Below are 224121 nucleotides of genomic sequence, written 5' to 3'. Positions count from 1 at the left end.
CTGACTGTCTCTCCCCGTTTCCAGCTTCAGAAAAATACAAAAAAAAAAAAAAAAAAAAAAAAGGAGGATTGACCTATATAAAACATTCTCAGATAGGGATGAGGTAATACACCTTGGGGGCTTCAAAGGGTCATTGCAGGATGATAAGAGCAGGTGTTTAGTAAATAAAAGTTTTCCCTGTCATACAGGTGAGTCAAGAAGGTGATCAGTGAGAATCTCTTATTAAGGGCAATCCCTCTAATTCAAGTTCTTCTAGGTAGTTAAAGAGAGAAGCAGAGGTTTCTCTTGAGTCTGAAGCAAAAATTGCCTTTAGCCTCAAAGCATATCTTGGGGTGACTAGTTTTGAATCCCCACAATACCTTTCCTTACTCTATAAAAAAGCAGACATCTGCCTATTTCCCTACGTTTGTCTCACTAACTGGGTTTAAAAGGACATTGCGCTAAATAGAATATTTCATTCTATTGGATAAAATTTTAGGAAAATATAAGATTTTGCATTCTGGGGTATAATAATGACACGTACTATATGCGAGGCACTGTACTAAGTACTTCATAAATCTAACTCATCTAATCATCACAACTACCCAATAAAGTAGGTGCTGTTATTCCCACTTCACAAATGAGAAAAAAATTTAAGATTTTATTTACTAATTTTAAATTAAAAGAAAAATTTTTTTTTGTATTTTTCCAAACTTAGAAGCAGGGAGGCAGTCAGACAGACTCCCACATGTGCTCGACCAGGATCCACCTGGCATGCCCACCAGGGGGTGATGATCTGCCCATCTGAGGCGTTGCCCTGTTGCAACCAGAGCCATTCTAGCACCTGAGGTGGAGGCCATGGAGCCATCCTCAGCGCCTGGGCCAACTTTGCTCCAATGGAGCCTTGGCTGTGGGAGGGGAAGAGAGAGATAGAGAGGAAGGAGAGGGGGAAGGGTGGATAAGCAGATAGACACTTCTCTTGTGTGCTCGGATCAGGAATCAAACCTGGGACTTCCACACACTGGGCCGATGCTCTACTGCTGAGCCAACCGGCCAGGGCCCATTTATTGATTTTAAAAAGAGGAGAGAGAGAGAGAAGGGCAAGAGGGAGGGAGGAGCGGGAAGCATCAACTCACAGTTGCTTCTGGTATGTGCCTTGACTGGGCAAGCCCTGGAGATCAAATTGGTGACCTCAGCATTCCAGGTCAGACACCTTAACCACTGCACCATTGTGATAGGTGCCATGGAATTACAAAAATTGTTAACATTAGTATTTTAAGAGGAAAAGTCAGTCCTCCCCTTACTTCCCCTTTCTGAAGAGAAAAAAAAAACCCTAAAGAGAGAGATTAAAGGGGCAAAAATTAGTAACTAATCACAGTTTAACTATAGTCCTGGAATGACTGAGGCCACTACTTGCTATACAGAACAAAGAAGGTAAAACTTATCTGAAAACTTCCTCTTCCCTTTCCTTAAAAGCCTTTAGAAGACAATGTTTACTTATCTTAATTGAAAATTCTTTTTTTTTTTTTTTTTTCATTTTTCTGAAGCTGGAAACGGGGAGAGACAGTCAGACAGACTCCCGCATGCGCCCGACCGGGATCCACCCGGCACGCCCACCAGGGGCGACGCTCTGCCCACCAGGGGGCGATGCTCTGCCCATCCTGGGCGTCGCCATGTTGCGACCAGAGCCACTCTAGCGCCTGGGGCAGAGGCCACAGAGCCATCCCCAGCGCCCGGGCCATCTTTGCTCCAATGGAGCCTTGGCTGCAGGAGGAGAAGAGAGAGACAGAGAGGGAAAGCGCAGCGGAGGGGTGGAGAAGCAAATGGGCGCTTCTCCTGTGTGCCCTGGCCGGGAATCGAACCCGGGTCCTCCGCACGCTAGGCCGACGCTCTACCGCTGTTAAAAATTCTTACATTGATTCTAACTCTTCCTTCCCTCCTAGAGTCCTGAGAGTGATGTTTACCTCTAGACAAAGAGATCATGAGCCCACTCCCCTTGCTTGAAAAACCTGTATTCTGTAACATTTTATATGCTTTCTAATAATCATCCTTCTGAAATTCTTTATATGTATAAAACTTGTAAATTAGGCAAGCAGGGACTAATTTATTAGGTTTCCTAATAAGCTAGCCCCAACACTTTTAGCAAAGGTAATTTCGTTTAGCTTCTCTCCTTATCCTAAGCTAAACATTTCATTGTGGCGACAGGGCTGGGTGGTAGACCCTAGAAAATTTGGAAATGTCTTTGCCGGGTATGTAAAACATTTATCCCTGTTGTGTTATCTTGTGGTCTTGATATGTAGGAATGCTTTTTCCATTTAATAGATCCTATAGATAAATATTGTAAGCTTGTTAGTAATTGACTATTGTACCATGCTCCCCCTCCTTACCCACCCCAACCAGTACTTGATTTTGTATTAAAGAAGGCTTAGAACTGTATGAGAGCCTATATGATTTGGGACCATGCCCCAAGTAGCTAGCCGGCTAATTAATAAACTCCCAAAATTTCTTCTGTATCCTGCCTTGGTGTCTCTATGTAACCCACAGATTAAAGTATTGTATAATACTTTACAACATCACCACAGGTCAGGCAAATGAGAAAATTAAAGCACAGATAGGTTAAGTAATTTACCAAAGGTCACACAGCTAGTAGAACTCAGTGTGATTTTGTAAGATCACTAAACTATATTGCCTCAAGAAAACTAAGAGAGGTCAAGAAGGGACTCTTTAGATGCTCCTGCAAAATGCACTCTATAGTCCTTAAAGAAAGCTCAGAGTGATTAATTTCTTTTAATCAAACAACTCCTAGTACATTTGACTCCATCTTCATAATACATTTGCTAATATAATCAGGAAAGCAGCCAAGTACTAATAAAATGTGTTTTCTATTTATTAAACAATACTATAAAATTCTAATGAAAACCCCTATTGTAATTCAGACTTGAGGTTTTTTTGTTGGTATTCAGAAACTGGTCCAGCTGTTTCTCCAGCTGCCTGGTAATTTGACAGGAACAAAATCAGTGAATCAGTTCAAATTCTAAATTTTGAAAAGGACAATGCATTTCTTTTTTGTCTTCCTAAGACACCTACATTTAAATAACAATGCAAATCAACCAGGCACTGTGTGAGAAAATTTACATAATTGGTGTTGGGGTTTAATACAGAAGCAAAAGTGGGTTAGAAATTGATGAGACTGATAGAGCTGATTATTCTATCCATCTTAGCATCTTTTCAAGCCCTTTTATAATGGAGACATTAAATTACTGTGCATATCTCCTTTCAGTCTAGCTATATTATTAAGGCTTAATTAGGTTAAAGAAATAAAATGCAACCATAAGGTTTTGCATGTTTGAACTTTGCCTTTTTGTTTAGAACATGTATGGCAAAACATGCACCCATTGCTGCAAAGATTTCATGCCATTCAGCATTTCTCTGTGACCCATTTGCTCACAAAATCTTCTGCATCTGTTGTACTAAACAGCCAGTTTATTCACCGGAAGGCTAATGTAGATAATTCAAACAAAATTTTAAGAAGGAGAACATTTGTGGTAAATGTTGCCTATATTCTTCATAGATTTTAGCTATTCTATTGTAGCAGGAAATGGCCACAAATGGGGGATAATAGATGATTGGACAACTTGATAGAGGAAGAAGACTTTATTAGTAGTCAGCGGAGCACATGGAGTTAGTAGCACTAAAACACGAGCTCAACAAAGTTAGTTTTCCTGAGTCTAATACACCTTTACAGCTTTAGTTTTCATGTGACAAGTGCCTGATTTCTTTGACTTCTTTGTCTGCATACCTATATGACTTTTGTGTCTCCCGGTGGGGAGGGGGTAAGAGAGGAGGTTTGGACCGTCTGTCCTTGACTATTCACATATCCCATTCTTCTTGCTGGCGCTGCAAGTTTATTTCAGGGAACTGATAAAAGGGGCTGCAGTTGTGATTTGTTACTTTTCAAACTTTCTCAGTCAGCCCTTCCTCCCTCAGTCCAAAACTCTGAGGTCACTGGTTTGTGCATAAGATCACAGACATTGCAGGCCCCCCTCTCCTGCATTTTTCCGGTTTCTCCCCTCTCACTGTGTGTTGAAAAAACACTTTTTTGTGTGTGTGTGTATTTTTGTGAAGTTGGAAACGGGGAGGCAGTCAGACAGACTCCTGCATGTGCCCAACCGGGATCCACTGGGCACGCCCACCAGGGGGCGATGCTCTGTCCATCTGGGGTATTGCTCTGTTGCAACGAGAGCCATTCTAGTGCCTGAGGCAGAGGCCATAGAGCCATCCTCAGTTCTCCGGGCCAACTTTGGCTGCGGGAGGGGAAGAGAGAAACAGAGAGGAAGGAGAGGGGGAGGGGTGAAGAAGCAGATGGGTGCTTCTCCTGTGTGCCCTGGCCAGGAATTGAACCCGGGACTCCTCCACACCAGGCCAACGCTCTACCACTGAGCCAACTGGCCAGGGCCGAGAAAAACACTTTTAATCAAAGATAATTGTTTGCAAGGATAAGAAACCTACCCAGACTAACTACTTCAAGCACAAGGGAGTGATGTTTATTGAAAAGATAGAGGACTATCTTTAGGAACCAAAGCTGGCAAGACAGTCAGGTCTTGGCATGGCATTCATATGCCAAGGGACTTGACACGGAACATGAAAGTTAGAAACTAAAAGTATTCTCTTGACCTATTCTAGACTAAATAATATCTTCTTTTTCTCTGAAGACTAGCTTTCTATGCTTCAGTATCCCCTTGGTAGAAAATGACAGTTCAGCCTGACTGTGGTGGCACAGTAGATGGAGCGTCAACCTGGAATATTGAGGTGGTTGATTTGAAACCTCAGGCTCACCTCATCAAGGCACAATATGAGAAGCAACTACTACAAGTTGATGCTTCTTGCTCCCTCTTTTCTTTCTCTCTCTATCTTCTCTCTAAAATCAATAAATACTACACACACACACACACACACACACACACACACACACACACATATATATATATAATGACAGTCTAACCCCAGCTCTGTATCACCTATAGCTCCAGTGCCCAAGACAAACTAACCAAAGACTCTGCATCCATATTCCAAATATACAGGAGAGGGAATGTAATTAGTTCAGCTTAGGTTTCGGTGTCTTCCTCTCATCCAATCAGCTGTGGCTAGGGGAGCAGCATCATATGAACACTGGGTTGTTCCCTCATTTCGTAAATGGAACCAGAAGGCATTCGAAAGGATTCGCTATAACATATTGTTACCATTCTTTAGAATTAGATGATGAACTACAGATGTGTTAGTATTTAAACCTACTTAGATCCACATTTTATCTATCGCTGCATCTCAAATCTACCCTTGTCTCTACTGATAGCTTTAAACACTTGATTTTTCTCATTTCTGTATCTGCCAAAATCAACAACAAAGTGTTGACAAGCTAGGTGTAAGTAAGCATTTGTCAATTTGTACAATTTGATGCTGACTCTCCTTTTCAAAGAGGACTTCCTAGAAATTTCATTTTTATACTTCAAGAAATTTCACAAGTAATGTCTGAAAATATCTCTGCTCTTGCCCCTCAATCTAGGTGCTCAGTGTGGCCCAATATAATATCAGGAAAACCAATCTACACCTTTTAGTTAGAACCTCCAAATAAATTGACCAAAGTCAATGCCATTTACTGTGAAAATGTATAAAAGGAAAATATAAAGTGATAACCTTGTTAATTAACAAATTATAATTTTGACTTTTCAGCTGGAAATGTGGTCACTTCATTAGAATACAGCCATATCATTGTCAATTCCAAGTGACATTTCAGGAAAAAATACATGATGATCCATCTAATGTCTGAATTCAGTCATGATCATCTGACGGCACTGTCCTTTAGCCCAGACCAAGACACCTTCCCATTCTAATAAGAAAGTGTTTAATGTTCTTAGTTTGTTTGTTTTTTAATTTAATTTGTAACTTTAACAGTCTATGTGAAAGTCTCCCTCTGGCAACTAGAGCTTCCCTAGATATGAAGGATAAAGAAGATACTATATATATACATTGAAGAGCTTTGTAAACTCACTCAGTAAGAACTTAAAATTTTAGGAGCTGAAGATAAGAAATGATTTCCAACTTGCATCTGTGCAGAAAATGCTAACTATGGGTACTAGTTCAGGAATAACTACAACCATTTTTTCCCTTCTCATGTTTTCCAAATGAGTATAAAAGACCCTCTGCATTCAAATGATGTGTCACAAAATGGAAAAAAAAAACCCGCAGAAATTAGACATTGCTGCTTCCTCCTAATAAATCCAGCTTTTTATTATCTGGTGTGAGGCCAAATAGCCCATCTAAAATAGAAGTGAGTTTGTATAGCACCTCTCCCTGGGGGAAGCAATGAAGCCTTTTGTCTTTGAGAATGACTGGTTCAATGGTTCTGAAACCTGTCTGCGAATTAAAATTTCCTCAGAGTTTAAAAAAAAAAAAAGTGTGAATTTTACCAATTAAATTAGAATCTCAGAAACCAGATTTAAATATCAGTGCTTTTAAAAAGCTCTTTGGAAGATTTAAAGGGGCCACCAGAATTAAGAACCCCTGAATTAGACTTTATGAAGACAAGCTGACCATTACTTTTTGCCTTATAGCCATTGGTTCTCAATCTTTTTTTCATTATTACCTCCTAATGAGCCTTTTTAGACATTTTTCTAGTCCTCAAGAAAAATTAATGCCACAGAATAAATATGACTGTATCTATGACTTTCTTCCTATTCTGCTTGTTTATTTGTTTTGTTTTGTTTTTAGATTCAATTGTTCATAAATATGTATTTATTTCCATTTTATTGTTCATATTTTTTTTATTTATTTTTTATTTTTTACAGAGACAGAGAGTGAGTCAGAGAGAGGGATAGACAAGGACAGACAGGAACGGAGAGAGATGAGAAGCATCAATCATTAGTTTTTCATTGCGCATTGCAACACCTTAGTTGTTCATTGATTGCTCTCTCATACGTGCCTTGACCGCGGGCCTTCAGCAGACCGAGTAACCCCTTGCTGGAGCCAGCAACCTTGGGTTCAAGCTGGTGGGCTTTTTGCTCAAACCAGATGAGCCCGCGCTCAAGCTGGCGACCTTGGGGTCTCGAACCTGGGTCCTCTGCATCACAGTCCGATGCTCTATCCACTGCGCCACTGCCTGGTCAGGCTGTTCATATTTTTTATCTTATTTTTAAATATTATTTTTCTTCTTCTTAAAGAAGACTTTTTAACATTTCAACAAACTAATACTAGTTTGATGGTGATAAACTCCTTTAGTTTTTTCTTGTCTAGGAAGCTCTTTATCTATCCTTCAATTATAAATGATAGCTTTGCTGGGTAGAGTAATCTTGGTTATAGGTCCTTGCTTTTCCTCACTTTGAATATTTCTTACCAATAGCTTCTGGCATGCAAAGTTCCTGTTGAGAAATCAACTGATAGTCTTTTTTTTTTCCTTTTTAGATAGTCTCTTTTTTTTTTCCTTTTTAACAATGATAGTCTTATGGGAGGTCCTGTGTGGGTAACTAACTGCTTTTCTGTTGCTGTTTTAAGATTCTCTCTTTGTCTTCAACCTTCTGTATTTGAATTACAATTCATCTTAGTGTGAGCCTCTTTGGATTCATCTTGTCTGGGACTCTCTGCATTTCCTGGACTTATTCTATTTCCTTTACCAGATGAGAAAATATTCCCTGGAAGAGAAGTGGAGACAGGCAATCTACTAGGTGCAGAGTTCAAACCACTGGTTATAAAGATGCTCAATGAACTTAGGGAGAGAGTAAATGGATTTAAGGGAGAACTTCAATAAAGAAATAGGAAACATAAATATGGAACTAGAAACCATAAAACAGGCCCTGGCTGGTTGGCTTAGTGATAAAGCATTGGCCAGCATGTGAAAGTCCTGGGTTTGATTCCCAGTCAGGGCACACAAGAGAAGCGACTGTCTACTTCTACACCCCTCTCCCTTCTTTTTCTTTCTAACTCTTTCTCTCTCTTCCCCTCCCTCAGCCATGGCTCATATGAGCAAGTTGGCCCTGGGTGCTGAGGATGGCTCTAGGACCTCACCTCAGGTGGTAAAAATAGCTCAGTTGCTGAGCAATGGAGCAGCAGCCCTAGGTGGGGGTTGCCGGATGGATCCCCATTGAGACACATGCGGGAGTCTCTCTCTCTCCCTCCCTGCCTCTTACTTAATAAGACAGGGGGAAAAAGAAACCATATAAAAGAACCAGTCAGAAATGAAGACTATGTTAATTGAAATGAAGAATACATAAAGGGAATCAACAGTGGAGTAGATAAAGCAGAGGATCAAATCAGCCATTTGGAATATAAGATGCAAAAGGCATCTAATCAAAGTAGTAAAAAAAAAAATCCATAAATATGAAGATAGTATAAAGAGCCTTTGGGAGAACTTTAGGTGTGCCAACATTTGCATCATGGTGGTGCCAGAAGGAGAAGACAGCAAGAAATTGAAAAACCTATTTGAAGAAACAATGACAGAAAAATTCCTTTATCTGGTGAAGGAAATAGACATTCAAGTCCAGAAAGTGCAGAAAGTCTCAAACAAGATGAACCCAAAGAGGCCCACACTAAGACACATCATAATTCAAATGCAGAAGATTAAAGACAAAGAGAGAATCTTAAAAGCAGCAAAAGAAAAGCAGTTACTGGCCCGACCTGTGGTGGCACAGTGAATGAACCATCAACCTGGAAAGCTGAGGTCACAGGTTTCGAAACCCTGGGTTTGCCCAGTTAAGGCACATATGGGAGTTGAAGCTTCCTGATCCCAACTTCTCTCTCTCTCTCTCTCTCTCTCTCTCTCTTTCCCTCTCCTCTCTGAAATGAATAAAGTCTTTTTTAAAAAAGACATATGGAATGAATGCGTATGTTTGTGTTCCAATAAAACTTAAAAAGAAAAAGAAAGAAAAGCAGTTACCTACACAGGAGCTCCCATAAGACTGTCAGCTGATTTCTCAACAGAAACCTTGAATGCCAGAAGCTACTGGCAAGAAATATTCATAGTGATGAAAAGCAAGGATCTGCAACCAAGATTACTCTACTCAACAAAGCTATCATTTAGAATCAAAGGACAGATAAAGAGTTTCCGAGACAAGAAAAAGCTAAAGGAGTTCATCACCACCAAACCAGTATTACATGAAATGCTAAAGAACCTTCTTTAAGAAAAATAAGAAAAAAAAAAGATAAAAAATATGAGCAATAAAATGGCAATAAATATGTCTATGAACAATTGAATCTAAAAAATCTAATAAATGAAGAAGCAGAACAGAAACAGACTCATAGATACAAAGAACATTTTAATGATTGCCAGATGGAAGAAGGGTTTGGGGGTTAGGTAAAAAAGTTGAAGGGCTTAAGAAGTACAATTGGTAGTAACAAAATAGTCATGGGGATGTAAAGTACAGCATAGAGAATATAGTCAATAATATTCTAATAACTATGTATAGTGACAGATGGCTACAATATTTATTGGGATGACAAGTTAGTTACGTATATAATGTCTAACCACTGGGATGTATAACTGAAAATAACATAATATTGTATGTCGACTGTAATTGAAAACTTAAAAAATGATTTTAAAATAGTTTCAAAATAACCAGTACTGAAGGATGGAAATTTAAAGTAAAATAATGTTTTTTTAATTAAAGTAAAATAAATAAATAAATAAATAAATAAATAACATGGTTTGTGTTTTAAGATGATAAGTTTTGGGTTTGTTATTTAAAAATATATAATGGGAATATCCAATATTTTTAACATATTAGAGAAAGAGAGAGAAATGAAAGGAGAAATTATTAAAGAGAAAATTAAAGAAAATTTCCTTTATCAGAAGGATATGAGTTTTTAGACCCAAAGGGCCTATGTGCCCACTATAATGGATGAAAATAGTGGCACAAAACATATTGGCAAATTTATGACTACTACAGATGATGAGAGGCTCTAAAAAATTAGGAAAAATAATCAGTTTGTTTTCAGATGACCAAGAATCAGAATGGCATCTGCTTTTGTCAAACTATCACTAGAAACCACAAGAATAGTGAACAATGTCTTCAAAATTTTGAAGGAAAATAATTTCCAATCTAAAACTCTATGTCCAGCCAAATTATCCATTAAATATGAGAGTAGATTAAAGATATTTTCAAACATGCTAGGTCTCAAAAATTTTTTTTCACCTTCATGGACCCAATCACTACTGGAGGGAACCAGCACAGAAGAGAGGAAGAGCTAATGATTTTATGGTGGTGATCCCATGATGTTAGCTGTGTCTAGAGAGCAACTAATCCAGATTTTTGATGGGCAAGTACTATGGAGGAGAATAATCCAGGAAGATGAATAAAATTCTTAAAACATATGCTGTGTTTGCATATATAATATTAAGACAAGACTTAAAATTTAGGAGAGTTGGGATTAGAATAATTCTAAACACAGTATAAAACATTGAGGCTAAATCATGGAAAGAAAAGAGGTAGGAAAATACAGAGAAAAGCTAAGAGGCACACCTGTAAATGGAGTCTGTAAAGGGATGAAGTGGAGGATGCAAAAGAAACATTTCAAGAGGTAATTACTGAGAATTTCCTCAAACTGTTGAAAGACATCAAGTCTCCTATTCAGGAAGCACTATACACTCCAAGCAGTGTACAAATGAGATGCAGTGTAATAAAAATACTAAAATAAAAAAAAATAGAGGCCCTGGCCGGTTGGCTCAGTGGTAGAGCATCGGCCTGGCGTGCAGGAGTCCTGGGTTCGATTCCTGGCCAGGGCACACAGGAGAAGCGCCCATCTGATTCTCCACCCCTCCCCTTCTCCTTCCTCTCTTTCTCTCTCTTCTCCTCCTGCAGCCAAGGCTCCACTGGAGCAAAGTTGGCCCGGGCGCTGGGGATGGCACCATGGCCTCTGCCTCAGGCGCTAGAATGGCCCTGGTTGCAACAGAGCAACGCCCCAGATGGGCAGAGCATCACCCCCCGGTGGGCATGCCGGGTGGATCCCGGTCGGGCGCATGCAGGAGTCTGTCTGACTGCTTCCCCGTTTCCAACTTCAGAAAAATACAAAAAAAAATAATAATAATTTTGCAAGTAGTTGTAGCCAGATGACATTGGAGTGAGATCATGAAGATGCTTTAAAAAAATAACTGGTAAGATAACATTCTATAATATATCCAGTAAAAAAATTCCTTAAAAGTGAAGGTGAAATAAAGACAAATCCAGATAAAATAAATTGAATTTGTAATCAGCAGACATACACTAAAATAAATGCTACAGAGAGCTTTTCAGGTGGGAGGAAAATGATCCCTGATGGAAACCTGGAAACACACGTGGGAATAAAGAGCACCGGCAATAAAGGTGTGTGTGACATTAAATGTTTACTGGCTGTGAGAAACACAATGTCATGTGGAGCTTGAGTTATATATCAAATGAGAATTCATGACAGTAATCCCAATGTCAGAGAAGGAACAAGTGGAGTTTATATTTTTTAGGCTCATAGCATTGTCTATGAAGTTACAAAAGTACTAATATGTATTAGACATTATAAGTCAAGAATGTGTATTATAAACTTAAGAAAATCTGCCTAAACTGTGGTGGCGCAGTGGATAAAGCGTTGACCTGGAAATGCTGAGGTCGCTGGTTCGAAACCCTGGGCTTGCCTGGTCAAGGCACATATGGGAGTTGATGCTTCCAGCTCCTCCCCTCTTCTCCCTCTCCTCTCTCTCCCTTTCTGTCTCTCTCTCTAAAAATGAATAAATAAAATAAAAATAAAATTTAAGAAACTTAAGAAAATCACAAGGGGCCCTGGCCGGTTGGCTCAGTGGTAGAGCGTCAGCCTGGCGTGCAGAAGTCCCGGGTTCGATTCCCGGCCAGGGTACACAGGAGAAGCACCCATCTGCTTCTCCACCCCTCCCCCTCTCCTTCCTCTCTGTCTCTCTCTTCCCCTCCCACAGCCGAGGCTCCATTGGAGCAAAGATGGCCCGGGCGCTGGGGATGGCTCCTTGGCCTCTGCCCCAGGTGCTAGAGTGGCTCTGGTCGTGACAGAGCGACGCCCCAGAAGGGCAGAGCATTGCCCTCTGGTGGGCAGAGCGTCACCCCTGGTGGGCTTGCTGGGTGGATCCCGGTCGGGCGCATGGGGGAGTCTGTCTGTCTCTCCCGTTTCCAGCTTCAGAAAAAAAAAAAAGAAAGAAAATCACAAGGAAGAGTAGAAGAATGTTGAATTAATAATAACCTTTTTGATTCAATGGAAGGCAAGAAATGAGAGAAAAGAAACAGAACAAATGAGACAAGACAAATTATTAGAAAGCAGAAGTAAATGTAGATTTATCAATTCCTATATTATATGTAAATGGTGTAGATATTAAAATTTAACAACAAAGATTATAAGACTTTTTTTTTGCCCATTCTCCCACTTTTATTCAACAAAGTTCTTTTTTTAATAAATTTTTATTAATGTTAATGGGGTGACATTAATAAATCAGGGTACATATATTCAAGAAAACATGTCCAGGTTATCTTGTCATTCTATTATGTTGCATACCCATCGCCCAGAGTCAGATTGTCCTCCGTCACCCTCTATCTAGTTTTCTTTGTGTCCCTCCCCCTCCCCGTTCCCCTCTCCCTCCTACCCTCCCGCGTCCTCCCTCTCCCCACCCCTGGTAACCACCACACTCTTGTCCATGTCTCTTAGTCTCGTTTTTATGTCCCACCAATGTATGAAATCATGTAGTTCTTGTTTTTTTCTGATTTACTTATTTCACTCTGTATAATGTTATCAAGATCCCACCATTTTGTTGTAAATGATCCAATGTCATCATTTCTTATGGCCGAGTAGTATTCCATAGTGTATATGTGCCACATCTTCTTTATCCAGTCTTCTATTGAAGGGCTTTTTGGTTGTTTCCATGTCTTGGCCACTGTGAACAGTGCTGCAATGAACATGGGGCTACATGTGTCTTCACGTATCAATGTTTCTGAGGTTTTGGGGTATATACCCAGTAGAGGGATTGCTGGGTCATAAGGTAGTTCTATTTTCAGTTTTTTGAGGAACCACCATACTTTCTTCCATAATGGTTGTACTACTTTACAGTCCCACCAACACTGAATGAGAGTTCCTTTTTCTCCACAGCCTCTCCAACACTTGCTATTACCTGTCTTGTTGATAATAGCTAATCTAACAGGTGTGAGGTGGTATCTCATTGTAGTTCTGATTTGCATTTCTCTAATAACTAATGAAGATGAGCATCTTTTCATATATCTGTTGGCCATTTGTATTTCTTCCTGGGAGAAGTGTCTGTTCATGTCCTCTTCCCATTTTTTTATTGGATTGTTTGTTTGTTTGTTGTTGAGTTTTATGAGTTCTTTGTAAATTTTAGATATTAGGCCCTTATCTGAGCTGTTGTTTGAAAATATCATTTCCCATTTAGTTGGCTGTCTGTTTATTTTGATGTCAGTTTCTCTTGCTGAGCAAAAACTTTTTAGTCTGATGTATAAGACTTCCTTAAAAATAAATTCCAACGATATTCCACTTACAAGAGATATACCTATAATATGAAGACATAAAAATTCAAAAGAAAAAGATAATCTATGCATATCCTATTCAAATCAAACCTGATGTTGTTCTAATACCAGACAAAATAGACAATGTAGAGAAGAAAAATTTTAGAGAGGCAATTTTTAATTGTTAAGCTGTCATTTCAACAGAGAGAAAAAAAAATCTAAATTTATACATACATATAAATAACATCTTTAAAACATATAAAGCAAAAACTGGCAAATGAGTGTGCCCCCCTCACAGCTGAAAGGAATGTCATTTCCACCAATACTTAACAAATGATATTTACAGGGAAGTTTCCTATAAAGTGAGGCGGGCCTTTTCTTTCAGTTACAGCCTTTTCTTCCTGATACAGAATCTTCAGGGAGGAATAGTTTGCTCAAGATTAATTGGGTTGTAGACACACAGACCCAAGGAGGTCACCTGGAGAACAATGCCCAATTGTTTGAAATGCCTTCCTGACACTTCCTTGTAGTGTCTTGGGGTTTACATGTGATGAATCAATTAATTTACTTCAGTTCAAGTAATATTTATGAACTATTCTGGAAACAAACACTGTACTCAACCTCGTAGGGGATGAAGAGAACTAAGATATAAGTTACCATTGTCTCTTGCCTGTATTATTACAAAACCAAACACACAAAACAAATCCTCCTCCTGCTACACACACAGAAAAACTAGCCTTCCCACATCACACCAACTCTTGCGTTTCCTATCTATTCTTCATATTGCAGTCAATGTGCACTTTTAAAATCATAGTTCTGATCTCCTCCTTACCTTTATTGAAACCTCCAATGACTTTCTACTGCCCCCAGGATAAAATCATAAGTTCTTAGTAGACTTAGAAGTTCCTGCCTACTTCAATAGCCTCACATCATGCCACGTGCTTCCCCACTCATTAAATCCCCACAACTGTGACTTTTTCCAGAACTTAGAACACATTGTTCTTTTTGGTTTTAGATTTCTTTTTTTTTTTTTTTTTTTTTTTCTGAAGCTGGAAACAGGGAGAGACAGTCAGACAGACTCCCGCATGCGCCCGACTGGGATCCACGCGGCACGCCCACCAGGGGCGACGCTCTGCCCACCAGGGGGCGATGCTCTGCCCATCCTGGGCGTCGCCATGTTGCGACCAGAGCCACTCTAGCGCCTGAGGCAGAGGCCACAGAGCCATCCCCAGCGCCCGGGCCATCTTTGCTCCAATGGAGCCTTCGCTGCGGGAGGGGAAGAGAGAGACAGAGAGGAAAGCGCGGTGGAGGGGTGGAGAAGCAAATGGGCGCTTCTCCTGTGTGCCCTGGCCGGGAATCGAACCCGGGTCCTCCGCACGCTAGGCCGACGCTCTACCACTGAGCCAACCGGCCAGGGCTGATTTCTTAAATACTCTTTTTCAACTCCCTTCCCACTTTCACCTTGCTACTTACTATTGATTAGAATTCAGTTTAAACATTTCTTCTTCCAGAAAGCATTCTCTAATTCCCCATATTAAATTATGTCCCCTATTATATGCTCCTGTTAAAATCTGTATTTCTTCATCATTATATTCAAAATACTTGTAATTATTTGTTAATGTCTAGCTTCCCTGGTAGACTAGAACCACTAAATGCCTTTGTGAAGGCATTTAAGACAGTGGCTAACTCCATTTATTACTGAGTGAATAAAATTAGTAAAACTAATGAAAAGTCATTGCCATTAGAAGCTCATAGTCCAGTAGAGCAAACACACACATACACACATCACTCTTCATTTTAATACAAGATAAACAAGTGTAATAGTGACACAATGTGCAATAAAAGTAATAGGAAAATAAAGGAAGGAGATATTAACTCTCGATTAGATATAAAAAAGCGCTACTTGAGCTAGGTCATGAAGAATGTAAAGAATTCCAGTGGGAAGAATAACGGGAAAGGATTCAACAAGAATGGAGTAACAGCCTGACCAGGCAGTGGCATAGTGGATAGAGTGTCGGACTGGGATGCAGAGGACCCAGGTTCGAGACCCTGAGGTCGCCAGCTTGAGTGCGGGGCTCATCTGATTTGAGGAAAAGCCCACCAGCTTGAACCCAAGATCGCTGGCTCCAGCAAGGGGTTACTCGGTCTGCTGAAGGCCCGCGGTCAAGGCACGTATGAGAGAGCAATCAATGAACAACTAAGGTGTTGCAATGCGCAATGAAAAACTAATGATTGATGCTTCTCATCTCTCTCCGTTCCTGTCTATCCCTCTCTCTGACTCTCTGTCTCTGTAAAAAATAAATAAATAAAAATTAAAAAAAAAAAAAAAAAAAAAGAATGGAGTAACATAGCCTGACCAGGCGGTGGCGCAGTGGATAGAGCGTCGAACTGGGATGCCGAGGACCCAGGTTCAAGACCCTGAGGTCGCCAGCTTGAGCACAGGCTCATCTGGTTTGAGCAAAACCTCACCAGCTTGGACCCAAGGTCGCTGGCTCAAGCAAGGGGTTACTCGGTCTGCTGAAGGCCCACGGTCAAGGCACATATGAGAAAGCAATCAATGAACAACTAAGGTCTCGCAATGAAAAACTGATGATTGATGCTTCTCATCTCTCTCCATTCCTTTCTGTCTGTCCCTGTCTATCCCTCTCTCTGACTCTCTCTCTATCCCTGAATAAAAAAAAATGGAGTAACATAAACAAAGCAACTGAGAGAAGAGACTATAGGTAATTTGGGCAAAGGCAAATCACTCCAGTGTGACTGAGGTATATAGACTGTTGGAAAGCGTGTAGTGCAAGACAAAGCTGGAAAGGTAGGTTGGCATTATTAAAGTGAATATAAGGCTGAGGAATTTGTAGGAAGTAAGATCAGATCTGGCTTTAAAAAGAATATTCTGCATTGTATAGAATTAAATAAAAGAGGAGAGAGAGGAAGACAGATCATTTAGGGACTGTAGAGGAAGCAATCTGTTTATAAATACCAGTCTCTCCACACCCTAACTATGTCTATAAACATTTAAAACACACATGTGGCAAAGAAATATCAGTTTTGCTGTATGCAAGCTGTTGGGCAGATAAAATATATTATGCTCACTTTGTTAAAGATGGCGCTGCCCACATGGAAGCCCATTGCCCAGGTGATATTATTCTGTGTTGGGGGCAGGCTGTGGACAGGCAGGATCCTTGTAGCCTGGGGCTTGGTTTTAAGACTAAGCCTTTTCCACCCTTTTTGATGTAGGGTGGTACAATCCCATCTTGCCTCAGATAAGTGACTTTGTATTACAGACTTCCTATTTTGTATATTAAATTAAAGGTTTTGATTTCTGCACTATAAAGTGGGGCAGACCGAGAGCTTGCTCTCTCAGTTCCCAGGATTAGCATTAGAGAGGAGAGCAAAGAAAGGCCATGTGAAGGGGGCCAGGAGAAGCAGCCAAGATGGTGGAGTGCTGAGTGAAAAGCCAGTTAGTGCAGAGAGAAGGAAGGAGATGGAGAACAGAGGTGAATAAGTCTGGTGAGCTAGAAACCTTTGATTCTAGAAAACTTGGATAAGTCAGTAGCTTTGTGAGCACTGAATGAGTGGGTTTTGAAGCCCAGTCTGTGTTTTACTTGCCTGCTGGGTGCAAGCTAGGATTAAAGATGATGGCCCACCAGTTTTTAGCTCCATTGTTTCATTACCATCTGTCTAAATCCGATGAGAACCTGCCTGGGCCAGGTGGCTGTGATGGTGACTGTGTAGGCTGGCTTTACACAAGCATTTTCAGAACAATGCAAAATGTGGTATATTCTATGGATACTTCAGATGCTGATTCCAGAAGAAAAATCCATTCAGCTAAATTTATGCTGATTGCTGCAAGTTTCACTTTAAGTATTTTTTGCTTGTTTGTTGGTTGTTTTTTAGCAAGATAGAGAGACAGACAGACAGGAAGGGAGAGCAATGAGAAGCATCAATTGTAGTTGTGGCACCCTAATTGTTCATAGATTGCTTTCTTATATGTGCCTTGACTAGTCAGGGGTGCAGGGGCTGGACTCCATCTGAGCCAGTGATCTCTTGTTCAAACCAGGGACGTTGCACTCAAGACAGTGACCTGGGGGGTTTGAATCTGGGACCTCAGCATCCCAGGTCAACACTCTATCCACTGTACCACCATGGGTCAGCTAGTGTTCAATCATTTTTTTTTCAAAAACTTTTTTTTTAATTTTTTTTTTTTTTTTTTACAGAGACAGAGAGTGAGTCAGAGAGAGGGATAGACAGGGACAGGCAGACAGGAACAAAGAGAGATGAGAAGCATCAATCTTTAGTTTTTCATTGCAACACCTTAGTTGTTCATTGATTGCTTTCTCATATGTGCCTTGACCATGGGCCTTCAGCAGACCGAGTAACCCCTTGCTGGAGCCAGCGACCTTGGGTCCAAGCTGATGGGCTTTTGCTCAAACCAGATGAGCCTGCGCTCAAGCTGGCGACCTCGGGGTCTCGAACCTGGGTCCTCTGCATCGCAGTCAGACACTCTATTCACTGTGTCACTGCCTGGTCAGGCATGTTCAATCATTTTTAAAGTAATATAACAAGTGGACCTGAAGATGGCAGTGGAGTAGGCAGATGCACAGACTTCCAGCTCACACCACGAAACTGGATTACAAATTAATTTAGAAACAATCAGCATGTAAAACCAACTCTGGACTACAAGAACAGCTCTCAAAAACCAAGGAGCAAAGAAAAAGCCACACTGAGCCTGGTAGGGAGTGCCGAGGAGTGGTGGGTCTCCCCTGCTTATAGGAACGAAAAGGGGGTGAAGCTGAGAGCCCAGAAGGGCTCTCATTCCAAGGAAAAGAGTAGAAAATATTGCTCACAGCCACTTGCCTGGGGACCTGGGAATGAGGTGTGTTGAAAGGGCTGGCTTATCTTCCAAAAAGAAAGGGGGAGGGGAGAGAGAGACAGACAGTGATGGGCAGAGGAATGCATGGGAGGACCTGAGAAGCTGACTCATCCAGTGCTGGAAGCAGCTATAGCTGGGGAGGTGTTGACCCTTCCACATAACACAAGACTAAAGTGGTTCCAGGTCACCCATCTCAAGATATCTCTCCAGCTCCAATCTACACAACAAAAAACAACTGAAAACAAGAAGTGGGGAAGAGGGGCAGTAACTCAGGTCTCCATGGAGATCTGAGATACACCTCCCCACCCCCAGAGAGAGTAACTGGCAGATCAAGCCTTCAGAGTCTCAGGTTACACTCACCTGCATTCCTAGATACAATTTCAAATAAGCCCCCTGCTGAGATCAGTAAACAAAACTACCACCGAGATAAGATAACTGAGAAGAAAACAAACAAATCAAAACTTCAAAGTGGCTCTACTAGAAAAGCCAAACCCAACAGTGGATTACAAACAACAGCTGATGCCAACCCAAGAAGACCTAGAAAAAACACAACTGAAAATTGGAGGCAGACAACACCAAGCCTAGACTCAACCAGCCCTACAAACAACACACCCAAACACACAGACATAATGAGAAGACAGAGAAGTGTAATCCAAATGAAACCACATGAGAAACCTCCAGAAAAGGAACTGAGTGATATGGAAATACCAAAAGTACAAGATGCAGAGTTTAAAATAATGATTGTTAGGATGCTTAGGGTTCTTAGAACAACAATGGATGGTCATTATGAACACCTAAATAAAGAGATAGCAAGTATAAATAAGGACATTGAAATATTAAAAAAGAATCAGTCGGAGGTGACAAATACAATATCAGAAATGAAGACCACAATGGAAGGAATTAAAAGCAGGATGGATGAAGCTGAAGATCAAATCAGCGAGTTGGAGGACATGATAAACCAAGGCATGGAAGCAAAGCAGAAAAAAAGAGAGACTCAAAAAGTCTGAGGAAACTCTAAGAGAACTCTATGACAACATGAAGAGAAATAACATCTGCATCATAGGAGTTCCTGAAGAAGAAGAGAAAGAACAAGGGATAGAAACTTTATTCAATCAAATCATAGCAAAAACTTCCCTAAATTGATGCAAAGAAGGGTCTCACAAGTTCAAGAAGTACAGAGAACTCCATTAAAGAGAAACCCAAAGAAACCTACACCAAGACACATCATAATTAAAATACCAAAGCTAAGAGATAAAGAGAAAATATTAAAAGCTGCTAGAGAAAAAAAGGCTATTACCTACAAAGAAGCCTCCATAAGAATGACATCCAACTTCTCAACAGAAACACTTGAGGCCAGAAGGGAATGGCAAGGAATATTCAAAGTAATGCAGAACAAGAGCATACGACCAAGACTACTTTATCCAGCAGGCTATCGTTTAAAATTGAAAGAGAAACAAAAAGCTTCTCAGAGGAAAAAAAACTCAAGAAATTTATTACAACCAAACCAATGCTGCAGGAAATGTTAAAGGGCATGTTGTAAACAGATAAAGTGGGAAAAGAATATAGCAAAAGAGGAATACAGCTTTAAAGAATAAAATGGCAATAAACAACTACATATCAATAATAACCTTAAATATAAATGGATTAAATGATTCAATCAAAAGACATAGGGTAGTTGCTTGTAAGAAAACAGGACCTGTATATATGCTGTCTATAAGAGATGCACCTTAAAACAAAAGATGCACATAGACTGAAGGTAAAAAAATGGAAAAAAAATTCATGCAAATGGAAATGAAAAAAAAGCTGGGGTAGCAATACTTATATCAGACAAAATGGACTTTAAAACCAAGGCTATACTAAGAGATAAAGAAGGTCACTACATAATGATAAAGGGAGCAATCCAACAGGAAGATATAACCATCATAAATATCTACGCACTTAATATAGAAGCACCTAAATATATAAAGCAGACTTTGATGGATATAAAGGGTGAGATCAACAGCAATACTATAATAGAAGGAGATTTTAATATCCCACTAACATCACTAGATAGATCCTGAAGAAAGAAAATTAACAAAGAACCAACAGACTTAAAGGACACACTAGATCAACTCGATTTAATAGATATCTTTAGAACCTTTCACCCTAAGGCAGCAGAATATACATTCTTTTCAAGTGCTCATGGTACATTCTCTAGGATAGACCACATGTTAGGACATAAAAGCAGTCTCAACAAATTTAAGAAGATTGAAATCATATCAAGCATTTTCTCTGATCACAATGGCATAAAACTAGAAATCAACCACAACAGAAAAACTGAAAAATACTCAAACACATGGAAACTAAATAGCATGTTATTAAATAATGAATGTGTTAACAATAAAATCAAAGAAGAAATAAAATAATTTCTTGAAACGAATGATAATGAGCATACAACAACTCAAAATTTATGGGACACGGCAAAAGCAATACTGAGAGGAAAGTTCATAGCACTACAGGCATTCTTTAAGAAGCTTGAAAAAGCTCAAATAAACAACCTAACCCTTCATCTAAAAGAACTAGAAAAAGAACAGCAAGTAAGGCCCAGAGGTAGTAGAAGGAAGGAAATAATAAAGATCAGAGTGAAAATAAATGACATAGAGGCTAAAGAAACAATACAGAGGATCAATGAAACCAGGAGCTGGTTCTTTGAAAGGGTAAACAAGATCAATGAACCTTTAATGAGACTCATCAAGAAAAGAAGAAAGAGGACTCAAATAAAATTTAAAATGAGAGTGGAGAAATAACAACCAACACAACAGAAATACAAAATATTGTAAGAAAATACTATGAAGAACTGTATGCCAAAAAATTAAACAACCTTGGTGAAATGGACAAATACCTTGAAACATACAATCTTCCAAAAATCAATCTGGAAGAATCAGAAAACCTAAGCAGACCGATTACAACAAAAGAGATCGAAACAGTTATCAAAAAGCTCCCAAAAACCAAAACCCCTAGGCCTGATGGCTTCACTGGTGAATTCTACCAAATATTCAAAGAAGAACTAACTCCTAACTCAAGCTATTTCAAAAAATTCAAGAGGAAGGAACATTTCCAAGTTCCTTTTATGAGGCTAGCATAATTCTGATTCTAAAACCAGGCAAAGACAACACAAAGGAAAAAAAATTATAGGCCAATATCCCTGATGAATTTAGATGCTAAAATCCTCAACAAAATATTAGCAAACCAGCCCTGGCCGGTTGGCTCAGTGGTAGAGCGTCGGCCTGGCGTGCAGAAGTCCCGGGTTCGATTCCCGGCCAGGGCACACAGGAGAAGCGCCCATCTGCTTCTCCACCCCTCCTCCTCTCCGTCCTCTCTGTCTCTCTCTTCCCCTCCCACAGCGAGGCTCCATTGGAGCAAGGATGGCCCGGGTGCTGGGAATGGCTCCTTGGCCTCTGCCCCAGGCGCTAGAGTGGCTCTGGTCTCAACAGAGCGACCCCCCGGAGGGGCAGAGCATGGCCCCCTGGTGGGCAGAGCGTCGCCCCCTGGTAGGCGTGCTGGGTGGATCCCGGTCGGGCGCATGCGGGAGTCTGTCTGACTGTCTCTCTCCGTTTCCAGCTTCAGAAAAATACAAAAAAAAAAAAAAAAAATTAGCAAACCGGATCCAGCAATACATGAAAAAAATCATACACCATGATCAAGTGGGATGTATTCTGGGAAGGCAAGGATGGTACAACATTCATAAATTAATTAATGTGATTCACCACATAAACAGAAGGAAGGAGAAAAATCATCTGATAATTTCAATAGATACAGAAAAAGCGTATGATAAAATCCAGCACCCATTTATGATCAAAGCTCTCAGCAAAGTGGAAATACAGGGATCATACCTCAACATGATAAAGGCCATCTATGACAAACCCACAGTCAACATCATAATTAATGGACAAATATTAAAAGCAATTCCCCTAAAATCAGGAACAGGGCAGGAGTGCCCCCTTTCACCACTCTTATTCAACATAGTACTGGAAGTCCTAGCTACTGCAATCAGACAAGAAGAAGAAATAAAAGGCATCCAAATTGGAAAAGAAGAAGTAAAACTATCATTATTTGCAGATGATATGATACTGTATATAGAAAACCCTAAAGTCCCTGTCAAAAAGATACTGGACCTAATAAACAAATTTAGCAAGGTGGCGGAATATAAAATTAATACACAGAAATCAGAGGCATTTTTATGCACGAACAATGAACTGTCAGAAAGAGCAATTAAAGAAACAATACCCTTCACTATTGCAACCAAAAAAATAAAGTACCTAGGAGTAAATTTAATCAAGGAAGTTAATGACTTGTACTCAGAAAATTATAAAACATTGATAAAAGAAATCAAGGAAGACACACTCAGGAGGAAGTATATACCTTGCTCATGGTTAGGAAGAATAAACATCATTAAAATGTCTATATTACTCAAAGCAATTTATAAATTCAATGTAATACCAATTAAAATAACAATGACATACTTCAAAGATATAGAACAAATATTCCAAAAATTTATATGGAACCAAAAACAAACACGAATAGCCTCAGCAATCTTGAAAAAGAAGAATAAAGTGGGAGGTATCACACTTCCTGATAGCAAGTTATACTAAAAGGCCATTGTACTCAAAACAGCTTGGTACTCGCATAAGAACAGTCATATAGATCAATGGGACAGAACAGAGAACTCAGAAATAAACTCACATCTTTATGGACAATTGATAATTGACAAAGGAGGTAAGAGCATACAGTGGAGTAAAGACAGTCTCTTTAACAAATGGTGTTGGGAAAACTGGACAGCTACCTGCAAAAAAATGAAACTAGACCACCAACTTACACCATGCACAAAAATAAACTAAAAATGAATGAAGGACTTAAATGTAAATTGTGAAACCATAAGCATCTTAGAAGAAAACATAGGCAGTAAGCTCTCAGACATCTCTCGCAGCAATATATTTGCCGATTTGTCTCCACAGGCAAATGAAATAAAAGACAGGATAAACAAATGAGACTATATCAAACTAAAAAGCTTTTGCACAGCTAAAGACAATATGAACAGAATAAAGAGACAAACTACACAATGAGAGAACATATTCGACAATACATCTGATAAGCGGTTAATAACCAAAATTTATAAAGAAATTGTAAAACTCAATGCCAGGAAGACAAACAATCCAATAAAAAAATGGGCACAAGAAATGAATAGACACTTCTCCAAAGAGGATATACAGATGGCCAATAGGCATATGAAAAAATGCTCATCATCACTAATCATTAGAGAAATGCAAATTAAAACCACAAGGAGATACCACCTCACACCAGTCAGAATGGCTCTCATTAACAAAACAACACACGATAGGTGCTGGCTAGGATGTGGAGAAAGGGGAACCCTTCTGCACTGCTGTTGGGAATGCAGACTGGTGCAGCCAATGTGGAAAACAGTATGGAAATTCCTCAAAAAATTAGAAATGGAACTACCCTTTGACCCAACCATCCCACTTATAGGAATATATCCCAAGGACACCATTTCACCGACTGAAAAAAAGATATGTACCCCCATGTTTATGGCAGCATTGTTCACAATAGTGAAGATCTGGAAACAGCCCAAGTGTCTGTCAGTGGACAAGTGGATTAAAAAACAGTGGTACATATATACAATGAAATACTATGGGGCTATGAAAAAGAAGGAAATAATACCTTTTGCAACAATTATTGAGGGACCTGGAAACTGTTATGTTGAATGAAATAAGCCAGGCAGAGAAAGAAAAATATCATATGACCTCATTCATTTGAGGAATCCAAGGAATAATGAGAACTGAGGAACGGAATTGAGACAAAGGAGGAATCAAAGGGACCAGAGGAAAAGAGGACAGAGGGAAAGGGGATGATAGGATGGGATAAACCTGAAGGGAAGGGGGAGGGGCTGTTAGAAGGGGGGCAAGGGAAATGTTGATGGGAATATGGGGGAGAGGGATGCATTCGGGGTGACCCTAGAATCTATGTAAACACAATTAATTAAATTTTAAAAATAAATATAAAAAAATAAAGTAATGCAAGAAGTGAATGAAAATAATGCCATTAAGTAGAAATGATGTTACCATATAGTGAATTGTGGAATGTTAATACCATACTGTATTTTCCACCTAGAAAGTTCAGTTAGAGCTTTAAAGAAGAGGTGCTTGGAAAATGTTCCAATTAAACATTTCATGATAATGGTTTCCCAATAGAAAATTTATATCTTCAAGATGCAGAGTTGGAAAGACCCCAAATCTTAATTTTCAACAAAATAGGAAGGCATAATTCAGTTTTATGTATGGTTTAGAAAAGGATTTTAGAATTATATTAGGAGTATCTTGCATGGAGAAGGCACTTCAGTGACAGATTATTGGATTTAATTACATTGTCTTATAAATCAAATGGTAGGAGTTCAAGAGACAAGTATATGTTTTGTAAAAAGACTGGCATGTTGAACTGGAAGGTTTTCCTATGCAAATACCTTTGGTTACTTAATATCTTCAACCATATACAGTTAGTGCCCCAGAACCCCCACGATTACTACGTGAATGGCACTTATCACGTAGATGATTAATAGCAAATAAAGGGAAAGGGTGTTGGAAGAGGACACTTGTCCCTTTCATTCCAGTTCAAATAATTATTTAATAAAAATGAATTATGAGCCTGACCAGGCGGTGGCGCAGTGGATAGAGCGTAGGACTGGGATGCGGAGGACCCAGGTTCAAGACCCCAAGGTCGCCAGCTTGAGCGCGGGCTCATCTGGTTTGAGCAAAGCTCACCAACTTGGACCCAAGGTTGCTGGCTCGAGCAAGGGGTTACTTGGTCTGCTGAAGTTCCCACGGTCAAGACACATATGAGAAATCAATCAATTAACAACTAAGGTGTCGCAACAAAAAAACTAACGATTGATTCTTCTCATCTCTCTCCATTCCTGTCTGTCCCTATCTATCCCTCTCTGACTCTCTCTCTGTCTCTGTAAAAAAAAAAAGAAAAGTGAATTTAGAGATAAGCCTTGGTGCTTAATCATATCCCCAAAGTGATTTCTGGACTGTGGGAATGGCAAAGTCTATCAGATGCTCTGTAGCTATAATCTTATACACCCTCTTACATGCACAGGAGGAAAACATGTACTTCTGTGTGGTTTGTTATGTATGCTTGAAGTAGAGCAGGGGTCCCCAAACTACGGCCCGCGGGCCACATGCGGCCCCCTGAGGCCATTTATCCGGCCCCGCTGCACTTCCGGAAGGGGCACCTCTTTCATTGGTGGTCAATGAAAGGAGCACATTGACCATCTCATTAGCCAAAAGCAGGCCCATAGTTCCCATTGAAATACTGGTCAGTTTCTTGATTTAAATTTACTTGTTTTTTATTTTAAATATTGTATTTGTTCCTGTTTTGTTTTTTTACTTTAAAATAAGATATATGCAGTGTGCATAGGGATTTGTTCATATTGTTTTTTATAGTCCAGCCCTCCAACGGTCTGAGGGACAGTGAACTGGCCCCCTGTGTAAAAAGTTTGGGGACCCCTGAAGTAGAGTGTCTGACTCCTTTTAGTGTTCTAGAAACTTTCCCAATTTTAAGTCCTGTGTCCCAGTCTCAGAAAAACCAAGACAGTTAATCAGCATACTTTGAAAATTTTGTTTAAAAAAATAATTAAAATCTTATTTAGACCTACCCAGGTTTTTAGTGTACTTTTTAATTTCCTACCTTTTCCCAATTGCTCTGTTGATATCCTATAATGTTTCTCCCTTGTACCTCTGCTGACTTGTTTCACTTCAGCTTGTTGTGGATTTATAAGCCAAGGTTTGGGGTTTATAGCTTAATATCTGTTATATTTGTTAACCTTTAAACAGGTAGATGTCCTCCATAAGTTTTATTTGAATTTTCAGAAAAAATTATATAGGTGCACTAAAAGACCTTTTTTTTAGCCTTGAGCCTTTGTTAATGAGAGATCCTAGAATGAAAATGAAAACTAACAAAATTATGCTTTACAAATCTGAAAATACAAAGACATGACAGGTTTTGAAAGCATAAAGATAACTGCTTTTTGGAATTCCCCCTAAGTTTTTATTTTAAGTGATTCAACGTAAAATTTCTCCTGTATCCCAAGGTGGGGCATGTGGGAAATATATAATATTAGGTTATATGCAAGAAATGACATTAACTAACTTAAGCAACAAAAAAATATTTTCTTTTCAATTCTGTTTTAATAACACTCATTTTGACAAGAAGAAAGTCTCATTTTTATGCTAATATGTCTTAATTCCTCTGTAACATCCCTAATCTTCCTTTATAATAAAGAGTGAGTCAACTCTTGAGCTCAAAGTTCAAAAGTATCTAGCTGAAATTTGAAGGAAAGGTTTTGGTTTTTGTGATATTTATTTTTATGGCTACTTTCTACTTATGATAACAGAAATGGTTATTATTTTTATTTCAAGAGTGATATAAAGGCATTTTTCTTTTTTACATAAATGTATGTAAATAAAAATAATCAATTTAAAGGAAAAATATTTGGCAAAAAATCATGAAGGTGCCTGACCAGGCGGTGGTGCAGTGGATAGAGTGTTGGACTGGGATGTGGAGGACCCAGGTTCGAGACTCCGAGGTCATCAGCTTGAATGCGGGCTCATCTGGTTTGGGCAAGGCTCGCGAGCTTGGACCCAGGATCACTGCCTCAGGCGGAGGGTCGCTCGGTCTGCTGGAGCCCCCAGTCAAGGCATATTTGAGAAAGCAATCAATGGGCAGTTAGAGTGCCACAACGAAGAATTGATGCTTCTCATCTCTCTTCCTTCCTGTCTGTCCCTCTCTCTATCTCTGTCACAAAATAAATAAATAAAATTAGGCCCTGGCCAGTTGGCTCAGTGGTGGAGCATCGGCCTGGCGTGCAGGGGTCCTGGGTTCGATTCCCAGCCAGGGCACACAGGAGAAGCGCCCATCTGCTTCTCCGCCCCTCCCCCTCTCCTTCCTCTCTGTCTCTCTCTTCCCCTCCTGCAGCGAGGCTCCATTGGAGCGAGGATGGCCTGGGCGCTGGGGATGGCTCCTTGGCCTCTGCCCCAGGCGCTGGAGTGGCTCTGGTCGCAGCGGAGTGACGCCCCGGAGGGGCAGAGCGTCGCCCCCTGGTGGGCGTGCCGGGTCGATCCCGGTCGGGCGCATGCAGGAGTCTGTCTCTCCCTGTTTCCAGCTTCAGAAAAATACAAAAAAAATAAAATTAATAAAATTAAAATGCTTTTCAAAAAAAAATCATGAAGGTGAGCAGGGGATTACTAAAGCATAGGAACCGTCATCCAAGTAACTTTCCATATACTCAAGGAGGGACAGAAGATAATAGGATGACATTTATATCTCCTTCTGCTACCTAGCAGAACCTGAATGAAACAGTGTAGTACACTCAGTGGTGGGATTCAAATACCGTATTTTCCCATGTATAAGATGCACTATTTTTCAAAAAATTTGAGGTCTAAAAACTGAGTGCGTCTTATACAGTGACTAGTTTTTTTACTTGCATTTCCCATTTTTTTGCACTTGTGTTTGCACTCATTGTTGAAGACAGTGATTTGTCTTCAGACACAGATGAGGACAAGCTAATGGATAGGAGTCTTGACAGTGGTGAGTAGTTGTATGAATTTAATGGTGAATAAAACTTGAGTTCAATAACTTTACATAATACATTTTTTTCCCCAAATTTTGGGCCTCAAAATTAAGGTGTATCTTATACATGGGAGAGTCTTATACATGGGAAAATACGGTAATTTAACAACCAGTTCTCTGCCCTAATGACCGTTTTAAGTATAAAAAAGATATACCGAAAGATAGTTTATTATTTCATGCATTTAATACTTAAATAAAAACAATAAAAGAGGTACACAGAACTAGATTATGTTATAAGAAAGAGTTTTAAAATATTAATGAAAAGGTATTAAATAATACCTGACAAAAAAATCAATAAAACCTATTTAAGATATTTCCATATTCTTTCTTTCTTTCTTTCTTTCTTTCTTTCTTTCTTTCTTTCTTTCTTTTTCTTTCTGTCTGTCTTTATTTTTAATTCAGTGAGAAGAAGGGAGGCAGAGAGATAAACTCCCGCATGTGCCCCAACTGGGATCCACTGGGCAAGCCCACTACAGCATGATGCTCTGCCCATCTGGGGCTGTTGCTCCATTGTTCAGCAACCAAACTCTTCTTAGGCCTGAGGCAGAAGCCATGGAGCCATCCTCAGTGCCTGGGGCCAACTCGCTCCAACTGAGACATGGCTGCAGGAGGGTAAGAGAGAGAAATAGGGAGAAGTGAGAGAGGGAAAAGTGGAGAAGCAGACGGCACTTTTCCTGTGTGCCTTGAATGAAAATTAAACCTGGGACATCCACATGCCGGGTCGATGCTCTACCACTGAGCCAACCAGCCAGGTCTCCATATTGCTTCTTGATTGGTGTCCTCACTTGCAATTTTTTTCACCTATGGAAAGAATAAACATTACTATGGGCACTTAGAATACAATATTGCACAGAAGAACATTAAAAAGAGTAAGGAATGTAAATATGTGATTTCCACACTGGGCTGCTACCCAGGTGCCCACCTTAGACTGAACCCTGATTACAAGTGCCATTTTAACAACTGGTTCACTGAACTCAACAAAAAATTAGGTATCGGTTCTGCTGAACTGGTGCAAACTAGCTGAATCCACCATTGAGTACACTATGTCAAATCAGAGAAGTTCAGATTTTTAACAGGACTTAGAAGGAAAATATTGATACTTCAGAGTCTAGCCTGACTAGACAGTGGTGCGGTCAGTAGAGCATTGGCCTGGGAGGCTGAGGACCCAGGTTCGAAACTCTGAGGTCTCTGGTTTGAGCGTGGGATCACAGACATGACCCTATGATCGTTGGCCTGAGCTCAAAGGTTGCTGGCTTGAGCAAGGGGTCACTGACTCGGCTGGAACCTCCTCAGTCAAGGCACATATGAGAAAGCAATCACACTGAACTACTAAGGTGCCGCAACAAATAATTGATGCTCTCATCTCTCTCCCTTCCTGTCTGTTTCTGTCTGTCTGTCTCTCTCAAAGAAAAAAAAAAGGAAAATACTTCAGAGTCTTTGTCCTTTTCTCATGTCACAATGCCCTTCTTAGAATCCAGCAACAACCACCAACTAGTCCTGCAGTTGGACCTAAAAGATTCCTCTAAATTCTAAGATCTTGCCCTGGCCAGACAGCTCAGTTGGTTAGAGCATCATCCCAAATCACAGAGGTTGCTGGTTTAATCCCTGGTTGGACACATATAGGAAAAGAATGATGTTCCTCTCTCTCTCTCTCTCTCTCTCTCTCTCTCTCTCTCTCTCTCTTTCTCTCCCCCCCCTTCTTCTCTCACTAAAATCAATAAATAAAAATTAAAAATAAATTCTAAAGTCTTGGCATGTTCAGAACCTAAACTTATTATGTAGGAGAGCCGCCATGAGCTCACCTTGATATTAGTGTTACAAGTTAAAATGAATATCCTTGAGTTTACTTGTTGAGCTGTCATTTAGAAACAGGAACTTCAAATGGTGTTTGATTTCTGTAAAAGTTTCTTGATGGGACTCTGTTTTCTTTTTAAAATATGGGTAAATTTTGAAATGAAAAAAGAAAAAGATACAGGTGTTCCATGATTGAGATTATGATTAAAGCAGGCTTTGGCATGATGTCAGGAGTTGATATGAAGGAAAATCTGTAAGACTAGTGGTACCAGCCTGGGTGGAGAATAGAGTTTTTGAGGGTTACAGATGGAAAAAAGTACTAGGGGCTCAGCGGTAGAGCGTCAGCCTAGCGTGCGGAGGACCCGGGTTCGATTCCCGGCCAGGGCACACAGGAGAAGCGCCCATTTGCTTCTCCACCCCTCCGCCGCGCTTTCCTCTCTGTCTCTCTCTTCCCCTCCCGCAGCCAAGGCTCCATTGGAGCAGAGATGGCCCGGGCGCTGGGAATGGCTCTGTGGCCTCTGCCTCAGGCGCTAGAGTGGCTCTGGTCGCAATATGGCGACGCCCAGGATGGGCAGAGCATCGCCCCCTGGGGGGCAGAGCACCGCCCCTGGTGGGCGTGCCGGGTGGATCCCGGTCGGGCGCATGCGGGAGTCTGTCTGACTGTCTCTCCCTGTTTCCAGCTTCAGAAAAATGAAAAAAAAAAAAAAAAAAAAAAAAAAAAAAAGAAAAAAGTACTAGGAAAAATAGAGTGAGAATAAATTGTGGAAGATCTTGAAAACTAACGTCAGAGGATTAGCTGATTCCACAAGCAGTAGAGAAACCAGCTTGTAGAGTTGTTGTAAGGATTAAATGAGGTAATGTTTGTGAATTTTAATAATATTTGTCTAACAATTAGGCAAGATAGATTAAAATAAAAAGAAAATTGGGGAGCGAGGCAGAAAGCTATCTCAATATTCTAGACATGAGTCAGTGAGGGTCTGGACTAAGGTAGTGTGATTGGAGATAAAAAAAAGAAGCAAATCTGAAACATTTAAAAATAAAGATCTAGTAATTTATATTTTGATTTATCCATCATATACTGAGCAAGTGCTATGTGCTAAGCACTGAACCAGTCACATGCAGAATTGATAGAACTCAATGAGATTTTGTACATGAGAAATTCATGAGATGTACAAAAGAATTCTGAACCAAGAGATCAGAAATAAAGATGATGTCTTAACAGAAAGAGTTAAGGGGATTGAGAAGAGAAGCAGATTTTGAAGAGAAAGATAATCAGCTCCAACCTGCATGTTTGAAATTTAAGAAGAATAGGATTTTTTAAATTATCATTTATTTGCCAAGCACTAGCTAGATGTTAAAACTACAACGAGGTCTAAGACAAGGTGCCTATCTTCAAAGATTTAAGTATAAGTACTTAAATCGGGGAGAAAATAAACATTAACATAATGGTAAATGATAATACACAGTGCCATATGCTCACTGTTAAATAAGTGGTACAGGTAACAAATATTACAGAATTTCAGAAAAAAGAGGTAACACTGTGGGTGGAACTCACTGAGGAAGCTTTATGGAAGATGTACTATTTGTGCAAAATACAAATCAGTTAGGAACAACAATACAATAACTATTATTTGTTAACTGTTTATCTTATGCTCATGCATCTCATTCACATATATTAACTCTCATTTAATCCTCACTCACATCTATGATATAAATACAGGTGAAGAGATGGAGGTTTGGAGAGGTGAAGCCTAGTACACAAGGTCTTATGGTGGGTAAGAAGCAGAACTGAAATATTAACCCTTGTTTGACTCAAAAGACCACACTCTTAATCACTTCTCTACAGGGAAGAGAAAGAGGTTGTAGGCATTGCAAGTAAGGAATGAATTCAAAGGATATGTAAGTGGGGATATACTCAGGGAAGATTAAAAAATTGATCTGGGCCTTGGCCAGTTAGTTCAGTGGGTTAAGAGCATCGTTCAGAAACAACAAGATTGCGGGTTCCATCCCCAGTCAGGGCACACATGGGAAGTAACCAATGAATGCACACTGAGTGGAACAACAGATGAATCCTTCCCTTACACTTTCTTTCTCCCCCCTCTCCCTCCCTTCTTCTCTCTGTGAAACAATAAATTTTAAAAAAAGAAATTAAGCCCTGGCCAGGTTGCTCGGTCAGTTGGAGCATCATCCCAGAGTGTGGATGTTGCTGGTGTTGCTGGTTTAATTCCCCCGTTAGGGCACATACTGGAGCATCTTGATGTTCCTGTCTCTCTCCCTGCTTCTCTCAAAAAAAAAAAAAAAAGAAAGAAATTAAAAAATTGATCTAGAGCATAAAAATGATAGTCAATACATAGTAGTTACCATGTAACAGGCACTATCCTAAGCATATTATATGAATTTATTTAACATTCAATAATCTAATGAAGTTATATTATTATCCTCATTTTACAGATAAGGAAATTAGGTGACATTGTTAGTAAGTGGCAGAGTCAGGATTTGAACACAGCCATTTTAACACCAGAATCCATGCTTCTAACTTACATACTATCATGCCTTTTGAATTAAGCGCAGGTTAAAGGTTAAGTCTTAGAATTCGGGAAGAGTAGGTATAGAGGAATAAGACAGCATAAAAATGAGCTAAAGAATGAATATAAATCCAAGGATACAACTTTAGGGGCACACACAATTGGAGACAGATAGGGGAAGTAATGCTAGCAAAGGAAATGGAGTGGTGGACCAACAAAAGGAACTAAAGAAAGATTCACCTATCTGAGAATGTGGTCAGCAGAATAAATGCTTCTGCAAAGAGAATATGAACTAAATAAAATTGACACCCCCCCCCAAAAAAAAAAGAGTACTGGTTATCTTATAGAAAGCAGTCTCAGGGATGAAGTAAAAATTCAAGCAGTTACTAAGTGAACAGAAGAACTGGAAGTAGGGACCCCGAGTATGGTCTACACACTGTAGGAAACTGATGAGGTAAAGAGAAAAAGGTCATGAATTAACAGTGTCAGCAAGGCCAGTTTTCTCTCCTGCCCTATGGACTTAACCATTGAAGATACACCAATCTTTCCAACTTTAGGTTGGAAGAGCAGGTCCAGAGAAGTCCTTCCTTTAATACTAATTCAAGTAAGTGATGAACAAGACCTCACTCTGACTTCTTGTGATCTCTTTAAGGGCAAGTCCCTTCTGTACTATTCAATCTAGTCCTTCTATACATACTGTTTCAAGTTGTAGCTTATTATTAGGTATAGCTATAAGTAGGCTGTTTCTTGCTTCTGACTTATCCATTTGGTTGTCTCTTTATGTTCTCCAAGGTCCAACTCAAATGCCACTGCTTTTTAGAGGCCTTTTCTGATTCCAGTCTGAGTGAGAGCCTCTGATCTACAGCCTCACAGAACCCAGTCCCCGCCTGACCTGTGGTGGTGCAGTGGATAAAGCGTCGACCTGGAATGCTGAGGTCACCGGTTCAAAACCCTGGGCTTGCCTGGTCAAGGCACATATGGGAGTTGATGCTTCCTGCTCCTCCCCCTGTTCTCTATCTATCCCTCTCTCTCTCTCTCCCCTCTCTCTCTAATAAAAATGAATAAATAAAATCTAAAAAAAAAAAAAGAACCCAGTCCCCACCCTATCATATCACCTGCTGTACTCTACTATAACTATTAGCATTTGTTATTGGTTTTCTCACATAGACAACTAGTTCTTAACAAGTAAAGAGTGAGGTTTTTAGTGTTGGCTTCTTAATGCCAAACACAATGCCTAAGATAAAGTAGGCACCTAAAAATGTTTATTGAACAAGGGAGTGAATAAATGAAAGTAGGATTCAAAGGCATCAGTGGTACTTTATTTGTCCATTTGGTCCATCAGTCATTCTATAAGAACAAGATGAGTACTAGGCTTCCAAAAGTCACTTGACTTTAAAATGACACATCATACCAAGTTCCTTACCCAGAAGCTACAGTGTTCTTAGTCTCCAGAAACAGAAAATAGGGATTTTTTTAAACCTTGTGACTCCCTTTCATCATGTTTCTAAAACAAAATGTAAGTGGAAGTAAACATTCCTTTTATTTTTTAAGATTTTTATTTATTCATTTAAAGAGGGGAGAGTGAAAGAGAGAGAAAGAAAATGGGGGGAGCAGGAAGCATCAATTCCCATATGTGCCTTCACCAGGCAAGCCCAGGGTTTCTAAATGGCGACTTCAGAGTTCCAGGTGGACATTTATCCACTGCGCCACCACAGGTCAGGCCAACATTCTTATTCTTTTTACAGATAAGGAAACTGAGGCCAAATGCAATGGAATAATTGTAAGAAGCTTATCTCTTATACTTAGGGTCTCAGAGTCTTAAGAATTGAATGGTTTCTCAGTCTGTGCTGAGTTTCTAGATAAAACTGTTGCCCTCCATCGATATCCTCGTACGGATAATCTCACACATCCCGTAAGTGGCGCCCGCTCCCACTCCCACAACCCGATTCTCTGTCCTGGGAAAACCTGTCCCTAGAAAACCAAATATGCAATTCCTTGCAAAAAGTGTCACTCAGACACTATCACAAATCTTCCAGTTAACCAGGTTCTTCCCCATTGGGCCCACTCTCATCCTGCAAATCAGGATTTAAACACCAAAGGCTAGGTTTCTATCTTGTGGAAGCTTGCGACAAAGGGTAAAGGGATTGTCGGTCATGATGAACAAACAGTTTGGTTAGTTTGTGTTTATTTGATCTATTTTATTTAATCCATGTGAGATGAACTAAAAGATCTGTTCACCTGGCATCTATCACCTGAGGCTTAAGCATCCAAATATACTAAATAGATGATTCACCATAAAACATCAGCTCTGTCCTTTTGTGAACCCAACAGCAGTCAGGTTTTCAGGCAAGCGGGTTGTGTGCTCTCTGCTGATTTAAGTTTTTAAGGCAGTTGAGTGTCTGGCTCCACTTAGTGCTGAAATGTCATAGTGCAGCCTGGTTACAGTTCCAAGCCATAAAAATCAAGGAAAGGGTAAACTATAGACCTCTTTTCTGTTTAAGACACAGATGTGGCAAGCATATTCCTTTGAGAAACAAAAGTTCAAATCTTTCAGTGTTTGTGCTGAAAATCATAAAAACTGGGGGCAAAAAATATGAGGCCAGAGTGGGAGTCAAAAGAAAGAGGAAGCGCTAGCTGGTGACACAGTGAACAGAGTGTCATCCCTGAGTGTCAAGGTCACTGGTTCAATCCTGGCATTGCTGGCTTGATCCCAAGGTTGCTAACACAGCTCATTCCTGGGGTTGCTGGCTCAACCCCAAGGGCACTGGTTCAGTACAAATATGAGAAGCAATCAATGGGTACACAAATAGGTGGAACAAGTTGATGCCTCTCTCTCTCTCTTTCTCTCATTCCCACCCTCTTCCTCTCTCTCAAATAAGTAGAGGGGGAAAAAGGAGAGAGAAAGAGGAAAATTTCAGGCTGTGTGATAAATCAGTAGGGTTCCTGGTTTGTATTCTTTGCCTTCTAGATAATATTGCAGATCTTTTAAAAAATAAACTATCATAATGCCATTGTAAAGACTTCATGAAGGAAATAAAAAGGCTCAGAGTAAGACTATAATGAGCAGCTGAAGGTTTTTAGCAATATCACTATACTAGCCCAAATTTTAAATGAACTATACACAAAAATTGGTGGTATATTATTGAGTTATGTTAGATTTGCTAAACCACAGAAGGAGTTCTGTGTGCTTCTAATAAACATTTGTTAGAGGATTAATGATGCACTATATTAAATTTCTTTCAACTATTGCACGTAAACACATATTTGGTCTCCAGTGTCATTCTTTGTCTATCAAGAATTGGGTCAAGTCAAACATTGAAGTTTGAGGCAGACAATGAGACTTTGGACAAAAAAAAGGGGAGGTGGTGATAGGGAAACAGGCCATTAAAAAAGAGAAAACAAAGCACCTTCCTACTGATCTTGGTTTTTAGTTCACTCAGTCCTTCCTTGGCTCCTACATAAATTTCTCTGTAGTTACATTGTATATATTCACTTAAGCCTTAGATTTCAGTTTGACTTGAGGAAGTCATGCCAACATGATTTTCTTCTTTAACTTCAGGTTCCAGAAACCTGTTAGGGTAGGTTTCATTCTGCTCAAGGACAGGTGCTAAGCCTGTTACTTCCCGGATGGTGCCTGCAGCAGATATTCTTTATATGTAATGAGTGTTCCATTAATCTCACTGACAAATGAACAAACAACCAGGCTGCACAATTTGAATTGCTTTCACATGATGGTTTACATTTGTTTGGGAAATATATAACGTGGCTTTGTAGTACAAATAATGTGATCCTGACATAGTTTTGTTTTGATAGGGACAAAGCCTTGGGAGTCATATTTATTACCAGTATAATACTTGGGTTTTTCCAATGAATAAGAGTTATAGAAATGAGATTGCATCTGAGTAAATACATTAATTTGTTTCCAGGCTCAGTTTTTTGGCTAGAACAATTTCAATTGTTCATTGTTTTCCTTTTAATGGGCTTCTCTGTGTAACCAGAAAAACATTTTCTTAATAACCGCTACCAAATAATTCGAACAAATGGGATACAGTGCCCTTGCACTATGTGACAGAGATAACTTTATAACCTTTATATAAAACTTTATAAACAAGACACTTTTTCAAATCTTATAATATTTAACTCATCTATTCTTTATGGCTACACAAAGTGAATATTATTATTATTATTATCACCATTTTATAGATGTGTAAACAGACTTAGAGTGGCAGTTAACTTGCCTAAGACCATAAAGAAAGGAAGGGGTAGAGAGGCAATCCCTGTATGCCTTGGTCTCCCCCTTTTTTCTTTCCTGCTGTATTTTCCATGACTTGACCTTTCAATTGTTCATTGTTCAGTGTAATTTGGGATGATTATAATAAGTAGATGATAAAAATAAGGAAAGAAAAAAATTAAAATGTCAACTGAGGAAGAAAATAATAAGCATTTAACTAAAAGATATCTTCCTAGATGACAGTGTCTATTTTGTTTACAAAAAAAATTATATGCACTACTTGACCTGCGGTGACATGGTGGATAGAGTGCCAACCTAGAATGCTGAGGTGCCCAGTTTGAAACCTCCAGCTTGCTTGGCCCAGGCACATATGAGAAGCAACTACTGCAAGTTGATGCTTCCTGCTCCTCCCTCTTTTTCTCTGTCCTTCTTCTCTTTAAAATTAATAAATAAAATATTTTTAAAAATTATATGCACACTGCCAGAAAGTAAGGAAGTGCCCCCCCAAAAGGAAAAGAGACAACACGAACTTGTCAAGAAGATACAGAAACTAACTTGTTAGAGGCTCCAATGGTCAAAGCTGGAATAATCTGATTAACAAAATAAATAATGATAGCATTATATTTTAACCCCCAAAATATAGTAAATATCCCTGAGTTCATACTGATATAAATAAATGCTATGCTAGAGCATTGTCCAGCAGCACAGAGGTTGCTGGTTTGATCCCCAGTCAGGGCACATGCATGAACAGATTGATGTTCCTGTCTCTTTCTCTCTCTCTCCCTTCCTCTCTCTCTAAAAAAAATAAAATAAACATTAAAAAATAAAATAAATGCTTGAATAAATTAATAAGTGGGGAGAAGATACAATCATTCCTTACAGAAGCATTCTAATTAATGATGTAGAAAAAATGAAAAAAATAGAAAATCACCATTAGAACACCCCAGTATTGCTTAAGCAGGTGGTGGCGCAGTGGATAGAGCATCAGTCTGGGATGTTGAAGACCCAATTTGAAACCCTACAGTCGCCTGCTTGACTGCGAGCGCAGGCTCACCAGCTTGAGTGCAGGGTCACTGGCTTGAGGCCAAAGGTTGCTGGCTTGAAGCCCAGGGTCACTGGCTTGAGCAGGGGGTCACTCTCTCTGCTGTAGCCCCCCAGTCAAGGCACATATGAGAAAGCATCAATGAGCAACTAAGGTACAGCAACTATGAGCTGATGCTTCTCATCTCTCTCCCTTCCTGTATGTCTGTCTCTCTCTCTGATTCTTTCTCTGTTTTTGTCAAAGAAAAAAATCTGCTTTTCAAAAAAACAAATACTATTAGACCATAAGCACTTTGAGAGCAAAGACCATACTTTTTTTTTTTCAAAGACCATATCTTATTCATCTCTGTGTTCCTCATGTCTGGCACATATTAAGTACTTAACAAATGCCTTTTGAACTGAACTATGTGATACTGATGTATACAGGGTGGGGCAAAAGTAGGTTTACAGTTGTGAGTACACGAACACAAAGTTTATTCATGTGTTACTATTTATTAATTATTGTAGTATTTTCATATGAAATACTTTTGGCCCTCCTGTATTATATATTACACTCACACACACATGTGTATGTAGAGTTGGAGGGGAACCAAAAGATTACAACCATAATGATGTATTCCTGAAAGTGAGGGCAAAATACAAAACTAAAATATTTCATTAATTGAGCGTGTTATGTAAACCCATCAGTCTTTTTCTTTTTGATAAGCTTTTGGGCTATTTAACAAAACACCTTTGCCTTTGCCACCTGGTGACAGAATGACAGTAATGGCAGTGGTTGCGAGACTCTCTGCTTTTCTCCTGTGAGACACCTTCCACAAAGTATTCTGAGTTCCCCCATGTAACCACAAAAGAGCCTCTCTTGACTCCTGTGAGCAGACAGCAGCCATGGAGTCACTGACAAAGGAAATCATGCAGTGGGAAAAAAAATGGACTGCCTTTCTGCACTCCCATTTCATCTCCAACCTAGCATGAATGAGATAATAGGGACTAAAAGAGGGAAATGAATACAAGGGCAGAGTATTTTGCCCAATTTTGCAGAGTGATAGAAAAGGACAGATGGGAACTGTTTTTATCTTTTCTTTTTTCCAAATACTTTTCTTTCTGTGTGTCTGAATATGGATGTGTGTAAAAGAAAAAGAGAGAGAAAAACATCAAGGATTGGGGAGACTGGAATCGTTGGTGAATGTGTTTAAGAGGCCATATACAGACAGAGTTATGCACAGACACTTATAGATAGGTGTAGATAGAATTGGAGACAAAACTCTTTGCCTGCCAATTTTTCTAAATAAATACATTCACATTTTCATAGCATTAATAAAGTGAAAAGTAACTACATACTGAAGCTGAATGCAGCTGTCTACACTAAGTTTGAGAATATTTTAAGACAATATTAAACTAATAATATATATTAGAAAGGCCAAGTTCTCAAAGATGCTTAAATAAGAAACCAATTAGCATGAATAGAGGAGGAGCACGTGGTTTAGATGTCGATATTAGATTCATGGTTATTTACTGTAATTTTATAATTTCCATATATGATAAATGTGTTTTGTAAATTAAAATATATGTTCTTGGAGTATGTTAAAAAGATAATAAGAAAAAGTTTTAAATTGGTTTATAGGCAACTACAGTGTTTAAAGTTAAAAAAGCAATGCATGAGCTATAGTTAAGATACATGGCTTATGATGCTAAGAGCTGATTGATATGCGATGTCTGTAGCATTGTTATGATAGCTTTGACATATTCCTGAGCTGAACTAAGGAATATTTATCATGATGCCAATACACCTGTGCAGTGCAGAATTTTAACAGTAACTTTAGTAATAAAGATAGTTTTGTTATTGTGAACTAAAAAATAATAGATTGTTTATCAAGACAAACACAAACCTGAACCCTTCTGATGGCCCAATAAAGAGCTGCATAGATAAACTCCAACCTAAGTCTCACTTCATAGTCCATGTTTTTTCTACTACACCATGTTTTTTCAAAATGCTGTTGCCAATAAAATTCTAACTAAATATCATCCCAGAGAAATTTAACTGAAAGTTAGGCTTCGGAGAGAAAATGAAAGTGCTACTTGACACACTAATTCTAAGAGTTAAATGGAAATGCAAATTAACAAAAATAGCCAAAACTCTTTTGAGGAACTGGAAAAGTGAATTTGTTTTCCTGGATATAAAGGCATAATATAAAGCCATAGGAATTATGATGGTGGTGTTGGTATAAGGATAGACAAATAGAATGAAGTAGAGAATTCATGCATTGATCAACATTTCATTCTTTTCTTTTTTCCTTGAGAGATAGGCAGGAAGAGAGAGAGAGACAAAAGCATCGAACTGCTCCTGTATGTGCCCTGACCAGGGAATTGAACTGGCAACATTTGCACTCCAAACGACACACCAACCAACCAAGCTATCCCATCAGAGCTTAATTTTTATTAATTTTTAGAGATACCGAGAGAGGCAAGAAGAGAGAGGGGAGGTGGAAGGGAAGCATTCATTTGTTTTTCCACTCAGTCATGCATTCTTTGGTTGCTTCTCATGTGTGCCCTGACTAGGGATCAAATGCATAACCTTGAGGTTTCAGGAACAGTTCATTCTTAACAAAAGGTACTGCAAAGCAGTGTAGACAGAACAGAACTTTTTTTTTTTTCATTTTTCCGAAGCTGGAAATGGGGAGGCAGTCAAACAGACTCCCGCATGCGCCTGACCAGGATCCACCCATCATGCCCACCAGGGGGCGATGCTCCGCCCCTCTGGGGCGTCACTCTGTTGCACCCAGAGCCAGTCTAGCGCCTGAGGCAGAGGCCAAAGAGCCATCCCCAGAGCCTGGGCCATCTTTGCTCCAATGGAGCCTCGCTGCGGGAGGGGAAGAGAGAGACAGAGAGGAAGGAGAGGGGGAGGGGTGGAGAAGCAAATGGGCGCCTCTCCTGTGTGCCCTGGCCGGGAATCGAACCCAGGACTTCTGCACGCCAGGCTGACGCTCTACCGCTAAGCCAACCAGCCAGGGCCAGAACTTTTTTTTTACTTCTATTTTTAGATTTTATTCATTTTTAGAGAGAGAAGATAGAGAGAGAGAAAGAAGGGGGAGGAGCAGGAAGCATCAATTTCCATATGTGCCTTGACCAAGCAAGCCCAGGGTTTCGAACCAGCAACCTCAGCATTCCAGGTCAACACTTTATCCACTGCACCACCACAGGTCAGGGAGAACTGTCTTTTTAAAAATTAATTAATTAGCCTGACCAGGTGGTGGCGCAGTGGATAGAGCGTTGGACTGGGATGCGGAAGGACCCAGGTTCGAGACCCCGAGGTCGCCAGCTTGAGCACGGGCTCATCTGGCTTGAGCAAAGAGCTCACCAGCTTGGACCCAAGGTCCCTGGCTCCAGCAGGGGGTTACTTGGTCTGCTGAAGGCCCACGGTCAAGGCACATGTGAGAAAGCAATCAATGAACAACTAAGAAGTTGCAACTCGCAAAGAGAAACTGATGATTGATGCTTCTCATCTCTCTCTGTTCCTGTCTGTCTGTCCCTGTCTATCCCTGCCTCTGTAAAAAAAAAACAAAAAACAAACAAACAAAAAAAAAAAAACAAAAAAAAAACAAAAAAAATTAATTAATTAATTAATTTTAGATGAGAGAAGGAGAGATAGTGAGGCAGACTCCCACATCTTCTCCCTCTGGAATCCACCCAGCAACCACATGATGGGCCAGTGCTCGATTACCAAGCTATTTTTAGTGCCTGAGGCTGATGCGTTCTAACAGAACTATCCTCAGCAACCAGGGTCATGCTGGACCAATCAAGCGACTGGCTGTGGGAAAGTAAGAGGGAAGGAAGGGGAAGGAGAGTGGGGGAGAAGCAGATAGTTGCTTCTTCTGTGTGTCCTGACTGGGAATTGAACCTGGGATGTCCATATGCCCAGCTGACACTCTATCCACTGAACCACCAGCCACGGCAACAGAACTGTCTTTTCAATAAATGGTATTGGGATAACTGAACAAGAACTTTTGGGAGAGAAAAAAACTTAACATTTATACGTACCATAATCAGATCAATTTGTAGAGGATTGTAGATCTGAATTTGAAAGGCAAAATATAAAGTCTCAATAGAATAATACAGAATATCTTCATAATTTTGCTAAAGGAAAGCATTCTAAGATAGAACACACAAATTAAAAAGTTGGTAAATTTGACTCTATTAAAGTTAAGAACTTCTATTCAACAAAAACATCAAGAGAATGAAAATACAAGCCACAAAAAGGAAAAGAAATTTGCAACATATATAAACAACAAGGGCTTGTATCCAGAGTATATTTTTAAAAACTACTAGAAATCTAGTAGTTCCTAGAAAACTACTAGAAAAAGATAAACACTGTAACTAAAAAGTAGGCAAGAGACTTGAACAGACATTTCACAAAAGAGCAGATCAAATAGCCAATAGGCATATGAAAATTGACCAACCTCATTAGCAATCGGGAATGCAACTTAAAACTACAGTTGGATAACATTACATATTCACTAGAATAGCTAAAATTAAATAAATTGACAGTATCAACTGTTGGCAAAGATGTAAAGTACTGGGAACTTTTATATACTGTTGGTGCGAATGCTAAACAACAATTTCACTTTCTCTAGTAAGGTTAAAGAAATGCATATCCTATGACCAAGCAATTCAACACTCAGGTACCCAGTAGAAATGTGTGCACATAATCACCAAAATGACATGTACATAAATCTCCATGGAAGTACTATTTGTAAGCTCTCCAAATTGGAAATAACCCAGATATAGCATAGATAGTGGAATAAATATGTAATATGATATAGTCATACAATGGAATGATAGATAGCAATGAAAATGAACATTTCACACATACATACAATATCATAGATGAATTTCACAAACACAATGTGTTGACTAGAATAAGCTAGATATAGCCCTGGCTGGTTGGCTTAGTCAGTTAAGAGTGTCATCCCAAAACAACAGGCTTGCGGATTGCAACCAAAAAATGCACTACAGAGTGGAACAACAAATATTTCCCTTCCCCTTCCCTTCTCAATAAAATTTAATCCCTGGCTGCATAGCTCAGTTGGTTGGAGCATCATCCCCAGAGGTTACCAGTTCAATTCCTTGGTCAGGGAACCTACAGGAGCAGTTTGATCATCTCTCTCTCCTCCCTTGCCTCTCTCTCTCTCTCTCTCTCTCTCTCGGAAGAAGAAGAAGAAGAAGAAGAAGAAGGAGAAGAAGAAGGAGAAGGAGAAGGAGAAGGAGAAGGAGAAGGAGAAGGAGAAGGAGAAGGAGAAGAAGGAGAAGAAGAAGAAGAAGAAGAAGAAGAAGAAGAAGAAGAAGAAGAAGAAGAAGAAGAAGAAGAAGAAGAAGAAGAAGAAGAAACAGCTAAATATGAAAGAACATAATGTATTATTTCATTTGTAAAAGTTTGGAAAAAAGGAGCAAGACTAAACTATAGTGTTTAAGAGTATGGCCTGACCTGTGGTGATGCAATGGATAAAGCATCGACCTGAAACACTGAGGTCACTGGTTCAAAACTCTGGCTTCCCTGGTCAAGGCATTATGTGGGAGTTGATGCTTCCTGCTCCTCTCCCCTCCTCTCTCTCTTTTTTTTTCTCTCTCTCCTCTCTAAAATGAACAAATTTTAAAAAATTGTTTTTAAAAAAAATAGTACCTGCTTAAGAAAGTCAAGAAAATGGTTACTTTCGGGAGAACAAAGAAAACAGTGCTTAAGAGAGGATTGCAGGTAATGTTCCTTTTCTTGAACAAGTAGGCAAGTAATGGTTACATGGCTGTTGGCTTTGTGATAATTCACTGAGCTGTACATTTCTGTATTATGTACTTTGCTAATGGAGTTATATTACACAACAGAAAAAGGTTTTTAAAAAAGGGAGGCTCTGGCTGTATGGGTTAGTGGTAGAGCGTCAGCCCAGTGTGTGGATGTCCCGGGTTTGACTCCTGTTCAGGGCACACAAGAGAAGCAACCATCTGCTTCTTCACCCCTCCCCCTTTTCTCTCTCCCCCTCCTCTCCCTCTGTCTCTTTCTTCTCCCACTCCACTCCCACAGCTATGGCTCAATTGATTCCAGTGAGTTGGCCCCCTCCACTGAGGATGGCTCCCTGGCCTCTACCTCAGGCACTAAAAATAGCTCGGTTGGCCTTACCTGTGGTGGCGCAGTGGATAAAGCATCGACCTAGAAATGCTGAGGTTGCCGGTTTGAAACCCTGGGCTTGCCTGGTCAAGGCACATATGGGAGTTGATGCTTCCTGCTCCTCCCCCCTTCTCTCTCTCTCTCTCCTTTCTAAAATGAATAAAAAATAAAAAATAAAAAAATAAAAACAAAAAAAAGGTTTAAGTCAAAAATCAAGTACTGTCAATATTACCCTTGAAAACATTTAAAAAAAATAGCTCGGTTGCTGGGAAACAGAGCAATGCCTTTGATGGGCAGAGCATCCCCCATAGGAGGCTTGCCAGGTGGATGCTGGTCAGGGCACAAGTGGGAGTCTGTCTCTCTGCCTCCCCTGCTTTCATATAGATAAAAAATAATTAATTAATTAAAAGAAGAGAGAAGAGCAAAAATTTTTTATTCCCCATTCAATTCCACAGAAGGGAAAAAGTATTGAGTGCTTATGTGTTAGGCTTGGTGGTCCTTTTCTGAAGCCATGGTAGAATGGGGTTCAAAGATGAATGCACTGATTCCTGTCTTCAAGATGCTTACAATCTTATGGGGATGCGAGATATATAAAGAATTACAAGGTAGAATCAAATAAGTTTTAAGTGAAGATATTGTTCTGCTATTTACATTACTGGGTTTCCACAAAATGTTGGCATTTAAAATTTGTATTATGAAAATGATTGTCTCAGTAGAAAAAATTGAGGAATACCAAAAAAATAATAGTTATTTTTCTTCAGTAATTTTAGCAATAAAGATGTTTTTGTTATTGTAGCCCAAAAAGAGCAGATTGGTTGGTCAACCAAACAAAATAAAGACTGAACCCTTCTCATGACTGACCCTTTAACGTCATTCACACTCTGGAGTTTTTCCATTTTTGTTCCTATGTTTGGCCCTAAAGTTTTCCAAGCACTTATGTTCTAGAAAGATAATTTTTTAAATTTTATTAAAATATATTATTCTTGACTTTTGCATAAGTCATGGCCTTTATTTTTTTTTCTAGTTCTATGCAACATTATCATTAACCCAGCGCTTCTTACACACACTATTATCACTTTCATTTCCTACTGACACTAAAGTAAAATATAATGCAAACAAATTCCAGCCCAGTACACAAACAAGATGCCAACTTTGCTGCCAGCCATTCATTCAGCCTTATGTTCCTACTGCAACAAGAGGTAGCAGTTCTGAATCACAGTCATGTTTTAGAACTGGTAGTCAGTCTAAGCACTGCAATTCATGTTCCCTATGTAGTTAATTATATCCAGTTTGCAATATGGAAACCCATTGTAGGTGAAATGCCTATATATGTAAATTGCTATAGAAACATAGAGAAGGAAATATCTAATTCCTTCTCAGAGAAAAATTGAAAGTCAGGGAAGGTTTCACATTTGATCTGAGTTTTGAGTAAAGAAAAGAGTGTCTGTCGGTGTAGAAGAGGGGGAGGCACCTCCATGTCAAGGCACAGTGCAAACAAAGGCAGAAAATATTTCCATGAAAGTCCAGAAACCAAAAATTAAACTGCCATGATTGAAACAGGGTTTGTCTGTATTTTTAGCACCCTGGCCTGGGAGGTCAGAACATCATCCCAACATGAAAAGATTGTATGTTTGATCCCTGGTCAGGGTACATACAAGAATCAACCAATGAATGCATAAGTGGTACAATAAATCAAGGCTTCTCTCTCTCCCCTTTCCTCTCTCTAAAAATTAATTTTAAAAAATTTTAAAAACTGGCTTTATTTTGAGCGGCAAGATGGCAATGGAGTAGGCAGATGTACCAACTTCCACCTCCCAGAACCAAAGTGGATTACAACTTAATTTTGAGAACCTTCATCTGGAAAAACCAACTTTGGATTAAACTAAGAGAACTTTTTAACCAAGGAACACTGAAGAAGCCACACTGAGACTGGTAGGAAAAGAAAAAACGCAGATAGGGCTGCCTAGCTTCCTGGAGTGAACAGCATCCAGGAAGAGACTTGCGTGGCGGGAAGTGAGTTTAGCAGAGAGAGGAGTGTCCTGAGTCCCAGGAACAAAGCCCCAGACTGCAGCCCCAGAGCCTAGAAGAAGTGGGATGGACAGTGTTTAGCTGCGAAACGAGGCAGGATACTGTTTGTGAGAAAGAGACTGATTTCTCAGACCCAGGATTCTTCTTAAAGGGACCATGCAGAAAACCTCTTTCACAACCACTAACCCGGGACTCTGGGAGACTGGGAGAGTTGAGAGGACCAGAGTAGCAGGAAGAGCGTGTAATCTAGGAGGCACAGGGAGAAACACTTTGAGGGACAGCCACTCTAACCCTCGGTCTGAGTCACTCCCCAAATCTAAAGTGAATATTTCCCCTGGAACCAGCAATACCAGCAAAGGGAAGCAGGACACCAGCCAAACAGGCTCTCTCATGACAGAGCAGAGTCGCTTAGAAGGAGGGAGCCTTCAGGAATATAATATTGAGTGCTGAGGTCTGAGCAGCAGCGCCTCCACCCCACTGCTGAGAGTTTGCCGGAGGGGGAAGGTGGCAGGATGCGGAAGCATAGTCCCATAAGCAGGGGCGGAAGCCGGCCAGCCAAGACTGAGGCCTGGAGTGAGCTCAGTCTCACCCAGCAAGAGCAGAAGGGGCACATGAAAGCAGTCCAACCCTGCGGCTGCTGGTCGGGTGAGCAAGAGTGGTCCTGCCTGCAATCCCACTCACAGGGGAAAGGTGAAAGCCAGGAAACTGAAGAGTCCCGTGGCTGAGTGGGGATGCACAGCCCCACTCGGCTGTGGGACAAGGGCTTGTGGTCAGTGCATGAATGTGGCTCCACCCACAGGGGCAGGGTGAAAGCCAGGTAACAGGTGAAGACCTGTGGCTAAGTGCAACCTGAACTGCGGTGCTGAGGCTTGTACCCCAGCGCAGGGCACAACCCCACCCATAGGTGCAGGACAAAGGCAGAGGCTGGCCGAGGCTTGTAGACCGGGCACGTGAACACAGCCCATCCAGTGGAGGAGAGGTGGAAACCACAGCGACTGCCACAGCAGGTTGGCACTGGCAATACCCATACTCGAATGCCCAAGGCAGCTGCAGAAGGGGTGGTGGGCATGCAGACACACCACACCTAAGGAAAACAGAGGCCACACCCATTGGACTCCAGTGGCCACACACTTCTTATACACAGAATGGGAAGGCAGAGAAATGCAACCCAATTGAATCAAGAGAAATACCCAGGAAAGGACTTAAACGAGTCCAATATAACCAAATTACCAGATGCAGAGTTTAAAATAATGATTGTTAGGATGCTCAAAGATCTTAGAACAACAATAGATGGACATAATGAAGACCCAAATGAAGAGATAACAAGTATAAAAAAGAACATTGAAATAATAAAAAATAATTAGTCAGAAATGACAAATAAAATATTAGAAATGAAGACCACAATGGAAGGAATTAAAAGCAGGATGGATGAAACTGAGGATTGAATCTGTGAGTTAGAGGACAAGATAAATAAAGGCATGAAAGCAGAGGAGCAAAAAGAAAAAAGACTCAAAAAGTGTAAGGAAACTCTAAGAGAGCTCTGTGACAACATAAAGAGAAATAACATCCACATCATAGGGGTTCCTGAAGAAGAAGAGAAAAAACAAGGGATAGAGACTTTGTTCAATGAAATCAAAGATAAAAACTTTCCTAAACTGATGCAGGAAAAAGTCAAACAAGTTCTAGAAGCACAGAGAATTCCATTAAAGAGAAACCCAAAAAAATCAACACCAAGACACATCATAATTAAAATACCAAAGCTAAGCGATAAAGAGAAAATATTAAAAGCTGCTAGAAAAAAAAAAGGCTATCACCCACAAAGGAGCCCCCATAAGGATGACTTTCGACTTCTCAACAGAAACCCGTGAAGCCAGAAGGAAATGGCAAGAAATATTCAAAGTAATACAGAACAAGAGCCTACAACCACGACTACTTTATCCAGAAAGGCTATCATTTAAAATTGAAGTAGAAAACAAAAGCTTCCCAGAGGGAAAAAAAAACTCACGGAAGTCATTACAACAAAACCAATGCTGCAAGAAATTTTAGGGGGCCTGTTGTAAACAGATCAAAGGGGGAAAAGAATATAGCAAAAGAGGAATACAGTTTTAAAGAATAAAATGGCAATAAACAACTACATATCAATAATAACCTTAAATGTAAATGGATTAAATGATCCAATCAAAAGACATAGGGTAGCTGCTTGGATAAGAAAACAGGACCCATTCATATGCTGTCTATAAGAGACACACCTTAAAACAAAAGATGCCCTGGCCGGTTGGCTCAGTGGTAGAGCGTCGGCCTAGCGTGCGGAGGACCCGGGTTCGATTCCCGGCCAGGGCACACAGGAGAAGCGCCCATTTGCTTCTCCACCCCTCCGCCGCGCTTTCCTCTCTGTCTCTCTCTTCCCCTCCCGCAGCCGAGGCTCCATTGGAGCAAAGATGGCCCGGGCGCTGGGGATGGCTCTGTGGCCTCTGCCCCAGGCGCTGGAGTGGCTCTGGTCGCAACATGGTGACGCCCAGGATGGGCAGAGCATCGCCCCCTGGTGGGCAGAGCCTCGCCCCTGGTGGGCGTGCCGGGTGGATCCCGGTCGGGCGCATGCGGGAGTCTGTCTGACTGTCTCTCCCCGTTTCCAGCTTCAGAAAAATGAAAGAAAAAAAAATAAAAAAAAACCAAAAAAAAAAACAAAAGATGCACATAGACTGAAGATAAAAGGATGGAAAAAAATATTTGATGCAAATGGAAATGAAAAAAAAGCTGGGGTAGCAATACTTATATCAGACAAAATGGACTTTAAAACCAAGGCTATAGTAAGAGATAAAGAAGGTCACCACATAATGATAAAGGGAGCAACTAAACAGGAAGATATAACCATTATACATATCTACACACCTAATATAGGAGCACCTAAATATATAAAGCAGACTTTGATAGATATAAAGGGTGAGATCAACAGCAATACTATAATAGAAGGAGATTTCAATACCCCACTAACATCACTAGATAGATCCTCAAGAAAGAAAAACAACAAAGAACCAGCAGACTTAAAGGACACACTAGATTAACTGGATTTAATAGATATCTTCAGAACCTTGCACCCTACAACAGTAGAATATACATTCTTTTCAAGTGCTTATGGCACATTCTCTAGAATAGACCACATGTTAGGACACAAAAGTGGTCTCAACAAATTTAAGAAGATTGAAATCATATCAAGCACTTTCTCTGATCACAATGGCATGAAACTAGAAATCAAGCACAACAGAAAAGCTCAAAAATTCTCAAACACGTAGAAACTAAATAGCAGGTTGTTAAATAATGAATGGATTAAGAATGAGATCAAAGAAAAAATAAAAAAATTGCTAGCAATGAACGATAATGAGCATACAACAACTCAAAATTTATGGGACAGAGCAAAAGCAGTACTGAGAGGGAAGTTCATAGAACTACAGGCACACTTTAAGAAGCTAGAAAAAGCTCAAATAGACAACTTAACCCTGCATCTAAAAGAACTAGAAAAAGAACAGCAAGTAAAGCCCAGAGGTAGTAGAAGGAAGAAAATAATAAAGATCAGAGCAAAAATAAAGAAAAAATACAGAGGATCAGTAAAACTAAGAGCTGGTTCTTTAAAAAGGTAAACAAGATCAATGAACCTTTAGCCAGACTCACCAAGAAAAAAAGAGAGAAGACTCAAATAAATAAAATTAGAAATGAGAGTAGAGAAATAACAACCAACACAACAAAAATACAAAGGATTGTAAGAAAATACTATGAAGAACTGTATGCCAAAAAATTAGACGACCTAGATGAAATGGACAAATTTCTTGAAACATATAATCTTTTTTTGTGTGTGTATGTGTGTGTGTATGTGTGTTTTTCTGAAGCTGGAAACGGGGAGAGACAGTCAGTCAGACTCCCGCATGCGCCCGACCAGGACCACCCAGCACACCCACCAGGGGCGATGCTCTGCCCACCAGGGGGTGATGCTCTGCCCCTCCAGGGCATCGCTCTGTTGCGACCAGAGTCACTCTAGCGCCTGGGGCAGAGGCCAAGGAGCCATCCCCAGCACCCGGGCCATCTTTGCTCCAATGGAGCCTCGGCTGCGGGAGGGGAAGAGAGAGACAGAGAAGGAGAGGGGGAGGGGTGGAGAAGCAGATGGGTGCTTCTCCTGTGTGCCCTGGCCGGGAATCGAACCCAGGACTTCTGCACACCAGGCCAATGCTCTACCTCTGAGCCAACCGGCCAGGGCCAAAACATATAATCTTTTAAAAATCAATCTGGAAGAATCAGAAAACCTAAACAGACCGATTACAACAAATGCAATTGAAACAGTTATCAAGAAACTCCCAACAAACAAAAGCCCAGGGCCAGATGACTTCACAAGTGAATTCTACCAAATATTCAAAGAAGAACTAACTCCTATCCTTTTCAAGCTATTTCAAAAAAATACAAGAAGAAGGAAGACTTTCAAGCTTCCTTTTATGAGGCGAGCATTATTCTGATACCAAAACCAGGCAAAGACAACACAAAGAAAGAAAATTATAGGCCAATATCCCTGTTCAATTTAGATGCAAAAATCCTCAACAAAATATTAGCAAACCAGATCCAGCAATATTTGAAAAAAATCATACACCATGATCAAGTGGGATTCATTCAGGGGAAGCAAGGCTGGTACAATATTCACAAATCAATTAATGTGATTCATCACATAAACAAAAGGAAGGAGAAAAACCACATGATAATTTCAATAGATGCAGAAAAAGCATTTGATAAAATCCAGCACCCATTCATGATCAAAACTCTCAGCAAAGTGGGAATACAGGGAACATAACTCAACATGATAAAGGCCATCTATGACAAACCCACATACTCAATGGGCAAAAATTAAAAGCAATCCCCTTAAGATCAGGAAGAAGGCAGGGGTGCCCCCTTTCACCACTCTTATTCAACATAGTTCTGGAAGTCCTAGCCACAGCAATCAGACAAGAAAAAGAAATAAAAAGCATCCAAATTGGAAAAGAAGAAGTAAAACTATCATTATTTGCAGATATATGATATTGTATATAGAAAACCCTAAAGTCTCAGTCAAAAAACTACTGGATCTGATAAATGAATTTAGCAAGGTGGCAGAATAATTAATACTCAGAAACCAGAGGCATTTTTATACACGAACAATGAACTGCCAGAAAGAGCAATTAAAGAAACAATCCCCTTCACTATTGCAACCAAAAAAATTAAGTACCTAGGAATAAATTTAACCAAGAAAATTAAAGACTTGTACTTGGAAAATTATAAAGCATTGATAAAAGAAATAAGAAAGATACAAACAAGGGGAAGAATATACCGTGCTCATGGTTAGGAAGAATAAACATCATTAAAATGTCTATATTACCCAAAGCAATTTATAAATTTAATGCAATACCAATTAAAATAACAATGACATACTTCAAAGATATAGAACAAATATTCCAAAAATTTATATGGAACCAAAAAAGAACATGAATACCATCACAATCTGAAAAGAAAGAATAAAGTGGAAGGCATCGCACTTCCTGACATCAAGTTATACTACAAGGCCATTGTACTCAAAACAGCTTGGTACTGGCATAAGAACAGGCATATAGATCAAAGGAACAGAACAGAGAACCCAGAAATAAATCCACACCTTATGGACAACTGATATATGACAAAAGAGGTATGAGCATACAATGGAGTAAAGACAGCCTCTTCAACAAATGGTGTTGGAAAAATTGGACAGCTACCTGCAAAAAAATGAAATTAGACCACCAACTTACACCATTCACAAAAATAAACTCAAAATGGATAAAAGACTTAAATGTAAGCCGTGAAACCATAAGTATCTTAGAAGAAAACATAGGCAGTAAGCTCTCTGACATCTCTCACAGCAATATATTTGCTGATTTATCTCCACAGGCAAGTGAAATAAAAGATAGGATAAATAAATGAGACTATATCAAACTAAAAAGCTTTTGCACAGCTAAAGACAATAAAAACAGAATAAAAAGACAAACTACACAATGGGAGAACATATTCGACAATACATCTGATAAGCGGTTAATAACCAAAATCTATAAAGAACTTGTAAAACTCAACACCAGGAAGATAAACAATCCAATCAAAAAAATGGGTAAAACTAATGAATAGACACTTCTCCAAAGAGGGCATACAGATGGCCAATAGGCATATGAAAAAATGTTCAACATCACTAATCATTAGAGAAATGCAAATTAAAACCACAAGGAGATATCACCTCACACCAGTCAGAATGGCGCTCCTCAACAAAACAACACAGAATAAGTGCTGGCAAGGATGAGGAGAAGAGGGAACCCTCCTGCATTGCTGGTGGAAATGCAGTCTGCTGCAGCCACTGTGGAAAACAGTATGGAGATTCCTCAAAAAATTAAAAATTGAGCTGCCTTTTGACCCAGTTCTCCCACTTTTAAGAATATACCCCTGGGCCTGACCTGTGGTGGCGCAGTGGATAAAGCGTCGACCTGGAAATGCTGAGGTTGCCGGTTCGAAACCCTGGGCTTGCCTGGTCAAGGCACATATGGGAGTTGATGCTTCCAGCTCCTCCCCCCCTTCTCTCTCCTCTCTCTGTCTCTCCTCTCCCTCTCCTCTCTAAAATGAATAAACAAATAAATAAATAAAAATTATAAAAAAAAAAAAAATATATATATATATACCCCAAGAACACCATAGCACTGTTTCAAAAGGAGAAATGCACGCTCATGTTTATGGCAGCATTGTTTACAATAACGAAGATCTGGTAACAGCCCAAGTGTCCATCAGTGTATGAGTGGATTAAAAAGCTTTGGTACATACATACAATGGAATACTATGGGGCCATGAAAAAGAAGGAAATCTTACCTTTTGCAACAACATGAATAGACCTGGAAACTATTATGTTAAGTGAAATAAGCCAGGCAGAAAAAGAAAAATATCACATGACCTCACTCATTTGAGAAATCCAATGAACAGTGTGAACTGAGGAACAGAATTGAGACAGAGGAGAGATCAAAGGGACCAGAGGAAAAGAGGACAGAGGGAGAGGGAATGATAGGATAAGATAAACCTGAAGGGAAGGGGGAGGATGCTTTTGGGAGGGGGGCAAAGGAGATGTTGAGGGGAATACTGGGGAGGGGGGATGCATTCAGGGCAACACTAGAATCTATGTAAACACAATAAATTTAAATCAATAAAAAAGAAAAATAGAACTGCAATCTTATTAATGGTAACAAGTTAATTAGAAAATCTCCACAGCAGTATCCTCTGTTAAGGAATAATTATGATTCCTACACAAGATCATGCCCTGCTCTAGAGTACTGTTTGGTGTAACGGGTCGTATTACCCTTCAGAAGAGTTTGGATAATGTCCTATCAAGACCACACTTAAGCCTGACCAGGCAGTGGCATAGTGAATAGAGCACTGGACTGGGATGCCGAGGACCCAGGTTTGAGACCCCGAGGTTGCCAGCTTGAGCTTGGGCTCATCTGGTTTGAGCAAAAGCTCACCAGCTTGGACCCAAGGTCACTGGCCTGAGCAAGGGGTTACTCGGTCTGCTGAAGGCCCGCGGTCAAGGCACATATGAAAAAGCAATCAATGAACAACTAAGGTGTCACAATGCACAACAAAAAACTAATGATCGATGCTTCTCATCTCTTCGTTCCTGTCTGTCTGTCCCTGTCTATCCCTCTCTCTGACTCTCTCTGTCTCTGAAAAAAAAAAAAGACCACACTTTAAAATGTTGATCTCACATAGTGTGTTGTATCACAGAGTTATGCCAGCATCTATTAACTAGGTCAAATCAAATTATTCTTTTTTTTAATTTTACAAATAAATTTTTATTAATTTTAATGGGGCAACATCAATAAATCAGGGTACATATATTCAAAGAAAACATGTCCAGGTTATCTTGTCATTCAATTATGTTGCATACCCATCACCCAAAGTCAGATTGTCCTCTGTCACCTTCTATCTAGTTTTCTTTGTGCCCCTCCCCCTCCCCCTCCCTTTCTCCCTCCTTCCCTCCCCCTGCCCCCTGTAACCACCACACTCTTGTCCATGTCTCTTAGTCTCGTTTTTATGTCCTACCAATGTATGGAATCCTGCAGTTCTTTTTTTTTTCTGATTTACTTATTTTACTCCATATAATGTTGTCAAGATCTCACCATTTTGTTGTAAATGATTCGATGTCATCACTTCTTATGGCTGAATAGTATACCATGGTGTATATGTGCCACATATTCTTTATCCAGTCTTCTATTTTTTTAAATTTCTTTTTACAGTGATTAAAGCCTTTAAGCAAACTCTTGGTCAATACAGCAAGAATCCATAAAAGAGTAGTGTCCTTAACATGTTCACCAAGTCCAAGTTGGCACCATCACCATGCCAAATCCCTGAAAAATGCAACCCAACCCCAGTTCAGTCCGTTAGGAGCTGTCACAAGGAGCAGGAGTCCAGGAAAAGTCCACATCCAGGAAAAGTCCACATGGCACTGGAGTTGTCACAATTCTATACTTTGCAGCTCACGACCAAGTCCCAATGACCGCTGCTTCTAGCTGGTAATGATTCAGGTAGACTGGAAAAGTCATCTGCAGCATGTGTGGAGATGGAGCTTCTGTTCTCCTCTGCCTGGAGAGATGAGACCAGGTTGCTTTTCCGTGGAGCTCTGCGACTGTGGCGTGGTAAAGAGAACCTTGGGATACACTAAGCTGGGTGGCAAAGGTACATTCATAATAGAAGCTGGCAAAAGGGGAAAAGAGAGCTCTAAATTAGGAGTAGGTCTCAGCCTGAAATATGTGTGGGGCATTGAGGTAGGAGGAATAGAGGAAACACTATATATTAAACAAAGCAGCAGAAAATAGGACTATCACAACAGAGATCTATGAGGGAAGAATAAAAAACCTGACTATTCAGGCAAGACATAGTTAAGTGGCTCTTGTGCAAATAAGATCAGTTTCCCTGCTTCTTGGAAGAAATACCCTAGGCTCGTTTACAGTGTCATAGATGGGGCCAACAGCCCTGGGCACCTTCAGCCTTCAGTGGCAAACCCCAGTATTCTGGGCAAGGTTAGGTCATAGGTGGCTGGAGCAGGGCTGGAAGAGACTGAACCCTCCCTTAAAGGAGCAAGGGGGAAGCCTACCTTCCAGTGTTCCTGTTTCCTCACAACAGAGGCATGTAAGTCTGGCAGGCTTTAGCTCAGCTCAATGACCTTCCTTTCCACTATTGAAGCAGGACCCAGATGGCACCCTATGAGATCCATTTGGGGCATTGGAGCCTTTAAGGGCATATCCTAAAAGCTGGTAGTTCACCTGATCTCTATTGGGCTTTTTCTGCCTCTTGGTATCTTAAAAGCCATGCTCAGAAGATCTCGCTGAGGGGTTTGAGGATCCCCTTCCGTCTATATACATTTTTTCCATATATCTGGAGCTATTTGGAAAAAGACAAAACAGTGTTATTAGCTGGATCAAATAAAAGAACATAGTAGTTTGCAGGAGAAAAAGATTTGGCATCTCCTGTTCATCAGCATTCAAAAGAAATTTAAAATTTTTTAAGTAAAAAGCATAATATGGTAGACCTATAGGAGTTCCAGGATATGACTCCCCCTTTTTAAATTTTTTTAAATTGACCTTAAAATATTTGCTGGGTACACTTTAATAATACCTTGACTTTAAAGATTGTAAGAAATACACATAATTCGAAAGGTTTGACAAAATACAGTAAATGCTTTTGCTCCATATGCAGGAGAATTGTCAGTTTAACCAGTTTAGGAAATCCAATAATAGAATAATGCATACAGACAATGAGCTATAACATGCTTAGCAGCCTCTCCTGTTCTGACAGAGGTTACTATAAATCCAGAATATGTATCCACTGTAACGTGGGCATAGGACTGTTTGCCAAATGAAGGTATATGAGTGATATCCATTTGCCAAAGTTGTCCTGGTAGGGGTCCTTGAGGGTTAACTCCAAATGAAGGGACAGATTGTAGTATAGGACTCCTTGGACAGGATTCACCAATCTGCTGTGCTGCTTCCCAAGAAAGTTGAAACTGTTTACACAGGGCTGCAGCGTTCTGGTGATGAATAGTATGAGACTGAATTGCTCGATCTGTCATGGTTGCTCCAAATAATTTTCTTTTGGGTAGCTTGATCAACAAGGGCATTCCCTTGTGCTAAAGCTCCAGGGAGCATGGAGTGAGCTCGAGTATGTCCTATAAAACATGGAGCTCTATGTTGACATACAAGGCTTCGAAAAAGGAGGAACTGCTGAAATAGTTCATCAGCATTTGTCCCTAACCATAAGTAAATATTTGCTGTCTGTATATAGATTAAAGGGGGAATATGGCAAATGCTGAAAAGCCATGATAATGGCATATAATTCTAGTCTTTGAGCTAGTTTTAAGTTGACATTTTTAGTATAAACTTGTCCATTGATTTTCAAGAGCGATTTGCCATTTAGTGGAAGTGTCCCAGAGCCATTGTTGTTGATTCTTTGAAAAAAGGAACAACAATAAATTTGAGGTTTAAGGGTCGCCTATGCCCCTTGATAATCCAGGAGGCAACAAGATCAAAATGTGGAAGTGTATTCCATGGGCTATTAGATGGTTCTATGTGCCCAAGCTGTAGCTGCTCTTGTACCAATTGAGCAGCTGCCCTAAGTTTCTCCTGAGAAAGAGGCCATTGGTCTACCCATACAGGATTATCTGATTTCCAAGTAATTGGGTCTGCACAATGCATTATTGAGGTAGCAGCAGCTACCAAGGCCCCTATGCTAAATTTTGATATCCTAATCCACACTTTCTGGCATTGGGTGCCACTTCTATGGGGGTGAAAATTCGTCGCTGTTCTTTCCCTAGTCCCTTGGTGGGCAAGAATCCCCGATCAAGCATCTGAGTACTGACTAAACCATTAGGACTGACAAGCAACGCTCCCATATTTTTAAATACATCTCTATTCCACAAATTAACTGGCCATCCAGGGAGCACGTAAGGCTTAAAAAATCCAGAATGACCTTCTTAATCTTCCCAATGTAGAAAACTAGAACTTTGTTGAGGGGATTTACTCTGCCCTATACCTTGTAATTCTGTGGCTGCTGCATGAGTGGGTCAGGAAGGAGGCCAATGTAGCTTAGCAATAACAGATACATCAGCTCCAGTATCTAAAAGTCCTTTAAATTTATGCTCATGTATTGTTAGTTCCATTTCAGGGTGTTCCTGACCTATTTTTTTAAATCCAATTGGTAAAATCAGAGGAGCCAAATCACCAATTTTCTTGGGGCCCCTTTTGCAAGATGTGGCCTGAGAAGCAGAATTAGCATCCTTATACTATTCTTCTAACTGCCTGAATTAGCCATGAGACAAATTCTTTTTTTATTAGTATTAATTTTAATAGGGTGACATTGATAAAATTGTCTTCCATCACCTTCTAACTGGTTTTCTTCGTGCCCCTCCCCTCTTCCAACCCCCTTCCCCTCCTCCCCCCCCCCACCCTGTAACCTCAACACTGTTGTCCATGTCTCTGAGTCCAATTTTTATGTCCCACTTATGTATGGAATCATATAGTTCTTAGTTTTTTCTGATTTACTTATTTCGCTCAGTATAATGTTATCAAGGTCCATCCATGTTGTTGTAAAAGATCCGATGTCATCATTTCTTATGGCTGAGTAGTGTTCCATAGTATATATGTACCAAAGCTTTTTAACCCACTCGTCCTCTGATGGACAATTGGGCTGTTACCAGATCTTTGCTATGGTGAACAATGCTGCCATAAACATGGGGGTGCATTTCTTCTTTTCAAACAGTGCTATGGTGTTCTTGGGGTATATTCCTAACAGTGGTATAGCTGGGTCAAAAGGCAGTTCGATTTTTAATTTCTTGAGGAATCTCCATACTGTTTTCCACAGTGGCTGCACCAGTCTGCATTCCCACCAGCAGTGCAGGAGGGTTCCCTTTTCTCCACATCCTTGCCAGCACTTATTCTGTGTTGTTTTATTGAGAAGCGCTATTCTGATTGCTGTGAGGTGATATCTCATTGTGGTTTTAATTTGCATTTCTCTAATAATTAGTGATGTTGAGCATTTTTTCATATGCCTATTGGCCATCTGTATGTCCTCTTTGAAGAAGTGTCTATTCATTTCTTTTGCCCATTTTTTGATTGGATTGTTTGCCTTCCTGGTATTAAGTTTTACAAGTTCTTTATAAATTTTGGTTATTAACCCCTTATCAGACGCATTGTCAAATATATTCTCCCATTGTGTAGTTTGTCTTTTTATTCTGTTCTTATTGTCTTTAGCTGTGCAGAAGCTTTTTAGTTTGATAAAGTCCCATTTATTTATCCTGTCTTTTATTTCACTTGCCTGTGGAGACAAATCGGCAAATATATTGCTGTGAAAGATGTCAGAGAATTTACTGCCTATGTTTTCTTCTAAGATGCTTATGGTTTTACGGCTTACATTTAAGTCTTTTATCCATTTTGAGTTTATTTTTGTGCATGGTGTAAGTTGGTGGTCTAGTTTCATTTTTTTGCAGGTAGCTGTCCAATTTTTCCAACACCATTTGTTGAAGAGGCTGTCTTTACTCCAATGTATGCTCTTACCTCCTTTGTCAAATATCAGTTGTCCATAAGGTGTGGGTTTATTTCTGGGTTCTCTGTTCTGTTCCATTGATCTATATGCCTGTTCTTATGCCAGTACCACGCTGTTTTGAGTACAATGGCCTTATAATATAACTTGATATCAGGAAGTGTGATACCTCCCACTTTATTCTTCCTTTTCAAGATTGTTGAGGCTATTTGTGTTCTCTTTTGGTTTCGTATAAATTTTTGGAATATGTGTTCTATATCCTTGAAGTAAGTCATTGATATTTTAATCGGTATTGCACTGAATTTATAAATTGCTTTGGGTAATATAGACATTTTAATGATGTTTATCCTTCCTAACCATGAGGATGGTATATGCCTTCACTTGTTTATATCTTCCCTGATTTCTTTTATCATTGTTTTATAATTTTTTGATACAAGTCTTTAATTTTCTTGGTTAAATTTATTCCTAGGTACTTTATTTTTTTGGTTGCAGTGGTAAAGGGGATTGATTCCTTAATTTCTCTTTCTGATAGTTCATTGTTAGTGTATAAAAATGCCTCTGATTTCTGAGTATTGATTTTATATCCTGCCACCTTGCTAAATTCATTTATCAGATCCAGTAGTTTTTTGACTGAGACTTTAGGGTTTTCTATATACAATATCGTATCATCTGCAAATAATGATAATTTTACTTCTTCTTTTCCAATTTGGATGCCTTTTATTTCTTTTTCTTGTCTAATTGCTGTGGCTAGGACTTCCAGAACTATGTTGAATAAGAGTGGTAAAAGGGGGCACCCCTGCCTTGTTCCTGATCTTAAGGGGATTGCTTTTAATTTTCACCCATTAAGTATGATATTGGCTGTGGGTTTGTCATAGATGGCCTTTATCATGTTGAGGTATGTTCCCTGTATTCCCACTTTGCTGAGAGTTTTGATCATGAATGGGTGCTGGATTTTATCAAATGCTTTTTCTGCATCTATTGAAATTATCATGTGGTTTTTCTCCTTCCTTTTGTTTATGTGATGAATCACATTGATTGATTTGCGAATATTGTACCAGCCTTGCCTCCCAAGAATAAATCCCACTTGATCATGGTGTATGATTTTTTTGAAATATTGCTGGATCTGGTTTGCTAATATTTTGTTGAGGATTTTTGCATCTAAATTCATCAGGGATATTGGCCTATAATTTTCTTTCTTTGTGTTGTCTTTGCCTGGTTTTGGTATCAGAATAATGCTTGCCTCATAAAAGGAAGCTTGGAAGTCTTCCTTCCTCTTGAATTTTTTGAAATAGCTTGAGAAGGATAGGAGTTAGTTCTTCTTTGAATATGTGGTAGAATTCACTTTTGAAGCTATCAGGCCTAGGACTTTTCTTTTTGGGGAGTTTTTTGATGTTTCAATCTCATTTGTTATAATTGATCTGTTTAGGTTTTCTGATTCTTCCAGATTAATTTTTGGAAGATTGTATGCTTCAAGGAATTTGTCCATTTCATCTAGGTTGTCTAGTTTTTTGGCATACCGTTCTTCACAGTATTTTCTTACAATATTTTGTATTTCTGTTGTGTCAGTTGTTATTTCTCTACTCTCATTTCTAATTTTATTTATTTGAGTTCTCTCTCTTTTTTTCTTGGTGAGTCTGGTTAAAGGTTCATCAATGTTGTTTACTTTTTCAAAGAACCAGCTCCTGGTTTCATTGATCCTCTGATTTGTTTCTTTAGCCTGTATGTCATTTATTTCTGCTCTGATCTTTATTATTTCCTTCCTCGTACTAGCTCTGGGATTTACTTGCTGTTCTTTTTTTTAGTTCTTTTAGATGTAGTGTTAAGTTGTTTCTAGCTTCTTAAGGTATGTCTGTAATGCTATGAACTTCCCTCTCAGGACTGCTTTTGCTGTGTCCCATAAAATTTGAGTTGATGTATGCTCATTATCGTTTGTTTCTAGGAATTTTTAAATTTCTTCTTTGATCTCCTTGTTTACCCATTCGTTATTTAATAATATGCTATTTATCAATAGTTTCAAAGTGTTTGAGTATTTTTCAGTTTTTCTGTTGTGGTTGATTTCTAGTTTCATGCCATTGTGATCAGAGAAAGTGCTTGGGCCCTGGCTGGTTGGCTCAGTGGTAGAGCGTCGGCCTGGCTTGTGGAAGTCCTGGGTTTGATTCCTGGCCAGGGCACACAGGAGGGGTGCCCATCTGCTTCTCCACCCCTCCCCCTCTCCTTCCTCTCTGTCTCTCTCTTCCCCTCCCACAGCCAAGGCTCCATTGGAGCAGAAGATGGCCCCGGCACTGGGGATGGCTCCTTGGCCTCTGCCCCAGGCGCTAGAGTGGCTCTGGTCACGACAGAGCGATGCCCCGAAATTGGGCAGAGCATCGCCCCCTGGTGGGCATGCCGGGTGGATCCCGGTCGGGCACATGCGGGAGTCTGTCTGACTGCCTCCCGGTTTCCAGCTTCAGAAAAATACAAAAATCAAAAATAAAAAAAAAAGAAATGCTTGATATGATTTCAATCTTCTTAAATTTGTTGAGACCACTTTTGTGCCCTAACATGTGGTCTATTCTAGAGAATGTACCACTAACACTTGAAAAGAATGTATATTCTGCTGTTTTAGGGCAAAAGGTTCTGAAGATATCTATTAAATCGAGTTGATCTAATATGTCCTTTAAGTTTGCTGTTTCTTTGTTAATTTTCTTTCTTGAGGATCTATCTAATGATGTTAATGGGGTATTGAAATCCCCTACTATTATAGTATTGCTGTTGATCTCGCCCTTTATATCCATCAAAGTCTGCTTTCTATATTTAGGTGCTCTTATATTAGGTGCGTAGATATTTATAATGGTTTTATCTTCCTGTTCAGTTGCTCCCTTTATCATTATGTAGTGACCTTCTTTATTTCTAACTATAGTCTTTGTTTTAATGTCCATTTTGTCTGATATAAGTATTGCTACCCCAGCTTTTTTTTCATTTCCATTGCATGAAATATTTTTTTCCATCCTTTTATCTTCAGCCTATGTGTATCTTTTGATTTAAGGTGTGTCTCTTATAGACAGCATATATATGGGTCCTGTTTTCTTATCCATGCAGCTACCCTATGTCTTTTGATTGGATCGTTTAATCCATTTACATTTAAGGTTATTATTGATATGTAATTGTTTATTGCCATTTTATTCTTTTAAACGTATTCCTCTTTTGCTATATACTTTTTCTCCTTTGATTTGTTTACAACAGGTCCCTTAGCATTTCTTGCAGCCTTGGTTTAGTTGTAGTGAATTCCTTGAGTTTGTTTTTTTTGTCTGTAAAGCTTTTTACTTCTTCAATTTTAAATGATAGCCTTGCTCGATAAAGTAGTCTTGGTTGTAGGCTCTTGTTCTGCATTACTTTGAATATTTCTTGCCATTCCCTTCTGGCCTCAAGTGTTTCTGTTGAGAAGTCAGAAGTCATCCTTCTTTTTTTCTCTAGCAGTTTTTAATATTTTCTCTTTATCACTTAGCTTTGGTATTTTAATTATGATGTGTCTTGGTGTTGATTTCTTTGGGTTTCTCCTTAATGGAGTTCTTTGTGCTTCCTGAACATGTGAGATGTTTTCCTGCCCTAATTGAGGGAAGTTTTCAGCTATGATATGCTTGAACAAAGTCTCTATCCCTTGTTCTATCTCTTCTTCTCCCGGATCCCCTATGACGCAGCTGTTATTTCTCTTCATGTTTTCACAGAGCTCTCTTAAGAGTTTCCTCAGACTTTTTGAGTCTCTTTTCTTTCTTCTACTCTGCTTCCGTGCCTTTATTTATCGTGTCCTTTCACTCGCTGTTTCAATTCTCTGCTTCATCCATCCTGCTTTTAATTCCTTCCATTGTGTTCTTTATTTCAGATATTGTATTTGTCATTTCTGACTGATTCTTTTTTATTATTTCAATGTCCTTTTTTATATTCACTATCTCTTTAGTTAGGTGTTCGTAATGACCATATATTGTTGTTTATCTTTGAGCATCCTAACAATTGTTATTTTAAACTCTGCTTCTGGTAATTTGGTTATATCTGATTCATTTAGGTCCTTTTCTGGGGATTTCTCTTGGTTCATTTGTGTTGCATTTCTCTGCCTTCTCATTTTTTCTGTGTAAAGAAAGGTTTTGGCCACTGGAGTCCACTGGGTATGACCTCTGTTCCCAAGGTATGGTCTGTCTACAGGCTCGCCACCCCCTCTTCTGTTGCTGCCTATGGCTTTTGGGTTTGGGTGTTGCTGGTGCCTGCCCACTGGGGCTGTTGCTGAGGTTTCCACCTCTCCTTCACGGGAGTGGTTGTGATCACGTGCTCGGGTGCACAATCCTTGGTGGCTTTGGCCTTTGCCCCCCCCTCACCGTGGGTGGTGTTATGCTTGGCCCTGAGGGCAGTGGCGAGCACCTTTGCTCAGATGCGGGTCTCTGCCTGTTTCTGGGCTTTCACCCCGCCCTTGCAGGAGGAGCCCACTCATGGAATGGCTGCTAGCCTTGGCTCTACTGGCTGGGCAGGACTGTGTGCCCACGCTCAGCTCAGTAGTGGAACTCCACCTGTTCTGGGCTTTTGGCTCCACCCCTGTGGAAGGAGCTGGCTCCCAAGTCAGGCCACAAGCCTCAGTTCTACAGTCGGGGCAAGGCTGTGCTCCTGCACCCTTGCTCAGGGGCTGTTCTCCACCCCTTCCGGGGTTCTTGCCCTTCTCCCGCAGGCTGGATTACAGGCTGCCAGCAGCTGGGCTTGACCACTTTTGCACGCCTACTCCTCCCCAGCTGGGCAAGACTGAGCTCACATGTAAGCCCAGTGGCTGCCAACAGGCTTCTGCCCCTGCAGATAGAACCATGCTTCCGCGTCCTGCTGCTGCCCTCCCTTGGGCGAGTCCTCAGCCGTGTGGATGGGGGCGCTGCAGCTCAGACCCTAACACTCACTACTGTAGTCCCGAAAGCTCCCTCCTTCTAAGCAACTCTGTTCTGAGTGCCGCGGGAGAGCTTGTTTGGCTGGTGTCTTGCTTCCCTTTGCTGGTATTGCTGTTTCTGGGGAAATATTCCCTTCAGTTTGGGGGAGTGACTTGTCCCAGGGGTTAGGGTGGCTGTCTCCCAAAATGTTTCTCCCTGTGCCTCCTAGATTACACTCTCTTCCTGCTACTCCAGTACTCTCCTCTCTGCCCATCCCCCTGAGCCCCGGGTGAGTGGTTGTGAGAGAGATGTTCTGCGCGGTCCCATTAAGAAGAATCCTGGTTCTGAGAAATCAGACTCTTTCTCACAAACAGTATCCTGACTTGTTTCCAGCTAAATACTGTCCTTACACCTCTTCTGGGCTCTGGGGCTGCAGGCTGGGGCTTTATTCCTGGGATTCAGGACCCTCCCCTCTCTGCTAAACTCACTTCTCCCCACGCGAGTCTCTCCCGGCTGCCATTTGCTCCGGGGAGCTGGGAAGCCCTCTCCGCATTTCCACTTTTCCTACCAGCCTTGGTGTGGCTTCTTCAGTGTTCCTTGGTTGAGCAGTCCTCTTAGTTTAGTCCAAAGTTGGCTTTTCCTGATGATAGTTCTTAAAATTAGTTTGTAATCCACTTTGGTTCTGGGAGGTGGATGTTGGTATATCTGCCTACTGCAGCACCATCTTGTCTTCCTCAAAAAGTCTCAGTCAAATCATTCTTTTTAAAAATTTTAAACCAAAGTCATTGACCTTATTATCATAAAACATTGCTAGAATAACAACTGCCTAATATAAGAAAAACAGTAGGCTGTCTTTTAATGGTTTTCACAATAGGTTTTTGACTAATACTATTTGAGATAATATCCTATGTCCTTAGTTGGGAAAAGTTCTTCACCTCTTCCATGATTATTACTGTGTAATAAAAATTATATATATGTATAATAATGTATGTATATAATGTAAATGTACATCTATCTCATTGTGTAGAACTAGCATCTTAGTTCCTGAGAATCAATGCTGTCACTCTTCAGTCACTTTCCAATGAAATTTATTTATTTAGATTATTTCACTCCTGTTGATCTGCATTTATTTTCCTCCCATTAGACATTTTCCCCTTTTATAAGAATGACTGGCAGGCTCTGATAAAAATGTGTATCCAGGTATGGGTGTTAGTCAGATTTGGCAGCACAAACACTAAACTCTAAGCAGGATATCTGGATCCTGGTCCTGGTCCTGGTCCTAGTCTTGGTCCTGGCACTTTCTTCAAAGAGCTCCATGAACTGAATTCAACCTGTTTTGATTTCAGCTTTTTTTAAAGCTGGGAAAGCAAGATGATCTCCAAGATCCCCTCCATTGTAGTGGTACTTTCAGATAGTGAACTGTATAACGGTCCTTTCAGATGGTGAACCATAAGCTAATTAGCAACCTAATGTCCTGTCTTTTAGAAGATTTGCCTTAGATACTTGACACAAAACAAATTAAAATACTTCCTTAGAAAGGGGCTTTTAGGTAAAATTCTCCAGAATGAAGTAATATGAGAAGAACCTCAATTTAGGTATATGATAAACTATACTAGAAATGCTAATCTATCATTAAAGTTTAATTAGATTCAGAAATTTCTATACTTGACCAATGCTATCCATTTTTTAAAAAATTGTAGTAAAATATACATAACATGAAGTTACCTTTTTGACCATTTTCAGATGAACAGTTCAGTAGCATTATGTACATTCATAATGTTGTATAACTATCATGGTCATTGATTTTTTTTTTTTTCTGAAGCTGGAAATGGGGAGAGATAGTCAGACAGACTCCCGCATGCGCCCAACCAGGATCCACCCGGCACGCCCACCAGGGGGCAACACTCTGCCCACCAGGGGGTGATGCTCTGCCCCTCTGGGGCATTGCTCCATTGCAACCAGAGCCACTTATCATGGTCATTTATTAATGCTATGCTTTTGTAATTTTTTTTTCCTCCTAGTTTCCTTGGAAGATATTTTAAATACTGTCCATTCTCTCTTTCTCTCGGTTGAATTAAAAAGAAAAGAGATTTTTTTATCCCTCCATTATAGTAGTTCTCAATTTGGGGACTATTTTTTCCCTTTATGGGGCATTTGGCAATATCTCGAGATATTTTTAATTGTCACAACCTGAGGGGATGGAATGTTATTAATATCTAGTGGGTACATGTTAGGAATACTGTTAAAACATACTACTACAATGCATAGGACAGTGCCCCCTCTACAAAGAATTGACCTGCCCAAAATGTTGTTAGTGGTGCTTTTGAGAATCCTTGCTCTTTCAGAATTAATATGAGGCTCAATGCTTCTATTCTTAGCAATGGAGAGGCATGGTAGCAACAAGATTGGGAACATAATGAAATACAGCAAGGCAGAGGCAGATAAAGAGTAGAAACCAAGACCCTGGCCAGTTGGCTAAGTGGTAGAGTGTCGGCCCAGTGTATGGAAGTCCCAGGTTCGATTCCTGGTCAGGGCACACAGGAGAAACGCCCATCTGCTTTTCCACCCTTCCCCCTCTACTTTCTCTCTATCTCTCTCTTCCCCTCCTGCAGCCAAGGCTCCACTGGAGCAAAGTTGGCCCAGGGGCTGAGGATGGCTCCGTGGTCTCTGCCTCAGGCGCTAGAATGGCTCCACTTGCAACAAAGCAATGCCCTGGATGGACAGAGCATCGCCCCCTAGTGGGCATACCGGGTCAATCCTGGTCAGGCACATGTGGGAGTCTGTCACTCTGCCTCCCCACTTCTCATTTCAGAAAAATACAAAATTTCAAAAAGGAGTAGAAACCAAATACAGTAAAAATAAGCTGTGAATATACTCTTTCTTCCTGGAGAACATTCGTTTTCCGCACTATCCTGCTTTCTGATTCTATGGTGGTGGTCATTTTATACCTTCCTACAGTACAAGGTTTATCAATGGCACAAGTACATATTATATTAACAAGGCTGGCTCAAAATGCAAGAGGCTTCAACTGAGAAAGTCACTATTTAATTACTCCTTCTATTGGAATGAATACTGTCAAGAGGCAATCTCTCCTTGATATGAGGCTTCCATTGCACCTCCATTACTCTCTTCTCACCCCCAATTTACTAGTATAAGGTTTGGTTTTGGATGTTACTTGTATGAGATCATTTTTTTTAAAGATTTTTTAAAACCATTTATTCATTTTAGAAAGGAGAGAGAGATATAGAGAAAGAGAGAAGTGGGGGAAGAGCAGGAAGCATCAATTCTCATATATGCCTTGACCAGGCAAACCAGTTTTGAACCAAGTGACCTCAGTGTTTTAGGTCAATGCTTTATCCACTGTGCCACCACAGGTCAGGCGAGATCATTTTTCAAGAGGAATATTAGCTTGGTTAGGCTCAGCTGAGCTCCTTTGCAGAAAAAGTAAGCAGTATCCCCTTTTGTGACCTCACTCTTATTTATTTGCATTCTAATGTTTTCATGAATTAGAATTAAAGGGGTAGAATAGCAGCTTGTGCTGGGAATTACAGATAACCCTAGAAAAGTGTCACATCAGTAATCATCATCTTCTGTGTCATATAACAAAAAAGGCTGTGAACTATTTATTGGTTTACTAAAAAAATTTAGCAATATCTTAAATGAAACATAAGTAAAAAGGTAAATTTGCTGCTGTGAAGAATATATGTTGTAGTCAATGTTTAATAGTTTCATGTGACCTGCTTTTAGAATTCTTAACACAGTTCTCCTCTGTTAGAAAGGAATATGATTGCCTGACCATGTGGTGGCACAGTGGATAGAGTGTCAGACTAGGACGCAGGGGAGTCAGGTTCAAAACCCCGAGGTTGCTGGCTTGAGCGCAGGCTCATCCAGCTTGAGCATGGGTTCACCAGCTTGAGCACAGGGTCATTGGTTTGAGTTTGGGATCATAGACATGACTGCATGGTCACTGGCTTAAGCACAAAGGTCACTATCTTGAAATCCAAGACATCTCCCCCCCCCCATAAAGGCACATATGAGAAAACAATCAATGAACTAAGGTGCCAAAACAAAGAATTGATGCTTCTCATCTCTCTTCCTTTCTGTCTGTATGTTCCAATCTGTCCCCCCCCCTCTATCTCAGTCACACACACACACACACACACACACACACACACACATTCAAAAAAAAAGAAAAGATATGATTTAAAGCAGGGGTAGTCAACCTTTTTATACCTACTGCCCACTTTTGTATCTCTGTTAGTAGTAAAATTTTCTAACCGCCCACCAGTTCCACAGTAATGGTGATTTATAAAGTAGGAAAGTAACTTTACTTTATAAAATTTACAAAGCAGAGTTACAGCAAGTTAAAGCATATAATAATTTTCTCTAAGTTTGGCAGAATAAATCTTTATAAAACAACTTACTATAGTTAAATCTATCTTTTTATTTATACTTTGGTTGCTCTGCTGCCACCCACCATGAAAGCTGGAATGCCCACTAGGGGGTGGTAGGGACCAGGTTGACCACCACTGGTTTAAAGTAACCCAATAGAGTTTGCCCCTTTACTTTGGTCACCATTCAGTTTATCTACATTTCCATGTAAGATTCATCTATTGGATCAGTTTTTAAATTTCAGACTTGCACTACTGATTTAAAGAGTATAAACCATTTTGGCTCCAAGTCTATATTAGAAATTAGCTGAACTGTTCTAAGGCACAAAATATGGGAAAATTTCCAGGTGTCAGGTTCTGTATTTGATGTTTTACAAAGTCTCAAATGACTGTCATCAAGAAAAGATTACAACATTTGACCCAAAGAGAAATTATTTGCTCATGGAATGAAGTTAAGAACAGAAGTAACTAGAGTAGCATTTCCCCAAGTTATGCTCCATGGGACACTAATTTCAGGGAAAACAATAAATGTTATAGAAAAAAAAAGAGAGAGGAGTATTTAAAACCAAGACCCAAATTAATTGTTTCAGTAAGTGAAAAATATCAGCTCTCTAGCAGGCAGGCTTCAGTTAAGGTGGTTTTCAACATGGTCCCTTTATCTTTTATTCAAGATTTTACTGAGTAATTACTAGATATTATCTTTACTGCTTTATCATCCATCTGCTCCTGGTGATCTTGCTTTTAGAATTTTGTCAAAGTTTCAAGCAGACTGGAGATTGACTCCACCCTTTCTTTAAGACATGAATTAGCTATACTCCCTGCCTTCTTCTTTAATCAAGGCTGACAGTGAAGACCTCCAATGACAACTTTTTCCTTATCACTTGGAGCACTAAAAGATAGGCTGCCTCTTTTCTCTATTAGAAATATTATAAAGTGGTAAGCATGCAAATATTTTTGTAACATTATAGTACATCTGATGTGTTCTTTCCTTTCCTCTGATGTAATTTATATTCACTATTTTTTAGAAAAAGAGCAACCGAAGCCTAAGTTAATACAATATTTTCCCAGGGACAACTTAGCTTTCCAAGTGACAGTTTGTGAATTCCACATATTCACAGGCATGTGGCCACAGTCTCAGCCTACTATATCCAACACATGCAAAGTTAATATGTTTCTTTGTACATAAATGTTCACAGAAGCATTATTTACAATAGCAAAGCAATAAAAACAAACTATATGCCCATCAACTGATAATATAAACAAGTTGTAGTACATCCATACATTGGAATACTATTCAGCAGTAAAAAGTAATGATGTACTGATACTTGCTACAGACATGGATGACCCTCAAACACATTACACCAGGTGAAAGAAGACAGCCATAAGAGACTGCATATTGTTGACCTGGCCTGTGGTGCAGTGGATAAAATGTTGACCTGGAATGCTGAGGTCACTGGTTTGAAACCCTGGGCTTGCCTGGTCAAGGCACCTACAGGAAGTAACTACTACAAGTTCATGGTATCCACTTCTACTCCCTCTTTCTTTCTCTCTCCCCTCTCTCTACAAAAACAAAACAAACAAACAAAAATCAAGACTGCATATTGTTTGAATCCATTTCTATGAAATGTTCAGAATATGAAAATCCAGAGAAAAAATGTAGGCCTAGAAAGTAGGAAAAATGGGGAGTGACTCGCTTATGCATTTCTTTTTGAGATCATCACAGTGATCTGGAATTATAGTATCATGGTTGCAGAACTCTATAAGTATACTAAAAATCGTTAATTATATACTTTAAATGGTGAACTCTATGGTATATAAATTATATCTCAATAAAACTTTTTTTGCGTGTGACAGAGACAGAGAAAGGGACAGATAGGGACAAACAGACAGGAAGGGAGAGAGATGAGAAGCATCAATTCTTCATTGCAGCTCCTTACTTGTTCATTGATTGCTTTCTCATATGTGCCTTGACCCAGGTGGCTACAGCAGAGCAAGTGACCCCTTGTTCAAGCCAGTGACCTTGGGCTCAAGCCAGAGACCTTTGGGCTCAAGCTGGTGACCTCGAGATTTTGAACCTGGGTCCTCTGCATCCCAGTCCGATGCCCTATCTGCTGCGCCACCACCTGGTCAAGTTCAATAAAACTATTTTAAAAGTATCGGCTTCTTTATTATAGAACATCTCATAGCCTTTAGTATCTTACTGTAATTCATAAATCTTTAAGTGGAAAGCAGAAAATAAAGTACTTCACAAAATGCTTTGCTCCAGGAACCCAGAACCTCCCTCATGTTTTACGAGTATCCCATGGAAATGGTGTTTCTATGTATCCATTTAGGAAAATTCAACAATTCACAAATGCAGAATTTAAATGTCAGTGAATGTACAAACTAAAGCTACAATATCCAAATTTTGCCTATAAAATAAAAAATGAAGCTTATAAAAGCATGTGAAAACTTTCTAGGTTGTTGAGGGGATAAAGAAGCAAGGCCTGCCACACAGTTCTTTTTCTTTAAAAAAAAAAAGATTTTATTTAATGATTTTAGAGAGAAGAAAGAGAAAGAGAAAAAGGAAAGCAGGAGGAGTCAGAAACATCAACTCATAGTAGTTGCTTCTTGACAGGGTGAGCCCTGGGTTTCAAACCAGCAACCTCAACATTCCAGGTCAATGCTACATCCACTGCACCACCACAGGTCAGGCCTGCCACACAGTTCTGATGCAAATGTAAATTAATAAAATGTCTTTATAGTGCAACTCAGCAACACAGATCAGTAACCTTAAAATATTCTCTCTTTTTTTTTTGCCAAATATTTTCACTTTTAAAAATTTATTCTGAGCCTGACCACGCAGTGGCGTAATGGATAGAGCATCCGACTGGGACATGGAGGATCCAGATTCGAAACCAAACCTGGTCACCAGCTTAAGCACAAGGTCGCTGGCTTGAGCGTGGGATCATAATAATGACCCCATGGTTGCTAACTTGAGCCTAAAGGTCACTGGCTTGAAGCCCAAGGTCGTTGCCTTGAGCAAGGGGTCACTCACTCTGCTGTAGTCCCTAGGTCAAGGCACATATGAGAAAGCAGTCAGTGAACAACTAACAACTAAGGAGCTGCAACGAAGAATTGATGTTTTTCATCTCTCTCCCTTCCTGTCTTTCTGTCCTTATCTGTCCCTCTCTCTGTCTCTGTCACACACACACACACACACATTTATTCTAAGGACTGACTTGTGGTGGTGCAGTGGATAAAGTGTCGATCTGGAACACTGAGATCACTCATTCAAAATCCTGGGCTTGCCCAATCAAGACACATATGGGAGTTAATGATTCCTGCTCCTCCTCTCCTCTCTCTCTCTCTCTCACTCTCTCTCTCTCTCCTGTCTCTCTAAAAATGAATAAATAAAATCTAAAAAAAATTTACCAGCAACAGGGTATTTCTGAAGTTAGAGCATATACATTAGTTGGTTTGCAGTAGTAGTCATTATGTGTAATATTAATAACATGAAAAATGTTTACAATAAATTGGTAATCCAAAATATCTGATTTTTTTTTATTTTTTTTTATTCATTTTAGAGAGGAGAGAGAGAGAGAGAGAGAGAGAGACGGGGGGAGGAGCTGGAAGCATCAACTCCCATATGTGCCTTGACCAGGCAAGCCCAGGGTTTTGAACCGGCGACCTCAGCATTTCCAGGTCGACACTTTATCCACTGAGCCACCACAGGTCAGGCCTGATTATTTTTTTAAAAGGAACTTTAAGCTTGTATTTATAGACAATCTTTAAAGAATTTCTAAGCAAGCCTGACCAATGGTAGCAGGGTGGATAAATGTCAACCTCAAATGCTGAGGTTACCAGTCCAAATCCCTGGGCTTGCCCAGTCAAGGCACATACAGGAAGCAACTACTACGAGTAGATGCTTCCCTCTTCTCCCCCTTCTTTCTCACTCTCTCCTCTCTTCAAAATCAATGAATAAAATCTAAAAAATAATAAAAATAAATAAAACAAGTTCTAAGCAAGAGGTAAATTCTTATTAATTCTTGGATAGTGTTTTGAGGAAATACTACAGTGGCTTTAGGTAAGATGGGTCAGATAATACTATGCTAGGACACCTATCTTAATAAGTAATATTTCAACTTAGTAAATTCTTAGGCTTAATTTGTTTCCACCCATAGATAATCCCTCAGTGGGAGAGGAAAGGCAATGGAGAGAGGTCTCCTGCTCTTTGCATGCTCAGGAGAGTTGGCCATCAGTCTTGCTCAAATAGGTCCTTCTTGGGGAACAAAAGGCAGGTCTGGGTGCAAGGAGGACTAGGCACCCAGTGCCAGGGCTTTCCAGGCCCTACCTACGAGCCCACTCGTACACCAAAAATATTATCTGTGTTTCTTACAAAGTTAGCCAACTAAGCCAGGAATCTTGTTTTCTTTCCTGTGTAATTCATTTCCCAAAACATCAGTCAGCCCTCCTAATATTTTATGGAAGTGAAGAACTGAAGAACAGTTTAGACAGATGTTTCCTCTAAAACAACTTTCCAGATGGGGAAAAAGGGGTAAAAATTTGTATCTCTTACTCATTGGTCAAAGGAAGTGTAAGGTATGACACGGTATTCAGTCAAGAAAATTGATTTTATTATGATAGAGGGTAAAGCCAGAGGTATAAAAGTTAACTGCCTGGCTTAAGACTCAAGACATTTACATTCCCACACAGTTCTTACATAAATTTAAGAGAGTAGAAATATCTGACGTTGTCAGATAAAGATCTTCAAGGACTTAGTGGTATGCAATTTTTCTCTATAACTGAAAAATCTTCTGTAATTACAGAAAAGGCTATTAGTTTATTTAGAAAGAAACTTCTGCTCAGTTCTCCAGGATTCTCTATTTCAGTGCAAGGCCCCTAAATGGATCCAGTTGCCCAAATAAAAAACTTTTTCTCTGGGTTTATCATTTTTCACCTGACTTATTGTAACAGCCTCTTAACTGACCTTCCTGTCATCTAGAGACAATGACACTTAGCTAGAAGTCTAAATCATAAATCTGGTTATGTCACTTTTTCTTAGAAACTTTTGGTGGCTTCCTATTACTATTGAATAAAAATCCAGACCTTTTAGTTTGAGCCTCTCCACAATCTGGTCCTCATTTATCTCTTTACCCTTATACTTATCTTGTGCTACTTCTTCTCTCATCTCTATACCAGGGGATCCAAAGTGAAATGTACAAAATCACCCTCTGAATATGGGATGAATATATGATATTTGAACATCTACAAACTGAGAAGCAGCAATAGTAACTGAAAAACTGTCATACATTGAGAATCAAGAGTAAGCCACTGCAAAGCTATGTTCAAGAAGAAGTTTATATATATATAATATATAAACTTTCTCTCTCTATATATATAACTATATATATATAATATATATATATAGAAAGAGAGAGAGAGAGGTTTTTTTGTATGTTTCTGAAGTGAGAAGCAGGGAGACAGAGAGACAGACTCCCACATGTGCCCTACTGGGATCCACCTGGCATGCCCACTAGGGGGTGGTGCTCTGCTCATCTGGGGCATTGCTCCACTGCAACCGGAGCCATTCTAGCACCTGAGGAAGAGGCCATGGAGCCATCTTAAGTGTCTGGGCCAACTTTGCACCAGTGGAGCCTTGGCTGCAGGAGGGGTACAGAGAGATAGAGAGATAGGAGAGGGGGGAGAGGGGAGGGTGGAGAAGCAGATGAGCACTTCTCCTGTGTGCCCTGGCCGGGAATCGAACCCGGGACTTCCACACACAGGGCCGACGCTCTAACACTGAGCCAACCAACCAGGGCTCTTATTTATATTTTTAAAGTGCCTTGTGGGGGAGTGTGTCTTTGTTCCATGTAATAAGAATCTACCTAAAATACTTAGTGTCTATCTGTAGCGATAAGTTTAATAAAGTACATCTTTCTGTGCATTTACCAAAAGTCAATACATAGTGCTACAATTTATTGACATGGAAACTTGCCTACAAGATATTAAGTGAAAAATAAGATCATGCAATGGTATGTTATGATATCCCATTTTTGTTTATATTGTATATGTGTATATATAGAGAGAGACAGAAAAAGTCTGGAAAGATCTATACTAAAATGTTACCAATGGTTACATCTATATGAATGGAATTACAGGGCAGTTTTCATGTTTTGTTTTCCTTTCTGTTTCCAATTTTTGTTGTTCTGGGCAGGCATTATTTCCACAATCATGAAGTTAAACTATTAAATTATTTCAATGTCTGAAAGAAATGGGAAAAATTCAGAATTTTAGGATTTTCCTTATATGTGATAGAGTGACTAAGGGTTAGTTAACTACATCCAGAGGCAATAAATCATTTTTATTTATTCACCAAACATATTATATACCAGCCAAGCACTAAATGATAGATAAGCAGGACAAAAAGTCTTCATCTTTTAAGGATCTCACAAAGTAACAGGATGATAAATATATAAATAATAGCTAAAATACAGGTATAATAAATATAATATAACATCAGGCATGTAAGTTAGTTATAATAGAGGCACAAAAAAAAACATTTAGGAAGAGATACTCAAATAGGATCATAAAGGACTTAGAGTATGAGGAGGGAGTGTAATCAAGGAAAGGGAAATACAGTATGTCCTAAGGTTTGAAGGCATGAAATAGCACACTGTAATACAGTGTGATCTAGTCTCGTATTATTTGATATAACTTACTTGGTTAATCCTAACAATGCCCAGCCTGACCAGGACGAAACGCAGTGGATAGAGCATCAGATTGGACATGGAGGACCCAGGTTCAAAACCCTGAGGTGGCTGGCTTGAGCATGGGCTCACCAGCTTGAGCGCAGGGTCACTGGCTTAAGTATGGGATCACAGACATGACCCCATGGTTGCTGCCTTGAAGCCCAAGGTCGTTGGCTTGAGCCCAAAGGTCGCTGGCTTGAGCAAGGGGTCACTCTCTCTGCTGGAGCCTCCCCATCAAGGCACATGTGAAAAAGCGATCAATGAACAATGAAGGTGCTACAACAAAGAATTAATGCTTCTCATCTCTTTCCCTTCCTGTCTGTCTGCTCCTGTCTGTCCCTCTTTCTGTCTCTGTCACATATACATACACACTCAAATCCTAACAATGACCAAATGCCAAAAGAAAGAACATTTTATATACCAATATAATGTCCATAAGGAAGTGCTCACAAACATATTTCAAAACATATTAGTATTTCTTTTTTCTTCTTATCTTTTTGACAGAGAGAGGGACTGATAGAGACAGACAGGAAGGGAGAGAGATGCAAAGCATCAATTCTTTGTTGAGTCACCTTCGTTGTTCATGATTGCTTTCTCATATGTGTCTTGACTGGAGGGCTCCAGCCAAAGCAATGACCCCTTGCTCAAGCCAGTGACCTTGGGCTCAAGCCAGAAACCTTTGGGCTCAAGCCAGCGACCATGTGTCATGTCTGTGATTTCCTGCTCAACCGGCTCAAGTTAGTGAGCTCCCACTCAAGCCAGATGAGCCCACACTCAAGCCAGCAACCTCAGGGTTTCAAATCGGAGTACTCCATGACCAAGCTGATGCTCTATCCACTATGCCACTGCCTGGTAAGGCCATATTAGTATTTCAAAGTTACTATACTATCCTGGTGAAAATGTGTTTTGCAAATGTTGACTTCTGTTCTGTCCTGAGATGCAATGTGTTGCTTCTCCAGGTTACTGACAAAGCAAAACAGCACCTGAACAGAAGCAGTGAAGTGAATTCAATCCATCATCATGTTTATTTAATATAGATTACACTGATAAAAAAATACAAACAACATGCTAAAACTAACAGATTTAGTGAAAAACTACACAGGTTAAAGGAAAAAAAGCTTTAGCTTCTACTTAAAGCTCAGACAATGGATAAATGAGGATCTGCTTAAAGGACACTATGTAACACATGGCCAACACATTGCTGTGTCTTCTACCTGAACCTCAGTGCAGGTGGATTTAATCGTGATGCCAGGCTAGCAGCAGCAGAAGCTGGTACACTGCACCAGGGAACCAAAATAAATAAAATAAAGTTTTGGAAAATTACAGGATGATCATTTGAAACCAGCCCCCACATAAAGTACCTCAACATCAAATGGGGCTATATTTAATTGGATCACTTTAAAGAATAATGTCTAGCAAAGAAAGCCACCAAGAGTCAGAAGACGATTAGATAAACTGCAGTACAGAAAACAAAAAATAGGGCAGAGCCTGGCCCGGCGATGGCGCAGTGGATGGAGCGTCGGACTAGGATGTGGAGGACCCGGGTTCGAGACCCCGAGGCCAGCTTGAGCCTGGGATCATCTGGCTTAAGCAAGAAAAAAAGGGCTCGCCGGCTTGGACCCAGGGTCACTGGCTCGAGCGGGGGGTTGTTCGGTCTGCTGAAGCCCCCAGGTCGGGGCATGTGTGGGCGGGCAGTCAATGAGCAAGTAGGGTGTCCCAGCGAAGGACTGGTGATTGATGCTTCTCATCTCTCTCCATTCCTGTCTGTTTATCCCTCTCTCTGTCCCTGTATTAAAAAAAAAAAAAAAGGGCAGAAACCTTAGGTTTTCTGCCAAGTCAAAAAAACAACAATAATAAAAAAAACCCACATTGCACCAGACTATGCAGAGGCATGACTATCTTTTCATTGATTGTCAAGAATCTAAGTCTCATTTTTTTTTTTAATTACAAAGGAATAAAAGCAAAATGTTAAGGAACAAGAACCACTATGTTTTGGAAAGACATGTATGAAGTGATTAATAAGTCAAAAATATAAATAATAATAATAATAATAATAAGTCAAAAATATTTATTAAATCCCTACCATGTGTCCATTAGCTTACTTACTGAGTATTTTCTTAATATCTATTAGCTATTGTGTTACCTGCTAAGAAGAGAGAAATAAAAGTGACAAAATCGGTACTTTCTGGATTTTATAGTTAACTGGCCAGTCGAGACATACCAATATGAAAGAGCTGAGTAACAACATAAGTAAGGAAGTATTATAGTCTATGAAATTTGACAAAACAATGCAATTTAAAGACAATACATACTTACTTCAGAAGAGAAAGAGATCAGCTCATCTGGAACTTGGAGGAAGATCTCAGAGAAGGAGGATATATGCTGGATCAAGAAAAAAGCTTGGATTCTGATCTTAGTTCTGCATTTAACCAGTAAAATAGAATAATTTTGAGCAAGTCACATTACTTCTCTGAATTTTCATCTTTCTTTTCTCCTTTTTTAGTGAGAGACTCAGACAGACAGACAGACAGACAGACAGGAGGGGAAGAGATGAGAAGCATCAACTCTTAGTTGCCACACCTTAGTTATTCATTGATTGCTTTCTCTTATGTGTCTTGACCAGGGGGCTCCAGCTGAGCCAGTGATCCCTTGCTCAAGCCAGAGACCTTGAGGTCAGGTCTATGATCCCACACTCAAGCTGGTGAGGTCACGCTCAAGCCAGATGAACCCGTGGTCAAGCTGGTGAACTTGGGGTTTTGAATCTGGGTCCTCAGCATCCCATGGAAGCTGATGCTCTATCCACTACACCACTGGTCAGGCTTCATCTATATTTTCATACTTCAAAACAGAAGTTTAAGATTAGGCAATCTCTAAATTGTCTTCCCCTTCTAAAATTCCATAATTTGAGAATATACAAAAAACGTAAAGTTAACAGAGTACAGTATTCAAAAAGTGCTTCAGACTGACCAGGTGGTGGCGAAGTGTATATTGCATCAGACTGGGCTGGGGAGGACCCAGGTTCAAAACCCTGAGGTCACTGGTTTGAGCATGGGCTCATCCAACTTGAGTGCAGGCTCACCAGCTTGAGCGCAGGGTTGCTGGTTTGAGCATGAGATCATAAACATGACCCCATGGTCGATGGTTTGAACCTAAAGGTTGCTGGCTTGAAGCCCAGGTTGCTGGCTTGAGCCCAAAGTCACTGGCTCAGATGAGAAAGCAATCAATGAACAACTAAGGTGCCACAATGAAGAATTGATGCTTCTCACCTCTCTCCCTTCCTGTCTGTCTGTCCCTATCTGTCTCTCTTTCTGACTCTCTCTGTGACTCTCTGTCTCAGTTAAAAAAAAAAGTGTTTCAGAAAAATCTAAAGAAACTGGGAAGAAAAAAGTAAGCAGTCATTGGAAAAGGGGAAGCTAGCCTAATAATGGTGGGTCAAAACAAAATTATAGCTTACTGCATACTATCTGTTAATGTGGTCCAGCAGAAAAACATCTACTAAAGTCTAGTAGGATTAGGTAATTAGCAAGAATAAATTGCTATGATAGAAATCTAGAGGATATAAAAGAAGCCCAATAAGATTATGATCAGTTCTATGTGAGAGCATTAGGGTATGGGAGATGCCAATAATGTCTTGTAGGAGGAAGTCTGAATAGTTTCCTGTTTGGGCATTGGTAAAGGAGAAAAAGACTGGAAGCTTCAGGAGAACCTTCTGTCTCTGCTAGTTGCTCTGCAACTTCTCCTACCCAGCAGTGGGATTCAGCCGGTTCACATAGGTTCGGCAGAACCAACACCTAACATTTTGTTGAGGTTGGCGAACTGGTTGTTAAAATGGCACTTGTAATCAGGGTTCTCTCTAAGGTGGGCATCCGGGCAGCTGCCCAATTTAGAAATCACAGATTTACATTCCTTACTCTTGTTTAATGTTCATCTGTGCAACAGCGTATTCTAAATGCCTGTAGGAATGTTCATTTGGTCCATAGGTGAAAAATATTTGATGGGACTATACTTGTAATATTTACTTATTCATTTTATAAAACTCATTATACCTTTGGTGAAATACTACACTTCAGTTTCTTCATGTTTGTTACTTCAGTAAATTAACATATAACATAAAGAGAAAAAATGCCAAACAACCAGGGGGTGACAACTTGTATTGTTTTTTGTCAGGTACTATTTAATATTTTTTATTAATATTTTAAAACTCTTGCTTATAACATAATCTAGTTTTGTGTACCTCTTTTATTGTTCTTATTTAAATATTAGTTGCATGAAATAATAAACTACCTTTCAGTATATTGGCTTTTTATACTTAAAACGGTCATTAGGGCAGAGAACCAGTTGTTAAATTATTTAAATTCCACCACTACTTCTACCTACAACACTATCTGATACACCACAGGCACTCTATGAATATTTGAATAATTCATTAGTTGATTAATTGATGCACACACCCTGACATAAAAGCTTGAACAAAGTAGGCTTCCAATAGCACAATGCCTCAATAATAAAATTTTTTAAAGGTTTTATTTATTCATTTTAGAGAGGGGGGAGAGAGAGAGAGAAGGGGGGAGTTGCAGAAAGCATCAACTCCTATATGTGCCTTGAACCAGCAACCTCAGCATTCCAGGTCGACGCTTTATCCACTGCACCACCATGGATGAGGCAAAATTTAAAATTTTTATTTAAAAGTATTACGCACTGCATAATAACCTTTTCAATTAAGTATTTTCTCAATCAGCTATTATATTAATAATATAATTAAAATTTTATAAGTATCTGAGAAATTTGTAATATTGTTATTAATAATGAATAAATGGCAGTGAAAGAAGGAAGTGTGGAAGCATTCCAATATGGAATAGCTAAACAAAGGACCAAAGACATAATCTAATTTGAGAAACAGGACATCCTTATAGCTAGGAACCTAAAGAAAAATAAGTTTGAAGAGGCTGAGAGAGGCTGGGTTACAGTTCTACCAAAACTGTGGGTCTGCTGGTCCAAAATTATCAATCTTTTGACTCTTTTTTTTTTTAATTAAATTTAATGCAGTGACATTGATAAATCAGGGTACATATGTTGAGAGAAAATATCTCTAGATTATTTTGACATTTGATTGTGCTGTATACCCCTCCCGCAAAGTTAAATTGTCTTCTGTCATCTTCTATCTGGTTTTCTTTGTGCCCCTCCCCTCCCCTAACCCCTCTCTCCTTCTTCACCCCCTCCCCCCTCCCCCAACCCCCTGCCCCTGTTGCCATCACATTCTTGTTCATGTCTCTGAGTCTCATTTTTATGTCCCTTCTATGTATGGATTCATCTCAGTTTTTTTTCTGATTTACTTATTTCACTCCATATAATGTTATCAAGGTCCATCCATGTTATTGTAAATGATCCGATGTCATCATTTCTTATGGCTGAGTAGTATTCCATAGTATATATGTACCAAAGCTTTTTAATCCATTCGTCCTCTGACGGACACTTGGGCTGTTTCCAGATCTTCGCTATTGTGAACAATGCTGCCACAAACATGCGGGTGCATTTCTCCTTTTCGAGCCGTTCTATGGTGTCCTTGGGGTATATTCCTAAAAGTGGGATAGCTGGGTCAAAAGGCAGTTCGATTTTCAGTTTTTTGAGGAATCTCCATACTGTTTTCCACAGTGGCTGCACCAGTCTGCATTCCCACCAGCAGTGCAGGAGGGTTCCCTTTTCTCCACATCCTCACCAGCACTTATTCTGTGTTGTTTTGTTGATAAGCGCCATTCTGACTGGTGTAAGGTGATATCTCATTGTGGTTTTAATTTGCATTTCTCTAATGATTAGTGATGTTGAGCATTTTTTCATATGCCTATTGGCCATCTGTATGTCCTCTTTGGAGAAGTGTCTATTCATCTCTTTTGCCCATTTTTGGATTGGGTTGTTTGTCTTCCTGGTGTTGAGTTTTACAAGTTCTTTATAAATTTTGGTTATTAACCTCTTATCAGACATATTGTCAAATATATTCTCCCATTGTGTAGTTTGTCTTTTTATTTTGTTCTTGTTGTCTTTAGCTGTGCAAAAGCTTTTTAGTTTGATATAGTCCCATTTGTTTATCCTGTCTTTTATTTCACTTCCCCGTGGAGATAAATCATTAAATATATTGCTCCGAGAGATGTCGGAGAGCTTACTGCCTATGTTTTCTTCTAAGATGCTTATGGTTTCACGGCCTACATTTAAGTCTTTTATCCATTTTGAGTTTATTTTTGTGAGTGGTGTAAGCTGGTGATCTAGTTTCATTTTTTTGGAGGTAGCTGTCCAATTTTCCCAACACCATTTGTTAAAGAGGCTGTCTTTACTCCATTGTATTTCCTTACCTCCTTTGTCAATCTTTTGACTCTTAATAACTTGTTTTAATGTCAAAACTGTACAGATACCCATGTGATAGTAATTACACTTTTAGTGTCCATTTATTAAGAAAACATAATAAAAAAGCTTACGAAGGAATCACTTGTGATTTTAAATTAGTTCTAATTTTATCCATCACAACAACATCTTAGACATTTTAAAAAGTAGTGAGATTTTGTAGAAATTATTTATTCAATATATAGACATAGGTTAGTGAACATATGGATTCATTCATGCCCTCCCCACAAACTCTGAACCACTGCTATAGTAATAGTAACCATAGTAGTCTATTTATTGAGTACTTGCTAGTATACGTACAGTGCCTATTCTAAGCACTGTACATATATTAATTTAATTCACATACAACCATATGAGATAGGCATTATTACTATCCCCATTTGTGGCAGAGCTTGTTTTATTTCCTTATATTTCTTACCTTTTCCTTTACTAAGAGACCCTAATTTTGCCCCTTGGTCTCTGGGGTGATCATGTGAAGAAATTCAAATCAATGAAAAGTGGAAATGTACTTTTGGAAAAACCTTCTTAAATATTGGAGGGGGATGCCCTTCTTTCTTCCTGCTTCCTGGCTCATAGATACAGAGAACTGATTGATGGTTGCCAGACAGGAAGGAGGTTGTGGGACTGGGTGAAAAAATGAAGGGATTAAGAGTACAAATTGGGGCCCTGGCCTGTTGGCTCAGCTGGTAGAGCGTCAGCCGGTGTGTGGATGTCCCAGTTTCGATTCCCAGTCAGGACATACAGGAGAAGTGACCATCTGCTTCTCCACCCCTCCCCTAACCCTCTCCTTTCTCTCTCTCTCTCTCTCTCTCTCTTCCCTCTCGCAGCCATGACTCAATTGGCTTGAGTCTTTGGTGCTCCACCAAGGCTTCCGCCTCAGGCAGTAAAAACAGCTCAGTTGCTGAGCAAGGAGCAATGCTCCAGATGGGCAGAGCATCGTGGATCCTGGTCGGGGCACATGCAGGAGTCTGTCTCTCTGCCTTTCCTATTCTCACTTAATTGAGAGAGAGAGAGAGAGAGTACTAATTGGGCCCTGGCCATGTAGCTCAGTTGGTTAGAGCATCATCCCAATATGACAAGGTTGTGGATTTGATTCCCAGTCAGGCACATATAAGAATCAACTAGTGGACCTGACCTGTAGTGGTGCGTGGATAAAGTGTCGACCTGGAATGCTGAGATCACTGCTTCAAAACCCTAGGCTTGCCCCATCAAGGCACATATGGGAGTTCATGCTTCCTGCTCCTTCCTCCCACCCTCTATCTTCTCTAAAATGAATAAATAAAGTCTTAAAAAACAAAAAAAGAATCAACCAGTGAATGCATGGATGAGTGAAACAATGAATCAATATTTCTTTCTCCTTTCCTATCTCTCAAAAATCAAGAAATAAACACATTTTTTATTTTTTAACAGAGACAGAGAGAGAGTCAGTGAGAGGGATAGACAGGGACAGACAGACAGGAACAGAGAGAGATGAGAAGCATCAATCATTAGTTTTTCGTTGCAACACCTTAGTTGTTCATTGATTGCTTTCTCATATGTGCTTTGATTGTGGGGCTACAGCAGACTGAGTAACCCCTTGCTCGAGCCAGCAACCTTGGGTCTAAGCTGGTGAGCTTTGCTCAAACCAGATGAGCCTGCGCTCAAGCTGGCGACCTCGGGGTCTTGAACCTGGCTCCTCTGCATCCCAGTGCGACGCTCTATCCACTGCGCCACTGCCTGGTCAGGCTAAACACATTTTTTAAAAGTACAAATTGGTAGTCACAAAATAGTCATGAGGATTTAAAGTACAGCATAAGGAATATAGTCAATAATATTGTATGATGCCAGGGGAGTACTGGAAATATTGGGGAGAAATACTTTGTAAAGTACTGTATATGATTATCTAACCACTATGCTGTACACCTGAAACTAATACAGAATAATATTAGATGTAAATTGCAATTGAAAATTAAAAAAGAAAGAAAGAAAAAAAGAAAGAAAGAAAGAAAGAAAGAAAGAAAGAGCCTGATCAGGTGGTGGCACAGTGAATAGAGCATTGGCCTGGGATGCTGAGGATCCAGGTTCAAAACCCCGAGGTTGCCAGCTTGAGTGTGGGATCATAGACATGACCCCATGGTTCTGGCTTGAACCCAAAGGTCACTGGCTTAAAGCCCAAAGTAGCTGGCTTGAGCCCAAGGTCACTGGTGTGAGCAAGGAAGGGGTCACTGACTCAGTTGGAGTCCCCCCATCCCATCAGGGTATATGTGAGAAAGCAATCAATGAACAACCATGAGTTGATGTTTCTCATCTCTCTCCCTTCCTATCTGTCCCTGTCTGTCTGTCTCTCTCTCTCTCTCAAAAAAAAAAAAAAAAAGAGTGTCACGTCTGAAAGTGGAGATGAGGTCCAATCTGTAGGGATTACAGAGCAAAAAGCTGGAAGGAGTCTGCCATGCCAGGCCTTGGATGGCTCGCTTCTGGATATTTTTATGTGTGAGAGAAGACAATCCTACCATTAAGTTATTCTTTCCTCTGTTATATGGAGCCAAACTTAGTCCTAACAGATATGCCATTCTGCAAATGAGAAAATTACAGTAATGGGATTAAGCACTTTGGCTAATGTTACAAAATTAGTAAGAAGCAGAGAGAGTCTTTTAATTTACCTGTTCTTACTCTAGAACTCATGCTGAGTCCAGCTCAGCAATGGGTTGGAAAGGGTGGAGGATGCCACAGAACATAAGAAAAGACTACACAAAAGAAGATTTAAAGATAGGAACATGGGGCCTGACCTGTGGTGGCGCAGTGGATAAAGCGTCGACCTGGAAATGCTGAGGTTGCCGGTTCGAAACCCTGGGCTTGTCTGGTCAAGGCATATATGGGAGTTGATGCTTCCAGCTCCTCCCCCCTTCTCTCTCTGTCTCTCCTCTCTCTGTCTCTCCCTCTCCTCTATAAAATGAATAAATAAATAAATTAAAAAAAAAAAAAAAGATAGGAACATGGGACACACAGCCTCAAGGACTGAGAGCCCTGACTTCAAGTTCCTCTCATATTTATTCCAAAGCTCAAGGACAGGGAGTAACTTTCTTCTAACTTATCTTTTAATAACTGCCGCGGGCACATCTGCCTCAAGAATGGCCTGTAAAGTCCGAATGCTTCCTTCTGCAAATAGTCATGTGCTGGCCAGGACAGTGTTTCATCCTGGCAGGACTTGGTGTTCCGAAGTCTGCACTCTTATCTGTGTCATGGAAACATTCCAATCTCAGGCCATTTTCCCACAAGCTCACATTACCCCTACAGTATATTGCCTCTTGGTATACAACTGTAGAAAATGGGTTTGCCATAGAGAAGTAACTTAACAAATGTGTGTTCTCTTCACTAGTGTTTGTTTTAGGGTGTCCTAGACAGGACGAAGGCATTCCCTTCACAAGAAACCCCTTTTTAGCTGAGCAATTCTGAAGGGAGCTGATCACTGGGGGCTGATGGCCAGCAGATAGCTGGCAGCATTCTCAGCAGTTGAGTAGATAAGTTCTTTACTGAAAAAGGATCTGGGTGGCACAACATAGCATTTACCTTCTATACATGACATCATACCTCCTCTTTGCCTGTGGCCAAATTATTAATTGATCATACCTTTCTTTCTCACTTAGCCTAGATATACTTTCTTAATCTTTTGTAATAAAGTAATCTAGGCATTGTTACCTACTGAGTGAAGTGAGCACACAGCCAACTAGTTCTTTCCCTCTAGCTATCTAAAACCTGGTTGATGTGAGAGTAATAAAGGCCTAGACCTCTCTGACTCAGAACCACTCTGAAGGACCATCCCAGCATCAGAGCTGTATAAGGAATCAGGCAAGGCTTTCACTGAGACTGTGTAACAGCCCAACTTCCCCCTGTCCATCCTCTTTTCCTCCCTTCTCTTCCGATCTGCAAGTGGAGATCCCAAAGAACACTCCCTAAACAACTTCTATCAATAATCGCCATCTCAGAGTCTGTACCCTGGAGAACCCAACCTGCAACACCATGTCTTGATTCATTCATTAACTGTTCTTATTTGAAGAGAGGTAATAATACATCTCAATATAAAGAAAACTCAGTTATAGCTAATGTGTTTTGGTCTACCCAACACTCTTGTTTCTTGTATCAGACTGCTCACAGGACAGGGTGTCCTATGCTATGCTAATCTTATAATACCCAACCTCCCTGGCCACAGCGATGGCTGTAAGTGTTGTGCACGTGATTAGGTTTGGACAAATAGAATCCTTCCCTGGTAATTTTTGTGCTGATAACTAGAAGAGAGATTTCTTTTGCTTCTCAGATTATGGAACTGGTAGGATATGATACTGGGGTATTGGGGCCATATTTCCTGTCAACAAGGAAAAGGACCACCTGAAGCAGGACAGAATAAAGCCAAGGTGAGGGCAGAAGCAGAAGGAATCAGTCCTGGAAGCCTCAAGTCTCCTATAGTTACTCCAGCTCCTACTGCTCTTCCAATAGTACTGTGAACTACCCTAGTATCCTTCTAATATCTATATTTTAAATTAAATATTTTATTTTTTGCTGAAACCAGATAGGGTTTTTTTTTCATTTGCAATGGAAATAACTTGCCTAAATCTCTGTATTTCATATTTCTATGAGCCGCCACATCCTCTAACCTAGTCTTACCCAATGTCCTATTGAACAGTAAATTATAAAATAATCCCTCCTCTGTTCAATTCTAGCACATCACATTTTTTATGAGTTAATATTTATTAAAGTCAGTAAATTCCAAATAAGTATTTTGAACTTGAGAAAAGTTCACATTTGTACAAGAGAAATAAATGATGTGGTTTCAGCCTTTAAACTCCATCTAAGCCGAAAAATCCCTGACTCAACCACAATTGCCACTCTATAATAGATGTTTACTCCCGTGTTTACTCCACAATTAAATCTTAAAACATTCCCATATCTCCCCATGTATAAAACGCACCCTTTTTCAAAAACTGTGGGGTCTAAAAACTGGGTGTGTCTTATACAGTGGTTGTAGATTTTTTTTTTTCCTGAAGCTGGAAATGGGGAGAGACAGTCAGACTCCCGCATGCGCCCGACCGGGATCCACCCGGCACGCCCACCAGGGGCGATGCTCTGCCCACCAGGGGGCGATGCTCTGCCCCTCTGGGGCGTCGCTCTGTCGGGACCAGAGCCACTCCAGCGCCTGGGGCAGAAGCCAAGGAGCCATCCCCAGCGCCCGGGGCCATCTTTGCTCCATGGAGCCTAGGCTGCGGGAGGGGAAGAGAGAGACAGAGAGGAAGGAGAGGGGGAGGGGTGGAGAAGCAGATGGGCGCTTCTCCTGTGTGCCCTGGCCCGGAATCAAACCCAGGACTTCTGCACGCCAGGCCGATGCTCTACCACTGAGCCGACCGGCCAGGGTGGTTGTAGATTTTTTTATTTGCATTTCCCACTTTTTCTGTGCTTGTTTTTGCACTAATTGTTGTAGATTTTTTTTTACTTGCATTTCTCACTTTTTCGCGCTTGTTGTCTTTGTTTTTCAAATTTCAGGCCACAAAATTAAGGTGCATCTTATACATGGGAGCGTCTTATACATGGGGAAATACAGTATTTCTCTATGATTATATTGTCTTTCTAGTTATAAAAATATATTTGTCTATACTTGATAACCTGTCCTAAAAGACATCCCTAAAGATAAAAACTAACTTTAAAATAAATTTTACTTCAGAAGTTTCAGAAATACAGAAAAATTGAAAAAATAGTACAGAATATCCCAGAATATCTATATACCCACATCCATTCTCCATTATTAACATTCTATACTAGCATGGTACATTTATGACAATCAATTATCCAATAATGATACATTATTATTAACTGAAGTCTATAGTTCATTAGACTTATATTTGTTTTATCAGATTTCCTAGAATAATTATTCAAAGATGACGTCTTCCTGCTTAGTTTTTACCTAATGACCTTTTCTGTTCTAGGATTCTATCTAGGATACTACATTACATTTGGTAATTACCTGTATATCCCCATGTATAAGACACACCTTAATTTTGGGGCCGGAAATTTAAAGAAATGTATTACATAAAGTTATCAAACTCTAGTTTTATTCATCATAAAATTCATACAACTCCTCAAGTGGGAAATGCAAGTAAATAAAAACTACAACCACTGTATAAGATGCACCCAGTTTTTGGACCCCAAAGTTTTTGAAAAAGGGTGCGTCTCACACAGGGGGAAATACGGTATGTCTCCTTACTTGTTTTTTGGCTGTGAATGTTTTTCAGATTTTTCTTGTTTATGATGACTTGGACAATTTGTAGGGTTAGTGTTAAGATATTTTGTAGAATGGCCCTTAATTGGGATTTTTCTGATTTTCTCTCATGATTAGAGTTATGAGTTTCGGGAAGGAAAGCCACAGAATATTACTCTCACTGCATCATACAAAGGGAACCCAATAAACAATGTAATTTAATGTTGTTGTTAACCTTGATCACCTAGCTTAAAGAATTCTCTTTTATTCCAGTTTTTTTTTTTTTTCCAAAGTGAGAAGCAGGGGGCAGCAGACAGACTCCCACATGCTCCCAACCGGGATCCACCTGGCACGCCCAGCAGGGGGCGGTGCTCTACCCATCTAGGCTGTTGTTCCGCTGCAACTGAAGCCATTCTAGCGCCTGAGGTGGAGGTCATAGAGCGATCCTCAGGGCCTGGGGCAACTTTGCTCCAATGGAGCCTTGGCTTCGGGAGGGGAAGAAAAAGAGAGAAAGGAGAGGAAGAAGGGTGGAGAAGCAGATGGGCGCTTCTCCTGTGTGCCCTGGCCGGGAATTGAACCGGGGACTTCCACACACTGGGCTGACACTCTACTGCTGAGCCAACCTGCCAGGGCCTCCAGTTTGTTTAATGCCTAATCTAGAGCCATTTATAGTAGAGAAGTTATATACTGTCTTGATGATATCTGGATTGAGCTCATTAGTAGGGGGATTAGCTTGAAAAGGTAACTGTTAAAACGGAAAAAAAAATTGTTCCTTGGCTGGAGGAGTGGAAAAATAATTGGTTTTCAAGATTCAGCCTGCCACTTATAAGACATATGACTTTGAGTAAATTTTGCATGTATAAAATGGAATAATGGTACCAAATAATAGTTCTTTAAAGCATCTGATGAAAATAATGTATGTACGTTTTTTCTATAATATACTTTCACCTGTAAGAATCCTGTATAAAAATGTAAACACTTTTGGCCTGACCAGGCGGTGGAGCAGTGGATAGAGTGTCGGACTGGGATGCGGAGGACCCAGGTTCGAGACCCTGAGGTTGCCAGCTTAAGCGCAGGCTCATCTGGTTTGAGCAAAGCTCACCAGCTTGGACCCAAGGTTGCTGGCTCAAGCAAGGGGTCACTCAGTCTGCTGAAGGCCCGCGGTCAAGGCATGTATGAGGAAGCAATCAATGAACTAAGGTATTGCAACGAAAAACTAATGATTGATGCTTCTCATCTCTCCGTTCCTGTCTGTCTGTCCCTGTCTATCCCTCTCTCTGACTCTGTCTCTGTAAAAAAAAAAAAAAAAAAAAAAGTGAACACTTTTGGAAAGAGTTATACCTTAACCAATTAATATCACTTTATAGATTAATTTTCAACAGCTGGCTAAGCAAAGCAAGGTCAACATGAAGTTGAAGAAAGGATAGATGGGAAGGCTCATTATAGTCTAAGATTTCCATTTTTGCCTTCTTCCCTTTTGCCAAAGTTGGCTTGTCATTAGAGACTGAATGGGATTTCTTAGATCTTATGAAACTAGAGCAATGGGCTCAAGTTTGATGTGAATTAAATATTAATAATTTTGGTGTTTTGTTTTCCTGTATCTATGAAATGAAGTTACCAATCTATGAAGGTGCAATAATTCTTTCCAGCTATTCTTTTCTTCTTCCTCTTCTTCCTCTTTCTCTTGCTCTTCCTCCTCCTCCTCCTCTTCTTCTTCTTCCTATTCTAAAACCATCAAGGAAGGAACTTTCTTTCAAAATAGATAGGAAGCATAGAATAATTATTTGAAGGTGACGTTTTCCTGCTGCAAAATCATACCACTCTGTTTTGAATGAAAGTACCAACGTTTTTTGGTCCTGCCTGGTAGCTCTCCGTTAAAGCGTTGTCCCAGAGTAGAGGTTACTAGTTCGATCCTGGGTCAGGACACATACAGGAACAGATAGATTCCTCTCTCTTGAAAATAAGTAAATTAATTGAAAGAAAGAAAAACTCAACGTTTTTGAGTTCTTGAGGCTTTATGCTCATGCAAGTTACTGAACATCAAGTCTGAAAAGTAAAGCAATTACATCTCCTTAAACAGGGTTACAGCCAAGAATTTTAAATTTTAGGCAAGGGCAAAAGAAATATGCAGATAAAAGAGTTGGGGACTTTCTCTGTATCACCACAACGCTGAACATATAGCAACAATTAATGCATAGCGCAATGATGTTAGAGACGAGAGATCTGAACTCAAGCCTAACTTTGTCTCAAACAAGACATGGGACTTTGAGAAAGTTCTTGTCGCGTTTTTGTGTCTTGGATTCCTCGTCTGTAAAACTGTGGTTGAGAGAACAATACAAGACTAGGCATGCAAAAACATTTTGTAAGAGATCTATTATTTCTAATTTAAAATATGCTGGCTGTCACAGCATCAGTTATCATTCACTGAGGGCAGCTTCTGGACTTTCTATTTGGAAGCCCAGCTCCAAGCAAAACCAGCAGTTTAAGAACAGAAGCTCACACATACCTAATTGCTTTCGGTTCATGAAAGGAGTAACCTTGGTAACCTGCTGGCACCACCCCTTTCAGTCATAAATCTTCCTTTTTCTTGCTGTTCTCTGTAATATTTGGGGCACCGATATTTTACTGTCTTTTTGTGTTCTCTCCACATCGTTAACAAAAACGAGAAAATTTCCTTCTACTGAAGCAAATACAAAACCTTTCTAGTCGCCCCGTCTGCCTGCAGCTCACCTACTGGTTCCCCTGCATTAGGAGCTCAGAAGTGCTCAAAGACAAGCACTCCCCTAGACCCTGGGTTAAAGAAATTCAGCAGGTAAAAGCTGAAGGGACTCAGATTCAGTTAAAAGAGCTAAACGCCAAAACTAAAAACAGTCTTCCGACAGATACGACAATCGCGAGAGAAGATTGCAAAGGGCGAGAGAGGCCCACTTTCTCGCGAGAAGAGGGGCCAGTGGAAACTAGGAAATGGCCCCCTAGGCGACCTGACCCAGCCAGTGGGCGGGGCCAGAGTTAAATCCGTCCCCTTCCGGCTCTCTTTTCCGCCCCTTAACCCTGAGGTGTTGGGCCTTGGGCCCAAGATGCCGGCAGTTAGGTTCACTTGATTTCGGTCCCGTGATACAGGGTCCAGTTCAAAGCCTCCGGAACGTGGTTGGCTGGGTTTGAAGAGAGGGGGCGGGGAGGGGCTTGCGGCCCCACCCCCGTCTCCGGCTAGCGGACGAACGCACTGGCCCGCCTACTCCCTCCGCTGGCCCTGGTGCCGCGTTCCCCAGGCAACTCTGCAGCCCAGGCCGCCCAGGCCTGAGCTTCTGCAGGCGGGTCTCTGCGGGAAGGCCCCCCCAGGCACAGCCCGGTTGGTCCCCATGGTGGGTTTCGGGGCCAACCGGCGGGCCGGCCGCCTGCCCTCTTTCGTGCTGGTAGTGCTGCTGGTGGTGATCGCGATCCTCGCCTTCAACTACTGGAGCATCTCCTCCCGCCACGTCCTGCTTCAGGAGGAGGTGGCCGAGCTGCAGGGCCAGGTCCAGCGCACCGAGGTGGCCCGCGGGCGCTTGGAGAAGCGCAATTCAGACCTCCTGCTCTTGGTGGACTCGCACAAGAAGCAGATTGACCAGAAGGAGGCCGACTACGGCCGCCTGAGCAGCCGACTGCAGGCCAGGGAGGGCCTGGGGAAGAGATGCGAGGATGACAAGGTAAGGACCAGCCCTCACCCCTTCACCCCTATAGTTTCAGCTCCGGGTTGCGGGTGTTGGCCCGCTAGCGGCTGCTTATGCCTTCCAGGATTGCAGCCCCGGACGCTCCCCTTTATCACCAACAACCCTGCTTATGTCGGACCTTTCCTAGTTTATCACTACCACCTTTTCCAGTCCGTGCCAGACGAAACTGGCAGTAAGTTCTGGTTCTCACGAGTGGCCGGTGTCTGGATGCCGCCTTTTCTCCAAGCTCAATTGCTGAGTTGGCAGTAGTAATCATCTGGCCTATGTGGCTGCCTTATGTTCACAGACACACCTAATCTGGAGACTGCCAGATTTGGTGCGGGTATTGTTGCCTTAGCCTTATTCCACGCACAATGGTTAATATTAATTTTTTTATTTACGGAATGGAGCTTCCTCCAACTCATCTACTTATGGTCGTCACCATATATATTTTAAGCAGTATGACTTTTCATAAATCTCCGTAGGACAATGTATTAAGTAGTTAAATAAATATTTCTGCTCTTTTTGTGATCAAAATGTTCTGATAACCTTTGGAGCCATATATGCGCCACATTTGTGACTTGGACATAGTTGATCCAAAATTATGTACTCAATTTGAATTGTTAATGAAATTAGCCAAAAAGGTCGAATCTAAAAATATAGTCTATGCAACAGAATCTCATGTCACTGTTTTCATTGTTTTTGAAGGGAAATAAAAGTGAAATTTTGTGTGCTTAAGTAGCTATTATCGTTGGTGTTTTATACCATATAAAGGTTAAATTTAAAAAGTTTATAGCTAGACTGGAACTAGACCTGCTACTATATAGTCTTTGATCTCAATAACATATTGGGACTATATTAATTTATGACTTATGTAACTTCTGTTGGTTAAGCAGAGTGTGAAAATCCCTGGGTGGGATAAGTAGATGAATTTCTTCTGGTATGCTTCTTTGGTAATCTTCACATTGTTTTTTGTGTTCCTATTATGATTATAAGTTTTTATTTTGTATATCAAAATCATTTATAGTAACTTATTATGAATTAAAATCTCCATGAGCTCCCAACTTTTTTATTGTCACCAGCCCTACCTTAGCTTTATTTCATGAAGATTGAGATCCTTAGGTAAATGCTTCTCTATAACCCCTTCTTCTTCACAACAACATAGACATTTTCTGAGAGGAGCAAGAGATTAGCAAATTTGTACACATACTACATACACACTGAACTCTAAAGACAAAAATTCTCTTGTGGAGTAGGCAGAAATCCTTGAAATTTTGGACTATTTAAATGAGGTCTTCACACTTGGAATCGTTAGGTATTACTATTCAAGGTCTCTAATCTGAAAGGAAAGATAAATCTTTTCTAGTAAATTGTACTCTGGGTCCCACTTCTTCCATCGACTGAACTGTAATTATCAGTTTTAGTAAGTTTTCACTTTTACCTTCAAACCAGGTATAGGTGTCCTCTATTCTAAAAAAAATTTTATTTGCCTATATACTCCCTTTTCCCAATGAACCAATTTCTTTTTTTATTTTTTCTGCTGAACTTCAATTATTGATGGTCTATAAATGCTTCATTCACCTTTTTTATCTTCATCCTAATCTTGTTTTATTCTGTCAACCAGCCTTCTTTCCTTCCCCTCCCTCCTTTTTTAGAGGGATTTTTAAAACTTAATTTCAGAGAGGCAGGAAGGGAGAGAGGGAGCAGAGATGAGAAACATTAACTCCTAGTTGCTTTACTTTAGTCCTCATATGTGCCTCGAGGGGTGGCTCAAGCCCATGGCCTTTAAGCCATTGAAGTTTCAACCCATGTCGAAGATCTTGTGCTTAAGCAGGTGACCCTGTGAGACTGTGCTCAAGCTCATGACCTTGGGGTTTTGAACTGGGGACCTCAGCATCTGTAAGGCTGGTGGCCATGGCCATACGGGTTCCCATTGGATTCAGGCAGATGGTAAAGGAACTGTGGAGCCAGAAAATGATGAGCCATTCCATTTACTAGAGTCTTGCAACAGTAGACGAGCACGAAGGCAGGGAAAACCGCTTCCGTCTCGCTCTCCCAGGACCTACACGCCAGACAGGCCAGGTCAAAAACTCCTTCTCTAGCAAACAGTAGCAAACAATGGCCCCTCCCAAGCAGATAGGCAGTCCGCAACTTGCAATCTGCCGCGCCGAGAGCAAGCACCCACAGCCTTACATAGACTATACATACATGGTGCTGCCCTGTGCTCTTGCACCAATCAGGCAAAATACAAGCGAGCAAGCCTAATACACTTATTACACACTTGTTTGCCCAACACTCCACCCCTTTAGGGTTTTCGCTTCACAATCTACACCACAGGTATCCTCCTAATGGTCCCTGTTTGAGGAATGAGGTACCTTACATAAACAAACAGACTACAACAATAGCACAAGTTATACAATTTTAATAATTATAAAGGTGCCCTTCACAATGTCTCCCTGAGCACTCTGCCTAAGGCGCTAACTGCAGGCCCTTCTCTAGCCCCCTATCCCATGGTGGGTGGGAAGGCCTGTATAGTCCAGGGCTGTGTCTATGGAAACCGTCAAGTGTCCTTGGTGCATCTCTGCAACTGGATGTGAGCAGCTTCCTGATGCAGGAAGGCCTCCACTGGAGCTCCCCCCCACCCCTGCCCCACTACCAGGGTTCCTCATACTGTCCAAAGTGTCATGTTCATCCAACAAGGGAGCCAGTGCCCCCCTCTGGTCACATTCAAAGAGTCTATTACACCATTCAATCCACGATAGACAGCCCAGCTGTCTGTGCAAATCACTAAGGTAAAGGTTCATTATAGGCAACTAGGCATACAGCTCTGTATTAACGGACCTCAGTGCCTTTCCATCAGTGCTCTGTCCATTACCACAAGCCCCATCCAAACCCCTCAGCAAGCTCACAGGGCCTGGTGGGGTCAAACACATTCAAGGCCTGTGCCATCTTGACAGTTCTCTTAGCTGCTGCTGCTTTTTAAAAAAGCACCTATTATGTTCTAATGCCAACACCTGCTGCACATTAGAAGGGGACCAATGGATTGCCAATTTTATATGGGGCCTCAGGTCTGCCCCCTCATCACTGTTGTCATGGCAGTTCTGAAGATGCTGCCTTAAAGAGGAGTATGTGGTAATGGCGGCCAATTTCTCCATCTCTGTTTCGGAGAGCATGGTGCCATCCACCCCTATGTCCCACAATTGTAGCAACCCTACCAGGGCTCAGTGGGTTTCTGCCTGAATTGTGCTCCCAACTCCATCAGCTCTACCTGGGTTTTTACCTCCTGGACAACCACTGGCTGGGCTCGGAGGCTGTAGACGGCAGCCTCAGCCTGAGCCTCCTCATCCTTGGAAGAGGAGTTGGAAACACCTGCTCCCATTGACTCAAAGCCACTCCACCTGCACAGATGTTGACCTTCGGCTGCCAGCTCTCGGCAAAAATCTGAGACTCGAGCTCTTGAACCCACAGTTGTTTCTCCAATAACTGCCAGTGCCAACGTTCAGCTTCTAGGGAAAACTGCAACTCGCGAACCCACAATTCCTTCTCCAGAGACCATTCCAGTTCCAGGCACCATTGGTGCTCAGCCTGCATCTCACACTGCAGCTCTCAGACCTGGTTGGCCTCCTTCTCCAGCACTCACTCTAGGTCAAGCCGTTGTTGCTGCTCGGTCTGCAGCTCATCCTGGAGCTTTCGACCCTGAGCAGCTTCTCACACAGAACTCCTGGTTTCCTCTTGCAGAGTAAAAATCACCCAATTCACAGCCCCCAAAGGGACAGCCAAAGGAACTTTATGCCAGAGAATAGTGACCACTCCTCTATCCCACCCTTCAAGGGTGTTTGCAGCTCTGTACCAATCTGATCTGAATCCTGCCGGCTGTGCCAGATATAAGGCCAGTGGCTGTGGCCATGCAGGTTCCCATTGGATTTGGGTAGATCAGGGGTCGGGAACCTTTTTGGCTGAGAGAGCCATGAACACCACATATTTTAAAATGTAATTCCATGAGAGCCATACAACGACCCGTGTATGTTACGCATTATTCAATAAAAATTTGGTGTTGTCCTGGAGGACAGCTCTGATTGGCTCCAGCCACCCACAACTATTAACATGAGCGGTAGGAAATGAATGGATTGTAGTACATGAGAATGTTTTCTATTTTTAACGTTATTATTATTATTATTATTATTATTGTTGTTTTTACAGAGACAGAGAGAGAGTCAGAGAGAGGGATAGACAGGGACAGACAGACAGTAACGGAGAGAGATGAGAAGCATCAATCATTAGTTTTTCGTTGCGTGTTGCAACACTTTAATTGTTCATTGATTGCTTTCTCATACGTGCCTTGACTGCGGGCCTTCAGCAGACCGAGTAACCCCTTGCTTGAGCCAGCGACCTTGGGCTCAAGCTGGTGAGCTTTTGCTCAAACCAGTTGAGTCTGCGCTCAAGCTGGCAACCTCAGGGTCTCGAACCTGGGTCTTCCGCATCCCAGTCCGACGCTCTATCCATTGCGCCACCGCCCAGTCAGCCCATTATTATTATTTTTATTAAAGATTTGTCTGCGAGCCAGATGCAGCCATCAAAAGAGCCACATCTGGCTTGCGAGCCATAGGTTCCCGACCCCTGGGGTAGATTGTAAAGGAACTGTGGAGCCGGAAAATGGTGAGCCATTCTGTTTATTAGAGTCTTGCAATGGTGGACAAGCAAGGAGACAGGGAAAACCACTTCTCTCTCTCCCAGGATCTACACGCCAAATAGATGGGGCAAAAACTCCTTCTCTAGCAAACAATAGCAAACAATGGTCCTTCAAGCAGGCAGGCAATCTGCAATTTGCAGTCTGCCACCCTGAGGACAAGCACCCACGGCCTTACATAGACTATACACACATAGTGCTGCCCTGTGCTCATGCACCAGTCAGGCAGAATACAAGCGAGCAAGCATGACAACCTTGTTACACACTTGTTTGCCCAACAGCATCTAAGGTTAGTGTACCATCCACTGTACCACCAAAGGTCAGGCTCCTCCCCTTTTCTGAAGCCATTCACTTGAATATCACAAATGATAGTCTTCCTAGTCAAATCCAAACAAAATTTCTATTCTCAATATATTTAATTTCTCTCGGCCTAGCGTGCGGAGGACCCGGGTTCAATTCCCGGCCAGGGCACACAGGAGAAGCGCCCATTTGCTTCTCCACCCCTCCGCCGCACTTTCCTCTCTGTCTCTCTCTTCCCCTCCCGCAGCAAAGGCTCCATTGGAGCAAGGATGGCCCGGGCGCTGGGGATGGCTCTGTGGCCTCTGCCTCAGGTGCTGGAGTGGCTCTGGTCGCAACATGGCGACGCCCAGGATGGGCAGAGCATCGCCCCTGGTGGGCGTGCCGGGTGGATCCCGGTCGGGCGCATGCGGGAGTCTGTCTGACTGTCTCTCCCTGTTTCCAGCTTCAGAAAAATGAAAAAAAAAAAAAAAAAAAAAAAAAAAAAAAAAAAATATATATATATATATATATATATATATATATATATATTTAATTTCTCAGCATTTTGGTCCTGTTGATTGTCTCTAGCTTTTTGGAAACAATCTCCCTTCTTGCTTCCGTAATCTTGAACTTTGCAGATTTGCCTCTTACTGTCTTTACTATATTCTTTGCTGGTTTTTTTTTTTTTTTTCCTTCAGCCACCTATTCATGGACTCTATTCTTGGGCCTTTGCTTTCTCTTTAGAGCAGCATTTCCAAAAGTGGTGTTAAACAAAATACTGTCCTAGGAATTGTTAATAGGTGATCAGAAAGAAAAAAGAAAAATGTTTTGGGAAGGAAATATTAAATAGTATAAGTAGTGCGTTCTCTTCCTAGAGTTCATAATTGTTACATACTATTGGGTCAGCTCTGATTTCTGGCAACCCTGTGAATGAATGATGTCTGCAATCTCCTTTCCTCAACAGCCCTACTAAACTACTATAGACTCAGGTTTTATGGCTTCTTTTATGGAGGAAATCCATTTCGTATTTGGTTTTCCTCTTTTTGTGCTGCCTTCTATTTTTCTCAGCATATGGTCTTTTCCAAGGGACCCCGCCTTTTCATGATGTGCCTGCATAGGACAGACAGCTTTAGTTTTGTCATTTTCTGCCACCAGCAATGTTTCTGGCTTAATTAGTTCTACTTGTTCATCTTTCTAGCAGCCTAGGGTATCCGTAAAGCTCTCCTCCAATGCGATATTTCTTTTCTTTTTTTTAAAGAAGAGAGAGGGAGACAAATAGGGATGGACAGACAGGAAGCAAGATAGATGAGAAGCATCAATTCTTCATTGCAGCACCTTAGTTGTTCATAGATTGCTTTCTCATATGTGTCATGACTGAGGGGCTACAGCGGAGCCAGTGACCCCTTGCTTAAGCCTGCAACCTTGGGCTCAAGCCAGCGACCCTGGGCTTGGGCTTCAAGCCAGCAACATTTGGGCTCAAGCCAGCAACCAGGGCGTTGTATCTATGATCCCATGCTCAAGCTGGTGAGCCTGCGCTCAAGCCAAACGAGCCTACACTCAGGCCAATGACCTCAGGGTTTTGAACCTGGGTCCTCTGCGTTCCAGGTCAACGCTCCATGCACTGTGCCACCACCTGGTCAGACCACAGTATTTCAAGTACAGCTTTTTTTTTTTTTTTCTATCAGCCTTTCTCATTGCCCAACTTTTGCATTCATATGTAGTAATTGGGAATGTGAGGGTGTGGATGACCTTAGCCTTGGTCTCTAATGACACCATTGCTCTTGATGATCTTTCCTATTCTTCCATTTCTACCCCTCCAAGTCACAGCCTTCTCTTGATTTCTTGGCTGCAGTCTCTGTTTGAATTGATGACTGAAGCAAGGTAAGCAAAATTTTTAACAATTTTAATGTCTTCATTATCTATGTTAAAGTTATATATTTCTTCCCTAGTCATGATTTTTGTTTTCTTGATGTTCAAATACAGTCCTGCTTTGGCACTTTCTTCTTTTACTTTCTTTTATTGATATATTTATATTTTTATTTATTTATTTATTTATTTTTTTTTTTTCAGTGTGAGGAGGGGAGGTAGAGATAGATTCCCACATGACCTCCCACCAGGATCCGCCCGGCAAGCCCTTTGGGGGGTGATGGCTCTGCCCAACTGGCACCCTTGCTCAGTTGCAACTGGAGCCATTTTTAGTGCCTGAGGCAGAGGCCAGGGAACCATCCTCAGTGCCCAGGGCCAACTTGCTTCAATTGAGCCATGGCTACAGGAGGGGAGGAGAAGAAAGAGAGAGAGAGAGAAGGAGAGAAGTGAAAGGGGTAGGGGTAGAGAAGCAGATGGCCACTTCTGTGTTCCTGGACTGGGAATCAAACCCAGGACATCTACATGCCAGGTTGATGCTCTACCATTGAGCAAACTGGCCAGGGATTGTTCACTTTCATCATAGTTTTAAAGTCTCTAAGAAATCTATTGGTGCTTGACCAGGTGGTGGCACAGTAGATAGAGTGTCAATCTGGGATGCTGAGGACCCAGTTGGAAACCCCAAGGTTGCTAGCTTGTGCACAGACTCACCAGCTTGAGTGCGAGGTTGCCGGCTTGAACAAGGGGTCAAGCTGGTTTGAGCCCAAGATTGCTGGTTTGAGTAAGGGGTTACTGGCTCAGCTAGAGCCACCCCCCCCATTACCCGTGTCAAGGTATGTATGAGAAAGCAATCAATGAACAACTAAACATCTCTGTCCCTGTATGTGTGCCCCCCCCCCCCCCCACTCACTAAAAAATAAAATCTATTAGTATAGAAGCCTATTTAGGCCCTGGCCGGTTAGCCAACATGTGGATGTCCCAGATTCGATTCCCAGTCAGGGCACATAGGAGAAGCTCCCATCTGCTTCTCCACCCTTCACCCTCTCATTTCTCTCTCTCTCTTCCTCTCCTGCATCCATGGCTTGATTGGAGCAAGTTGGCCCCAGGTGCTGAAGATGGCTCCATGGCCTCAGTTGCTAAGAAGAGTAGCTCAGTTGCTGAGCAACGGAGCAATGCTCCAGATGGACAGAGCATCACCTCCTAGTGAGCTTGCCAGGTGGATCCTGGTAGGGGTGCATGCGAGAGTCTGTCTCTGCCTTCCCTCCTCTCACTAAAAAAAACAACAACAACAAAAAACATTTCAAGCTTTGAAGGTTACAAATTAGGTTAGAATTCTAGCTCAGTTTATAGCTTTTGATTTTGGGGCAAGATATTTAACCACTTTGGGCCCATTTCCTCATCTATAAAACAGGGACTGTAGTATCTACCTAGGTATTGTACAGATCTGAGATCACCTTGCTTTTCCCCTTCCCCCTAAAGGGTTGAAGCCTAGAGGGGTATATTAGATTGTTAGGGCTACCACACAAAATACCATACAAAAGACTAGGTGGCTAAAAGCAATAGAAATTTTTATTCTTATAGTTCTGGAGTCTAGAAGTCCAAGGTTGAAGTGCCAGCAGGTTGGTTTCTCCTGGGGCCTGTTTCCTTGGCTTGCAGATGGCCACCCTCTTGCTGCTTGGTCATCACATGGTTATCCCTCTGTATATGTACAACCCTGGTAATTCTTCCTCTTCTTTTAATGACACCAGTCATATTGGATTAGGGCCCCACTCTAATGGTATCATTCTAACTTAATCAACATTTTAAAGACTTTCTTCCCAAGTAGGTTACATTCTGTAGTACTAGGGATTGAGACTTCAATATATGGATTTTGGAGAAATATAATTCTACCCATAACAAGGGGGATCCATGGCATACACACTGCTTTTTTCTTTCCTCTTTCTGTCAGAAAGGCCCTTCTATTTCCTAGATGTAGGGCATTTCTCTTATCCTCACTTGAATTTTAGCTACCTATACCTTATACTAAAGCTATGTGGTCCAGGTGGTCCAAGTCAAACTCATTTTTTAAATTTATTTTTAAAAATTATTTTTATTTATTTCATTTTAGAGAAGAGAGACAGAGAGAGAAAGAGAGAGAGAGAGAGAGAGAGAGAGAGAGAGAGAAGGGGGGAGCAGGAAGCATCAACTCCCATATGTGCCTTGACTGGGCAAGCCCAGGGTTTTGAACCGGTGACCTCAGCATTCCAGGTCGACGGTTGATCCACTGCGCCACCACAAGTCAGGCCAAGTCAAACTCTTGATAAATAAAAAGAGCTGTTAGAATGTAGAAAAGTTCTTCCCAAAATTATTGTTTCATTACAAATGCCTCCCCCAATTTTTTTTAAATTGTCTGGTTTGAGGTTTGAAGCTGAACAATAAATGACCTCTTTTCCGTTTAACATTCATAATCTTCCCTGAAGCAATATATACCTTTGGATGAGTAGGGAAAAGGTCATATACCAGAAAGGAGGATGGGAAGCATAGTATATTTTTAAAATTTAATATCCTCATGTGTGTGTTTGTGTGTGTATACAACACTCATACACGTACCAAATATGTATATATAAAATCCTGGTATATAGTAGATGTTCATTACCATGGGCTCAAATCCTGGCTCTGCTGTTTAGTATGTGTGTAACGTTGGGCAAATTACTTAACTTTTCTGTGCCTCAGTTTACTTATTTGTAAAATGAGCATAATGACAGTTACCTCTCTCATTTTTGTGAAGTTTAAATGAATAAATTCAATAAAATGCATAGAACAATACCACACAGTGGAAAATATGTTCAATAAATGTGTTAGGGCCCTGGCCGGTTTGCTCAGTGGTAGAGCGTCGGCCTGGCGTGCAGAAGTCCCGGTTTGGATTCCCGGCCAGGGCACACAGGAGAAGCGCCCATCTGCTTCCCCACCCCTCCCCCTCTCCTTCCTCTCTGTCTCTCTCTTCCCCTCCCGCAGCCGCAGCCGAGGCTCTGTTGGAGCAAAGATGGCCAGGGCGCTGGGGATGGCTCCTTGGCCTCTGCCCCAGGCACTAGAGTGGTTCTGGTCGCGACAGAGCGACGCCCGGAGGGGCAGAGCGTCGCCCCCTGGTGGGCGTGCCGGGTGGATCCCGGTCGGGCGCATGCGGGAGTCTGTCTCGCCCCGTTTCTAGCTTCAGAAAAATTAAAAAAAAAAATGTGTTAGTATTATTGTGATAAGGTTCCAAGGAATTGCAAAAATTGTTAAAATTAGTATTTTAAAAAGGAAAAGTCAGGCCCCCTTACCCCTCCTTTCTGTAGAGAATGGAAAAAGAATGCAGGAGCTTCCTGACTTACAAGGACAACTGGGTCACCTAGTCATAGTTTAGCTCAGGGGTCCCCAAACTTTTTACACAGGGGGCCAGTTCACTGTCCCTCAGACCATTGGAGGGCCGGACTATAAAAAAAACTATGAACAAATTTCTATGCACACTGCACATATCTTATTTTAAAGTAAAAAAACAAAACGGGAACAAATACAATATTTAAAATAAAGAACAAGTAAATTTAAATCAACAAACTGACCAAATATTTCAGTGGGAACTATGCTCCTCTCACTGACCACCAATGAAAGAGGTACCCTTCCAGAAGTGTGGTGGGGGCCGGATAAATGGCCACAGGGGGCCGCATGTGGCCCGCGGGCTGTAGTTTGGGGACCCCTGGTTTAGCCACACAAAGAAGATAGAACTTATCTGAAAACCTTAGAAAACAATGTTTATGTGCCTTAATCAGGAATTCCTATACTTGACTCACCCTCCCATCCTAAAGTCATAAGAGTGACTTATACCTCTGGACAAAGGGATCACAAGCCCCTCCTTACCCACCCCAACCAGTACTTGATTTTGTATAAAAGCAGGGTCGGACTGTATGAGGCCCTACATGATTTGTGCCCTGTGTAACTGTTGGAATCCATGGGAGTCCTAAAGACCAGAGTAACAGGCTGTATTGAAAGGAAGAAAGGAACCCTGCCGGGCACTTCTCCCGTGGAGAAGAGCACTGGTTACAGACTAGGGGCGAATTATATAGTGTTTGGGAGAGCCTGAGGAGATACTGAGGCAAAAGTTCAAGTATGTCTGGAATGCTTCTCCTTGGGGGGCTTGCCAGCTTCTTGGAATTCCTCTGTCTCAGGGGCAATAGTCCAGAAAGGGTGAGGTCTGACAGATAAGCAGAATATCAAGAGGGCAGTTTGGAATTCACATATCTATCAGTAACTAGCTGGATAATTAATAAACTCCTCAAAAATTTCTTCTGTAACTTGCCTTGGTGTCTCTGTGTAACCCGCAGATTAAAGTACACTACATTACAACAGTTATTCCACAGCTAATTCCTTATTTCTGTCCTGCCTTTGCTTCAGGATGGGAATCTATCTGTGTTTCTGCCTAAGATCCAGCCCCAGCTTCAGCTTACCTGCTTCATTGTTTGCTCCTGTTTGTCCAGCTTTTTGTTTTTCCATTGCCTCGTCCATTTCTAGTTAGGCTTAGTTGACTCCTCCCTTGTCTTAGCTGACTCCCTAAAGCCTGAAGCCTGGCTTCATCCTTCTACAGTTAGATCATCCTTCTACAGTTCTTCTAATATGCTGTAGAATAATTTCTGCCTTTGTCTCTTTCTCATCAGCCATAATCTGGTCAAATTCTAGCTGTAATTTAACTGTTACCTCAAATTATTCATAAACCATTGTATGGCCAGGGGCCTCCATTGTAGCCATTCACATGCACGTTTTCTTTGAATTCGGGCAGATGGTAATGAATGGAGCCAAGAACTGGTGGGCCATTAGCTTTAATCCTAGCTTGTACCCGGCGGGCAAGGAATACACACTTTGGGAAAACACTTCCCTTTCCATTCAGGGCTCCCAAAGCCGCTGACTCATCTGAGTTTTCCTAGAATCAAAGGTTTCTACCTCACCAGCCTTATTCACCTCTGTTCCCCATCCCTTCTCTTTGTACCAACTCTGCACAAATTCTGCACAAACTGGCTTCTTCTTCAGCACTCCGCCATCCTGGCTGCCTCTCCTCTGCAATGCTAATGGCAGGATCTGAGCAAGCGAGAGCCCATGGTCTGCTTCATTTTATAGTGTAGAAAATTAAAGCCTTTAAGCCAATATACAAATAAGGAAGTCTCTGATACAAGGCCACTTATCTGAGGCATAATGGGATTCCTCATAAGAGTACACCACCCCACATCATGCAATAGTCAAGGTTGTGGGGAAAAGCTTAGTTTTGAAAAGATCTTAGTATTAAAAGGGTGGGAAAGACTTAGTCTTAAAACTAAGCCTTAAACTATAGGGACCCTGCCTGCTTACAGCTGTCCCCCACATCCAATGCAAACTATAAGTGAGTAAACATATACATCATATTTACAAACTTATTTGACTAACAACCATACAAAACTCATACGTCCTCTTCAAACTATACTGCTCACAAAAATTAGGGAATATTTCAATATGAATATGAAGTGATAAATTTTTGTGAGCAGCGTATATCTCTTTCTTACCTCTTTGGTTCCTGTAAGCATTTCTCATGTAATTCCTATTATCTGTGTCTACCATGAAGCCCCCTGGGACTTCTGACTTGGAGCATGCTTTTCCTTCTGTAAAGCCGGAAGCTACAGCCACTATCACAGCAGCCTGGCCCATGCAGGTTCGCATTGGATTCAAACAGTCAGAAAAGAAACAATGGAGCCAAAAACTGATGGGCCATTAGCTTTAATCCTAGCTTGCGCCCGGCAGGCAAGTAAAAACACACACTGGGCTCCAAAAGCCACGCATATTCAGTGCTCACAAAGCTACTGACTTATCCGAGTTTCCTAGAATCAAAGGTTTCTAGCTCACCAGTCTCATTCACCTCTGTTCCCCATCTCCTTCCTTCTCCCTGCACAAACTCTGCACTAACTGGCTTCTCACTCAACACTCCGCCATCTTGGCTGCTTCCCCTGACCTCCTCCACATGGCCTTTCTGCTCTGCTCTCTGCTGTCTCCTCTAATGTTAATCTCAGGAACCAAGAGAGCAAGCTCCCGTTCTGCCCCTATTTTATAGTGTAGAAATCCAAACCTTTAATCCAATATACAAAATAGGGAGGTCTCTAATACAAAGTCACTTATCTGGGACATGATGGGATTGTACCACCCCACATCAAAAAAGGATGGGAAAGGCTTAATCCCAAAACCAAGGCTACAAGGATTCTGCCTGCCCACAGCCCGCCCCCAACACATTAATACCACCTGGGCGACGGCCTCCACGTGGGCAGTGCCATCTTTAACAAAGTGAGCATAATATATTTTATCTGCCCAACACCTTCTTTGTGCACAATTTACATTTATTGTTTGTAAGGAATCCACTTGGCATGCCCACCAGGGGCTATGCTCTGCCCATCTGGGGTATTGCTCTGCTGCAGCCGGAGCCATTCTAGTGCCTGAGGTGGAGGCCATGGAGTTGTTCTCAGTGCCTGGGCCAACTTTGCTCCAATGGAGCTTTGGCTGCAGGAGGGGAAGAGAGAGAGATAGAGTAAGGAGGGGGGAAAGGTGGGAAGCAGATAGGTGCTTCTCCTGTGTGCCCTGACTGGGAATCGAACCCGGGACTTTTACATGCCAGGCTACGCTCTACCACTGAGCCAAACAGCCAGGGCAAAAGGTACTGTTTTTTAAAGAAGAAAATGTAAGACACAGATTGGAAGAAATATTTATAGTACATGTCTCTGACAAGAATTTTACCAGCATATACAGAGTGGAGCAAAATTAGGTTTATAGTTGTAGTTTGTATAGAAAAGAATACAATACTTAATAATAATATGAGTAAACCCTGAGTTTTATATACTCACAACTGTAAACCTACTTTTGCCACACCCTCTATATAAACCTTTTACAACTCAATAATAAGATAACCCAGTTTTTAAAATGAGCAAAAGATTTGCCTGACCAGGAGGTGGCACATTGGACTGGGATGCAGAGGACCCAGGTTTGAGACCCCGAGGTCGCCAGCTTGAGTGTGGGCTCATCTGATTTGAGCAAAAGCTCACCAGCTTGGACCCAAAGTCACTGGCTTGAGCAAGGGGTTACTCGGTCTGCTGAAGGCCCACAGTCAAGGCACATATGAGAAAGCAGTCAATGAACAACTAAGGTGTCCCAACGAAAAACAAATGATTGATGCTTCTCATCTCTCTCTGTTCCTGTCTGTCTGTCCCTATTTATCCCTCTCTTTGACTCTCTCTGTCTCTGTAAAAAAATAAAATAAAAATAAAAAAATAAAATAAATGAGCAACAGATTTGAATAGACATTTCATCAAAGAATTATGAATGGCAAGTAAGCTCATGGAAAGATGCTCAATATCATTAGTCATTAAGAAAATGCTAACTAAAACCACAATTGGGCAACACTACTACACAACCATTAAAATGACTAACATTAACAATATTAATATCAGCCTGACCAGGTGATGGCGCAGTGGATAGAGCATTGGACTGGGATGCTGAGGACCCAGGTTTGAGACCCTGAGGTTACCAGCTTGAGCGCGGGCTCATCTGGCTTGAGCAAAATAAAAAAAAATGCTCACTAGCTTAGACCCAAGGTCGCTGGCTCAAGCAAGGGGTTACTCGGTCTGCTGAAGGCCCGCAGTCAAGGCACATATGAGAGCAATCAATGAACAACTAGTGTCGCAATGAAAAACTGATGATTGATGCTTCTCATCTCTCTCCTTTCCTGTATGTCTCTCTCTCTCTCTCTCTCTATCTCTCTCTCTGTCTGTTCCTGTAAAGAAAAAATAAAAAAAAATAAACGAAAAAAACAAAAAAATATTAATATCAAGTGTTAGTGTGGATGTGGAGCAACTATAACTCTATATACTGCTTGTGGGAGTATAAAGTGGTACACCACTCTGGAAAATTGCTTAGCAGTTTCATATAAAGTTAACACCTCTGTAGTATTTCACACCTCAGTAGTATTTACCCAAGAGAAAAACATATGATCACACAAGACTTATACACAAGTATTCATAGTAGCTATATTCCCAAAATCAAAAACTGGAAGGACTCAAATTTCAATCAGCATGTGAATAGATAAATAACATGATAAATCAATAAAAAGGATTGACCCTGGCCAATAAGCTCAGTTGGTTAAAGTGTCCCCTTATGTCAAAATTGTGGGTTCGATCCCCAGTGAAGGCACATACAAGAATCAATCAATGAGTACATAAATAAGTAGAACAAGAAATTGATGTTTCTCTCTCTCTCTCCTTTCCTCTCTAAAAAAATATCAAGTTTAAAAAAAAAAAAGGATTGCCTTACTGGTGGTGGCATAGTGGATAGAGCCTTGGTCCTGGATGCTGAGGGCTCTGGTGGGCTCTTCGTTGGGAGTGCGCTCTTGTGACCTTGAGTGCAGGGCAGCACAGGATCATCGACATGATCCCAAGGTAACTGGCTTGAGCCCAAAGGTGGCTGGCTAGAAGCCCAAGGTCACTGGCTTGAGCGAGGTGTGACTGGCTTGCCTGGAGCCTTCCCCCACCCTTGTCAAGGGACATATGAGAGGCAATCAGTAAACAAAGTGAAGCAACTATGAGTTGATGCCTCTCATCTTCCTCTTCCCTTTCTTTCCCTTCCTGTCTCTCTCTCATAAAAAAAAGGATTGAATTACTGATATGCTCAACAACATAACTAAATCTCAGAACTATAGCTGAGTAGAAGAAGCCCACATAAAAGAATGTATACTTATGATTCCATTTATATTTATAATATTCTAAAAGAAACTAACTAATCTATAATGATAGAAAACAGAACAGTTTTTGCCTGAGGCCAGAGGTGCAGGGAGAGATGAAAAAGGGGCAACAGGAAACTGGGGGGAGGGGAAGGTTAAAATGTGTTATATCTTTTTTTTTTTTTTTTTTTTTTTTGCATTTCTCTGAAGCTGGAAACGGGGAGAGACAGTCAGACAGACTCCCACATGCGCCCGACCGGGATCCACCCGGCACGCCCACCAGGGGCGATGCTCTGTCCACCAGGGGGCGATGCTCTGCCCCTCCGGGGCGTCGCTCTGCCACGACCAGAGCCACTCTAGCGCCTGGGGCAGAGGCCAAGGAGCCATCCCCAGCGCCCGGGCCATCCCTGCTCCAATGGAGCCTTGGCTGCGGGAGGGGAGGAGAGAGACAGAGAGGAAGGAGGGGGCGGGGGTGGAGAAGCAAATGGGCGCTTCTCCTTGTGTGCCCTGGCCGGGAATCGAACCCGGGTCCCCCGCACGCCAGGCCAATGCTCTACCGCTGAGCCAACCGGCCAGGGCCAATGTGTTATATCTTGATTGTAGTAGTGGTTACACTGATATTTAAAGCTATCAAAGCCAACAAATTGTATACTTTAAATAGAATAGTTTATTGAACCAAATTTTACTTCAATGAAAGTTGTTAAAAAATTAAAATTAAAACATGACAATGAAAGTAGGGTGAGGAAGCTAAGCAATGGCTTTCTATTGCCCTTAACATAGCTCACGAATCTTTTCACACCCTAACTTAAGCCTTGAAGTCCAGCATCCAATATTATTTTCCCTTTTGCTCCCTCCACTCCACATACTGAACTTTTAGATTCTCAAACTCTCCTGCTCTTCCCTGTCTGTGTTTCGAAACATAACGTACCCTTTATTTGGAACCCTCAGCTTATCTCTCCCAAGCTTCTTATTGCTTCAAACCTCTCATTCTTGTGTGTGTGTGTGTGTGTGTGTGTGTGTGTGTGTGTGACAGAGACAGAGAGAGGGACAGATAGGAACAGACAGACAGGAAGGGAGAGAGATGAGAAGCATCAGTTCTTCCTTGTGGCACCTTAGTTGTTCATTGATTGCTTTCTCATATTGATTGCTTTCTCATATGTGCCTTGACCAAGGTGCTACAGCAGACTGAGTGACCCCTTGCTCTAGCCAGTGACCTTGAGCTCAAGTTGGCGAGCCTTGCTCAAACTAGATGAGCCCACGCTCAAGCTGGCGACCTTGGGGTCTCGAACCTGGGTCCTCCATGTCCCAGTCCAACGCTCTATCCACTGCGCCACCGCCTGGTCAGGCAAACCTCTCATTCTTTACCTCACTGAAGCCTAATCATTTTTAAGGACTCAACTAAAACTTTCTTTTTTCTTTTTTTTAAGTGCGAGGAAGGGAGATAGACAGACTCCTGCATGTGCCCTGACTGAGAATCACCTGCCAACCCCATCTGGGGCTGATGCTCAAGTACCGAGCTATTTTAGTGCCTAACGATGACTCGCTTGGACCAACTGAGCTATCCTCAGCATCCAGAGGCTAGGCTTGAACCAATGGAGCCACTGGCTGTGGGAGGGGAAGAGGGAGAGAAAGGGAAGAGGGTGAGGGGAGAGAAGCAGATGGTCGCTTCTGTATCCCCTAACCGGGAATGGAACCTGGGACATCCATATTCTGGGCTGATGCTTGATTCACTGAGCCACTGGCCAGGGCCAAATTAGGGCCAAATTTTCTTTCTCAGTATCTTACCCAAATCCTTAAACTAATTTAGGTCCTCCCCTCATATTTTTTGCTCAATTTTAAGCTCCCTATCATGCATACTGTGATCTGTCTCTCATTCACTCATTCACTACTGTATCCAGAAGATATAGCTTAGGAACTCACTCAAAGTAGAAATTAATTTTTTTTCCTTTTTTTAAAAAAATTTTATTTATTTATTTTTAGAGAGGAGAGAGAGACAGAGAGGGAGAGAGAGGAGAGAGAGACAGAGAGAGAAGGGGGGAGGAGCAGGAAGGATCAACTCCCATATGTGCCTTGACCAGGCAAGCCCAGGGTTTCGAACTGGTGACCTCAGCATTTCCAGGTCGACGCTTTATCCACTGCGCCACCACAGGTCAGGCCAAAGTAGAAATTTAAACATATCTGATGAACAAAGAAATGAAATTGGGGTTAAGGATTGCAACCCAGGGTGTGTAAACATTCAGTGAGAGAGGGATAGATGAAAGAAAATGGATATTATTGAAGCTAAGGTAGAACAATCAGACATTGAAGGCAACTGGTCAAAAATGTTCCAAGGAGGAGTTATTTGGTGAGGAAAAAATAGGACAAGAAAGTTAAAGTTAATTAGGAATATGAAAGAGAACGTGAAGCACTTGAGAAACTGAAATCACTGCATGCCTAGCCTGTGCCTAGAGGGAAGCTTGAATTTTCAGTGAATGGAAATGTTAACTCTTCTAAGAAAGAAGCTAAAATAGGGAAGACTTAGGTCTTCATACACAAAAAATTAAATTTTTTTTTGCTTAATGAAATCACAGTTCAAAAAGTGCTCCCTGTCACTTCAGAGGACAGATAGCCCATGCCACACTACAAGAATTGTTTCTTTTTCTCTATCAAGTGTGTGTAAGGAAGCTCCTTGGATGTACTTTTACCCTTTCTCTCCATAACTAAAGCCATCATTTTTTCAGGAATCAGTTTATTTCCTGAGCCCCGCGAACCTTCTGGGATTACTCTGTTTCTTTTTTTTTTTTTTAATTTTTTTTTTTTTTTTTGTATTTTTCTGAAGCTGGAAACAGGGAGAGACAGTCAGACAGACTCCCGCATGCGCCCGACCGGGATCCACCTGGCACGCCCACCAGGGGCGATGCTCTGCCCACCAGGGGGCGATGCTCTGCCCCTCCGGGGGTCGCTCTGCAGCAACCAGAGCCACTCTAGCGCCTGGGGCAGAGGCCAAGGAGCCATCCCCAATGCCCGGGCCATCCTTTTGCTCCAATGGAGCCTCGGCTGCGGGAGGGGAGGAGAGAGACAGAGAGGAAGGGGGGGGTGGAGAAGCAAATGGGCGCTTCTCCTATGTGCCCTGGCCGGGAATCGAACCCGGGTCCCTCGCACGCCAGGCCGACGCTCTACCGCTGAGCCAACCGGCCAGGGCCTACTCTGTTTCTTATTATGGGAGCGAGGCAAAGTGGAGAAATAGGAAAACAAGAAAGGGAGTCAAAAAGGAAAAGTGGTGACATGTTTCTAAGATCTTTTTAGTACGGAGTACAGTAAGTGTTTGATATATTTTTGACAATTTAATTAAAATATTTGTATTTTAAGGGAACAGTACACCTTTTCCACCATCTTGGAACCTGTTCAGGCCTGCTGAGCACAGGACTTCTATAATGGCAAATCTGTCTAGACGGCTGTGATCAAAGGCTATTTTTGCTAGTAAAAGCAGGGTCTCTGGAACTAAAGGGAGCACACAGTTGTGTGTGTGTGTGTGTGTGTGTGTGTGTAACACAGATGGGGAGAGAGAGAGACAGATAGGGACAGACAGACAAGAAGAGAGAGGGAGATGAGAATCATCAGTTCTTCGTTGCGGCTTCTTAGTTGTACATTGATTGCTTTCTCATATGTGCCTTGACTGGGGGGTTACAGCAGAGCGAGTGACCCCATGCTCAAGCCAGTGACCTTGGGCAAAAGTCAACGACCTTTGGGCCATGTCCATGATCTCATGCTCAAGCCAGTGACCTCATGATTTTGAACCTAGGTCCTCTGTGTCCCAGTCCGATATTCTATCCACTGTGCCATCGCCTGCTCAAGCAGCTCTTCTTAAAATTGAAGATGCCTATGCTTGAGATGAAACAATTCTATCTAGACAATAGATATGCTTACGTGTACCAAGCAAAGAACAACTCAGTGAGTCCTGGTGACAAACTGAACAAAACCAGAGTATTCTGGGGAAAATTAACTCATGCTCATAGAAATAAATGGTTTGTGCTAAATTCCAAAGCAACCTTCCTGCTAAGGTTGTTGGACACAGAATCCATGTAATGCTATATACCCTTCAAGGATTTACTTATATTGAAAAGTAAATAAATAAAAATGGTTTTGTTAAAAAAAAAAAATACGGCCCTGGCCGGTTGGCACAGCGGTAGAGCGTTGGCCTGGCGTGCGGGGGGACCTGGGTTCGATTCCCGGCCAGGGCACATAGGAGAAGCACCCATTTGCTTCTCCACCCCCCCTCCTTCCTCTCTGTCTCTCTCTTCCCCTCCCGCAGCCAAGGCTCCATTGGAGCAAAGATGGCCCGGGCGCTGGGGATGGCTCCTTGGCCTCTGCCCCAGGCGCTAGAGTGGCTCTGGTCGCGACAGAGCGACGCCCCGGAGGGGCAGAGCATCGCCCCCTGGTGGGCAGAGCATCGCCCCTGGTGGGCGTGCCGGGTGGATCCCGGTCGGGCGCATGCGGGAGGCTGTCTGTCTCCCCGTTTCCAGCTTCAGAAAAATACAAAAAAAAAAAAAAAAAATACAAGGCCAAATATTTTCAAGAAAAGAAAGAATTCACTGAAGATGAATCCTAATGGATGAATGTAGTTCACCAAACTTCAAAGGGGTAAGCACAGGAGGATCCTAAGTGAATCCAGGAAAGCTTGAAAAGTATATACATTGTATCTTCACAAGTCAAGCAGTTCAATAAAAGAGTAGAATGTAAGGTACATAGTGGTGAGAAGGAAGGGAATTTGTGGCTAAAGATCAAGATATTTGGGCTAGACTATTACTGTATTTCCCCATGTATAAGATGATCCCATGTATAAAACACACCTTATTTTGGGGCTCAAAATTTGAGGACAAAATGTATTACATAAAGTTATTGAACTCAAGTTTTATTCATCATAAAATTCATACACCTCATCACAGTCAAAACTCCTATCCATTTGTCCTCATCTATGTCTGATGACGAATCACTGTCTTCAACAATGAGTGCAAAAACAAGCACAAAAAAGCGGGAAATGCAAGTAAAAAAATCTATAACCACTGTATAAGATGCACCCAGTTTTTAGACCCCCAATTTTTTTTAGTGTGTCATATATGGAGAAATATAGTATTTTTCATTGTAAAATATACACAACAAAAAATTATTTCAATCACTTTTAAGTTTATAATTCAAAGGCATTAAGTACATTCTCAATGCTGTATAACCATCACCACTATCTATTTCTAGAACATATTTTATCATTCCAAACAAAAAACTTTGTGCCCACTAAGCAATAACTGTCCCCTTTCCTCAGCCCCTGCTAACCTCATTCTATTCTACTTTTTGTCTCATATTTGTTTTTTCAAGATACTTCATATAAGTGGATCATACCATATTTGTCCTTTTGTGTTTGGCTTATTTCATTTAGCATAATGTTTTCAAGATTTCTCCAAGTTGTATTATGTATCAGAACTTTATTGCTCTTTAGAGCTGAATAATATCCCATTGTATGGAATACACCACATTCTGTTTATCTACTCACCTGTTGATGGACACTTGATCTGTTTCCACCTTTTGGCTATTATGAATAATACTTCTTTGAATATTCATGACAAGAATCTGCTTGAGTCTCTGTTTTCAATTCTTTGGGTATGCACCTAGGAGTGGAATTATTGGGTCACAGATGATTCTGTATTTGAAACCATAAAACTGTTTTTCAGTGACTACGCCATTTTACATTCTCACCAACAATGTATAAGATGTACAAGGGTTCCAATTTCTCCATATTCTTGGCAACATACCATATTTCCCCATGTATAAGATGCTCCCATGTATAAGACACACCTTAATTTTGGGGCCTGAAATTTGAAAAAAAATGTATTACATAAAGTTATTGAACTCAAGTTTTAGTCATCATAAAATTCATATAGCTCCTCATCACTGTCAAAACTCCCACCCATTAGCTTGTTCTCATCTGTGTCTGATGATGAATCACTGACCTCATATATTGCCTTATCCTCAGTTCCATCTATAGGATTTAAAATGCCACAGCCACTGTATAAGACGGACCCAGTTTTTAGACCCCAATTTTTTTGGTAAAGGGTGTGTCTTATACATGGGAAAATATGGTACATTATTTTTATTTTTTTAATAATAACCATCCTAGTGGGTGGAAGTGGTATCCCACTGTGGTTTTGATTTGCATTTCTCTGACAACTAGTGATGCTGAATATCTTTTCATGTGTCCCTTGGCTATTTTTTTTTTGTTTTGTTTTTTGTTTTTCATTTTTCTGAAGCTGGAAACAGGGAGAGACAGTCAGACAGACTCCCGCATGCGCCCGACCGGGATCCACCTGGCACCCCCACCAGGGGGCGATGCTCTGCCCATCCTGGGCGTCGCCATGTTGCGACCAGAGCCACTCTAGCGCCTGAGGCAGAGGCCACAGAGCCATCCCCAGCGCCCGGGCCATCTTTGCTCCAATGGAGCCTTGGCTGCAGGAGGGGAAGAGAGAGACAGAGAGGAAAGCGCGGCGGAGGGGTGGAGAAGCAAATGGGCGCTTCTCCTGTGTGCCCTGGCCAGGAATCGAACCCGGGTCCTCCGCACGCTAGGCCGACGCTCTACCGCTGAGCCAACCGGCCAGGGCCCCTTGGCTATTTTTTTATCTTCTTTGGGAAATGCCTCCTCAAGTCTTTTGCCCATATTTGAATTGGGTTGTGCTTTTTTGTTGTTGTTGAGTTGTAGGTGTTCTTTACATATTCTAGATATAAATGCTTATCAGATATGTGATTTGCAGATATTTTCTCCTTGCTGTGGGTTGCCTTTTTATTCTGTGGATTGTGTCTTTTGATGAACAAAAGTTTTTAATTTTAGTAAAGTTCAATTTTATCTATTTTTTCATTTGTTGTCTATGTTTTTGGTGTCATATTAAAAAACCATTACCAAAACAGTCAAATTTTTATTTTGAAAAGATAATATGGGGGTAGTATGGAAGATAATTGTAGAGAAAAGAAATTAAAGTCAAAATCAGTTAGGAAATACATTACTGCAGAAGTTCAGGCAAGAATATGAGCCTAATTTATTTATTTATTTTTGTATTTTTCTGAAGTTGGAAACAGGGAGGCAGACAGACTCCCACATGTGCCGGACCGGGATTCACCCGGCATGCCCACCAGGGGGCGATGCTCTGTCCATCTGGGGCGTTGCTCTGTTGCAACCAGAGCCATTCTAGCACCTGAGGCAGAGGCCATGGAGCCATCCTCAGCACCCGGGCCAACTTTGCTCCAGTGGAGCCTTGGCTGTGGGAAGGGAAGAGAAAGAGAGGAAGGAGAGGGGGAAGGGTGGGTGGAGAAGCAGATGGGCGCTTCTACTGTGTGCCCTGGCTGGGAATCAAACCCGGGACTCCTGCACACCAGGCCGATGCTCTACTACTGAGCCAACCAGCCAGGGCCTATTTTTTTTTATCAGGTACAGGTTTCAGGTGTGCAGCTCAGTAAAACATCATCTGCACACTGCATCATGCACTCATCGCCCCAAGCAAAATCTCTCCCTGCCCCTTTGCCCACCTCCATCAACCCCTAGCCCCACTTTTGCTGTGGCTATTATAATACACTGTTGTCTGTGTCTATGTGTTTTATATATTTTTTCTTTTTTTTAATCCCTTTATAATCTGTCATCCAGTCCCCCAAACTCCTCCCCTCTGACAACTGTCAGTCTGTTCCATGTATCCATGTTTCAGTTTCTATTTTGTCAGTTTAATTTGTTCATTAGATTCCACATATAAGTGAAATCATATGGTATTTGTCATTCTCATCAGGTAAGATTTCCTTCTTTTTTATGGCTCTGTGCTATTCTATTTTGTAAAAGTATCACAGCTTTTTTCCGTTCATCAGTTCTTGACTATTGTAAATAATGTTACAATATAAACATAGGGGTGCATATATTCTTTTAAATTAGTGTTTTGGGGTTTTTAACGGTATATTCCAAGAAGTGGCAACACTGGGTCAAAGGGCAGTTCCATTTTTAATTTTTTGAAGAAACTCCATACTATTTTCTACAGTGGCTGCATGAATCTGCATTCACACCAACGGTGCACAAGGGTTCCCTTTTCTCGACATCCTTGCTAGCATTTGTTTGTTGATTTATCTGGCAGATGTGAGGTGATATCTCATTTTGGTTTTAATTTGCATCTTGCTGATGATTAATGATCTTGAGCGTTTTTTTGTATGTCAATTGGCCGTCTGTATGTCCTCTTTGGAGAAGTATTTGTTCAGGTCCATTGCCCATTTTTTAATTGAGTTGTCTTCCTCGTGTTAAGCTGTATACATTCTTTATATAATTTTGGAAATTAACCCCCTATCAGATGTACTGTTGACAAATATATTTTCCCATTCAGTGAGTTCCTTTTTTATTGGTTGATAGTTTCTTTTGTTGTGCAAAGGCATTTCAGTTTGATATAATCCCACTTGTTTGTTTTTTCCTTTGTTTTTCTTGCCCGAAGAGATATGTCAGCAAAAATATTGCTATGAAAGATGTCTGAGATTTTACTGCCTGTTTTCTTCTAGGATTTGTATGGTTTCGTGACTTACATTTAAGTTTTGTATCCATTTTGAGTTAATTCTTGTGTATAGTGTAAGTTGGTGGTCTAGTTTCATTTTTTGCACGTACCTGTCCAATTTTCCCAACACTATTTATTGAAAAGACTGTCTTTACTCCATTGTATGCTTTTGACTCCTTTGTCAAATATTAATTGACCATAAATGTGTGGGTTTATTTTGGGGTTCTCTATTCTGTTTCATTGATCTATATGCCTGCTTATGCTAGTTACCAAGCTGTTTTTATTACAATGGCCTTCTTGTATAATTTGATATTAGATATTGTAATACCTCCAACTTTGTTCTTTTTCAAGATTGCTGAGGCTATTTGGAGTCTTACCTAGCCTAAATTTAAAACAACCCTTTTATGTAATAATAATAATAGCTAATATTAAGCTTTAAGTATGTGTTAGACACTGTTGGATTTGTTTATCTCAGATGTAATCCTTTTAACAGTCCTGTGAGGCAGATAATATTCTCATTTTACAGATGAGGAAACTTAAGATCAGAGAAGTTAAGCAGTATGCCAGGGTAATAAAGCTATTAAGTCATGGATTCGGAATTGAGACCCAGGCAATTTAACCTTAGAGCTTGTTCTTCTAAGCACTATTTTATTAGGCCTCTATATAATCTCAGTCTTTTCTTACCTGCAACACTTTGTTCAATATGCATTGCATGATATAAGTTTAAGAAAGATCCCAAGAAGAATAACTTAAATTAAGGGAGTAAAGAATAGTTGCTAGAGAACCAACTAGAAAGACCTGGAAATAAACTTGAAAGAGCATGTGACTAAAGAATATGGATATAAACTTTCCAAATTTTGCAAGGTGGTTCTGTGCTTATACATATTCTACTTATAAATGATCCATTTTTATAGCAAATGCTGCTGCCCTAATGCTGAAGGAAAGGAGGAAACTTTTACCTATTAGTGGGGAAAATTTCTTAACAGATTTTACTCCCTTAAATGGTGCCCCTCCTCCAAACATTTAAGGGTACTCCTCAAATGTTATGGTGCCTGGAATGTCTCCAGTTAGAGATTCACCTGAGTTAACTACATAGTGTACGTATTTTCCATTATGAAAATGTGTAAAAAAGAATTTAAAAATATTTTTTGTGCCTGACCTGTGGTGGTGTAATGGATAAAGCATTGACTTGGAATGCTGAGGTCCCTGCTTCGAAACCCTCAGCTTGCCTGGTCAAGGCACGTACCAGAAGCAGCTACTATGAGTTGGTGCTTCCGCTTCTATCTCCCTTTCTCTCTCCTCTCTCTAAAATCAATTGAAATTATTTTTTGGTACAAAAACACAATATAAAATTATTATCATAACCATTTTTACTTGTACAGTAATGTTTGTTCTATGCATATTGTTGTGTAATTGAGCTCTAGGACATTTTCAGCTTGCAAAACTGAGACTCCATATCCATTAAACAAAACTCGTTCCCCCTCTCCCCAGACCATGAAATAAAAAGATTTTTTTTAATTTGAGAAAAGATTTTAATATAGAAACTTATAGTCTCATAAAATAATTGCACGTATAAGGATTCTCCTTCATTAACAGAACCAAATTATATTAAATTGGAATCCATAGAACATTTAGAACATATACTCACTCTATGTGCTGAGAATCGAAGTGAGCTTTTCTAGTATAGTTACTTCTGGGAAAATTAATATCAAAAGACTGAGGGGTGACTCTACCGTCAAGTTTTTTATTTGAAAGTAATGAGTATGATCAGCTGAGCTAACTTTTACAGAAAGTAAGCTGTAACCCTATTTTGGCCTTCTGCTAGGTAGAAAGATTATTGTTGAAAGTGAATTCCTCTGGTAGTCTATTCTTATTCTTCTTTTCTGGTTCCTCTAAACCTCGAATGTCTCAAGGTTTAGTCCTAGGTGAGACCTCCCTTTCTTTTTTTAAAGAGACAGAGAGAGGGACAAACAGGAAGGGAGAGAGATGAGAAGCATCAATTCTTCCTTGCAACACTTTAGTTATTCATTGATTGCTTTCTCATATGTGCCATGATGGCCAAGCCAGTGACCCCTTGCTCAAGCCAGCGACCTTGGGTTCAAGGCGGCGACCATGGGGTCATGTCTGTGATCCCATGCTCAAACTGGTGAGACTGCGCTCAAGCCAGATGAGCTTGATGAGCCTGCGTTCAAGCCCGAGACCATGGGGTTTTGAAACTGGGTCCTCAGCATCCCAGGTCGATGCTCTATCCACTGCGCCATCACCTGGTCAGGCCCTAGGGGCCCTTTTTTTTTTTTATCTATACTTAATCCCTGCCACCTTTTTAAATATCTATAAACACTTCTCCCTACCCGCATTAGTACCATCCCTGTCTAAGTTACTATCATCTCTTGCCTCTATTATTGTTGATAATTTAATTGGTCTCCTCTCCTGTTCTTACTCCCACTTCAATCCATTTTCAGCACAACACCATGTTAAATGTCAGATCATTTTCCTTACCTGTCCAAGATGCTCAGTGGCTTCCATCTCAATTGCAGAAAAAGTCCAAATATTTATCAGTGGCCCACATGCCTTATACTATTTTCTTCCCTCACAGTTCTCTCTTAACTATCCTTCTTGTTGCTCCCTTGATTAACACTACAATGACCTCTTTGATATTCTTTGAAACATCATTCATTTTCCTGTGATTGAGCTTTTGCACTGGCTGTTCCCTCTGCCTAGGACACTTTCCCCCCAGATAGCTGCATGGTAATTCTCATTCTTATAAGTCTGTGTTCAAATGACACCTTTTGTTAAGGCTTTCTCCCTCTTCTTATCTCTAATGTATTTTCTCCACAACTTACCAGTTTCTGATATATTGTATGGTTTGTTTATAATATGCTCAACCCCCACAGGAGAACAGGGATGGATTTTTGTTGGTTTTTGTGACTTGCTGTATATCTAGTGCTTAGAACAATGACTTGCACAAAATAGGTACTCAATAAATATATGCTGAATAACTTAGCATAGGAAGAAATTAAAGGCACCTTTAAGACCTAAAATAAAATTTGGCAGCAGTGGTGGGTCTTGGCAGGAGGTGGCTTGGATATGACTAAATTAGAGGAGACCTGTAGAATCAATTTAATTCTAATTTTAAAGGAGGCAGTGTAATTTTTAGTGGTAAAAAGGAAAGGGAAAGAGTGTTTGCCAACAATGCAAGGACATAATAAGGAGTAGTTTCATTATTAGAGATGGTCAAATTACCTTGACTACGTCAAGAAGACCATATCTGATAACTGGATGGAGAAAATGGTACCTACTTTATGGAAGTCTTTATGGAGTGCTTGGTAAAAGAATTTTAGATTCTACACTCTGATCACAGAATCTTGACTAGAAGAAAGACTATGAAAAACAAGTGTTTGTGAAGATGTTTCTCACTACTATTTAGAAATAGATAAAAGTGGGGAAAGACTAGTGATAGATTAGAGTTCCTCATTTATTTATTGTATTTGAAAATAATGTTGAGTGCCTGCAATGTGCCAGCGGATTACAGGGCTAACCAAACAAATAAGATCTCTGCTGTTATGAATCTTATTATATTCTAGTGCAGCTAGATGAGAATAGTCCATGTAGACCTAGGTGGTTGCCATGAACATAAAAAGAGTTAAGGGTGATCTGAGAAAAATTGGCAGGACTTGGTGACAGCTTGTGTGGAGCATGAATGCATGCCGTTTTTTAGGCATCAGTGGGCTGGTGAATAGTATGAGAAGAGAGAAGAGGCAGAATCAAATGGTTGAAGATGGCACTGAAGGTAATGGGTAAGTTGGGAAGGGCTACTAATTTGTGGAAAAACTATTTTGATTATTTTCATTTCAAGTTTCAAGGACTCGTGAGAGGTCCAATTGGAAATGTGTTAAGGGCGGGATATGGCAGGTGAGGAGAAGACTCTTGGCCTCATACTTTCCAGGTCTGCCTTGCTTTCCCTACCTACCTCTCATTCACTTTTCCCCTTTTGTGACCCACCATGTACCCCCTCTTCCATGGCTTTAAAATTTATCTCTTACTTAACATATACCCTTTGTGGGTTGAATGGAGGCACTGCTCTGTATCTTCCTCATTCTGGGACCCAGGCTAGTTGAGAAGCCACCATGGGAAACATTGGTTGCTGTGGTAATGAGAGAGGGATAAATTGTGTTCCTCCTAATTGCTTATGCTTGGAAGTGATTCATGTCACTTTGCTCACATTTCTTTGCCCCTCTCTCAACCGAACTTCAAAGGAATAGGGAAGGGCAATCTACAAAGTACCTGAGATGAGAACTAAGAATATTTGTCAACACTAATGACTACAAAAGGCCTTGATTATTAATTCGTTCTAACATAAACCTGACATTTTTCAAATCTTTGAAATTTAAAGTTTATAAATTTCAAACTTAAATATTTGTGGGAGAATAGATAAAAAAAAGTGATTAGAACTGTTGGACAACTGTAGTTTTTCAACTTCATCTGGACTGCTGATCCTTTCCTTCTTCCTTTCCAGCGGCCCTGTTCATTCTTTACTTTCCTCATTTGAGCTAAGAGGCTATATTCTTTTGTTTCAGTTTAGTTTCTTTCTATTATTCCCTTCTTTACATGTCTATTTCAAGCACAGCTGCAGGAAATCTTATAACCAGACTGGTACTTGTAGAAATTTATGATGGGCTACCTGAACTTAGTTTTCAGCAGTACCTTACAAATTACATTTTCATAGTCCACACACCTGTTCCCACAACTTCCAAATTTATACCCTCCTCAGACTTCCCCCATTTCCCCACTCCCCCAAACTCCTTTTCTTCTTCCTCAAGCCCAGTAGGTGATCTCTCTCCTGCTTGTCCAAGAATTGCATCAGAACTGAAAAATTTTTTACTATCAAATCTATAGGCATACCTACATCTCTACCCATATGTCTTTTCTCCTTGTTAGAGTTAAAAAAAAAAAAAAAAAAAGAGGTTCATCCTTTCTCCAGAAATAGCCACTCCACTTGTTCTCTGGATCCAATCTCCTCTACCTTTTCAAAGGCCTTGTACTATTATTTTGCATTCTCCTTTTTTAATTCAATCTATCTATACTTTCTCCTCAGCACTTAAAAAATACTTGAGTCTTTCTTCCCCTTCACAGTCAGATTTCTTGAAAAGAGAATTCACTTTGTTCACACCTGCATTTTTTCTTTCTACTCCTAATATGTCAGCATCTTTTTACCCATCACTTTATGCTCTTGTCTCCCATGAAACAGATTCTCCTCTTTTTCTTCTCTCAGTTCTTCTTTATCTCCTCTGGTGGCTTCACTTCTATTCATTATTCAGTTTTCTGTCTGAGATCCTTGTCTCTTCTTCTTTTCTCTTTCTAAGTAATCATATTCACTCAGAAAATTTAAGTTATTCTGATGACTCCAAATGTGTATCCTGTACCCAGACCTCTCCCGTGTTTCTTGTATATTGCTGTATTTCTAAGCCTACAGTGTCTTCCACTTCGGTGTTCAGTAAATCTTTTCCTTATGATTGATTGACTGAATAAATGAATAAACCAACTTTGTAGTGATTCTTCTTTTTACACACACACACACACACACACACACACACACACACAGGAAGGGAGAGAGATGAGAAGCATTAACTTATAGTTGTGGCACCTTAGTTGTTCATTGGTTGCCTTCTCATATGTGCCTTGACAGAGAGGCTCCAGCCAAGCCAGTGATCCCTTACTCAAGCCAGTGACCTTGGGCTTCAAGCCAGTGACTACGGGGTCTGTCTGTGATCCCACGCTCAAGCTGGTGAGCCCACACTCAAGCTGGAGACCTTAGGGTTTTGAAACTGGGTCATCCGCGTCCCAGGCTGACACTCAATCCACCGTGCCACTGCCTATTCAGGCTGTAATGTTCTTTGTGATTCCTTTTCTTAACAGACCAAGACTAAATATTTTGTATCCTTAGGCCTAGCACATAGTGAATACTCAGTAAATGCTTTATAAATGACTGATTGAAAAATAATCAATGAATGAATAAAAAAACTTTGTGTTGATTCATCATAGTGAACCAAGACCAAAGACCTTGCTTATTCTTTTTAAAAATGTAAAAGTATAACTTAAACTAATGCTTGCTTCCAGGGGGACTACTCCTTTAATAGATCAAGTAAAAGTTGCAGGTGTCTTTGGAATGTTGTCTGAATAGTATATGTGCAATGCAAGAGTAGTAAGAAAACAAGGTTAATCACCTACCTGATTTAGTATATGCACAGTGGTCATGAACACAGGCTGTGGTTTGGGACTGCTTTGAAGAATATCTAGAATCTACTGTAGGCATATTATAGAAGACAGAGTTTCCTCATCTGCAAAATGGATAGCCTACCTCATAGGGTGATTGTGAGAATTAAATGCAATAAGACTTGTAAAGTACTTAGAGAAAGATCTGGCACAAAATAAGCATTTAATATCCATTAGTTATTATTATTACTATTATTTTTTCCCACTGATTTTGAGAGAAAAGAAGGAGGAAAGGGGGGGTGAGAGAGAGAGAGAAGAATCAACTTATTCCATTTAGTTGTGCACCCATTGATTGCTTCTTTTTTTTTTTTTGTATTTTTCCAAAGTTAGAAGCAGGGAGGCAGTCAGATAGACTCCTCCTGCATGCACCCAACCAGGATCCATCGGGCATGCCCACCAGGGGGCAATGCTCTGCCCATCTGGGGAGTCGCTCCCTTGCAATCAGAGCCATTCTAGCACTTGAGGCGGAGGCCATGGTGCCATCCTCAGCTCCTGGGCCAACTTTGCTTCAGTGGAATCTTGGCTGCAGGAGGGGAAGAGAGAGATAAAGTAAAGGGGGAAGGGTGGAGAAGCAGATGGGCGCTTCTCTTGTGTGTCCTGACCGGGAATTGAACCCAGGACTTCCACACGCTGGGCTGATGCTCTACCACTGAGCCAACCAACCAGGGCCTTGATTGCTTCTTATACATGCCCTGACTGGGGATTGAGCTTGTGACCTGGGATTAAGCCAGTGACCTCAGTTCTCAGAGACTATACTCTATCTACTGTGCCACCAGCCAGGGCCCCATTAGTTATTATTAATGATACTCCATTTTGACTCAGCTTGTATAGGTAGGTAGCAGCCAAAGATGTACTTTAGATGAGTAATTACTAAACCTGGCTGCTTATCAGAATTACTTGAGCTTTTTCTTTTTTCTTTCCTTTTTTTTTTTAGAAAGATTCCTGGACTCATCCCCAGACTACTGAATCACACTGGAATGGGGAGGCAAGAATTTATATTTCTTAAAACTACCCAGGTGATTCTGAGTATCAGCCAGGTTTGCCAGTTATGTTAAAGAAGATAAAATTGTCCATACAGATCAGCTGAGCATGAGATATAGTCAAGAAAAATGTATCTGGTGTGGAGATAAAGGAGCCAGAAATGACATGTGTAAAAAGCCAATTATGTATAACCTTTGGGATCGGTGGTCATCATTGTGCTAATTGCCCAGGAACAAGGTCATAATGAAAGTGAAGCATGCACAGTTGAGCCATTTTCAAGGTCCTAGAATGAAAAGGGAAGTAAAGCAGCTGAACTGGTAACAACTGCCAAAATTAACTCAGAGTAGCCATGTAGGATAGGGAAAGCAATAAAAGAGCTTCAGAAAGAGGTGGTGGAAATATAAAGGTTAAGTTTCAGTTATTGGAGGAAGAAAGATTAAAAAGAAAATAAATGAAGTAGCTGTAGATGAGCAAGAAGTGCTATAAGACAGTATCAGAAGGCCCTGGCCGGTTGGCTCAGTGGTAGAGCGTCGGCCTGGCGTGCAGAAGTCCCGGGTTCGATTCCCGGCCAGGGCACACAGGAGAAGCGCCCATCTGCTTCTCCACCCCTCCCCCTCTCCTTCCTCTCTGTCTCTTCCCCTCCCGCAGCTGAGGCTCCATTGGAACAAAGATGGCCCGGGCGCTGGGGATGGCTCCTTGGCCTCTGCCCCAGGCGCTGGAGTGGCTCTGGTCGCAACAGAGCGATGGCCCAGAGGGGCAGAGCATCGCCCACTGGTGGGCAGAGCGTCACCCCCTGGTGGGCATGGTGGGTGGATCCCGGTCGGGCGCATGCGGGAGTCTGTCTGACTGTCTCTCCCCGTTTCCAGCTTCAGAAAAATACAAAAAAAAAAAAAAAAAAAAAGACAGTATCAGAAGATAATTCTTACTGAAAAAAAAAGAAAAGAAATGAACATAGGCCTCAGAGGGAGAGGAAAAAAAGAAGAGGTCTCAGAAAGGATAGTAAACACATTTTAGGAGATTAACGTGGAAAAAGCCAAAGAGGATGGACAATCAGCCTGTTATAGATGGATTCCAAGTCCCAGAGAAACAAGTATTACAGAAGGGGAGAAGTAAAGTAAAACCTAGGGCAATGAAGGTAATAACTAATGGGAAGTAAATGTGGGAGTTCAGAAGAAGTCTTGAAGGATAATTAGAATTATACAAATACAGATAATATACAACTTAAGGTAGGAGGATATGTAGTACGAAGAGTATGGAATATAAAAGTCTAGGGAGTCATTCGGCAAACATTTACTGAGTGTTGGTGTCAGATGATGGACACAAGGTGATGAATGGGAGACATACTTCCTATTCTCATGGAATTGTCATTTCTGATAAACACTGTGTGGTAAAAAAAAAAAAAAAAAAAAAAAAAAAAAAAAAGACTGAGTTTGAGGCTCTGGGGCCAGGTAAGGCGTTTTGAGCACTGTGGATTTTTGAAGGAGATATTAGAATCTAGGTTGAAATTCATGTGACCATAGATGTAAATTAGGCAAGAGTATGGGGCTGTTTGGAATGTGTGTGTGTCTATCTATCTATCTATCTATCTATCTATCATCTATCTATCTGTCTATCCATCCACACCTATCAGTCATTACAAAAGAAATTTGAAAGAGAAAATAAAATAATTATTTGATATCTTTCTTGCATATTGTAAATAAAGATATTTTGGGAAATGCCTGAAAGTAACCGAAAAGGGATCCATGAAGCCAGACATGAGAATTATTTTATGAAATAAGGATCAGCCTGACCAGGCGGTGGCACAGTGGATAGAGCATCCGATTGGGATGCGGAGGACCCAGGTTTGAAACCCCAAGGTCGCCGGCTTGAGTGCAGGCTCATCCAGCTTGAGTTGCGGGGTTGCTGAATGCAACAAAGAATTGATGCTTCTCATCTCTCTCCCTTTCTGTCTGTCCATCTCTCTGACTCTTTCTCTGTCTCTGTCAAAAAAAGAAAAAAAAAAAGAAAAAACTTGAAGAAATTAAAGCAAATATTAAAAATTAGAAACCAAATGGGAGAAGTCTTTTGTATTTTTCTGAAGCTGGAAATGGGGGGAGAGAGAGTCAGACAGACTCCCGCAGGTGCCCGACCGGGATCCACCCGGCACGCCCACCAGGGGCGACGCTCTGCCCACCAGGGGGCGATGCTCTGCCTCTCCGGGGCATCGCTCTGCCTTGACCCGAGCCACTCTAGCTCCTGGGGCAGAGGCCAAGGAGCCATTCCCAGCGCCCGGGCCATCTTTGCTCCAATGGAGCCTTGGCTTCGGAAGGGGAAGAGAGAGACAGAGAGGAAGAGGGGGGTGGAGAAGCAAATGGGCGCTTCTCCTATGTGCCCTGGCCGGGAATCGAACCTGGGTCCCCCGCACGCCAGGCCAACGCTCTACCACTGAGCCAACCGGCCAGGGCCGGGAGAAGTCTTTTAAAACAGACTCAAGATGGTAGAAAACAGTTCAGTTCGTTAAATCATTGTCCTGAAACACCAAGGTTACAGGTTTGATCCCTGGTCAGAGCACATACAGGAAAGTGACCTATGAATGCACAACTAAGCAGAACAATAAATGAATGCTTCTCTCTCTTTTGCTCTCTTTTCCTCCCGTCCTCTCTCTGTCTCTCTAAAATCAATCAATAAATGGACCTGGAGGTTATTATGCTAAGTGAAATAAGCCAGTCAGAGAAACACCAATACCATATAATCTCACATATATGTGGACTCTAATGAACACAAAATGATAAACAAAACAGAAACAGAGGTAGGGTCACATAGAGCAGGTGAACAGCTATCAGAGGGGAGAGCAATGAGAAGACTAGATGAAACAAGGTGAAAGAATTAGCCAAACAGACAACAGGGTGGCAACAACCAGAGGGAGAGGGGTAGAGGAAGAGGAGGAGGGCAAAAGGGGTGGATGGGGATGGAAAGAGACTTTGCCTGGGGTGAAGGGTGCACAATGCGATGTGTAGATGGTGTGGTATTGAGTTGTACACTTGGAACCTATATGGTTTGGTGAACCATGTCATCTCAATAAATTAAAAATAAAGAAATTAATTCTAAAAATAAAATAAATCAATTAAAAAACTTTTTTGAAAAAGATGGTAGAAAACATAAGATTAAAGCCAAAATTAAGTTATTGCTTTATACACAAGGGAGTGTCATGGTGCCTGACTAGGGTGGCACAGTAGATAAAGCATCAACCTGGGACATTGAGGGTCCCAGATTTGAAACTCCGAGGTCACCAGCTTGAGCTTGGGATCATAGACATGGTCACATGGTCGCTGGCTTGAGCCTAAAGGTCACTGACTTGAAGCCCAAAGTCGCTACTAGCTCAAGCCCAAGGTCGCTAGGTTGACCAAGAGGTCACTGGCTCAGCTGGAGGCCCCCAAGCAAAGCATATGTGAGAAGGAATTGGTGAACAACTCAAATGCCGCTACTTCGAGTTGATGCTTCTCATCTCTCTTCTTTCCTTCCTGTCTGTCTGTCTCTTTCATTTAAAAAAAAAAGGGGGGAGGTAGTGTTGTGGTGAGTAAAAACACTTTCAGATTTTCTTAAAAGGACAGCATTGAATGTTAGAAGAATTCTTTTTTATTTTATTTTTTTTGTCAGAGAGAGGGACAGATAGGGACAGATGGGAAGGGAGAGAGATGAGAAGCGTCAATTCTTCATTGAGGCATCTTAGTTGTTCATTGATTGCTTTCTCATATGTGCCTTGACTTGGGGGCTACAGCAGAGCTAGTGACCTCTGGCTCAAACCAGCGACCTTGGGCTTCAAGCCAGTGACCTCTGGGCCCAAGCCAGATACCCTGGGATCATGTCTATGACCCCGCGTTCAAGCTGGAGACCTTGGGGTTTAGAACCTGGGTCCTCTGGGGTTTAGAGCGTCCTAGTCAGACGCTGTATCCACTGTGCCACTGCCTGGTCAGGCTAGAAGAATTCTTTATCAAACCATTTTAAAAGCTAGATAAGAATTTGGGACACTGAAGAAGCCACACCGAGACTTAGTGTATCCCAAGGTTCTCTTGACCATGCCACAGTCGCAGAGCTCCAGGGAAAAGCAACCTGGTCTCATCTCTCCAGGCAGAGGAGAACGGAAGCTCCATATCCACACATGCTGCAAATGGCTTTTCCAGTCTACCTGAATCATTACCAGCTAGAAGCAGCGGTCATTGGGACTTGGACATGAGCTGCAAAGTATAGAATGGTGACAACAATTCCAGTGCCATGAGGACTTTTCCTGGATGTGGACTTTTCCTGGACTCCTGCTCCCTGTGACAGCTCCTAACAGACTGAACTGTGGTTGGGGTGCATTTTTCAGGAATTTGGCATGGTGATGGGGCCAACTTGGACTTGGTGAACATGTTAAGGACACTACTCTTTTATGGATTCTTGCTGTATTGGCCAAGAGTTTGCCTAAAGGCTTTTAATCACTGTAAAAAAAAAAAAATAGAAGACTGGATAAAGAAGATGGGGCACATATACACCATGGTATACTATTCAGCTAGAAGAAATGATGACATCAGATCACTTACAGCAGAATGGTGGAATCTTGATAACATTATGTGGAGTGAAATAAGTGAATCAGAAAAAAACAAGAACTGCAGGATTCCATACATTGGTGGGACATAAAAACGAGACTAAGAGACATGGACAGGAGTGGGGTGGTTACGGGGGGTGGGGGGAGGGAAGGAGGGAGAGGGGGAGGGGGAGGGGTACAAAGAAAACTGGATAGAGGGTGACGGAGGACGATCTCTCTTTGGGTGATGGGTATGCAACAGAACTAAATGACAAGATAACCTGGAAATGTTTTCTTTGAATATATGTACCCTGATTTATTGATGTCACCCCATTAAAATAAAAATTTATTTATAAAAAGAAAAGAATTTGGGCGGTGGGGTATACATGTGGAGAGAAAAGGGATCAGATGCCTGTGATATTGCAATGTCAAAAAGATGAACAGATAATTTAGTAGCAGACATCTAGATTCTAAAAGTGAGCAAGATAATAAAATTACTGTGACTGAAAGAGAACTTCTGGGTTTAATGATCTGCCAGGTGGGCTCTATGACAGCTTCAAGCAAATTCTTGGCACCTCTGTTCAAAGGCATAAATGTAAGGTGAGATAACTAGCACAGTGTAACTAGTGTTAATAGGAAGTTAAAAGAAATTGGTGACCGTTCCTGCTGATAATACTAACTACTGAATCTAAGATTTTTCTCAGAATTTTTGGAAAGATGGAGAGGAATAGCAGAGATCATGAGATGCCAATGAAACAATATGCTATAAGGGGGTCTGAGAAGCTAACTGAAAAATTCTTACATAGCAAAGAAATGGGGTGGGAAAGAAATTCAGTATGCTTGGATTAAGTAAAGGCTTTTATTTAAATATGCTATTTTCTGTTTAATACCATGTAAAAAATATTATTCCAAACCAGCTTTTTGAAATATGATGACTTCATATATGAGCCATGGGAATCAGTGTCTTTATTCTCAATAAAGAAGATTGAAGAGAAAATTAAAGCAATAAGAATAAAGCAGTATTGCCCATATAACCCTTTACTACTTTTGTAATCTGTGGATTGAATTTCCCATCCTCCCTTAAAAAGTTTGTAAGGATATAAAGATATAAAAGAGACAAACCAGGAAAGTTTAGGCCACCCATAGCCTTGTATTCGAAAATAGCATCTCCCTAGCAATTTCAAAAGCAAGTTTAAAATAAAGAATACAGGGGGGAAAAAGTACAGAGTAGCTGGAATAGCATCGTAAAAATGGATAAAAAACAAAGTAATAGAAACTTGTTGAAAACAAGAGTAAAGGATGGTTATGTTCTTTGGAGGGGCAAAATGCAAAAAAACAACAACAATGAATTATGAAATAAAGAAAGTGGGAAAGAAAGTTAACACAGGATAATTAGAAGTTATTATAGAGCCTTCTTAGTGATCAACTGATCATATCTGTTGGTGTTAGTTTTTCCTACTGCCTCTGCAGCTTTCATCTGTGATCTCATTTCCTGATTGCCGTATTTGTGCTAATGATTCTTTGACTCTGGGCCTGAACTCCACTTACCCAACTGCCTACTGAAGCTCTTTTGTGTATGTCACAAGTGCCTTCAAATTCAACAGGTCCAAATCTGAAAAATCATCTCCATACTTCTTCCTCCTACTCCAACTTTGTTTTTCCTGTGTTTTCCTATTTTGAAGTATTGCAATCTTACGTATCCAAGTCCCCCCTGTTTTAGAAATAGACATCATCCTTGCTATTGCTTCTTTTACTCCTACACCTGATCACATGAGAAGACGATTCATTCTTTCCCTTTAATATCTTTCATATAGATTTATTTCTCTGTTGTAATTTTATTAATTTAGACCAGGGATTGGCAATTTTTTTCTGTAGAAGGCCAGATAATAAGTACTTTAGGCTTTACAGGCTATGTGGTCTTTGTGAAAATCACTGTAGCCCCAAAGGAGCCATAGACCAATGTAAGTGGATGGGTGTGGCTATTTCCCATCAGACTTTATTTATAGACACTGAAATTTGAATTTCACAAAATTCACAAAATATTCTTACTCTTTTTATTTATTTTTTTTCCCTCCTAACCATTTAAAATGTAAAAACCCCTTATGGATGGATCACTTCTTAAGTTATATAAATGTTTAATCACTATGTTGTACAGGTGAAACTAATATAATATTTAATGTCAACTGTAATTGAAAAAATTATGTTTTTTTAAATGTAAACACCATCTTTAGCTAGCCATCCCTACAAAAACAAGCAGCAAGCCAGATTTGGCTCGCAGGCCCACCTCTGGCTTAGACCAACATTTTCTGTCATATAAAATACAACAGTACTCTCCTGTTCTCCTAGAGTACAGTGACCACAGCAGTGAGTCCTGTGTAATATCTGTTATTCTATGGAAGTATGCTAAGCATTAATTACTTTTGATTTGACATTAATGAATCAAGCAATTCATTCTTTTATAATATAAAGTTAGTAAGAGGTCTCTTCTGGTAAGATTTTGAAAAAACATACCATTAAGCAATATTCAATAGAAACTTTAAAACTTTTGAAAGTTGTTAAACTATATATTAAGTAAAATGAATATTCTTGTGCAAATTTAAAATGAGTATTACAATATCAATTTATCTTTATTTTTTTGGAGAGAAGTAGTGTACATACTATAAGGGTTTTTGTTTCATGTTTATGATCAAACACAAAGTGAATGTGAAAAAAGTAAATATGAACAGAACTATATATTCTTTACTAAAATGAGAACTTAATTTTTTTCAGGTTAAACTACAGAGCAACATATCATATCAGATGGCAGACATACATCATTTAAAGGGTAAGAAACTTAATTACAGATTAAAGATAAACAAAGATCACTAAATGTCTAAAATCCTCAAGAATTAAGACTAGTAAAACAGATCAATTAAATAAAGTCTTGTTGTAGTTTTGAGAAAGACAGACAGAAAGGAAAAGAGATGGGAAGTATCGACTCATAGTTGTGGCACCTTAGTTGCTTATTGATTGCTTCTCATATGTGCCTTGATGGAGGGTGCGGGGACTCCAGCCAAGCCAGGAACTCTTACTCAAGCTAGCAACCTTGGGCTAAGCCAGCAACCGTGGATTAATGTTTATGATTGCAAGCTCAGGCTGATGAGCCTGCACTCAAGCCGGCTATCTTGGGGTTTTGAACGTGGGTCCTCAGCATCCCAAGCCAACACTCTATCCACTGTGCCACTTCCTGTTCAGGTGAAATAAAGGTTTTCAACAAAGCTCCTCTGATGACAAACATTTATCCTTTAGTCTTAAGATATAATAAAAAATTTTTAATATTGCTTTATATATAATAGATAAAAGTTAAAATTTGAGGCCAGCATTTTAATCTGGTGCTGTAGGCAGAGTTCATGCAGTGAAATATTTTGTTTTGTTTTGTTTTGTTTTTAGTGAGAGAGAGGGATAGACAAATGGTAAGGGAGAGAGATGAGAAGCATCAACTCATAGTTTCAGCACCTTAGTTGTTCATTGATTGCTTTCTCATATGTGCCTTGACCATATGAAGAGGGCTCCAGCTGAGCCAGTGACCCCTTGCTCAAGCCAGCAACCTTGGGCTTTAAGCCAGTGACCCAAGCCAGCAAACATGAGGTCATGTCTTTGATCCCACACTCAAGCTGGTGACACTGTGTCAAGCTGGTGAGCCCCTACTCAAGCCAGCTGAGCCCCTACTCAAGCCACTCATCTCACGGTTTCAAACCTAGGTTTTCAGCCTCCCAAGCTGATGCTCTATCTACTGTACCATCGCATGGTCAGACCAATGAAATGTTTTTTTAAAAATCCCCAAAGAAAATTAAGCTATACCTTCAGAGGCCATTAAATTTCTAAGGAAAAGGTAAGGGGTGATCCCTCTGTACTGTGTCCAATCTGCTAAAATAATCCATTCAGGTTTAGGGATGCTTTGGACAGGTCCTCCAAACTTAATGTTTAAGATACTCTGAGAACATACATATTTTTTTACTTAGAATTCTGGGAAGATACATATTTTTTCACTTAGATGAAGTGATAGGAGATGCCCAAAGCTTTTTTGGGAAAGAATGGCTAAGGAGAACAAGCTCTATGTTTTGTTTACATTACTTCACACTGTTGCTGGCCATATTTGGAGTTTGGGGTCTGAGGACCACTCTTCTTCCTCAAACCCTTTCATTATAACATTATGTATTTTAAAACTTTGCATGCAGTGCCTTTAAGTTTATGTATGTGGGTAATACATACTCTCTAATTTCATAAATATATCTTTATTCTATACCCACTTTGAACCTCTGTAGATAGAATTAAGTAATATATTTTTATCCTCTTGGAGAAGCCAACCTAAGCTGACTTGGTAATTTATTGAAGTTTTGCTTTCATTTAGCAAAATCATTAGGACAAGCATCAGGAACCTATGGCTCGCGAGCCAGATGTGGTTCTTTTGATGGCTGCATCTGGCTCGCAGACAAATCTTTAATTAAAAAAAATAATGTTAAAAATATAAAACATTCTCATGTATTACAATCCATTCATTTCCTACCGCTCATGTTCATGGTTGCGGGTGGCTGGAGCCAATCACAGCTGTCCTCCGGGACAACACCAAATTTTTATTGGATAATGCATAACATACACGGGTAGTTGTATGGCTCTCATGGAATTACATTTTAAAATATGTGGCGTTCATGGCTCTCTCAGCCAAAAAGGTTCCCAACCCCTGGGTTAGGAAGTGTTTTTTTTGTGTTATGACCCAAAATTAGGAATTATTAAATTTTTACTATCTGTGATTTAGAGCAGCTTTGATTTTCTGTTAGAAAAATGCTTCCTGGGTGGCTACATTTATCTTTGATACATTTGTGTCCCTGTGTTTTTCTCTTCTGGACTCACAGGAGTGCATTAGGATAATAGAAGATGCCACACTGTTGGTGCTGTTTCTGGCTTGCAACTTTGTTTTTCTATTGTGCTAAGATTTCTCTATTATTTAAAAAAAAACCCTTTAACCACAGAGAGTTCTCTAACTAGTATATGCTATGTTTAATAGAAGGGTGGGACAATAATAAAACTAAACATACGGCCCTGGCTGGTTGGCTCAGTGGTAGAGTGTCGGCCTGGTGTGCAGGAGTCCTGGGTTCGATTCCCGGCCAGGGCACACAGGAGAAGCACCCATCTGCTTCTCCACCCCTCCCCCTCTCCTTCCTCTTTGTCTTTCTCTTCCCCTCCCGCAGCCAAGGCTCCGTTGGAGCAAAGGATGGCCTTGGCGCTGGGGATGGCTCCTTGCCTCTGCCCCAGGCGCTAGAGTGGCTCTGGTCGCAACAGAGCGACGCCCCGGATGGGCAGAGCATCGCCCCCTGGTGGGCATGCCGTGTAGTTCCCGGTCCGGTGCATGCGGGAGTCTGTCTGGCTGCCTCCCCATTTCCAGCTTCAGAAAAATACAAAAAAAAAAAAACACCAAAAAACAACAAAAAAACCCAACAAAGAAACAAAACTAAACATACACTGAGACTAAGTCATGTTGAAATAATGTCTTTGGACTTGGAATTAGAACACAGTTATTGTGGTGTGTTTGAGTATCACACTGTGGGATGTGGGCAGTCACACGATTTCACTGTGCCTTCGTTTTCTCTTGCCACCAGGATTGGTTATAAAGAATGAATATATATCTCACCAATGCCTTTTCGCTAGATGACAGCAAGACTTCAATAAATTACAAAGCCAGGTCAGGTTGGCTTCTCTAAGAGAATGATAAAAATATATTATCTAATTCTATCTAAAGAGGTTCAAAATGGTTATAAAATAAAGATATATTTATGAAATTTGAGGTCATCACAGAATAACTGTAAGCTGGTAATATTAATTCTGCTTGTCATCAAAGTAATATTTCTCAATAGTAGGTCAGTTGAGTAAGAAATCTTGAGGCTTCTGTTAGTATATGTCAAAGAAAATGACAACCTGTGTTACTGTGTAAAAACCTTAAAATTATTTTTTCATTGATGTGTGAGAGGGAGAGAGAGAGAGAGAGAGGCATAAACTCATTGTTTCACTTAGTTGTCCCATTTAGTTGTGAACTCATTGATTGCTTCTACGTGCCTTGACTGGTGTTCGAACCCACAACCTCAGTGTACCAATTCCACGCTTTATTCACTGAGCCACTCAGCCAGGGCCTGTGTAAAACTCTTTATTGTACAGTATGTATCGAAGTAGATCTTGAGATGTTTTGAAATTTTATATGATACTCTTTAGCAGAGAAAAGGCTTTGTTTAAACTCATAAATTAACAACTTTTGATTTCAGTGCAGTTTTAAGATTGAATTTTATTAGTGTCACTTTTGTACCTTGGCAACTATTTCTACGGAAACAAACTTTTTAAAATTTAATTAAATTAATTTATTTATTTACTTATTTATTGTCCAGAAAGAGAAAGCGAGAGAGACAGAAAATTAATCTGCTTTTGATGTGCCCTGACCAAGGGTTGAACCAGCAACCTCTGTGCATTAGGAGGACGTTCTAACCAACTGAGTTGTCCAACCTGGGCTGATACAAACTTTTTGATAAGTTGACTATAAAATCCACATTTGACTATTTTGATTGAAAATAATACTGGATATAATGGAATTAGTATACACTAAGACCCTAAAAAATCCTATGGTAGTTATATTTTCATGAAAATAAGAGGAATGAAAGTTGTTTTTAAATTCCTGACATAATGAATATTCTAGTATACACTAATTTATTTTGAATAGCTCACCTATTACTTAAAGAAAATTTGAAATAAAAAATTTTCTGGAAGTAAATACGTTCTTTTTCATAGGCCACTCCTTTCTTAACTGTATCTCCAATCTTTTGAAGTTGAATTGAGGGAGTATGGCCATGCCCCTTTATAACATACCCTGGTGTCACTGAGATTGAAGTTCCTGCACAGTCATCCGTAGACCTGACCTCATGTTAAGTTACTTACTCTGGGAATCTTGCTGTGCTGACCTAAAGCAGCCACACTAGACACAGAATATCTTTGGATTTAAAAAACAAAGCAAAGCAAAGAGAAACAAACATGGCAATCAGTTGAAAGTAAAATTGTGTTATTGGAAAATTTTGTCTTTAGTTTTGCTTTCTGTTCTGTTCACTTTCCTTTTTTAAACCTTTATTTTGACCACTCAAAACACTAAGTTAGTTCTCTGTTTTATAATATTGCCTGTATTCAAACAGGATGAAATCTGGCATTTTTCAGGTCCTGGAACTCACTCATAATGATGTTTTATTTTTCTTTGTCAGTTATATTTTAAGCCATTTATCTCCATTTAGAAATGAAAACTTTATTTCCTGATAAAATAATTTCAAATATTGTTATGACCTTTGTGGAGAGGCAGAGAAGCCATCCTAAATCTTGAAATCATAATAAAACCTCAGATTCATTCTGAGGGTAAAGTTAGCTAACTTTATTTTACTGTGTAGGAAAAAGAAGTCTCCATGAGTCCTAAAGATCACCTATTGTAGTCTATTCCCTAATAGCTGCTAGGTAGTGCTGATATATAGTTATATCATATATATATATTAAATTACAGTAACTTTTTAATTCTAGAACATTTCCTGCCTGAGCACAGATTCTCTGAATTGGCTAACACCATAAACACAAAGCTTTTTGTCACTGCCATCTGTTGGGATCTCATTGTCTCTGTAGACCCAACATCCAAAGCCAGAGAGGCCAGAGCTTCTGCTACCTCTGGCCCTTTATTTTAGGAAATGGGGCCAGAGATCAGTAACAAGCTGAATATGTTATTTAGGGATACTTGACCTCAGATTTGTTACTTTTATCTCAAGTAGGGGTAATGGGTAAAAAACTGTAGAGATCCACCATGTTTACATATTGGAAAATTAATAGATTAGGAAGAGAAATTTAAAAATGTGGCTCAACTGAACTCATAGAAACAGAAACTAGAATAGTGGTTACCATGGTATGGGGGTGGGAGGGGGAGGAGGATATGAGGAGATGTTGGTCAAAGTGTACAAACTCTTGGTTATAAAGTGAGTAAATTTTGAGAATCTATTTTTTTTTTAAAGATTTTTTATTTATTCATTATAGAGAGGGGGGAGAGAGAGAGAGAGAGAGAGAGAAAGAAGGGGGGAGAAGCAGGAAGCATCAACTCCCATATGTGCCTTGACCAGGCAAGCCCAGGGTTTCGAACCGGCAACCTCAGCATTTCCAGGTTGACGCTTTACCCACTGCGCCACCACAGGTCAGGGCAATTTTGAGAATCTAACATAGAACATGGTGATTATAGTTAACAATACTTTTTCATATACTTGAAAGTTGCTAAGAGAGTACATGTAAAAATTCTCGGCCTGACCTGTGGTGGTGCAGTGGATAAAGCGTCGACCTGGAAATGCTGAGGTTGCCGGTTCGAAACCCTGGGCTTGCCTGGTCAAGGCACATATGGGAGTTGATGCTTCCAGCTCCTCCCCCCCTTCTCTCTCTCTGTCTCTCCTCTCTCTCTGTCTCTCCCTCTCCTCTCTAAAATGAATAAATAAATAAAAAAATTCTCATCACAGAAAAGAAATGATCATTATGTGAGATGATAGTGGTGTTAGCTAATGCTACAGTAGTAATCATTTCACAATATGTAAGTGAATTGAATCAACAGGTTGTATACATTAAACTTACACAATGTTATATCTCAATTAAATGTTTTTAAAATAAAAAATATGGCTTGAATATTTTAAACATATTTACTAAATACAAGTACTTTATGTGAATTATTTACTCTCCATACCTGATTATTATATAACAGCTATTATTATGCATATAGTTAAACTTTTTATTTATATACCTAAGTGAATATTCATGTGACTTCAAAATTTTTATTTGTTGTCATTGCCACAGATAGGGTGCCACAATAAAATCTAGAAAGAGGAAAAAATAAAGTGCTCAGAATTCCACCAGTAAACATAATCACTAGTAGCACTTTGATATATTTTTTAGTTCATTTTTGTACATTATATTTCTATATATCGATAATTACATTATAAATAGATGTTTGCATGTGTTTTTTTAAAAACTTATATCCCAAGCATTTTTGGAGTGCCTTTGAAGTAATAAGACTAATTCTATAAGCCTTCATGAAAGGTCGATATTTTATTTTATTACTATTATTTTTTTTTAGAATTTATTTATTGATTTTAGATAGGAGAGAGAGAGATTATACCTATAATATTGGTACATTATAGGTAGACACTATATTTTAGTCTTAATGGATATTGCTTATGTAGAATAGACTTCTGTTCTCCTTTGTAAAAATTAAGAGTTCCTTAACTACTTTTAACTGCTAAGGCTGTTAGCTAATTTTCTAATCATCTTCTAAGAAAATGATATTTCTGTGGCTGAATTTCTTTTATTTATAGCATCAGATGAAGGACAGTGGTTCTAGAAAATGTGGGGTCACTGATTATGGATAGGTGTTCACAAAAGAGTATCTGGCCTGGCTTCTAATTTACTTTCCAGTTTTGAATTTTATATCATTCACTATAAATAAAACTTTCAGCCCTAGTCTAGAAATTATGAGCTTTGAAAATGGAATTTTGGTATATGTGGACCTAGTATCAGTAGCAGAACCAGAAATGAGATCTAAAGTGATTGGCATCTAAGTTGGGAGTCAAATGTGATTTAAAATGAAAAAGAAACCTTGAATTCTGTACCTATTGCAAGCATGTCTAAAAAAAATGATTTTCCTGCCTACTTTTATAAAGCAGGTAGGTTTAATGCCGTGTGTAGGTGGGGTTTTTTTCCTTCTTTTTTCACAGCTTATATGTCTATATAATGTGAAAAGATGTGTAATTTTTTTTATAGATGTGAAAGCCTCTGAGGGTTTTTTTTTGTTGTTTGATTTTGTTGTTTTTTTTAGAGAGAGATAGGAAGGGAGAGAGATGAGAAGCATCAACTTGTAATTACATCACTTTAGTTGTTCATTGATTGCTTCTCATACATGCCTTGACTGGGTAGGGGTGCTCCAGCTGAGCCAGCGACCCCTTGTTCAAGCTAGTGACCGTGGGGCCCTGTCTGTGATCCCACACTAAAGCCAGTGGCCCTTATCCTGAGCTCAAGCCAGTGACCTTGGGGTTTTGAACCGGGATTCTCAGTGTCCCAATTCGATGCTCTATCCACTGTGCTACCATCTGGTCAGGCAGGACTATCTTGTATTAAAAGCAAATGTTATATGCCAAGGCAATTAAATGGGGTACTATTTATATAATTTAACTGACTAAAGAAATTGAGAAGTATATATAATTTTTAAACATCCCATAACTTCTCACTAGGAAACATTAAAGTGAGTAAACTTTATTTCTTTGATTCTTACCTTGTGTGGCTAGAGCAACTTGCTGAGCTTCGTCAGGAGTTTCTTCGACAAGAAGACCAGCTACAGGACTATAGGAAGAACAATACTTACCTTGTGAAGAGGTTAGAATATGAGAGGTAAGGTACTATGTGCAACAGACATGAATCAGGAATATTTGTCTTACTTTGGGACAATTCATGTTTTCCTTCTGCTTTCTGTTTTTTCTTCTCTTCTTTCATTTTCTTAGGCCTTTTTTTTTTTTTTTTTTTTTTGTATTTTTCTGAAGCTAGAAACCTGGGGAGACAGACAGACACAGACAGACTCCCGCATGCGCCTGACCCGGATCCACCCGGCACGCCCACCAGGGGGTGACGCTCTGCCCACCAGGGGGCGATGCTCTGCCCCTCCGGGGCGTTGCTCTGCCGCGATCAGAGCCACTCTAGCGCCTGGGGCAGAGGCCAAGGAGCCATCCCCAGCGCCCGGGCCATCTTTGCTCCAATGGAGCCTCGGCTGCGGGAGGGGAAGAGAGACAGAGAGGAAGGAGAGGGGGAAGGGTGGAGAAGCAAATGGGCACTTCTCCTGTGTGCCCTGGCCGGGAATCGAACCCGGGACTTCCACACGCCAGGCCGACGCTCTACCACTGAGCCAACCAGCCAGGGCCTCTTAGGTCTTTTAAATTGATTTTCTATTGCCTCTTTGAAGACCATACTCTTTTATTTTTATATATTTAACACCATAAAAATATCTATTACATGATATGTGGTATCTGCCTGTGTAATATAGAAAATCTTGCCTGAGTTCTATTGAATTAGATGTGGCAAAGACAGAAAGCAGATTAAGATTCATGAGTCTTCTCAAGGAATATCCAGAAGACAGCACTGGGAGAGGTCCCCAGAAGAGTGGAGGACTGAGTTCTAGTTGCTTCTCTTGCCTTTTATTTCAGGCCCTTTGCTTACATTGCTACACTTAGTTGATGATGAGTTTAGGGAACTTTTTAGGGGCCTTTCGAGCAATTACTCTTTAAAGACCTTTGTTGTATCTTTAATTGATTTTATAGTAAAAGGTGTTTTTTAGGTCTGCACACCAAAAATTAGATTTGCCATGTTTTAAAGTACCATTTATCCATTTCTAACTTTTTACTTTTGTAGGTTACCAATATGCATCCACTTACATACATGTATTTGAATCTAACAATACTCAATTTCCCATACACTTATAGGATTAAAGGTTTAACATATTTAGAGTTTATATATTATTGCAACCTGTTAATGTACCAAAGCTTGCTTAATCTCTCCCAGTTGCTGAACCATTATTGTAGTTTTCCTTTTCTTACACTATTATGACTACCAACTATAAAACTTTTTATGAGAAAAGGATTTTTTCTCTCTTATGTTATTCACTGGTGTATATTCTCAAATACAGAGTTCCTGACATAGAATGCTTTATTGCTTTTGTCACTCTTTTCACATACAAAATATGAAAGATTGCTTTCTTATTTTTTTAAAGATTTTATTTATTGATTTTACAGAAAGGTGATGGGTGCCCTGGCCAGTTGGCTCAGTGGTAGAGAGCGTCAGCTCAGCGTGTGGAAGTCCTAGGTTCAGTTCCCGGCCAGGGCACACAGAAGAAGCGCTATCTGCTTCTCCACCTTTCCCCTTCTCCTTTCTCTCTATCTCTTCTCTTCTGGCAGCCAAGGCTCGATTGGAGCAAAGTTGGCCCAGGCACTGAGGATGGCTTCATGGTCTCTGCCTCAGGCTCTAAAAAATGGCTCTGGTTGCAACAGAGCAACGGCCCAGATGGGCAGAACATCGCCCCCTAGTGGCCATGCTGGGTGGATCCCGGTCCAGTGCATGTGAGAGTCTGTCTCTCGGCCTCCCCGCTTCTCACTTCAGAAAAATACAGAAAAACGTGGTGGGGAGCGAGATGTATCAACTCATAGTTGCTTCACACAAGTTGCTTACTTGTCATATGTGCCTTGACCGGGTGAGCCCAGAGTTTCAAACCAGCACCCTCAGTATTCCAGGTCTACACTCTATCTACTGCACCACTGCAGGCCAGGCAAAAGATTGCTTTCTAACATGACTGTACTAACTTATAATGTAAATATTTCCCCATAGTCCCACCAACTTTGACTTTTATAATTCTAACTTATTTTTGCGAGTATAGGAATAAAGTATTTTATGAATATAAGAATACTGTAAATACCTGTAGGAAATTTAATTTGCATTTTAATGGTGAAAGTTAACATATTTTTGTGTATTAACTATTTGTTTCTTTTTGCATGAACAATCTATTTGTATCCTTTGACTACTTTGCAGTGGAAATTCAGTCTTAGTGTCTGTTTGGTTGCTTTACATTTCTCTTAATGATTCCAGTCTCATCTTTATTAGTTTCTTCTATTCTTGCTCTTCTTATGGTTTATTATTCTGTTAAAGTACTAACTGTTGGATGAATCATCCTCTGCCCCTCCTATTAACTCTCATAATTTTTTCTCATCTATTACTATATTTTGGTTCTACAGTTTTTTCCTCTGTAGTATTTTTCTATTCTGTGATTAAAGTGGCTTTGACAGTTGATTCTTATAAATGCAATTTTTTCCCTGTGTCCATGAGTTTTTTCTTTCTTTTTATATTTTGCTCAATCCCACCTCTACTTTGCCCCAATACCTGTCAGCCTGCTCTTTATTTATGAGTCTGTCTCTATTGTGCTTGTTAGTTCATTTTTCATATGTGGAATCTATTGAACAAAATGAACTAAGTGCAATTTTTAAAAAGAAACTTATCTTTCTAATTTCTGTTTTTTTAAAATCTAGCTTTATCTGTATTCTTTATCCTTTATTAAAGATTCAAATATTTTAAGAATTTTCATTGTGAGTTATATTTATGTCTGGTCTTTGTCCTCCCTTGCCCACTCTCCTGCTAATTGAATGCTTCATCTTTATAAATGTAAGTTTTCAACTTCTAGACAACTTTGAGACTACAACACAAGATAATATAGTCTAAAAAATGACTCTGTAATTTAGTTTTCAGTGTGGACAACAAATCAAGGAATTAAGAGCACAGCATGAAGAAAATATTAAAAAGTTAGCAGACCAGTTTTTACAGGAACAAAAGGTAAATGAAAAAGAATACTTAAAATATGTTATTATAAACCTTGTTACTTAGAAATTAAAATATGTACTTTTGTCATACAAAATTGTATTTTTAAGTATTCTAGCCTGCCTAATTCTAAAATAACTTGTAGTGGCTTTATTGTTGAGAAATTAGATACTTACAAAAATATAACCTTTACTTTTAAAACTAATTTCAAGCTAAATATCCCTTATCTGTCTTATAAAAATATTTTTTTTGCTGTTAATGTATTTCCCAGAAAGTAAAGTAAAGTAAACATTTAACTGAAAAGTCAGTTACTTCCTACTTTATGCTTTTGAGAATCAAAAAATAATGGAAAAATCTTTCCCCTTAATTAGAAATCTCTGTAATTATGAATTTTTTTAAAAAACCTAGAAATAAAACATTAGCCACTAGCCACTATTTTGATTCATATTTTTGGGGTGGCAAATTCTTTAATTAATTTATGCATTTTTAGTTGATATATATTATAAAGGCCCTGCTAGAAATGGAGTTTATCTAAAGATTACTAGTCATTAGGAAATTCATTTTTTTACACTTGTAATCTCATCTAACTGTGGTTTGTATAAAGTCTTGTGATTTAAAGTAAAAAGAAGTTGAACAGTAAAAAATATTTATGTTGCTCTTTGATAGCATCTCCTCTAAAGGACTAGAAGTTAAGGAGACTAGATTTTCATTCTTAGCTGTTTTACTCTTTTACAGCATGATATTGAGGACATCGTTTTTTCTGTATTTCATTTTTTGAATCTACAGAGTAGAGTAGCTGCTGCCTGTCTGCAATCTAAGATGTGAGGATAGATTGCTGGAAGATGACAGGCCTGAGTAAGCTAGAGGCATAGAGGAATTGAGAACAAGCAGAAAGCATTACTGAGACACTGGATCATTAGAGAAGCATAGTAGAACAGAAAAGGAAGGGAAGAGAGTTTGCTATTCCATTTGTGCTATTACAAGTCCATATAAATAATGGGGTAAGTTGCTCTCTTCTATTCTTCCAAGCCTATGCTTGAAAGAGAGTTTTCCCTTTTTATAGACAAGTGTAGTTCTCTCTTTCTGCTCTTCTATACTGGGCTATTTTTATATTATTAACTAATTAATGTGCTCTTCAATAATTCTATTCCCTTATAACTGCCTTAAATGGAACAGGTAGGAAGGGAGAGATGCTTAGAGTAGCACACTTGCCCTTACCCTTTAGACCAGCTGCCTGTTCTACTCCCTACCCTTTAATACCCTGTTTAACTGCTCTAACAAATTGATTCTGTGAAATTTGAGGGTTTTTTTCACAGTAACAAATCCAATGAAAGTTATATGATATAAATTGTACAGTGTGTCTGTAAAGTCGTGGTGCACTTTTGACCAGTCACAGGAAAGCAACAAAAGATGGTAGAAATGTGAAATCTGCACCAAATAAAAGGAAAACTTTCCCAGTTTTATACCTATTCAGTACAGTTCGATGTGGGCTTACACACAGATTTTTTAGGGCTCCTTAGGTAGCCTCTACAGACTCGTCACTGACTGATGACCTACCAGAACGGGGTTTCTCCACCAAACTGCCGATTTCCTTCAACTGCTTATCCCACCAAGTAATGTTATTTCTAGGTGGTGGCGCTTCATTATAAACGCGCCGATATTCACTTTGCACTTTAGTCATGGATTCGAATTTAGCGAGCCACAGAACACACTGAACTTTCCTCTGTACCGTCCACATCTTCACTGGCATGGCCGTGGGCTGCTCCGCTGTATACACGGTGTTACGTCATCATCTGTGCGTGCGCACATGCTGCCACATCATCCTACAGAAACTGGGAGGGTTTTCCTTTGATTTGGTGCAGATTTCACATTTTTATCGTCTTTTGTTGCTTTCCTGTGACCGGTCAAAGTGCACCATGACTTTATTTAGGGATTTTTTTTTTTAACCAAGTAATTTAGAAATTACTCTCTGGAAAAGGAGCCAACTAAATCCAACCTGTTTCCTATTTTCATACTACCTATGGGTAAACAATGATTATTACATTTTAAAATGGTTGAAAATCAAAGAATATTTTGTGATGGGAAAATAGTAGGAAACTCACAGTTTTGAATCTATAAATACAATCTTTTGGAATATAGTTACACTTACTAGTTTACTGCTTTCATGCAACAAATGAAGAAAAATGTTGTGGACCAGAGGAGGCTGAGGAAACCTGAGGACTTAAATGCAATGTAGTATCCTGGATTGGATCCTGGAACAGAAAAAAAGACTTACTGTATTTTTCGCTCCATAAGACGCACTTTTCCCACCCCCCTCCAAAAGTGGAGGGGAAAATGCCTGTGCGTCTAATGGAGTGAAAAATACGGTATTTTATTTTATTTTATTATTATGTTTTTTGTATTTTTCTGAAGCTGGAAACGAGGAGAGACAGTCAGACAGACTCCCGCATGCGCCCAAGGGGCATCCACCCAGCACGCCCACCAGGGGCGATGCTCTGCCCACCAGGGGGCGATGCTCTGCCCCTCCGGGGCGTCGCTCTGTCACGACCAGAGCCACTCCAGCGCCTGGGGCAGAAGCCAAGGAGCCATCCCCAGCGCCCAGGCCATCTTTGCTCCAGTGGAGCCTCGGCTGCGGGAGGGGAAGAGAGAGACAGAGAGGAAGGAGAGGGGGAGGGGTGGAGAAGCAGATGGGCGCCTCTCCTGTGTGCCCTGGCCGGGAATCGAACCCCGGACTTCTGCTTGCCAGGCCGACGCTCTACTACTGAGCCAACCGGCCAGGGCTTATTAAATATTTTAACACACCATTTGGTTCAGAATATTTTTTTTCTTATTTTCCTCCTTAAAACCTTAGGTATGTCTTATGGTCAGGTGTGTCTTATGGAGCGAAAAATATGGTGAAATCTAAAGTCTGGAGTTTGGTCAATTGTATACTAATGTTAGTGTCTTAGTTTTGCAAATGTGCCATGATGATATAAAATGTTAACACTAAAGGAAATTGATGAGGATTAGTTACTTTTCTGTGAAGTTAAAATTATTTCCGAATAAAAAATTTATTAAAAACAATTAGCTGCCCCTTTACCAAATCACCAGGATTGTACTTAGAAAACCCTCTTATTTTTTTAAGAATACTTAATATTGTCCATTCACATAACACATCAAAGGGACACCTTTAAACTATTTTAAATGGAAAAGTTTGTTGACTTTTCAATTTCATTTCTTATTGTTTGTTTTAGTATTTTAGAGTTTGCAAACCATATATAAAAGCATTAAATGGGGGGGGCAAAAGGTTTATAGATGTGAGTACACAAAACACAGCTTATTCTTATGTTATTATTTTTTAATTATTGTATTTTCCACACGAATAAGTGGAAAACTACTTTTGCCCCATCCTGTATTAAGTATAGGACCTATATGACAAACCAAGCATATCTTCTTGACTCTTAGTCTCCCAATTTTCTACTGAGGCAGCTCAACCAATATAAAAGAGAAAACTGGCCCATTAATAAAATTGAGTCAATCCTAACCATATACCTGAAAATTTAAGCTTCCAAAGAGATGATATGGTTTGGAGCAGGTTGGAAGGAACACTGACCTGGTGTATTTTCTGCCATTACTTCTTATGCTTTGGTGGTCTGCGTACCTGGGAAGGAATTGGCCTGTTAACCACCATTGCTGTTTCTGCTTGGGGAAAAGCCTTACAATGTCAGTAGCCATTTATCACACTTGAGGGGCCACCTGTGTGCCAATTTTCTGCTGTCTGCCATCCTGCTGGATTACAACATTTATCTATAAAGAACCTACCCTGCCCATAGTGCACAGAACAATGCCCAACAGTAGGTATCTATAATAACCTACAGTGCTCAGCAAGACTCTCTTCTTGCAGAATCATTCCCCTAGCATAGCCAAAGGGAATGACCTCTGCCAACATTTTAGGCCAGTTACTGTAAATAGAGACTTAAAAGGTGTTGTTGGTTATTTTTTGACTTTGTATCTGATAATAAAAACTGAACAGGAAATAATATTATATCCCACATCTCCAAGTGTTTGAAATTTGGACCTATGGTATATGTTTTAGAAAGTGAACTGTTTCAGAACATTTAGGTAATAGTTTTGTCAATGATTTAATGTTTTGAACTGAAAAATATTTATTGTTACCAAATCTTTATTTAACAGCAAGAGGCCCACAGGTTTGAATTAAAAGATGGAAATGAATTGGGTATAAACAATCATGCAGGACCTAAAAATCTTCCAAAAGTACCTGAGAATTCTGTAGCAAAGAATGAAGAACCATCAAGCAATCATATTCCACATGGTAAAGGTATTACAATTATTTTGTTTTATATTAATAGGATATTGACTTTTCTCTGTTTTTTTGTTTTTTTATATTCAGTGAGAGGAAGGAAGGCAGAGACAGACTCCTGCCTGCGCCCCCACCAGGATCCACCCTGCAAGCCCATTAGAGGCAATGCTCTGCCCATCTGGGGCATTGCTCCATTGCTCAGCAACCAAGCTCTTCTTAGGGTCAGAGGTGAGGCCATGGAGCCATCCTCAGTGCCCAGGGCCAACTCGCTCCAATGGAACCATAGCTGTAGAAGGGGAAGTGAGAGAGGGAGAGAGGGAGAGAGAGAGAGAGAAAGAGAGAGAGAGAGAAGTGAGAGGGGGAAGGGTGGAGAAGCATATGGACACTTCTGTGTGCCCTGACCAGGAATTGAACCCTGGACATTCACTGCCAGGTTGATGCTCTACCACTGAGCCAATCGTGCCAGGGCCATGTTGTTTCAAATTCAGATCCTTTAGTAGAAAAAGAACAGTAAGTTATTTTAGAGCTACAACTATGTCCAAAGCAAAGTATATAGATATTCAGTCAGTATAGCTTATTGCTTTAGAAACTGATTATTATCTTCCTTCAAATTCAATTTATGTAAGGAAATATATAGAATTATATCTTTTATTACTTGGGCAGAACAAATCAAACCAGGTGGTGATGCAGGAATGCCTGGAATAGAAGAGAATGACCTTGCAAAACTTGAAGACCTTCCCACTGGTAAGTAAAAATTAGTAGAGTATTTCAAGTGATCATATTATATTTCATGTGACTCTCTTTTCTTTTTGAATAACACTTGAGAAAAGTCACAGATATTTGTATGATTAATATTTCCTGTTAATTACCCATTAATTGGCAGGACTTTTGGATATAATTCTTTGAAAATTTTTGCTAAATTGTATAAAGTACTTGTTTTTGCCTTGATGATAGTCAACCATATTTGAACCTTTTCTTTTTTGACTCTAGTGTTATTGTTCATAACTTTAACATAGTTATGCTATGTTAAAGCCATTTATGCTTACTAAAAGTGCATATGGCTCATTTCTTTCAGACTGTTTCCAGATTGCTCTGTTGATGTGTCTTAATATGGCATAGTCATACTGTTACATAGGTTTTTAGAACTTGGTTTATCCTTTCAGTTAATTGCCCCACACTTTAAATAGTTTATTCACTATTTTTTTCTCTTTTTTTCTTGTATGGTCACTTTGGTTCAATGTATATCTCTTCCTTCATTAATGTATCTGTTTCTTTTTTATTTCAATTTAAAGTCTGTGTCACTGCTGCTCTCCTAATCTCATTCAGTTTTTTTCATGTCTCTGTTTTCCTTATTTCCTGGCTATCATAGGTATCTTTTCCTGCCTACTCTAATTTATTATGGTAGAAAATTGGCATTAATAGCATGTCTGTGGTTATTCTTGGCTGTTTTTATTTCTTTTAAACTCAGTTATTACTGCTATGGTTGTGACTGACTGTATGAGCCTGAAGTGGCTGAGTGTTTGAGGTTCAAATGAAGTATTAGTACTTTCATTTGTATTGGTTTGTTTTCTTCTCAAATTCTTTCATATCTATATTCCTTTGTGTTCCAAGTCACAGTATATTCCTAAAGATAAAGACAAGAGCAGTAATATGAGTTTAAAAATATGGAGTTAGAATTAGCATGATTTATTTGTTTGTTTTAATTTTTTTATTCATTTTAGATAGGAGAGGACAGGAGAAAGAGAGAGAAAGAGAAGGAGGGAGGAGCAGGAAGTATCAACTCCCATATGTGCCTTGACCAGGCAAGCCCAGGGTTTCAGACTGACAACCTCAGTATTCTAGGTTGACGCTTTATCCACTGCACTACCACAGGTCAGGCACACATGATTTGTTTGTAAGGCAATAAAGTTATCCAATGATTCTTAAAAGTGTACTCCTTGAACCACTGTATCAGCATTACACAAGGACTTGTTAGAAATGCAAATTCCTTTTTTTTTTTAGCCAGAGAAGGGGAGGCAGAGACATGCCTGCATGCGCCCCAACTGGGATCCACCTGGAAAGCCCATTAGGGGGCGATGCTCTGCCCATCTGGGGCCCTTGCTCAGTTGCAACTGGAGCCATTTTTTTTGCTCCTGAGGTGGAGGCCATGGAGCCATCCTCAGCACCTAGGGCCAGCTCACTCCAATTGAGCCATGGCTACAGGAGGGGAAGAGAAGAGAGAGAGGGAGAGAGAGAGAGAGAGAGAGAGAGAGAAGCAAGAGGGGAAGGGGTGGAGAAGTAGATGGGTGCTTCTCCTGTGTGCCCTGACTAGGAATTGAACGCAGAACTTCCACACGCTGTGCCAACACTCAACCACTGAGCCAACTGGCCAGGGCCAGAAATGCAAATTCTTGTGATAAAGCCCAGCAATGTGTGTGATACCGAGCTCTCCAAATGGTTTTGATTTATGCTAAAGTTTTAGAACCACTAGCTAGACATTAAGGAAATGTTGAGAGCAAAGACCATGCATTCTTCTCAATTTCTGCTATACTTTATTCCTAGACTTACTGAGGTTTTGGTTGATTAATCTCTTTTACATTGCCCTTATTTATTTTTTAAGCTCCACCCAAATTTATTTATTTATTTTTTTACAGAGACAGAGAGAGAGTCAGAGATAGGGATAGACAGGGATAGACAGACAGGATGGAGAGATAAGAAGCATCAATCATTAGTTTTTTGTTGCGCATTGCAACACCTTAGTTGTTCATTGATTACCTTCTCATACGTGCCTTGACCGCGGGCCTTCAGCAGACCGAGTAACCCCTTGCTGGAGCCAGCGACCTTGGGTCCCAGCTGGTGAGCTTTTGCTCAAACCAGATCAGCCCGCGCTCAAGCTGGCAACCTCGGGGTCTCGAACCTGGGTCCTCGGCATCCCAGTCTGACTATCTATCCACTGCGCCACCACCTGGTCAGGCCCAAAGTTTTGCCAAGGATAAACTTCTCATATATAGAAGCACTTTATTAAGATAGTCAAAGGTTATTTACCTACTTACATGCATTTGTTTTTCATGTCATATATCTACAAAAATATATTTACGTGTAAACATAATTTCTTTTACTTTTTTTGTCCATTTCTACATAGTTTTCAATTTAAAATTTTATCATTACTACCCTAAATGTGTAATGTCTCAATTTATTTTCTCATTGGTCCACTATCATAATTTATTTACCTATCCACCAGGAAATTCCAAAGTAAGGGTAAAATGAAATGGGAATGCATGAGGTCTTAGAGATTTTCTCTTAAGCATTTTTAGGTATATTATCCTTATCAGAAAGTGGTTTTCAAATATCTTTCATACATGAGTGACTTCAGTAGGGCAAACATTTTATCTTGCTTCTGCTTGCTTAAAAAAAAAAAAGCACACACTCAGATTATTAGATGTAAAAGGGATAGGTAATGCTACTTTTGATTAGATGCCAACAAATTCAAGTTTGATTTTCACAATATGAATTTGCCATATTTACTCATATAATGGTTGTGGCATTATAGTTTAGAACTGGAAAAACACTGAGAAAATACATATTTTTTGTAAATTTAACTTTAATATCCAAAATATCTTATATATGGACACTGTCTATGGTGTCATGGTATATTAGAGGCCTTTCTCAGAATTAGTTTCTCTTTCTCTCTTTTTAAACAAATCAAAAGCTTAGTTGGGATTTTAAAGGATTCGAATCCAGGAGGCACAGACTCAGAAAAGACCTGAAATATGTGCCCTAATTTTTTTTTTTTTTTGACAGAGACAGAGAGATAGATAGGGACAGACAGACAGGGAGAGAGAGAGATGAGAAGCATCAACTTTGTTAGGACACCTCAGTTCATTCATTGCTTTCTCATATGTGCCTTGACGGGGTGGGGGGGAGCTACAGCAGAGGGAGTGATCTATTCCTCAAGCCAGTGACCTTTGGGCTCAAGCCAGAGACCATGGGGTCATGTCTCTGAACCCATCCTCAAGCTGGTGAGCCTGCACTCAGCCAGCAACCTCGGGGTCTCGAACCTGGGTCCTCCACATCCCAGTCTGACGCTCTATCCACTGCGCCACTGCTTGGTCTGGCTTTCCTATTTTTTTTATATTTGATTTTCTGTGATTTGGAAATTATATGCTGTATATGGTTATAGTTTGTTTTTTAGCGTTTATTCTGCTTGGTGTTCTCTGAAATTCCTGAATCTGTGGTATGATGTCTGACATTAATTTGGGGAATTTCTATCATTATTATTTCATATATTTCTTCTGTTATTTTTCTCTCTTGCTTACTCTTCTTGTATTTCCATTACACTTACGTTATATCTTTTGTAGTTGTCCTAGATACTCTGTTCTGTTTTCTCTTCCAAACATCAGTCTCTTTCCTTTTATTTATTTATTTTTGTTTCTGAGGATTCGTTTGATGTGTCCTCTATCTCAGAGCTTTTTCCCTCAGCCATGACCAATCTACTAATAAGCCCTTCAAAGGCATTCTTTATTTTTGTCACAGTGTTTTTTACCTCTAGTATTTCTTTTTGGTTCTTTCTAGGATTTCCATCTCTTTACTTACATTGTCCATCTGTTCTTGTATGCTGTCTACTTTATCCATTACAGTAGTAGTTTTCTACCACTGCATTAGTGTCCTCATCATACTTAATTGTAGTTGTTTTATATTCCTAGTCTGATAATTCTAACATTTCTGCCAAGTTTGATTCTGTCTCTTTAAGGTGTGTTCTTTTCCTTTTAGTCTGACCTGTAATTTTTTTTTAAGTGAGAGGAGAGGAGGCATACAGATTCCCACTTGCACCGCAACTAGGATTCATCTGGTAACCCCTGTCTGGGGCCAGTGCTCAAATCAACCAAGCTATTCTTAGCGCCTGAGGCTGATGCTCGGACCATCCAAGCTATCGTGCCCTGGGCCAGTGCTCAGACCAATCAAGCCATCGGCTGTGGGAGAAGGGAGAGTGGGAGGGGAAAGAAGCAGATAGTTGCTTCTTTTGTGTGCCCTAACTGGGAATTGAACCTGGGACGTCCATACACCAGGCCAGTGCTCTATCCACTGAACAAACCAGCCAGAGCCGTTTTCTTTTTTTTTTAACAATTTAATTTTTTTCATTATAGTTGATGTACAATGTATATTAGTTTAAGGTGTAGAACCCAGTTATTAGACATTTTTATAACTTATAAAGTGATGACCCCGATAAATCTGGTAACCATTTGACACCATAAATAGTTATTACAATATTATTTACTTTATTTCCTATGATGTACTATACATCCCCATGACTATTTTATAACTACCAATTTGTACTTTTAATCCCTTCTCATTTTTCATTTGTCCCCCACAATCTCCCTCCCATCTGAAATCATCTGGCATTTATCTACTTCTGTCTTACTTATCTCATTCAACACAATATCCTCTTAGTTCATCCATGTTGTTGCAGATGGCAAGATTATATTTTTTTGTGAGTCATATTCCATTGTGTATATGCACCACTTCTTTATCCATGGAAACTTAGGTTGCTTCCATATCTTGGCTATTGTAAATGATGCTGAAATAAACATATGGATATCTATGTCTTTTCAATTTATCATTTTGGGTTTCTTTGGATAAATACTTGGAAGTAGATATGTTTTGTGTCATTAGGCAATTTTGTCCTTGTATGAACCTCATAGAATGTACTTACTAGATGATATAGACTACTACATACATAGGCTCTGTGTCATAGCCTATTGCTTCTCAGCTACTAGTCTGTTCAACATATTATTGTACAAAACAGTACAATATTAAGTCAAGCACAAGAGAAAATGATGCAATCAAGAGACATAATCAGGCCCTGGCCGGTTGGCTCAGCAGTAGAGCATTGGCCCACTATGTGGAAGTCCCAGGTTTGATTCCTAGTCAGGGGACACAAGAGAAGCTCCCATCTGTTTCTCCACCCTTCGTTTTCTCCTTCCTCTCTATCTCTCTCTTCCCCTCCCGCAGCCAAGGCTCTATTGGAGCAACGTTGGTCTGGGTGCTGAGGATGGCTCCATGGCCTCTGCCTCAGGCGTTAGAATGGCTCCAATTACAATAGAGCAATGCCCCAGATGGGCAGAGCATAACCCCTAGTGGGCATGTTGAGTGGATACCAGTGGGCACATGCGGGAGTTTGTCTGACTGCCTCCTCGCTTCTAACTTCAGAAAAATACAAAAAATAAAAAGGAGATACAATCAATAAAAGATTTAAGATGCTACCACTGGCATATCACAGCATCATACTTTACAGCAAACTTTTTCACAGTAGAAAGAATACACTGTAAAATAATGATAAAAACTATAATACAGTAAATACATAAACCAATAACAGTTATTCATTGTATGTCATTATCAATTATTATTTACTATACATAATTGTATGTGCTGTACTTTTATACTACTGGCAATGTAGTAGGTTGTTTACATCAGCACCAGAGTAAACATTCAAATAATGTACTGTGCTACAATACTACAACAGCAGTGACTTCACTATGCAATAGAAAATTTTCAGCTCCATTACAATCATGCATGGTCAGTCATTCACCAAATTGTCATTATGTAGCTCATGACTGTATTTTCCTTCCCCAGGTCAGTTAGGCTCTGATAATACTCCAGCAGGTTAGGCTTTGTTTAACTAGATTCTCCTGAGGGTAGGTTTTTTGTTTTGTTTGTTTTTTTGTGACAGAGACAGAGAGAAGGACAGATAAGGACAGACAGACAGGAAGGGAGAGAGATGAGAAGCATCAGTTCTTTGTTACGGCACCTTAGTTGTTCATTGATTGCTTTCTCATATGTGCCTTGACTGGGGAGTGTGGGGGGGGGGCTACAGCAGACCAAGTGACCCCTTGCTCAAGCCAGCGACCTTGGGTTCCAGCTGGTGAGCTTTGCTCAAACCAGATGAGCCCGCGCTAAAGCTGGTGACCTTGGGTTTTCATCCTGGGTCCTCCGTGTCCCAGTTCGACGTTCTATCTACTGCACCACCACCTGGTCAGGCAAGGGTAGGTCTTTTTAAAAACACATGGTTTGGCAGATTTCAGAATGGTTCCTTTCACCTGTGGGATTTTTCTCTAATATTTACTATGGGAACCTAGTTGAGTTAGTGGAGGCAAATCTCACAATATTGTGGGGGCACCTCTATGAGTGGGTCCCCCTGGAGTTTTTAACAATCTGAGTTGTCCACACTGAGCCTCTACCAATTCATCAGTTATATATAGTTCAGGGTTTCCTACCCTGGCATTGATTCCTGTGGCAGTTTCTGCTTGTGTCTCCTGTCAGCCATGACTGCCTGTATTCGTCTGTCTCTCCAGTCCTGGAGGCAGTGGCTTGCCCTGTGTCTTCCTCTCTCTTATGGACGCAAGAAGAGTTGTTCATTTTTCAGCCTGGTTAGCGTGTTGACTTGTTGGTACAGAATGGTGACTTCTAAGCTACTTGCATGGGGAATCGGAAATAGGAAGTTCTCTGGATTAATTTTTGAATCTCCTTAAATTGGTAGTTCTTTGTTTTGAAAATTATTCATAACAGTAAGGTGATCAACTGTTTTACCTGAAAAGGAGGACAAAAATAATTTGAAGAAAACAATATCGTAAATAAAAGAAATATTTTATTCATTGCAACAATAATACAGTATAATATGATAAATGCATAAGAAAAACATTTGTGCCCGGGCCAGTTGGCTCAGTGGTAGAGCGTCGGCCTGGCGTGCAGGAGTCCCGGGTTCGATTCCCAGCCAGGGCACACAGGAGAAGCGCCCATCTGCTTCTCCATCCCTCCCCCTCTCCTTCTTCTCTGTCTCTCTCTTCCCCTCCTGCAGCCAAGGCTCCATTGGAGCGAAAGTTGGCCCAGGCGCTGAGGATGGCTCTGTGGCCTCTGCCTCAGGCGCTAGAATGGCTCTGGTTGCAACAGAGCAGTGCCCCCTGGTGGGCATGCTGGGTGGATCCCTGTTGGGCACATGCGGGAGTCTGATTGCCTCCCCGTTTCCAGCTTCAGAAAAATACAAAAAAAAAAAAAAGAAAAGAAACACATTTGTGATATTTTATATTGTAATTATGCTTACATGCTTATTTATTTTTAATAATTGTAAGAAAAAAACTACTTGACGAACCGTCATGTCAAAAAATATTATCTAAATGAGTACTTTTCCATTGAATGAATATTTTTTGTCGATGTATCATCTTGTAACAATATATTGGAAATATCTGAACAAGAAATAACCTTCATATTGAAATATATGTGAATTGTGCTTACTTGTCTATTTTGAATATTCACTGAGAAAGAAATAATCGTGAGTCTACAATGATGTATGTGCTGTGCCGTGTTTCAGTAAGAAGTACACAAAGCCATTTGCGAACTCAGTATATCTTGCGCTTTCTCAAGGTCTCCTGTGTGGAGCGCATGTGTTTCATGATTGCGTCTCGCCACACTGTACTGATGCTTGATGAATCATCATGTCAAATACAAATACGTAACATCACACGCAATGGATTGACTCTACATCAATCGAATATGGACATTTACATGTTAGTCTTCAATATCAAAAAGGAGGGCATGTGGGAGGACACATTTCAAGGGAGGACAGAACTTACAAAAGAAGGACTGTCCTCCCTAAAGCAGGATGATTGGTCACCTTAACAGTTACCCTTAATTATTTAGAGAAGTATTTTGAATATGAAGATTATTTTGATATAATTACTGGTGAAAAAAACTGAGTTGTGTAGTCAGTCAGATGCAAACACAAAGGAAAGCCATGTTGTATCTCTTTGTACCTTGAGTTCCCAGCATGATGCCTTGCATATGGCAGGGTCCAAGCAGTGTGCGTGGTTGAATTACCAGGATATTGTTAGCAATGAGGCAGTAGTCTCTAGTGTCAGATTGCCTGGATTCAAACATTTGGTTCTATCTTTTAATTGCCCTTATCCTTATCAATGAAATAGGATAATAACCTCATAGAGTGAATGTGAGATTTAAATCTAAAGCACTTAGAATAGTGCTTGGCACATAGCCAGTGCTCTGTTAATCTTAGCTTCTATTGTTATGATGATTTCATATCATTATAAACATATTTGTCATCTCCTTGTTACCCTTTTACTGTTTCTTTTCTCTCTGAAGTAGTCAATGCCAAAATTGTTAGGGCCTACAGTTGGAGTTTCTAATGGCTCTAGAGTCAATAACTCTACAGAGTAAGATGAAAGAACACACCCTAGGGCCCTGGCTGGCTGGCTCAGTGGTAGAGCATTGGCCCGGCGTGTGGATGTCCCAGGTTTTGTGGTTCCTGGTTACAGCACACACGCCCCATCTGCTGCTCCACCCTTCCACCCCTCCACCCTTCCACCCCTTCACTCTTCCACCCCTCCACCCTCCTCCTCCTGCAATCATGGTTTGATTGGAGTTACCTGGCCCTGAGTGAGCTCTGAGGATGGCTCCATGGCCTCTGCGTCAGGCACTACGAAGAGCTTGGTTGCTGAGCAAAGGAGCAGCACCCCCCAGATGGGCTTAGCATCGCCCCCTAGAGGGCTTGCTGGGTGGATCCTGGTCAGGTTGCATATAGTAGTCTGTCTCTCTGCCTCCTCTCCTCTCACTGAATAAAAAAAAAGAAAAAGGAAAAAGAACACACCTTTGTAATTTAAAAATAGACTCATGTGTTAATGACAGTTTTTTTATGATAACCAGTACTATACTGTACTAGAAACTATAGCAGAGCAGTGCTGAACAATATTAAAATACAGCTTTGAAACAATCAAGTCGTTTATAGCATGTGGCTATGATTCATCTGGTGTTTTAGCTTTTCCATTTCCAAAGCCATGGAGCTAAACCTCATTAGGTTTTATTTGTTTTTAATGTTGATTTGGAGCTAGGCATCAAGATTGTACCGACATCTATAACACATTACCTTCTTGACCTGTATATTTGCCTACATGTTTTTTAGGCACCTGTAATATTAGGCAGTTATATATTTATACCACTAGTTTTTTAACTTTTAGATTAAGAAACATTCTAAACATACAGAAAAACATAAAGAATAATATAATGAGCCTGACCAGGTGGTGTTGCAGTGGATAGAGCATCGACACTGAGGAGCTTGGTTCTAAACTTCATCGTCATTGACTTGAGCCCAAAGCCTTCTGGCTTGAGCAAGTCACTGGCTAAGCTGGAGCTGCCCCCACCCACTGCGGTTAAGACATGTAAAAGAAAATAGTCAATTAACAACTAAAGTGCTGCAGCTTTGAGTTGATGCTTCTCATCTCTCCCTTTCTGTCTCTGTCTCTAGCTAAAAAAAACAAACAAAAAAACCCACCCCAAAACATTATATATATATTGAATAGCCAAGTACCCACTGCTCTAGAAAAAAACAAACAAAAGTAACATTTTGCCACATTTGTTTCAGATATTTCTGTTACTGATCTTACTGTTAAAGAAATAAAACATTACTGGTAAGTTAAAGGCTCTCAGTGTAGCCTCCAGATCCCATTCCTGTCTTCTTTCTTAGAGGTAACTACTATACTGAGATTGGTGTGTTTCAATTTCCATACATGTTTTAGCATTTTACAGTGTTTGTAAGCATCTATAAACTAAAAAGTATTGTTTGCTATCTTAAAATAAATGTCTTTTGTGTATATTATTCTGCAACTTGTTTTTTCCCTCACTAGTATGATTGGAAGATTTGTCTATGTATCTTGACAAACCTGTGGCTTTTTAGCAGTTATAATTATTTCATTGTAAAAATATACCATAATCAGGCTGCTTCCAATTTTTTGTTATTTATATAGTATTACAGTAGACATTCTTGTATATGTTTTCTTGTATAAGACATTCTTGTATAAGTCTCCAGATACTTCTAATATTTGATTTGTACAATGAGATAAAAATATAAGGCTGCTGCTAACTAGAGGACAGGAGGACAGGCCTAGAAATGTAACTGTCCCAGGCCCTATCCAGTCACTGAAGGTTGAGGAAATCAATTACTCAACAGACTGCTAACCTAAAACAATTCTCAGAATAATAATTACAAAGTTGTGTACGAAAATATAAGTTTAGCCTGACTGGTGGTGGCACAGTGGATAGAGCATCGACCTGGGATGCTGAAGTCCCAGGTTCAGAACTCTGAAGTCCCTGGCTTGAGCATGGGCTCACCAGCTTGAGTGTGGGGTCATGTCTATGATCACATGGTCGCCGGTTTAAAGCCCAGGGTGGCTGGCTTGAGCCTAAGGTTGCTGGCTTGAGCAAGGGTTCACTGACTTGGCTGGGTTTTCTGTCCCCCCAGATCAAAGCATACATGAGAAGAAGTCTGTGAACAACTAAAATGATGCAACTATGATTTGATGCTTCTCATTTCTCTCCCTTCCTTCTGTCTCTGTCTCTGTTTCTCTCTTTTGCAAAAAGAAAAGGAAAGAAAACTATAGCTTGGTTGCCTGTTTTAATAGTTGTATTGTAATACTATCATGCTCATTTGTTTATGTATTACCTATGACTGCTTTTGTGCAAGAATGGCAGAGTTGAGTTTGGCCTATAAACTTATAATATTCAGTAGCTGGCCATTTAAGAAAAAGTTTTCAAAGATCTTTGTTATAGAAGAAACAAATTATGTAAAATTTAGCAGTTTTTGGAGTAGGGGAACATACTTACACTAGCATAATATCAAGTTTAAGTATTCCTGAAAATTTCTACAAAAGAAACATAATACATTTGGTTTAAAACTTTTTTTCATTATATTTTATGGGGCCACAATTTATACTATACAGAATTAAGAAAAAGGAATCAAGGAATCAGAATAGTATTCAAATAGCAAGTATCAGTCAGGGAGAATGGGATATTTAGGACTTATACTTCTTGCCTGACCAGACAGTGGCACAGTAGATAGAGCAACCACCTGGGATGCTGAGGACCCATGTTTGAAACCCCGAGGTTGCCAGCTTGAGCACAGGTTCATCTGGCTTGAGTGTGGGCTCTCCAGCTTGAGCATGGAATCATAGACATAATCCTATGGTCGCTGGCTTGAGCCTGAAGGTCACTGGCTTGAAGCCCAAGGTCGCTGGCTTAAGCAAAGGGTCACTCGCTCAGCTGGAGCCCCCAAGTTAAGACACATGAGAAGCACTAAGATGCCACAACTATGAGTTGATGCTTCTCATCTCCCTGCCTTCCTGCCTGTCTGTCGCTGTCTCTCACTCTCTCTCACAAAAATAAAATAAAAAACAAGCAAAAAATTATACTGCTAAATATTATATTTTAGAGGTTATTCTAGGGTCGTGATGGCGAACTTTTTTTATAAAAACCACCGACTTTTGCAGTGCTGGTCAACCTGGTCCCTCCTGCCCACTGGTGGGCGTTCCAGCTTTCATGGTGGGTGGTAGCGGAGCAACCAAAGGGCGCCACGATTGGCCCATCATGAAAGCTGGACTGCCCACTAGTGGGCGGGAAGGAACAGGTTGACCAGCACTGCAAAAAAATGGACGGGTTTGGCCCTGGTTGGTTGGCTCAGCGGTAGAGCGTCGGCCCGGTGTGAATGAGTCCCGGGTTCGATTCCCAGCCAGGGCACACAGGAGAGGCGCCCATTTGCTTCTCCACCCCTCCCCCTCTCCTTCTTCTCTGTCTCTCTCTTCCCCTCCTGCAGCCGAGGCTCCATTGGAGCAAAGATGGCCCGGACGCTGGGGATGGCTCTGTGGCCTCTGCCTCAGGCGCTAGAGTGGCTCTGGACGCAACAGAGCGACGTCCCAGAGGGGCAAAGCATCGCCCCCTGGTGGGCATGCCGGGTGGATCCCGGTCGGGTGCATGCGGGAGTCTGTCTGACTGCCTCCCCGTTTCCAGCTTCGGAAAAATGGAAAAGAAAAAAAAATTGCCAGGTTTTATTTATTTATTTAAACAGAGACAGAGAGAGTCAGAGAGAGGGATACATAGGGACAGACAGATAGGAACGGAGAGAGATGAAAAGCATCAGTCATCAGTTTTTCGTTGCAACACCTTAGTTCATTGATTGCTTTCTCATATGTGCCTTGACTGGAGCCTTCAGCAGACTGAGTAACCCCTTGCTTGAGCCAGCGACCTTGGGTCCAAGCTGGTGAGCTTTTGCTCAAACCAGATGATCCGGTGCTCAAGCTGGCGACCTCAGGGTCTGGAACCTGGGTCCTTCCGCATCCCAGTTCAATGCTCTATCCACTGCTCCACCGCCTGGTCGGGCAAAAATGGGTGGTTTTTATAAAAAGGTTTGCCATCACGGTTCTAGGGATCCTTTACATTTTGTACCATTTCATACAAAATGTTAGCACTTTACAAGGATATAATTCTATTTACCTTATCTCATTCTTTATGCTGTTGTCACATATTTTACTTCCCAGAATTTTCAGTATTTTTCCTTTTGCTTTTAAAAGCCTTTTAAGAAAATACGAGAACTGCATCAGACTGGAATGCTGAGGTCACCAGTTTGAAACCCTGGGCTTGGCCAGTCAGAGCACATACAGGAAACAACAAAGATGATGCTTCCCACTTCTCCCCCTCCCACTTTCTCTCTCTCTCTGTCTCCTCTCTCTAAAAATCAATAAATGAAATCTAAAAAAAGAAGAAGAAGAAGAGAACTGCTTTTAAGATTTTTCTCTTTAGCTTTAATTTTTATTACTTTGACTAATATGTGCCTTGGTTTAGTGTTCTTTATATTTATCCTGCTTGGCATTCACTGAGATTTTTTCAGTCTGTGGGCTTATGTTTACTACTAAATTTGGGGAATTTTTAGCCTGTATTAAAATTCAAATATTTTTACCTTATTTTCTCTTTTCTTTCTTGTGGAACTTAAGGTGCATGACATTTCAGACTGCTTGATATTGTCTGCTGAAGTTCTGTTAAGTTTTTTTGCAATATTTTTTTCTCCTTCAGTTTATTTAATGTCTTTGACTTGTCTTTAAGTTCATTGATCCCCTTTTCTACAGTGTTTAGCCTGTTGTTTAAAGCCCTGGCTGGATAGCTCCGTTGGTTAGAACATCGTCCCAAAGCCCAGAGGTTGTCAGTTAAGTCTCCAGTCAGGGCACATGCAGGAACGGGTTAATGTTCCTCTCTCTCTCTCTCTCTCTCTACCCCTTCCTCTCGGGCTAAAATCAGTAAATAAAAAAATTAAATAAATAAAGCCTATTCAGTTCTTTTTATCTTTTTTTTTATTTCACATATTATATTTTCAGTCTAGAATTTCCATTTGGTTCTTTTTTAGTTTCCATTTCTTCACAAGATGTCTCCTGTTTTCCTTTAAATCTTGTACATACATGTAACAGTGTATACAAGTCCTTGTCTGCTGATTTTATCAAATGGATTATTTTTGAGTCTATTTCTGTTGATTACTTTTTCCTTGAATATGGGTCAGATCCCCTGGTCCTTTGTATGTCTAGTTATTGTATTATGTGCTGTCTGAATGCTGTACTAAGGAAATAAGGATTTTGTTGTCTTATACTAAAGGGTACTGAGTTTTGTTGTAGTAAACAGTGAAATTACTCACAGATCATCTTCATTCTGTCAGGCCTGGTTTTATGCATGGTTAGGGCAGGTCAGTTTTGATTTTGTTCTTGATTTGAGGGCATGGCCCTTAACTCTAGGGTGTAATACCTACTTTTATATAAGGACTTGTAGCATCTCATATGAATTCCCAAGATGCTCAGAGAAGATTCTCTACTATGGCTGGGCCAGAGATTCATTGTCTTCAAGTGCTTAACTTGACTCTGTTATTTCTCTTAGCCCTGCAGCAGGTACTCTCTGTTAGGCCCAATAGAGTCTAAGTCTGTGTATACACAGCCCAGGCTTTGGCCAAAGACTCAACAGGAATATCCATGCAGATTTCTGCATGCCACCCCCCATTTCACCTCACACAGCCCCTTTCTTTGTAATATTCTGTCCTATGAATTTTAGCTTCCTCAGCAGCCCAAACTCTGATGATCTCTTCCTCCTCAGAGATTGCCCATCTGATGTATATCTCTTTTTTAAGAACTAGTTTTGTGCTGCTGGTTGTCCATTGCCTAAAAACAGTTGTCTTATTTTGTCTATATTAAAAATTATTTATGGCCCTGACAGGTTGGCTTAGTGGTAGAGTGTTGGCTGGGTATATGAATGTCCTGATTCAGTTCCTGGTCAGGGCACACAGGAGACGTGACCACCTGCTTCTTCACCCCTCCCCCTCCTCTCTCTCTTTCTCTCTCTCTTCCTGTAGCCATGGCTTGATTGATTTGAGAGCATCGGCCCTGGGCGTTGCGGATGGCTCCTTGGAACCTCTGCCCCAGGCACTAAAGATAGCTCGGTTTTGAGCATGGCCCAAGATGGGCAGAGCATTGGCCCCAGATGGGGGTTGCTCCATGGATCCCAGTTGGGGCAAATGCGGGAGTCTGTCTCACTATTTCCCCTCCTTTCACTTGGAAAAGAAAGGGAAAATATTATTTAGGGCATTTAGAGTATTGGAGGGTAAGTCCAATACTGGTTAAGTTCCTTTTTTTTTTTTGACAGAGTCACAGAGAGGAACAAATAGGGACAGATAGACAGGAAGGGAGAGAGATGAGAAGCATCACTTCTTCATTACACACCTTAGTTGTTCAATGATTGCTTTCTTTTATGTGCCTTGACCAGGGGGCTACAGCAGAGTGAGTGACCCCTTGCTCAAGACAGCGACCTTGGACTTCAAGGTGGCCTTTGGGCTCAAGCCAGCAATCGTGGGGTCATGTCTATGATTTTGTGCTAGGCTGGTGAGCCCACACTCAAGCCTGATGAGCCCGTGCTCAAGCCAACAACCTCAGGGTTTCGAACCTGATTCCTCCACATCCCAGTCCCTCCAAAGTGTCCTAGTCCAACACTCAATCCACTGTCTGGTCAGGCCCATTTTGTGCCACTGCCTGGTCAGGCCCAAATTATGTAAATGATCTCCAACTTTTGAAAGAACTTCATTCAGTTCACAGACCCGGTCTTAGGAGCTATATGAGAACATCACTTTAATATAGTCTCTGTGGACATGTCTAGGTATAGCCTGTTTATTGTGCTTTGCTTTATTGCGCTTCATAGATGTTACATTTTTTACAAATTGAAGGTAAGATCTTACAGCAACAATAAATATTACAACTCACTTTATCGAGGTGGTCTAGAGCCAGACCCACAATATATTGAGGAATGCCTGTACCTATATCTCATGGACAGCTGAGATGGTCCCACAAACCAATATATGAGCAATTATAGGCATGTTATATTTGTTCGTGTTCACAGAGTGAAGTAACATAAGTATTATATATTACATCAGAGTTTCATGAACTTCTGAAAATACTAAGGATTTATAAACTAATCAGGAGGCTCAATAAATTGATTATGGCAGGTAGTTTTATATTAAATGTTTTTATTTCTTTAATCCTCATCTTGGACTCCTTTTTCATCTAAGGATAAATGCTTAATTTTGACAACTCTTTAAGTACATAAGTATATATTTGAAAGGGGTTCCCGGACCCAATTATTTTGTGTGTGGAGACTTCTAGAGACCAGCAACAATTCTCAAAAGCCATCAGTGTATCTAAGAATTCAGATTAATTCTGACACTGGCTACCCAGAGATAGAATCAGGTTCCATAGGTGAGGGCTCTGTCTCACAAGACCATCCGCCACTTCAGTCACCGATCACAAGCCCAGGTTGTTACCTGTATTTCTGACGGACTGGCTCTAAATCAGAGGTTCCTACCAATCCTTCCTGTTGTAGATTTGCAAGAACAGCACACAGGACTCAAGAAAACCCATTTATTTACTATATTACTAATTTAGTACAAAGGTTATTAAAGGGCACAAATCACTAGCCAGAAGCAAAGATATATAGGGTGAGGGCCTAAACAAAGGAGCTTCTGTCTTCGTGGAGCTTGGAGCACTGCTCAGTGGCACATGGAAGCGTTCCAGTTCCCCAACATGAAAGCTCTGTGAAAAAGGATCATCAGGCTGTCCTTTTGGATTTTTATGGAGGCTTCATTTCTTGTCATGCTTGATTAAGTCATTGGTCATTGGAGATTGATTCAACCTCCTGGAAATCGAAATAGAACTGAACATTTGCATCCTCTCATTGCTTGGTTAGCTTCTCCTTACAGCCAACCCCCATTCTTAGTTGCTTTATTAACATAACAAAAGATGCCTTTATTACTCTTATTGCTTAAGAAATTCCAAGGGTTTAGGAGCTCTATACCGGAAATAGGACAAAGACCAAATATATATTTCTAATTGTACATTATAGATTCACAATATTGATATTTGCTAGAATATTATCAAACATTCTTACATAGTCTCCAAATTTATCATACAGAGTAAAAGGTTTTATCTCTGTTTTTTAGATGAAGACTGAGGCTTGAAGAAATTAGACAGTAACCCAAAGTCATACAGTTAGTAAATTACAGAACCGTGATTTGGGCCCTGTTCTGTCTAAATCCAAAGGCCATACTTTTTATTTTGTTATTTACTTGTGCAACAGAGGCAGATGACCTGAAAAGACACTTTTTCTAGGAATTGGTGAGATGGCCAACTGATATATGAAAATAAGCTCAACATCACGAGTTATAAGGGAACTGCAAATCAAAACTACAGTAAGATACCCTTCACACCTATTAGAATCACTGTTATCAATAAGACAAGAAATAAGTGTTGGAGCCTGACCAGGTGGTAGCACAGGGAATAGAACATCAAACTGGGACACAGAAGACCCAGGATCGAAACCCTGAGGTCACCGGCTTGAGTATGGCTCACCAACTTGAGCACAGGGTCGCTGGCTTGAGTGTGGGATCATAAGCATGACCCCATGGTCGCTGGCTTGAAGCCCAAGGTTGCTGATTTGAGCCCAAGGTTGCTGGCTTGAGCAAGGGGTCACTCACTCTTCTGTAGGGACCCTCCCCCCTGGTCAAGGCACATATGAGAAAGCAATCAATGAACAACTCAGGAGCTGCAACAAAGAATTGATGCTTCTCATCTCTCTCCAATTTTGAAAAGTGTTGGAGAGGCTGTGGAGAAAAGGGAATCCTCACACACTGCTGGTGGGAATGTAAATAGGTGCAACCACTATGGAAAACAGTATGGAGATTCCTCAAAAAGTTAAGAATAGAGCTAGTATATGACCTAAAATCTCTTCTGGGTATCTACCTGAAATTTTTGAAAACACTTTTTTGTAAAAATATATACCCCTATGTTTATTGCAGCATTATTCACAGTAGCTAAGACATGAAAACAACCTAAGCGTCCTTCAAAAAGTGACTGGCTAAAGAAGAAGCACTATGTATATACAATGGAATACTCAGCCATAACAAAGATGAAATATTGCCATTTGTGACAATAGGGATGGGTTGTGAGAGTATTATGCTAAGTAAAATAAGTCAGATGGAAAAAGACAGTAACTGTGTAGGCCCTGGCCAGTTGGCTCAGTGGTAGAGCATCGACCTGGCATGTGGTTGTCCCAGGTTCCATTCCCTGTCAGGACACACAGAAGTGACCATCTACTTCTCCACCCCTTCACCTCCCTCTTCTCGTTCTCTCTCTCTTTCTCTCCTGCAGCCATGGCTCTATTGGTTCAAATGCATTGGCCCCAGGCACTGAGGATGGCTCTGTGAAAGCCTCCTTGCAGGCACTAAAAATAGCTCGGTTGTGAGCATGGCCCCAGATGGGCAGAGTATCAGCCACAAACGGGTTGCCTGGTGGGCCCCGGTTGGAGTGCATGCAGGAGTCTTTATCTTCCCTCCTCTCACTTGGAAAATAATTTTAAAAATAAATAAATTAAAAAGATCAGATTTGTTCCTGATAAAGTTTTCTGGTTCAAGGAATAAAAAAGAAAAAGGACAATAACTGATTTCATTCATGTGAGATATAAAATAAAAAGAAATAAATGACAAAAGAAATATATGAACAAACAAAAAAAAACATATAAATAAACAAAAATACTCATAGATACAGACAACAAAATGATGGTTACCAGAGGGGAAGTGGGGTGGAGAGAGGATGAAGGTAAAGGGAGTCAAATACATGGTGACAAAAGGAGACTAGATTTCGGTGGTGAGCACACAATAGAGTATATAGATGTTGTATTATAAGGTTGTACACTTGAAGTGTACATAATTTCATAACCAGGGCTACCCCAATAAATTCAATTAAAATTTTTTAAATAATACAAATGAAAAGATAAATTTGGCTTTGGCTGGTTGGCTCAGCAGTATAGCATCCACCTGGCATGTTTGTGTCCCGGGGTTGAATCTCGATCAGGGCAAGCAGGAAGAGTGATCATCTGCTTCTCCACCACTCCCCCTCTTCCCTTCTCTCTTTCTCTGTCTTCTCTTCCCACAGCCATTGCTTGGTTGGAGCAAGTTGGCCCTGAGCTCTGAGGATGGCTCCATGGCCTCACCTCAGGTGCTAAAATAGTTTGGTTGCTGAGAAACAGAGCAATGGCCCCAGATGGGCGGAATATCACCACATAGGGGGCTTGTGGGTGGATCCTAGTCAGGGCACGTGCAGGAGAGTCTGTCTCTGCCTCCCTGATTCTCATTTTAGATAGATAGATAGATAGATCTGATAAGATAGCCTATCTGTTGGGACCTTAATTATTTTGTTTAAGATATTTGGTATAATGTAAAGATAAACAAAAAACTAAGACACCAGAGATAGTCTCAAAATGTTTTTTAAAATTTTACTTAGAAAATTAAATTTAATGGGTGACATTGATCAATAAAAGTATATAAGGACATGTATGATCACTTCTTGTTTATTAGCTGAGGTGCCTGTCTTGTCTTCTGGTTTGTAAAGTGCTGGAGGTAGCTATGATCCAACAGTGATCAACAAATTTGTAGATTGTGACTGACTTCTCTTTCAAATGTATCTACAAGATGCTTAGTGTCCTCAGCGTCTTTTAGCAAATCAAAATTTAAATCTGACATGGAACTGCTTTTTAAAGATGTTAGCTGATTATTGTTATTTATCTATCTTTTGTGCCGAAATGGGTGTTGGGCATTATAGCTGGTAGTAGGAACAGGGTAATGGAAACACAGTAAGGCAGGGAAAACCTCAACTTTCTATAAATTTGAATATATTGCTTTATTAGAGTCAATTTTAAACTTATTGGGTCCTTAAGTTTAGAGATCTATTTACTAATAAATGAAATTGAGTGATTGAAATAAACTTTGAGAATTATAAAAATGACCTGAGTATACTAGTTAGGATTGACTAGGCAGTAGTGTATTAACTTATCACCCCCAAACTGCAGTTTAAAACAATAAAGGTTTATTTATTGTTCATATTACAGCCTGATGCAGTTTGGAGGACTCTCTTTACAGTTTTCCTTTAAGCAGTGTCCCCTTCCATTATTTGAAGCCACCATCTTCATACACAGCCTCCTAAATTGTGGCATAAAGGGAAGACAGACTGTAGGTTATTTGCACAGGATATTTAATCACTGTACTTGAAAGTGTTATGGTCAGTATCACCTACATTCTCATGGTCAGAACCCAGTCGTATGGTCTCTAACCATAAGGAAGGCTGATCTTTCTCTGTCCCAGAAAATATAAAATGAAATAGGATTACATAGCATTGTTTCTGCCACACCAAAGTTTTACAAGAATAAATGTGCCACTAACCAAATCTTATAGCTGGGCTTTTTTATTTTATTCTCTTTATCTGTTTTTCTTCTCTCTAGTTTCATTCTTTGCTCTTTTACTTTTTATCATGTTAAGCTGCCAGGGATACAGTGGAATTGGTGGTAGTAAGTGAAAAATTATCTCTTTCCCTGTTACCCTCACATCTTAAGAAAGAAGAAAGTTCCAACTATAAGTGTGTATGTACATCTTTGATAGTAAAACCTTTGGTACAATTTAAATTTTCCCCAACATGTATCACTCGTATTTAGTTTTTGTTTGTTTGTTTGTTTTTATTAAATGAGAGGAGGGGAGGCAGAGAGACAGACTCCCATACCCTGCCTGGGATCCACCAGGCAAGCCTCCTAATGGCAATGCTTTGCCCATGTGGAACGCTGCTCCATTGTTCAGCAACCACACTATTTTTTAGTGCCTGAGGTGAAGGCTCCCTGAAGCCATCCTTAGTGCCTGGGGCCAACTTGCTGGACCCATTCAGCCATGGCTGAAGGAGGGGGGAGGGAAAGAAGGGAAGAAGCAGATGGTCACTTCTCCTGTGTGTCCTGACCAGGAATCGAACCTGGGATATCCACAGTCCTGTATGATGCTTTACCACTGAGCAAACTGGTCAGGGCCTTATTTTTAGTTTTTATTTTTATCTTAGCCAGTTGGAGAAGCATATTTTTATTGCTTCCCCTAACTTATAAATGTCAAGTTTTATTTATGCTATCTACAGTGTGTCCATAAAGTCATGGTGCACTTTTGACCGGTCACAGGAAAGCAACAAAAGACGGTAGAAATGTGAAATCTGCACCAAATAAAAGGAAAACTCTCCCAGTTTCATACCTATTCAGTACAGTTCGATGTGGGCTCACGCACAGATTTTTTAGGGCTCCTTAGGTAGCTATCCCGTATAGCCTCTACAGACACGTCACTGACTGATGGCCTACCAGAACGGGGTTTCTCCACCAAACTGCCGGTTTTCTTCAACTGCTTATCCCACCAAGTAATATTATTCCTATGTGGTGGCGCTTCGTTATAAACGCGCCGATATTCACGTTGCACTTTGGTCACGGATTCGAATTTAGCGATCCACAGAACACACTGAACTTTGTACTGTCCACATCTCAACTGGCATGGCTGTAGGCTACTCTGGTGTATCCCCGGTGTTACACCATCATCTGCGCATGCACACATGCTGCCACATCATCCTACAGAAACTGGGAGGGTTTTCCTTTTATTTGGTGCAGATTTCACATTTCTATTGTCTTTTGTTGCTTTCCTGTGACCGGTCAAAAGTGCACCATGACTTTACAAACACACTGTTTATAAAAATGTCTCACTGTATCTGAAGACATTTTTTTACTTATTCATTCATAATCTTAGTTGAGCTCCTCTTATATGCCAGGTACCATTCTAAGTGTTGAGAATTAAGTTGTAAACAGGTAGAGTTTCTACTACTATCTTATATTCTGGTCAAATTTATTGATCACCAAAATTTGTGATGGATGGCACAATGTACCAATTAGTAACCATAAAGATTACAAAATTAGCCTGACCAGGTGGTGGCGCAGTAGATAGAGCGTTGGACTGGAATGTGGAGGATCCAGGTTCGAAACCCCAAGGTCGCCAGCATCTGGTTTGAGCAAGGCTCACCAGCTTGAGCCCAAGGTCACTGGCAAGGGGTTACTCAGTCTGCTGAAGGACTGCGGTCAAGGCACATATGAGAACGCAATCAATGAACAACTAAGGTGTCACAACAAAAAACTAATGTTTGATGCTTCTCATCTCTCTCCGTTCCTGTCAGTCTGTCCCTATCTATTCCTCTGTCACTGTAAAAAAAAAAAAAAAAAAGATTACAAAATTAGGATACGCATCATACGATTAGTGTCATGTTAATAGTTTTATGGTGTTTTGTTTTTAGAATCATAAAATCAATGGGAATAATATGGATCTATTTTTTCTTTTAGTTCTAAAAAAACCCCCTATTTCTGTTTCTCAATATGGAAGTCATCAAGTAATCTCTCATCAGCCAACTGGACAACCTCTTTCCCCAAATATGGTTCTAGGTATGAAGTCTTATTCTTAAATTTTTACTTGAAAACCAATTCCTACTTATGTATTGTTATATAGTGAGTAAAACATGGTTTAACAGCAGTGTGAAGTAGCATTCTTCTAGTTAATGTTATATATTTTCAAATGATTGATAAAAGCTCAAGTAATCATTTAAAAATGCATGTAGTTGCCTGATGTGTTGTGGTGGTGTGGTGGATAAAACATCTATCTGGAACACTGAGGTCACCAGTTTGAATCCCCAAGGTTACTGGCTCTGAGAGCAGGCTCATCAGCACAGGGTCTTTTGCTTGAGTGGGGGATCATCCAGACGATCCCAAAGTTTACCAGCTTAAGCCCACACAGGTCACTGACATGAAAAGCTCAAGGTTGCTGGCTTGAGTACACTGGCTCAAACCTCGTTAAGGCGCTTAAGAGAAGCAATCAATACACAACTAAAGTGAAAGCAATGATAGTTGATGCTTCTCACTCTTCCTCCTCCCTTGGAAGCAATGAGTGCACAACTAAAATGAAAGCAACTACGAGTTGATGCTTCTCATCCTCTTTCCCTCCCTTTATCTCTCTCTTTCTCAAAAAAATGCATGTTTTCTAATAGATTACTAAAAGCAGAAGAATTATTTATTTTGCCACTCTGGACTACATTTTTTTGGGTTTTTTTTTTTGTTTTTTTTTTTTTTTATTTTTTAATTTTTTTAATAATTTTATTTTTTTAATGGGGCGACATCAATAAATCAGGATACATATATTCAAAGATAACATGTCCAGGTTATCTTGTCGTTCAATTATGTTGCATACCCATCACCCAAAGTCAGATTGTCCTCTGTCACCTTCTATCTAGTTTTCTTTGTGCCCCTCCCCCACCCCCTTTTCCTTTCCCTCTCCACCCTACATTCTTTTTTATCTCTGTCAGTCTGTATGTATTTACTTTCAAAATGTTTCAAATTGATTTCACAGAGGCCTTCCATAAATTACTAGATCCACTTTATCTTAAACTCTCTATTCTGTTCTTAGGAATGTTTCTGTTTTCTAAATATCTATTTGATTTTACAAAATGTTCTCCTAAAATGAGAATTTATATGATTAGGGTTAATTATAATAAGGATCTAAATCAAGGCTTTGATGTGGAAAAAAGGAGGGAACATGGGGGAAAGAAAGGTTATGTCCTGAAGATACTAATAAGAAAAAGATCAAGAGTTAGCAGTGTGAGTAACTGTGTAGATGAAAATAACTTAGAGTTTGGAACTTTTAATAGCCTTACTGGATTTTGGAGATTTCTGACAGAAATATATATTGTAGTTTGTAGGGAGGAAAGCCGTCCAACTTATATTATTGCCATTTTAATTTTTCAGTGTCTTCTATACATCCCTTTGGTAAATAGGTTTATAATCAGTACTAGAGATGCTTATGGGGACTGATTAGTAAACTTCACACTAGAATCACATTGGTTATAAGATTTGATTAAAGAAATTACAATAAACCTTAAAAAAAAAAAGCTACCTGAATACACAGTGTCAGACAACAATGTATCTTAGCTTTTCTAGGGAAGCTCTTACGGAATTCTTCTGCAAAATGTGACCTTAACTTGATCTTTTTCTGTTGTAGATTCTCATATTAATCACAATGGAAACCCTGGAACTTCAAAACAGAACCCTTCCAATCTTCTTCAGCGTTTAATTCCAGGCCCAAACTTGGAGAGTGAACCCAGAATTCAAGCAGATACACTAAAGCAGGCTACCAAGGATAGAATCGGCGATTTCCATAAGCTGAAGCAAAGTAAGAATCAGTTGATGAATATTATTCTGAACAGATTTCTTTAAATACTGTATAATGTTTGTTTACAAGGCTTCATTAAGGTCTTTACTATTATAATCTCTAACTGATAAATGCTTTTTAATCTCTAACTGTAAAGCTTTTGCATATAAGCAGAATGTATAATTGTGGTAAAATTTAAAGGAAAAGCAAATTTTAAAGAGATCTTAAAGATTTTCAAGTTTCTCATGTTTGCTAGTGTTAAATAATAAATTTCAGGTGAGTTGATACTTAAAAACTGTTATTCTTATGACTAAGTCTTTTTGGAGAAGTGAGAAAAATATATTTTACTATGCTAGTGGATGAAGACTTTTGATTATAAGGAAAAGAACATAAATAATTTTGAAAAATGGATTCTGGGAGAAATAACAGACCTGAGGAGACTGCCATAGTGGATGGCTCAATGCTTTCTTTTTCATCCCTCTGATTGCAGTTTACTTCATGTAGGTCTTAGGAGAGAAGTGAAAGAAAATTAATATATTCATAGTACAGAAGTACTGACTTTGATAACTGGACAATACCTATTAATTATGACTCTCTAGTAGATTCTCAGGAACTATAAGAAAAAAATCTGGTAGTAGAGAGAATTTGGGGCAGGAGAGTATCTCTTAAACTGTATGAGACAGACCCTTTAAACTATACCTTTTTTTTTTTTTAACTGCTTCTTTTCAAGGCTTCTTCAACTTCTGAACAGAAAGAATGTCTAAAAGCTCCTTTGCCTTTGCTTTTTAGATGGCTTCTAGGTTCAGAGAAGTATTTAGGCAGCTATTTGTACACAGGTTGCTTGTATGATGAGAACTGTACTGATTTCTTTAATCTATTGAAGATATTTTTATTGGTCTTAATCAGGGGTAGTCAACCTTTTTATATCTACCGCCCACTTTTGTATCTCTGTTAGTAGTAAAATTTTCTTCAGTAATAGCGATTTATAAAGTAAGGAAGTAACTTTACTTTATAAAATTTATAAAGCAGAGTTACAGCAAATTAAAGCATATAATAATTACTTGCCAAGTAGTTTATGTCGGATTTTCGCTAAGTTTGGCAGAATAAATCTTTCTAACACAACTTACTATAGTTAAACTTATCTTTTTATTTATACTTTGGTTGCTCCACTACCACCCACCATGAAAGCTGGAACGCCCACTAGTGGGTAGTAGGGACCAGGCTGACTACCACTGGTCTTAATAGTAGTTATTCAAATTTCAGCACCTATATGAACATGTATAGTTTGTATGCATTAAATTGACTTTTCCTTATTATTAAAAGCCTAGCTGTGTATCTTGATTAAAATATTATATAAGAAACATTTTTATTTACAAGAATGTGGCTAACATTTTTAAAACAGTGAAGAAAATATTTCCTCAAAATCTTGTTGGGATATCGGCCTGAAAACTTTTATCTGAACAAAAAGAGATTTAGTTTAAGGGTGTAACTAAATAAAGTATCTTAATTTGATCACTTGAGATTTTCTTCTAAACTTATAGTTTGTCCTTTAAAAATTTTTATTTGCCTACATGTATTTTTTTCCCTAATCTTTGGGTAAAGAATGTGATCTGAAAATAATTGCCAAGGAAATTATCACTCTCTACAACTTAAAGAGTCTATTGAGTTTTAAACACTCCATATTCTTTTAAATGTTTATATAGAGTTGAAATCAATGTGAACACTATTTTGTGGTTTACTTCAACATTATTTCTTACATTTTAATCTATCAAATAGTTACATCGTTGTCATTTTAAATATATGTTTGTATATACATGTATACTCATAAACACATACATATATCCCATTGGGCTTACACAATAGTAATAGTTAATTTAGCTTGGTTCTTTTATTGATTATTTAAATTATTTTATATTCTCTCATGTTAGTTGTAATTATAAATATCGTTTTCAAAGTACTTAATGCTTCTCCTACTTTGGATGTTTCTTTTCTTTTCTTTCCTTTCTTTTTTTAAGTGAGAGGAGGGGAGATAGAGAAACAGACTCCCTCATGCACCCTGACGGGGATCTACTGGACACCCCCATTTGGGGCTGTAGCTCAAATCAGGCGAGCTATCCTCTGTGCCTGGGGCTGACACTTGAACTGGTAGAGCCACTGGCTGTGAGAGGGGAAGAATGAGAGAAGGAGGAAAGGGAGGGGATGAGAAGCAGATGATTGCTTCTCATGTGTGCCCTGACCAGGGATCAAACCTGAGACGTCTGTACATAGGCCAGTGTTCTATCCACTGAACCAATTGGCCAGGGCCTTGGATGTTTCTTTAAAAGTGTAGTCCCCAAACTGGAATTACTAGGTCAAAGTACTTAACTAGCTTCATAGCTCCTGTTACATATTGTTAGATTGTTCTCTAGAACAGTATTACCGTATCAGTGGAGATGTTTAAATCTATTTCACTATAGCTTGAGCAGATTTGCTTTCTTTTAAATTTTTTTTTTTTTTTTTTTTTTGTATTTTCTGAAGCTGGAAACGTGGAGAGACAGTCAGACAGACTCCCACATGCGCCCGACCGGGATCCACCCGGCACGCCCACCAGGGGGCCACGCTCTGCCCACCAGGGGGCGATGCTCTGCCCCTTCCGGGCGTCACTCTGTTGCGACCAGAGCCACTCTAGCACCTGGGGCAGAGGCCAAGGAGCCATCCCCAGCGCCCGGGCCATCCTTGCTCCAATGGAGCCTCGCTGTGGGAGGGGAAGAGAGAGACAGAGAGGAAGGAGAGGGGGAGGGGTGGAGAAGCAGATGGGCGCTTCTCCTGTGTGCCCTGGCCGGGAATCGAACCCGGGACCTCTGCACGCCAGGCCGATGCTCTACCACTGAGCCAACTGCCCAGGGCCTTTTTAAAAATTTTTATTAATTTTAATTTTTTGTGTTAACATGGATTCAAGTGTCCCACTCAATATAACTACCTCAACCCCCACCCCCAGAGCACATTTGCTTTAAAAAGACACTTAGAATACATTTCCTTAAAGATATATATATATATATAATTTATTTTATTTTTTAGATTTTATTTATTGATTTTTGAGAGACAGAGAAGGGAGAGAGAGAGAGAGAGAGAGAGAGAGAGAAAGAAAGACGGAAGCCTGACCAGGCGGTGGAGCAGTGGATAGAGAGTCGGACTGGGATGCGGAGGACCCAGGTTCGAGACCCCAAGATCGCCAGCTTGAGCGAGGACTCATCTGGTTTGAGAAAAAAGCTCACCAGCTTGTACCCAAGGTTGCTGGTTTGAGCAAGGAGTTACTCAGTCTGCTATAGCCCCACGGTCAAAGCACATATGAGAAAGCAATCAATGAAAACTGAGGTGTCACAACGAAAAACTAATGATTGATGCTTCTCATCTCTCTCCATTTCTGTCTGTCTGTTCCTGTCTATCCCTCTCTCTGACTCTCTCTCTCTGTCTCTGTAAAAAAAAAAAAGAAAGAAAGAAAGAGGGAAGAGAAGCGCAAAGCAAGTAGTTGCTTCCTGTATGTGCCTTCGCCAGGCAAGCCCAGGGATTTGAACCTGCGACCTTAGCATTTCAAGTTGACACTTTATCCACTGTGCCACACAGGTCTGGCTCCTTAAAGATATTTTAATAAAGCATTTACTTTCTAGTGACCTGTCTGTTTTGTGAGGAATTTTACTATAATTATTTCTTGGTATATAAACTGTGCATCAGTTTTGACGACTTTGTCTGGTAACTTCGGAAATTGACGCTATATAACTTTTTTTTTTACGGAGATAGAGAGAGGGACAGAGATAGGGACAGGCAGGAAGGGAAAGAGATGAGAAGCATCAAGTCTTCATTGTGTCACCTTAGTTGTCCATTGATTGCTTTCTCATATGTGCCTTGAACAGGGAGTTACAGCAGAATGAGTGACCCCTTGCTCAAGCCAGCGACCATGAGGTCAAGCTGGTGAGCCCACACTGAAGCTGGTGACCTTGGGGTTTCTAACTTGGGTCCTCTGTGTCCCAGTCCAACGCTTTATGCATTATACCACCACCTGGTCAGGCGATCCTATATATCTTTGTATCAATTTTTATAAATAATTCAGATATTTTGATACCTTTTATGATTTACGTTTACCATAGTTTTCCACTTTCAATTGACTTTGTTTCTTTTTCTTTCTTTTTTTTTAATGAGTTATTGATTTTAGAGAGAGGATAGATATAGAGAGAGAAGGGGGGAGGAACAGGAAGCATCAACTCATAGTTCTTCCTGTATGTGCCTTGCAGGAAAGCCCAGGGTTTTGAACCAGCAACCTCAGCATTCCAGGTCTACGTTTTATCCACTGCACCACCACAGGTCAAGTTCAATTGCCTTTTCTTTTCTTTTTTTTTTTTTTTTTAAAGATTTTATTTATTGATTTTAGAGAGGAGAGAGAGTGAGAAAGGCGGGACGGGGAGAAGCAGAAAGCATCAATTTGTAGCTGCTCTGGTATGTGCCTAGACTGGGCAAGCCCAGGGATTCAAACCAGTGATCACAGCATTGCAGGTTGACACCTTTATCCACTGCGTCACCACAAGTCAGGTACAATTGCTTTTTTTGATAAGACTTTATTCTATTTTATAATATAAAAGGTGTTTTTTTTATTAAAAAATGTTTTAATGCCTGACCAAGCAGTGGCGAAGCAGATAGAGCATCGGTCTGGGACACAGAAGACCCAGGCTTGAAACCCTGAGGTCATCGGCTTCAGCACAGGTTCATCCAGCTTGAGTGTGGGCTCACCAGCTTGAGCACGGAGTCACTGTTTTGAGTGTGGGATCATAGACATGACCCCATGGTCACTGGTTTGAGCACAAAGGTCGCTGGCTGAAGCCCGAGGTTGCTGCCTTGAGCCCAAAGGTCGCTGGCTTGGCTCATAATGAGAAAGCAATCAATGAACAACTGAGGAGCCGCAACAAAGCATTGATTCTTCTCATCTCTCTCCCTTCCTGTCTGTCTGTCCTTATCTGTCCCTCTTTCTGTCTCTGTCACAGAAAAGTTTTAAATTATGATAAAATACAGATACAAAATTTCCAAAGTGTTTTATTCAATGACACTTAGTACATTCACAGTGTTGTATGATCATAACAACTATCTAGTTTCAGAAGATTTTCATCACCCTAAAAGAAAAGTACCCATTCTCTCCTACCAGTAGTTCCTGGCAACAACTAACCTGCCTTCTGACTCTATGGATTCGCCTGTTCTGGATATTTCATATATAGGGAATCATACAATATGTAGCCTTTTGTGTCTGGCTTTTTTCACTTAGCATACTCTTTTCAAGTTTCATGTATATTTGTTTGTTTGTTTATGGATGGATGATATTCAGTTGTACAAATACATTTTGTTTATTTATTTACCCATTGATGGACATTTGGATTGTTTCTGTGTTTTGACTGTTGTAAATAAATACTGCTGCTGCTCTGAACATTCTTTTACAAGTTTTTGTTGGAACATCTGTTTACAATTCTTTTAAGTATATACCTAGATGTGAAATTGCTAGGTTATATGGCAATTCTATGTTTCCTTTATAAGAGCTGCCAAACTAGTTTCCTCAGCAGCAGTACCATTTTACAGTCCCACCAGCAATGCATGAACATAGTTTCTCCACATCCTTGGCAGCAGTTAATATTGAACTTTTTTAAAAAAAAAGCTATTACATGGCCCTGGCCGGTTGGCTCAGCGGTAGAGCGTCGGCCTAGCGTGCGGAGGACCCGGGTTCGATTCCCGGCCAGGGCACATAGGAGAAGCGCCCGTTTGCTTCTCCACCCCTCCGCCGCGCTTTCCTCTCTGTCTCTCTCTTCCCCTCCCGCAGCCAAGGCTCCATTGGAGCAAAGATGGCCCGGGCGCCGCCGGGCATGGCTCTGTGGCCTCTGCCTCAGGCGCTAGAGTGGCTCTGGTCGCAATATGGCGACGCCCAGGATGGGCAGAGCATCGCCCCCTGGGGGGCAGAGCACCGCCCCTGGTGGGCGTGCCGGGTGGATCCCGGTTGGGCGCATGCGGGAGTCTGTCTGACTGTCTCTCCCTGTTTCCAGCTTCAGAAAAATGAAAAAAAAAAAAAAAAAAGCTATTACCATCCTTGTAGGTATGAACTGGTATCTCATTGTGACTTTCATTTGTATTTTCCTGATGACTAATGACATTGAGCATCTTTTCAGGTACTTGTTTGCTATTTATAGGTTCTCTTTGGAGAATGTCTCTTCAGATCCTTTGCCCATTTTCAAATTGGGTTGTCTTTGTTTAGTTTTAAGTGTTATTTATATATTCTGGATAAAAGATTCTCATCAGATATATGATTTACAAATATTTTTGCCCGTTTTATGGGTTGTCTTTTCACCGTGATAGTGTCCTTTGATACAGAAAGTTTTTAATTTTGAAGTCCAGCTTATCTATACTGTTCACAAAAATGAGGGGATATTTCAAAATGAATATGAAGTTATAAAATATCCCTTCATTTTTGTGAGCAATATATTTTTTATTTTGTTGTTCATGCTTTTGGTGACAGATCTAAGAAACCTTTGCCTAATTGTGAAGATTTTTGGCTTTATTTTTTTCTAAGAGCTTTATAGTTTTAGCTTCTGTGTGTAGGTATTTTATCTCTTTTAAATTAATTTTTGTATATGGTGTAAGGTAAAGACACAACTTTATTCTTCTGTATGTGAGTATTCATTTGTCTTAGCACTATTTATTATTAAAGAGACCATTTTTCCACCATTGAACAGTCTTGGCATCCTTGTCAAAAAATTGGTTGACCACAGCCCTGGCTGGTTGGCTTAGCGGTAGAGCGTTGGTTCAGTGTGTGGAAGTTCCGGGTTCAATTCCTGGTCAGGGCATACAGGAAAAGTGACCATCTGCCTCACCCTTCCCTCTCCTTCTCTCTCTCTCTCTCCCTCCGGTAGCCATGACTCGAATGGTTTGAGCAAGTTGGCCCAGGGCGCTGAAGATGGCTCCTTGGTCTGGTGCTAAAATATATAGCTCAGTTGCTAAGCAACGGAGCAGTGGCTCCCAATGAGCAGAGCATCACCCTGTAGGGGGCTTGCTGGGTGGATCCTGGTAAGGGCGCATGCAGTAGTCTGCCTCTCTGCCTCCCCACCTCTTACTTAAAAAAATTTAAAAATCGCCTGACCTGTGGTGGCGCAGTGGATAAAGCATTGACCTGGAAATGCTGAGGTCACCGGTTCGAAACCCTGGGCTTGCCTGGTCAAGGCACATATGGGAGTTGATGCTTCCAGCTCCTCCCCCCTTCTCTCTCTCTGTCTCTCTCTCCTCTCTCTCCCTCTCTCTCTCCTCTCTAAAAATGAATAAATAAAAAAAAAAAAAAAAAATTTAAAAAAAAAAAAAGAAAAAAAAAAAATTTAAAAATCAATTGACTTCAGATGTATGTGGGTTTAGTCTGGACTCTCAGTTCTGTTCCATTTAGCCCAGATGACAATACCACACTGTTTAGATTATTATAACTTTGTAGTAATTTTCAAAATTGAGAAGTGAGAGTCTTCCAATTTTGTCTGTCTTTATAACATTATTTTAACTATTTGGGATCTCTTACAAGTCCATGCGAATTTTAGGATTGCTTGTTTATTTCCACTAAAAAGGCAGCTGAATTTTAATAGGAATTACATTGAGTCTGTAGATTGTTTTGGAACACACTCTCATCTAAACAATATTTAGTATTTCAATCCATGAAAATGGGATGTCTTTCCTTTTATATAGGATATCTTTAATTTCTTTCAGCAATGTTTTATAGTTTTCAGTATACATATAAGTTTTGCGCCTGTTTGGTTAACTTTATTCCTAAGCATTTTATTCATTTTGGTGTTATTGTAAATTGAATTTTCTTAATTTCCTTTTTAGATTGGTCGTTGCTAGTGCATAGAAATATGACTGATTTTTTTTGCTTTTGGTTTTAGATTTTTTAAATTCAGTTTTCTAAAATATGCTAATATTTGGCTTTATTTTAAAGATTTCAAATATGGTATTTGATTTTCCTTATTTAGAAATAATAGCTGTGTATCAGTGTTTTATATATAATATATTTATGTCATGAATTAGCTTATGTAAACATGTATATGTATATATAAAATCAATTTTTTTAAAGATTTTATTTATTGATTTTAAAGAGGAGAGAGAAAAAGGGCAGACCGGGGGTGGGCAAGTGGGAAGCATCAGCTTGTGGTAGTTGCTTCCTGGATGTGCCTTGACTGGGCAAGCCCAGGGTTTCAAACTGTGACCTCAGCATCCCAGTTAGACACTTTATCCACTGTGCTACCACAGGTTAGGCTAAAGTAAATATTTTTAATGTGATTCAAATATTCTATGTGTGCTTTATATCAGCTGCATTTTTATTTTTATTTATTTTTTACCTTTCAATACTCTTGACCCATTTCTCCCACCCTCACATCTACCTCCTGCCTCTGGCAACTATGAATGTGTTCTCCGTACCTATGAGCTTGATTTTTGTTATTGTTATTTTTAAATTTCACATATAAGGGAAATCTTACAGTATTTATTTTTCTGTCTGACTTATTTCATTTAGCATAATGCCTTCAGGTTGATCCTTGTTGTAAATAGCAAGATTTCATTCTTTTTTTATGGCTGAATATATATATTTCCGTAGCCACAATTGCTTTCTTTATCCATTCATTCATCGATAGATAGGTTGTTTCCATGGCTTCATTATTGTAAATAATGCTATTGTGATCATGGGAGTGCATATATCTATTTAAGTTAATATTTTTGTTTTCTTCAGATAAGTAACCTAAAAGTGGAGTTGCTGGATCATATGGTAATTCTGTTTTTTATTTTTTGAGGAACCTCCATACTATTTTTCATAGTTGCTTTACCAATTTACAATGTACCTTTTCTCCACATTTCTACAATTATAACTGATATTTGCTTGTTGCTTTTGTATCCTGAAACCTAGCTGAATGACACTGTAGATTTTTATTCATGTTTTTAAGACTTTATTTATTGATTTTTAGAGAGAGGAGAGAGACAGAAAGGTGAGGGAAGAGCAAGAAGCATCAACCCGTAGTAGTTGCTTCTTGTATATGCCTTGGACCAGGCAAGCACAGGATTTTGAACCAGCAACCTCAGCATTCCAGGGCAAGTGCTCCACCCATTTTGCTACCACAGGTCAGGCCATCTTGACTCTTATGATAAGCCTTCATTTCCTTAATATAAAATCATCAGGGCATAGATATACTACTCAATTTTTATTTATTTCCCCCTCTAATTGATATTTAACCTCTTTGGAATTTATATTGATACAAAATAATTTGCCTCTACCATGATAAATATTTGACTCAGGATTCTTTTCCCTCCCTCCCTCCCTCCCTCCCTCCCTCCCTCCCTCCCTCCCTCCCTTCTCTCTCTCTCTCTCTCTCTCTCTCTCTTTCTTTCTTTCTTTCATTCTCTTTTTTTTGTGACAGGCACAGAGAGGGAAAGATAGGGACAGACAGACAGGAAGGGAGAGAGATAAGAAGCATCAATTCTTTGTTGTGGCACCTTAGTTGTTCATTGATTGCTTTCTCATATGTGCCTTGACCTGGGGGGCTACAGCAGACCAAGTGACCCCTTGCTCAAGTCAGTGACCAGATGAGCCCGCACTCAAGCTGGCAACCTCACGGTTTCGAACCTGGGTCCTCCATGTCCCAGTTCCATGCTCTATCCACAGCGCCACCGCCTGGTCAAATGGCTCAGAATTCTTACTGTTTATTTTTACTTTATGGTATTTACTACTTGTTCATCACATAATAAATTACTTCACTATTTAAAATTTTTATTTTATTTATTGAGTTTAGAGAGAGAAGAAAGGGGGGAGAGAGAGAGAGAGACAGAGACAGAGACAGAGATTTATTGGTTTACATATTTATGCATTCATTGGTTGTATGTGCCTGACTGGGAGTGGAACCTGCATCCTTGGCTTAGCTGGATGATGCTTAACCAACTGAGCTACCTGGCCATGGCTTATTTCACTATTTTTTACCTGCTCTAGAATTTTCATTTTTTTTCAATTCTTGTTTTTATCCGTAGCAAATGATAATTTTTAAACCAATTATGATTGTGAGTTTTTCTTGTACCACCAATGAGTCTTAGATACCAGATGGGTGTCATACAATTCAACTCAATTCTGACACCATCCACCTGGAGATGGCCTCAGATCTCACAGGGTGGGGCGCAGTCCTTCAAGACTGCTACCCCCCTGCCTGACCAGACAGAGGCACAGTGGATAGAGCATGAGCTTGGGACACAGAGGACCCAGGTTGGAAAGCCCAAGGTGGCCAGCTTGAATGCGGGATCACCAGCTTGAGCACAGGGTCATCAGCTTGAGTGTGAGATCATAGACATGACCCCATGCTTGCTGGCTTGAGCCTAAAGGTCATTGGCTTGAGAAAGGGGTCATAGGCTCTGCTGGAGCCACCCCATCAAGGCACATTTGAGAAAGTAATCAGAATACAACTAAGGTGCTGCAACAAAGAATTGATACTTCTCATCTCTCTCCCTGTCTGTTTCTCTTTCTCACTAAAAATTTTTTTTTTTTTAATTTAAAAATGACTATCATCCCTTTTTCCTGCCTTTCTTCCATTTCAGATACCAGTTGTACATCCAGGTTTTTTCCTATGCTTCTGAACTACAGGCTGTACATCTCAGTTTCCAACATCCTCCTTACGTTTGATTAATTTGCTTGAGCAGCTCAGAGAACTCAAAGATTTTGCTTAGATTACCCATTTATTGTAAAAAGGATATAATTTAGCCGGACCTGTGGTGGCGCAGTGGATAAAGTGTCGACCTGGAATGCTGAGGTCGCTGGTTCGAAACCCTGGGCTTGCCTGGTCGAGGCACATATGGGAGTTGATGCTTCCTGCTCCTCCCCTCTTCTCTCTCTCTCTCTCTCTCTCTCTCTTTCTCCAGTAAAAATGAATAAATAAAATCTAAAAAAAAGAATCTCTTTAAAAAAAAAAAAAAAAAAAAAAAGGATATAATTTAGGAACAGCCAGATGGAAGAGGTGCATAGGGCAAGATACAAGGAGACCGTGCACAGCTTTCATATTTACTCCAAGCACTCTACTCTCCCCAGATCTCTACCAATGAGAGAGCGCCTTGATCCTTGTGTACTGGAATTTTTTGTCTGTTTTTTGTATTTTTCTGAAGTGAGAAGCCAGGAGGCAGAGAGACAGACTCCTGCATGCACCCGACCAGGATCCACCTGGCAAGTCCACTAAGAGGCAATTGCTCTGTTGCAAGCGGAGTTGTTCTAGGGCCTGAGGCATGGAATTTTTATGCAGACTTTATTACATAGGCATGATTGATTAAATAATTAGCCATTGATGATTGGCTCTCTCCCTTCCTGTAGGTCAGGGGGGTGGGTCTAATTACTTAGTTGTCCTGGTGACTCATTAACATAAGAAAGGACTCTTAAGACTCTCCAAGGATTTTAGGAGCTTCCTAAATTCCAAGGATTTTAGGAGCTCTATCAGAAAGGGGGATGAAGACCAAATATATATATTTTATAAATCACAATATCACATATATGTTTGTAAACTATAGTTTTTAATAATTTGAGCCTACCTTAAAATTTAAAAAATTAATTTTTCTCTGGTGTTCCAGAAGAATTTCACTATTAGTTTATCAAGTTATATAACTAGTCCTCAGAAACTTTAATATATATTGAATTAAATCTACATGTTCAATTGAGCAAAATTATATTACTATCTTTAGTCCTTACGAAATATTCCATTTATTCATGCTTCATTGTAGTTTTATATTTTTCTTTCAATAAATATTTGACTTCTCAAGTTAAATTGTAAAAAGATTTAATTTTTTTATTTAAAAAGGAAACTTTCATTTATTATATTTTCAAGTTGTGTATCACTATTATGTGTATTACAATTTATCATTTGGTATTTCTCATTCTTGAAACTTTAAACTACTTGCTTATATTTTCAATACATTCTTTTTATAAGGATTTAAAAAGATACACTAGCATGTTAACTGTGATAGTGATTATATAAGGTCTACCGGAAAGTTCTGTCTGTTTTTGGAATAAAACAAAATACAAATTTTTCTTACTGGCAATAAACTTTATTAAATAATATAATTGCCATTATTAATAATGATTTCTTGCCAGTGTGAGGGCAATTTGTATATCCCATTTTTGAAAAATGTTTTATCTTTTGATGCAAAAAATTGAACCAGTGCTTGTTTGATATCTTCTTCATTTTTGAATTTTTTGCCCTTCAAAAAATTTTGTAAGGACAAAAACAAGTGATAGTCGGAGGGTGCTAAGTCCGGGGAATATGGTGGGTACGACAGACATGCTTCTGTAGCATTTCTTCCTTGTTGAAATTTGTAAAAATTACAGTGGCGTAAATGATTATTTTTCTGTGATTTCCTCATTTTACAAACAAGAAAAATTAGACCCAGAGAGTTTAATTTGCTTGAGATGAGTAGTGGAACAAGCAGGACTATTATCTGGGTCCCTTTTCATCACAGTCATGCTTTTTCACTGAATTTTACCACCTCCTCTATACTTTTGAAGTTTGGGGAAAAGTCACTGATATTTTCTTTTTTTGTTCTATTTCCAGCATACCTCTGATCATACTTTAAAGCCATGCTCTGCTGTCACCTATTTGATAAACCCCTTCTTATTTATACCAACTGTACTAAGTTGATCACTTCTTCTCATACCACTTCAGTTCACTGAACATATATATATATACTTTCATTAGTGTCTGTGTAATTTTTTTTTTTTTTGTATTTTTCTGAAGCTGGAAACGGGGAGACAGTCAGACAGACTCCCGCATGCGCCCGACAGGGATCCACCCGGCACGCCCACCAAGGGCAACTCTCTGCCCACCAGGGGGTGACGCTCTGCCCCTCCGGGGCATCGCCCTGCCTCTACCAGAGCCACTCTAGCGCCTGGGGCAGAGGCCAAAGAGCCATCCCCAGCGCCCGGGCCATCTTTGCTCCAATGGAGCCCTGGCTGCGGGAGGGGAAGAGAGAGACAGAGAGGAAGGGGGGGGGTGTGGAGAAGCAAATGAGCGCCTCTCTCATGTGCCCTGGCCAGGAATCGAACCCGGGTTCCCCGCACGCCAGGCCGATGCTCTACCACTGAGCCAACCGGCCAGGGCCTGTCTGTGTCATATTGCTCTATAATTTACCACTGTAGGGGAGAAAAAAGTTTTCCTTGACCTTTTTAGGGTCCTGGCTAGATCTGAAAATTAAACTGATAAAGACAGATTAACATAAGAAAAGCATGCAAGTTTATTTAATATAAAATTTACATAACAAGGGGTACTCTTCATAAAAAAATAAAGACCCAAAGAAATGGTTTAACCTGAGTGTGTTTATGCTAGTTCTGATGAAGAGTGGGAAGCTGTGGAAAGACATGATAAGGCAAAGGGAATGAGGTAACTGTAGTAAAGTAGGAGAAACTTAGCAAGCTTTATTTTTTCAGATTCTTCTCGGTCTTCTTCCATCTTGGATATAAGGATGTTTCTTTCCTTCAGGTATGGGAAAGGCACCTTTCACATGAGGGTTTCATGACCTGCTTCGGGAGAAGGTCAGAAAGTCCTTCTTGCACATGCCGTTTCTGAAATTCTTCTGCTTGAAGTACAGTAGTCTCCACTTATCCACTGGGGATATGTAAACCCCAGGGGATACCTGAAACCACGGATGGTACCAAGCCATATGCATACTGTGTTTTTTCCTATGTACACATACATATGATAAAGTTTAATTTATAAATTAGGCACAGTAAGAGATGAGATGAACAACAATTACTAAGTAACAATGATAATAATATACTATAACAAAAGTTATGTGAATATGGTCTCTCTTAAAATGCCTTATTATACTATACTAATCTTTTCACTGAAAGGAAGCACTTTATGGCTTCTCTTTGGCATATCTGAATTGCCAGCGTCACTGCTCTTATGCTTTGGGCCATTTTTAAATTAAACAAGAGCTTCTTGAACACAAGCACTGTTAGTGTGACAGTTGATCAGATAATTGAGATGACTGCTAGATGACTAATGTGTGGGTAGCATGGACACGTTGGACAGAATGATTCATGACCCAGCTGAGACAGAGCAGGGCAGCATGACATTTCATCATGTTACTCAGAGTAGTGTACAATTTAAAACTTACAAATAATTTATTTTTGGAATTTTCCATTTAACCCTTTGAGTAGTGAGTTTTTTTCATGCTCTCTGACTCCCTGGGAGTATTTTCTTTTCAAAAAATGAAATAAATTCCAGTTACAATTTTATTAACTCGTAAAATCATGTTTGTTTGATAACCAGTTTATGGAAACAAGAAAGACATACATTTGCCTTTTTTTAATGTTGCCTTACACATTTTTAAAATAAAAATTTTTGTATGATCATACTCTGGATGGTCAGGAGGCATGAAGATATAAGTGAACATTCATACTACTCAAAGGGTTAATATTTTTGGACCAATGTTGACTGTAGGTAACTGAAACTTGGAAAGCAGAACTGTGGATAAAAGGTAACTACTGTATTCAATATGCCAAGGGGTACTGTGACCTGAATCCCATCATCCCCCTGTCTGAAACTTTACCAAGAAATTTCATAATCTAGAAACTAAGCTAGTGGACTGTTTCAGAACCCACTGAAAGTCTGTTAGTCCCAGGCCTTTCTGTGGAAACAAAAGAAAAACAAAGGTTAATCATTGAAACAACAGTGGAGCAAAAACAGTTTTATAGTTATTCATGTAGAAAATAATACAGTAATTAATAAGTAATAGTACAAGAATAAAATCTGTGTTTTACATACTCACAACTGTAAAGCTGCTTTTGCTGCACCCTGTATAAACTTATAAACAGCGTTTTTGGTCCGGAAGGCATGCAGTTGAAACCCGAGGCATCTTCAAATGGAATGAAGACAGGCACTGGCAATATAACAGATTTTCCTGATTTAAACTTTGAATATCTCTGGTGATGTCATCAGGTTATCTAGTGAACTATCTAACTGGCCCATGCAACTGTTGGCACAGTGATTGTCCATTCATTAGCCATTGGGGGTGATTTTGCTGAAGTTTATGTCAAATTGTCCAGCTTCAGCTTGCAAGGTTTTGGGTATAGGTAAATTTTAATTTTTAGTGATTGAAAGACAAAAGAGGTGTGTGTGGGGGAATTAGAAACTTCAATTTGGAAAGTTGTAGCCAGATGTTGGCAGGACCTAAAAGGATTTAGAATCCAGTCCAGTTCACAGGTAGGTAACAGAATCTTAAAGACAATAAGTAGGACTAGAATATAATACCCACAATATTATTCTCTTTATAATCATCCCCATTTCTATCAAAGATAATTAAAGTAAGACTAATTTGTTTACAAAGTAAGTCTAGTCTTATGAAACTTGGCCTGATTATTTATATATAAATGCAGCAAGAATAGTGATTGACCACATAGGTCTTTTGAGTTTGCTTTGCTGGAATTTTTCATAAGGAATCTCAGATTGGACTTTTTAAAATTTTTATTTATTTTTTATTTATTCATTTTAGAGAGGAGAGGGAGAGAGAGAGAGAGGAGAGACAGAGAGAGAGAAGGGGGGGGAGGAGCTGGAAGCATCAACTCCCATATGTTCCCTGACCAGGCAAGCCTAGGGTTTTGAACCAGCGACCTCAGCATTTCCAGGTTGACGCTTTATCCACTGCACCACCACAGGTCAGGGGTCAGATTGGACTTTTTAAAAACCCCTGGAAGCTAGGGACTTGCCATCAGACTTTGCTTGTAATACCTGTAGACTTAGGTGAAGTCCTCTAGGTTCCTGGTCTTGTAAGAAATGATCGTTCTTATTACCTATAGAGCTGGAAACCCTGTATACCAGGGATAGGCTACTTTTTGCAAAGGGAGCTTTATAAGTATTGCCTCTTTAAAGCCAACCTTAGTTCTAGAAAGCTGTATCAGTTTTGGAATTTTGTGTAATTGTAGTCATACAATCAAAATGATTACTTGGTCATAAGTTATATTAATATATAATTATGAGAATTTTTCTGCTTTTAATTTCCTTGCTTTAAAATTCTTAGTTCTGATCCTTTATAGTTTTCCTCTTTTTTTGTAGCTTATCATTTGTTTTAATTTTCTTTCAAAAATCCAGCTACTGCCTGACCAGGCGGTGGCACAGTGGATAGAGTGTCGGACTGGGATGAGGAGGACCCAAGTTCGAGACCCTGAGGTCACCAGCATGAGCGCAGACTCATCTGGTTTGAGCAAAGCTCACTAGCTTGGACCCAAGGTTGCTGGCTTGAGCAAGGGGTTACTCAGTCTGTTGTAGCCCCACGGTCAAGGCACATATGAGAAAGCAATCAATGAACAACTAAGGTGTCGCAACAAAAAACTGATGATTGATGCTTCTTATCTCTCTCTGTTCCTGTCTGTCTGTCCCTATCTATCCCCCTCTCTGACTCTCTGTCTCTGTAAAAAAAATAATAATAAAATAAAATCTAGCTACTAATTTTGCCAATTTTTAAATTTCTAATCTGTTTTATACTATATTCTTTTCTAGTTGTGACTTGTCATTTTATTCACTTTTTAAATTTTTAGGTAGATACTTAATTAGTTACACTTCTCTTTCTTACTAATTTATTCACTTAAACTTATGCCTATTAGTCAAGACATTATTCATTTATAACCACAAGTTTTCCTCTCTTGTTTGCTGGCATACATTGGTTTAATAAGTGTTTCTCAAACTTTTTGAAGTCAGGGCACATTTAAAATCCTACAAATAATTGTACATGCACTATATACAAATTTCTGAGAAATATGTTACAATAATTAAGTCAAATATTAAAGAAAAAATATAAATCCAAGCATGCTTTCATGGTAATTAAATGAAATAAATATGACAAAATTAAATTTATTCTGACATTAAAAAACTTTTTTATGTTACATTTTTTGAGTTATGCTTTTTAGAATTAGTAGAAAAGAGGGGTTAAAAAACCAAACAACCAAAAATGTTATCTTTTTATGTATATAGATACATTCTTAGTAAGATTTAGTAAATTCAGCAGGTCCCAGCGCAAATGTGTTAAGTTTTTTCATTCTTGTGCTTATGAGAAACATGAGCCTGATGTGTCCTAGCGATTTCTTCCATGTTTGGGCATATATCTGAAAGGCAAACTCTCATTTCCTCATCAAAACATTGAAGAATTCTTCTCTTTTTACTCTTAATTGTGTTGAGCGCAGAAAACCCCCACCATACATATCATCTTAACTTTACACTAAACAAAGCATAGAAGAAACTTGCCTCCAGTCTTTCAGGGGAACATGGGGTGTAGTGTAAACAATTCAGCACCATAGCTTAACAGCCTTTTGCAACCTAATCAGGCAAGTGAGGTGGGGGGTTGTACAGACTGTCAGCTTACAGCCAATTCCCCACACCTCTATCCCCTAAAAATCTAAACTCCAAAAACTCTGTTGGTTTTTTGGTCCTGAACAGGCACATATTTCTGTGGAATACCACAGGGTGCACCTGGAAATCGTCTAGGGCGCACCAGTGCACCCTGGCGCTTACTTTGAGAACCACTGGTTTAATACCTTTAATATATCTTTATTTATACTGTCTTTTAAGAGTATTTTACTATTCTGATTTTGTTCTTAATGAAGAAGCATATTATTAAGGGCATTTTTTTCTTTATGGTTTTACTGTATTTCCCCATGTATAAGACACTTCCATGTATAACATGCATCTTAATTTTGGGGCTCGAAATTTGAAAAAATGTATTACAGGAGGTTATTGAACTCAAGTTGTATAAAATTCATACAACTCCCCATCACTGTCAAAACTACCATCCATTAGCTTGTCCTTATCTGTGTCTGATGACAAATCACTGTCTTCATATATTACCTCGTCCTCAGTTCCATCTATGGCATTTAAAATGCCACAGCCACTGTATAAGGAAAATCCAGTTTTTAAATGCCAAATTTTTTGAAAAAGGGTGTATCTTATGCATGCGGAAATATGGTAATTGTTAACTTTATTTCTCTATCTGTATTCAAAATAAGTAAAAGAAAACACTTGAAGTAGCAGGTGAGGAACAAGCCTATTTGTTTATTAGGACAATGGAGGCTTATAGAAATGGTCAGGCTTTGGCTATATTTGAAGAATGAGATATTGTATTAGGCTAGACCAGTGGTAGTCAACCTGGTTCCTACCGCCCACTAGTGGGCATTCCAGCTTTCATGGTGTGTGGTAGCGGAGCAACCAAAGTATAAATAAAAAGATAAATTTAACTATAGTAAGTTTTCTATGAAGATTTATTCTGCCAAACTTAGCAAAAATCTGACATAAAGTACTTGGTAAATAATTATTATATGCTTTAACTTGCTGTAACTCTGCTTTATAAATTTTATAAAGTAAAGTTACTTCCCTACTTTATAAATCACCATTACTGTGGAACCGGTGGGCAGTTAGAAAATTTTACTACTAACAGAGATACAAAAGGGGGCGGTAGGTATAAAGAGGTTGACTACCCCTGGACTAGATCTATGTGTTTTGTTTCCAAAACAAAAAGCAAAAATAAGCTTTGCAGAGATTGAAGACTGATGACCTATGTCTATTTTAATCCACATGTGAGTTTTGTTTGGTCCTCGCAGTGATTTTTTAACATTTGAAATAGTTGCCAATTTTTAAAAATCAAGAGATTTCTCATAAAATTCTCAATTATCTGTGTTCTCTTAAAACAATATTTGATATAACCACTGAAACTGATTATGACTGTTTCTTTAGAATGAGACCTCACTCTAACATAACACATCCATTTATCTTGCTTGTCTGATGCCTGTAGGTGTTCAAATTTGTGGCCCCTTTCAACAGCATGAGAGTATAGAAGAGGAACCTTATAATTGATTTAGGGCAAGGATTTAGCTATTTGGAATCCATGGCAGAATAGAAAGATACATGAGGTTATATACTAAGCTTGAGGGGGAAGTATTAACTGAAATTTAGCAAATAAGAAGCATCAGACTGAGAAGTGATATTGAGAAATGGTAAATGAGGAGATTGTGATCTTAAGAGAAAATACACTATACTGAAATGCCAGAGGCACTATTATCATAATGACGCCTTGTTGATAGATGGAAAATATGAAGGAAGTCTGAATATGTGAAGGAATCTCTTTCTCCGTCCTACTTGAATTCTTTCGCATTATGGAGACAGATATAATCTCAGTCTATATCTTCATCTGATTTTATTTTATCTAGAGACTGGATATATGGAGAGATCAAGTGCAAATGATAGTAGAAGTGTAAATAGGTGATGAATATAAAAGCACTTGATTCCTTAGGTACAATGTTATGATGTTAGAACAAGTTGAAAATTTTATTGAAAGCCCTGATTATTAGAGATGGGAGTAAAAATCTCAGACTTTATACAGTGATCACCGCAAATGTTTTTGCATTTTTAAATTCAGTATTTTTGTTTTATAGATTAATATATCACATTGATATAATTATAAAGATATGCATTTTTTGTATTGACACATTATGCAAAAATAGCTAGATAATTTGTTGACATGTTTTGCTATATTGGAAGATATATTTGGTTTGGTTTAATTTAAAATGTAGAATGCAGGCTATATGGTGGCACGAAGTATAGTTTAGGGTTACTTTAAAGTATCCTGGGGGCATACTTTGAAGAAATATTCAGATACCCTCCAAAGTATAGTAGTTGAAATTGAGGATCCATGGAAGACCTACCTGTTTTTCAGTTAAGAGGGAAATAACCTATATATTTAGCTGCTTTGAATAGAGAAAGTGGTTTATTTCAAACGTTAACCCCATACTGTAAGTCTCAAGAACAGTTACTCTAAATATTAGGTGATGATTATTGATCAAGCCACTTCTCATATGGTTTTCTGTGTAGCATGCTCCAGGGTGAGTGGCAGCAGGGATTTATTTATTTAACTCTGGTTAATGATTCTTCTGAACACCACTGGAGAGACAAGCTAGTGTACCAGAAAATACATGATTTTCTTTTATGTGTGGATCTTTTAAAAGTATCAACCTCTGGTCTAAATGGCTTAGTGAGTTCATCTTTGACCTTTCCACTCTGACCACACATATAACAATAAGCAAAATGTACAAAAGAGAGAATTAAAAGCGTATTGATAATCTCAAAAACATGCTAAACATTTCTGTGGTCAACAAATGATACAAATGACCTGACCAGATAGTGGTGCAGTGGATAGAGTGTCTGCCTGGGATGCTGAGGACCCAGGTTTGAAACCCCGAGGTCATTGGCTTGAACTCAGGCTTACCAGCTTGAGTGTGGGGTCGCAGGCTTGAGCGTGGTGTCGTAGACATGACCCTGTGGCCTCTGGCTTGAGTCCAAGGTCACTGGCTTGAGCAAGGGGTCACTTGCTCTACACATATGAGAAAACAATCAGTGAACAACTAAGATGCTGTAGGAAGAATCAATGCTTCTCATTTCTCTCCCTTCCAGCTTGTCTGTCTGTCTGTCTCTCTCTCTCTCTCGCTCTTGCTAAAAAGAAAAAAAGAAATGACACAAACAGGCTCCCACTGGAGGATGCACATGCCTTTTTTCCCCCCTTTCTTTTTCAAATATGTTTTTTCTCACTAAATACTAAGAGTCCCCATGAGATTTGCAACCAGAGCAGCAGTGGGCAGTGGAAGCTCATCCCAGACTAACCCCCTGAACCTGTCTCCAAGGTCCCCTTTTCTCTTACTTTTCAGTGAGCTAAGAGCAGCCTTGCCTTGGTTCACTTCTTTCCTATAACATCGTTAGAGAACTGAACCAGAGTACTGCATAGGTACTCTCCTGTTGCTTCTTCTATTCTAAACCCTCTTTGTTTCACTGTCCCCAGCTTTAGTATATGTAATTTCAAAATCAAAACAAACAAAAAAATGAAATAACACAAAAATACAAGATGATGAAAGGAATTGAATGATTGGACTTATTAGGCTCTAGGTCTGGAAATGCAGGTTTCCAGGAATTTGGCTGTTAAACGCAATAAAAAGAAATTGGAACCACTTAAAATTGTAGCCAGGCTTATTACCTAAAGTCACAACCTGATTATTGCTCCATCTCCCTTGACAGAACAAGCTGAAAATAAAGCTCTTGCTGACTGCCATCTAGGACTACAATGTTTAGCAACATGAAGGCTCATAGAGATAGGAACTTACAATTGCAGCCTTGTGACCATGCACTAACCCATACCACCATTGTCCTACACTGAATCTTTGCTATCCCCAGTAGTATCATGAAATAGAAACTCTGAGATGTGATTATAGAAACTCACCCTAGTCTGGGCAACTGGGTGAAAGCATCTTTAAATTGACTACATAGTATGGGTGAAGAGAGAGAGGGATAAAGAGAGAAAAATAAATACTCCTACACACTGAAAACTAGTCAGCAGACCAAAACTCTAAAACTATGAGAAATATTAATGCTAGAAAAGAGAGCCAACATATCAACAATTGCAACATGAAAATAATTTTATGCCTGACCTGTGGTGGCACACTGGATAAACCCTTGACCTCGAATGCTGAGGTCACTGTTCTGAAACGGGACTCGCATGGTCAAGGCACATACAAGAAGCAACTACTACGAGTTGATGCTTCCTGCTTCTCCCCTGTTTCTCCCTCTCTCTCTCTCTCTCTCTCTCTCTCTCTCTCCCCCCCCCTCTAAAAATTAATAAGTAAAATCTAAAAAAAATAATAATGATTTTGCCTTGGCCAGTTGGCTCGGTGATAGAGCATCGGCCCAGCATGTGGATGTCCCAGGTTTTGTTTTTTTTTTAATTTTTTTAAAATTTTTTATTCATTTTAGAGAGGAGAGGGAGAGAGAGAGAGAGAGAGAGAGAGAGAGGAGAGACAGAGAGAGAGAAGGGGGGGAGGAGCTGGAAGCATCAACTACCATATGTGCCTTGACCAGGCAAGCCCAGGGTTTCGAACCGGTGACCTCAGCATTTCCAGGTCGACGCTTTATCCACTGCGCCACCACAGGTCAGGCCGATGTCCCAGGTTTGATTCCCAGTCAGGGCACATAGGAGAAGTGCCCATCTGCTTCTCCACCCCTTCCTCTCTCCCTTCTGTCTCTCTGTCTCTCTCTTTTCTCCTCCCACAGCCATGGCTTGGTTGGTTGAAGCAAGTTGGCCCTGAGCATGAGGATGGTTCCATGGCCTGCATCAGGCACTGAAATAGCTTGGTTGCCAAGCAACAGAGCAACAGTCCCAGATGGGCAGAGCATCCCCAGTAGGGGGCTTGCCTGGTGGATCCTAGTGTCAGGAGCATGTGGGAGTCTGTTTTTCTGCCTCCCCGCTTCTCACTTAAGAAAAAGAAAAAGAAAAAACAACCTAACTATGTAACTGTCTACTGTAAACTAAATATATTTAAGGTGCTCAAAGAGATAGATGAAGATATAACCTCAAAAAAAGAAGAGATTAAGAAACAGGCAGTAATAAAACAAAAACAAATGGATATAAAAATCAATTATACATTTTGGAACTGAAAAATATAATCATTGAAATAAAAAATCAGTGTCTGAGATGATAAACCATGAACATAGTTGACTAAAATAAGTGATTTGGAAACTTGTATTGAGATGTTCATCAGAATGTAGCACACAGTGACAGAGAGAGACTGACAGATTTAGAGACAAATATATATCATACATCTACAACAGATGTTAAGAGAAACAAGATATATGTATGTCTAATAGGAGTTTGAGTAGTGAATGAAGGAACTTAATTTGTGAAAAGAATTTTGAAGAATTTGAAGAACTCAGAATTTTCTGCGATTGAAGAAAGACATGAGTCCTCAGGTAAAATGTGCCTACTAATTGTGAAATAGGCTAAATGAAAAAAATATTTGCTTTTAGGCATTGTAGAAAAATATCAGAGTATCCAAAAAATTAAAAAATTTTAAATGATACCAGAAAATATAGATTATTTCCAAGGAATAACACATTCAAAGCTGACATTTTATCAGTCAAATTAAATACCAAAATGTAATGGATTAATATCTTCACGTGATGAGTGGAAAATAATTACCAAAATAAGATGTTATACCAGATAATGAGGGTAAGGGCAAAATGAAGACATATTTTGTTACACAAAACTGAGTTTACATCTCATAGACCCTCAATGAAAAAGAATAAAGATTATTCTTTAGTAAAAAGAAAATTGAAGAGGGACAGTAACAGCAACAAAATAATGAGAACTCAAATTGAGCAAAATTATTGTTACATTTAATTAGTTAAGAAAACTATTTTTGTGTTAGGACAGCAAAAACAATAGCAAATAATAAAAGGGTGTTCAAAGGTAAAGTGAAAAGGTCTGTCTTGTGTATAAAGAAGACAGAAATACTGAATATTTTAAAATTTTGTTGGAAATATTTATGCGGTGTGGATATTTTTAAAATTTAAGGGTGCCTGACCTGTGGTGGCGCAGTGGATAAAGCGTCGACCTGGAAATTCTGAGGTCTCCGGTTCGAAACCCTGGGCTTGCCTGGTCAAGGCACATATAGGAGTTGATGCTTCCAGCTCCTCCCCCCTGTCTCTCTCTTCTCTCTCTCTCCTAAAATGAATAAATAAAATAAAACTTTAAAAAAAAAAAAAAAAAAAATTTAAGGGTAATCACTAAAATGATTGAAATACAGTGCTTTCATCCAACAGTGGGTAAAGGAGGAAAATAAGATAATATTGAAAGAAAGGAAGAGGAAAATCCAAAGAATGGAATCTGAACAGTAAAATCAAAGAAATAACATGGTAAATAATACAAAAAAAACCCCCACCAACATGATAAATTATAAACAGATGATAAAAGGATATAAAACTCCAGCTATATAATATTTACAGCTAAATCTTAAGTACGTACACATAGAAAATGTGAAAATAAAAGGACTAGCCTGACCTGTGGTGGCAGTGGATAAAGCGTTGACCTGGAATACTGAGGTCACCAGTTTGAAAGCCTGGGCTTGCCTGGTCAAGGCAAATATGGGAGTTAATGCTTTCAGCTCCTCCCTCTCTTCTCTCTCTCTAAAAATCAATAAGCCTGACCTGTGGTGGCACAGTGGATAAAGCATCGACTTGGAAATGCTGAGGTCGCCGGTTCGGAACCCTGGGCTTGCCTGGTCAAGGCACATATGGGAGTTGATGCTTCCAGCTCCTCCCCCTTTCTCTCTCTCTCTGTCTCTCTCTCCTCTCTCTCCCTCTCTGTCTCTCTCCTCTCTAAAAATGAATAAATAAAAATTTTAAAAAATGAATAAATAAAATCTAAAAAAAATTTAACAAAAAGGGAAAATAAAAGAACTATAGAAGATATTCCTTACTTCTGGATATATACTCAAAAGAGTTGAAAATAGGGACTTGTACATATTCATAACAGCATTATTTACTGAATGTAGCCAAAAGGTGGAAGGAAGCAACCCAGATGTATCAACAAATGAATGGATAAGCAAAATGTGGTAAATATGTATAGTAGAATATTATTCAGCCTTAAAAAGGAAGGAAATTTGGGCATGTGTTGCAACACACGTGAAATAAACCAGTCACAAAAGGGCAAATAACTGTTAGGATTCCACTTATATGAGTTACCTAGAGTAGTCAAATTCATAAAAACTGAAAGTAAATGGGTGGTGGTTCCCAGGTGGTAGGTGAGGAAGGAGAGTTATTTTAATGAATACAGAATCTCAGTTTGGGAAGATGAAAATGTTCTGGACATGGATGGTGTTGATGATTGTATAACAATGTTAGTGTATTTAATGCCACTGAACCATGCACTTAGAAAGGGTTAAGATGAACATTTTATGTAATGTATATGTTACCATAATTTAAAAAAAAGATATTTCTTGGTGAAAATTAATCAGAATAAAGCTGATATAAAGTATTAACAAATGAAAAAATAGATTTTAAGGAAAAAAGAAAATGAAAGGATACTCCATAAAACAAGAGGAAGGATCTAACCTGACTGGTGGAGGCGCAGTAAATAGAGTGTGGACCTGGGATGCTGAGGTCCCAGATAGAAACCCTGAAGCCACTGGCTTGAGTATGGGCTTATCTGGCTTGAGCACAGACTCACCAGCTCGAACATGGGATCATTGAGCCCAAGGTAGCTAGCTTGAGCAAGTGGTAACTGGCTCGGCTGGAGCCCCTCAAACAAGGCATATATAAGAAGCAATCAACAAACAACTAAAGTGTTGGCAACTATGATTTGATGCTTTTCATCTCTTTTCCTTTCTGTCTGTCTGTCTGTCTCTCTCTCTCAATCTCATACACACACACACAAAGGAATAATCACTAAAAAGAGGAAATAAAAGGAAATAATAATCAATAGACAAAAAAGCTGATGCAATTTCAAGAAGTAATTGGCAACTACATAAATAATATGAAAATTTAAATATATTTCTATTAAAACTCATAAAAAGCCCAGACTATGGAAACTTTGAAGCAAAAATTTCAAGTATATAAATGCATACAAATACGTAATAAAAAGAAAATAAAGATTTTTCAGATACACATGGAACAATTACATAAATTGACTAGATCCTAAGTCATGGAGGGTCAATAAATTTTAAGGCCCTGGCCAGTTGACTCAGTGAATATAGCGTGGACCTGTCATATGGATGCCCCAGGTTTGATTTCTGGACAGGACACACGAGAAGCAACCATCTGCTTCTCTCCCCCTTCTCTCCCTCTTCCCCTCCTGCAGCCAGTGGCTAAATTGGTTCAAGCGTCATCCCGGGCACTGAGAATGGCTTGGTTGTTTGGAATGCATCAGCCTCAGGCACTAAAAATAGCTTGAATTCAAGCATCAAGTCTTGCTGAAGGTTGTTGCTGGGTGGATCTTGGTCTGCACATGCGAGAGTCTGCCTCACTATCTCCCCTCCTCTCGCGTGTGTACACACACACACACACACACAAACACACAAAAACAATACTTCTGTATACTTCGTCATTCATTCTAACAGTGATCTTGTTTAGTGTATATAGAAGGCCTTTCCAAATCCCTAACTTTCAAGTTCTTTCAAAATTATTCCCAATTTGCTTGTCCAAGCTTCCTCTTTCACTTTCTAATATAAAGTCAAATTAATCTCTTTACCATCTCCTGAATACTCTATCTTTATTCTTATTCTTTGAATGTTTCTTTCCTTCTCTCTGTCATGGTCCCATATATTTGCCTCTTTTGAAATCTTCCCTTCTAGTTCTAACCCATGCTGATTTTTCCCTTTTATAAGTTTTTAGTTTTTGCAAATACGTTACCTGACAGTTATATAATTTAAAGTCTGTTATATTCATCAGCATTTTTTTTATGTTATCAAGTTCATTCACTGTTAAATGTAAAGTGTATCTGATGTCCTCAACTTGGTTGGCAATGTTGGGGTGGTTGGCTCTTTTCCTTTCTCATTGTTTATAAGAGTTAGCTTTTTCTGCAAAGATGAAAATTCTGTATACATGATAGCACAAATTACTATTTAACAAAAGACAGTGTGTGGTTGGTCATTCTTGTTACTGATTTTCTGACTAACTCTGAGTACTACTGTATTTGTAACATTAAAATTTTATGATTGAGGGTCCTGGCTGGTTGGCTTAGTGGTAGAGCTTCGGCCCTGCGTGTAGATGTCCCAGATTCGATTGCTGGTCAGGGCACATAGGAGAAGTGCCCATCTGCTTCTTCCCCCTTCCCCCTCACCTTTCTCTCTATCTCTCTCTTCCCCTCCCACAGCTGAGGCTCCATTGGAGCAAAGTTGTCCCAGGCACTGAGGATAGCTCCGTGGCCTCCACCTCAGGTGCCAGAATGGCTCCTGTTGCAATGGAGCAATGCCCTAGGTGGGCAGAGCATTGCCCCCTAGTGGGCATGCTGGGTGGATCCCGGTCAGGCGCATGTGGGAGTGTGTCTCTCTGCCTTCCCACTTCTTACCTCAGAAAAAAAACTTTAGGCCTGACCTGTGGTGGCGCAGTGGATAAAGCCTCGACCTGGAAGTGCTGAGGTTGCCGGTTCAAAACACTGGGCTTGCCCGGTCAAGGCACATATCGGAGTTGATGCTTCCAGCTCCTCCCCCCTTCTTTCTCTCTGTTTCTCTCTCTCCCCCTCTCTCTCCTTTCTAAAAATGAATAAATAAAAAAAAAACTTTATATATTTTATTAGAGTATTATAATAGGCACAGATAGACCATCTCTTTGGTTAATATACTATGTCTGATCATTTTAATTATATATATATTTTTTTTACAGGGACAGAGAATCAGAGAGAGGGATAGATAGGGACAGACAGACAGGAACGGAGAGAGATGAGAAGCATCAATCATCAGTTTTTCGTTGCGACACTTTAGTTCATTGATTGCTTTCTCATATGTGCCTTGACCGTGGGCCTTCAGCAGACTGAGTAACCCCTTGCTCGAGCCAGCAACCTTGGGTCCAAGCTGGTGAGCTTTTTGCTCAAGCTAGATGAGCCTGCGCTCAAGCCAGATGAGCCTGTGCTCAAGCTGGCAACCTTGGGGTCTTGAACCTGAGTCCTTCCTCATCCCAGCCCGACGCTCTATCCACTGTGCCACCACCTAGTCAGGCTAATTAACTATATTTTGCAATAACTTTTTCATAACTGATAAAAAAATGAAAACGTTTTCTTAGAGGAAAATAGTATACTTTGAGAAACTCACTGGTAACTATCATAAAATGTTTGTATATTTAAAACACCAGTTTCACATTGCATAAAGATAATTTAACTGTTCCAGATGTTCTGTCCATAGTATATATTGCATATTAAGAAAAAGAAATATAAAATTCCATAAATCTCTTCTTTATTTGGTTACATTGGCATTAATTATTTTATCATTAGGGAAATAGGTAATAATAAAATGTTTTGTTTTGTATTACAACCATTAGGGTGTATTTCTCACAAATAGCTTACCTATTCTTGTTACTGTTTTTTACTTTTTACCCCTTGTATGTTCATTTCTCTATTTTATCAAATTTTCCATTTATTTATTGCACATACCCTACCTTATTCTAGAATAGATTTAAGATGACTATTTTTTTTTTACTGGCCACAATTACTTCTGTCTCTGTTGTCACACACACACTCCACACTTTTAAAAGCCTATGTAAGTGTGGTTTGTTCTTTAACTATTCTCCTGATTGACTTATCACCCAGCAATTAGAAATATATTGGCCTATTCCCGGCCAGGGCACACAGGAGAAGCGCCCATTTGCTTCTCCACCCCTCCGCCGCGCTTTCCTCTCTGTCTCTCTCTGCCCCTCCCGCAGCCGAGGCTCCACTGGAGCAAAGATGGCCCGGGTGCTGGGGATGGCACCGTGGCCTCTGCCTCAGGCGCTAGAGTGGCTCTGGTCGCAACATGGCGACGCCCAGGATGGGCAGAGCATCGCCCCCTGGTGGGCAGAGCGTCGCCCCATGGTGGGCGTGCTGGGTGGATCCCGGTCGGGCGCATGCAGGAGTCTGTCTGACTGTCTCTCCCTGTTTCCAGCTTCAGAAAAAAAAAAAAAAGAAATATATTGGCCTTATGTATGTGGTGAGCCATCTATAGAATTGACCAATACCTCCATAATTTTATTAATTTGCTCTTAACCTTTCTTTCCAAGCAAAGACATTATTCTTTTTCTTGAATGTCTCACTGCAATGTAAATTTTTATAATATAATTCCAAAAATTTTAGATCTATCACAGAAAGTTTTAAAAACTATATTGTCCTGATCAGGCCATGGCGCAGTGGATAGAGTGTCGGACTGGGATGCGGAAGACCCAGGTTCGAGACCGCGAGGTCGCCAGCTCGAGCGCGGGCTCATCTGGTTTGAGCAAAAGCTCCACCAGCTTGGACCCAAGGTCGCTGGCTCGAGCAGGGGGTTACTCCATCTGCTGAAGGCCCACGGTCAAGGCACATATGAGAAAACAATCAATGAACAACTAAGGTGTTGCAACGAAAAACTAATGATTGATGCTTCTCATCTCTCTTCGTTCCTGTCTGTCTGTCCCTATCTATCCCTCTTTCTGACTTTCTGTCTCTGTAAAAAGAAAAAGGAAAAAAGAAAGAAGAAAAAGAAAGAAAAAAAAAGAAAAAGAAAAAAAAACTCCAAAAAACTATATTAAAGACTTAAATTCTTGCATGGTGAAGAATATAATGTCATATTTTAGGGATTGGAGTAAAATTTGCCTTTTATGCTACTTAAATTTAATGTCAAAGTAGAGTTTAACTTGTGTTTTTGAGTTAGATTTTAGTTTGCCTACCATTTTTGTTTTTGCCTGTTGAAAGTTTTCTAGAGTAGGTGATATGTCTGTTGCTCTTCTTGATTTCTAGTTGTTATGAATATGTACAATATAACAGCTTCATGGATGTCAACTTTCTTACGTTTTATCTACCTTTGACATTTTTTTTAAACTTTTTATTTAATTTATTGATTTTAGTGAGAGATTAAGGGAGAGTGAGAGAAAGCGAGAGACAGGAACATTAATCGGTTCCTGTGTGTGTCCTGACTGGGGATTGAACCAGTAACCTCTGTGTTGTGGGGTGCTGCTCTAACCCCCAGTCAGCAAACTGCGGCTTGTGAGCCACATGCGGCTCTTTGGCCCCTTGAGTGTGGCTCTTTCACAAAATACCACATGCGGGCGCTACCTTGATAAAGAATGTACCTACCTATATAGTTTAAGTGTAAAAAATTTGTCTCTCAAAGGAAATTTCAATCGTTGTACTGTTGATATTTGGCTCTGTTGACTAATGAGTTTGCCGACCACTGCTCTAACCAGCCAAGCTACCTGACCAGGGTGTCTACCATTGACTTTTAAATATCTGGTTTAGGAAAGGGAAAAAATAAATCAGAATTACTTGAGTTGTTTATTTCAAAACATATACTACTAGGGATTGTGATAGTTTACTCTGTATGCCATCGCTCCTTGAAAATCAATTCATGGCAATACTGAATCACTGTTACTGAAGGAACTTAAGATAGTTCTCAGGTATGTCAGTTTGTCTTAGTATCCAAAAAGAAACTAGCCTGCATAGTACTTTGATATTTTTATATTTAAAAAGTTTAAAATTATTCATGGAAAAGTGGTATTTCATAAAGCAGTAAATGACTACAAATTTCAAATATGTATTGTATCCAGTAATAAAAGTATTCTTCTAAAGTGTTAAATTAGACAAATACTTGTATCAGAGAAGTTATTGGTTATTAGGAAAACAATCCTGAATATAGTGTCCCTTTCTTTAAGAAAATATTAAAACCTTAAGTAGCAAGTACTAAAATGAACACAAAAGAGAAACTCTTAAAAGTTATTTTCCGTCTTCATTCTTGTTTCCTTTTGTCTTGTATAACATTCACAAAATGTATCTTTTATTACAACCAGTGTCCTGAAAGTTGCAGGTTTCACTTGTCTACTTTCTGATCTACCTTCAGTACAGGTTCCTTCTTTTCTTCTCTCTCTACTCTGGAATTAATCCTCTACCTACTTCACAGGCCGATTCTTTGATGAGAATGAATCCCCTGTTGATCCGCAGCATGGCTCTAAACTGGCGGATTATAATGGGGATGATGGTAACGTAGGTGAGTATGAGGCAGACAAGCAGGCTGAACTGGCTTACAATGAGGAAGAAGATGGTGATGGTGGAGAGGAAGACGTCCAAGGTGAGCGTGGGCCTGGCCTCCATGCTGTGACCATGAAACCCACCCACCCACACAATTTTGTTGAATTTGTGTAGAATTTTTTCATTTATCAGTAGCAGTACAGTCTTAACACAAAGAGGTTATATGCAGTTATTCAATTGTATTTTGAAAACCATTTTATGATAGTGGTATTAGTATATTTTTAAATAATTTAATTATTTTCATTTTTAGTTACATGCATTGTTTATATAGATACAATTTGAAACTCAGAATCTTGAGACATTTTAGAATTAAATTGTTTAAAATGGCTCTAGACTTTACTTAAGGCAAATACTTTTTGTCAGAAAATAATTCTTTTCCAATTTCTCATCTGAAAACATTTTAATTCTAGGTACAAATACTGACCACACAGCCTTTTTATTATGAGGGAAGCCACAAGGGGAATAGTCTCCTCTACATTGAAGATAAGATTACTTCACTACGAATTCAGCATAGGAAGGCTGTTTTTGAAATTTTTTTCTGAGGCTTAAAATTTATATTTAACAACCAGATTGTGAAGATTTGTCTGTTTTATGTTTAATACACAGATTCAACATATTTTCCTTGTTAACTGTATTACTTCTGAGCTTTTAACTTAGTGAAAGTTCAGAATCTACCTGTTTGCATGCAGCCCTACCCATTCATGCATGCATAGCAGAGTATATTGCTGTATTGCAAGTTTTTAGGCCTATTTTCTGCCTGCTTACATTATTTAATAGAATTTGTGGATCTTTTCATTTTCTCTGAAACTTGATTATAAACTTAATACGTGTGTTTTAGATTTTATAATAATATACATGAAATATTTTTTAATGTAACCTGTCTTGATTTACTCCATAACTCCTTTTAAGGTAATTAAATGTTATTTAGGTTCATGAAAAGAATTGTTTTTTATAAAACTCAGAAGAAAATATAATTGTCCTAGAATAATACATATTTAGTAGAAAAAGGGAAACCAAAGACTCTGACTTTCACCTAGGCATTGTTTTGATAGCCTGTCCCAGTTTTGGAAGAATGGTTATTGGGAATAAAGAGAGATTAATAAGTGATAGGAATTATTTAAGGATATGTTAATGAGAACTTCTTAGATACTTTTTGGTACTTTTAAATAGATTATATTCATCTTTTTTATACTCATTCATTTTCATAAATTTTACTTTTTTTCATATTGTGTTTGTGATTTGTTTGGGTTATATTTATTTGCAGTTATAACATTCCTTTAAGGCCTTTTCATACATTTATATCATGTCACCAATTAGAATGTAAGCTCTGCCTGACCAGGCAATGCTCAGTGGCGTCAGACTTGGATGCAGAGGAACCAGGTTCGAAACCTCGAAGTCTCTGGTTTGAGTGCGGGCTTATCAGCATGAGCACGGGGTCGCTGGCTTGAGCCTGGGATCATACACATGATTCTGTGGTCACTGACTTGAGCCAAAAGGTCCCTGGCTTGAGCCAAAAGGTCCCAAGGTCACTGGTTTGAGCTCAAGGTCACTGGCTTGAGCAAGGGGTTACTTGCTCTGCTTCTAACCCCCCCACCCTCCAGCCCCGGTCAAGGCACATATAAGAAAGCAATCAATGAACAACTAAGGTGTCACAACGAAAAACTGATTGATGCTTCTCATTTCTCTTCCTTCCTGTCTATCTGTCTCTATCTGTCTCTCTCTCTGACTCTGTCAGGAAAAAAAAAAAAAAAAAGAATGTAAGCTCTTAGAAGACAAGAAGTTTTATTTATTTTGCCTTCTCTTTTGTTTGTATCCTTTTCTATCTTCATATTTCTCTCCACCACTCTTAGTATTTAACACACATAGGGTGCGCAGTACATGTTGTTAACTGATACTTTTATCCTGTTCTCATTTGATTTTTACTTTTATAACTATGACTAGGGCAATAATCCTTTAACTTTTGCTCAGTTAAGTTTGCTTGGTTTTTACACTTTCAGCATTTCTAGTTTTCATTCAGAAGGGCTTCTATCATCTCAGATAATTTTGAGGTTTTTATTAGAGCAATTAATTTCAACCATAATTGAAAATTATTTCTTATATTTTGGCTATCTTAACAGTGACAACTTTTATTACAAAACTTCAGTTTAATGCTTTTGTGGGGTTTTCTCCATAGCAGAAACACTAATCTTCAGCGTCTTCTCTCTCTGTTTCTGGTGCCTTCCTCCCTCTCATACCCTCATTGCTACTTTCCACTGTAGTCATCAATGCCCCCATGCTGCCTTGCCTTTACTTTCACAAGAAAATTAATTCATTGATTCTAAGGAATATAAGGAAATGTCCTAGGATGATATCCTCAGTGAAGTAGGGAGGGGACTGGTAAATGTTTGGGTTTCTTCATTTGCAAGTGAATCTTACTTGAACTGGGGTTTGCTATTTAATGTTTTTATCCCATTTTGGGGTTCACTAAATGATAGCAGCAGAGGAAAGGGCAGCCAGCAAAGGGACTCCCTTATTACAGAGAACAGAAAGATACAAGAACATCAACTCCAACAAATAAAGAGGGATTAGTTTGGGTGAAATGACTAAAAAGGAATACCAGAGACTCACATCATTTTAAACATGTTTTTATGTTTAAGTATTTAATAATGTTTCATGTTTTAAAATTTTAGTTATAGTATTAACTGTTCAAAAGTGGGGAGGAGAAATTACATCTATTCCCTAGTTAAGTTTGAATATTTGGAATTTAAAAGCATTCCTTCATAGCTTCAGTGTAGAAATATGGAAATAATGGTTGAGTTCTTAGGCCAGTTTGTACTTGTAGCCAAAGCAGGCATAGAGTGGAAAAATATATTAATTAGCCTGAGAGTTGGGAGTTCAGCTGTGTATGGTTTTTCAAGTCACTTAAACTCTCTGGGCCAAAATTTCTTCATTTGTAATGTGAAAGTATTGGAGCTAATCTTCTCAGTACTAAAATGTTGTGGTAACATTCACAATAGAATCACTATATATAAAAAAAGTATTATGGGAAAATATATTTCAGATTTCAGCAGACCTGAAATACATCTTCCCCAAACGCAGGAAAGAAAATGGAAACTACTACAGTCAATTGAAACTCTGCAACTAGAGATATCAAAACAAGGTTCTAGCAATAGGGGCTCTTCTCTGCTCTCTCTAGTATTAGGAGGAGTTTTTTCTCAGGCTGTTGTGTACCTAGGATTAGAGTTTCCAGGTGTAGAACTGTGGTTCTGGCTTCAGCTAAGGACACTCTGGCTTTGGTCTCTGAAGCTCTGGATTATAAAATGGAAGTTTGGCCAGCATCTCTGCCAATAGGGAGCTGAAGAATTGCCAGCTTTATCTCTGACATCTGTTCATATGCATTGATTATTTGGGTCAGCACTGTCTGCACAGTGTTTTCTTTTAGAATTAAGCGAAGTCTAATTTTCCTGTGTTTACAATCCTGATTTGTTTTGGTTTTTGGTTCCTGGTTTCCCGAAGCATCCTAAAAGAAATATTTAGTTTACATTGGTGTAAAAATTTTTTTCCTTGACTTCTTAAAGATCAACTCTGGAAAAATTACACATCTGATAGAATATCTTTTAATTTATTCTTCATTGTAATAATCTTCAGTCTCATAGAAGTTCCAAGTTTGTTTCTCAGAATATAAAAGCATATTACTAAGTATATGTATGGAAGGAAACTTAGCATAGTGCTTAAGTGTCTGAGTCTAAGCCAAGGCTGCCTGGATTTGAATTCCAGCTGCCCCATTTCCTGGCTCTGTCACCTTGTACAATTACATAACTTCTATGCCTCAATTTCCACATCTGTAAAATAGAGGTAAATATAGTTACTTAACTCAACAGTTATGTAGATTCACTGGGGAACAAATTTTTTTTTTCTGTTGCCTGAGGTTTTAGAACTGTTTCTATATATTTCTGCATTGCTGATTCCAAATCTGAAACCTGTTTTTTGATGCATGCTCTAGTTTTTATGCAATTTTAATTTCTTTTTGTTACAGTTAATGGCATGCACTGGTTTTTAAATTGGAGTTAAAGGGCAACTACTCTTGGATTGAACATAACCACAAGGCAATTAATGTTTTACAAACATCACTGTTACATAATTGTAGTAGTTTTTAAATGTAAAAAATTATTATCTGATAAAAACACCCTCTTATTTTGTTTTAATCATGGCTTCTTCGAGTAGGCATAAATGTAAGAATAGCCCTGAAACCTTCTGTTATATATGTGGCTGTTATACACTTCACCGTCAAAGGCGCAATATTTTATCATTTGTGACATGTGCATATATTGCCTATTTTCAAGTTCCCCTTGGCAATCAAGACAAGAATTGGGCTCCTCATATTGTGTGTCATAATTGTGAGGAAATGCTTCATGACTGGACAAAAGGAAAATGCAAAGGAATGCATTTTGGTATTCCCATGGTTTGGCGTGAACCTAAGGACCACAGCAGTGACTGTTATTTCTGTCTGATCCATACAAAGGGCATCAGCAAGAAAAAACGACATATGATAGCATATCCTAATATTCCTTCAGCAATTTGACCTATCCCACACTCTGAGACACTCCCGGTTCCAGTTTTCAATGGTTTTATTTCTTCTAAGGACAAAGAAAGTGAACATGGTGATCAAGTGTATTTTGTTATTTTTTGTTTTTTGGTTTTTTGTTTGTTTTTACAGTGACAGAGAGAGTCAGAGAGAGGGATAGACAAGGACAGACAGACAGGACCAGAGAGATGAGAAGCATCAATCATTAGTTTTTCGTTGAGCATTGCAACACCTTAATTGTTCATTGATTGCTTTCTCATATATGCCTTGACCGCAGGCCTTCAGCAGACCAAGTAACCCCTTGCTCGAGCCAGCGACCTTGGGCTCAAGCTGGTGAGCTTTTTGCTCAAACCAGATGAACCTGCGCTCAAGCTGGAGACCTTGGGGTCTCGAACCTGGGTCTTCCACATCCCAGTCCGACGCTCTATTCCAGGGGTCCCCAAACTACGGCCTGCGGGCCACATGTGGCCCCCTGAGGCCATTTATCCAGCCCCCGCCGCACTTCTGGCAGGGGCACCTCTTTCATTGGTAGTCAGTGAGAGGAGCATAGTTCCCATTGAAATACTGGTCAGTTTGTTGATTTAAATTTACTTGTTCTTTATTTTAAATATTGTATTTGTTCCCGTTTTGTTTTTTACTTTAAAATAAGATATGTGCAGTGTGAATAGGGATTTGTTCATAGTTTTTTTTATAGTCCGGCCCTCCAATGGTCTGAGGGACAGTGAACTGGCCCCCTGTGTAAAAAGTTTGGGGACCCCTGCTCTATCCACTGCGCCACCGTCCAGTCAGGTGATCAAGTGTATTTTGATAAGATGCATGAAGAAATGGTTGTAGAATCTGAAGGGTCTTCTTCTGATGCCAAGCAGTCATTAACCCCTCAGCAGTTTAGCCAACCTGAATTGAATGACTTAGTAAGATTTGGGCCTATCAAAGAAAGCAGCTGAAGTATTAGCCTCCAGGCTTCAAGAAAAGAATGTACTTCACTGGTCAGCTAAAGTATCTAATTTTAGGAAGTGTGAACAAGTTTTTGTGGACTTTTTTTTGGAAGACAAACACTTTGTTTACTGTCATGATATCAGTAGTCTTCTCAGCCAGCTAGGTGTTACCACTTACAGTCCAACAGAATGGCAGCTAGTTCTTGACAGCTCAACGAAGTCTGAAATGTGTTCTCCTACACAATGGTAATGTTTATGCAGCGGTTCGAATTGGTTATTCAACTCATCTGCAAGACGATTATAATGGCATAAAAATTGTCCTTGACTTTCTGAAGTATGAGGAGCATAACTGCGTCATTTGTATGGATCTTAAAATGGTAAATTTCCTGCTAGGACAACAGAGAGGTTTCACGAAGTATCCTTGCTTTCTGTGTTTGTGGGACAGCCGAGCTTGGGAGAAACACTGGACATAGAAGGAGTGGCAGAAACATGAAGCTCTGGAAGTAGGGATGCAAAATATTGTGAATGAACCTGTAGTTAATCGAGACAGAATCATTTTCCCCCTACTTCACATCACACTTCGCTTAATGAAGCAGTTTGTTCAGGCTTTGAATAGAGAAAGTGAATGCTTTCAGCATATTATTTCTGCTTTTCCTGCCTTGTCTTTCGAGAAGATAAAAGCAGATGTATTCGATGGACCTCAAATTCGAACCCTCATATGTGACGAAGAATTTGCCAGGAAGATGAATAAGGAGGAGAAAGCAGCATGGCAGTCTTTTAAGGCAGTTACAAAGAACTTTCTTGGCAACCGAAAACTATGAACTTTTGGTTCAAAGGATGCTGTTGGCTTTCCACGACATTGGATGTAACATGAGCATTAAGATTCACTTCCTGAATAGTCACCTTGATAAGTTTCCTGAAAATCTTGGAGCTGTTAGTGATGAGCAGACTACTGCTGGAGCATCAAACGAGATTGTCTTCAACAAGTACACAAACGCAAGAGCTACAAACGCAAATTTTTGCCTGAATAGAATTTAAATAAGTTTTGTGCAAATTTTATGATTAAAATAAGTGTTTTAATATGTTCTATTTTGAAATTGTAGACAAATTCTGATGCAATCATATGTCTTAGTATATTAGTATATTTACTGCGTTATATAAATTATTATATTTTCACAAAGATGATGCCCAAGAAGACATTCTACTTCATTATGTTAAACTAAATGTTGAAAATTTTACAGTAAGATAAAAACCTAAAATCTTGAATTGCAAAAAAACTGTAGCTTACAGAGAAAAACTGATGTCAGATTTGAGATCAGCACACTCGAATTAGGTAAGAACAAGTGATTTTGTGGATGCAACAAAAATTTTGTTCTCCAGTGTTATATGATTTAAATATTTGTTCAGCACTTAGAACAGGGTCTTTCAAGCTGTAAACTATATAAGTGTTTGATGAATAAAACAATAATTTAAAAAGTAAAAGCAAATCTAGAATTTTTAATTTCAGTTGCCTGCTTTAGAGGATAATTACCTGTGGATTTATTTGTCCATTTTAGTGGAGCCTCACTACTTGGTAGAACTTGCTTTATGGCAGTGGTCCTTTCTTGACCTCATAAGTAATTTAGGAGTTATGCAAGAAATTATGTCTTTATATTATATTTCTTTGTCATTTTATGTTGTGAGCTATTTACAGATTTTGCTGCTTTGTAAAATGGAATATTAGTTCATATAGTTATCTCTAGTGGTTTTTATTCTGTATCAGCTTTGGTTAGGCAATTTTTTCATACTTTACGGGTAAATGCAAAGGTTGTTAGTGGAAACTTGAAATCTGGTTAGAATAGCTCTACTGAAAAGGGACTCTAGTTAATGGGTTTTTTTGTTTTTTTCCTTCTTTTCCAACTGAGAGGCATGTAGATAGTGAGGCAGATCCCCAAAGCGCCCTGACTGCGTCATGCTCTGCCCATCTTGGGCCATGCTCGCAACAGCTATTTCTAGCACCCGAGGAAGAGGCTCCATGGAGCTATCCTCAGCACCCAGGACCAATCAACTTGAACCAATTGAGTTATGGCTGCAGGAGGGGAAGAGAGAGAGAGAGAGAGAGAGAAGGGAGAAGGGGAGGGGTAGAGAAGCAGGTGTTCGCTTCTCCTGTGTGTCCTGACTGGGACTAGAACCTGGGACATGCACACACCAGGCTGATGCTCTACCACTGAGCCAACCAGCCAGGGCAACTTTTTTTTTTTTAAGTGTGTGAGAGAGAGTGACAGACAGGAAGAAAGAGTATAAGCATCAGCTAGTAGTTGTGGCACCTTAGTTGTTCGTTGATTACTTTCTCATATGTTCCTTGACAAAGGGTTCCAGCCAAGCCAATGACCCCTTGCTCAAGTCAGTGATCTTGGGCTTCAAGCCAGCGACCTCTGTGCTCAAGCCAGTGACCATAAAGTCATGTCTGTGATCCCATGCTCAAGCCAGCAACCTCGTGCTCAAGCTGATGAGCCTACACTCAAGCCAGTTGAGCCCATGCTCAGGCCGGCAACCTTGGGGTTTCAAACCTGGGTCCTCAGCGTCTCAGGCCGACCCTCTATCTGCTGTGCCACCGCCTGGTCAGGTTTTTTTTTTTTTCTTTTTTAAGTAAGAGAAGGGGAGATAGAGAGACTCCTGCATGCGCCCTGACTGGGACCCATCTGGCAACCCCCATCTGGGGCTGATGCTGTGCTCATTTGTGGTACTGGCAACCGAGCTATTTTTTGCACCTGAGGCAGAGGCTCGATGGAGCTATCTTCAGTGCCCAGGCTGACGTGCTGAAATTAATTGAGCCACGGCTGTGGGAGGAAAGAGAGAGAAAGGGATGAGGAGAAGTAGATGGTCACCTCTCCTCTGTGCCCTGACTGGGAATTGAACCCAGGACTTCCACACGCCAGGTCAAAACTTTACTGCTGAACAAACCAGCCAGGGCCTACCTAAGTTAATGATGGCTCAATGCAATAAAAATATTCCAAAAGTCCTATGAAATTCTGAAAAACAATGTGAAGGCACCATATTAAAACTTTGCTAAAAGGCATAAGTGCAACAAACTTCTTAAATTTACAGAGACCTTGGAAGTAAAGACTGCCTTCATATGCATTATTTTATTTTAAGGCAGGAAAATACAGCTGTTATTCCTATTCTACTGATAAGATAATTAGAGGTCTAAAAAGGTTTAGGAGCTAGATCATGTTTGTTAAGTGCCTGAGCCAGGACTAGGATTCAGTTTTTTTCTATTCTTAGAGCTTTGTTTTCTCTTTATAATTACTTATTTAAGAATCCACCTCCCCCCAAAAAAAACCCAGTATTTTTTTCAATAACTTACCTGTTAAATTTCTAGAAATTTTTTCCATAGTAGCTTTTTCCATTGCTTTATGGTGATTAAGGTTTTTTTCCTTTTTATTGAATTTATTGGGGTGACACTGGTTAACAAACTTATATAGGTTTCAGATGTGTAAGTCCACAACACACCATCTGCACACTTGTATTGTGTTCACCAACACAAGTCAAGTCTCCTTCCATCACTATTTACCCCCCTATACCCTCTTCCATGCCAGACGCCTCTCCCCACTGGCTGTCACCACACTGTTGTTCATGTCCATAAGTTTTTCCTCTCATTTTTTTTTCTTTTTTGCTCAATTCATCCACCACCCTTAGGTCCCCAATTGCCCTTCCCACCCCTGACAGCTGTTACCCTGCTCTCTATGAGTCTGTCTTTTTTTTTTTTGTATTTTTCTGAAGCTGGAAACGGGGAGAGACAGTCAGACAGACTCCCGCATGCGCCCGACCGGCATCCACCCAGCACGCCCACCAGGGGCGATGCTCTGCCCCTCCGGGGCATCGCTCTGTCGCGACCAGAGCCACTCTAGCGCCTGGGGCAGAGGCCAAGGAGCCATCCCCAGCGCCCGGGCCATCTTTGCTCTAATGGAGCCTTGGCTGCGGGAGGGGAAGAGAGATACCGAGAGGAAGGGGGGGGGTGGAGAAGCAAATGGGCGCTTCTCCTATGTGCCCTGGCCAGGAATCGAACCCGGGTCCCCACACGCCAGGCTGACGTTCTACCACTGAGCCAACCGGCCAAGGCCTCTGGGTTTGATTCTTGATCAGGGCATACAGGAGAAATGACCATCTGCTTCTTTCCCCCCCTCTTTCCTCCCTTCTCTTCCTTTTCCCCTCGCAGCCAGTGGCTCCATGGTTCAAGCATGGCTCCAGGTGCTGAGGATGGCTTGGTTGGTCTGAGAGCATCAGCCTCAGGCACTAAAAATAGTTTCATACTCGAGCATTACCCCAGATGTCTTAAAGTATAAAAATATTTTCAAAATACAAATATGATTTTGGATATAATTTCAGCCTTTATATATAACAGATTTGGGGTTTTCTTAACTAATTAAAGGTGTATGATTTTGTTAGAATATGATTTAAAATGGTTTTCTGTAATTCTAAACAAGAATTTCTGTAAGTTTAACAGGAAAGTTATGGAGCCTGACCAGGTGGTGGCGCAGTGGATAGAGTGTTGGGCTGAGATGTTGAGGACCCAGGTTTGAAACCCTGAGGTTGCCGGCTTGAGCATATACTCATCCAGCTTGAGCATGGGCTCAGCAGCTTGAGTGTGGAGTCTCTGGCTAGAGTGTGGGATCACAGAATGACCCCATGGTCACTGGCTTGAGCTCAAGGTCGCTGGCTTAAGCAAGGGTTCACTGGCTCATCTGGAGCCCCAGTCAAGGCATATATGAGAAAGCAATCAATGAACAACTAAGGTGTTGCAACCATGAGTTGGTGCTTCTCATCTGTCTCCCTTCCTATCTGTCTGTCCCTATTTGTCTGTCTCTCTCTCACTAAAAAAAAAGAAAAAGTAAAAAAGTTATTGAAAGAGAAAGTAGGTTTGTTTGGCATTTTGTATGAATAAATGTAAAGAAGAAATAAGAACACATCATTATGAAAAGTTGATACTTAGTACATAGACCACATGTCATCTTTCTTGAATAAAATTTTACAATAGGATATACCAGAGAAGCTGTGAATGGAAAACCTGTATACCAAAAAGAATAGATTTCAGAAATTTATAGTGTATATGAATTTGGATTCTAACATATAACTCTTTAAATTATATAAAATTAGATTTCTAGACAAATTATAGTAACACCTCAATCGATCAAGAACAAGGGTATTGGGTAACTGTAATGTGAACCAGAAAGTAAGAAAAGTCATTTTTTAAGATGGGAGGAACCAAAAGATGATATTAAAAGCCATATACTAAAAAGAGAGCCTCTTAGTTTCTGATTGAAATATTTTTCATTCTTGTTCTAATATTTACTCTGAGCAGTCTTATTTCAAAACCTGTATTTTGTAGCAAAATTAGAAAAGAAGGATTGCTATTGGCAGATAAACTGACAGTGATGTGAAGTGACAGGTGATACCCATGAAGGACCAAATAAGTCAAACTCCAATGCAGTATATAGAGTTGTTTAATTATAGGTACTCAAAGTGACTTTGAGGATCTTATGTCTAACAATATTATGTAATATTTCTTTTTGGTAAAGAAAAGATTAAGTTTTGGTTTGTATATTTTATATAATTTGTATACTCCACACTACATTGTTAAATGTTAGGGTTATGAATAACTTTTATTTTTGAATTTTACCTGATGACTGTGGATTCATTTTATAATTAGAAAAAATATTTGGTTTTAAGGCATGCAAATATATATAGAATGGTTCTACCAAAGCTTTAATTAAAAGGACTAAACTTCATCTATATAGAAATAATATATAAAAGGATCAACTCTTCAATGTTTGTAGGTTCCTAAAATTTTGTTGATTATCTAGCTTCCTTCCTCTCTTTTCTTCCTTCCATGTATCCATCCATCCACCCACCCCTTCACCCGTTCACCCATCCACCTATCCTTCATCCATCCATCTATCTGTAAAATATTTGTTAAAATTAAGTAATCTTCCAAATATTTATAGTTAGACTTTTGCTCTTTAGCCAAGCAGCTGAGAAATAGAACAATATTTGCAGTATAAAGTAACAAGCAGAAAAACTACCTGAGAAAAGAAACATTTTTTAAAATTTTATTTCTGCTAGTGACTTTAAAAATAATATTCTTGATACATCATTATTTCCCTTTCAGATGATGAAGAACGAGAACTTCAAATGGATCCTGCAGATTATGGAAAGCAACGTTTAAATGATGTCCTTTAAGTCCTAAAGGAAAACTTCAGAAAACCTAAAGTGCTGTAAAATGAAATCATTTCTACTTTGTCTTTTTTGACTTTTGTTGTAAAGATCAGTTGTATCCGTTGTAAAGATACATTGAGATAGATTTAAGAAAAAATTTTAATGAAGGAATGTACCCATGTACATATGTGAACTTTTTCAAATTGTATTATTAAAGCAGGGACCTTTTTTGTTATATTACAGTTGAGCCAAAAACAAAGTAAGCAAAATTGTAGTCTTTGCATTGAAAGCAATCTAAGATATATTTTACATTTTATTGAGCCTATTTACACAAATAGACAAACAGGAATAATGGTTGTACAGTTTATAAGTTGAACATAGATAGCAAAACCACAGTGAGAACAGTTATTCAGCTGAAACTTTTTATACATTAATATATTGTTAACCCAATAGGCATTCTGTTTTACATACCCCTTATCTCATGCTCTTCCAGGAATTACACCTAGAGTAGTTAGATAAAAGAGGGGAACCTGGAAGCCAAATACTGGCAGCATGTGTGCAAAATCACTTCCCTACTCCTTTTGTTTATACATGAGTGCTGATGTGTTTTGGCAGGTAAGCTTTCAGCTGAGACCTGATGAAAGTTGAGATAACCTGCAAAGACATACAATTTATGAGTTATACCTTAGTTCATGAAATTGTGAAATGCATGATTGACAATTATTTTCAACATTTTATTTCACATACTACCCATACTGTTTAGCTATAACCAGCACTGGTTAAAATTTTTATATTTTCAGAGTTCAAGTTGGTGAATAATTCATGATTTAAATGCCAGATTCTGAAAGAGGATGAATCAACTTTGAAATGAATCTGCAGTCAGTATTTCAAAGCTTCTATGGTAGTTTTAGTGACATTATTCACTTAGACATTTTCAAAATTACTAAATAAGGAGTTTTAACAGATTTTTATTAATACACAGGTAAATAAAACTACAGTGAGATCTACAGCCATTTTATTAAAATAGCTTAAAAGTTTATAATAAAGATGAAGAATCTTTATAATTACTTAATTAGTTAAGAACCCATAAACCACATATATGCTAGTCTTAAAAGATTATTTTAAATGCATTTATCTGATTTGACACTTTTCACTAGAGAATATGTAAACTGGCTAATCCTTGTTTTCTGAGTTAAAGCACTTTTAAATCTAACCCCCACACACACCTCGGCAACCTGCAAAATAAATGGTTTTGATCATGAGGAGAAATTTAAGGTTGCTAACTCTGTGTTTCAGAAGGGCTACTGGTAATTGCACATAAACATGAAATGATTCCCCTCCCCCTTGTACTCAGGTTCTAGTCAAAATTCAAATTTATAGATTTTAAAAAATGGTTTTCACTTATTAGAGGTACAAAACTTCTTAAATTTTAGAAATTATTAAGCAACCAGGAAAAGATATAGTGATTTACTAAAATTGTTTTTTCTACCATATCAAAGTAAGCAATTCATGCATTTTGCTATGAGTTAGAGTCACGCTTATAAATGAATAGGTATGATAGTTTACAGAAATTTTTAAAATGGATTTAAAGGGAATTAATGTATACCTTATGGGCGTTAGGGTGGGAAGATGAATCTAAAACATACTCCTAGTAATACTTTGTTTAATACTGTAAAATCTTTACAAATGAAAACCGTGAAATTTCCTGCTTTAGTTCTTTTGTCATAAAAACAATCACTTGGTTATATGGTAGCTATTACTTACACAGCAAAATTTCTTCAGTTAGCAGTCTAGACCTTTTGTACACTGAAAAATCTTGGACCAGTTGGTATTTCCGAGCGTATTAACATTTTAATGCTATAAAATACTATGAGTCTCTTAAAATTCTGATATTCTACAATCTGTATTAGACACGCTGGTTTTATAATGTTTTACTTCTGCCTTAAGATTTAGGTTTTCTAAATGTATTTTTGCCCCGAATTAAGTGTTAATTTGATGAAAACTCTGCTTTTGAAGTCATCACTTACTGGGTTCTAATAAATTAAAAATTAAACTTGTTTTACTATTTTGCTGATTCTGATAACATATATACACATCACATTCATGTAATGCAAAGTTACATTTTAATGTTAAAATTTGAGTAAATTTAGAATTTATTTTAAGCTGAGCTAAAGTAGAATGTCAGAAAATTTTACACCAGGGCTCTTTACTGTAGTACTAGTTTAATCAACAAATTTTGAACTCTTCCTATGTGCCCAGCATTGTTCTAGATAGTATGAATCTGCGGTGGATAAGACCAGGTTTCTTTTCTCATAGAGCTTACTACATTCAACTGGGAGCAGTCAGACAACATACAAGGTAAACACATGAGCCAGGTAATTTTATTTTATTTTATTTATTTATTTATTTTTATTTTTTTTTACAGAGACAGAGAGAGAGTCAGAGGGATAAAAGGGACAGACAGACAGGAATTGAGAGATGAGAAGCATCAATTATTAGTTTTTTGTTGTGCATTGCAACACCTTAATTGTTCATTGATTGCCTTCTCATACGTGCCTTCACCGCAGGCCTTCAGCAGACCGAGTAACCCCTTGCTCGAGCCAGCAACCTTGGGCTCAAGCTGGTGACCTCGGGGTCTTGAACCTGGGTCTTCCGCATCCCAGTCCAACGCTCTATCCACTGCGCTACCACCTGGTCAGGCTTATTTATTTTTTAACAGGGACAGAGAGAGAGTCAGAGAGAGGGATAGATAGGGACAGACAGACAGGAACAGAGAGAGATGAGAAGCATCAATCATCAGTTTTTCATTGTGACACCTTAGTTGTTCATTGATTGCTTTCTCATATGTGCCTTGACTGTGGCCTTCACAGACTGAGTAACCCCTTGCTCGAGCCAGCGAGCTTGGGTCCAAGCTGGTGAGCTTTTTGCTCAAGCCAGATGAGCCCGCTGGTGACCTCGGGGTCTCGAACCTGGGTCCTTCCGCATCCCAGTCTGGCACTCTATCCACTGCGCCACGGCCTGGTCAGGCGAGCCAGGTAATTTTAAAGATTTTATTTTTCTGAAGTGAGAAGTGGGGAGGCAGAGAGACAGACTTCTGCATACGTCTGACAAGGATCCACCCGTCATGCCCACTAAGGGGCGATGCTCTGCCCATCTGGGGTTCTGCTCCGCTACAACTGGAGTCATTCTAGTGCCTGAGGCCGAGGCCATGGAGCCATCCTCAGTGCCTGGGCCAACTTTTGCTCCCATGGAGCCTTGAGCCAGGTGATTTTAAATAGTAATAAGAGCTATTAAAAATAAAACAAAGTTCCAAGATCTTAAAGTTCCAAAATTTTAGGTTTTTACTTACCTGAAACATTACAGTTGTGTGGTTAGACCAGTGGTAGTCAACCTGGTCCCTACTGCCCACTAGTGGGCATTCCAGCTTTCATGGTGGGTGGTAGCGGAGCAACCAAAGTATAAATAAAAAGATGGATTTAACTATAGTAAGTTTTTTTTTAATAGTAAGTTTTTTATAAAGATTTATTCTGTGAAACTTAGTGAAAATCCGACAAAAGTACTTGGTAATTGTTATTATATGCTTTAACTTGCTGTAACTCTGCTTTATAAATTTTATAAAGTAAAGTTACTTCCCTACTTTATAAATTACCATTACTGTGGAACCGGTGGGTGCTTAGAAAATTTTACTACTAACAGAGATACAAAAGTGGGCGGTAGGTATAAAAAGGTTGACTACCCTGGCTAGACTATCAAGAGCAAGGAGAGAACTGAGGCTGAAGAGGTATGAAAGGGTAAGATAGGGAGAACCTTGTAAATTCAGGTGACTTGCTACTCACTCATAAAGAAAAAATACAGAATATAAAATATACATGGAAGGATGATTCCAGGGGAAATGTTCAGCTTCAAAATAATTTTTTTTAAGCGAGAGATACAGACAGGAAGGGAGAGAAATGAGAAGTATCAACTTGTAGTTGTGGCACTTTAGTTGTTCATTGATTGCTTTCCTTTCTTTTTTAAATTTATTCATTTTAGAGAGGGCAGAGAGGGAGAGAGAGAGAGAAGGGGAGAGGAGCAGGAGGCATCAGCTCCAATATGTGCCTTGACCAGGCAAGCCCAGGGTTTCGAACCAGTGACCTCAGCGTTCCAGGTCAATGCTTTTATACACTGTGCCACCACAGGTCAGGATTGCTTTATATATATGCCTTGACTAGGAGCTCCAGCGAAGCCAGTGACCGCTTGCTCAAGCTAGCGACCTTGGGTTTCAAGCAAGCAACCATAGAGTCATGTCTATGATCCCATGCTTAAGCCAGCAAGCCGTACTCAAGCCCGTGAGCTCAGGGTTTTGAACCTGGGTCCTCAGCATCCCAGGTCAATGCTCTCCACTGCACCACCACCAGGTCAGGCTGAAATTATTTCTAAAATATGTCCCTTTATTTTAAAAAATCTGAAGATTGTGTGCCTTTGTAGCTTGTCATTTGGTATATTGCTGTAACAACAATATTTACTAAAATATGAGGACAGAGAATCTGTTAAAAATAAAATCTTACCGTAACTTGACTAGTGGTGGCACAATGGACAGAGCATTGACCTGGGACACACTGAGGTCCTGGTTCAAAACCATGAGGTCACTGGCTTGAGCACCAGCTCACTAGTTTGAGTGCAGGGTCACTGGCTTGATTGTGGGATCATTGACATGATCCTGTGGTCACTGGTTTGAAGCCCAAGGTTGTTGGCTTGAGCAAGGGGGTCAGTGGCTCAACTGGAGCCCCTCCCCTCGCCCCCAGTCAAGGCATGTATGAACAACTAAAGTGCTACAACTAGCCTGACCAGGCGGTGGCACAGTGGATAGAGCGTCAGACTGGGATGCGGAAGATCCAGGTTCGAGACCCCGAGGTCATCAGCTTGAGTGCGGGCTCATCTGGTTTGAGCAAAAATGCTCATCAGCTTGGACCCAAGGTCGCTGGCTTGAGCAAGGGGTTACTCAGTCTGCTGAAGGCCCGCAGTCAAGGCACATATGAGAAAGCAATCAATGAACAACTAACGTGTCGCAACAAAAAACTGATGTTTGATGCTTCTCATCTCTCTCTGTTCCTGTCTGTCTGACACTCTCTCTGTCCCTGTAACAAAAAAAAAAAAAGAGAAAGAGAGACTAAAGTGCTACAACTATGATTTGATGTTTTATGCTTCTCATCTCTCTCCCTTTCTGTCTGTCTCTTTCTCCTATGTGCACGCAAACAAACAAAGTTATGAAGGAAATAGTCAATTCCCACAGTGGCTGACATTGGAAATTTCTGTTCCCTCACATGTCTAGCTCAATGGCTCCAATATGACAAACACTGTAACATCAGTACATTTTCAAAGTCTTTTTTTTTTTTAAGATTTTATTTATTTATTATAGAGAAGGGTGGGGGAGCAGGAAGCATCAACTCCCATATGTGCCTTGACCAGGCAAGCCCAGGGTTTTGAACCGGCAACCTCAGTATTTCCAGGTTGACGCTTTATCCACTGCGCCACCACAGGTCAGGCCATTTTCAAAGTCTTAACATCACATGTGGGCCATCTATATTCATTTCTAATTGTACAACATCCAGTTTTGTTTAAAAGACTCCTCACTAAGAGTTCCAAATGAAAATTCAACCAACTACACCAGAAAGAGGGAGAAATTTAATGGTGCATGTTAACAAACTGCATAAAGGGCAAGAGTCTCCTTGAGAACAATTGAAACTAGGACTTCAATACTGCCAACTTTGTTCACCAATTCCCAGTTCTGTTTCTCTACTTCGTTCTCTCATACCAGCTCCCTTATTCAAAGCTCTAACCACGATTTCCAGGCCTGACCTGTGGTGGTGCAGTGGCTAAAACATCAACCTGGAACACTGAGGTCAGCAGTTCAAAACCCTGGGCTTGCCTGGTCAAGGAACATATAGGAGTTGATGCTTCCTGCTCCTCACCCCTTCTCTCTCTCTCTCCCCTCTCTCTAAAATGAATAAATTAAAAAAAAAAAAAGATTTTCAGGAGGTCATATTTTCTTAATTTTGTCACCTGAGAGGGGCTGCTTTTCCTTTCTTAGTCGCACTTCAAAAAATCTGAGAGAAGGAAGACTTCTGCTCTGACTGTGATTAAATAAGTTGACTAGCCCATCTATGTTAGTAGCAGATACAAAACTGGACAAAATATATCGAGCAACTGTTTTTTGGGCAGCATAAAACAAATTTTCAACAGAAGGGAAACAAGCAGTTGAGCCCCATAATCATCCAGCTACCTATAATGTAGAGAGGCTGAGGTGCTGAGCTGAGAAAACAGATCATAGTGGGGAGCAGCTGAAGCAGTTGAAATCTGTGGGGTTGGGCTCAGAGAAGAGAGAGCTATTCAGAGAGGTGGCCCCAGAAATCCATATGGGGTCACCAGAAGTCCAGGGCTGTATATTATCAGAGCAAGAACATCTGATGCTTACCAGATAGCAGTTGCTATACAGTTGAGAATGGAACAGAGATACCAAAGATCAACAAGTGTTGGCATAAAAGAAGTGCAGAGTCATTGCATTTCTGGGTCTGCTCAGGTTTGGATTTTCTTAACAACAATGACATCCAGTTAGAATACTAGAAAGGTTGCACCTTAAGAGTAAAAACCATGCCTGAGAATAAGACCTATTCTAGAACTCCCCTAATATGCTCTGACAAGATTGGGGAGACAGAGTATGGAAGTTGTCCTGCAAGTTGGAACCTATAAAACTACTTAGGCCTTCCATAGACATGAACTAACAAAACATAAAACCAAGCTAAATTATAGCAGTTTAAGGTGACCACTTTGTAACAGAAGTACCTGCTAAAACAAGAATCATTACTTTAAAGAAGATAATGGAATCGAGAATTTCTACAATGTATAAATAGTGTTTGGTATTCAATAAAAAATTACTAGAGGCCTGACCTGTGGTGGCACAATGGATAAAGCATTGACCTGGAATGCTGAGGTTACCAGTTCAAAACCCTAGGCTTGCCCAGTCAAGGCACATATGGGAAGCAACAGCTATGAGTAGATGCTTCCCATTCTCCTCTCTCTCCTTGCTATCTAAAAATCAATAAAAAATTTAAAAACTTTACTAGATATAAAGGCACAAAAGTGATCCATCGTTTTAAAAAAAGGGCATGGCCTTTGTTACTTTTCATATTGTTTATTATTTGATAATGCAGGTATTAAAATATGTTTTAATGAACAGAATGTTAGCACAGAGATGAAATGATAAAAAACCTGAGCATTCTAGAACTGCAAAGTACAATAACTGAAATGAAAAATTCAGTGGATGGGTTTAATAGATTAGAGATGGCAAGAGAATGAACTTGAAGCCTGACCAGGTGGTGGCGCAGTGGATAGAGCGTCTGACTGGGACACAGAGGACCAAGGTTTGAAACCCTGAGGTCACCACCACCTTGAGCATGGGCTCACCAGCTTGAATGCAGGGTCACTGGCTGGCTTGAAGCCCAAGGTCACTGCCTTGAGCAAGAGGTCACTGGCTCTGCTGTTCCCCCCCCCCCCGCCTCTCTCCCCCATCAAGGCACATATGAGAAAGCAATCAATGAACAACTAAGGTGCTGCAATGAAGAACTGATGCTTCTCATCTCTCTCCTTCCTGTCGATCTGTCCCTATCTGTCCCTCTCTCTGTCTCATTTAAAAAAAAAAAAGGACATACAAATGTAGTTGTTCTATTAAATATTTGGAATAGAGGGTTAAAATATTGAGGGACCCAGAAACGTGGGTTCGGGATTCATTCTTTAAATATTTATTGAGTCCTCAAGATGCTGTTTACCGTACCTCCTGCCTAACACATAAGTCTAACAATTTCATCATGAAAGGACAATGATCATTCTTTCAATTACTTATTTAGTACCTAATATATAGAGAGAACTGTTCAGATTATTGGGGATACAACAGTGAAAAAGTCCCTGCATTCATGGAACTTACATGCCAGATGGAGAGAGATTTTTTCTACACTCATAGTAATGCTATGAGAAGAATAAATCAGAATAAAGGAATAGTGATGGCATAGTGCTGTTTTAGATTGGATGATCAAGAAGCATTAACTATGTAATTTAAAACATTTTAGTAGCCACATTTTAAAAACATGAAATGTTGAGATTTAACCAGTATATCCAAAATATTACCATTTTACCAGGCCCAGCTGGGTGGCTCAGTGGATAGTGTTGTCTCTGCAGGGTGAGGTGGCTGGTTTGATTCCTGGTCAGGGTATATAGGAGAGGCAACCAATAAGTGCACAACTAAATGGAACAAGTTGGTGCTTCTCTCTCTCACTCCCCCTGCCCCTCCCCCTTCCTCTGTTTCTCTCAAATCAGTGAAAAATAGCCTGACCAGGCTGTGGTGCCGTGGATAGAGCGTCGGATTGGGATGCAGTGGACCCAGGTTCAAGACCTGAGGTCACCAGCTTGAACGCAGGCTCATCTGGTTTGAACAAGGCTCACCTCAAGCAAGGGGTTACTCGGTCTGCTGAAGGCCCACGGTCAAGGCACATATGAGAGAGCAATCAATGAACAACTAAAGTGTCACAACGAAAAACTGATGATTGATGCTTCTCATCTCTCTCTATTCCTGTCTGTCTGTCCCTATCTGTCTCTCTCTCTGTCACTGTAAAAATAAATAAAAATTTTAAAAAATCAATGAAAAATAAACAAACGTAATCAATATAGAATAGTATTAATATTTTGTTCTTTTGTAGTAAATGTAAAATCTAGTGTACATAATCACTTATAGCACATCTCAGTTTGTACACTCAATTGTCATTAGAAACATTTTATTAGTGTTTATAGTTCATTTAATTTACAGTAAAATAAGAATATTCACATATTCATGTTCTAAGCATACTTAACTGAATCTTTTTCTTAAGTTTTATTTATTCATTTTAGAGAGGCAGAGGGAGAAAGAGAGATAGAGAGAGATAGAGAAGAGGGGGAGAAGCAGGAAGCATCAACTCCCATATGTTCCTTGACCAGGCAAGCCCAGGGTTTTGAACTGGAGACTTCAGCATTCCAGGTCAATGCTTGATCCACTGCGCCACCACAGGTCAGGTTTAACTTTTTCCAGTAGATGGTACTTTTTAGGGCAGTTTTAGGTTCACGGAAGTCTCCTTCTCTCCAACTTCCACCACCATCAATATCCTACTCTAGTGCAGAATTGTTATAACAGATAAGCCAACATTGTTAACATTATTATCAACCAAAGTTTTTAGTTTACATTAGAATTTACCCTTTGAATTGTGCATTGTATGGTTTTGGAGAAAGGTATGATGACATATATCTACCATTATGGTATGCAGAATAGTTTCACTCCCCTAAAAATCCCTCTGTTTCACTTATTTTTCCTTCCTTAGCCTAAATCCCTGATAACCACAGATCTTTTTACTGTCTCCATAGTTTTGCCTTTGCCAGAATGTCATATAATTGGAATCATATAGTATGTAGCTTTTTTACATTGGCTTCTTTCATCTAGTAATAGGTATTTAAGATTCCCCATGTCTTTTGTCTTCATGGCTTAATAAGCTCATTTCTTTTTAGCTGAATAATATTCTAATGTGTAGATATACCATAGTTTATTTATCTATTCACCTACTCAAGGACATCTTGGTTGCTTCAAGTTTTGTCAACTATGAATAAAGCTGCTATAAACATTCATGTGCTGGTTTTTAAGTGGATATTAGTTTTCAAATCCCTTGGGTAAATACCAAGGAGTGACTTTTTTATTGTAGTAAAGTACACATAACATAAAATTTACTGTTGTTCATTTATGTGTAAAGTGTACACTTCAACCCTGGCCAGATGGCTCAGTTGGTTGGAGTGCACTCCCGAAGTGCAGAGGTTGCTGGTTGGCTCCCTGGTCAGGGCACATACAGAAACAGATCAACATTCCTGTTTCTCTCTCTCTCCCTCCCTCTCTCTCTAAAATCAATTTTTAAAAAATTTTAAGCCTGAACAGGCAGTGCCACAGTGGATATAGTATTGGCCTGGGACACCAAGGATCCAGGTTCAAGACCCTGAGGTCACTGGCTTGAGCGCAGGCTTACCAGTTTGAGCGCGGGGTCACCAGCTTGAGTGTGGGATCATATACATGACCCGTGGTCACTTGCTTGAGCCCAAATGTCCCTGGCTTGAAGCCAAAAGTTGCTAGCTTGAGCCCAAGGTCACTGGCTTGCGCAAGGAGTCACTGGCTCAGCTGGAGCCCCCTGGTCAAGGCCTGTATGCGAAAGCAATCAATGAAGAACTAAGGTGCTGCAACTATGAGTTGATGCTTTTCATCTCTGCCTTCCTGTCTCCCTTGCTCAAAATTTTTTTTTGCCTGACCTGTGGTGGCACAGTTATAAAAGCGTCGACCTGGAATGCTGAAATCGCTGCTTCGAATCCCCAGGCTTGCCTGGTCATGGCACATATGAGAAGCAATTACTATGTGAGTTGATGCTTCCTGCTTCTCCCCATCCCCCTTTCTCTCTCTGTCTCTCTCTTCTCTTTCAAAAATCAATAAATAAAACCTTCACAATAAATTTAAATCAATAAAAAAATAAAATCTTAAAAAAAAAAATTTTCTTTAAAGAAGTGTACAATTCAGGCCTGACTTATGGTGGTGCAGTGGATAAAGCATTGACTAGGAATGCTGAGGTTGCCAGTTTGAAATCTTGGGCTTGCCTGGTCAAGGCACATACGAGAAGCAACTATGAGTTGCTTCCCACTCCTCCCCCACCACCTTTCTCTCTTCTCTCTGAAAAATCAGTAAAATCTTAAAAACATATTTTAAAGATAGTGTACAATTCAGGAGTACATTCACAATGTTGTGCAACCATCACTAGTATCTAGTTCCAGAACTTTTTTATCATTCCAAATGGGAACCTTGTTAGTCACTCAAGTATTAATTTCAAAATTTATTAAAATTAAAACCAAAATTCTCAGTCACCCTGGACACATTTCAAGTGCTCAGTAGTGGCTAGTGGCTATTGAAAAGCACAGGGCTGCCTGACCTGTGGTGGCGCAGTGGATAAAGCGTCAACCTGGAAATGCTGAGGTCGCCGTTTCGAAACCCTGGGCTTGCCTGGTCAAGGCACATATGGGAGTTGATGCTTCCAGCTCCTCCCCCCTGTCTCTCTCTCTCTCTCTCTCTCTCCGCCCCCCTCTCTCCTCTCTAAACTGAATAAATAAAATTATAATTAAAAAAAAAAAAAGCAAAGCATAGGGCTAGGGGAAAGAATTAGAGGCAAAGGAAACAACAAATACAAAGCTCTTGATGTGGGAATTACACTTTTTTAAAGCACAGTTTATTGGTCAGTAAGATGAGTATAAGAAACAGGTAGGGAATGTAGTCAGTAAAGTAGCCAAGAGTCAGCTAATGAAGGGCCTAGTATATAGTAAAATATACTAGATTTTAAGAGTGATTAAAATTTTATAAAGAGGTTTAAAATCACTCTGGCTTCCATGTTGGAAAGATTAAAGGAGGTTCAAGAATGAACTAGGGCCTGACCAGGCAGTGGTGCAGTGGATAGAGCGTCGGACTGGGATGTGGAGGACCCAGGTTCGAGACCCCGAGGTCGCCAGCTTGAGTGTGGGCTCATCTGGTTTGAACAAAGCTCACCAGCTTGAGCCCAAGGTCACTGGCTTGACGGTCTGCTGAAGACCCGCAGTTACAGCACATATGAAAAAGCAATCAATGAACAACTAAGGTGTCGCAACGAAAACCTAATGATTGATGCTTCTCATCTCTCTCTGTTCTCGTCTGTCAATCCCTATCTATTCCTCTCTCTGACTCTCTCTCTGTCTCTGTAAAAAAGAAAAACTAGGAAAGTAGCTGAGCTGATGAGAAGTATTTGGATTCGGGATATGTTATCAAGGGTTAGTTCATTGCACTTACAATAAATTTGACATTAGATATGATAAAGAAAAACTATATTCTGTAAGGTGGAGAACACAGAGGTTTGAGAGAAAACCGAATTTAGTTTTGACCATGTTAAGTTTCAGGTGGTCATTGTCATAACGTGATCACAATATTGGAGAAAAGTGACAGCTCTGATAGCCCAATATTTATTATATTCCTCAGTGAATAAGAAAGAACTCAGAGCAGAAGATAGAAATGCCTTATGTATTGTGTAAAAAAGGTAAATACCATTTACTCTGAAATGTGGGACCTACTGACTCGGAAGATCCAAGATAATTCTATAATATTACTTAGTGAACACCCTATTTCATTAATTTTTTTCATTTAGCAAGTTCTGAATAGCTTGAAAAGCATGCATGCCATAAGGTTGTTGCATTCCCCCCCCCCCTTTTGTGGCTACTGCTTCGCATTTAAGTATACTTAAGACGTCATTTTTAAATTCGTATTTTAATTTACTTATTTAAAATTTTTATTTATTGATTTAAGAGAGATAAGAAGGGAGAGAAAGGCAGAAATGTTGATCTGTTCTTGTAAGTGCCCTGACCAGAATCGAACTGGCGACCTCTGTGCATCATAACCATGCTCTAACTAACTGATTATCTGGCTAAGACTTAAGTCCATATTTTTAAACTTTTATTCTAAAATCTTGGGAAGGGTTGTTATTGAAGCTTAATGACATTACCTACCATTTAAGGCACAAGAAAAACACCTTGCTAGGTATTTTCCATAAATAATTTCATTTGATATTCACAATTCACTTAAGAAAAAGGCCACTGGATGTAAAAGACTGAGGCAGAAAACAGAACAACACTATTATCTTTTGTGAAAAATGGAGTTAAAATCGCAATAAATAAATAAACAGAATAATGTTAAATTACAAAAGCACTTAGACTTATTACCAGCAACCTTTCTAAACAACATTTAACAACGGTACACTGCCATAGAGGCAGCATGATGTGCTATAATGAGGAGGGCTTAAGTCCTGATTGTATTTCTTCCTAGTTGATCGTTACTGTCTTTGGATAAGCACTTTTCCCCACCCTTCTTTAAAAAAAATATTCAGTGTCTTCTACTCAAGAGTGGGGAGACCAATATACCTATCTTATAGGGTTGTTAGGAGAATTAACATGCATATAAATGCATACAAGTGCTTTTTTTTTATGCAAGTGCTTTGTAAAT

The 224121-nt window shown here is 39.9% G+C and overlaps 1 protein-coding gene and 1 non-coding gene across 8 annotated transcripts; one reads left to right on the top strand and one right to left on the bottom strand.

Annotated features, from left to right (window-relative positions):
* Window positions 1-73380: 73380 nt before the first annotated feature.
* Window positions 73381-73456, bottom strand: TRNAT-UGU (transfer RNA threonine (anticodon UGU)). Its single transcript has one exon. It is a non-coding gene; the product is annotated as a tRNA-Thr (tRNA).
* Window positions 73457-90038: 16582 nt separating this feature from the next.
* GOLM2 (golgi membrane protein 2) lies at window positions 90039-213076 on the top strand. 7 transcript variants are annotated; one of them, XM_066276617.1, is made up of 11 exons: window positions 90039-90688; window positions 121999-122049; window positions 129358-129412; window positions 136950-137052; window positions 139938-140028; window positions 144187-144331; window positions 144977-145057; window positions 166877-166975; window positions 168582-168752; window positions 199198-199365; window positions 210973-213076. In XM_066276617.1, the coding sequence occupies exons 1-11, from the start codon at window positions 90362-90364 to the stop codon at window positions 211041-211043; spliced, it is 1362 nt and encodes a 453-aa protein (XP_066132714.1). In that variant the 5' UTR covers window positions 90039-90361; the 3' UTR covers window positions 211044-213076. The 7 variants fall into 7 exon arrangements, with proteins under 7 accessions (XP_066132714.1, XP_066132718.1, XP_066132715.1 ...); XM_066276621.1 differs by lacking the exon at window positions 199198-199365 and adding an exon at window positions 173000-173069; XM_066276618.1 differs by lacking the exon at window positions 121999-122049.
* Window positions 213077-224121: the final 11045 nt, after the last annotated feature.

Source organism: Saccopteryx bilineata, chromosome 4, assembly GCF_036850765.1.
Source record: "Saccopteryx bilineata isolate mSacBil1 chromosome 4, mSacBil1_pri_phased_curated, whole genome shotgun sequence".
Classification (NCBI taxonomy): Eukaryota; Metazoa; Chordata; class Mammalia; order Chiroptera; family Emballonuridae; genus Saccopteryx; species Saccopteryx bilineata.
Note: the sequence above shows the minus strand (reverse complement) of the source record. Positions and strands in the feature narration are given on the sequence as shown.

Excerpts from the sequence above, each read along its gene's own strand:
- GOLM2 (XM_066276617.1), top strand. The coding sequence starts at position 90,362 with ATGGTGGGTTTCGGGGCCAACCGGCGGGCCGGCCGCCTGCCCTCTTTC. Across the intron at positions 137,053-139,937 it reads AAGAGGTTAGAATATGAGAG|TTTTCAGTGTGGACAACAAA; the intron begins GTAAGGTACTAT and ends TCTGTAATTTAG. Across the intron at positions 166,976-168,581 it reads TTCCCCAAATATGGTTCTAG|ATTCTCATATTAATCACAAT; the intron begins GTATGAAGTCTT and ends TTTCTGTTGTAG.